Source organism: Peromyscus eremicus, chromosome 6 (genome assembly GCF_949786415.1).
Source record: "Peromyscus eremicus chromosome 6, PerEre_H2_v1, whole genome shotgun sequence".
NCBI lineage: Eukaryota > Metazoa > Chordata > Mammalia > Rodentia > Cricetidae > Peromyscus > Peromyscus eremicus.
In genome coordinates, this window is record NC_081421.1 from 100,942,031 (window position 1) to 101,185,160 (window position 243,130).

Sequence of the window (243,130 nt, forward strand, 5' to 3'; positions counted from 1 at the left end):
AATGCAAGATGCAAAGCATTAATGCAAGCAAAATGTTTCAGAGAACACATTTCAACAGTTCAACTTTATAACAATTATAAACAAACCTGTTAAAATTTTCTCAACTATGCTAGTATTTGGATTTTTAAAAAAATAAGTAAATTTCTTATTGATGGCAACCAAGTGGTGTTTTATAGCAGTTTTATCATACAGTAGATCCCATCCTTTCACTACACTTTTCTATCTGAGTTGTCCTCCGTGTAAGTATGATTTTAACGTTGTGCTGTTCCTGTGTGTTTGCTAATACAATGCATTGAACTGTAGAGAAATACATCTTGAGAGGCGTCTTTGGTCGGGTAGCTGATTGACGGGTTTTCTGCAGTAGGACTCTGCCTAGTTCCATCGTCAACTTCTGCAGAGCAACTTCAAAATTTTGACAAAGTACAATTCATCAATTTTTCTTTTATAAATTTTGTTCTTAGTATCATTTCTCAGAAGTCTTTTCTTAATCTTGGGACTAGAATGCTGGTATAACTTGTTTTGTGGAGGAAAGGTAGCTTAAACTTAGACCTGCTAACATGTGGACCACAAAGGGATACAGGCCTGTAGATTCATTGACAAGGGTCTTCTCATGTACATGTAGCATGCCTTTTCTAGAAAAAACAATTTATCAAACACATCTGATTAATTTTTAGTGCACTGATATATTGATGTGATCAATAAAATGTTGCATTTATTTAGTTACTACATAGATAGCTTACAGGTTGGAAAGGGGGGCATTCTAACCATTTTAATATTCCTCACCCCAGATTATAGTCTGATTCTTTGCACATGATAGGTACTTCTAAAAGTCTCGTAGTTTTATATCTTGAATTCAGATCCATAACACATTTTGAGTCCACTTTTGTGTAGAGTGTGCACTTAGGATCCCAGTTCAACATGTTGTTTACAGCTACTCAAGCATGGGGACGCCTAGATGTCTAAATGGTGCCTCACGATTTGGTGAAAAGATTAATTTTCCATAAAATGTATTTTGTACCTTTGTAACTTGACATCAAAGGCCCTCACGAGCTGCTGCCTTTGTGAAAGATCAAATGCAATGCTTGTGAGTTCATCTCTGGATTTTACTGTCTGTTCCACTGTCATGTGCCTGTCTCTTGGCCAGTTCCATGATCAAGACAACTAGAAAAAAACTTTCAAAAGTGCAGTTTTGAGAAGCAGTGGACTCTACTATATTGTTCTATGCCATGAGGAGATTTTCATTTTAAGTGAACAGTTTCAAAACCTCTCTGCTTTTCAACATAAATTAAGCTCAACTTTATTTAAAGACCACTATGACTAGACTCAAATGGGTCTATCAACGTGAAGAATTAGAAAAGCTCTTCCAGGCCTAAAGAGGTGGCTCAGTGGGTAAAGTGCTTGCCCCACAAGCAGGAGGACCTGAGTTCAAATCCCCAGACCCCACATAGTCAGATGCAGTAGTACAGGTTTGTAATTCCAGTCTTCCAAAGGGAGATGAGAGATGGAGTTAAGGCCAGCCAGCCTGACATATGTGGCCGTGGACTTCAAAGAGACTGTGTTCCAGACAAGATGGAAGACAGGAACCAACATCCCAGGCTGTCCTTTGATGTGAGTGCCATGCCACATGTTTGTCTGTACATCCACAGGGACACACACACACACACACACACACACACACACATACACACACACACGATTCCCTCCCCCACATACATTCACAGACAGTTTTCCCAGATGTTCTACCATACATTTTACCCACTGAGCCATCATCTTCCAAGCCCCAAGAAACTTAAAAAATATTTATTTACTTATGTATTTTATGCACATAAGTGCTCTATTTGCATGTATGCCTACATGCCAAACAAGGGCATCATATTCCATTACAGATGGCCGTGAGACACCATGTGGGTGCTGGGACTTGAACTCAGGTCCTCTGGAAGAGCAGCCAGTGCTCTTAACCACTGAGCCATCTCACCAGCCCCTAAGAAACTTTTCTTAATCCAAGTTAGAATTAGGAATACTTTTTGGCAAGGAGAACCAATAAAATCATTACATGGGTGGACTTTTAACAGTCTACTTTGGGAAGTATCAGTGTGTGTTATAACTTTGCAGGACATGAGCTTGGGGTCCTGAATTGTGACATCAAAGACCCTCATGAGCTGCTGCCTCTGTGTGGACCTCAGCCTCTGCCTGCAGTAGGAGAGGTCAGCTGCATGGCCTTTAAAGACCTTTCAACCTTGACATTCATCTCCTCAATTTCTAACTGCCTGCACAGTAGAAACCAGAGCACAAGCCTGTGCTAAATTCCTGGATAAACATCATTGCTCTCAACCTCTACATTCTGTGAAATATGTCCTTCTATTTGCTTCTCTAATCTACAAATACTGAAGTGAAATATGTCATTAAGATCCCTGTTAACAGCCCTCGGGAGACAGAGGCAGGTGGGTCTCTGTGATTTCGAGGCCAGCCTGGTCTACAGAGTGAGTTCCTGGACAACCAGGGCTACACACAGAAACCCTGTCTCAAGGAAAAAAAAAGAAAAAGAAAAAGAAAACAGGAAGGAAGGAAGGAAGGAAGGAAGGATAATAACAAAACAAAACATCTTTGTTAAAGAAACATTTTAAATGACTAAAATAAACAACTTCTACCATGTGATATTTAATGCTCACATTAAAGATCTTAAAGTCTAATCAATTGCTTAAAATCTTAAAAAAATTTTTAAGATGTAAAACTTGATGTGGATCTTATTTATAACTAACACAATTGCTTTTCTTTTTTGTTAATTTTAAATAATGTTCCTCAAATTGCAAGGCTAAACATATAAATACTTGCCAATATCTAGATACATGTTACACGAGTGTTCTTAGACAAAAAGATTTTTCCGTTTTTCGAGACAGGGTCTCACTATATAGACCCAACTGGTCTTGAGCTCACAGAGATCCACCTGGCTCTGCCTCCCGAGGGCCGAGATTAAAGGCATGCATGACTATGCTTGACCCAGACCAAAAGATTTTTTTTTTTTTTCTGAGACAGGTTTCTCTGTATAGTTTTAGTGCCTATCCTGGATCTCACTCTGTAGGTCAGGCTGGCTTTGAACTCACAGAGATCCGCCTGGCTCTGTCTTCCGAGTGTTGGGATTAAAGGTGTGTGCCACCGCTGCCCGGCCCAAAAGATTTTTAAAACAGAGGAAGAGAAATATTCAAAGGTATCATGCCAATTCCTCAACTCTAATTTCATTGTTCTCTGACCCAAATTGGCTAGAACTGAGTTCTGGGCCACAGCTGTACACATAGCTATGAAAACATATGGAAAAATACTTTAAGTAAGCAGTTTATTTGAAAGACTAAAGGTAAATGTAATCACAGTAAGAATAGGTATTTATAAAAATACTTTGCCGCCGGGCGGTGGTGGCGCACGCCTTTAATCCCAGCACTCGGGAGGCAGAGGCAGGCGGATCTTTGTGAGTTCGAGGCCAGCCTGGTCTACAGAGCGAGATCCAGGAAAGGCGCAAAGCTACACAGAGAAACCCTGTCTTGAAAAACCAAAAAAAAAAACAAAAAAAACAAAAAAACTTTGCCCTCAAGGATGATAAAAATGACAGAACATCCTAGATACAGCTCATCCCAGGAAACTAACCGCAGCTTCTCCTAAGTGTCTTATCAGAACAACACAACACAAAGGCGCTTCTAATATGCAAATGGGATGAAACACTGCTTCTCCACTGACATACCACACGGAACATCAAGACAGCTGCGGTGACGCTCTTCTGATTCTCCGTATCCTAGCAACCGTCTACCCGCAGAAAGAGCTACCTTCTGAATGAAACGTGCCGTCCCGTAGAGCTTGTGCGGAGATGGGAGACAGACAGGCTGTTCAGAGTACAGGAAGGTGGTGGTGCTCTTCTGTGAAAGTCCCTTTCTAGTCTATCCCTGGGGCTTTTCGAATAAATCATTGGTTATCATGAATCTCCTCCACAGGAGCAAGCAGGGTCTGCAATGCCTGCACATTCGCACAATTCCAGGACACGGAGCATCCTAGGAAATATTTGGGAAATCCAAACACTGACAGACATGAGCATGCTTGGCCTTTCTGATGCTTAGGAGAATCAGAAAGTCAGGGTCAGAAGTGAAAACGGACCTGCAAATTCAAAGTTGCACCTTGGACGGGTCAGGAGGTGGTAGGACGGAAGTGCCTAGCCTGTGTCGGGCTAAGAGAAAGCAGTCGCTCCACAGTCCCTAACTCCCGCACTGAGAGGAAAGCTCTGAAAGACAATGCTAAGGGGCTACCTACCAAAGGAGACACGTTTGCATGAGCCATCCCATAATTGCCCTGGGAAGCTGGTAGCGCGGACGCAGAAGAGAATGCATTTTCAGAGAGCATGAGGCCTGTCAGGGAATGGAAAGGTCCCTTTTGTTTCCTTTTTAAAAAAATTTCCTTTTTCCATACCTGGCAAAAATGGCACTCATCTGCATAGGCCTGACTCAGAGTCATTTTTTTTGCCCTGGTGCCCAGCAAATGGAGGTTCTGGAAACACATGGTGTGTGAAAAACTACCTCAGTCCCAAATGTAATCTACTAAAGAAATCTGCATTCTTAGTGCATCTAATATCCAGGTAATACTCTGTCACACGAGTAGTACACACATTCAGAATGATAGTGTGAGCCTGTGGGCAAGGGGGAACAGACCACAAAAATGGTTCATCCAAAGGACTTCACCAAGGTTTCCATAACTGTGGTTACTACTCTTACTCCTGTTTCTAGTGTTAGAAACTACAGCACAAGAAACTACCAGCCGGGCAGTGGTGGTGGTGCACGCCTTTAATCCTAGCACTTGGGAGACAGAGCCAGACGGATCTCTGTGAGTTCGAGGCCAGCCTGGTCTACAGAGCAAGATCCAGGACAGGCACCAAAACTACACAGAGAAACCCTGTCTCAAAAAACCAAAACAAACCAAACCAAAACAAACCAAACCAAACTACCATTGCATTCTCTGGCTCTAGAATTGTTCAGGTTGGTAGTAATAACTAAAGCTAAAGAAAACACTAGACTGTTTCACGAAACTGGAAAATTTCTTGCAAACCTTTAGGAATTCCCATGGGTGACTCTGAGACACTGCCAGGAGTGAATGTGGCCACATTAACACAGTGCCGACACCAATCCCAGGAAGCAGGAACAAGCAGCTTCATTTTACAGTGAAGAAAATGACACATGCCTTTCACATGCGCCAGGGCTCAGATCCCAGCAAGGCGGGTTGTCTGTCTCCAGAGTTGATATTTACAAACAGAGTGTATGCAAAACAGCATCCTGCGGCTTCCCTGTGGTCAGATGTTAAAAGAAACTCTTCTAAAACTGGCTGGAAAGAAACAAGATTTGGACCTTTGCACATGACTGTGAAGTCAACCAAACTTCAGCCTGGTCTGAAATCAGTGACCTCACTGTCCACTGCTAACAGCAGACTACCCAGTGAACTACCTCGATGCCATGCCCAGATCCCTCCCTCAGTCAGTTCTCCGAGGCCAGGCTTCTTCCGTGACTGTCATTTACCAAGAACAAATAACACAGGTTTAGACGCCAGGCCGGAAGAGTTCCCTGTCCAACTGATATTTGTCCTCCAGGGCAAAGAGATTTAAAAGTTCAGACACTACTTGCTGACAGTCGTTCTTTGCTCTGTCTTCATCTGCTCTCGCTTAAATAAAAGCCAAGAAAACGTTTGACTTCGATCCTGGTGAATGGAAAAGAAACCAAATTCTGTCTAGTGGCCTCTTGGTTTCACGGGAATGGCATTCATGTGAACAGCAACCTCAAGACATTTTACCTGGATCTTGTTAGGCCACAAAGCATTCTTCTGGCTAGGTCAGATTGGCCATGGAGGTGAACAGTCTCAATGCCAAAGGCAAGAAGTACAAGTAAAATTTAAGTGGTGAAAAAAATAGACGATGTCACCATTATCTATTTACAGAGGAGAAAGAAATGCTACCCTCTGGAATGTGCGGGTGACGGGGTGTGACCTAGTTAGTTTTCAACTAACCTACGATTCAGAGTGAAGCAGAAGATTTAAAACAACCATCTGCAAGTGATGGGGGGTTGGGGGGTGGGGAGGGGCAGAGAAGAAAAGGATCACACTCTACGAAGCCTGTTCCATGCCCCTGAATTGTTCAATATAGGCCAGTGCGTGGAATGACCTGACCAAAGAACGTCAGTCATGGCAGGAGCCCAAGAGGACATTTATCGGGCCAGCGGTTGGGTCAGGGATATTTCATGTTACCTCTTGCCATCTCAACAACGATCCTGAGAAACAGGTGTCATTTCCCAGGGATATTGGAAAATAACCCAACTATTAAAAAGGCAATGCAAACTTGAAATCCAGTTTGTCTGCTTCTAAAATCTATTTCTTCCACACTGTGAAACAGTCTCCCGACATCATTATTCCTGTCTGAGCTCCCTGTCAGTCTGGTGCAGACTATCTCAGAGAAGCACCCTGGAGCCACCAGCAGGAGTGGGTAGGTGCACAAGGCATAGGAATCCCACACTGTTCCAGAGGACCTAGGGCCATGCATATGATTGCTTCTTCAATTCCTTCCTCATTTTAAGTTCCGCTCATGGGTTCATCTCTTCTGGATACTAGCTGCATGATTGCCTCCTACTATTAACCCTCCCTAACTGTGCAGGTAGAGGGACCTGACTCTGGTCACTTTCCAAATACCCCAGTGACATTCCTGTCCACACAACACAACTGTGGCCAAAAGTTTTCTCTTCTGTCTCCAGTAGCTAAGAGAAACACTTGTTTCATTAAGCAAGAATTTACTGAGTATATGCAAAGTGGCAGTGTCCTAGGTCCTGGGGATGCAGAGGTAATTAGCAATCACTCCCTCCTTCAAAACCCCAGAGATCTGCTCTGCAATTGCAATGAATGCTTCCTGGTAACCTTTGGGCCCTGTGAGCAGGGACACCTGATTTCCTTGTGTGTGATTTCTCTGAGCTATCCAGTTTGGAGGTCAGCAAAGGAGCAGCAGCCAAGCTCTGCAAATTTGGGTCAGTTCTGTTCTCTCTTATTCCCACGATTCTCGGCTATCTATCTTCCAGAGGTTTCTCTTCAGAAAACATGATATGTTTTCTTCACTCCACTTTTTTTTTTTTTTAAGCCAGACCCTATCTTAAAAGGGCAAGATGATAATAATAACTAAGTCAAACGTGGCAGCACACACCTGCAATCCCAGCGCTTGGGAAGCATAGTGAGTTCCCAGCCAGTCTGATCTACAGAGAGAGACACTGTCTCAAAAACACAAATGAGGAAAGAAAAATGACAAGAACGGGTTTCCAGGACAGTGTGGACCCTTGGATAAACGGAAGCAGCTTCCTCGCCTATGCAGCAGGTTAGGGACTCACTCTCAGAGTAAAGAATAAACAGTGAGAAAATGTTTTCAACTGGAGTGTCAGGTTGCCGAAATGTGCGGTGAGAAAAAGCCCTGACTCCTTGGGAGAAAGCCCTGTTTACAGGAGAGGAGTAACTCCCTGTCACTAACTCCCTGTCACTTCTCACAGTCTGCAAAGTCACAGTGCACCTGTTACTAAGAACCCAGGAGCTGTGTCAGAGCTTCGCAGTCCAGCAGGGTGGAGGGTGGGAGCCTGAACTTGAGACTTTTTTTTTTTTTTTTTTTTTTTAACAAAACCAAAAACTTTGACTTGACTTACAGCATTTTCTGCCACGAAGTTACCAGAAAGAAGGCTTTTCAAAACCAACAAGACCAACTGCCCCCATATGTTTCCCCAATTTCCAATACTAGCTGATCAGCCGGGCGTTACCATCTCCCCAGGATAAAGACTGAGGTTTCCATGAAAAGAAATACCCAGCTGGCTTTAAATGACGCATAATCACTCATGCACAAAACAGTGGAGAACCGTGACATTTTATAATTGCATCATCATCCTCTACGAGGACACACACACACACACACACACTCTTCAGAATACACAACTAAAGCAAACTTACACACCCCAAGACAGCCGAGGGGGAAAAAGCGCAGGTGTACAGGGTAGGCTGAGCAGATGCCTGGCGGCATTGCCCCCGAGGGGCTGCGTTCCTGTTCTTGGATTACTCACCTACACAAGTGGAAGCCGGGCTTCTCTTGGGGAGACCTGGTTGACAGTTCCCGTGCTGCTGCGCGGTGACGCTGACAACACTAATCTTTAAAATTACAGGCAGGAAGGTGAGCGGCAACAGCATGGTCTCGGTGGTTCTAAGGTCAACAGACAGTGACTTAAGTTGCTAGAGCGTAGAGCAGGCGGAGTCAGTGCGTCCGACCCCCAGAGCTTCCAGCCAGGTCGGCCTTCGGCCCCGGGGCATCTTTTATTTAGCTGTTTTAATGCTTGCTGCCTTCCAGCTCCTTCTCCACCTCTGAGAGCCACTGAGTGCAGCCTGAAATGCTCCAGGAGAGAGTTCTTTATCTCACTTTTTTTTTTTTTTTTTTTGGACAGCAATAAGAAATACCTGACACCCTTACGGCAAATTTCACAGAGCCCAAGAGCTCTGGAGGCCTGCGGGTAACTGATTTCTCGCTGTGACCGGCACAGCCAGGCAAAGGCTCAGAGAGATCTGAGAAAGAAAAAGAATAGACGGAAAGTTCCAAGCCCCACCGGGATGAGAGATGAGTCTAAGAAGAAATGTGCAGATAGGATTCCTTCCGGAAAGGCGCTTCTCTTTTGGGAACCCAGAGAGACTCCCCTCTCCCTTTTAAATCTCCTCTGGCCCCACCCCTCGCCTTCAGAGTCACTTGAGTAAGCCAACGAGAGCCTCTTTGCAAACACCAATGCCGGCAATTCCACCAAGCGGGACGGGATGGTAGGGCAGGGTGCCAGAGAGGAGATACTGCCACTCACTAAAAATATTCAGGGCAGGCGAGGGGAAAGAGCAATTAGGGGTGCGGAGAGGCTAACGGTTCGAGGGACCTGCTGAGTGCCGCCTATGTCTGAGAATCTTGAAGAGCGGAGACAAAATTTAAAACGCGTTTTAAATCAAAGGCGAAGAGCCCCGCTGACAATTCAGATTTATCATAATGGATCACTGGCGTGAGCAATGCCAGAACAGCTCACCTTCAGCTCATTATTTGGAAGAAGTGTCAACGGCGGCCACATTCCTGGAGCTTAATCTTATTTCTCCTGCGTATTTTATAGTGGAATTTCTAAGATTGTTCTTTCCGTATCAGAGGGAAATCCCTGCAGCCAAGTCAAGAGGTGATACAATGTGCACAGACACTTTTTCTTTCAGCAGGAGGGTAATAAAGCATCACCAGGAGCCAGAAGTGCCGGGTGGGGGTGGGGGAAGGAATGGCTTGTTATGATTGAGCTGTGTTAGATAAAGAAAATATAAGGGCATCTTGTAAAAGCTGGGGACCCTGGAAGCCCAGCAGAGCCAGGTGCACCTCCTTCTCGGGTAACTCAGGCTGTCTTTCCACCTCTGAGTGATAGAAAGCAGTAGTTTGGTCTCCACTGGCTGTCCCCTCCTGCACTCTCTACTTGAACCAAACTCCTTCAGGAGTATTCTCAGGACCCCCAAAACACCCAGCTCTGGCCAGCCATTTACTTTAGACTTGATGAACAATGGGGATTTCGGTCAGTTGACTTTATCCTGGAGATGGACTTTCCTTTAAGTTGTCCCGAGGTAGGTTCCAAATTCTAGTTAAAACATAGCTTAACACAATTATCTCAAAAGCAACAGACACATTGGTGTATACCTGTCACAGAGAGCAGAACAACCCAAGCCCTTTGCCCATGCTTAATTGGACTCTATTCTCAAAGACAAAAGGTTAAATCATGTTTCTCCAATCCCAGCCGCCCTATGCCAGGGAGCTCTGACCCTGTATAAGGAGAAACAGACCCTGAAGGGGCAAAAGAAGTCATGTGGATGGGTGCGCAGACTGTTCCATTGCTTTCTAGACTCACGAGGACTCAAGACTGAGACTGAATGTCCCACAAACAACCCGCACTGAGTATTCACCACCAACCTTGTCAGCCAGCTTCCCCTTCAACAAAGCCCACTTGCCAGTATTGATGATGACGGAGAGCAGAGGGGTTGGGAACACAGTAGAGCATAAAGCCGAATTATCGCATTAACATAAACACACACAGGACATAACCCACAACTAACTATATTTGTTTGGGTTTGGAAATATTCATATCATTTTTGATTAGGAAACACTTGCTTTCAGGCTGCTGAGGCGGCTCAGCAGGTGAAAGTAAAGGCTGCCAAGCCCGTTGACCCGAGTTTGATTACTAGAACCAGCGTGGTAGCAGGAGAGGACTGACTCCTGCGAGTTGTCCTCTGACTTCCATTGACCCACGTGGCACTCTCACCCACACCCATGTAGACACACTCACAATAAGTAATCACAACTTTAAAAAATGTAAATGTTTGTTTCCTTCATTACGTGTGACCTGCACTAATGTCATTGATGCTGAACACAACGCTATCACCTTAGGAGATGCGGAACCAACAGGGACAGAGTAGGTACTTCAGCTGATGGCTGATGGTAAAAATCAATCCAGCAAATTTCCAGACCGCCCACAATTCCCCAAATAGTGAAATCGCTGAACTGAGCTACCCAACTAGAAAGGGCTTCCAGAAGGGTGTAGAAAGTCTGGATTCTTACTTCCAGTTCTATTGATGAGGCACTGTGGTGAGGAACAGGAGCTCAAGAGATCTCAGAAAGAAGCAAGAATTTTAACAGCAACTTGGCTGGAGGCCATTCACATGGCATTTTGGCAATGAATCTGGTTGTTTTCTGCCCATATCCTGAGAACTTCCTGAAGCGAAGTTAAAAAGTAACAGGCTAATTTTTTTGATGGAAAAAAAATTCAAGACTGAATACTTTTGAGTCTGTGGTGTGGTTATTTTTGATAATGCTTGTGCATATCCACAATGAAAAAGAGCAAGTCAGGTAGATGTGAGCCTTTTAAAATTTTTGTTACAGTAAAACTCTAGTGTACAGATCTTAAGAATATGATCTAGTGAATTTCATAAATGTATGTGCATATTTTACAAATGCCTTGGTCAAAATACAAAATGCTTCTGTTAGCCAGATTGCAATGGAGCCATCCCATGGCCAGCCATTGCTTTTGTTTTTCTTATCCTGCATTAGATTGTTGTTGTTGTTCTTAGACTTCATAAGTATGCAATTGTATGGCATGTCAACTCTGTTGGTTTCTTCTGCTCAACAGGTTTTGAGATCTGCCTGAGTTGTGCACATTAGTCCTTTCTTCTGTTCTGGATTGTATGCTTCTGTAAGAATGCACCACAACATGTTTACCCAATACCTTATTTACACGTGTGTGCTCAAGTATGTGTATGTGCCCATGTGTGACTGCCAGAGGTCATTCTGGAATGTCATTCTTCAGGTGCCTTTGTTTTTTGAGACAGTCTCTCACTGGGACCCTCAGCTTGCCAATTAGGCTGGGCTGGCTAACCACTGAGTCACAGAGATCACTTGTCTCTGCCTCTTCCATGCGGAGATTTCAAGTACATACCACCACACCAGCTTTTTATGTGAGTTTTACAGGGACTGAATTCAGGTTCTCGTGCCTCCACAGCACGCATATCACCAACTGACCATCTCCCAGCCCTGTTTATCTGTAGTGAGTCTTTCTCTGTACCACCAGTGGGGGAAAAAACAACAACAACATGGAAACTTACTAATTGTGAAAGCTCGGCCTGTAGCTTAGGCTTGTCCCACGAGCTCTTATAACTTAAATTAACCCACTTATATTAGTCTACGTTTTGTCTCATGGCTTTTTACCTCTCTTCATCTTGCACCTCCTGTTTCCTCTCCATGTCCTCCGTTGTCTCCCTCACACCGATATTCACCTCAGCTTCCTCTCTCTCTGCCCACAAATCCTGCCTGACCTCTTCCTGCCTGACTATTGGCCATTTAGCTCTTTATTAAAGCAATCAGAAGGTGCCTTGGCTAAAACACATTTCACAGTGTACAAAAAGATTATTCCACAACGTTTACCCATTATCTTCATGCTGGACCTCTGAGTTGTTCTAGGTTTAGCTCGATGAGTATTTTCATCTCTCTGTAGTTAATATCTAATAGCTGGTTCATAGGGTAGGTATAGGTTTAACTTCATACAAAACATCCAAATATGTCTTCAAAGTCGCTGCCTGTATCATGCTCTCACTAGAAATGTACGCAAGCCCCTATCATTCCTCGCCCTCACCATCACCAAATTGTTAGTCTTTCTAACTTTAATCGTAACTGTGTGAATGACACAATACTCATAATTCCAATGTCTTCCTCTGATAACTGTCGTGTTGACCATCTTTTTACAAGTTAATTAGCCCTTCATGTACCCTCCTTCATGCCACCTTTATTCCCTTCTAACCAGAGCACTTGACTCTTTATTATTGCATTGTTCGTCAAATACACACGCATCTATCATCTACCTGCTCCTGCTTCTGCTTTCTGCCGATTTCTTTTATGTCTTCTCTACAATCAAAACTCCACCACCTCTGAAGTTTCTCTGGCTACCGGTGACTGGCACCGTTTGCCTTGTCGGCAAAATGAAGCAGTTATTTACTTTTCAGTGATCCATAAAGATGTGTCTGTAGATAATAAGAGAAAGAGGCAGCATTCAATCTGATGGATGATGTGTGGATCTTCAGGGACGCTTCAGTCAGCACTTAAGATAGGGCCTGAAATATGAATATGTGAAAACAACACGAGGAATGAATGCAGGTGAAGGTCCTGTTTGGGACATAACCAATAAGGGGGTGGGGTGGGACTCCAAGCTCTACACTAAGATTTCTGAGTGCCCTGAGAAAGGCAGGAGGAAAGAACGGAGCCACCTTAGCTGAGACGAGAAGATTAACTCAGCCAGTTTTTACAACACAGGATCTGAGATCACAGGAGAGCTCACGTGATTGAAATCCATGTCACCGAAAGAGGCAACTCTCTCTCTCTCAGGGTCACCAGAGCTCCAGTTTCCCGGGGTGCACTCACACATTCATCTCGACCCTGTAGGGCATGTACTTTGGCTGCACTAAGCCAAGACTACAAATCGAGGCAGCTCAGAAACTGCAGATGAGACTGTTCGTGTGCAGTAGCGGTGAATGCTCGTGTGCAGTAACAGTGAATGCTCGTGTGCAGTAACAGTGAATGCTCGTGTGCAGTGACAGTGAATGCTCGTGTGCAGTGACAGTGAATGCTCGTGTGCAGTAACAGTGAATGCTCGTGTGCAGTGACAGTGAATGCTCGTGTGCAGTGACAGTGAATGCTCGTGTGCAGTGACAATGAATGCTCGTGTGCAGTAGCAGTGAATGCTCGTGTGCAGTGACAGTGAATGCTCGTGTGCAGTGACAGTGAATGCTCGTGTGCAGTAGCAGTGAGTGCTCATGTGCAGTGACAGTGAGTGCTCGTGTGCAGTGACAGTGAATGCTCATGTGCAGTGACAGTGAATGCTCGTGTGCAGTGACAGTGAATGCTCGTGGTGTGCAGTAGCAGTGAATGCTCGTGTGCAGTGACAGTGAATGCTCATGTGCAGTAGCAGTGAATGCTCGTGTGCAGTGACAGTGAATGCTCGTGTGCAGTGACAGTGAATGCTCGTGTGCAGTAGCAGTGAATGCTCGTGTGCAGTAGCAGTGAATGCTCGTGTGCAGTGACAGTGAATGCTCGTGTGCAGTGACAGTGAGTGCTTGTGTGCAGTAGCAGTGAGTGCTCGTGTGCAGTGACAGTGAGTGCTCGTGTGCAGTGACAGTGAGTGCTCGTGTGCAGTAGCAGTGAGTGCTTGTGTGCAGTAACAGTGAATGCTCGTGTGCAGTGACAGTGAGTGCTCGTGTGCAGTGACAGTGAATGCTCGTGTGCAGTGACAGTGAGTGCTCGTGTGCAGTAGCAGTGAATGCTCGTGTGCAGTAGCAGTGAATGCTCGTGTGCAGTGACAGTGAATGCTCGTGTGCAGTAGCAGTGAATGCTCATGTGCAGTGACAGTGAATGCTCGTGTGCAGTGACAGTGAATGCTCGTGTGCAGTGACAGTGAGTGCTCGTGTGCAGTAACAGTGAGTGCTCGTGTGCAGTAGCAGTGAACGCTCGTGTGCAGTGACAGTGAATGCTTGTGTACGGTAGCAGAGGAAACGAGGTCCTACGTGACGACACCGACATGGCTCTGGCCTCCATCCTACCACGAACACTGTGGCAGAAAGAGTGTGTGTTATTGTGCCCCAGGCTGAGGCCACGGCGTGTCCAAATGTCACTTCCAGAGGAGACAATTGACTCCGCAATTGGGTCCAAAGTGAACAAACAGGGCAGAGGCTGTGACTGCTGGCCTTTCATGTGACAATGTTGTCACCATCCCTGGACTGTCTTCTTACTCTCTGCTAACAGGGACATGTTTTGCGTCTCGTCAGTAGATAAATGGTTGCTTTGATAGACGTCCACTCCTCTGCATTTTTCTGAAAGTGACAGCACTTTATTCTTTGCAGGTGAATGATTTTCCATTACACATACAGGAGCAAACATATTTCTAATCTCCCATATTTACTTAGACAATTGTAAAAAAGCATAAAGCTGAATTGAAAGTTATAGTTTTAAATTTTATCATTGACAATTTGCATTTGATGCTTACGGGGTCTTCTTTATATCGGAAAAGCATTTAAAACGCACTGGTATCTGCCTGCAAGCTTCAGTGTGGTCTGTGCTGCTTTTCAAACTCCTTCGTTTTGAGGAAAACAGAAACTACGTTCATTGATTCCCGATCTTCTAACGAACAGGCTAGTTCTGGACTTTGGAAACGTCTCTCCACTCCTCTCTGGAGGTCCCTAAAATATCATGCTGCTTGGCAGATAGCTTGTTTTTATTTTAAGGTTAATTATGTCAGTGGAGGTTCCTCCAAAATGCGTCTGCCGGGTTCACAAGTCACGTGACCAACCATGCCTCTTGTCCATGCAGATAGAGCTTAGAGCAGAGGAGGCCCTCGGTAAATATATATATAATATATAATATATATAATATATATTATATATATAGTTTAATGTGAATGCGTGAATGGCTACTAGGTAAGCGAAAAGCAGAGAAGAAATAGTTTCCAGTGTGTGCAGGTACAGAACTAAGTACAAAGATTCTCAAGATAGGCTTGCCAGCCCTCCATGATGCTGACAGTTATTTGAGTCAGTTATTTCCTTGTGGAGGTCACCCCCAAATACAGCATCAGTCCACAGGAAGACCCCACTGACAATGTGGGAGTGTCTGAAGAATTCCCAAGGGGAATGTGCCATTTCTACCGTAGAAGGAAGTAAAGCCACTTGGGAAGGGGAGCGAGAAGCTCTGCAAACCTCACGCAACCTCTCAGCTGCCCAGGGAGCAAAGCCAAGGCGTGGTTCTCACCCCCAAATGCCACGATGAGAGAAGGATTCTGGTGTGTGGCATCTGAGTCCCGCAGCTAGGGACACGCCCTTTTTTTTTTTTTTTTTTTCTAATCACAGCTGTCCATGCTGTTCTTGGACGGCAAAGACAAGGAAAAGGCCAACTGGGCAGAACCTTAGAGAACTTTGGCTAAGGTCATGGGAGTGAATTTGGCAGCTGGACTCGCTAGCTGGACAAATTGACCTTTGCTAGAATGGATCCGTTTTTCTTTAGCACTTCAGTCGGTGGGTCCTTGTTCCCATTTTCCCCAGCATGCCAGAGCAGCACGGCTTGCAGCAGTTGGCACTCACCGACCCTGGCGTGAACGTTCACCTGGAAATACTGATTAGAAAGTACAGAAAGGCCAGCCATAGGCCTTTCACTTACTTGGCTGTTAACACCTGTGTTTTCTGAAATGCATAAAGAGTGTTCTGTAGCACATTAGTCCACTCGTGTTTTTTTATTTATAGTCCCAAACACCCATTTAATTGCATTCCTGCAAAGGGTGACTTTTCTGGGGACAGAAAAGTCAGCTATTTTCCCAGTCACATTTGCTCTTCGGTGCCAAGAATGTCCAGGTGATGTTCAGGGGAATGCGTCCCCCCCTGAGGTCCCCTTGGGTCACCTGCTTGAGTTTAAGCTCATGGAGCTGAGGAAAATTCTGTTGCCCACTTGATCCCACAACTCCCAAGCAAACCTTGTTGTCCTGGTTTGACTCGGCACCAAGTAATTCACCTACATGAAACTGGAAAGCCTATGCGTCCACAGAGGTGCTAATGTCCACAGCTGGTGTATTGTCTCGTGGCCCTGTGAAACAGGACAGAATTTAAATGACTGCGTGTGTGCTACAATTCTCTTTTCTAAAGTCCTTACATCAACTCTCCGTTTTGAGAGATGCAAAGAAATCACCGGTTCAAGGGTTTGTTCCAGTTCATTCACAGAGGAAATCACTTTGAAATTTCTGAGACACATCTGTTTTCAATTCTCTTAAATCTATTGTGTAGATTCAACTGCATCTAGAGGGGTGCACAGGTTTTCTCAACCCAAGACCAAGGTCCTAGTGTTTTTTATAGGAAAAGTGGTGATGCCCTAGGAATAAGAGCTCTAGAACCAAAGATCAAGGAAATGTTGCTTGAATCATGTCTGAATTTGTAGTGCGTAGCACGGGCTAGGCTTTATTAGGAAGCACACACAGAATGGTGTGTAATGTGGGCTAGGCGGTACTAGGAAGCACACACACACACACACACACACACACACACACACACACACACACGCACAGAATAGTGGCTCTCAGCATCAGCCAGGCACTGTAATCACCAGGGACATCTGCAATCCCACACAGCTAGTGTACGTCTGATGAAGTCTGGTGACTGGATTAGCATCTTTAAAAGGTCCAGTGGAGCAGTCAAGTTTGAGAACTCAGGGAAGAAGCTTCTGGCTTCCACTCTCCATCATCCGTAAGGCGGGCAGACTGTCTCCCAGATTACCATTTTTCTCGGTGACACAGTCACCTGGGTGAACTGGGGACCCTCCTTGTCGTGTGGACCCCCACTGAAAGAATAACTCCTGCCATCAGTTCATCTCGGAGACAACCGAGATGTCCAGACAGGTGTGTCTTCCGTGGTCATCCATCCTCCTTTTTTTTTTTATCATCAATGTCTTACATTTCCAATGTAAACAGCTTGATCTGTTATATAGTTATGAGAACGATTTTTAAATTTAAAAGACTGAGTTCACTTTTATTTCACTCAGATTTGACGTTGCATCTACCCTCGATTTCACATCATATGTAAATTAGAAGTGCATGCAGGCTTCACATTTCAAAGTAAAATACAACTCTAAAAGCACAAAGACTTTAGAGAATGCATATGCACTGTGGGAAGAGGAGGCCTTGGCAAGTGTAGGAAAGACTGAAACTATTAGAAAGAACGTCTCCTGATCAAGGAGGCAAAACACTAGAAATGATCCTAGCAGATGAAACAAGGCAAGGATTCCTCTCTCTCTCTCTCTCTCTCTCTCTCTCTCTCTCTCTCTCTCTCTCTCTCTCTCTCACTCACACACACACACACACACACACACACACACACACACACAGAGTGAGTAACTGATGTTCTTAATAGTTAAATGTTCCTACAGCTTACAGAGGCAAAGATCTTCAACACAGTCAGAAAATGTGTGGGATTCTAGAGCAAACTATCATCAAAAAAACCAAAAAAACAAAAAAAACCCCAAAAAACAAAAAAAAACAAAACAAAAACAAAAAACAACAACAACACCAAAAACCAAATGGTTGGAACAGATATTTAATCTCAGCAAAGAAAACACAAATTCAAGTTGAAATTTAAAAAGGATCATTTGGTCATCCACCAAATAGGCAATTGTCTGGGTCCTAGGTAGTGCTTTCAATGGTGTGTGGGAAACAAATACCCAAGACAAAAGGCGTCTACTATCCTGGGTGAGAGCGGTTTGGAAACACACATCACAAAGGCAATTTGTCTCTATGCTTCTTCCAGAAATCTAACCTCAGACAACAGCTGGACACATTGGCAAAGGGTTAAATTAGGCTGGGCAGTGGTGGCGCACACCTTTATTCCCAGCACTTGGGAGGCAGAGGCAGGCAGATCTCTGTGAGTTCGAGGCCAGCCTGGTCTACAGAGTGAGTTCCAGGACAGCCAGGGTTACATAGAGAAACACTGTCTCAACCGCACCTCCTACTGCCACCCCCCACCCCACCCCGCCAACAGAGTTAAATCAGGACACTCCCCCAGCATTTTCTGTAGCATAGCATCACATTCACACTTCTCTTATTCGGTATCTAATTTTGTGGACCAGCTCTGTCCTCTCTCTTTAAGGCTGGCTCTACCATAGGACACAGGTTGGCCTGGAGCTGTGAGGCTCCCTCTTCTCAGCCTCTCAAGTCCTGGGGTTGTTTTAGGCTGCCTGGTTGCATTTATTTTCCTCTCTTCTCACTCTATCTTCAGCGAACAGCGCCCCCTTTCTTTATCATGGCCCTTCTGTTTACTCCCCTCTTCTGTCTTCTCTCCACAGCCCTAACACTAAGCTTCTCTCTGCCTTTCACTCCTTCCCCAGTAGCTCTCCTTGGGATGTGCAGCTCTGTGCTGGCCTCTCTATGCCCCGCAGTCACTAGAGTTGAAGTAGCAATTGCTTGCCATTGCCTGCTCCCATGTTTTCCCAGCAGGCTTACCCATCTGTACAGTTACTTCTGTGGCCGGCATTCCATCCTCAGAGCGGGGCTGGGGCGCATGCCCAGTGCTCTGAGCTGCACCGAGTCCAGTGCGGGAGAAACGACACCTGAACTCTACTACCACTTAGTCCTGCTCGAACACTGTGGATGTTTCAAATGGAAGACATCAGCCAACAACATAATCCCAGATGCACACGTTCTAATGCAGAGCGCGAGAAACACCAACAGTCAAAGCCATGGGTCTCCTGGCATTACCAGTTCCACAGGATGGGTTCCAATGAGATCCCAGGCGAGAATTTTGCAGAATGATTTAAGAATGGTCAACAAAATCAGAAACTATGTGAGTAAATTGTGGAAGGAGTTCATAGACCACATAAGCAGGTGCAGCAAGTAAGGAAGAAATTACAAGATGGGAAAGGTAAAGTCCATAAAGAGATAGAAGTACCAGGGACAGTCTAGTTGAAAACCTGAAAATGAAAGGCTCCCTAAGGGAACTTCTTAAAATTCAGCGGAATTACTCAGCAATGGAATGGATTAAATGAAAGGCAGGATATTACAGTTTGAAAGCAAGGTGGATGAATTAGAACATTCTGACAATAAAGATAAAATAATACTAAAGTACAAACGAGGCATGCAAGATGGAACACCATTTAAACATTAGGCTCAAGATCATGGCATGAGGAGGCAAAATACAAGCTAAATTCATAGCAGAAAAGTCTCAAAGCTTAAAGATATGGTCATCCATGTACAGGAGGCAGCTAGGATTCCAACAGACAAAACCAGAAAAGAATCTCCCCGTGTCAGATTCTGGATAAAACATTAAGTACACAGATGAGGAAAGAATGTTGGAGGCGGCATGAGAGAAACGTTGACTCACTGTGGAGACAAGTCCATCAAAACAGCAGATTTCTCAACAAAGTCTACAAGCCAAGAGGGCATGGAATGATGTGTTTCTGGCTCTGAATGACAATATCTGCCAACCTGGATTGTATATCCAGCACACCTATACATCATAACTGAAGGAGAAAGAAAAAATCCTAAATAAACACAAACTAAAAGACTCCACAATCACTAAACCATTACTATAATAAGAAAAAACTGACGGAAGACTGAAAGAGCAGACGAGAATTATGAATGTACTAAACACTACCAAAACAACAAAATGGCAGGAATTAATGTATAATACATATCAACAACAACTCTAAATGTTATGTTCTCAATTCACTAATCAAAAGATCTAGACTAACACAGATTGGATTAAAAACCAGGACTTACCAATTTGTTGCCTACAAGAAACACACTACACTGGCAAAGACAAAGTCTTTGGAACTTCCCCAAAATACAGGAGACAAAGCCTTAAGGCAAAAACAAAGAAAAAAACCAATCCAAACAAATGGAACTCAAAGCAAAAAGATGCAGCTTTGAATATCTGATAAAGTATTCAGGAGAGATAAAGGTCTTGTATTGGTTAAGGGAACAACCTATCAAGATCTGAAACAACTTGAAGCATACATCCTCTGACATTGGTACACCCAATTTCATAAAACAAGCATCAGTAGATAATAAAGTCGCAGATTGATCTCAACACAATCCCAACGCTCATCAAAAGATAGGCGATCCAGATGATGAATCAGCAATGGAACTTCAGAGTTAAATGCAACTGTGGACCAAAGGGACTTAACAGACACCCACAGATGCAACAACCTGCATGCAACAATTGCAGAAAACACATTCTACTCAGCAATCATGGAAATTCCTCCCAAATATACCATATTTTAGGACACACAATGGATGAATGTCTAGACACATAGACAAAAGGAATAGAGTTCTCAAAAGATGAGTTACAAATGGTTAATTGATGAAAAAATGTTCAATATTCTAAGCCACCATTGAAGTAAAAAAATCTAAATTACACGGAGATTCCATCTCACCCCAATCAAAATAGTTGTCATCATGCAAACAAATAACAAGGCTAGGACAGTAGCTGGTAAATGCCCTGCCTTGCAAGCATGGGGACCTGAGTCACTTCATTTCTCTAGAATCAGTGTAAACAGCAGCAACAAAATGGCAGGTGAGGTACTGGGCACTGGCAATCCAGTCCTAGGTAGGTGTAGATAGGTGGGCTTTGAGCCATGCTGGCCAGCCAAGAGAGCCACTTGGTGAATTCTGTGACAGTGAGAGACTCTTTCTAAAATAATAATAATAATAATAATGTGGAAAGCATCCAAGGAGTAGAAGGGAAGAGACTGTTGTCTGGCCTCCACACACATGTATACACATGTACTTGCAAACACATGAACATACACACACAGGAAGAGAGAGTGAGAGAAAGAGACAGAGACAGAGACAGAGAGAGATATAGAGAGACAGAGAGACAGAGACAGAGAGACAAAGAAAGGGAGGGAGAGCAGGATGCAGGAGGTGGGGATCTTTGTTCACTGATGACGAGAGCTTACATTAGTCAAGGCACTATGAAAATCAATATAAAAATTTTAAAAAAACCCTAAAAATAGAACTATCATACAATCCACAGTTATCACTCCTGGGAATATACCAAAGGAATTCAATTCAGCATACTACAGAGATGCCTACCTGTACATCCATGTTTTTCTGCAACATTTTTTTAACAGTAATCAACATATGGGACTCAGCCTATATGACCATCAGTGGACACATGGAAAAGATGTTGTATGTATATAAACCAAGCTTTAGTCAGCCATAAATAAGAATTAAATTGTCATTCTTGGAAAAGTAGACACAACTAAAGATAATCATATTAAGTGAAATAACCCAGACTCAGAAAGACAAACATATTTTCTCTCACATGCTACCATTATCTATCTATGTCTATATCATCTATATCTATACATCACATGCATGTGTGTGAGAGTATCTGAGAGAAGCAAGGAGAGTAGGAGGAGTCGGGGAGGGGATGGTTGAGGACATGAATATAATTAAGTACATTCTATGCCTTTATGAAAAACAGCCAGCATGGTATTTACGTAAAGCAGACACACAGACTGATGGAACAGAACAGAGAGAGCCTGGAAGGAAGTCTATACATCTTTAGCCAAGTGATTCTCTTATAAATATGGCAATAATAACACATTAGAGATAGGTCATCAGGAAACTAGTTATCTACATGCAGAAGAATAAACCTAGACCCCTATCTTGCACAAGCTACAAAAATCAACTCAAATGTAAGACCTGAATCTAAGAAACTACTCAGAGCAAATGTAGGGTAAATGCTTCAGGACACTGGAATGGGCAAAAGTATTTGAAGCCGAGGCCTCTAAAGTACAGGAACCAAAGTAAAGACAGACAATTGGCAGCACACACCGAGAGAGAGTGCTGTGTGGCACTGGGAATGTCAGCATGGGACTGAGAAAAGCGGAGTGGGAGGCACACCTGCAGCCGTGCATCAGACAAGGCTTGGTGTATAAAGAACTCTGAGAGTTCACAAAGCTTCTGGGAGGGGCACTACATCTAAATGGACAGCTCGCAAAAGAAGGTGAATGAGTACATGATGAAATGTTCAACATCACAATCACCGGGGAAACGGAAATCAAAGTCACAATGAAGCATCTCCATGATGAGGATGTGGGGAAAAGGGAATACTTGTACGTTGTTAAGAGGAATGTGTACACTTGTTCTTATGGAAACAGTAAGGAAGTTCCTGGAAAAAACTAAAAACTGAACTACTTTATTATGATGCACAAATCCCACTGCTGAGTGTATAACAAAGAAAATGAAATCAGCTTTGAGAGACATCTGCACTCCCATATTGACTGAAGAACTATTCATAATAACCAGGAAGTAGAAACAATCTATTGGCTGAAGAACAAGTAAGAAAAAGTGGTATGTATACGACAGAATACTATTGGGTCATAAAAAGTGATGTCCTCTCGTGTTCAGCAACATGCATGGTCCTGGAGACTGTTTTTCTAAATGAGATGAGTCAGGCACAAAAGGACAAACGTCACGTGATCTCACTCTTGGGTGATATCCAAAAATGTCTCATAGATATTGAAAGCAGACTGGTAGTTACCAGAAGGCAAGCGGTACAGGGAGAGAGGTGGATGAAGAAAGATGCTACAATTAGGAGCATGAAGTTCTGAGGTGCCCTTGCTCAGGGGGACAAATGTAGATGGCAGTAAAGAACTTCACATTTCAAAAAGCTGGACAGATTTGGAAAGTTTCTACCATAAGAAAGTAAGTGTATAGGGAGGTGAATGTTTCCAGTTATCATCATCATCATCATCATTATTATTATTAAGCATTTTTCAATGTTTAGGAACATTGCGTGGTACCCCATTAATATATACAACTCAATTTTATGTGTTAAAATTAAAATGTAAAATATTTATGATATAAAAACTAGTTTCAGAAATAATGTATATAGTTTCTTCTCATTTATAAAATGTTTACATTTAAACTAAAAGTCTGGAAAATTATACGCTATAAACAACTGCTGCGGCTTCTTTTGGAGACCTCTCTCCATGAAGCCCATGGGGCTGGCTTTGAACTTATTATGTCGTCCAGGATGGTTTTAAAGTCATAAGCCTCCTGCCTCTGCCTTCCAGTTACTGGATTACAGTCATGCATCAGGCCAAATATATTGACTCTTAGAAGTTATTATCTTTAAACATTTTTTGTTTTGTTTTGTTTTTCAAGACAGGGTTTCTGTGTAGCCCTGGTTGTCCTGGAACTCACTCTGTAGCCCAGGCTGGCCTCAAACTCACAGGGATCTGCCTGCCTCTGCCTCCCAAGTGCTGGGATTAAAGGTGTGTGCCACCACTGCCCAGCTGTCTTTCAACATTTTTATATTTATGTATTTTATGTGTATGTGTGAGTGTCTTGCCTCCCTGTGTGTCTGTGCTCTTCATATGTACTTGGCACCTGAGGAGGTCAGAAGAGGGTGTCAGATCCCTGAAACTGGAGCTGTGGATGGCTCCACCAAGTTCACAATGGGAACCGAACTTAGGTCTTCGGCAAGAGCATCCAGGGCTCTTAACCACTGAGCCATCTCTTTAACCCCAACAGCTGTCGTCTTTGTGAAAGGATGGAACAGGTACGATTTTTTTTTTTACTATAAGCATTTCTAAGCAGCTCATTATATATATATATATATATATATATATATATATATATATTATTTTGATAACAATAAAACATAGTAAAGCTGTTTCCATTTTAGAAAAAACAGCACCTCCCCTTTGTGATACTCCAGCCCTCGCAGATGCCTTTGGACACTTCCAAGAATGCTGTGACTGCTTTAAAAGGAAGAGGATATTGCCACCTGCCTCCTGTGCAGCTCCCAAGCTCAATGGCTGACAGAAAGCTGACAAATTTTATAGAATTAAACTGATCAATTGTTTCTGAGCTCCTTTTCCATGTCCAACAGTGAATTAATCTATACAATGTGCATGGCTGTCAAGATTTCTAATATGAAGCAAAAATAGTTGAAGAAATTGACTTTAAAGGAGCCTAGTGTCCCCTTTGCCACATTCCGCAGTGGTCATAAGTACTGAAGTGATTGAGAAGATGAATGAATGGATGGATGAAGGAATGAACCAAGGAATACTCTCTCCTATAGTCCGACCAGATTCTTTTTGTGGGAAAGAGCTGATTCATTTAAATCTTTTATTATCCATTGTAAAGATTTTTCCCTTGCAAATGAGTTAAAGGCCAACAATTGGATTAACATATTAGTGAATATGGGAGCCATAGAACTATATTTTCTGAAACAGTTTCTGTGCTTATCACCATAACGCACATTAAACCATCAATCAGATCTAGTTTTGGCAAACTGACAGACATGATCAATCCTTCTGGAAGTATGGTCTCTAAAACATGGCCATCACCAATACACATACCATAGGTCAAGAAGTCCATGTGAACTCCAAGAGCATGATGAAAGACCAGTTTATGGAGGCATACTCTATGGTGCATGCAGGAATACACACACATGCATGCTTAAAGCAGCCAAGAAGCTAAGATACAGCCGTGAAGAAGTGCTTTGAAAATAAAAATCCCGGCTGTCCAATTTTGCAAATTGCCGGGGTGGAAGTAAGAGTTGGCTGAAAGTAAAGGGATATGGAGAAGGGGTGTGTGGGAAGGAGGTTGAAGGGAGCCCGCAGGAAAGGGAATTCACTGAATGTTCTATTTGTGTTTCCCAGAGCTAAGGAGCCTACTCCATCAGTGTGGAGGAAAGAGAGACAGCTGCCGTTTGAACATTGGCTGATAAATGGCACAAGCTGTGTTCAAACAAATACCCCAAATGCCAGCCCCACACAGGCATGTTCTAATAGCACAAGTGCAGGCTGCTTGTGTCCCTCTCGAAAGGGACACTTTAATCACATCAGTATCAATGTATCGTTAAGAAGCCTCGAGACCTGGTCCGTGAAGTTCATAACACACTCATGTTTCTTGCAGCTTGTGTTGAACATACTTACATACACACATACGTACCTGATACATAGATTCCAAACCCCAATCCCATTCCACACCACTTTTCCTTGCCTTCCTCTGTCTCACTTCTGTATTCCTCTACCCCAGGAAAACCTTGGTTCCAAGATGCCAACACATCTACTCACTTGTTTTACCCTGAAACGCACAGGAAATTGCTTCAGAATCTGGCACAAGTAATGATCCACAAAACAAACCTACCGAAGATGTTCAAATTGGATTCTCTTGGTCCCCTCAAACTGGGGGTGGGGGTAGGATAGTGGTTTTTGGTTTTTGCTTTTTTTTTTTTTTTTTAAGATTTATTTATTTATTTTGTATACAGTGTTCTGCCTGCATGTGTCCCTGCAGACCAGAAGAGGGTGCCAGATCTCATTACAGAGGGTTGTGAGCCACCATGTGGGTGCTGGGAATTGAACTCAGGACCTCTGGAAGAACAGCCAGTGTTCTTAGCCTCTGAGCCATCTCTCCAGCCCTGTTTTTTGCTTTTTTAAGTTGTACTCAAAGTCTACTTGAGGAACCTTCTGGAGAGATGGAGTAGACATACGCCTTCCCCACTTTCTAAATAGCAGCTCCACTATCTCAGATACGTGGGTGATAGAAATTTCCTTCTCCAATTTTAGCTCAGTTAAAAGCACTGACCTGAAAATATACAGAAACACAGAGATATTGAGAAAGAGAAGCCAGAGCATCCAGGAACCTCAAGACCCGAGGAGTTCCCTCCTGAATTCCCATTCCTCATTTTGCTGTCACTGCTGTTGGTTTTGTGCCCAGGTGTTCTAGCATTAAACTCACCTGGCCAATCCAGCCATGGTGGCACAAGAGATGACCACGGCGACAGCCAGAACGCTCTCTAGCCCAACAGGGCAGGAGAGACGCATTTTGACAATAACCACCCTAGTCCAGTCAGATACCACAGGGATAAGTGGCTCCATCAGACCCTAGTCTGCAAAAGCCAATGAAGAAGCCAAGGTTTTTACCTCCGCCAGGCTGTCAGAAGCCATCCTAACCCCTTCTCAATCACAGCTTCATGTGACATCTCAATTAGCTCAAAATAAAATTGATAATTCAAAAACAAAAACATGGCTGGGCAAACAGCTTAGTGGATAAACCGCTCGCTGTACAAGGGTGAGAACCGGAGTTCAGGTGCCCAGCACCCACGTGAACAGGGAGGGGAGGATGGTGGCCCATCCATAACCTCAACGTTCAGGAGATGGAGATGGGATACCCCTAGGGCAAGCTGGGCAGCTACACTGTAGAACTGGCAACCTCTGGGTTCAGCCTCGGTGAGTAAAGCAGAAGGCTATCAAGGAAGACATACAATGCCAATCTCTGCCAACCCCACAGCCATGCACATGTGAGCCCACATACATGCAAACATGTGCACACACACACACACACACACACACACACACACACACAGCCCATAACTCCAGTGCTAGGCAAGGCAAGGCAGGAGGAACAGAAGTTTCAGGCCAGCCTAGACTGCATGAGACCCTGTCTCAAAACACAAAACCAAAACTGTATTTTTTTGTTCTTCCTTACTTGGAAATTCAGTTGAGGTTCATTTGTTTCTGTTTATATTTAGTATTAGCTTTGGTTTGCCCATACTAGAGGACTTGGTTTTGAATTTTGAATGTGGACAGCATTAGTATGCTTCTGAAGGGGAAAAATGACCGTGACAGACACTCAGCTCCTCCCCTGCTCCTTCCTCCCGGTCACGTCCTCCACCCAGCTCACTAACCTGTTTTTCTGCTTTCTGTTTTACCTTCTCGCGGTTCCTTTTCCAAGGGCAGGCAGATCCGTGCGGATGCATTATATCGTTTCCTTGTCTCTACACAGAAGCTGCACTCTTAGAGACAGTTCCACCAGGGGCAGAACTTCCCCTTTACAGTTTCTTCATCTAGCACTGCAGCCTAAAGTCTCGGCATATCACTTTATAGATACCTTCTTTCAGCTGTAGGGTAGCAGACGGTTCCATTGTGTTAATGTTCCATTTCTTTTTTCAACTAATTTTCGATACTGGAAATCTAGGTAACAATGACAAAAAATACTAGAAAGGATTAATTCTGTGTATCTTATTCTTTTCAAGGAATGCTTTTAGGATAAATTTTCTAGAACTTTGATTGCTACATGCATGAAATCTTGTCAGACACTGTCAGGTTCTCTACCATAGCGCTACACTTTGCATTCTTCCCACAGTGCTAAGAGAACATATCTATTTCCCAACAATAGAATAAAGGGTAAAGATTGTGAATTTTTGCCAAGCACATGGAAGGGAAATATTGTCCCAGATTCTTTTCCTCAATACAGAGCATTTCTGTTACTATAATTTAAGCTGAAACTATGTTAATTTGGACACATTTGTGAATATATTAGAGATTGTATATATATACATATATATAATATATGTAATTTGTGACAGTTGTGAAATATTTTCCTCCAATTCAATCTTTATATTTTTGCCATGCAAAAGCTGTTTCACTTTTACTAACAAATATATCAATATTTTTTATTGCATTTACCTTTTGAATCATAGTCATAAAGTCTCATTCTAAAATAAGTTCCAGAGAAAGCCCTTGGCATCTACTACATGCGAAGTTTCAGTTTTTATAGTTAGAACTCTGATACATATTCATTTTATTCTTGCTGTGTAAGAACTTGATCTAACGCCACCTTTTTCAAACGACTGATAAATGATGGCGCCACCACCATTTAACTAAAGCTGGTCACTGTCTCCAGAGAGTTCGGATGTTGTATTGAATCTCCACTAATGTACTAAATGTTGCTGAGGCTATTTCTAGTCTTTCCAGGTACCCTATTTTTATGTTTGTCTATTGCAGAAGATAAGAATCTTTCATCATAAAACCAGGGTTTACGATCTGGTAGAGATAATTCCTTCCCGTGCTTTTCAATGATTTATTTTCCCCCCTGAACTTAGTAATGCCTTATCTAGCCTTTTTTTTTTTTTTATTGTGAGCGCTCAACAATGCAACTAGAACAACTAGGAAGAGGATCTGCAGTTACCCAGAGAAGGAGAGAGGTTCAGCTCAACCCAACCTCTCTGTGTGCCCACAAGGACACCAGACATGTGAGGAAGAGGTCATCCTGAAAGTGTGTCCTTCTGCCCTAGCCACCCCTGCTGACTGTCATGTAGATTGGGTGAGTAAGCAATGAACAGCTCAGTTGAGCTTATTCCAAACTCCTCAGCCATAAAATCATGTCTAAAATATAATACTGTTTTAAGCTTCTGCATTTAAACCTCTTAGGGAAAAAGGGAAACCTCTGTTCTCTGTGGCATTGTAAAGGAGAGCTTAGCATTCTTGAAATCTCAGCTTGAGGAATGCATGGCCGGGCAGCTCCCAGGCCCAGGGGTGAACTTACTACTGTTATTTTGCTAAATGATAAAGTATAAAATTCATATCTCTCTATGCAGAGGTTAGTGGAGCTCTCTGCCCTCATCAGAGAAGTCTCTTTGTGCAGCAGTTCGGCTAATGCAAAAAATCAAACCTGGTTAAAGTGCAGAGAAGAATATCAGTGGGGTGCTCACCCACAAATGGGACATCTGTATGACATCCTCTCCTCAGGATTCAGGGACCATCACACAATGGAGGATGGAAAAGTTTTAAGACCCAGAGCTCAAAGAGAACTGGACTGAAACAGTGACTTCTAGACAACACAATTCACTCATGAACTCACAGCAGCTATGGTTGCCTGAATATGACCCACACAAGATCAAGTCAGTCAAGACTCTACCTAGATGGGGAAAGGGTTCATGGGGCCCCACCCTAACTGAGGAGCTATGGACAGTTGATGACTTCTAGAGGAGAGAGAGTCGGTTTTCTTTAAGGGTGCAATTCCTGGTAGGTCAACCAGGGGTCAGGATGACTCCACATCCAGAAGTACGTGGACAGCACACCGGGGAGCTGACAAGATCTGGGAGAAGCTGGAGAATGGAGTGATGAATACGATCATGTGTTCCACATCCATATTTTACTTAAATTTTCTCCCTTCTGTGTGTTTTTTTCTCCTACTGTCACACTTTCAAAGGGCACCATGCCTTGTCAAGCTTTCTCTCTCAGAAGCCGGCTCTCAACTCTGGTCTCACTAGCTTCAAGCTCTTCCTTGAGCACAAGCTATGAAACACCAAGTCTCTGGGAAATGTGGGGATGGGGGCTGAGTTGGGGGGAAAGATGGAGGGTGGGAAGAGGGAAGAGGGGGATCTGTGGTTGGTATGTAAAGTGAATAGAAAATTTCTTAGTTAAAAAAGAAAAAGAAACACCAAGTCTCAGACCTTTGTCTGGTGGAGTAGCACTTGTTCGATTACAGTTCCTGGGTGTGATTTCATCGGTGTTCAGCATTTGCTGTCTACTCCTCTCTCCATCTTGCAGGCTCGGAAGCTTTCTTTCTCTTACTCGCCATAAACTCCAAGCTGTATCAGGATGAAACTTGATGCTTCTTTCTTTTCAAAGCAATTTGAAATCCATGGTATGTTCCCTTGGCCAGTAATCCCACACAACATCAGCCATTTCTGATTATATTGTATTTTATAAGGTTTGTTGCTGTTGTTTGGAAGGATACACAGAGATACCACAACATACCGAGCGTGTGTTATCATATAGACCAACTGTTACCTTGCTTTTTGAGGTCATTTCTCACCCCAGAGAATATGATAAGTAGCTCAGCATCATCTATAAAATTACTTTAGGAATATAACTCTTTACTACTGCCATAATGTTAAATATTTGGGAAGTTGGGTAAAACAGAACAAATAACAATAAAGGGGGTGTTGAAATAACAGTGACAATAGGAAAGCTGCCTTTCTGTAAAGCCTTGACTGTGCCAGTGAATTACACTAAGCGAGTGCATAAACATGGCGTGGTTTCTCCTGAGTAAAGTCAGGAGTGGTGTGCCCTATGCCAAAGACAGGAAAGATGGCAATGAGTCTTCACCTCTGTCTGGTTTTGTTTGATTGTGTTGTCTTTTTTACTTGACCACAGGAAGTCTGGCCCTACTGCTACCCCAGTGTTTTCCTGAGGGAAAACAAGGAGATTTCTGGACAGCATCTCAGGATGCCAGAGGAACTAGATGCATGATCGGCCTCTGGCGGTCTTTGCCCACTGCCAAAATCACAGACCCAGGCACAGCCCATCTGTGGGGTGCTGTCCAGCTTGGGTGCTAGGGAGGGGTGAGGTGGTCTGAGGCTGACTGCCTCCTGACTTTCAGTGAGCTTTGAATTTATTCTGAGGACCAAGCTAGTGTCCCAGGCTCATTAGCCGGCTTTGGGGTTTTTATAGTTCTCATAGGCGAGGAGCTGCTAGCTGAGCCTTCCATTGGAGGGGATATTGTGTTGTGTGATATTTTGTTTGTGTCTGACAAATAAAGCTTGCTTGGAGTCAGAGGACAGAGCTACCCACTAGTTAACCACAGAGGTCTGGAGGTCTGTATAGAGAGAAACAGGCAGTGATAAGGCGGAGTGGAAACAGGATCTCAGCCCTTCAGGTCCGAGGATCCAGAGAGGTGGGGAGTGACTGTGGCTGCTCCCTTGCTTCTCTGATCTTTTACCCTGACATCTGACTCCTGGCTTTTATAATTTTATAATTGATAAGGTTAATTATATTTACGCTTCAGGAATGGACTAGGGGCTCCAGCATCTTCCTTACCCTTTCTTTCCTTTCCTATTCTTCCTACTGTGAAGGCCTATAGTCTTTCCTACCTTTTCTTTTTCCATCCTCAGTTCACCCAGGTCTTTCTGACACTTGGACAGTGGCTCTGCTACCTTCTACACTAATCTCTATTCATCCCCTTTCTGTCCTGTACACACATCATTTGATGTGGAGACGACAAAATCAATCACTAAACGTTCACAAGCTGTTGCCTGGAGTCTTTTAATTGTTTCACAAGTATTCGGCTAGAAGTTTTTGAGTTTAAAACAATTCTTTCATTGGCTGTAGTAGAATTTCCTGTAATCCTGGTACTCAGAAGGCTGATGCTGATGCAGGAGGATTGTGAGTTCAAGGTCATTCTGGCATATAAAAGGAGAATTTGTCTCAAAAGAAAAAATAATCATAAAATATTATTTTATTTATTTATTCAGAAAGACACTTGATAATACACCTGATTTTTGGAATTGTGAGTCTATTCCATAATTCATAGTATATCCTTTACCATTTTTATGTATCTGAATCTCAATTTTACAATCTATTATGAATAAACACATGCCAGTAAAATTGAGCAGCCTTACTTCTTTCTTTAAATTTTTTCTTTGCATTATTCATTCTCTTCATTTGTACGATTTGTGCATGTGCACACATGGTGTATGTGCATGTGTATGCATGTTTGTGTGTCCATACAGGCATGCATCTGTATGTGTGTACAATGTGTGTGCATGCCTGAGTGGTGCATGAACAGGAGGATACAGATGCATACGATCATGTGAGTACATGTGCATGCCTGAGTGGTGCGTGAACAGGAGTATACAGATGCACACGATCATGTGAGTACATGTGCAGGCCATATTTTGACCTTGCTCTCTGAAAACAGGATTTCTCACTGAAATGGAAGGTCACCGTTTTGACTAGCCTGACTGGCCAGCAAGCTCCCAGGATCTACCTGCATCTGCTGGAGTTATAGGCCAGTCACAGGCATAGACTCAGTCATGCCTAGCTTTCCGCATGCCGGGGATCAGAGCGCAGGAACTCATGTTTGTACAGCAGACACTTTTACCTTCATATTTTTCATACTCTTTTGGAGACAAGTCCAGGGGTCAAAATTATTTTTTTCTTTGAACCTTCGTAAATGCTTTCCAAATTCCAGGACATACTTGCTTGACTCTATTCAGTGCTACCTTTTTTGAACATTTTAAGAAGCTGGGTATTTAAAGCTGGGGAGATGGCTTAGCAGTTAAGAGCACTGGCTGCTCTTCCAGAGGACCAGGGCTCAGTTCCCAGTACCAGCACGGTGGCTCACCACTGTCACTCCAGTCCCGGGGGATCTGATGCCCTCTTCTGGTTTCCACAGACACTGCACACATATTATGTACAGACATACACAGGCAAAAGACTCATGCACAGAAAACGGAGATAAATAAAAGTTCCCAAAAAAGAATCTGGATATTTCAGTATGTTCCATGTTATAGCACATGATAACAAAATAAAGTGTTTTTCCTAAGTGTAAAATATACAATCATTGGGGGAAACGTAATGTTAGTGTGGTGTGTGGCACGTGTGTGTCATGGCGCGTCTCTGGTGACCAGAGGGCAACTGTGCTGAGTCAGTTCCCTTCTTCCTTCTTAACATACGCTCCAGGGATCAAATTCATGTCCTCAGAATGCCATTGTCAGGCAGCAAGTGCCTTTACCTGCTGAGCCATTTTGCCGAACCTCACAATCGTTTTTAAGTGGCGTATGCATTGGCTGTATGTCATTGGGTTGGCTCACTACAGTGTCTCCAGTAACCCTCTAAACCATTAGTTGTATGGATTTTGTGCTGCCCAACAGGACCCCGTCTCCCCTACCTGAGAAAGCATACTTAAAAGAGCAGGCTAGCAATGACATCACTGGGGTATTTTGACTATACCTCCAATGTGCATGCTTTTGAAGTAGACCACTTACAGGGTTGCAGCTTTCGCTGTTGGTCCTGAATCACTTGCAGCACACCTCATGTGCTAACACTGAGCTGAGGATAACCCAGGGCTTTTTCCCAGCCTCCTGAGCCCACACCCCCAACCAGCTTTGCCTTGATGGTCAAAATCAACTCCAGGCTGGACTTGATTTTGAAGGAAATCAGTAATATACCAAGTCTGATGTTCCAGGCCTCCTGTGTGGACAAACTGTCTTTGTGTAATCTTGGTGCCAGATCCACACCCACTGGTGGGCTCAGAAGTCTGTAACACTCTCCCACAGCAATAGAATTGCTAATACAGTGTGCATAATTGACTATCTGAATCTTCAAAAAATCATGATGACAAAATTGAATGACACCTGTATCATAGCAAATAAATAAAAGTTTATTGACCTTTTAAGTTAAAATAAGTTAATCTAACATAAATTTAACAAAATTACTCATAAAAATTATTTTTAAAATCCTAACAATGAATACTAAAAAAGCTTTAGCTCATTAGACAATGCACTCAGCGGTGAGAGCACCAAGGAAGGATACATAGGAGGGAAGGGAAAGGAAGAGAAGGGGAGGGGAGGGGAGGGAACGGGGAGGGAAGGGGAGGGGAGGGGAGGGGAGGAGAAGGGAGGGGAGGGGAGGGAATGGTGAGGGAAGGAGAGGAGAGGGGAGGGAATGGGGAGTGAAGGAGAGGGGAGGGGAGGGGAGGGGAGGGGAGGAGAGGGGAGGGGAGGGGAGGGGATGGGGGAAAACAGAAAAGGGAGGGGAAAGGCAAAGAGAAAGATAAAGGCAAAGAGGAGGGAAAATGGGGAACTTACAAACCTTGGGAAGTTTTAGAGTCTAAACAAAAATTCTTTTTTCTTTATAACAAGGAGATGTTTAGAATCAATAACTTTTAATTCTCCAGCTACTTATAATTTCTAGGATGTAGTACATTAAAAGCCAACATGTATCTTCTACAAAATAAATTTTATCAGAACTTGCTTCTCAGAATATTTCAGGACTCCTGACACAACTTTAGAAATCTATCCTATGCCTCAAAATCTTCACTGCACAGGGAACAGAGAGTTTGATGTAATGGTTTCTTCTACGACCGCCCTCACTGTGCACCTGCGAGTCGGATCATTGGCAGGATTTCTAGCCACACCAAGGGATGTCGAGGGAACCCAAAGGGTGGGTGAGATTGTAGATAGAAGTGAAAGACAGTAACCAAGACAGAACAGCCATGCTTCTCCAGGGGCAGTCACACGAGAGGTACCCAACCAGCCAAGCCAGGTGCTGTGTAGGACAATGTGGCGGTGGCAGTTGAGAGCTTGACTGTGATGGGCAATGCCTGGGTCCTGTCTGTGGCATGGTGACTGAGCAAACCTGGGATTATTATTTCAAAGCCCTCAATCTACTTGGCAGAAGGACTTGGGCATGTTGCTCAGGGACTGCTGCCATCTAACCCCAGCAGGTGTCACAGGGCTTGACATGCCCCTTAACAGATCATGCTGCCTCACCGAGACAGTACCCGGAAGGGCAGAGGACTACAGTCACATCCTTTTAGTTCATGATATTGTGATTCTGCTACTGGGTTTAATCCAGGAGTCTGTGGAGAGTCCCTCTGTTGGTGGACAACTGTCAAGCTCCCCAAAGAGAAGCTGCCCCTTAGCCTTACTTTGCTACCTGGCATCATGGTTCCAAGGAACTTCTAAGTGAGATGCTCCTCTACACATCTGGAACTGGAGACATATCATGTGGCACTCAGTGCTTCCAGATTTTTCCTCCTCATCAGAGCCCCGTCCATCTTCCCAAGAGCCTGGACAAACTCAAGAATAACTTTGGCAGGTTTTGCCTGGTGGCAGCCTCCACAACAGAGGCACACAGAAGTATGTTCAGAAGGCAGTAAAGGACATAATGAAGAACACCCTCCAGGCCCACTGTGGAGCAGTCTGTGGGGCAGCACCAAGGTTTTCGACCACATCTGGCCACCAGTCACTTTCTCAGTCCTCCCTTGGGAATGGAGGTCATCATTCATTTAAGTCCCAAATCCCCTCTTCTTACCAGTTTTCAGGTCTAAGTGTTGGCTAGCTTGCCACAGGCCAGCTTCTCTCCTTTGGGCAATCATCAAAGGTCAGTCTTGGTTAACAGTTCATTCTGGAAGTGCTGTATAAGGTGGATAGGGACCACATGCTGGCGGCATGGCCACACTCCTTCAAAGAGTAGATGACACAGACTAGGAAATCACAGTCCAGAGAACATTCTCAGAGTTTGATGGATGCTTCTCTTCCTCACGTCTGTTTTCAGCCATATTACTTACCAAGTGCTTCCTTCGTAAACCGAATAGAACTTCTTGTGAAGGCTAGCTCTTTCCCACAGTTCATGACTAGGCCTGGAGTGAAGTAGCCCTGTCTCCCGATATCCCCAGGCCAGGATGCAAAATAGTGCTAAGTGACAATGTCAGTCCTCCGAAATGCTGGGCTGCACACTATGCCCTTCATCAATCTTCATAGCCACACTACACACCACTCTTACGATGTGTACAATACTTGTAAAAAGATTATTAAAAAAAAAAACTAAACAGCATTTATGAAGTCTTTATCCCATGTGTTCATGGCCCTACTCTAATTTCCCTGATTTTTTTTAACTAAAAAAAAATTTTTTTTTTTGACCAAGTGAATCCACTGACATTTCTCTTTCAAAATCTTAAAATGCCCTTTTGGACATTGTCTTTCAGTCCATTTTGTGGTTCATTACTGTGCTGGCTAGTTTTATGTCAACTTGACACAAGCTAGAGTCATCAGAGAGGAAGGAGCCTTAATTGAGAAAATGCCTCCATAAGACTGAGCTGTAGGACATTTTCTTAATTAGTGATTGTTGTGGGAAGGCCTATGTACCACCTCTGGGCTGGTGGCCTTGGGTTCTATAAGAAAGCAGAGTGAGCAAGCCTTGGTGAGCAAGCCAGTAAGCAGCACTCCTCCATGGCCTCTGCATCAGCCCCTGCCTCCAGGTTCCTGTTGTGTTTGAGTTCCTGTCCTGACGTCCTTTGGTGATGAACTGTGATGTGGAAGTGTGAGCCAAACAACCCCCTTTCTGACCAAGTTGCTTTGCTCAGGGTGTTCCATCACAGCCACGGAAACCCCGAGTGAGACAATTACATTTACTGACTTGCATGTGCTTAACTAGCCCGGCATCTCCGTGACTGCCAACTCAGTCACGGCAGATAATCTTTTTGATGGATGTCTGTACTTCTGCTTTTGAATCTCTGTTCACTAGGGCTCTTGGCCTCTTTCTCTTTCTTGGGGACTGGCTAGCTTTCTTGCTTTCCAGCATCCTTGTGTTACCGTGACTTTACCCAGTTTGTTGTTGGCCTGAAACCAGCAGTATAGAGGGAGTTTGAGAACTGTCTTCCTGCTTGTGTATTTTTATTTATTTATTTTCTTTCTTCTCTTTTTTTGATCCATTCATCACACAGCAATGAATGAGTTGTTTAATCTCTGGTCCCAGGGAACCTGAGGCCCACTTCTGTCTTCTGAGGGCACTGGGCACACAGGAGGTCCTCAGATGTGTGTTCAGGGAAAACACCAACCCCCATACAAATGAAAAAAGAAACACAAAGGAGCAAACCACTATGCCTCAACAACAACAGAAAAGAAGTATCAAAGGCCTTCTCTCTACCCAGAGAGTACAAACACCGAGGCAGAAGACAGCTGAGCTTAGAGTCCTTTGGCTGCTGGGCATCCTCTGCCCCTTAGAAGATGAAGAAGGGGAAGGGAAGGGAGATGGTGAGGTAACGGGGGAGGTGGAAAGAAATGAAGGAGATTGTTCTTAGATTAACACATCACGAGACCCATGCAGTCCATCGACCATGTTGAAAATACAACCACTGGGTACCATGTTAAAATACAAACCCTAGTTCTACAGAAGTTTTGTGTTTGTTATGTTCCACTTTTTGTACTTAAGTTGACCAATATCTGACTTCAAAGAATGAGATAGAAAAAGCTATTTGTGGACACAAACTTCATTCGGGTCTCGTGTTCACGCACCAGGCAGCAGCGGCGAATGCCCACAGCAAACCCCCTAAAGCACTTTGAACAGTCAGGGCCACCAGGCTTAGCTGGTTATGCTAGCATTTCCTCACAGATCAAAATATACTCTTTTTTAAATGCAGAGTTTACCTATCGTAAGCATTTTCTTGTCAACTTATTTTAGGAACTAAATTGTCCTAAAATTATTATAAGCTTATTAAATACCACTCAAAATTATTTATATGGATGTCATTTGTGTAATAAAAATCAAGGTCATTTGTTGTTTTAATTGAGATGTTCCTCAACTAAATTAAAAAAATACATCAAGGAGTTGGGGATTTAGCTCAGTGGTAGAGCGCTTGCCTAGCAAGCACAGGGCCCTGGGTTCGGTCCTCAGCTCCGGCAAAAAAAATACATCAAAAACTCATTTGTGATTCTCACAGATGATATGAAAGTCTGCTCAAAAGCCATCCAGCAGAGGGTCTACGACAGCCTGAAGCCCTCACTTCTTTGCTCACATTCCTCTCACCTGCAAAACCTCAGCAATAATATTCTGGTCTACAGCCTTCGCTTCTGTAGTTCACCTGAGAGTCCACACTTGTCCGAGAACACAGCAGCAACTTCTCTGCATCGTCTTTGTGCCTCCGTGTCCACAGCTCTCCTATACTCTGTGATCTGGGCGACAGGGTCTCAAACTGGATATAGGTCTCTTTTGCCAAATCATCTTCCCAGAAAGCGTCTGATGTGCATTGCAGTTTGCAGACTTTATATAATAAAAAACAAATGAGGGGCACGACTATAACACAGGCAGTACTGGTCACCACGATCAGGAGTGACCACTGTGAGTCACGTTCTTCCGCTCTGTTGGTAGAAAACATGAGACACTGGTCCTTCCGGGGAGCCGCTCCTTTGGGACAGACACATGCTATATACTGACTGCCGGGTTCCAGGCCATCTATGGTGGCCTGGTTCTTGCCGTAGTCTGCATTCACTGGCAGCAGGTCCTTCTCTCCGTACTTGGAATACAGCACAGTCACAGCAGATCCCCGTGTGGTGGTGTTCCATGTCAAAGTCACACTCACTCCCGTTTCGCTGGCCACCCTGAGGTTGTCTATAGTGGCATTTGTTTCCGTGGGCATTGCCTGGTCCAACAACGCCAACTCCTCTTTCTTACTTGCACTGACTGGAGGAAACTTACCTCCATTCTTCTCCAGCTTTGGGCTGCTTTTCCCGCCGCGGCTGGGGTGGAGCAGGAAGGGCTGGTGGCTCATCCTGACAGTGCTTTCTGAGCTGCTGGTTTTGACACTTGTGGTTGCCGAGGCGACAGAGAAGACAGGAGGCAAAGAGAAGGAAGAAGGAGGCGATGTCGATGTAGATAGAGCAGTCGAGGGGGTGGAATAGGACGCAGTAGAAGAGAGCCCGGGCGACAACCACGACTTAGGTAGAGGTGTTGATCTTCCTGCTCCTGGGTGGGGATCCTGTTCGGGGTGCTCTCCAGGGCTCCTTCCTGTAGTGTCCGGTACTAGGGTGGTCGTAACATCACCAACAACAGTCACCGAAACCACAGCTTCTGATGTCCCGGCTAGATTTTTGGCTTTACACCTGTAATCCCCAGCATCCTTGTGGGAGATGCCGGTCAAGCTGATGATGGACCATCTGACTCCTTCTCCTGGAGACTCCTGAATTACTAGAAGAAAACAGAGGAGTATTCTATGAGGGGAAAAAAGGACAATTTGGAGCAATCCCACCAACTAGGAGGGAAAGAGATTCTGTACACGTCCCTCTCACACAGTTTGGGGAAAGGGCACTTTGGATGCTCTTGCTGGAAGGTAATGGTGCTGAAAATTGTTCATACCAAGTCTGGGACCTGCCGAGTGCTGTGGGGTCTGTCTGTTCAGGAAATGATTGTTTAAAAGTGTGTGGGGATGGAAATCAGGAGATCCGGGTGTGTGGGGATGGAAATCAGGAGATCCAGGTCATAGTAAACGTTTGTCTCCCAAGCAGCTTGCATTGTACACAAGGAAACTGGTAAGTGCAGACCCATATCTCTGCATTTATGAAACAAGAAGATCAGAAAATTAATTTTAAAAGCTGCCTCCTAATTTCGATGGTGAATCTATAAAATGTTTAGCATGAGACTCTACTCAGGGCTACACAGAAAACAAACAAACAAAACCAAAACCAAAACCACCACAACAACAAGACTTTACTTAACTATTTCTCAAGATGTTTTCTCATTGTAATTTAATCCATCTACGCACATGCCCACTAGGCACCAGAGGCCATTGTTGGTCATAGGGAACTTATGGCTTCTATTCCAAACCATTCATCCCTTTTTGTTTGTTTGTTTTTTGAGACAGGGTTTCTCTGTGAACCCTGGTTATCCTGGAACTTGCTCTGTAGACCAGGCTGGCCTTGAACTCGGAGATCTGCCTGCCTCTGCCTCCTGAGTGCTGGGATTAAAGTCATGTGCCACCACTGCCTGGCTGTCATCCATCCCATATTAAACTCAGATAAACTAGAGAATTATAAGCTTACTTGTTTGCAGAATAATATATAGAAATATGCAGAAAATTGCAGTATTTATTTGCTAAACACTAAAATTTTATCTGAAATCAAGACAGAAGCTTCCTGAAGGATAGTATTACATAAAGCAGGGTACCAATAGCCCGGATGTGAAGTCAGTAGCTTAAACTGTGGGCCATCTGCTAGCAATCTACAGGAATATTAGACCTTAACTTCTCTATTCCATCAATTTTTATTTTTTTAACCTCAATCATAATTTTATTGTAAGAGTCCCAAGACTAATCCTATCTTTACTTAAGTGGACCAAAGCCTGGACTTGATCATCACAGGGTTTGAAATGTCTATATAATTAATATTTCTAAAAATTATATTTCTGCTCCAAAGTAAGCTCTCTGCATAATTTAGTATTTAAATGGAGTTGTTCAATATGAAAGCCTTTTTAAAAATGTTCCCAAGGTTTTGCACTTTAAAGCGGGTGTACCCAAGGTAACAGGACAAGACCAAAGCCTTGGTGGCGATCATCTATTTACTTCTACATGCAGTTTCTACATAAGGGAAGAAAATCTAACTTTTTTCTAAGTATTTATACAAAGTGAGAAAATATTGATCAATAAAATGTAGTCTTGAAATCCCTTGTGTCCGGACAACTACGACTATAGTACACAAAGCCCTGGGTTTGAGTCTAAGCACTGAACAAAATCTCATTTGAATTTGTAGGCTAAAGGTGTAACTTTGCTGGCAGAGCACTTGCCTAGCATACATAAGGTCCTGGGCTCAGTTCCCACCACTGAAAACAAAAACAACACTATAAGTCTTGACATTAAGAGAATTAACCAGCCATTTAAAATATGCACAAAGAAGCCAGGTGTGGAGGCACATGCCTTTAATCCAAGCACTCTGAGGCAGAGGCAGGCAGATCTCTGGGTTTGAGGCCAGCCTGGTCTACAGAGCTAGTGGCCAGAGAAACCTTGTCTTGAAAAAATGAAAATAAAATAAAATTTAAAAAACTGCACAAAAAACATGAGATGAAATCCAGATTTTTGTGAACTTGTTCATGCCTGAATACTAATTATACCTGTATGATTAACTGGTGAGCTGTCGGATCTGGTCCACATCAGCTGTGGGGTAGGGTAGCCAGTGGCATCACACCTCAGCAGAACGTTACTACCCAGAGCAGACGTGATTTTGGTAGCCGAGGTCATCACTGAGGGCTTCAGACACTGTTCCAGCTCCGCCCTCTGAAACAAGATTCCTTCCAGGCGCTCGGGTTCACTGCAGACCATCAGAGGATCGAGAAGTATAACAGCATGGTCAGCGACTTTCGACAACTCAATCAGTCTGGAAATGTGACAGTCACAGAACCAAGGGTTGTCCTGTAAACCTACAGCACACAGAGAAAAGGGACAGTGAGGGTCATCCTGAGGAATTCAGTTTGCAGCACGGCTTGTCTGGTGACAGAAGGTTGACACACTATCTCCCTAACACATGAAGTTCTGGGAGGGACAAAGTCCGGTCACCTGCACGTCCACTGTGCCCTAGAAACCAGCAATCTCAATGAGCAATCCTCTTCTTGTTAATGCTCATGACTAGTATTTCCTGACCCCCCACTCCAAACACTAACCTTTGTGTCATTTAATCTCAAGGACCCTGTGAGGAAGTTGGTATTGCTATTATTTCCATTTTAGAGGTGAAGAAACCCAGGCGCAGAGGAGCCAAAATCTGGACCGACATCACATAGCTCATCATTATCTGAGCCAAGATTTGAACCCAGGTACCAGAGAATGCCGTTAAGTACAGGGATAGAGAGACGCATAGTCCTGGAGTGCTCAGAAAGTACCTTCCAGCACATCATACGGTACTAAGAGCTGCCCAGCTCAGCCTGGAATGCTCCGTGGGTTTGTGTAACTTGAAGACATACTGAAGTAAAATGAGGCTAGTGCGGCTGAACCAGCAATAGGAAAAGAGAAGACCAGAAAGTGATATTGCATGGATGTCATACATGGTGGCTACCAAGGTGATGTGCCCAAAATCTCAGTGCAAGAGGCACCAGCTGCAAGGGACATAGATGTTTAGGTGGAAGTCCCATCTTCCCCTACCCCCCTCTCTCCAGACTCTGCCCCTGAGAAAGCCCACCAAGTGGCTCCTCCTCCTGAGATGTTCCAGACCACACCTCCAGGGTATTTAAGGGCATTTAAGGTCTGGCCCATGGACTTGCCTCATGGTTTCCCCTCTTCCCGAGACCACCCAGGAATGCTTTGCTCAGATTAAACCCGGGCTTTTAATTCAGCCTGATCTGATTTATTGCATCGGCGGAGAAACTCAATTTCGGGATACAGAAACCTTTCAATAGAGGCTGAAGATTTCCTGCGCTAAGCTCCTTCGGTGTCTACCTCAGCCTTGGGAACTGTGAGCTGACGTCGTTTGGCTCAAAGGAGCCTGCCACTGAGAGCTCAAAGGAAGCGGAGTGTACAGTTATCAGAAGGGAGAAGAAAGATCGTGCTGCAGCGTGGCAGAAAGCTCAGTGGCATTGTCATCAGGGGTGAGAGTGAAGAGTAGAAAGCATGAGTATGTACCGAATGTTCTCTACCTAAGGGAATGCCCAGAAAAAACCACAGAAGCTGGTGCTGGGGAGGGGGCTTCTTGCTAGTAAAGGGGGCCACAGCCGAAGAACCCTTCAATATAAAAGAGCCAGAGTCATTGGGCTCATTCCCAGCCTCTCCAAAATTACCAAATTAAGAAAGGCATTCAGAGCAAAAAAACAACCCATAGCGAGACTTTGAAAGTCTTGGAGAGACCCAGGAAGGTTCTTTAGAACGTACCCTCGGACAAATGTCATTGAAGATACTTTCCTGCAACATAAGCTTGAGACAAGGCTGACCTTGGAGACTTGTAGTTACAGCTTTACTGAGAGCATGGCACCTGGGCTGAGAAGAAAACAGAGAACTGTGATTTAGGGGAGTCTCTCAGTGCTGGACGAGGAACTGTCCATTTCTGGGCTATGTTTTCACGGGAACTGTGACAGCAGGCCGTGAGGGCTCCTTCTTCTGCCTGGACTGATTTGCTGTGGGATGGTCTGTATGGCAAATGTGTTGCTCTGATTGGTCAATAAATAAAACACTGATTGGCCATTGGCTAGGCAGGAAGTATAGGTGGGACAAGGAGGAGAATAAAGCTGGGAAGTGGAAGGCTGAGTCAGAGACACACTGTCAGCCGCCATGATGACAAACAGCATGTGAAGATGCCGGTAAGCCATGAGCCACGTGGCAAGGTATAGATTTATAGAAATGGATTAATTTAAGCTATAAGAACAGTTAGCAAGAAGCCTGCCACGGCCATACAGTTTGTAACCAATATAAGTCTCTGTGTTTACTTGGTTGGGTCTGACCGGCTGTGGGACTGGCAGGTGAGAGAGATTTGTCCTGACTGTGGGCCCGGCAGGAAAACTCTAGCTACAGTGGTTACTTTTTAATCTCGTATTTGAGAAGTTTGTTTTTCTCCTTGGAGTAAATAACCTTGAGTTCTTCCCTCTTACGTTAAATCCTGTGAATCTGTGACTAGTCCGCTAATGAATGTTAATTTGCACCCTTTCCTTTTAATATTGGCTCCTTCCCCTGGTTGTATGCTGTAAGCGAACTTCTTGGTTTCTTTCTTATATTGAACAACTGAGTGTGGCTATGAGACTTAATACCTAGGCTGAAATTCTAATTCTCAAAAGCTCTACAACGTTATACAACATGCAGTAACCTCTCCCAGAGTGTAAATAATGGCAACTATTCTGCCACAGATTTACACAGGAAAAATGCACTTAATTAGAATAAAGGAGATTTAGGAAAAATTAAATATTATGATTTGGTAAACTAGAAAACCTCTAAAATAACCTTTCTGCATCAGTCTGTACAAAAACCATTCCAAAACCAAAGACCTTTAATATAAGACCTGAAACTAAGATGCTACCAGATGAAACATGTCAAGATATAAGCAGAAACAATGAATTTCTGAATAGGATTTTAATACCTTAAGTAATAGCAAGAACCGACAAATGGCATTCTATCAAATTAAAAGGTTCTGTACAGCAAGGAAGCAGTTAGCAGCAAAGAGACAACCAACTGACAGAATGAGAGAAAAGTCTATGCAGTCACTCACCCAACATGGGGTGAGTAACCAGAATTCATGAAGAACTCAAAGAAGTAAACAGCACAAACACAAACAATCTAATCAGTAAGTTGGCAAATGATCTGAACACTTTCCAAGCAAAGAAGTATCAATGGTCAATAAACATATGAAAAATATTTCCTATCCTTAGTCATCATGGAAATGCGGATTGAAATTGAGAGTCCATCTCACTCCTGTCAGAATGACTAACAGTAAGAAAGCAGAGGACTTGGGATGCAGCCTGCTGAGGGAAGCCTTGCAGGTGCCTGCCAGGCTCGCCACCCTAAGTTCAATTCCCAGTGTGAGGAGGGAAGGAAGGGAAGAAGTGAGGGAGAGAGGGGGGAGGGGAGAAGACAGGAGGTAAAGGAAAGGGAAGAGAGGAGAGGAAGACAAGACAGTATGAATTCTGGGAGAATGCCGGAGAGGAAGGCCTCGCATATGCTATTGGTGGGAATATAAATTAGCACAGCTACTACAAAAATCAGTATGTACTTTCCTCAAAAGATAGTGTGGTAGCCCATGCCTGTAGTGCCAGCACTGAGTCACAAGGATTATATGTTCCAAGACAGCTGAGACTCTGTCTCACAAAAATTAAAAATAGAACTAACATACGATGCTACCTCTGAACATATATCCCCCCCCCCTTCAAAATCAAAGTCAGCTTGCTGTAGATATCTGCATCCCAGGTTTTTCATGCTACCATTCACACAGGCAAGTTAAGACCTCAGCCGAGGCGTCCATCAAGAGATGAATGGACAAGGAAGCTGTGCCATATACACACAACGGAGCTTTATTCGGTGTGGCTGTCTAGTTTTACATCAACTTGGCACACGTTAGGGTCGTCTGGGAAGAAGGACTCTTGAGAAAATGCCTCCTTAGAAAATGCCTGTAGGCAAGTCTGTAGGGTGTTTTCTTGATTGAGGACTGGTGTGGGAGGACCCAGCTCAGGGTGGGCGGGGCCACCCCTGGGCAGGTGGTATACTTGTACTAGATGGTACAAGCGGGCTTAACAAGCACACCATGAGGAGCAACTGAGTAAGCAGCATTCTTCCTCTGCTTTAGTTCCTGCCTCCAGGTTCCTGCCTGGCTTGAGTTCCTGCCTAGGACTGTCACCTGGAAGCACAGGATGAAACAAACCCTTTCCACCCCAACTTGCTTTTGGTCATGATGTTTTATCACACTAATAGAAGAGTGAAATTATCATTTTCAGAAAAATGGATGAAACTGGAGCTCATCGTATTGATCCAAAAATCCAGATTCAGAAAAACAAACATCATGCTTTCTTGTAGAAGGAGGGGAAAAAGGATATGAAGGTAAAAGGAAGACTGTTGAGGATATGGAAGGAGATATGAAGGAGTGGTGAGTAGAGATGATCACACAGGGATGGATTTGATTAAAATACATTGTATGTATGCTTGACAATGTCACAATTAATATATGATCACTGAAAAAAGAGCTAGCCTGGAGATGCGGCTTGGTGATAGAACACTTGCTTAGCATGTGCAAGGCCCTGGGTTCAATCCCCAACACCCCTCCCTTTTAACAAATGATATTTGGACCTTTTTCACTCTGACCTACACAGTTGAGCAAATTTATTGGATTCGTTGGTATACACAGTGTCAGAAATTTGTAAAAATCACAAAAGGTTAGAAGTCGACTGGAATTCCAGAAGCACGGACTGTGATTAGTAATAAGTCAGTGACACAGATATATGGCTCCCCCGTCACAACTGGTCAGGTCTCAGAGTGAACGTCCAGTCATGGACCTGCTCACTAATTTAAGAGCTAGGACACTAGTGAGAAGGACAAGAGGTGGGCAGATGTAACAAGTCAAGTGCTTTCCACTATGTCTATGCTGTCACCGTGCCAAAGAATGTGAGAAGCAACATGTGACATCCAAAGATTCAGAGTGGCACACATGTACACCCGCCTTAGTGGTGGAGAAAAGATAAGAGATAATATATACGGTATTCATATTGACATAAAATATGAAGAGCATTATGTTTTAGATCAATCAGTTTGGGCCAGCATTCAATGTATAAAACTCTATGCTCACCACAGTCAGTACCTGTTTTTAAACTTCTGAGTGTGTGACTGTGTGAGCGTATGTGCATCATATGTGTGCAGCTGTGCACAGAGGCTGGAGGCATCAGGTCACCTGGAACTGAGGAGCAGACAATTGTGAGCTGCCCAATACGGGATCTGGGAACTGGATTCAGGTCCTCTGCTGGAGCTTTTAACCACTGAGTTGCCTCTCAAGCCCCAGCTATTTCATTATTTGACTTTGAGATGGATGTTTAATCTGCCTGACAGATCAAAGTCACCATTTCCTATAACAGTTATGTGTGGAGTACTTTTCTTTAAAAATTCCTTGGCTGGCAATGCCGGACATTTTCCCACACGTCAAATATTGCACTTGTCAAGCACTGTAAAAGCACCAAGATTTGACCCCAGCCCATGATGAGTGACCCATCCCAGTTTGCCCAGGATTTTACTGACTTTCCGCATTGAGAACCACACCCTGGGAAACCTCTCAGTCTGGACAAGCCAGCCTGCCACTGTGTTATGGAACTTTGGCCAGAGTTGAAGGTCTGATCATCACAGCTATGTAGAGAATAATTATCTTTGTTATACAGGCAATGAGCATTTGCTCTGGGAGGGGTCTTATCTCTACAAAGATTTTTCTTTAACAGAAATCTTGACAAAGAGCGCAGAATAGAAGGGAGCATCGGTTCTCACTTCAGAATAGAAGGGAGCATCAGTTCTCACTTCAGAATAGAAGGGAGCGTCGGTTCTCACTTGTGCCCTCAGACATTCGGAAAGCCGAGCACAGCAAACTGTCCAATGAGGACACCAAGCAGCCTCAGTTCTCACAGCCCCACGACCCTCCTAACGAAAGGCAAACCAGGGCTCAGGAAGGAGAGGAAGCCTGTCTAAAGTTACGCAACTGGGCGGGCAGGATTTGAACACGTGCCTGGATCTTACAACATCCAGAATTCTAGCTTGCTGTGACTCACACCACACTCCGCTCTTGTGACCTTGGGAAGACATTGCGTTTCTGATCCCACACCAGAAGAGACTAAAGCACAGAGGGATTACTACTTTGACTTCTTAAGTTGCTTAGCGTCCCAGGTAACCCCACATTTCTTTAGCCTCCTAATCTAATAAGCCTTCTACCGTAATTTATCTCTGTCAACCAAAAACATCTACATCCGTGGGTGGTGGCTGTGTTATTATTATCTTTAAGTAAAAACGTCAAAGCAGCAGTATCTATCCGCAGTACGAGTGTCTATACACTAACAGTTGCATTCATACTTTAAAACTATTAAAATATGTCAGCTATGAAAAGATCAAAAACCAACTCTACTGGTTACATATAAAAGCTATATAACCAAGAGGACAGATTTTTAAATTCCTTAAAAACATGAAGCCTGTTTGCTCCAGTTTTGAAACATTGAAGGTCAAAGGTACCATTTTTAAGATGGGAATACACATAGTTTTACAAGAGCCAATGGCGTTCACTCATCCACCTTGTGTTTTTCCTCATGGGGACAAAGGTACAAAAAGTCACCAAGGTTAAACTATTGCTCACATTCTTTGAAGGGAATACACCAGTCACAACCACAGTGATTTGCACGAATTAATTTGTTTTATGACTACTCTCGGATGGGGCCACTGAGTGCTGCTTCACCTTTCAGAGAGAGAAATTCACTGTTTTTCATGCATCAGAACAGCTGGGTCACATAGGCTCTTTGCGTGTGTGCGAGTGTGTGTGTGTGTGTGTGTGTGTGTGTGTGTGTGTGTGTTTGGGAAAGCAGAGAGAGATTCTTAAGCAAAGCTTACTCTGCAAACTCTAACCCTTCCCAGCAAAGCTGAGGCCTTGTTTAGCTTTGTGGGGACTGCTGTGCAGCCACACAATGGGAAGGGAAAGCCTCGCCCGCCGGCAAATGATGTTTGTTAGAACAACCAGACGTCTAGAAAATAATAAACCGCAACTCCTGCTTTGCGTCACATACAGAGACTGTTTTGAGGTGGGTCATAGTCCTAAAGATTCTGCCTATAAAGAAAGCAGAGTCCCTCTGTGATCTGGTGGTGGGTGCATGTTTCTTAAATGGTTCTCAGAAAGTACTAAGGGTAAAATAATAATAAGTCACATGTTACCAAAGTTTAAATCATTCCTACCAAATACACTATGTAAAAGATGAATAGGTAAGCCAAAATTAAAGAAAGTGTTTATAACTGATTAAAGATACACATTCAGCAGTAAAGAAAAATGGAAAATGACCCTTAAAAATAGGCAAAAGACCTGAACAGACAGTTTGTGGAGGATTATGTACAAGTGGCTGGGGAGAAAATGGCAACCTAGTTGACATCATTAGTCACTAGAGTAAAGCAAAATGATTCAGCTCCCTGATTGGTCTGCTGACTCCCCAGAGGAGCTGAAATGGAAAGGCTCAGCACTGCAAAGTGTTGGGGAGGATATGGAACACCCAGGCTGTCACACAGGGCTAGGGACCATGCATAGTGCTATATCTCCCCTTTGGGACATGAGCAGTTTCTTTAAAACCTACATGTTCCGTGATCCTTTAGCACAGCAATGTTGATCTTAGGAACTTATTCAAGAGAAAGAAAACTATACACCACACACAAAAAAAACCCTTTGTATGAGAGTATATAAATAGAGTCAAATTCATAAAATCCCAAACTGGAAAGAGTCAATGCATCCAACAATCAGAGACAGGCGGAATAACTGGTTCACACAGTGAAACTCTGCACTAAGAAATGGCTGACAGGTGAGATGACATGCCTTGAAGCAAGCTGCTGAGGTGAAGAAGCCAGGCACAAGCATGTATGTTACAGGACATCATTCCCGTAGCATGTATGTTACAGGACATCATTCCCGTAGCACGCTAGAGCAGGTGATGGAAATCAACAGAAGGGCTACCCAACATAGGAGTGTCACTGGGAAGTGGCACAAGAGATCAAGGTAATGGCCGTTTTGGGTGATGGAAAATTCCCCATCTTGATGAAGGTATCATTTTCAAGGGTATGCATTTGTAAGAATTTAGCGAACTGTATACATCAGATCTTGTATTTCACAATGTACAAAGCATATCTCAGTCCCTCAATTTAAAAAAGAAGCTTACAAAAGACAAATGATGTCTTTGGAGATGAACTATGAATTTGAGAGCTGATTGTGCCTCCTTCTCAGCTGTTAAAGAGAGTGGTGATAAATATAAACCTACCTCCCCAGGCTGGTGTGACCTGGCAAGAAGGCAGAGTGTATTCATAGACTCTGGAAAATGGTTGTTGGACTGAATTAATGCCTTCGGGAAAATCTGTGGAAATATTCAGGCTGCCACTGCCCTTCAGGCAAATTCCATTCTGTTTACAAGTGAGCAAGTTTAAGTAGCAATGAAAAAACCCTGAATAAAGCATTTGGTGCCCCCTCCAACTATGAGTTTTCCCCTCTAAGGTAAACAGTGGCTGTCTTTACATATGTGCCTGTGGAAATACTTGCTGGTTGGAAATTTACTTGTATTAAAATCTTTAACTCGAATTCCATAGTTAATTTAAATGTTTACCCACATGACTCTAGTTTGGGGTTTTATCAACACATTACAATGTCCTAAGTTGGTGGTTTTACTCACATAGATGAGAGAGAGCAGCTGAAATTTTGTCCCTATTTTTTTTTCCTTTTAATTAAATAAACACACAATGTAAAAAGGGCAGCCAAATGAGCATACATTCCATACTATGTCACAGAGGAATGGGAAGAGGCACGGGTCCTACCCCAGCTTCCCCACCGTGTGGTGCGTGAGTTGGGGCAAGTGTTGACTGTGCCTTGGGTCTTTATCTGTTATGTGTTATAACATGGTCCCTACCACAAGTTTAGACCCAAGCCCAGAAGAGTAGGCATCTGTAGAACCTCCATCTATTACCAGCAGCAATTGCAGCCCCAGGAGCTGGATGTGCAAGATCTACCCTCCCAAGCTTTGGTCTTGCTTTGGCCCTATATGTCTTTCTTTACTATGTCTTTATTTCTCCACTGGAATAAGAGTGTTTACTCCATGCAACTGGCTATTATAAGCATGTAATTTTTTTATGTTTAACATGTGGCCCACATTTAAGAGATTGTCTGAAGTCTCAGAAGAGTCTGTGGATTTTGGAACAATGTTAGGACTGTTAACAACTTGGGAGACTTTTTAGATATGAACTCAAAGCATTTGCATTATGAGATGAAAATGAGGGGTGGGATGTTATGGTTGATTCAATCATTCATTCATTTATAAATATTCCATCTCTTTATTTTGAGAGTGGCTGTATATGTGAGCCACAGCTCAACATCCAGCATCTAAGACTCCTGATAGAATCATCTGGGCTCCAACAGTGTTGGGCAGTCCTGCAAACTGATGCCCAACGTCTGCAAACCACACCATCAGGTTTATCACAGCAACAAGCTGCTCTTGGTACTGATCTTCTACATTGGTTCCTTTTCTATTACTGTGACAAGGCAACTTCAGAAAGGGAAGGTTTGCACATACATGTACTCACATGCACAGACATTACATCTTATAGGAAAAGTAGGTAAGTAGGTGTAGATTAACTGAATTCAGGATAGGGGCTGAGGCTCAGGAATATATGCTTATATATTTAGCAGGTGCAAGGCCCTAGGTTAGATCCTCTCTTGTGGGATATTTTGATCTCACTCTGACGATAGCTAACCACCTGACTGACGATAAAGCTTACCTTGAATCAGATGGTGGAGCTAGCTATTAGCTGACCAAAATTAGCCATAGAGGTTTTGGAAGAGAAACACAGGAAGTAGTAAGGAGGGGCTTAGAAAGAGGCTTGGCCCTTTTGGATTGAGGAAGGAGGGAGAGAGGAGGTCACTGGTCACTTCTTTCCACCGCTTCTCTTATCAATTAGGTTTTTACCCTGATATCTGAGTCCCAAGTATTTACTGATAAAAGAATAATTAGATAAATGCTTCATCTGGCACCATTTTATTTTGACTCTTTAAAACTTTTCTTAAGGTATAAATATTATCTCTAAACTTATAAGATTGTTGTATATATGTTTAAATTTTCTGTTATGATATTAATGGTCATATAAAGTACTAACTAATTCTAGAAATAGGCTTCATCTAGCTTCCTATACATGATTTCAGGCTTGAGTCTGAAGCAGGTAATTAGGAATTAAGTTTGTATACCCCAGGTGTATTGATAGATTGTGGTCCTTTAACCTCTCTGAGATCTGCTGCATATGACAATTTAAAATGTTTAAGTTTTCTTCAGTGACCCATGACCATTCCTGACAGTGATCTTTGAGGTCCCTAAGAAGATGATGGGGCCCCACAATGATGAATCCATTTGGATTGTGGTAATGCCACTAAGCTGACAAACACCACTCGAAGATCTGCTTTGGACTACAAACTGCTCAGGACACTTTCAAGGTGGTTAGCTAAGATGGTCCAGCCTCATAGACTACTAGGCCAGGACTTCAGATAAGCTCTGCACTTTCCCATCACACTGAGACTGGACAACAGCTAGCTCTCCCAGGACTTAATCATTATCTCCGTTTTCTCAGGGTCCCTTAAAGATGCCATCACCCCAACAACCGGAAGTAATTTAAGAACACAACGCCCACATTCCCAAGAGGTGGGGTGGTGGTTTTTGGTCATTCAATGGATTATGGGTGTTTATCATTGTTTAGTGGGATTGGTTAAAGTTGTTGGTGGTCATGGTCAGGGAGAAAGCTGAGCAAAGGAGATTAGATTCAGGTATCTCATTATGAAAAGAAAAAGGGAGATATAGAAATGATAGTATAAAAGGGTAGATTATTGAATCTACTTTTAAACCAAAAAAGCAACTACTTGTCTTAAATATTTTACATTGGTATGGATTTTTGTAGATTGATTTAAGGTTATTTTTGTTATACTGTATATATGTTTTTACTCTTGTTTAATGTATTGTATCCATGCAGCTCATTTAACAATGTAATGTAAATTTCTAGTCCTTGAGAGCTATTATTATAAACGATTTAAGATAATTAAGAAATACAGGTTAGTAGTTAGTCATCTAACAATCAAATTGTGGCCATGTTAAGTATATTTTCAAGGTCAAACAGATATATTTTAGATAGATAAATGGTCTTCAAATACATCAGAGACCTACAGAATATGGCATTTTAAGATGTTTTAATAACACAAGGCTTTTCATGACAGTGAGACACGTCTGTTCCTCACAGCACCAATTTCCTTCAAAAAAGGATGATGAGCACTGAAGAACCTCCATATGGAGTTTGCCCTTATTGTGGCAAGGCTAGCCATTTGGGCAAGAAACTCCCCTTGCCTCAACTACTGACAGTATGCTGTCCAATTGGACAAGCAGGACACAAAAGAAGGTGACTGCTGAACTTTGTCAAGACAAGGTAGGACAGTCTTTCAAAATTCCTGCTTCACAAAAAAAGTCTGTCAGATATTCTAGGCCTGTAGGCCAAAGATTGATGCCCCAACATTGCAGAGGAATCTTGGGTGACTATCCAGGCAGCCAGCTGTCTCTGTCATTTCTATAGTTTTGGAAGTTGTTTGCTCTGCACTTCCTGTTTACTCAGGTAATATATCCTTCTCAGGTCTCTGATGGGAGTTAAAGATTAGATAGTTATATCATTTTATTACCAAATTCAAAAGAGAAACTTACAAAAGAGATGTAAAGTTTATAAGGTTAAGAAACATAAAAACTTAAGTTGTTTATCTAAGAAGATGTTTTAAAGTCTAAAAAGATAATTAGGATGGTAATATAAGTTATGATAGAAAGCAGCTTAGGTATAAAACTTTGGACTCACTAAGATAGGATAGATAATATGATACTTTCTCCAAATTTGCCAAATATAAATAGACTGAACATTGTGAATGTAATTCTTACCTGGTAATAATCCTTATTGTATATAGTTTTATTATGTTAGAGTTAAAACCTTTCCTTTTCATTTAGACAATACTAATTGTTAATTATTCTTACTATATACAGTTTTACTGTGTTAAAGTTAAATCCTTTCCTTTTTTTTTTTTTTTTTTTTTTGCTTTTTTTCAAGACAGGGTTTCTCTGTGTAGTTTTGGCCTGTCCTGGATCTCACTCGGTAGACCAGGCTGGCTTTGAACTCACAGAGATCCATCTGACTCTGCCTCCCAAGTGCTGAGATTAAAGGTGTATGCCACCACCACCTGGCCTAAATCCTTTCCTTTTTATTTAGACAAAAAGGGAGAAATGTTGTGGAATATTTGTGTATACTATAAAGAAGTGTCTCTGTGGAAGGTGCCTTCTAATTGGTATAATAAAGAACTGAATGGCCAATAGCTCGGGCAGGAGAGGATAGATGGAATTTCCGTGGAGAGAGAGAAGAAGAGGAGGAGGAATCTAGGTGCTCAGATTATGCCAGCGAGACTCTGAAGAAGTCCAACATGCAGTACAGAGCAGAGGTAATTGAGCCATGTGGCAGAAGGTAGATTAATAAAAGTAGGTTAATTTGAGTTATAAGAGCTAGTTGGGAACAAGTCTAAGTTAAAGGCCAAACTTTCATAATGAGTAATAAGTCTCTGTTGTTATTTGTGGGCTGGCGGTCCCAATGAGAAAGTACTGCTACAATCCTCAGTTTTACACACACACATACACACACACACACACACACACCTAAAACCATGCATAACAAGGTACCTACACATAGGATGCCCAGAAGCTTGTGAGCTTACCAAGAATAATTCTTCTCAGTGGAAGATCCAGGCTTCTGGAAGGTGTCACAGCTAAATGGGACCAGCTGTCCAGAAAATCTGGTGGCAGTGTGGCTAGTCTGTTGCTTGACAAATCCAAGTAGGTAAGGTTCTTCAGATATCTGACCACCTCGTTTGGCACGCTGGCTATCCTGTTATTGTGCAAGTCCAGTGTCCGCAGGTGGGGCGTGTCCAGCAGAGACCCCCATGGGAAAGCCGTCAGGGCATTCCCGTCCAAACGCAGCTCATGCAGCTGCTTCAGGTTATAAAAGCTGCTGGACTCCACACTGGCCACCGAGTTGTACGTCAGCCAGAGGTACTGCAGCTCCACCAGGTAGTAGAAGGCCTCTGAGGGGATCCTTCGCACCACAGTCTTCTCTATCCGAAGCTTCACAGTGTCCACCGGGAAGTTCGTAGGAACTTCATTCATATCCAGGTCGTTACACAACACTGACCTAGGGTCACAAGAGCAATGCAAGATGATCTACTCTCCAAGACTCATTGTAAAATACAGCCTTATTTGAAACATGTATCAGTTTTTCATTCCCTACTAGTTTCTGACAAAGTATTTGTTTAGTCTGGAAAACCTATTTATTAATAATGTCACATCATCATCATCATCATCATCTCCTTCCTCATCATTATCATAATATGGTAACCATTAAATTGAACCATACCAAATGGCCATTTTCACAGTAAAAATTGATCAAATATGAGCAATTTCATGGAGTTCAATGGATATTTATGGAGGGTCTTTCATGCTCATAACACCTGTCCAAAGAGACAGATACTAGGTGACAGAATAAAGCTGAGCTCTGCTGCCTTCTCTGTGGCCAGGGAATGCCACTTCACCAGAATCACAGTCCCATCGTCATATTATGATGATTGATTTCAACGGATGTAAAATTCTGTCTTCCTAGCATGTAAGTGCTCGGTCAACATTGCTGCTATTACCAAGAACCTGTTAAACATCTAAAATAATTTGTGCCCACCAATGGTAGATGACTTCTCAATGTCATCCAGCTAGTGGGATGCTATAAAACTACCTTGCAAACCCACTTCTGTCCAACTCCTAAGTGAGTGAACCTCTTTAAGAAACAGTCAATTTAGAGCCGGGCGGTGGTGGCGCACGCCTTTAATCCCAGCACTCGGGAGGCAGAGCCAGGCGGATCTCTGTGAGTTCGAGGCCAGCCTGGGCTACCAAGTGAGTTCCAGGAGAGGCGTAAAGCTACACAGAGAAACCCTGTCTCAAAAAACCAAAAAAAAAAGAAAGAAACAGTCAATTTTAAAAGAATCCCCTGAAAACCATAAATTGGGGGGATTTATGGTTATAAAGTGTTTGCCTAGCATTCACCATGTCCTGAGTTAGATCCCCAGCACACAATAAACCAGGCATGGCTCATACCTGTAATCACAAAAGTCAGGAGACAGAGGCAGGAGGATCAGACATTTGAGGTATCCTGAGGTATAGAGACTTTCAAGCTAGCCTGGGCTATATGAGAATCTGTCTTTTTTTTTTAAGAATCATAATTGATCCTTTTATGAGAGAACCACTTCTGGGGGAGGGGCAGCAAATGTCCATAAATTGCTTTTTGCCTAAAGAGTAGACCAGAAACAAAATGTATTTCTGTTGGCAGTGACTGACTGAAGAGCCCTTGAACAAACCATGCTGTGAATTTGTTTATTAGCATGAATAAAATAGAGTAGAAAAAAAAAAACTGTCCTGTGTGTGGGTTTAAATGGGAGGGATCTCAAATCTTAGATTTGTTCCAGTCTGAAAAACTACCTGCTTATCCTCTACACCCATCTGAAATGCTTAAAGTGAATAAGCAGTTTTGAAAAGAAAATAACATTCAAATTGGGATGCATAACAATAAAATGACCATCCTGGAACCACATCGCAGCAAGCCCGTGAATTAAGAAAGAAAGGAAGGAAGGAAGGAAGGAAGGAAGGAAGGAAGGAAGGAGGAAAGAAAGAAAAGTAGCCCACAGTGTAAACAGGAGAAGACAGTAGAGAGCCACGAGGCCTTGGCAGCAGCACCTCCCTTCTGTCCCTTTAGAAGACCACAGGGAACCACGAATGGTCTCTGGGCTACTTTTTAGTTTGACCTCTCTATCACAAGTTTCGGAGTCGCTTTGCAGCAGAATGATAGCGTTTCTGCTCCTTAAGTAGGCATTTCAATGTGCTATTGTAGGAAGAAGCTGGGTCCCCAGCTGGAGCCACAGCACCTTGGTTAGCTCAGTGGCTGCATCACGGGGTGCTGAGACCCAGGACGAGGCAGACATTGTCCCTTGCAGTTTTGTTTCCTCGCTTACCCTTGACAGGTACTGAGTAGAATCCTTTGCGGGTGGGTCTCGGTGGGCATAATGTTCTGTGGCTTTTGTAAAACCCACCATGGCGGGGCCACCACCGAGAAGGAAACATTCTGACAATTTTCTAATTAGTTCCCTGGCCTGGTCATCGAGTACCATGAGTCTCTGGGAAAACAGGCTCTGTGTGTGTTCTTGTCGTTGCATTTTACTTCTCAGGGAATGTCTCAAAAGGGTACCAAGAGTCAGCTAAGTAAAACTATTCACAAATACATTTTAGAAGTATTAACATTTTGTTTTTTGTTTTTTGTTTTTTCAAGACAGGGTTTCTCTGTGTAGCTTTGCGCCTTTCCTGGAACTCACTCTCTAGCCCAGGTTGGTGAGTATTAACATTCTTATCATCACCACCATCATCATCATCACCACCATCACCACCATCATCACCATCATCACCACCATCACCACCACCATCATCATCACCACCACCATCATCACCATCATCTTCATCACCATCATCACCACCACCATTGTTATCATCACCATCATCATCGCCATCATCATCATCACCATCACCACCATCACCATCATCACCATCATCATCACCACCACCATCATCACCATCATCATCACCACCACCATCATCACCATCATCATCACCATCATCATCTTCATCATCACCAACACCACCATCATCATCATCATAAGCATTGCTGTGCTGGATATCAGACTCCTGTCCTTAGACATGCCAGGCAGTGCTGTACCATTGAGCTACACCTCAGCTCTAATTATTATTTGATTAAAGTTGTGTTATTATTCTATTAAATTTTGTTTCAGAAACTCATTGTTTATTTCAACTATCAAAATCCCAAGAATCCATTTAATTTTTAGTAAATACTTTCAGAAAACCAGAGTCTACTGTGCCCGGCTAACAAGAGCTCTGTTTTGCATTTGCCTACATGGAAAAGAATTCATATGCATCATAAATGAATTATAATTCTTCCTACGTTAAATCAATGTAAAGGATTAATAACTTCTATGAGGGCCTACAATATCTGCAACAGGTGGTATTTCCCAAACACCTTTACTTTGGTAAATTCCACTCAAATAAAAAAAAAAATTATTAACCTCACCAACTTCACTCTTGTCCTTCCTACTACCAAATTGACAGTGTAAACTATTCCCAGGTGAAATGGGAAACCCTGATAGTGGAGAGCATGGATAAGCTTGCAGCTCCTACTCAGCCTCGCTCTCTTGTACTTTCTGCAACAAGCCTGCTCCCCACCCCATCCCATCCCATCCCACCAGCCCACCCCACACTGAGCATTGCTCTCCAAGGGGTGTGTTGTGCATATGAGTGTAATAAATATTTTTGCAAGCAGAAAGTACTTTTGAAGTTTCAGAGAGCCTTCTGAGGCTTCTGTTGTTCATGATAAAAATAACAGGGCAGTGGGCAACCAGCTAATAACAACTGAACCTAATCTCGTAGAATCTAAACTTCCCCTGATTTTTAATTTAAAAAATTGCTTTTATAAAATCAGACTGGTTTGTTGGGGTCCTTTTCACCAGGACAATCAGAATACTTAGTAGCAAAGAGAGGGGCATACCTTGATCCTGAGCCGTCATTTCTGCCGTGATAATCACAGGTGCACTCAGAGGGACAGGTACAGCTCACTCCTCCCAGAAAACTAAGCACAAGGCACAGACATGCAAAGAGCCACATCGCTCCAAAGTGGCTATCTGAACAAAAGGTAAGTGGCAAATCAAGAGCATGTAGAAGCTGGTGTGCTGGGATGCCAGCCGACATTTAGCATCAGCAGCTTAACCAGATTAGTCGAGATCTGCGTTACTTAACCTTCAAGTGTCTTGCAGGGGATCAATGCACCCAGCCTTTGAATACGGGCTCAGCCAGGTAACACACTTGCTTCGAAAATGAAAATCAAACCCTTCAGGACAATTTCAATAGCCGCCCATGTCTAGATTCACAAGGAAACCCTTAATCAGGTGCCTTTCCTATAGATGGAACTGTCACTATAGCTTAAAAACACACCCAGTGTTTAAAAGAACTCAGTATGTTGGTCTAAACTAAAATTTTCAGTAGTTTTTTTTATATATTCATCGTCTCTTTTACTTCTTGCATCTTCACCAGCAAGTGTGACTTGACTTCAAATTTGCTTCAAATACAGTTACCAGTGTTGCCCCGTTCTGTCCATCTCCCAAAGCCAAAGAAGTGAAGCCCATGTCATTATATGAAGACTCTTTAATCCACTCCTGATGCGTCAGGGCTATGACTGCAGTGACAGTATGTCTTGAGTCTCTCCAAGATCATCTCTGTAGGCACATGATTTTCCTAAGCATGTTCATTTCTAACGAAGGTAACTATTTCTGTTCAAAACTATATTTTATTCCAAGTTTGGAGCACCAAAATCCTACTTAAAGAAGAGCCCAGGGCTGGAGATGCAGCTCAGTTGGAAGAGTGCTCGCCTGGTATGAACAAAGGTCTGGGTCCAGTCTCCAGCCACATAAAACTGGGTATGGGGGGATGTGCCTATAGTTTCAGCATTTAAGAGATGAAGGCAGGAGGATCACATTCCAAAGTCATCCTCAGTACATAACAAATTGGATGTCAGTCTGATACATGGACGCCATCTAAAGAAGAAACACAGAAGGTCAATTGGCATGTCTTTTAGCAATATTTAGCAACAAAATAATTTTTGAGACATTGTCTCGCTATGTAGACCAGGCTGGCTTTGAACTCACAGAAATCCATCTGCTTCTGCTGGGATTAAAAGCCTGCACTACTATGCCCTGCTGCAGGGGATGAAATCTAACCTAATTTAATATCTACCTCTACACACAAAATAAATGAAGTTCACGACAATAATAAAAAGATTTAATCTTTGTAGTATATAATTCTGTCCATCAAGTTTAAACTTGAGAAAAGATTAGATAACAAGAAGCCTGCCATGGCCATACAGTTTGTAAGAAAAAAAAAAGAGAGATTTAATTCTGTAAAAATAAGACTATTACATGAAATGTTATCAAACACTAATAGAAATCATATATAAGCAATAGAGTCTGGAAAAAATTGCTTAATCTTAAAAAAATCATATTGCAGCTGTTGAGACTGCACAATTCACCTGTTCACCAAATATTTACTGAGTACTTGCCAACCTCCAAACCAAGTACTAAAGGTACCAAGATAAGCAACACATGGTCACTAAGCACTACAGAAGGAACTCGAGGGATAGAGACACAGGTCAACGAGGAAGCAAGAGAACATGTTCAGCCTGTGTAATCAGGCAAAGCTTTCCTGTTGGGTGGCCCCTGAGCTCCCACACAAGCAGAGGGAAGCAGGAAAGAGTGTGCTGTGTGTGTGTATAAAGCTTCAAGAAAACCTCAGAGAAACACAAGCGTTTTCTGTTGCTCGGGGCTAAGCGGCTGAGGCTACAGAGGAGGGGCCTTAGATGCCCTGTTAAAGAGCCACACTTAGCTTCCAGGCAGCAAAAGCATAAAGGTTAAGCCGTGAGTGGCTCATCAGGTCAACAGATTACAGGGGATTTCTTGGTAGCAGTGTGGAAGGGTTCAGAGCAGCGGTTCTCACCCTTCCTAACGCTGTGACCCTTTAATACAGTTCTTCATGCCATGGTGACCCCAAACCATAAAACTGTTTTCCTTGCTACTTCCTAACTGCCATTTTGCTATTATTATGAATTGCAATGTAAATATCTGGTATTCAGGATATCTGATATGGGACCCCTGTGAAAGGGTTGCTCGACACCCCTGTCCCCAAGGGGTCACAACCCACAGATTGAGAGCCACTAGTTTAGAGCAGGCAAGAGGGGAGTTGGAGGCTTTAAGGAGGCATCCCTGGCTATGGTCCGAGTGAACAGCCATGAGGCTGTAACCTTGGTGTGCTGGTGAGAGTGTGGATTATAGAGTTTGGAGAAACACAGAGGTGGGGGAGTCGCTTGATCGAGTGTGGGGATGAAGAAGACCGGATTTAAGAATAATCCCAAGGTTTCCTAGTGCTCAGGACACAGTGGTGGGTGGTAGGTCTGGGTTTTGATGGGTGGTAACTCTGAGTTACTGGGCACAAGAGGAAGGACATAGGTTGGTGGCAGAACTCTGCTTACTATGTGACCAAACTGGTCTTTGCATTGTCGGGTTTATGGACGTTCTGACCTAGAGAAGCAGGCCAGTTGAGTATGGAAAAGCTGTTTAGAGGCAGAGCGTCAAGCCAGTGAGCCCAGTGACTATAGGGAGCCAGATTCCACACTTGTAGTCAGTCTTATTGTCTAAGTTAGCTGATTGATACAGGGTTAAAACAGTAGAGCACCACTCAAGTCCTTACAGTAAAGTGAAGTTACCCTTTACTTGTTAGAAGTGAACTCACAGCTTTGCAAACTAGAACCCACCATCGGGTCTCTAGATACCGCGTCAAAACTGTCTCTGCCACCACACTGCTCCCACGACCCTCACATGTCTCTGTAAGCAGCTCAACTGAGGGGCTGAATGGGCCACCAGCTCCTGGCACAATGCACTCAGGGCCCTCCGGGAACACAGAACATTTTAATGTTGCCACAGGAGAATTATAAAAAGCTGAAAAGTCTCTCTGGGTCTGTGCTGAGGAGGGAAGTCTCTCTGGGTCTGTGCTGAGGAAGGAAGTCTCTCTGGGTCTGTGCTGAGGAGGGAAGTCTCTCTGGGGCCAGGCTGAGGAGGGAAGTCTCTCTGGGGCCAGGCTGAGGAGGGAAGTCTCTCTGGGGCCAGGCTGAGGAAGGAAGTCTCTCTGGGGCCAGGCTGAGGAGGGAAGTCTCTCTGGGTCTGTGCTGAGGAAGGAAGTCTCTCTGGGGCCAGGCTGAGGAGGGAAGTCTCTCTGGGGCCAGGCTGAGGAGGGAAGTCTCTCTGGGGCCAGGCTGAGGAGGGAAGTCTCTCTGGGGCCAGGCTGAGGAGGGAAGTCTCTCTGGGGCCAGGCTGAGGAAGGCTTTGGCCTTGAAGCTAAGGGAACCAGTCTTCCTTCATAGTTGTGGTGATAAACTTGACAGGATGTGGAAGCATCTAGAAGACAAATCTCTGGGCATGTCTGAGGGACTTTCTAGATTGGGAGAACTGGGGTGGAAAGAGTCCCTCTAACTGTGGGCACCACAACCCCACGAGCTGGGGTCCTGGACTAAAAAGGAGACAGCAAGTGAACACCAGATTTGATGTCATTCTGCTTTCTGTCTGTCGTTACCATGTGACCAGCTACCTCGGCTGCTCCGCATGCTGAACTCAGTTCCCTCCAACCCTGCCTCCCTTACCACAGCAACAAGAAAAGTCACTAATACAGCAGGTTTGAAAGATTTGAAGGACTGGAATGAATTTTTTAAAAGCTGGCTATGGAGTTAATGTATGATTGCCGTGGGCAAAGGCAGAAGATAGAAAGCCAAACTAGGAAGTTCTAGCAATTTACCATTGTTTACACAGAGAATGGTCTCATAAACCAGTGGGCAGGATTTTAATATGCTGACAAAGGGGTTAAGGAGGCAATTTACGGGGGGGGGGGGGGGGGGGGGGCAATACATAAATATATATAGTCTAACAAGCACTTAAAGAGATGTGAAATAAGATGAATTCCTACTACAGTATATAACTCATAACTGAAATATTATAGAGCATTATTTTTTGAGGAATATGAAGTGAAAGAGTATACATGGCCAATACGATGCAGACCTACCATCTAGAGATAGCTAGTAACAATAAATTCTTTTACATTTCTATCCAATAACCTTAGCCTGGATAAGACTCAGATAGAATAAATTGATACCCACCCCTACAAGTATATTTGTATTAACATGTCCCCAATGTTGGATCTATTAAAGCAAAAACAATTGAGGCAGGCATGGTTGTACACATTTGTAATCCCAGACACTGAGATGCCGATCACTGCAAGTTTGAGGCCAGGCTGGGCTACATAGGAGACCTTGTCTCAAAAGAAAGCTAAGTAAAAAATTGAAACAGTTTTGTTGTCTACTTTTTCAATAATGGTATATTGTGCTATGTTTAATAGTCACAGGCATTAAAAATGACAGACTGAGCCGGGTGGTGGCACACGCCTTTGATTCCAGCACTCAGAAGCCAGAGGCAGGCGGATCTCTGTAAGTTCGAGGCCAGCTTGGTCTACCAAGTGAGTTCCAGGACTGCCAGGGCTGTTACACTGAGAAACCTTGTCTTGTAAAATCAAAAAATAAAAAATAACAACAAAATACACAGATGTTATACTGTGATAAAATGTATACGTGCAATGGACTGGCATGATAGAAAGCAGTTGTGCTTAACGCTTGAATATTTTTGTTTAAGTAATATGAATTAATAATTGATTCTAAATTCAAATGTTTGAGATCCTAAAAATATCTTTATAGCTGGAAATATCAAACAACTCACTTCAGCAATTAATTATAATCTTGATTAACTTATTATTAACTTTTCCTAAGACTAAAATATTCCAATATTCTAGAGGCTGTTTCTTGTCTAATGGAAAACTCAGTCCATTTACAGGTCCTCAATACACTGTAATGTGTGCCTGGGTTCACCAAAGGGGATCTGAAGACTCATTTATCCTCGAGGACACAGTGGCTCTTCAGCACCTACTGCACAGACAGAGCTGGGCTGGCTGCCTGGGAGGAACCTGCAGTCCAACGGCAGCAGTCTCTGTCTGCACTCCATCTAAATGGGTTCATATTTAAAACAAAATTAATGGATTGCCAAAAAAAAAAAAAAAACAAATAAAATGTTTGGTGGTATATTTTTTTCTCAAATCTCAGATTCTTCCAGGAGTCAATGGGCTTGAGGCATATCCATTGGTACAGAACTTGTCTCAGGCATTGCTTGGTGAGGCTGGCATTTAAACATGGCAAACATGGCCTTCCGAAACCTGCCATAAGCAAACAAAAAAAAATATGTTATTCTATGATGACATGAAACGTTGAAGGCATTTGCAGTTTGTCTAAAGAGCCACTAGTGTTGATGGGCATCTCTAAAGAAGTCGCTGCACCCAACCAACATCTCCAATTGAGAACCTTTATAAATATACAGACAGATGGCATAGTTAAGACCAATTTTGTACCACCGATGACAAACCTGGAGGATATCTGATAAACTCAACATCTATGTACATTTAAGATGACACCTCAACTGCCAAGTGCAATAAGTTCATTTTTCACAGATCTGGTCCTCTGTGCAAAGGCCAGTTCGATTTGAGGAGGCTTGAGGATGGCTGGTCTATCCCAGAGAACTTTGCTGTGGGATGTATGGCAAATGTGTTGCTGATTAATCAATAAAACACTGATTGGCCGTTGGCTAGGCAGGAAGTATAGGCGGGGCAAGGAGGAGAATAAAGCTGGGAAGTGGAAGGCTGAGTCAGAGAGACACTGCCAGCCGCCACCATGACAAGCTGCATGTGAAGATCCTGGTAAGCCACGAGCCATGTGGCAAGGGATAGATTTATGGAAATGAATTAATTTAAACTGTAAGAACAGTTAGCAAGAAGCCTGCCACGGCCATACAGTTTGTAACCAATATAAGTCTCTGTGTTTACTTGGTCGGGTCTGAGCAGCTGTGGGACTGGCAGGTGAGAGAGATTTGTCCTGACTGTGGGCCAGGCAGGAAAACTCAAGCTACAGAACTTCCAGCAGATTCTGACCTCAAAATATGCCCTTTGGTCTCCTTGTGTGCTCTGCCTCATCTGCAAGTTTGTGTGTTCTTCACGTAACTTCACTAAAGCTGTTCTCTCAGATCTACGCATTAGCATACACATTTAAACAGACACAGCAGCAGCAGTCTGTGATTCAGCAGGATTCAGCACAATTGGTTCATTATCCAACAGTAACAGAAAATGAAATAATCTAAACTTGACCCAGGAGTTCAGTGAAGGGACGAGAGCTTCTCTATTATACTCTGTGATTGACTGCTCCTGGTGAGTACACAACTAACTACCCACTGAGAGCCCAGAGTCTTGTCTGGGCTTGCTGCCTGTTTACTCTTTTCTTTGGAAATATACCTTGGTGGGACAACCATCCAAACCCAGTTTACCAGTGACCAGCCAGGAACTTTTCTGCTATGTGGTCATTTGAGATGAAGGCTGTCTTTGGATGCTGAGCGGGTAGAGTTTGGGTCTGGGTTGCCCAAGGATATTTCTGCCACCATGTGGAAAGAGTCTGTCACAAGAGTAGAGCTCTAAATATATAAGGTCTTGGCTGTTTTCAGCAGTTTTATAAGCCAAATAACCTTAAACTAGGTTGTTGTCCTGGCTGGTTTAATGTCAAGTTGACACAGTCTAGAGTCATTTGGAAACAGAGAACGCCCCCATCAGACGGACCTGCGGACAAGCCTACGGTGCATTTTCTTGATTGACTACTGATGTGGGAGGGCCAGCTCACTGTGGGCAGTGTCATCCTGAGCAGGTGGTCCTGCGTGCTCTAAGAAAACAGGCTGAGCAAGCTTGTAAGCAGCACTACTGCATGGCCTCTGCATCAGTTTCCGCCTCCAGGTTTCTGGCCCGAGTTCCTTCCCTGACTTCCTTCAGTGATGGACTGTGATGTAGAACTGTAAGCTGAAAGAAACCCTTTCCTCCACAAGCTGCTTTTGACCATGGTGTTTTATCACAGCATTAGAAATCCTAACTATGACATCTGTCAAAGTTTTCTGTCACCTCTGAAAGTCTTAGAACACTAGCCACTGCCTTCAACATTCTTTCTGTGTTATCATTTTATTCAGACACACAATAAACACTACTTACTTCTTATTCGCGGCAACATAAATACAGGGGTTGTAGAACGTAGAGGATTTTGCAAACAGCGGAGCTATGATGGCCATTGCAGGAGGAATCTTTCTGGGGTCTCCAAAACAAGCCCATAAGCACACGATGGAGTAAGGGGACCATGCCAGCAGAAACATCAGTATCATTATCACAGACATCTACAGAAAGAGATAACCACCAAGCCTAGCATCTAAAATGCTCACATGACTACGACATCTGCAGTAGCATGAGGATTTAGGCTAGAATTTTGTTGGCGACATGGAAGAGGCTGGGGCTCTGCCCTCAGTGTTCTTTGTTTTGGCTCCTGAGCTCATCTACGATAACAATCGCAAGTGACTGTGCTGATCCACATGTGACGTTGCTGCTAAGGCTGTGACACCCCTGCAGGGAACACCCTTTCATTTGGTGTGCTGGGGGAGCACACAAGGCTGGCTTCAAGCGAACATGCATGCCAACCCTCTCCAACCCACTTGGAGTTTCACTGACAACTGCCCACCCCCATTATTATTTACTAATCCCAACCAAACAAACTTTCTAAACTCCATGTGGAAACACAGTCCTATGTTAAGCTCGGTGAGTTCTATCAGTAGCCATGTGGCGGCATGTTTTACATACAGTACAAACTATGTGGAGAGGAGCCCTTTGCACCGTGTGTATATGAAGGGAAAGTCTCTGCTGACAGAGCGGCCTGACCAGGGCAGATCAATGCACCCCAGGGTATAGGAAGGATCAGCTCCAAGGGGAAGGCAATGTGAACCTTGTGTCTGGTGTGTTTGCACATACCAAAAGGAGACAGAAAGCTATATTATCTAACCAAATACTGCTACCATACCTCAGGTTGAGAGAGAAAGGTGTGTCGAGGTGGGGGGTTGGGGGGCCAGGACTAGGACCTTGACACAGGAATCCTCGGTCTACAGGAGGAAGTCCAGGGGTCGGAGCACACAGAGACATCCAAGGAACAGATAGGCATAGTATTCAACCATATGGGGACAAACACCAGCAGAAAGAGCAGGGCAGTGAAAATAGGGGGAAAAGAAAGGAGCCGGGGGGTGGGGGTAGGGGTGCGGGGAGGTCCTGGGACTTTCCAGCGATGTATATTTAAAGCTTTGCTACCAACAACAATTCAAGGATTTTGACTTCTTACCTTTGTGACATCTGCCTGGTCGGCCCAGTCTCTGTTGAGGTATGCAGTGCAGTTCCGGGCAGCGTAAAGTCTCATGGACTGAGTGACATGGTAATAACAGTAAAACATCACCATCAAGGGCACAATGAAATTCACCACAATAACCATCATGGTGTAAGACACAAAAGATCTGGAAATAAGAAACAATGATCATGACCATTCATTTAATACCCTAAACCAAGGAAAGGGGAACAGCGTATAATTGCTAGAAATAATAGCAGCTGTCATTTTATTGGTAAAAAGCTTAGGAAGTATGTTTGACTTATATTTCATAGTTCACTTAGACCATTAAACCTGTGGGTTAGTTCGTGCCAGCTAACTATCTTTGTAAATAAAGTTTTATTGAAACACAGTCATGTACATTCATTTATATACTGTTGATGGCTACTTTCACAGTATGATGGCAGAGCTGAAGTGTTGCCTGAAGTTTGACCCTTTACAGAAACATTTTTAGAAGATTTTGTTTTTGAGTCATCTTTCATTTCCCTTAGTGAACGAAATGATCCTGATTTCCATGGAAAACCTAGAGAAGTGTCATTAAGTCAGGGCAAATCCTTGCAGGGACCCTTAGCATACTCTTGGACCCCAGACCATCTGGAAAAGAGAACACAGAGGTGGCCTTGGTTTGGGTTAGAGCTGCCTGCTCTCTGGCTTCACTAACCCTCTTCCCACGGGTGACCCAACTCTGAGATGAGTAAAGAGTGGGAGGGTGTCCCCACGCGGCCTGAGCAGAGGACAGAGGAAAGAGCAAAGGACTAAGGAAAGGGACAAAGGGAGCCAGGCAACCTTGACTTGCAAGCAAGCATAATCCGCTCTTTTGTGTGTCTCCATTTGTATCACACCATCACTACCAAGGATGCCTTTCTCACAGTCTTTCCAAGGACACTCATGGACAGAAGGGGGAGAGATGTCTACCTCAGGAGCATCTGACTATAAAGTGGAAGCCCATCCTTACGCATCGTTTTTCCGCCAGTTTATGGTACAGGTGGCCCCAGTAGGATCTGGAGCATAACTAGCCCACCCCACGATGGGCATCAAAGCCCAGAAGAGGCCGTTGATCCAGGCGCCCAGGATCATGCTGAGGTAAGTGTTGGTGGTCATTCTTCCTCCTGTTGGGAAGCACACGGAAGCATTAGTGTTGTTCACAATGACAGGACTCACTTTGGCTCCGCTGATGACTCAAGCACATTCTCTACAGAGTACCTTAGAGCACACAAAGCCTGCCGACGGGGTTTCACATTGTGACAAAAATGACAACCTAAAATCTCAATGATAAAAGTGTAGAGCGTAAGCAGGAACAATAATAGCTTTCCAGGCCAAGGAAAACAAGACATACAAAGTCCCAGAGGGTGAAAGTGCCTGGCCAGTATTCAAAAGTGAGAGTGACCCTGGATGAAAGGTAACCAGGGCCAATCCTGCAGAGCCTTGCAGGACACCTAATGGAACCTAGATTGTATTTTAAGTATTGTAGGGAGCCATCAAAACTTTTGAACAAGGGTTTCTAGAGAAATAAGACTGAAGCCTGATTACAAACCATTATGCTTGTACCTTAAAATGAATACATGTTGAGTGACTGTTATATCATAAATGACTTCATTGAGAAGGACAGGAAACGTGCTATTACCTACATCAGGACAGCAGATGGTCAGGTACCGGTCCACAGCTACAACTGTGAGCAAGCCAATGCTCACCATTCCAAAAAAGATATTCAATCCAGCATAAACCTGAAAAACAAATGGTTAACAGTCTGCCATGCCAATGCCCTCCCATGAAACATTTACATTTTTTACTGTGTATATACGGTGTATGTATGTGTGTACATGTACCTGCCATGGCACGTGTGTGAAGGTCAGAGGACAATTTCTGGGAGATGGTTGTCTCCTAACACCGTGGGTTACAGAGAATGAACTCAGGTTGTCAGGCCTGCATAGCAAGCATTTGTACTGGCTGAGCCATCTTTCCAGCACTAATCACTTGTAGTTTTGTCTCATTGTTAGAATACATTTCAAACATATTAAATGTTCATATGTTGGAACTGTGGAACAAAGGTTACGGGGGTAACCAAGCACTTTTGGGTAGAATTTGAGGCCTGCTCCACAGGAGGGAATTCACGCATGACACCATAAATATGGTAAAAAAAAAAAAAAGGAGGAACCTACCGCTGTTGTCTTCCTAAACGGGTGAGCTGCTAACTGACTTCTAAACATGCTTAGACACACAGGCATGTGTTACCCTCTGCCCCTGGCCAGAGACGCTTCTCTCTGCAGTAGTCAGCAGTTAGTGCAGAGGCTCTTAGCTGGTCAGCGCTGAGAACAAGTTGCTGAGAATAATTGGGTACTCAGCCTGAAATGGACATCTTTATCAGTCCCTCCCCAACAGAAGGCTCAGGGAACATCACAAAAGAAGGGGCAGAAAGAACGCTATGCAGTGCTGCCCTCTGGATATGGCGTGGCCATTACACCCATGATGTATAGCAGTTATGGTGACCTGTACAAGATCAAGCCAACAGGATCTTCTAAAACTCAACAGGCAACACTAATTTCATTCACTGGGTTACAGAGTATGTGTGAGAGTGAGAGAGAGGGGGAGGGGGAAGAGAGGACATGAAGGGGGCAGAGGGATGTGCTGGTAATGCCTGGAGGAGTAACAGGTGGTGGAGGGTTTGGGGTGGATATTATTGAGATACATTGTTTACATATATAAAATTGTCAAATAAATAAAAGATATTCTATTATGGGCTGGAAAGAAGGGACTCATCAGTTAAGAGAATTTTGCTGCTCTTGCAAAGGACCCCAGCAACAACATGGCAGCTCTCAACTAACTTCAGTCTGAGAGGGATCAGATATTGTCCTCTGACCTCTGCAGGCATCAGGCACACACATAGTATACATACATACAATGGAACATACACGCAGATAAAACACTCATACACACACACACACAAAGACAAATATATACATCTAAAATTTTTGAAGATATTCTATTATGCAAATCCATATTTATTGCTATCATATTTTATGATAGCATGGAAGTGGAACCAAACTCAATGTCCATCAACAGATGACTGGATAATGAAAATCTGACACATATACAAAATGGAGTATTATTCATCTGTAAAGAAAAATGAAACTTTTGGGAAAAATGGGTGAACCTGGTAAGTGTAATATTATTGGATGAAGCTCAGAATAAAAATTGTGTGTTCTCCCTCATATGTGGATCCTAGCCTGTAAGGTATATATGTAATATAAATATAAACAGGTTAAATGTAGGCTCAGTATGTAAGTTGGAAAGTAGACCAAGAGACAGTAATATTAGGTGATGAGGAAGAACAGATATAAACAAAAGCATAGAGCTGTTATTTTTAAAAAAAGGATATAAAGCGAATTGGCTTTCTATTTTTAAATCTATTATATGTTTTTTCTTTTTTCAGGGTAGATATGTAAATTCAACTTTCTGAGTATTAAAGTAGTAAGAACCATAAAAAATTAATGTAATTGATAGTAAAAGTATAAAACCATAAGCAAAGTTCTATCGCCTCAGAAAGGCCATTCTGACTGTACAGAAGTTCACTGAGCAGCAGAGTTTGAAACTGGGCAGTGTTGAGTGGCCTCCTCAAATCAGCTGTGTGGTGTTCTTCTCTGTGTGTTAATTTAAAAAGTAACTTTCTTTTTAAAACAGAAATGTTAAACCTGATCTTAGATTTGATATTGCCTTCAGTTTTGCTTGCTAGCATTTTCAATTAAAAGAATAAAGAATTAAGCTGGGCATTGTGGCACACACCTTCAATACCAGCACTGGGGAGACAGAGGCCAGCAGCCCTCTGAGTTTGAGGCCAGCCTGGTCTACAGAGTGAGTTCCAGGACAGCCAGGGCTATACAGAGAAATCTTGTCTTGAAAAAAGAAAAAAAAACACCTATTTATTCTTATTTTATGTGTATGAATGTTTTGCCTGCATGCACATAAGTACACCATGTATATGTGTGATGCTGGATCCCCTAGAACTGGAATTAGGGGTGGCTGTGAGCCACTATGTGGGTGCTGGGAACTCAGCTTAGGTCCTCTGTAAGGGCAGCAACCACTGAACTATAGCTCCAGCCTTAAGTGGTGGTGTTTGAAAGGGTGAATAAAGAAACAGTGAAGGGATAAGACAGGGACAGTGAGAAAAGCAGAAATCTCCAAAAGTGGAAAGGGGTGTTAATATGACTATGCACGGGGTTTGGTGATTACACTGATAAGGAGTAGAAACAAACATTGTCTCTTCCTGAAAGGAGGCCATGGTGCAAGACAGAGCAGGGTACCTACTGAGCTTTCAGAGAAATGGGTAGCACAGAGTGCTTGTGTTAACTGCCAACCCAAACTGGTGGAGTATTTCTGCACCTCCTAACAGAACCCACATCTGAGACAATCATTCATTTACATGGTTGTTGTCTTTTTAATGTATCTTCCATGTAGAGTGTTTACTGAAGCCCTGTTTATAAAAGAAAAATTCAGGAACAAATGCTTAGTCACAGGGAAATAAAGACGTATGTTGACAAAACAGAGTGCATGCATGTGGTACAAGACATACATACATGCAGGCCAAAGACTCTACACACAAATATAAAATATTAAAAACTAAATGTATCCTCAGTCATTACTGAAGCTATTTCCACAAAAGCAATGAATCTATTATTTTACAGTATCTTGTTTTAAATTACTAGATTTTTGTTGTTTTGTATGTGTGATGTATATGTGCATGTAAACATGTGTGAGGTACACACACACATGTGAGCATTTGGAGGCCAGGGGTTGACATGGGTGTCTTCTCTCTTGCTCTCCACTTTTTAGTTTTATTTTATTTTATTTTTTAGGGTCTCTCCCTGAATGGGGTGTTTGGCTAAACTTGCTTGCCTCGAAGCCCCTTGGATCCAGCCACCTGCCTGCCTCTACTTCCCTCCAGCTGGAATTAAAGGTGTGTGCTGCCACGCTTGGCCTTTCCATGGGTGTTGGATCCTAACTCAGGTCATCTTGCTCCCACAGCAAGCACTTTACCCATGATCCAACTTCCCAGCCCTAGTTCTTGGGATTTTTTAAAAGACATTTAAATTTGCATCTGTTTTCTTTACTTCATTTCATTTTCATTCCAAAGAGCTCCAATACCTGACAGCCTGTATATCCGAATTTCCAACTTCCATGCAGATCTGAAGCAGCAGACATGGGATAGCCAATGCTACTGACCCCTATATCAGTGAAAGCCAGGTTAATAATCACTGCATTCGTGGGTGTCCGCAGTTCCTTGTACTTAATGAAGATGCCCAGAACTATTATGTTGCTGAGAATGCTTATTATACCTAAGGATACACACAAAAGGATCATGCATTTTGTTTAACATTAATATTTAGAATAGAATAAAAATTAAATACTGAAGTCACTTCAAAAAAGATAGCAATCCAGTTTAGTCCTCCGGTTTGAAGAGGTCCTGCTCTTCTTAAAACTGTAACATCTTGCCGGGCGGTGGTGGCGCACGCCTTTAGTCCCAGCACTTGGGAGGCAGAGGCAGGCGGATCTCAGTGAGTTCGAGGCCAGCCTGGTCTCCAAAGCGAGTTCCAGGAAAGGCGCAAAGCTACACAGAGAAACCCTGTCTTGAAAAACCAAAAAAAAAAAAAAAAAAAAAAAAAACTGTAACATCTTCTGTAAAACAGAAATGAAATGAAAACACAAAGAATCTGTTGATTGTGGAAGCCAGCACTGAAGACTGGCTCAAATGTCATCACCATTGACCATCTGTCTCTAAATACTCCTGTAGCTTTCATGACTCCAACATGTTGGGATTTTTAGGACACAGGAATGACCAGCTACTCTCTCCTGTGGCAGACTACTAAATTCCTCTTCTTTCTGCTTAGTTTCCTTTCTCAAGCCTCAATCAGTATTCCATCCTAACAGCATTTCTGTCACATGTATATTTTTTAATTTGGTTCATTATCATTAGGCACATTAAGCATAGTAAGATCATGTGACTCCCCCAATATTTCTTAAAATTCAACTTGTCAAAATTGAAATTCTTCATTCAATGCATGAGTTTGTGCACACACGCATGCCCCCCCCAATACTCTTAGAATGCATACTGCAATATTCGACCATCCAGACAATAGGCCGAGACAGATTTCTGGTTTATTGGAACATCACGTCTGATGACATCATAGCTGTGCGATCCTCAGTCTTGGAATCAAGACACTCAGCATTTTCAGCGTCTCACCGTTGGACAGGCCCAGACAGCTTCTTAGCTTGAGGACTAATGTTATTAACCAGCATGCTAGCGTGGCCACTGATAATAAGAACTAGTATTGAGCACACTGGGAGCAAATGTTAGCCACATCAACATTCCCTACATGCTGAAAGGATGCATATGTTTTTCATGAGCCAGATGTAGGCCATCTCAGGTCCAAGTGGTAGAGGCTGCTGTAAATCAATTTCAATGGAGAAGCTAGAACCATTACTGGACTTCTTTCTAGAAGGTTACACAACAAACAGAAGAGAATTGTGTTTCCCTGGAAAAAGAACTACTTGATGAGCAATCCCCAGTTACTGTCCACACTAGTGGGAGTAATCCCAAACACCAACACATGGAAGGATCAGCTAAGTCAGAACTTCCATTCTATCCTGGTGCTCCCATCAAACTTTGTAAGCATCCTTTTACTCCAATCTTCCATGTCCCTGTTCTCTGTCCTCCACATGGCTGGTACGCTTGCTCCATCAAATAACAAGCAATAGCTCTACTGGAAGCTCCCAGTTCCCCCAGTGCTTGAAGAATGAAAAGTCCAGTGTCCTAACCTCATTGTCTAGGCTCTTGGCCCAAATCTGTTGTTATCCTCTTTCCACACGCATGGAATAAGCCCACTGTTCTAGCAGTCTGCAAATACATCAAGCGACAAATCTTGACTTCGTCTTTTTCCCACTTGAAACACTGTGCTCTCCCTCTGTATATGTAAATGCTAGCCATCCTTTAAAGTTCAGGCCAAGCCCAATGCAGCTCTGAAGCAGCCTCCTCTTCATGGGATTCTATATTCTTCTCCATCTGTTCTGAGGGTGCTTGCCTGTATTATTTCATTCTGGAGTGATGCTAAGTCATTCAGCTTTTACACTGTCCTACCTTCTACATCTCAGGCTCCTAATGAATTTTATCTTGAGTATGTGCCACACAGCACGTTTTTGATGAATGGAATACCACTAAAACTCCAGTCAGCCCAATTTCTATTATTCCTTCAAGCACCATGACAGCAAATTTGACAGTCCTTTGGCTCTTTTTAGCAAACATACGAGAACTACAGTGGGGACGAAGAAAAGAAACACCTTGTAATTTGGATTCAAAAAGGGTTAAATACAGCACATAAATTGCTGCCTAGCAAGTACATAGTCAGAAGAAAGTAACTACATTTTGGGGGAGTCTCCAATATGTTGGTACTACACAAATAATTGACCCCTTTTCTCTATTCTCTCTAGTTATCTTACACACTACATTATTTCCCGGGTTGCAGGTACTTTCCAATGACTGTACAGATCCATCAATCTAAATTCTAAGTAGCCCTACTCTCCCACCTTTTGAAATCACCCCCCCCCATTCCTGTAGCTCCCCTTCTATCTCTTCTTGGTCTACCTGATAGTCTTTCTTCAACACTACCATATTGAATGTATATTTTCAACTCTGTCCTAGACGCCTTTCTTTCCCAGTTCAGCATTTTGAGTGGGTTCATTGCATCTGAGATTGGTGTTGTAGAACTCAAGGCCATATGCGAAGCTGAACTTGGGGGCATCACCCCCTATCTGTCCTTCCCCAGGTATGTTCTCATCTTGGTGAACTGCATCATCAACCGGTAGCATCCCCCACCCTAAGCCCCATTAGAAGTCATACTCGATGCTCCCTCTTCTTTCCCGGCCCCACATCAAACCATCTATTCTACCTTCCAGCTCTCGAGAGAGTCTACTTCTTTGTGCCTCCCCTAAGTCCCTACTGCTCCAACTTCAGGTCACTGCAGTGGCCTAATGGTCTCTCAGCTACCATCACAACACACATCTGAAATGCAACAGATACTGTCTCTATTTAACCCTTTGGTGACTCACTATAACCTTACAGGTTATGTGGTCCAGTATTGTTTGGTACTCAGTTAACTTTTTCAGCCAACCTTTCACTGCAATTTTACAATTCACCCATGACGAATTATTTCAAATCCATACACTTATCATACTCTCAATTCTCAGCTTTAAGTGATGGAAGAGAGAGTGCTCAAGCATATTAAATTAACAAAATATTTGTAGCAATGGAAAATGGTAAAAGTGTACAGGAGCTCAAATCCAAATGAAAGATTAAAATAAAAATTGAATCTCGGGGGTGGTAGAGATGGCTTAGTGGCTAAGAGCACTTGCTGCTAATCTAGACAGATGACCTGAATCCTGTTCCCAGCATCTCTGTCGAACAGTGCAGAACCACCTGTAACTGCAGATCCACAGGACCTGACACCTTTTCTGGCCTCTGTAGATATACATGTGGCAATCATTCATCAAGACACACACAGACACATAAGTAAAAACAGATTAGTACAACTAGGCCAGGCATAGTTCAGAAGCGGGAAGATCTTGAGTACAAGGCCAGCCTTAGCTACACAGATAGTTCTGGGCTAGTACAGACAATAGAGCAAGTTCCTGGTTCAAAAGAATTAATTAAATACATATATAAAATCAATAAACTCAACAGTAAAAGAATCTACATAGGCACATGGTGAAAATAATAAACGGAATGATACTTAAGGGCATGCACCTTTCTCCTCCGTTCATTCTTATTTGGAAGCTCAAGTGGTTTTTTTGTTGAAGGAGGAAAACGAGGGGATGGGAAGAACAAGAGATGCTTGACACACAGAACAAAGCAGAGGTGAGACGCGCTTCCTTCTGTTCCTCTGCAAAGACCTAAGCAAAGGTCGCCTGCCCTGATGCTTCCTAATAAAACCGACCTATGGAGTTACAGAAGGGAGTGCTAACAAGTAGGCCTCTGTTACAGCCGAGTACCACTTACAAGCATGTGCTGGGAAAATCTCTTCAGCTCTTCGTCTGTATGAATCAGGAAACAAAACTCAAAAGCAGCTACAAGATCTCCTTAGGAAATTTCCTTCACGTACTGATCTTGTGAGCAGATTTTTCCGCTCTGTATGTAGTCTCACTACATAGCCCACTCAACTCTGAAATCCTCAGCAATTCTCCTGCTTCAGCCTCCAGAATACCAGATAAATTTTGGATTTTCCCTGTCACCTACAATTAGCTGAACCAAAATTTGTCTATAGTGTCTCCATGTGATTCTGGAAATGTGGGCCCACTTTTTGCCTCTTACCACACAGAAGTATTCAAATAATTAATCACTGTACCACTAAAATTAAAAGGAAATTGGAGCCCAAGTCAACTGTGAGGTAAAAGCTAGACAGTTGTAAAGTAGACAATATATCTACTTTATATATCTCTCACTCTGTTTTTAGAATTATGATTGAAATTTTCAGAAAAGCCAATCCAAAAGACAATGAACCCAATGTAACAGTTACTAAAACCTGCCACTGCCTACAGTTTGAGATTAAGTGGTTGCTGATTATAAAAGCCACGGCACTGACAGAATTTGTCATTTCCCTCATGCTCTTCTCTACAAATAAGCCTTTATCTTAATTTAATATCTGTACCATCAAGAGCATATATGCCCAACATCTATCCATGCCCCTCAGGTGCCTTGATGACATTTAATATACTCTTCCTAACAATCATGACAGATCCCTTATTATCATTATTTTACAAATGAGAAAACACAAGAGTAAGTAGGTGAAAGTCTTGTGCACACTTTCAAAGATACTAAAAGCCCACCCCTCCAGCTCCCGCTTCCCATGACTGCCTGCTGGAGGAGCTGAATTTGCATACTGTATCTGCACACCGTACTTTCTTTTTCAAACCTGAGCTTTGCCTCCAGTACCTTTCAATCCTGAGTTAGAGTCTACCAAGAAGAAAACTACGCAAATTATGCATGAGAATGGTAAATGATATAAAGCATGCCTCTACCATGGTGCACACTCAGCTCATGTTTACATTTAATGTAAGAACCAGACATATGACAATTTTTATTCTAAAACTTCATTTTATAGCGTTTCTCGACCCTTTACTCTCATTTATTAAAGTCTTCCATGTCAAGAGGCAGCGTTAACAATGCTTTCGTTTATTCCTTCATTTCCATTTTCTGATTCTTACGGCTCCCTTGGTTACCAGCTAGCCCACACTGCACGCCTGTACCAAGCACCTCCACTTTTCTCCCACTCCAGAAGCAGGTAACTGAATAAACACCCGTACCTGCCACAATCAGGTAAGCTGCAATGATGCTGTGTTCGGTCTTGGAGAAGACAGAACTGTCTTCATCCCTAGAGCCTGAAGTGTTTAAATCTGAAGTGTCGCTCAGCATTTCGGAGCGTCCAGACCACCTTTGGAACAGCCTTCGGGGGATGGTGAGCAGCTTCCACAGCCTGTCAGGAAAGTTCTTTCAGGACAAATCATTTCCACTTCTAGACCTCAAAGAAAGGCTTTTTCATTAGAGGCCCTCCATTAACACACTTAATTGGGCTGAAGAGGAAAAGATTTTAATTCCTAGAACAAGGGGAAAGCTCCTTAAAGAGAAATCCCAAACACCACACATCTTAAGCAATTTAGTTCCTGTCTTTTATTTATAAGCAGATTACCAAGCAAATTCTATTCAGACAAACAAATGCAACTCAGAAAAGCCGTCAGGAGCTGATTGAGTGTCATTTGGCCTGACATTGAGCACTCCCCCATCGTCACCAGCTATTCAGTGAAGGACTGCATTTCTGTACTCAAGATTGAACTGCTACGGACTGGGTGAGTTCCTTCACCTCAGGTCCCCGTGTTTACTTTTCCTAAAAATTTGAATACACTATTGACTCCCTACTTCCAAATCTCTCTATGAAAGGATCGATATTGCCTGGTGTAATCCTCATGCTTTCTTTTCTTTTCTATTCATACGAAAATATAGCCTAAGAAGTTAAGGTTTTTTCCCACCTTCCTTTCAAATAAAAATGAGGAGATCTACTATGTGTAACCAGCATGTCTCTGTGCATGTAACACAGAAACACACATGGTGCGGCTTGTTTCCCCAAAATACCATCCCATAAATACCAGTCTAAGCATGAGAGCCACGTGTTCCATAGCGTGGATATGACATGCTCTATGCCACCTCAGTTAATTCTCCCACAATTTAACATGCATGTAAGTTCATTTAGTCAACCACTCAGTTTATCAAGTACAGGATAATCCTAAATAGTCTATATTGTCACATGAGAACCTAGTATGAACATGCATTGCTAGGGTAAAGGGGTATCTCAATTACTTTTCAACATTAAACTATAATTCTGTCAGCAGAACTTCAAAGCAAGGCCCAAACGTCACCAAATTTCAGTGCAGCGTGTAACAAAACCACTAGAGGGCTGTACTTGCTCATCACCATTTCATTAGAGGGCCTTTCTGGTTGCACAGTTCTGTCTAGGAAACAGGTTGGGCTAGCTGACCAGTATTTGAACTTTTAAAAATGTGATTAAAAAGTGCTTGTTTTTAATAATTGAATGTGAACCAGGAATATGAACCTATCATGTAAATCTCAGTATTCCAGTTCAGGAGGAGAGGTCAATTTGACTTTGAACTAAAATATTTCAATAAAAACCCGGACCTAACAAGAGGGGTGAGATACAGAAATGAATGTTTAATGACTAAACTGTGTAAGATAAAAAGAGAAATTACACTGAGCATGGTCGTGCACTCTAAAATCCCAGCACTCAAGGCCAGCCTTGGGTACAGAGTTTGAGGTCAGTCTGGTATATGAATTATGCCTCAAATAAACTAATTTTAAAAGTGTATAATCTCGCCAGGCGGTGGTGGCTCACGCTTTTAATCCCAGCACTCGGGAGGCAGAGCCAGGTGGATCTCTGTGAGTTCAAGGCCAGCCTGGTCTACAGAGTGAGATCCAGGAAAAGACGCAAAGCTACACAGAGAAACCCTGTCTCGAAAAACCAAAAAAAAAAAAAAAAAATTGTTAAGCCGGGCGGTGGTGGTGCACGCCTTTAATCCCAGCACTCGGGAGGCAGAGCCAGGCGGATTTCTGTGAGTTTGAGGCCAGCCTGGGCTACCAAGTGAGTCCCAGGAAAGGCACAAAGCTACACAGAGAAACCCTGTCTCGAAAAACCAAAAAAAAAAAAAAAAAAGTGTATAATCTCCATTTGTCTAGCAGTCTCTACAATCCCACTGCCTTTGCCATTTTAACAGCTCTTATTAATGTTGCACCCATCCTTTGGTGCCAATGCCCTTCACAAACTGACGAAGCAGACAGAACGGCTGGCCCCCTGAGGCTCACGTTTGAATGCTTGGTCCCTAGCAGTGAACTACCGGCAAGGATCAGGTGGTGTGCCTTGTTGGAGGGTATGCATGCCATTCCCATGCAGATCAAGATGGGAGCTCTCACCTGCTCCTGCCACCATGCCTTTGCCTTGGCCTATGGAATTACAGCACCGTGATTCTGTTAACAAAAAGGGGTAGAACTCAGACACAGGCACAACTACATGCTACTAAAACAAGCACTCAAGAATAAGCGACTCACGCTAAAACAGACTTGAGAGGGGACCAATGAAGGAAACAACCGACAGCTGGCACACGGTTCCATACTGAGATGGCCTCACTTGCGGTCACACGGTTCCGAACCGAGGTGCCCTCACTTGCGGGTACACGGTTCCATACTGAGGTGCCCTCACTTACGGGCACATGGTTCCGTACTGAGGTGCCCTCACTTGCGGGCACACGGTTCCGTACTGAGGCGGCCTCACTTGCGGGTACACGGTTCCGTACTGAGGTGCCCTCACTTGCGGGTACACGGTTCCGTACTGAGGTGCCCTCACTTGCGGGCACACAGTTCTGTACTGAGGTACCCTCACTTGCGGGCACACGGTTCCATACTGAGGTGCCCTCACTTGCTGGCACACGGTTCCACACTGAGGCGGCCTCACTTGCTGTAGTGCTTATTCTTGACAGCACACTAGCCTGGTGACCAAAGCCAATTTCATTTATAGCATCCCTACCCAGGAAATGACACGTGATAGGTAGTGGATATTTACTTAAAATGAAGATAAGTAACTCTTTCAAGTAAAACATTTTTTCAGAAAACCTTTAATAACCATTTTAAAATTTCTTTTCCTAAATTTCTTGAACTATAGTTTTCACATGAACAGAGCTACTCAAATCTTAACAGATTAAAAAATTTTAAAATAATTATTAACTGCAATTCTGCGTATTATAAAAACAGCTTTATTCTGTGTATTATAAAACACAAAAGTGAAATACAGCAAATGCTGCTGTTCTGTCCCTTTTCAAAGGCATTCTGAATGAGGAGTTCATTTCTAAGCAGTTTTAAAGTACTGTTCCAACAGCCTGGTTTGTTGGGGTGGGGAGTTGTTCATGAGTGTGTCTGGTGCCTTTTAGAATCATAGTAGTATCTTTAAACAAATCTCACCTACCCCACCTTTTTTTTCTTTCTTTCTTTCTTTTTTTTTCTTTCTCTTTTTTTCGAGACAGGGTTTCTCTGTGTAGCTTTGCGCCTTTCCTGGGACTCACTTGGTAGTCCAGGCTGGCCTCGAACTCACAGAGATCCACCTGGCTCTGCCTCCCGAGTGCTGGGATTAAAGGCGTGCGCCACCACTGCCCGGCAACCCCACCTTTTCTATCTGTAATTCAAGTTTAAACTTTGCTTGTTCCTCCAAATTTAAAAAAATAGGGTTGGTCCAATAAACACTAAGTTAAAGAAATAAAAAATTTTATTTAAAAAATCCAAATATGCTCCAAATAAAAAGTCCCATTGTTCTTTAGGCACGCAGAGTGCCAGGCACTGTACAAGGCGGGTTCTTCACGCTCTTTCAGGGCCAAACCGACTGTCTGTCTGCCCCTCGTTTCTCCCCAATGCTGACGATTTACTCCACTGACACAGCGCAGCCTCAAGGGTGCTCCAGAGACTTCAGTCACAGCAGCAGCAGGTCCCTCGGTGAAAACGGAAGTGGTGGTCTGTCAACTGCCACATCTAATGTCCTCTTCCTGATCAAAAGACAATCAAGAGGGCTTGTAACAGTGCTGGTAACCAAATCAAGTTTAACATCAGCAGGAGTCCCCATAGTGTTTGGTAAATTTACATTACCAAATACAATTCCCATTCATAGTATACATTTTTTTTTTTTTGGTTTTCAAATTTTAATACAACAAAGTAATTTGGTGAAAAATTAAGAGAAATCAATATAGAATGGTATAGAACAGAGCTATAAATTAAGTTAAAGCCAAGAACATCCCAGTGTTTGCCACACTTGTTGGGAGGGAAATAAACCTACACTTGTTGGGAGGGAAAGAAATCAAAAGATAGTATCAATTGACAAATCCAGTTATTTAAAGACATCTTTTCTCATACTCACCTCGGAATCCACCACCTCCTCTTCCTCCTCTGAAGCCCCCACCTCCACCTCTTCCACCTCTGAAGCCACCTTAAAAAGGAAATCCTTGTTAAACAATGATAGCCTCTCTCTTCTGATAAACTGTAAAAACTGTGCAATTCCTATAATCATAAAAACTAAATGTAAGTTCATCTACTGTGTTTTACACAAACTTTTAGAAGATAAAGATGAAGAAACAGCCATTTCCCAAGTGGAGCAGCAGGGTAAACTCAACATCACCACCTTCCGTTTTTCACATTATCTCCTGTATGTGTATGTATGTGTGCCACAGCATGTGCATAGAGGTCACTGGAAAACTCGTTGGAGAAATTAAAAGAATATGCTTAGACATAAATAGATATAAGACCAGCTCTTGGCATATAATCAAAATACTCACTGATAACTAAGAAACTACAATTCAGTTAAGAAATTCCTATACAGTCATATACTACATAATGATGTTTCATGCATAACATATTAGTCTCCTAAAACTATAATGGACCTAGAAACTCTACTATCTCACACTGTAGAGGAAGACAGCACTCACATGCTCACAGCACTTTGGGAATGTATAAGCCTAGTCATCTAAGAGGACAGCACAGCTTGTTGTGTACAGCACCAATGCCTGACAACAGTTAAAAACAACTGCTACTTGCTTGTGTGTTCTCTTCCCGTTATACTACGACTCTACAGTACATCCCTTTCACAAAGAGCTGATCAGAAAGGGCGGCCCCACTTCACCAGCATTAGCCTCCATCCTTCTACTCTCCACTGCACTAAGAAGCCACGCTGAGTGATCAAGCTCTACTCGAGGATCTGTGTAAGTGTACATGATAAAACTGCCCAACGCTGCATTTCTCAGAATGTATCTGTCATTAAGCAATGGTGACTGCCTCTAGTAAAGTCTCCATTAAAACATGAATAACCCAGGGGCCTGAAATCCTGCAAAGGTAAAGTTCATTTTCTTTCTTCTCTTTAAGCTGTGGAAACATGCATTTCTATCTATAGATGTGGTCAACATGTAAGAGAAGCAAAGGCAAGGGGTCTGGCTACATGCAAAACTACACTACACTGTGTAAATCACCTGTGGCTACAACCTCATTAGAAACCCCAAGAACTTACCACCTCTTCCACCACCTCGGCCACCACCTCCTCTTCCTCCTCCTCGACCTCCCCTGCCACCACCACCGCCGCCTCTGGGAGGTCCTTTCTCACCAGGAGGACGAGGCAAAAACCTCTGTAGCGGCAGCAGCTTAAAGGGATCTATATAAAACTGAAAGTTGAACAGGAGCAGTTAGTGAGCTAACCTGAAGGGCAGTATGCTACAGTCCAAACTACTCAGGTTCAAATCCCACACCTACCATTCATACTACACAGCTCTGGGGAAAAGAATTCCCCGCCCACCTCTAAATACCTAGTTTTCTTATCTATAAAAATGTAGACAAAAGTGCCTATCACAAAGTTCCATGAAGATCATAAGATACACAAAGCAGTACTTTAGACTGTATACATACGCAAAAAAAAAACTAAGGTCAATTCAATCTCATGTTTTTAGAAATACATGTCTCCAAAAATCTACATCTTCATTTAAGAGAGCTGCCAAGAGAAAAATTATCAGAATCGTAGCACTAAAATTCAAAATTTTGGTATTTCTTGAACATGATATTTAAAAGCTAAGTCCAGCCTATATTTAGGGCTAAATAGGACATTGTATAGGTACTGGAATGTAAGGAGGTATATGGTTTTCCAGATGCAAAACACAAGTGAGGAAGGACTTCAAAACGGAAATAAGTATGGTATTTCAAAGTCATGTCTATCACCATCAACAGAACCCCTTGTTAACTTTCCACACCCCATCAACTCAAAGCACTGTCTGAATCTGCACTGCCCAGTCTACCCACAATACAGACCTACTTAAGTTTAAATCAGTGATCAGACATGGGATGAAAACTTAAGTTCAGGAGACATGTCTGGGCATTCCATGTGTCCAGTGCTGTGTGACTAAATGCTATTGTACTGGTCAAGGAATTAATTCCATCATCACAGAAAGTACAATTAGGCCAAAATGCTATCTTTAGACTTTGTAACAACCTAGGTTGGGTAAGGAGGACCTGAACTCAGACAGCAGTAGACTGGAAACCAAAACAGGAAACGGGATGGAGGTTGGGGGGATATATAACTAAATAAATCCTCAAATAATCTTGCAGTAAGAAAGGCAGAGATCAGAACGGCTTCAAGTTCTAACAGGGAACTTCCTGTTTTCAAGCCACACCCCATGAGAAGGCCTCCTCAGCACTATTTCTCTCTAAGCTCTTCAGCTCCAAGCACACCTTTTCAGAATTATCTACAACCAGTGGCCACTTGCTATCAGCAAGTTATCATCTCCATCTACTTTCCTCTTGTAATCTGGCTTCTGGACCCACCACTCCACCAGCTCTTTGACATCTGACTACCACGTTCCTGAATCCACTGACTACTACGTGTACCGCCTTCCCCCCGCCCCCAACTATTCTACTTTCATGTCTCTGTTTGTATAGCATGTTTATGCCCCTCTCCCTTCACTGGCAATTGTGTGTCAGTCCTGATCTTCTGACTACCAAGTATCTTAACTCATTGTATCCCAAATGAAATTCACTATCTTCTCTCAACCTATGTTCTCCAATGCTGCCCAAGTAAGTAAGTAGGATCATAACCCAAAAGATGTCGAAATCAAACTTCTAAGAAATGGCTGGCTGAGTTAATTACCAAGTCCCACTGATTCCTCTTCATATATATATATATATATATATATATATATATATATATATATATTCACAACCCCACCTCCTCTTCTCCATTTCCATGGACTCTAAATCTACTCCACAGCATCCATGGCTTTGTGCAGCCTAATGGCTGGCCCTTTCCAATGGGCTTTTCTGTTTCTCCAGTGTTCTTTTAAAACACAAACGTAAAGATCAAGCTCACCCTATTATTTAGAAACAGTGCTAAAACTAAAACCTAATCTTTCTCATGACTTACCAAGCTCCTTCCTATCAGCCCTTTAATTCAGAACCTCCCCCATCTATCCTAAATGTTCTATGTCCATCGGATCCTTCTGCGGTTTGCCATCCTGATACTCCAGTTTTCTCTATGTAGAATACACTTCCCATTCTGTGGCTAGCCCAGTGCTTAAGTACTGGCCTAACTACATCAAAATTCTCCAGCTTTCTCTCTTGAAACTGCATTGTGGATGCTACCTGAGAGCAACTGGGTCAAATTTATAAGAAGGGGACCTAAAAGGATGTCATCTTAAGAGCTATCCTCAGGGATCTGTGATGGTTAATTTTAGCTTTCATTTCAAAAGGAAGGCTAGGAATAAATTTAGTCCCACATTAGTTTCATGTCAACTTTTTTGTTTTTTTAAATAGCATATACCATGTTAACAAAATACCTGTGAAACCCTTTAGAATCTTATCTATGTCTGCCAAGTAACTTATTTGTTTCTAAGACAGATTAATTGCTATGTATCTCAAGATGGCCTGCAATTCAATATGTAGCCTAAGCCAGACTCAAATCAGCTGCCCCCTGCCTCTCTGCCTCCAAGTGCTGGGACTATTGGCTTGCAAAACCATGCCTGGCTAAAACATTACTTTTCAAGACTAGAGAGCTAAGACTGGGTGCAATAGCACATACCTGTAATCGCAGCACTCAGGAGGTGGAGGCAGGAAGATCACATCAAGTTAGAAGTCCACCTCATCTCAGTAAGTGAATTCCAGGCCAACCAGGGCTACAACACAGAGACACTTGGGGAACAGTAAACTCAACGCCTATGTTACTGTGCTCCAGCTTCAGAGCTTCCCTGCATCACAGTGCAGGAGCCCTAAGGGTCTCAAGTAAGACCATCCCTAAGGCACATACCATTCTCTTCTGAATCTAAGAATTGTAATTCTAAGTTTGACTCACCTTCTGTAGCTTTTTAAAGGAAGATGCCTTCATGTTTTCTGACAATTTAACTGAAAAATACTATTAATTACATTAAGGAACAACTAAGAAATAAAGATGCAAGAAGACATTAAACTTTTGAGTTTAAGCATTTAAAAAGAATGCCTGGCTATAAGAAACAAAGAAATTTCCAAGAGGAAATGATATTTTCTTTAAAAACGCAATCAGTACCCCAATTCTACCATGATATTCCAGTGGAACCATCCTATGCAAAGCAACAGCAGAGCCAATACAATCCTGTGGCATCTGTCCAAATGGCCACTATTTCCAGAACTTCCCAAAAGGACAGTCTACTAAACGAAGCAACGGATTTGCTTTAACTGATATTTAACTGGCAGGGAGGGGAGGGACAATAATTCCTCAAAGAGATCACTGGCTCATCCCATTAGAAAGGATACAAAATCTCTAAGTTGTCCAAATATCTCATCCACTTTCCCGATCTGTTCTTTGTTTTCTAAATAAACAGGAGCGTTGAAGTAAGGCACCTTGTTCTCCTCTGTGGTGCATTTACACACGATGTCATCTTCACAGGGATGCATGAACTCTCCTAATACTGAAACAGCACAAGAAAACAGACATGGAACCATTTCAGATACTGACCAACTGTGCTGGACGCATTCTTGGCCTCTTGGTCTCTCCCCATATCTGATCTCCTTTAAGGCAGAGCTTAGTTATCAACACTGTGGTCCTAAGTTAGCACGCCATTCATTACCTTGGGACCTAGAAGAGACTCCCCTTCTCTCTGCACCCTTGTACATGAAGCTAGTCATCTCACTGCAGCCACACCTAATACATGAGTAACCAGAACAAATGAAGTGCTTAGAACAGTGCCTGGTACACGGAGATCTTCCAACAAATGACAGTTACCATGCCATGGCTTTTACAATTTCATTAACATTTTTCTTTTCCCCAGCCTAGAAACATGAATCAGTCTGGTTTTTGTTGACTGTCCCCTCCTTCCTTAGAACTCGTTACCACTACCACTTCTTCACCAATGATCTCCCTTTCCAGGGAAGTCTAGAATTACAAAATAAGTACCATTGTTTCATAACCTAGAATTAACTACCATAAGACTACAAAACTCCCTCCCTGCCCTTAACAACTAGAACCTTTTATTCTCAGCATTAACCAAGTTCTACTTATTATGTTTCCTTTGAAATTTCTTTTTCATCCATGTGTCCAATACACAGCCTTCAAGATAGCTATGAACTGAGTGTGGTCCAACACAAAATGGTACACTTATTTAAAACATGTTTTTGTATGGTTGTGCAAGGGAGTGTGTGTGTGCGTGTGTGTGCTAATTAGACTACGGTTCTGTAGTGTGAACTCTGTAGATGACAATGTTAAAAGGCTGGACATATCTCCTAGCTTTCCATTTTTTCTTCTTGTCACCTTATTGAACACGGCTCTCAATACCTCATATATGGCTTACTACAACATCCCCTTGACTTTCACCATTTTGTCCAGCAAACCAATCGCGCATACAGATCCACCCCTCTCCTCTTTCTTCCCATGACTTCATCACACCTTTCTGATAATTACTCAAAATCACTTTAGTTGGGCATTTTTCTTGCCTTCTCCCAAGCCAATTTCCCATTTTCCCTTGCTTTTTGGTAACCGACAGCACGGACTATGGAGGCTAAAAACGTGGCTTTGTATTTCAACTGTATTATTAGGGATCACAGCACCAATCTTACTACGATAGCAAAGAAGCTTAATCCTGAATCATTTTCTCTCTTAGTACGGGCTGGGCACTCGATACTGTCTAACTCTCAACTTTTCATTCCAAACTCAAGTTCACCTCCGATCGCATTTCAGTTCTCATGATCACTTCCTTATGCGTAAGCTAGGACATGATTCTCAGTCAGAGTGCCCTACAGACTTGCCTTTCGGAGCCTTACCATCAGACGTGCTGGTAACACAACCCACCGCCCGATTCCACTCCCACTGCAAAGGAGCTTAAGCTCTGAAGACGACTTACAGACGACACGTTCTGGGGGTCCTTGATCTTGGAATTTATTAAAGCCTCCACGACCGCCCCCTCGTCCAAATCCTCCTCGGCCGCCGCCCCTGAAATTGCCGCCACCGCCGCCGCCTCGGAAGTGGTTGTTGCTACCCCCGCCACGGTTGAAGCCGCCGCCTCCACCACCGCGATTAAAGCCTCCGCGGCCTCCGCCTCGGAAAGACATGTTCTCTCCGGCCTGGTGAAAGAGAAGGCCCGCTCCTTCGGGTCACTGCGGGCTCTGAGCACAGGCCCCTCAGCTCCACTCAGGACACCAGGACGGGGACGGCCCGCGCCTCGCCGCCACATCCCGGCCCGCTCCATCCCACACCCTCGCCCGCCGCCGCAGCACTCACCGCGCCACGTGCGTCTCCGGCCCGGCTAGGCGCGAGCGCCGGGGAACACTTCCGGCGCGCTCAAACCTCCTCGGCCACCGTACCGGGACACAATTTTACCGGGCTAGAAACGCCAAGGACTGCTCTGCGGGAAGAGCCTGTCACTAGCGGGGGCTGCGATCCTAAAGCCTCCCCGAATACAGGGCACAGCACCAGAAGAGAAACAATCCTGTCTAACGTAATCCCCACCGCAACCTCTCCAGATGCACGAAGCCCGGGATGGCGGAAGTGACGTAAAACAGCGGCGCCTCGGTAAGCGCCGTTTCCGGAAGTGTGGTCGCGCGTTGCCCTTGGAGACAGCAGGCGTCTGAATCCTTCCATTCTACTAGCCGGCGAGGCGTTCTGTCCTTGAGACGTGCTGGCTTGGCTGTCGTTGGTGTGAGAAGGTCCCAGCCTGACTCAGCTCCACAGAAGGTGGCCACATCTCAGTTTGAGCGGTGATCCGCTCCGGGTCCGGCCGGGGCACGTCAGAACCTGTCACCGCCAACTGCGTTCTTTGCAGTTTCTTGCCTTCCCCAACTCCCCGCAAAAAACAAAACAAAACAAAACAAAAAACAAAAAAACCTATGTAACTCTGTATGCTATATTGTTTTTGTTTTGTCCTGTTATTATTAAAATAGGAAAATGTGTGTGTGATCTGATAGGAAGGTAACTATCTTTTAAAATTTAGTCACAGATAGTTTATTCATTCATCAAATATGATGCACTTTCACCTTCCGTCTCCTTGACCCTCTCATCTCCGACATTGGTTTCTCTACATCGCTAAGACATAATAAAAGAAGTGACCTTTAGTTATTAAATTTGACTGACTTGTTTTATATCCGAATTGTCTGATAACAACATCTCTTGATATTTGACAAGACCACCTTTTATTTGAAAGAAGGCAAATATTGATCCCCATATCAGAAGGTTGTTGTGAATATTTTTTTTTTATTTGGTTTTTCAAAACAGGGTTTCTCTGTGTAGCTTTGCGCCTTTCCTGGATCTCGCGCTGTAGACCAGGCTGGCTTCGAACTCACAAAGATCCGCCTGACTCTGCCTCCCGAGTGCTGGGATTAAAGGCGTGCACCACCACCGCCCGGTGTGAATAAAATTTTGAAAGATCTTTGTAAAAGATATAGAAACATTAGGAATTCAAGTATGTCATTTACCCTAAAATATAGACTTCTGGAAGAAGTACATACCAGCCCCATATATAAAAAGAATTTGGCAAATGTATTTTAAATTCAGACGTTATAGCTGGATATATATACTTGTATGTAGGTACATCATAGGAGGGTAGTTATTTGTGTCTTTGATTTTGACATTGTCATGTAACATTAAGTTCAATGTTTGTATCTCCATTTGATCTCCAACTCTGTATGATAAAACCACTGAGCCTGTACAAGACCTTCAGGAACACCTGGCAGCTGACCATTTTATATATAAGTAAGGAACTGACATTCAGAGGAGAGAAGAAACCTCCCTAGCTAGTAAGGGGGACAACTCAAACCTCAAACTCCCAGGAGGACATCCTTTCCCCTCTCCCTTCTTTTTTTTAAAATCATTTATTTTTATTTTATGTGCATTAATGTTTTGCCTGAGTGCATGTCTGTGTGAGGGTGTTGGGTCCCCTAGAACTGGAGTTACACAGAGAGTTGTGAGATGCCATGTGGAAGCCTCACAACTGCTGAGCCATCTCTCCAGCCACCCCTCTCCCTTCTTTTTCCCAAACTGTAGATCTTTTCAGTACCCCCATTTGTCCTCACAGTAGCAGCATCAGATTCTTGGTTTTCAATGCCTGAGCTCAGACCTTTAGGCATACTCTTCTTTTCTCATTAGCACCATCCCCATCCTAGACTTGTCTCTTACCAAACATGATGGGTTTCTATTGATTCCTTGTGAAGTAACTTTGTATTGTCTTTAACTGAGTACAGGCCTTTGGACACTGTCACTTATTTTATTCCCACCACAAATTATTCAATATAATCTACAAGAATTCAAATGCCCAAACATCACAGCAGACACCACCTCACATTCTGAGGATGCTTGTTACCCCAGACTAAATAAACACAGACTTAATTTCTTCCACTTGCCCTGCATTGGATGACATAGTTAACTTAGTGAAATGCCTGTCCTGTACAGTCTCCTTCTCAGCCCCCAGGTAGCTCTGCAGTTTCCCTTCAGAGCATGCCTAAAGCCTATTACTGAAGCCTTCTATATGATTACTAATCAGTATTTACACACACCATCCCTCTGGCCCATCAGGCCAGAATTATTGCCTAGCTGTCTTTATTGGCCTTTGTCAAAGCACATCCTCTTTCCTGAAGAAGCCCCATCTTCCATCCTCTAGAACAATTCTATGTTTTGGCCATAGAAGAATGCTCTAAATAATTTTACCATTTTCAGGGCCCCTCCATAAGTTACATGCACACACACATGTACGAATGCATGAGATAGCACAGTGAGCAATATATGACCAAATAGTTGCCAATGCTTTTTTAACTGTATCAAAATATACATAATGCAAGTGTCACCACTGTCAGTATTCTTAAATTGTTCCGTGGTATTAAGTGCATTCACACAGCTGTGCAATGCAGTGCTCTTTTGAATAGAAAGCAATGTTTTCACTGTGAATCTATGGAGCTACGGAGATGGCTCAGTGGATAAGAGCATTTGCTATACAAGAAGAAGTCCAAACACACAAAAATTGAGCCTTGCCCTGGGTGCCTGTAACCCCAGTTTTGGGTAAGGGAGACAAGTGGGGCCCAGGAGCTCTTCGGCCAGCCAGCTTTGTCAAAAGAGTGAGCTTCAGCAAGAGACACTGTCTCCAAAAAAAGCATGTGGGGAGTGAGAGAGGAAGACATCTGACATCTTCTCTGGCCTTGACATGCACATCCATGAGTGTGTGTACCCATGGGAGCACATGTACATGAGCACACAGAGAGAGAGAGAGAGACAGACCGAGACAGAGACAGAGACAGAGAGAGAGAGATACACAAATGAGAGAGAATTTGAATCTGTTTATTTTTGTTCAACTTGTTATCTACTCTAGTTAGGCTTTAAGAATGTTAATTAACCATAACTAATGCAATAAGTGGAAGAGAAAAAAATTTCCTTTTAATTTAGCAAAGATTGCAATTTGATTTTAAGGAATGGCAATTTCTTCTTAAATGTCAAGATATATACATAAATGTAGTATTCTAAAATAAAAGAAATAATGAAATTTACCAATTTAGTTTGAGATATTTGCATATTATTTGCTAGATAGGTGCTCAGTGCCCAGTTAGCCATGCAACTGGCACAGATTTCACCTTCTGTTGAAATGACACAGCATCTCCCTTTGTTCTTCTGCTTGTCCAATAACAACAGGAGGAAAAGTCTGCTTGTATAAACAAGAAATTGAAAAGCACAGTAAAATTTCTATTTCATTCCTGTGAAGGGCAGAAGGATTTTTCTCTTATGAAATCCAGAACTTAGAAACAAGCAAGTTAGGACAGCACATCACCTGCTTAGTCACAAGCCAGGACAGTTCATCACCTGCTGAGTCACAAGCCTTCTCAATTCTTCGACTTCTCTCGAAGCCAGGTGCCCAGGCTGAGAAAATGTTGGGAGAGGGGCTCTCAGGCAGTCACATGGATGTCGTGTCAGAGGAAAAGGAAAACGCTGCTCAGTTTATGCTACGATTTCCCCCAAATGGATTTCAATAAGGCACGAGACCTCCTCGCTTTCAAATCTAAGCAGGGTTAAAGTGCTTTTAAATGTCTTTTTGCAGTATGACTTTTTTTTTCAAAAATTCAACATCTATTCAAGCCCAAGGATCTTATAACCGAGTCCAGATATTTTCCCAGAGATTTGGAGATACTTGCTGAACTAGTTCACGTGGTGAAAACTGTCTGCTATGGGTGCTTATTTCTACAGCCATCTTTCATCTGCAAGTCACATGGGAACCCCTGGCCAGCTGTTTTCTGAGAACTATTCCCACACTTTTCAACTCAGACATGCTCTTAAGAACTCAAACCTAACATTTATTTTACAGCGTAATAAATTACATGGATGCTTAGTTGCCTCTCTCAGAAATCAGCCATACGATTTGTGCGAGTAATAAGAGATTTAAATGGTTTTTGACCAGTTTATTTTTAAAAACATTCTTGAGTGAGCTGGCCCATGTTTGACAAATACTGTGTTTTCATTTTGAACTGTTCCATACAGGCTGATGTACTGAAGGCTTGAACTCAGCTGATGGCCCAGCTCTGGGAGGTGAGGCCTGAATGGAGGAAGAGAGAGTTGGTTACAGGGGCTGCTCAATCCCTTCCTCCTCTTTTGCTTCCTGGAGACTGTAAGGTGAACTGCTGTGCCATGCTGTGCCATGCTGTACCATGCCCTCCCCACCTTGACACTCTGAAACCATGGTCTATAATCAATCTCATCACCCTTAAAAACGTCTCTGACACCAGCATTTCTCTGCCGGGTTGGGGGCGGGGTTGAAGCAGTGTGCTGTGAATCTATTAGGATGTATCTTTCCGTTACAGGAGTGGAAACCACCAGGGAGCCTATCCCTGACAGGCATCATGGGTACCGGCACAGGCACAGCTCTTCCACGAAGTGCCTTGCGTTTCCCAAAAGAAGACACCATGAAGTGTATCTTCACTGTCCCTTGCTTGAGGAAATTTTGAGTTTACAGATGCAGCCCTTATTCAGATCTGATAGTCCATCAGCCCGGGTGAGAGGTGGTTGGGATTTTGGGTGCTATTCAGCCTCACAACATCAATCTCATCAATTTATCAGAATTTATAAAATTTATTCTTATGTGTGTGGGTGTTTTGCCTGTGACTATGTCTATGTACCTCATGCATGCAATGCCCTCAGAGGCCAAGAAAGAGCATTGGATCCTCTGGAACTGGTGTTTCAGACCATTGTGAGCTGCCATGTGGGTGCAGGGAATTGAACCCAGGACTTCTGGAAGAGCAGGCAGGGCTCTTAATTGTTGAGCCATCTCTCTTCAGCCCCAATGGTCGGGCCTTGAAAGTGAAACCTTCTTAGTCTTTCATATTCCATCATGCCCTGCTTTATTCTCTATAATGCGAACACTGGAATGGTCTCCTTTCCATCATTTTCTTACTAATATCTTCAGTTGTATACCTTCGTTCACTTTTCAGTGTTTTTTGTTGCAAAAACATTTAATATAACTTAGATGTATAAATGTCTCTTCATGTTGCTTTTTTCTGTTGTTCCTACGCTTAGAAATTCTACTCATTGGCTGAAGAGATGACTCAGTGGTTAAGAGTGCTTGCTGCTCTTCCCAGTTGAGTTCCCAGGACCTATTTCCGGAGATTCAAAGTCATCTGAAACTCCCACTCCAGGGAATCCAATGCACTTTCCTGGGAACCTGAATACACATGGCACACACTTACACACACACACACACACACACACACACACACACACACAAAATCTTTTTTTTTTAAAGAAATTCTACTCATTACCTAAGATTTAAAACTTGTTCAGTGGGATTTCTTTTACAAATGACAACCTTGATTCTAGCTTAGCAATATTTTAAAGCATAGTAACAAAAGGTAAACTGAAATTTTTCAGCAGAAAAGAGAATCAGAAACAGTTTGCTTTCACTGGAATAGTGTACATTCAGTGTCTCCTCAGTTCTTGTAATGGTTAGGTTTTTGCTAACCGGATGTAAGCTAGACTCATCTGAGAAGAGAAAACCTCAATTGAGAAGATGCTCCCATCATATCAGCCCATAGGCAAGCCTGTGGGCATTTTCCCAATTGATGATTGACAATGAAGGCTGGCCCACTGCTTGTGGTGCGTGCCTGGGAGGGTGGTCCTGGGGTGTATAAGGACGCATGCTGAGCCAGCCAGCGGGCTAAGCAGTGTTCCTCCCTGGCCTCTGCTTCAGTTCCTTCCCCCAGGTTCCTGCCTTCAGTGTGTGCCCTTCCCTCCTTCATGATAGACAAGTGAAAGCTTAAACAAGCCCTTTCCTCCCCAGGTTGCTTATCACAGAATTAGGAACCTAAGTTAGACAAGTCTTATCTCCTACCTTCTGTCCTCATAAAATCAGAAGGAATCTGGGTCCTCTGGACTTCCATAAAACATGTTATTGTTTTTGCAGTGAGAAGTGATAGCATGCAGGTGTTTTGATTAAGATATGTGTGCTCCTAAGGACAAGAGAGGAAGCCTGGGCACAGCCGTAAAGTCAGAATGTCCTCTCTACAGTGAAAGACAAAATATTTCATGTTACACGCCCCACCCTCAAAGAAGCATTCACCTAGTAAGATTTCTGGGACTCTTTAGACTCTTTTGACTGACAGAGAACCTGAAGGTATCATGAGGTGTCAGCCACGGAGAAGAACAGTGTGTGGTATTTGAGGAGGACTCAGTGAGAGACAGGAATGCAAAATTGAGGCGATAGGACAGGCCAGTCCACCAAAAACATAGAACTATACTCATTTTGAGAAGCAACCTGTACTCTTCTGGTTCCTGATAAATGTGGAATAAATAAGCCAAGGATATCATGTTATCATGTGTCTAGAACTGCATTACAACCTCTACCAGAACACTCCAAGAGAAAAGACACTCATTTTTAGGACAGTTTGATATTATCCAGACTCAGCCATCTGTCAGCCCAGCGCTGGCATAAGGAACACAAGGCAGACGTGGCCTTGGAGGCAGAGATGGCAGCTACCCACGAGGTATTTAGCCACTATTTATTTAGCCACTGTCATCAACAAATGCTCAATCCAGTAGCCCCAGAGTCTAACACTGTACCCACAAGATGGCACAATTCTTCAAGGAGACCAAGTTCCAACTTAGTGGCTAACTGCCTACATCTGATCCCTTCAGTCCTAGAAACAAGAGTTGTATATATCACCACAGTAGACATATTTGAGATATGGGTGTGCCTTTGGGGTCTACAGATATAGTTAGTAGCATAAACTAAAGGATCTCAGAGTAGTCACGTCTTCCAGCAGGAGAGCCCACATAACAACCTGCCTAATAAGGGTACTCTCGTGACAGCAAAAGCGATACAGAAGTTGGCCTATGCCCATGCATTCCACTGATCATATCACATACCACACCCACAACAGGTAGTACAGCATTAGAGGACCTGCTGTGTGCAGAGCTAAGGTGCCAGTTAATGACATTCTGAGAGGACTGCTGCTGTGTTCTAGGAATCAATATGCACATTTAACAAGGGCCTCTTATTTAACAGTGTGTCTCTGATAGGACATCCAAGGGATACAGGAATGACCACACTTACCATCACTCCCAGTGAGCAAGTGGGCGCTCAATGCTTCCTGTTTTTACAAATGTATATTCTGTGGAGTTATACTCTTGGTCCCCCAAAGTACCACACTTTCACTAGGGGTACAGTAAGGATACTCTTGAACCAGGAGTGGTAGAATTCACCTGTAATCCTAGCACTCAGGAGACAGACTGAAGAGGATCTCTGTAAGTTTGAGGCCATCCTGGTCTGCACAGTAAGGGACAGGTCAGCCAAGGCTACATTGTGAAACTGACATCCTGCCTCAATATCAACAAAATCCCATAGAACCAATGAAAACTAAGGCTGTTTCCTGGTGCACACTGGGCTCTTTGTGTCTAGAGACCAGAAAGAAGGAACAGGAAGGAGCCTTGGTCTTGATGGGATAATTGGCCTTAATAACTCAGGGGAAGCAGAACTCCTGTTATCACAGCAGGGGTAGGGGTGGAAGAAGTATGTGTGTCACGTGACTGCTGGAGTGCCTGTTTTGACAGTAAAGGAACAGCAACTTTGAGCTGAGAATGGAAGCCAGGACTTCCGCCCATGCCCGGAAGAGGCTGTTGGATACACTGCCAGGTAAGCCACTGAAACCACAGAGGTCAAGCTCAGAGGGAAAGGGGTATGGAATCAATGAAGCAGAGAGAGCAGTAAGCGTCAGCTGTGGCCTCGGCATCAACTGCGATGCCTGAATTAGTGGAGTTTTCCCAATAACTCCCTCTTGTGAAGTTTCTCTCAGGAAGGAGAGGCCCATGGGAATTTTGGAAGAACTGCTTCTGGAGTATACTTTGGAAGGAGTTCAAAGAGTATCAAAGGGGACCAGAAGAGACAGGTGAGTCCCCAGACATGTCCTTCAGGGAAGGACTTGCCGGCTGGCTGCGAAGTGTGCCAGAAAACACCCGACGACAAGAACTTGTCAGGTCCTTCGGTGTCGGTCTGCATCTGCTTTACCCAAGGGCATGGTGTCCTGAGCAGCGCCTGTGACCGAACAAGGTGGGATGTAATGGTCCAGTCTTTTCCTCTGAAGCGGGGAACCGGCCAATCACAGCTCTCCAGAGCACCTCAGAAGCAGGCCAAGGCTTTGTTGGACCCACACAGATGCCCCATTGTTCCTCCTGCTTTCAGCTGTTTCTTTTTTCCACGGGTACTGACGCCTGACGGAATCTTGCACCAAGACTGTCTTATATCTGCCTCTAGAGAATGCAGACAGGCAGCATTTCAGCTGCCACAGCTCTCCCCTCCTCAATCTTAAGGCAAAGGGTGTAATTTTATTTGCCAAATGACATAAAAGAAAAAAAATCGCTTCCATGGTACTTTCTGTGTTCCATGGAGAACAGAATCAGGGCATTGTCAGGGCCACGATGGAGCAATCAGTCTCCCCTGGTCCGAACGCTTCCTATTGGTCGCCTGCTTCGGATACTTACTGCAAAGGCTGGTTGGTTTTTTTTTTTGTTGTTTTGTTTTGTTTCAGTTACGGTAAAACTCTGGATGTTAGCCAAGTCCTCCAAGAGTTCAAAAGTACAAAGCTCTAGGAGGCTTTTCCTTTTTAAATATTTTTTCAGAGGTTAAAAATTAAATTTCAGGGGAGTATGTGGAATGGACAGGAGTCTTCCGTGGAGACAGCCTGCACACCTGCAGCATGAAGCCCGCTCATCTTCTTCTGTTACTTTTGTACCTCCACTTGAGTTCCTGCAAGGTGAGTGACGCGGTCGTTATGGAAACTCTTTTAAGGAGACATTTTCAAGATTATAAAAATACAGGAAAATCCTTAAAAGATGTGATTTCGACTTAACTATTACTTTAGGGTAGTTATTAAGAATGCAACTAGCAGATCTCCTTATTTGTATCTTGATAAGAGGAGTTTAAAGAAATAGTTTTTTTATATGCTTGTACATGCTCATTAACATTGAGCTGAACAGGAGCTTCATTGATTCATTGCTATAAGTTATTGATATATTAAATCAATAAACATTCACTATGTTTCTGCATGTAAGGTATGGTGATAGGAAAATAAGGCTGATTCTTCTTTCAGTATCCTTTTAGGGAAATTGTAGAAAGATGATTAAATATGTCAAATGGAAAATAATAAACAAGACTTAAATTACATATGAAAATGCAAAATGGGGGAATAGCACAAGATCATGAGGATATTCCTTACTTATAACGGTATCACATCCTGATGAACCTGTCATATATTGAAAGTACTGTTAAGTGGGAAATGTATTTAATGTAACTAAACTTCACAGTGTAGCCTAATTTAATCATGCTCAAAGTACACTAACCGGAAGTTGGACAAAACCACCTTAAAAAAGCCCATTTTATAGAGCACTAATTGTCTTATACAGTTTGTTGAACACAGTTCTGAGTACTGGGCATTTTGTATACATGTCAGAGTGTCAAAACACTATGTCTAGGATACACTGGCAAGATGATATTGCTCACCTGAAGACTGTGTGGCAGATGGGGGGTTGAGGCCCAGGCTTTCATCAGAATCTCACCACTGTCACTAGTCCAAGAAAGATCAAAACTGTAGCATAGTTTTCTCCTAAATATGTGTCATTTTCATACTATTATAAAGAACAGGGTTATAAAACATCTCTGTAAAAATACCACTTGGCAAATAACTTTAGTGAGAGGACAAACCACCCGAAGCTGAGAGGTCAGGGAGAGAGGGATTTATTTATGCTGGACCCGTCATTCCGGATTCAGTTGGCTCTTTGGTGAGAAAGAGTGATGCTTTGCAGCCCTTTGAGGCAGGAAAGGGAGCAGATATTTTAAGCACCACTTGTCTTCCAGATAAGCAAATCCACCCCATCAGAGTGAAGGCTTTGCAGTCTCCAAAAGAAGATAGAGCTGCCATAGTACATTGTCTCTTAAGGCTAACCGTACTTAAGACATCTTAAGTATCCGTTGATGGCTGTCAACTGTGGTGATCGAGGAACCTTGAGATGGCACTGCCAAAATGTTTTGTCTTCCTGCAGCTTGTAGAAGCAAGTGTGTAATGAAAAACCATTTATGAGATCTGAATTATGTATTTGACATGTACCATTTAAAATGTTATTATATTTATAAAGCGGGACTAAGCTAAACATTTATTGATAAAAATGGATCGAATTATAATATATTTTGTTATAGAAAATACACACATGTGCACAGCTATATAGACACGGCCCATAAATGTATAGTATAACTGCTTCTATATATGATAACTGAAAGGTTCTGCTGTGTTCGTGACAGATATTTAACAGCTGTTATCTCTGGGAACTGGGTTCACTGCTGGTTTATGTTTTCTAGATTTCTAAATTTCACAACTCAAAAAACCCTTTTTGCCAAATCATTTATAATTAGAAATTTTATTTAAAATATCTCTCTCTGTGTTCTAGTTTCATTCCTGTTACTGTGATAAATACCCTGACAAAAAGCACCTTTAAAAGAAAGGGCTTATTTGGTTTCTAATTCCAAGTTATAGCCCATAGCTGCGGGAAAGTCAGCACGGAGAAGTAAAGCATCATATCTATAGTCAAGAGCAGAGAGAACAGACACATGAATCCTTGTTTGCTCTCAGCTAGACTCCCCCAGTACACTGGTGTAGCTCAGGGAACGGTGCTGCCTGCATCAACCAGGTCTTTGCACATCAATTAGCAACCAAGACCGACCCCTCACAGACATGCGCTTCGCTCTGGCCAACCTGATCTACAGACCTGGTCATCGAGACTTTCTTCTCCAGTAACTCTAGGTTGGGTAAAGTTGGCAGGTAAAATTAATCAATATGGTCCCATTTGTTCCTGGAACAAATTTAAAAATAAAATAAATATAGTAATACCCCACTTGAAGAAAGAAAAAGTGTCTCTCCTTTATTCAACAGTCTTCCAAAAATAAAGCTTTCTTCAGTGTTTTAAGAGCTAGCATTTGGGGCCTGCTAAATGGCTGCATGGGTAAAGGTACTTGCCACCGGAGCGTATGACCTGAGTTTGATCCCTGGCACCCTCATGGTGGGAGACGAGAGTCAACTCACACAAGTTGTCCTCTGACTTCCACACACACAGGCTGTGGCTCATGCACCCCACTATCCACAAAAATAAATGAATGTAGTGAAATAAAAGAAAGGTTATTATGAAATTTGCAAAAATCTCAGAAGTTTAAAAAACATTAGTTTGAAAGAAACTGAAATTTTTTATCTCACCTTTTATAATGTAGTTTATTATAGAAGCAACCTAAATGTGTTCAAATAGCTTGAACTGTGTTCTCAAAATGAAATTATAGTCAGCTGGGAGACGTTTTTGTTATTTTTAATGCTAGAGGCAGATTTCTTCCTCAGATTTCTGATTTGATTTTCTTAAATCAGAACATCATGATAGGTTGTCGTGGAAACGGTGAAGTCAACGAGGCCTCACTGTAAGATACAGGTAAGTTGTTTTTAAGAACCAAGAAAGAATGTTACCAGACAGGACCCACTTTGCCTACTGTTCAATATTCTGGCCATAGAAATGGCAGACTGCAACAGAGAGCTTGTTCACACTTCAGCCAGCTGTAGACAGGGGGCCTAGTGTCTGCCTCTGAGGAGAGGCTCTGGGCTTGTTACAGCTGAAGACAGCAGCGGGAGACTGGAAGTTAGGAAGCACTTGGTCTATGCATTCATAGTCCAATGCTCCAGCAGTTACCATGCCAGTCATATGTCAGAGGCTGAGCTAAAGCAAATAAGTATAAGCAGGTGAGGGGCTTCAATCTGGAGTGTTTGGGGGTTTGTTGTTTTCTAGATTCTCCTCAGTTTAAGATCCCCCTTCCCCTTGGCTTTGCCTATTTCTAACTCTTTAGGGAATCAGTGTAGGGACTGGTTCTGGGTACCTCCTACCAAACCAGGGTGTAGATCTGAGTCAGAGGAACGAAACTGCTTGGCATGCGTTTGGAACTATTCACGTAGTGAGTAGTGAGTCTGCATTAAAGACCACCCCCACTGACTAAGCAATAGGAACATACCACAGTAGGCCATCTAGTTGGTCACTATTCAATCATTACATACTTGGCTCTTCTGGACAGTAACCTGAGCTCAATCAGGAATTCATTTAGAGAAGCCAAGGTCTAGAGTTTGAAGCCAATCAAATTTGGGTGATTTCAGCCGTAGTGTTTCCCACAGCATGGTCCCTCCCCCCTTTTTTTGTAATGTTCCTATAGATGGGATGTACTAGAATCATAACTTTTGCAAGATAAATTTAGCTCATGTGTGATGGACCTATGGCTGGACCCCTTTCAGTCCCACCAAGGGACTGGCCATCAGTAGCACTTCATAAAGTTCAGCCCAAAGATAATGGAGCTAATCTCGATGCTTGCTTTTCCTAAATGTCTGTGAGACCCAGGCTCTAGGACAGAAGTTGTACGGGGGACCATTTGTAGGAAACTTTAGCTGCTAGAAGCAACCCTATTGTATAGTAGTTAGGGTAGTTTCCAATGATTATTGATACTTGACACTATGTGTCATCTTCAAGTTCTCTCCAAGTCTCCCATATCATCTCTTGAAACAGAAGAAGGGCTTCCTGTAAAACATTCCATAAGGGCTCAATTGGACCGTCTGTGTAGGGAACCTCTGCAAGAAAAACAATTGCCAAGGCCTGGGCTCAAGTTAAAATGGTTTCCAGACAAAGTGAAGTGTTTTTTAAGAGTATTTGTTGTTTACTACAAAAAGAAAATGTCTCAGGTAATCAACTTAGAAGGAGAAAGGATTTTTTGTTTTGTTTTGTTTTGTTTTGTTTTGTTTTTTAATCAGACTTTCAGATATCTTAGTCCCTTGTTGTTAGGGACTGCTGCTGCCTTGGGCCTGGGGCAGCCCAGTACACTCCAGCAGGAGTACATGGTGGATGAAACCCATTCACTTTATGATGACCAGAAAACAAGAAATAGGAACAGATAAGGGCCTCATAACTTACATCTGGGCAGTGGTAGCCTTCAATCCCAGCACTGGAGAGGCAGACCTAGGCAGAAGGCCACTCTGGTCTACAGAGTGAGTTCCAGGACAGCCAGGCTACACAGAGAAACCCTGTCTTGAAAAAAAAAATTATTAGTTTACTTCCCATGACCTCACTTTCTTCTACTAGATCCCACTTAAAAGTTTCCTGTCACACTATAAGCTGGGAACCAAGGCTTCAACCATGGGCCTTTAGATCCAAACAGAGAGTATGACTCATCTCTTCCGCCTGGCCAGCAGATTGAGGTCATCAAGAAGTCTGTAATTCCTGGTGGAAGCCTGAGCCACTAGATACTTGTCGACTTTATTTTTGCCACAAAGTTTCCTCCATTGTCACTCTGACCCAGCTTGAACCTCAGTAGGGTTTTAACACTCAGTTTCAGAAGCCCTTTGAGACTCACAAAGCAAAGCTTTTACCCAACCATAATGTCTACAAATTCTATTAAGTACATAAAATCTCCATTGGCTCTGGGCATCATAGTAAAGTTAATTTGCCAAAATTGCCAAAATTCTCCAGCTCTGGTGCCTCTGGACTAAGCTCCTTTTGCTATGAGGGGAGTCCCTTTGCTTTGGGACATGTTATATGTATCTCTGAGTCACCTTTTGAACACTTTTGGAAGTCCTGTAATGTTTTCTTTACCCATGGGAACCCCATATAGGGTGCTCTGGTATGTCTGACTTATTACATCCTTCGTAACACATTCACAGATGAAGACTTTATCTTCTATTTTATATAAGAGACCCAGCCTTCTTTGGGTCTGGAGTAGGAAGAACTCCAATCGAATCCCCATTGTTGGCTCTTGTTAAGCCTTCAGGAACATTCTTGTGTGTGATCTATACATGTGTGCTCACCCATTTGAGCATATTGGGAGAACCAAAGGTCTGCTTCACGTGTCTTCCTCAATTGCTCTCCAGTTTATCTTGTGAGTCAGGGTCTCCTGTCATGCCTGGCCTTCACACTGGGACTGGGACTCCAAAATCAGGTAGGTACTCTTGCTTACACAGAAAGACTTTACCCTCTCACCAATTGCCCAGGCCCCTCGGGACCATTCTTAGAGAATGTTCGTGAAATCCCAAGCATCAACAATCAGGGACATTTTGGGGGAACCTGGGGTCTCCCAGGCCTGGCCATTAGCTTTGCTCTATTGCTTCCTTGAACAGGCAGATAATTTGATATTTGTGTCTGGAATTTTCCTTAGGCTGCCAACCAGTTCCCAAATAAAGACACTGAGACTTGTTATTAATTAAGAATGCTCGGCCTTAGCTCAGGCTTGCCCCACTGGCTCTTTCAACTTAATTTAACCTGTTTCTATTCATCTACGTTTTGCCTCAGGGCTTTTTACCTTTCCTTTATTCTGTATGTTCTACTTTCCTGCTTCCTCCACATCTGTCCGACTGGCCCCTGGCGTCTCGCTGTCTTCTCTTTTTCTTTCTCCCCCAGCCTAAATTTCTCCTCCTACTTACTCTCCCTGCCCACAAGTTCCACCTATACCTCCTCCCTTGCTATTGGCAATTCAGATTTTTATTAGACCAATCAGGTGCCTTAGGCAGGTAAGATAAAACAGTAACACATCTTTACATAATTAAACAAATGCAACATGTATTTACATAGTTAAATAAATGCAACACATCTTTGCATAGTTAAACAAATATTATGCAACATCTGTTGTCATGGACAATGGCCAGTGACTACAGGACAACTTCTAATAAATCTGAAGCTTGCTAGCCTATTAAATTTCTCTCCCTTAAGTGTTTAACAGTCTGTCTTTTTCCAAATTGATCCATGGAGCTTGGAGTGTAGCTTGGTGTTACAGCATGTGTTTAGCGTGTGCCAGATCCTGGATTTGATTCCCAGCACCACCACCATGACTACCACCAACAAACAATGATTTCCTGGGCACAAACCCTGAAAAAGCATATTTTGTGCTCTCTCATCCTTACCCAGATGGAGGGTCCTTGCTAGGGCTATAAATTCCATCTTCTGGATGAAGGGGCTTCTGTTTCCTCTGTTGTTTGATGTGATACCACTGGATACTCATCTTTACAAGTTCTTGTTCCATAGAACCACTTCCAACTGTGAACACCCTATGGCAGGACTGTTAGAATAGGATGGCTAGAATAAACTCATTCAATCTGGATACAAGCATACGCAGGTTCTTTAGTATGTTGTGACTTTTTTTTTCCAGGATGATATTAGGATAGTATGGAAGAAAAAGCAACTTTGGGATCCAGAACTATAGGCCAACTGAGATCTCCAATCAGGGTGGTAAGTTAGGGTTTGAAACCACTGGGTCACCATCTTTGACAATTTGGCTAATGTCCTAAGTCTCGGCTTTTGTAGTAGTAAAATCGGGTATTAAGTGGGACCAGAAAGGATACCTGAGGTCATATACAAGAAAGGTAGTCAGTAGAAGTTCTATATCTTTCTATATTTTAGTGGCTACAGCTTCAAATTTGCATTTTTTTGGTGTGGGACAAATGTAAATGTTTATGAGATCTTCCTCCAAAAAGAAAAGGTTTTTTTTTTTCCCATTTCAGACTCCCATCTGCCCATATGTCCAGTCTTACCTCTTGGAAGGTTTCTTGACTTTGTTCCAGCTTACATAGAGCCACAGTCTGTTCAGGTGGCAGTTAGATGTCCATTCATCAGGCTCAAGGAGCACTCTGGCATAGTTTTCAATAAATCTCATCCCAATGACTGAACAGCACATTCAGCATTCACGGGAAACTATTCTTTTAGTATGTGTTTCCCATTTGACATCTAAGAAGAAAGAAAATAGGGTTGGTTTTTTTGTTTTTTGTTTTTTGTTTTTAGGTTTCCCCCGAGTCTTTGTCTCTCTGGAAGGGTTGAGACAGTTACATTCAAAACTGAGAAGTTGACCTTGTGTCAATGAGAAAACCCGACAGTGTGTCTCTCACCATCCTAGTCACTAGGGCTCCATGAAGGAAGTTCTGACAGGAAGAGTGGGGTCAGAGTGAGCTCCAGAACTCATTCTTACTCACGATCAGTGACCTCTGCATTTGGTGAACTACTCACTGTCCACTCTCTTCAAGAATTCTAGGTGTGGCTGGAGATATAGCTCACCAGCTGAGAACACTTACTGCTCTTCCAGAACACCTGAGTTCAGATCCCTGCACCCACATCAGGTGGCTCACAACCACTTGTAACTGCAGCTCCAGGGGATCAGATGCACTCTTCTGGCCTCTGCGGGCATCTGCATTCATGTACATCTACATACAATTAAAAATAACATAAAGTTTTTGAAAAGAGCTCTATGCAGGTGGGAGCATCCCTTTTTCTTACTCTTTAGTGGTCCTTGTGCTTGCTAAATGGGCACTGGATTAAAGGTTTCACAGTAGGGGGCCCCACCCAATTTGGGGATTAGGCCAGGGTTTTCTATCATAGGTCTAGTTATTCCTTGTGGCAAGTGACAGAATGGTCTTTGATCCATGCACCTGCTAATTTCACCTTTTGATGCTCTGTTCTTTCTTAAATCTGGTCCTTGCTACTGAAAATGTTACAGGCAAATTTGACCAGTGGAAACCCCTGGCATCCCTAGGGCTTTATCTATCTCTTGCTACTTACTTTATCTTTTGGGGGTACTCTAGCCAATTAATGATCGTTCACCTTGGTTGCCAACTTGACACTGGGAAGAAGAACCCTCTGTTGAAGAATCGCCTCCAACAAACTGGCCTGCGGGACATGTGTTGTGAGGCACTGTCTTGACTGGTGGTTGATGGGGAAGAGCTCAGTGCATTGTGGGAGGTGCCAAGGTTGGCCTAGGCTGTCGAAGTGGAAGAAGTGTTTGCCATGGTCTCTGAGTCAGTCCTCTAGGTTCCTGCTTTGAGTTCTTGACTTGGCTTCCCTCAGTGATAGACTGCAATCTGTAAGCCAAAGTTGTTTTGGATCCATGTTTTATCACAGTAACAGAAACCAAACTAGAACACCAATGAAAATCAGCTGTGTCATTTCTGTTGTCTCTGTATCAATATCTATGTATAATATATTTGCTTCAAAAGTTCTAAGAATTCTGTAGGTCCTCACTGTTTTTATTTAGCTCTAATTGTTTAACCTGCTTTGCCTTGGGACTTGTAATAGTTACTTTTCTGATGCTGTACTAAAATACCATAACCGTCGGGTGATGTGTTGCATACCTTTAACCCCAGCACTTGGGAGGCAGAGGCAAGTAGATCTTTGTGAGTTCAAAGCCAGCTTCATTTACATAGTGAGTTCCAGGACTGTTGTTTTTATCTTCAACACAGTGGCTGCACCTTAATCTACTGCTATTTCAGGCAGCAATTGCAACTCCACAGTTACCAGCCTGCTTCTCCAGAAGTAGCCTAGCTGCTCAGGCCGCAGCCTGGTGGGAATTCTGTTCCCACAGGCACTGGCTCTGTCACTGCCACTAAAGATAGCTTTAACTAAATCTCTACCATTCTATTTTAAATAAGACTCGAGATTCAAAGGCTGGGGTGAAAACCTGCTAGCTCAAAGAGGCTGCGTAGCAACTAGCTGACCTTCTCTCCTTTCTGGCGTTTCTCAAAAATTCATCCTTCTGTTCCACCAAAACAAAAGAAACCAATGCCACTTAAAATCCCTCCCTACTACTTCTGGTGTGTCTCTCTACCTCTTCCAGATGCCCTCGGGAAGCTCTATGATTACTTTCTCATGCACTAGTTGCTAACTCAGCTTCCTGACCCCAACGTTAATTGTAGCTGGAGCGTTTTCTCTCCGGGTCCCACCAAGCCCCGGCAGTCCCTTAGCCCACCTATAAAATAAACATATGGATGCTTATATTATTTAAACTGCTTGGCCATTAGCTCAGGCCCATCATTGTCTAGCTCTTACTCTTATATTCAGCCCAGTTCTACTAATCTATACTTTCCCACATGGCTCATGGCTTATTGGTACCTTACATCTTCCTTGTCCTGGGTGGCTGCAGTCTCTCTGCCTCAGCCTTCCACTTCCCCCAATTTTCTTCTCTTTGTCCCGCCTATACTTCCTGCCTGGCTACTGGCCAATCAGTGTTTTATTTATTACCCAATCAGAGCAACTCACATAACATACAGAAACTCCCACAGCAGTTAATTTTATTTAATTAACATAAATGCAAACTCAGGGTTCACAGTGTGACTGAATATCCCCCAACATAGGACAGCCAGAACTACATAGTGAGATCCTATCTCAATAAATAAATAAATAAATAAATAAATAAATAAATAAATAAATAAATAAAACCAAACACTGTGACCAAGGCAATTTATAAAAGGAGGTGTTTATTTGGGCTTATAGTTCCCAAGGGAAAGAAGTCTATGACAGGAGAGTAGAGACATGGAAATAGGAATTTAGGCAGCAGAAACAGAACGCTGAGAGGTTTTCACCTCTCTTGAGAAAAACTGAGTGATACCTTTCAGTATTAAAGTTGTTTATTCTTTAGATTCAGTCATTTCACTTCCCAATGAGTGTCTGACAGATGTAAGTAGTATATGTGGGAGATTAATAGGTAAATTTATTGTAGTATTATTTACAGCAGTGAGACAAGGGAACTAATTAAATTGCTTTTCAGATGGGGCCATTAGATGCAAATTGCAATGGTCAGGGGATGGGAGAGTTAACTATAGTCTCATGTATGCACTACTGACCTCTGGAAAACCACAAGAACCAAGATGATTTTTTTTCAATCCCCAAAGCAAAATAATAGAGTTGATTTCAAAACAATACATCCTGTTTCTTTGGAGCAATTAGGGATAAGTATGCAAGACCTGCTCTCCCTGCCCACACTGTGCAGCCATCACCAAGTGCCAATGGCTTTCTGATTCTGGGAAAGGAGGAATATTCACTTAAAAATAATAATAAAAAAATACCAGCCAAAGCAATAAAGACCATATTGAACTTCCTCTGTAAGCTGAAACAATTCATTATTTGGTATTAATAAAGAGATGTTCTGCTTTTGAATCTAATCAGAATAATTGCTGGGTAAGAAGTTGTGGGGTATTTGGACCATGACTTTCCATGGGCTCTCCCCTAAGGATAAGGCAAACTGAATGGACCAGTCAAACCAGTGAGAGAACTTACAACTGAAGACCACAGTGAGAGAAATTAAGTTATAGTGAGTGGACCTAACAATACTCTTCCACTGGGAAGGATTCTGGGATGGATGTTTACTCTTGAGATCCAAGTTACTTACTCTCTTCAGAAAAAGAGACAAAGCTTCATCTTGCTTCTTTTCGTGACGTTTCTACTTACTTTCCTTGGTGTTTTCCAAGGAAATCGTTGTACCAGTTGGATCATGCCCTAATAATTAGGTCACCGCAAAATGTCATCAGTATAAACTTTATTTAGTACACACATCTGTAGATTGAACAGAAACCAACTAAACTATGATGGGCTCAGCTGGGAAGGGCCCGGTTCTCTTATTTGGTGGTCAACTTCCCATTGGTTAGTCAAAGTCACATGGCCAGGCCCAGAATCCAAGGGTAGGGAACTACCCCTTGCCGCCAGGGCGAGGGACTGCTAAGGAAAGAAATGAAAATTAAGGCTGTGTGCCTTGTATCACAGCCGTCAACATGTCACTGTTTGCACAAGACCCGAAATGTTTGTGTCTTCTCCTGTGTGTTTGTCACTTTCTTGCCTGCGAGCTTCTCTGTGGTCTGTTTCCCCATCACGCAGAGAATTAGAGACCCAGAAATACGCAGTCCACAAGATTTATTTCAACAAAGATAGCACGTACGCATGCATAGCTAAAAAAAAAAAAAAAAAAAAAAAGCCAGAGCCCCTTACATAAGGGGGGTGAGGGCTCCAGAGAGGGAGCAACATCTGGCCCGCTTCTCAGGGATTTTTTTTAAATAGGTTGAGGAGCAGAGCATTTCTCCTTCCTGGACCTGGTACAGTGCATTTAGTCTGTTGGGTCATCTTAAATGACAGCAGGGTGCCACAGCCGAGGTTCAAGTCCTGAGACAGAGAAGGGGTGTCAGCATGAAGAAATGAAGTAGCGTCTGACCACCAGATGAGTTTCACTCAAGCGGCCGGCCCCAAAGAGCTCGAGCCATCTCTATTTATACTTCAAAAATAAACATGTTTTTCCCATGTAGTAGTAGTTCATGAAATGGTTTTGCGTTTAATTAACAGAATTAATAAATGCCAAGTTTCAAATTAATCCTGTGAGATGGATTCAGCATCAAATTTGTTACTCCCTACCATGGCACTGAGATTCATTGATCTCTTCCAAGACCCACTTATATGCGGGCCTTCTAATAGCTCAATTAATTGCATTCCTGGAACTTGCCAACCATTACTGATACTGCTTCTAACCCTTCAAATGAAACTGCTAAAAGTAGGAGATATTACCCTCACTGTGCAGATGAGAACATTCACTCTTCAAGAGGGTAACCTGCCCAGAGTACCCACAACTGGGGCTAGGAGGCAGGTCTATCTGATTCGTGAGACCCCCAGCCCATAGTCTGGCCTACGCTGCCGGCTGGGTCTGTTTTGTTCTTTTCCTTCACTTCCTCACATTCCGAGAACACAAAAAGCTTTCATTCGTTATTATTCCATTCGCAGCACACTTACACATCGGAACCGCCTCAGGAGGATCTGGTGGACCAGAAGTGCTTGCTGAACAAATACACGCTCCGCTCCTGTAACAAAGTCTTCTGCCAGCCGTGGCAGAAATGTGTCGACGGAACCTGTGTCTGCAAACTCCCTTACAAGTGCCCCAAGAGCGGCACCCCAGTGTGTGCCACCAACGGAAGGCAGTTCCCCACGTACTGTCACCAGAAGAGTTTTGAATGTCTTAATCCAGAGACGAAGTTCTCAAATAATGGAACATGCACAGATGGAGGTAGGGAAGACCAAGTGTGTGACCAAGTCACTGTAGCGGGAGGGCGACGGCAGGCCATCCATCCTCTCACAAAAGGCTTCCTCTGTGAAATATTCTAATGGCAAGTCTTTACACGGGGGCTTCTTAAACTTGTTTCCACTCATGACCCCCTTTTCACGCAGGAAAATTTTTGGGTGACTCCGAGTATATGAATATATGAAATGGGCTACAAATCAAATATTGGCTAATGATTTTAAGAAGTTGATTAAAAAGTGTCTTTGATATGTGTATAACTTTACCATTTATTAAACATGAAAGCAAATTTGCATTCTCATGAGATGGATGTACTTAACATGAGTTAATCCTGCCTGAATATTTGACATCATAGGGCATAATCTTCAATGTTTTTCAGAGTTGATCAATGTTTTGGTTCTAGAGCCCCTCAATGCTGAGAATCTTGCTTCACATACATTCATTATACAAAGTGGCAGAAGTATGCTCAGGACCATCTCAGAAATTGCTGGAAATTCTGTTCTGATCTCAAGCCAATATTCATTTAATCATTAAAAAAGAAAAACAGTACTACTGAAGTCAGCAATTCAAACAGGAGTTTTTAAAAATCAAACATTCTAATCCATTCCAATCCAAAGCTGCACACTAATCTGAGGCTCCTGTACTGAGAAGTGGGAGAAACTATTAGGAGTCTTTGTGTTCTGTAATTAATCATTACATTTCTGTAGGAGGAAAAAAGCTTTGTATGTACAGTAAAAAAATGTCCCAGCAGCCTTGAATCTGAGCCAAGGTATTTCAGGCAGCATGCATCCACACTGCCCAGCATGACGCATGCTCAGTGGAAAGAGAGCATGTTGTGTGTTCGGAAACATGGCTGCAGTGAAGTCACATGAAGCAACGGGGTCACGTACTGCCAGAAACGCCTCAGAGCATCGCACACATTTGATGGTTTCTCTCTTTTTTCCCCTTTCATTCTTTTTTTGTTTTGTTCTGTTTGTTTCTTTTTGAGACAGGGTTTCTCTATGTAGCCCTGACTGTACTGGAACTCTGTAGACCAGAATGGCCTTGAATTCAGAGATCTACCTGCCTCTGCCTCCACCTCCCAAGTGCTGGGATTAAAAGTGTGCACCACCTGCCAGCTACACATTTGATTTTTAATTAACTTTTGGTTGTGTTTTCAGGAACCTTTTACCAACTTTTGCCATCTACGATCAACTAAGCAACTCTGTGGAGGGGTCATGACCCACCGTTTAAAAGCTGTTTTTAGGTAGTAGTGATTGAAGTGACATCTAGAAAAATCCAGGGGTCACCAGAACACAGCCTTTTCTTGAGTCCCCGTGGCTCTGAGGTGCTGCTCTTTGCTGCTCGGCCCTTCAGAATGTCCCCACTCTCACTTCTACTTGGTTGAAGGGATTGTTCACCGGGCCACGCAATTGTTTCAGAATTCAGTGAAAAGGTCTTGCTATGGAGGGCTGGAGTGATGGCTCAGCAGTTAAGAGAGCTCGTGTTCTTCCAGAGCAGAATTCAGAACCCAGCACCCTTGTTAGGTGGCTCACAACTGCCTCACTCCAGCTGCAGGAGATCCAAAGCCCTCTTCTGACCTCTGCTGGTGCTCCCTAGACACACACACACACACAGACACACACAGACACACACACACATACACACACACACACACACACACACACACACACACACACGGCATAATCATACACATAAATCAACAAGTAATCCTTAAAATGTCTTAGTATGAGATTGGTACTGATACAGCCTGCTCTGGCCTCAGCTCACCCACCAGAAATCTAACCTCAGTAATGTCTCCTGGAATCTGTCCCCTCAACACTGTCCTCCCCCTCATCCAGGCCCCACCCCATTGACACCGGTTATCCAAGGATAGCTGGAGACACTGCTGACCTGGGACCAAGGCAGCACTTCAGGCAGGACCTTGTCTACACTCAGTCCAGGGGCCTGATGCAACTAGGAAGCTAGGATCCTGGCATGAAGCTTAGGAATCTATAAAATCTAAAAGAGTAGGGGGACCTCAATGCTAGTCAAGCTTTATTTCAAGTTCCTGTAAGCTTACCCGGATGTTAAGTGACACTCTTAGTGACCTCTCTGGGCCCCATGTTCCATCACCTGTAAAGTATGAATAGTAGAAGTCTGTAAGTCCTAAGACTCTTGGAGGAATTAAATAAAAGGAAGCATGTAGGTCTCTGCAAAGTCTGCACAGGCAAAGACTCATTACAGTTTAGCTATCCCAGTAAGACTCAGGCTCTGTCCTTGGATACTAAGTTATGGCACACACTGTATTTGGACAGGAATGCTTAAGACATTCCTCTTAAAGGTACCATGACACAGGAGCTTTCTTTCATTGTTTCCTTCCTTCTAAGTGGGTGGATGTTGGAGTAACATTAGTGAAGAGTAGCATCTTAGTTACTGTTCTATTGCTGGGATGAGGTACCATGAACAAGGCGACTTATAAAAGAAAGCATTTAATTGGAGACTCCCTAACAGTTTCAGAGGGTAAGTCCAAGACCCTCATGGCAGGGAGGGAGTATGGCAACAGGCAGGCAGGCATGGTGCTGGAGCAGTAGGTGAGAACTTATATCTTATCTGCAAGTTGGAGGTAGGGAGAGACAGAGACAGAGACACACAGAGACAGAGACACACACAAAAATGACAGAGAGAGAGAGAGAGAGAGAGAGAGAGAGAGAGAGAGAGAGAGAGAGAGAGAGAGAGAGAGACTGGGCCTGGCATGGGCTTTTGAGCCCTCAACTCCCACCCAGTGGCACACTTCCTCCAATAAGGCCACACCACCTTCCAAAACAGTTCCACCAGCCATTCAAATATGAGCTCGTGGGGGCCATTCTCATTCAAACCACCACAGTTAGTAAAGCAAATTCCAATCCTCAGCTTCATATCTTCAACTGAAGATAAATATAACTTTATCTTTAAGGGTTGGTATGAGAATTTAGTGGTTTATGCCAATGAACAGCATGGCCACTAACACTATTAGGACTCACAAAATAATAGCTTATCATTTGTTAAAACCATTATGATGTTCAAAGTAAATCTGAAGTTAGGTATTTTAATAAAGACAAGTTAAAAAGGAAGAAAATAAATGAAATATTGTCTGTCCAACCATTTGGTTTTTTTATTTTAGGGAAATTTAATGTTTCCTTAAGTTATGGATCTACAAATGCAGAGGGAATTGTTCAAGTCAAACTTGTGGACCAAGATGAGAAAATGTTCATATGTAAAAAAAGCTGGGGCATGACGGAAGCCAATGTGGCCTGCTTTGACCTTGGATTTCAACAGTGAGTGCTTGTCTCGAAGGATTTGCCAGACAATTAATTCCATTGTTCCAGCTGCTTTCTTTCTGACTGGTTAATCTCCCTGGGCTGTAATGCCCTTATATGTAAGCTGAGAATCTAACCACCCACCTCCCAGCACTGTGGTGAGCACTAAATGTGTCCGAGTTTGCCCAGCTGTGAGAGTTCTGTGAGCAGAGAGCACCATGCTTCTGGACAGATCCTGTGGAGACTTTTACACCCTCAAACACACTCCTGACTGTTCGATTTCATGCATCTAGAGTGATGTCTATTTTTTCAGATCTCATATTGTTTATTTATGGCCTTTTCTCTTTTATCCTCTGTTAGCCTTGCAGAGATGTTTGTACTTGTAAATGCTCTTATTTCTTTACTTCTATATCCTTACTCTTTGCTGTTATCTTTATGCCATTTCCATATTTAATTTCCCCTTTCATTATTATTATTTTTTTAATCGAAGGGCACAGTGCCGGGGATTGAGCCCAGGGCCTCACGCCCAGGAGTCCGTCCAGCCCCAGGCCACCCTTCCGATTTGTCTCTCACTCGTTTTGTGTTGAATGCTTAACTTAAACCGTTTGCAGGTGCGCTTACTTTACTGGCGGACATACTGAAGGTACAATTTCCCTCTGGGAATGCTTCGTCTGTACTCTCTATGGTTCCATAAGTGGCATTTTATTTATTGTTTTTCCTAACATAAATAACATTTATGTTTATGTTTCCATAAGTAACAGTTTATTTATATGTTACTCAAAACATATCCTAATTTTCCAATGCAATTTTTGACGCAGTTTTGAAATTTCTTTTGTGCTTTTTCAAATGAGTACATTTGTTTGCTTTTAATTAACTATTTGTTATTGATTTCCTAGTTAACTGTATTGTCACAGAATGTCCCTCTATGGTTATTATTTTTTAAGCATTTGTTGAAATTTGTTTTTTTTATTTTTAAATACTTATATTCAGAGGTCTATAAAATAGATATCCAGTACAATAAGCAAGCTGTTAACTGTTTTTCTCAAATCTTTCCATTTCTTTCTTTTTGTCTTTATCTTCTTTAAATATTTAATATACTACCTTATTCTTTGAGAATTTCATACATGTCTACTATATATGTTAGTCATATCCATCCATGCTATCCCTGTATCACCTGACCCCTCAACAGTTCCTTCCTCCCAACAACATATATTTTTCTTTTTATAACCCACTGAGTCCTTTTAACGCTGCCAACATGTGCATGGGTGGAGTCATTTACTGGAGCATGGACAATTTACTAGTGGCCACACCCCCAAAGAAAAATGACTGCCCCTCCCCCAGGAGCTATCAATTGCCAATAGCTTCTCAGCTAGGGGCAGGGCCTCATGAGTCCCTCCTCCACCCATTCTGGATCTTTTTCCTGGCTTGACCTTGTGTAGATCTTGAGCAGATAACCACAGCTGCTGTGAGTTCATGAGTGGGCCTTTATGACTTGAGTGAGCCACAGCATACGTCTGATTTTTCATAGTTGTGGCCTGCAACCTCTTTTTTCCATTTAGTGGCAAACTCTTGGTCTTTAACTACATGGTAGCTCTCTTTTGCTATAAATTGCCTAAGTTCATGCACAGACTTCTCTGATTTCAGCCAGTGAGGATTGTTGGTATTTACTATACCTTCTTTGCTTTGTTTTTAAGGCAGGGTCTCATGTAGCCCAGGCTGGCCTCGAACTCAACAAGGATGGCCTTCACCTTTTGTTCCTCCCACCTCCACCTCCAGAAATGCTAGGATTATAGGGTTGTGCCACCACACCCAGTTAATACAGTGTTGGAAATGAAATCCAGCTAGGCAAGTACATAACCAACTAACCTACACCTCAGTGCTATTTATCATATTTTCTACAATAATTTTAATGTGAAGTTTTCATATTTACTTCTCAATTTGCCCCCAATGGCTTGTTTTTTTGTGTGTTTGTTTTTTGGTATGACTATTCTGAATCTTCATTATGGACTCAGAGAAACTAGAAATACCTCCCTGTTCTCTTTTTGCTTTCATTCTAGTTAATCTGTTACTGACATTGCAATTAGTATTTTATTTTTATTTCCATTTCTGATGCATCTTTACTCAACTTTTAATTTTAACCTATTTTCCTCTATAAAGAGAAGCAGGAAGCAATTGAATATCCTAGAACAACAGTTCATCATGAGTCATCATTTCTGGACTGTTGGGTAAAACAGAGAAGCTTCTTTTCACCTATTTTGAACACACTGAGACTTCAAAGAGTAGCATTATATTAATTACTTTTTTTTTTTTTTTTTTTTTGGTTTTTCGAGACAGGGTTTCTCTGTGTAGCTTTGCGCCTTTTCTGGATCTTGCTCTGTAGACCAGGCTGGCCTCGAACTCACAGAGATCCACCTGCCTCTGCCTCCCGAGTGCTGGGATTAAAGGTGTGCGCCACCACCATCCGGCTTATATTAATTACTTTTTGCATTGCATTGACCAAAAAAGTGTAAGAGAGAAACTTTAACAACAGAAACTGTGTATTCTGGCTCCCGTTTCAGAGAGCTCCCTGTCGTGACCAGGTCCACTGTTTCTAGGTCTGAGGTGAGGCAGATTATCAGGGGGGTAGAAACGTGTGGAGCAGAGGATACTCGTGGTGGACAGGAAACAAGGGGCCCTAAGCATATGCCCTTAGTGACCTGCTTCCTCCAATAAGACAACACCCTTTGACCATTCAAAATAAGGCTATCATATTATGAACACAGCAAGGGATTAAATTATTCATTAGGTCAGAGTCTTCACGACTAGTTCCCTCTGGAAATGTTCCTTCTCACAGACACAGCCAGCAGTGTGCTTTCCTAAAAAGAATGTTAAAATTGACAACCAAAATTCATCTTCAAAGAGATGCCAAAACACCACCTCAATACTATCAAGGCTGAAACAAAGAGGTAGTTTATTGTAAAAGCCAAACAAAACTGTTAGAGTTCAAACAAGTTGACCTCCCACATCTTAAGCAATAATGAGATCCACCAGGTAAGGGTTCCAAAATGGGGGGCAGGTGTGAAGACTCCTCAAAAGAAAAGACGGGAAGTGTGTGCTGACCTTTTCTGACGGACGGATACTTCCAGAATCCTCAGATCAAGGCAATCCACTCTGTTTTGTGAAGAAAAAAGTAGTAACATGATAAAAAGCCAGGCATGACCCTCTCTGATGGGAAGGAAACATCAAAGGTAAAGGAAGCATTCCTCCTCATTAAAAGCTGGAAAACAAGAATTACTGAATGTTTGCCATGCTTTCAACTCTGACTGCTTGGTTGAAATTGATTATTTTAGTTCATCATTACAAAACCCAAATTATGGTTCAAGTGAAGGTTTTTAAGGCAAAGAGAAGGAGGATGTTAGTGTCTCCTATAATTTGTAAATCATTTTGGGGGAAAAATTGCTGTAGCCCCTCACTTCCTACAATAAGGTTATAAACACAAAGTTGAATTGTTCCCCCATCAGATTTCACTCATTCTGTTCACAGGGGTGCTCTTGTCACACGAAGACGGTTTAATATACCTGGAAATCTCCGTATAAACCTCACCAAATGCCTGCATGTACATTGCCGGGGAGTAGAGACCAGCTTGGCGGAGTGCACCTTTACCAAGAGAAGAACTAACACTTACCAGGGCTTAGCTGATGTAGTGTGTTACACACAGGATGCAGGTTGGCAGAGTATTTCCATCAAGAATGCTTCTTTCAAAAATGCCTATATTAAGTACACAATGATGGATATGCAATTGTTAGTCAAGGAGACAATGATACCTCTATTAAGTTTGGGGTTTAGAACTGTCTTACTTACGATTTCTATTGCTGTGAAGAGACACCAGGACCATAGCAACTCTTACAAAGGAAATCATTTAATTGGGTGGCTTACCATTTCAGAGGTTTAGTCCATTATCATTGTGGCGGAACATGGTGGCATGCAGGCAGATGTGGTACTGTAGGAGGAGCTAAAAGTTAATACATCTGGATCTGCAAGCAACAGGAAGTTGTCTGAGACACTGGGCATAGCTAGAGCATATATGAAACTTCAAAGCCCACTCAGTGGCATGCTTCCTCCAACAAAGCCACATCTCCTAATAGTGCCACTCCCTATGAGCCTATGGGGGCCATTACATTCAAACTACCACAAGAACCTATATTTGTGACCTCCATTGTTCTTTTTTGTCACTCAAAACCTGCCGCCCAAGTTCCTTTGTGGAAGCAAAATTATCTGCCTTCTCTTCGCTTCCTTGAATATGTGAACTCAAATAACCATAGCAAATAAGTTGATTAAATATAAAGAGACATCTTGGCACCTCTTTTGAGCATTAAATCCTATGTACATTATTATATTTCTTTAAAATGCTTAAACCTCATTGCCTCAGTTTCCTCCGAAACCACATTAGAAATATTTTGGCATATGTATGGGGCCAAAGACAAGAACTATTACCCTTTCTAGTTCTAAGAAAAGCAAAGTACTAGAACATGTAAACGTCTAGCCCATGTGTGTCCAAAAAGTGGAGGCTGGGTTAGTGTAGGAGCAAAAGAATAGGGGTGAACAGTAGTTCCCCATGACAGGTGATGCTCCAGGCTCCTGAATCCTCTGTGCTAGTAACTAAAACACTTAATGATTTGTTTTATTTTTATTTTTAGATTGTTTTGGTTTTTAGTTTTAATAATCATACACATTGTAGCTGGATAGTTTTCTCTCCTGGTCCCGCCAAGCCCTGGCAGTCCGACAGCCCACTTATAAAATAAACACACAGATGCTTGTATTATTTAAACTGTTTGGCCTAATGGCTCAGGCTTCTAGCTATCTAGTTCTTACATCTTAAATTAATCCATTTCTATAAATCTATACCTTGCCACGTGGCTTGTGGCTTACCGGCATCTTCACATGCTGCTTGTCATGGTGGCGGCTGGCAGTGTCTCCCTCCGCCTTCCTGTTCTCTCAATTCTCCTCTCTGTTAGTCCCACCTATACTTCCTGCCTGGCTACTGGCCAATCAGTGTTTTATTTATTGACCAATCAGAGCAACACATTTGACATACAGACCATCCCACAGCAACACATATACAATATTTTGTGATTAAATTACTCCCCATTAATCTCTCTTATTATCCCTTCCCTGTGAACCCTTTCTTCTTGCCAACAAGTCTCCATTTTGCTTTCATTACTTTTCTTTTGAGAGACAGGGTCTTACTATGTATCCTTGGCTGTCCTGGAACTCCCTCTGTAGCCCAGGCTGGCCTTAAACACACAGAACTCTGCCTGCCTCTGCCTCCCAAGTGCTGGGGTTAAAGACACGCCCAGCTCTCCTCCTTCACCCCTCCCCACAGTGAGTTTAGTTTGGGCTGCTTGTATAAACATAAGTAAGGGGTTCTTTTTTTGGAGCATGAGCAACTCACCAGTGCCCACACTACCAAAGAAAACCACACATACACACACACATACACACACACATACACACACACATGCAAGCACACACACTGCCAGTAGTTCCTCAGGAAGTAGACACCTCTCTGACCATGATGAAATGCTGAAGGACTGTCTGTTCAGGCCGTGTGTGTGTGTGTGTGTGTGTGTGTGTGTGTGTGTGTGTGTGTGTTGCTACTGTGTTATGTGGATGACAGTGTTTCACAGCACTCCTCCCCATTTTCCACCTTGCACATTCTTTCCATCCCCTGGTCTGCAATGGCCCCTGGGCCTTACAGAGGGTGATGGAGCTATGTCCTGTTTATGGCTGAGCACTCAGTAGTCACTTCTGTTTCTCAGCACACTGACCAGACCTAAGTGTCTGCAGCATCAACCTTCATCCACAGCACAAAGGAGCGTCTCTGCTCCAAGGCAGAGTCACACTAGTCCGTGGATATAAACAAATATTTTGAAGGTATCTGGACACTATGACCATTTAGCGAATGACAGTAGTAATATCTTAGTCACTGGTTTTGTTGCTGTGAAGAGACATCATGACCAAGGAAACTTTTATAAAAGGAAAGCATTTAATTGGGGCCTTGCCTACAGTTCAGAGGTTTAGTCCAATATTGTCATGGCAGGGAACATGGCAGCATGCAGGCAGACATGGTGCTGGAGACATAGCTGAGCGCTATAGAGAGAGAGCGAGAGAGACAGAGACACACACAGAGAGAGACAAACAGAGGGAAGAGAGAGAAACGGAGAGAAATGGGGGACAGAGAGAGACATACATACATACATACATACAGACAGACAGACAGACAGAGACAGACTGGGCCTGCCTTGGGCTTTTGAAACCTTAAAACCCACACCCAGTGACATACTTCCTCCAACAAAGGCACACCTTCTAATCCTTCTAATCCTTTCAAACAGTTCTATTCCCTGGTGACCAGGCATTGAAATATACGAGCCTATGAGGGTCATTCTTATTCAAACCATTATAAGAAGGTTCTCCCCTAGGGTCTATGACTTGTCATTCATAGAGATTTCACCTGCCTTAGAGTACCAGGCATTTAGTCCCTCCCACAAAGTAGGCCTCAATCCAATCAGAAATTGGTGGTTGCTCCCCAAACAGTCAGGCTACTATCACACCAGTGGGCATATCTTGCCTGGACGGTTGATATTATAGCATGCAGGGTCCCCCTATAGACTGTTGATATGTTTTCTTCCCCAGCAGCTTACACAGAACTTTCTGTAAGCTAGCCATCCAGGAGGAAGTTCACAGCTTAGATCCAGCTTGATTTCTATGTGTCTTGCAGACAAAGTGTGCGGTGTCATCAGCAACAGGGCCTTACAATCTAGTTATGATGAGCAGCCAAGAATAATGGCAGGAGCCTTTACTATCTGGGGAGTTCCTTGGGACCTCTCTGACCAAAACTCATAGGAAGGTCTCCCACACCTAGTGCAAGGGTTTTCATTAAAAAAAAAAAATCGTAAGTCTGAGAGTAGCATTATCCACCTATGTAGGCTATCTTTGTTCCAACTTCTTTTTATTATTTTTTAACTAGCTTATAAAGTAGGTTTCTATATGGCTTTTTCACAATCCTTTGTTTTTACAGTCCTTCCCCAATCCTCACATCTTCCCACCCTCCCACTCCCAAGTCTGTTCAAACCTTTTGGTTGCCTTGTATCTCCCACTGTACATGTCTTCACGTCCCATTTATTTTACTCTTTTTCTCCTACTGCCTCCACCCACCCCATGGCTCCTTTCTTGCTTCCTGGCCTCCAATGACACTCATGCCAACCTACACACAGAAATCTAGAAATTCCAAACTAGAATCCACATTTCTCTTTCCAGGCCTCGATTGTCTCATTTAGCATAAACATTTTCATTTCCATGCAAATTTAATTTTTATGACTGAATAAAATTCCATTGTGTATGTGTACCACATTATCCATTCATCAGTTGATGAACAACTAAGCTGATTCCATTTCCTAACTATTGTGAATAGACCATCAGAGAACATAGATGTGAGAGTATCCTTGTCATAAGGTATAAAGATTTTTAGATATATGTGTGGGAGTGATCCAGCTGAGTCACATGAAAGTTATATTTTTAGCTTTTTTTTTTCTAGACAGGGTTTCTCTGTGTAGCTTTGGTGCCTGTCCTGGAACTCACTCTGTAGACCAGGCTGGCCTCAAACTCACAGAGATCCGCCTGCCTCTGCCTCCCAAGTGCTGGGATCAAAGGCGTGTGCCACCACCGCCGGGCATATTTTTAGCTTTTTTAAGGGAACCTCCACACTGGTTTCCATAGTGGCTATACCAATTTCTATTCCCATGAGAAGAAACAAGGGATCCCCTCTCCCCAAATCCTTACCAGCATCTCTTGTCATCTGACTTGGTTCTAACAGCCATTCCGCTGGGGTAAGACAGACTCTCAAAGTAGTTTGAATTTGAATTTCCCTCTGGCTAATGATGTTTAACCCTCTCTAAAGTGATTATTAACCAGCTGAATTTCTTCTTTGAGAACTCTCTGTTCAATTCCAGAGCTCATTTTCTGATTATGTTGCTTGTTTTCTTGATTTTCAAAAAATGTCTTGTATATTCTATATATTAATCTTTTGTATTAAAATTAATCATATATGTAACTGGCAAGTATTTGCCATTCTGTAGGCTGCTTCTTCATTTTATTGATTTAATTTTAATTAACGTATTAACTTATTTTTGGTTTAGGGATGGGATCTTGCTATTTAGTTCAGGTTAACCTCAGGTCTGCAGTGATCCCTCTGTCTCAGCCTCCAAGGAGCCCTGGGATTAGAGAAATGTGCAATCATGCCCATTCCTTTGTATCATTTCTGGAAGTCATATTTTTAATCTTAGTTTTCCCTGTATCCTGTAATGTGTTAAGGATGCTATACCACGAATCTGTAAATAAATGTCACAAAGATAATCCCTGCTTTACAGATTCTCCAACCAATCAGTCCTTCCAGTGTGTGAACGGGAAACACATTCCTCAGGAGAGAGTCTGCAACGGTGTCAATGAATGTGGAGACCAAAGTGATGAGCTGTGTTGCAAAGGTAGAGATAGACCCACCATTCAAATCCCCCATGTTCATTATTATGACTAAAAATGTCAACACATTTCATATGTGTGCATGCATATGGGGTGGATGTATATGCACATGTGCACGTTTGCACACATGAGTGTATGTGTGTGCTGGGGACTGAACCCAGGGCCTTTCATATAGGTATGCTACCACTGAGCTACTGCCTCAGCCCCTACCTCTCTCGATGGTAAAGAGTGGAAATAACTTCTGCTTGTGTTTACACAGGTTGCCAAGGTAAAGCTATCTTTTGTAAGTCGGGCGTTTGCATTCCAAAGCAATATAAGTGCAATGGTGAAGTGGACTGCATTACAGGAGAAGATGAGAGTGATTGTAAAGGTAATCCAAAATTCATTGCCGATGTAACGTCTGAGGCTCCCCCGGTCTCCCTCTGGTTTCCTTTCCTTTCCTATTTAAAATAATGGGGATTAAGGCCACGGGACGCGATCCATTAGCTTTCATGGACAAAATGTGCAATAGAGTAACTACCTAAAACACTAAGCTTATTTTCCTACAGATTTTCCGAAAATGTATATCATATACTTTGTAAAATACCATTGTTACTTCAACCACCCTACTTTAGGATGAGTGCCACCTTTAGTATTCCAGAAATAGTTCCAATTGCTTCCCTTTTAAAGAAAGAGCAAGTGAGAGCAGAGATGTTTAACTACTAACGCTCTCTGACTATTAACTGGCCAGATCAAAAATCACTAAGTCACAGCAAATCCGTATCATCTCTTGATTGCATTGATCTCGTATAAGTTCCCTGCCATAGCTGGGGTTTCTATTACTGTGATAAAACCATGACCAAAAGCAGCTTGGGCAGGAACAGGTTTACTGTATCCTACAATCCCTCAGGTCTCACTTCATCACTGAGGAAAGTCCAGGCAGAAACCCAAAGGCAGGAGCTGAAGAAGCCCTGGAAGAATGCTCCTTAGTGGTTTGCTTCGTGGGGCTTGTTCTCTATAGCTCGCTGGCTCAGCCTGTTTTCTAACCCAGGACCACCTGCCCAGGGTGGCATTGCTTCCAGTGGACTGGGCCCTCCCACCTCAAGCATTAATCAAGAAAATGCCCATAAACTTGCCTACAGGCCAATCTCCCCAGAGGTATTTTCTCTGTTAAGATTCCCTACTCCCAGAAAATCTAGGTTTGTGTCAAGTTGACAAAACCCAACCAGGATACCCCCTCTTAGTGTAAGTTAAAAAATAATTATAACTTCATATAATTGTATAGTAAGTTTCCTTTTGAATATGTGTACAGATGGAACTAAAATACTATTCTCTTTTAAAACTTAATTCTCTTGCTGAAGTGAACTTGTTATATGTTTAAATGCAAGATAAAAATCTTATTAGAATTAACATTAAGTTAAAATGAGATGCTATTTGGCTCCTTTTTTTCAACCTTTTGTAACTATTAATTTTAAGTTGCTATATTGTTTCTGATATATTAATGATCTGCATGTTTTTTACTTAAATAAAAATAATCTCTTCGTGCTAATGCTTTGTTTTGTTTTTAGAAGCCAGACATCCTCAAATTCATGAAGGTAAGTCCATTTTCAATAGAAAATTTATAATTCTCGTTTGGGGTATGTGTGTAATAACTTGGTGTGGGGTTTACTTTTCACCCAGTTAAAAGTTATTATTCTTCACTGTGGTAAAACTCTGCTTCTGCGTTTTATTTTTCTTCAGGACTTGCACGTTCAGATCAACGTAAGCTTTTATTAAAACCTTGGGATGTTGCAAAAACAGGTGATAATTGTCTTCCTGTATTTTATGTGAGCTGAGTATGGTGAGTGCGTACAAGCAAGACCCTGGTTTTCTCAGTTCAGCTAGCAGAGGTCTTTGCTCACTGTGATAGTCTTTCAGTCACACCAACGGGAAAAACCACACAGAGGGTGCTGCTTCACACAGGGGCTGCTGCTCCACACTGGGGACCTTTGCTCAGTACCTTTCTTATCTCCTTTTGCCCTTCCAAAGCAAGCTTTTAAAGCAACTGCCACCAGAAGAAATACAAAGCATTTCATATTCTGGTATCTATTTTATAAGCCAGGTATCCTCAAGTCCTTGAGCTCTTTGGAGCCACTTAAAAAATAGCATATAAAGTATTAGCTATCATTATGACATTTTCAAACGAAGTGTGTTTTAGTAGATTCTCCTGCCTCATCTCCCTCCCCTAAATCCCCCAGCTTAGTTATCATATAAAACGACTCAAGTAGTGTCTTGGGATTCCTGGGGAGGAGCCACCTCAGAACCCACCCTTGCCCTAAATGTCAATCCCAATGAACGCCTCGTGCTCTGTCTCATTTGTCATTTTCGTGCCTCTGCAGCTGCTGTTCGCCCCCCTCTCCTCTTCCTCTTCTCTTTCTCCCTCCGTTCTTTCCTCTTCCTTCTCTAGCTTCGGACATCAGTGGCACAGGCGGGGGTGGGGGGTGGTGAATTAATGATACTGCTCAGGTCTTTTTCATGTGATCGTGACTAGTTCCCTCTGGGCCTGTCTTGCTTACCTCTTACCCCTGCTTCCCACTTTCCTGCCGACCACTCTAGTGTGGTTGGGTGTCTGTGTCGTTTTGTTTGTGTGTTCTCCTCCAGTGCACACTGTAATCTGGGGATCGCACATCCGTGATCACACATCTTTCACTGCGCTGTGTATCTTATGCTTCCTTTATCTTTCTTTTCCAAAGCACTGCCTCTGAAGGCTCTGTCCATATTACCATGTGTTCATCTACTCTGCTGCTTCTGACCGCTTACATAAAGTGCATGTTCAGCTTTCCAGCTTACTCAATCTTTTGAGCAATGGACTATCAGCCCACCACCACACTGTGATAAACATCTTCTTCAGAATGTGTGAATGCCTTTGAAACATCTACCTGGCAAGAGTGTAAGTCTTGGGGTAAGGCAACTCCTTAACTGACAGGTAGCACGTGAATGTGCTTTGCCAGAGCCTTTAAGTACCAGTTCTCACATCCGGCTATACTGTCTGAACTCTCTCATCACTCACCAACATCTAACACTACCCATCTTTACACTGAGCCAGTTGCCAACTGCCAAGTGATGGCGTTGTTACTTAGTAACTTGGACTCTGGAATAGCCAATGGCTTGGGTCAGATTCACACAGGCCTACCAGGTTTTTGGTGTTTTTGAGAGTTTTGCCTCCTGCCTTTGCTTTTCTTCCACCAATCCACATCTCCTCACCAGCTCACATGCTCTGCTTAATTTTAGATTTCTTTCACTGTAGTTTTTTTCTCTCACAGATTTGAAGGCATCCCCTTTACAGTCTAGATATTAACCCTTTGCCAGCTTTAGACATCACAGATATCCTCTTCATTCTGTCCCCATCTGTTTTATTAGCTCCATCCATGATAAAATCTCTTGAAAAGAAATTCTTAGTTTTGGGTCAGCAAGATGGATTAGTGGATAAGCAGCTACCATCATGCCTGACGACTTGAGTATAATCCCCAGGAACTCAGTGGATGGAGAACTGACTTTTAAATTGTCCTGACTTCCACACATGTGCTCATACACACACACCTACACAATACTCACACACTGTGAGTAGTGAATAAATAAATCAATGTAGAAAACGAAATGCTTAGTTTCTGTATCACCAAAGACATCAATCATTTTTCCTGTGGCTTGTGCTTCTGAAGCTTCATGCCCTTCCAATGCCAGGACCCTTCAGCTGCACTGGACTTTCCCTCCTTGCCTCTGCTGAGCATTTAATGTTACCATTTGAGTCTTCTCTGATTCATACATGTACTCACGTGAGTATCTCTGAGAGACCCCTTCATGCCCTGGGACACAACTTAAGTATGTAATTCAGTAGACCCCTGTATGTCTGTTCCAAAGAGAACTTGAGAAACCCAGGAACGAAGTCCGAGACCACTGTGTCAAAGCGAAGTTGCTTTATCCTCATCCCAAACAGAACAACATGCTGGTAGGAATTTGTCTCTGGATCTCCAAGCCATAGGGATTATGGTCTTGTCTGCCAAAGTGTCCTGTGATGGCAGGGTGGAAAGATTCATAAAAAAGTTTAAGGGGGCAGCCTAGATCATAATGCTAGCTAGCCATTCCTACACGAAAATCATTAAGACATCTCTAGGTGCATGGCTCCTGGGGGAGGCACCTTAGGATGTACAATGTAGGGTGGACTTTTTAATGCCCACCTGGACTCCTTGGTCAGGGCCAATGGCTGTTCTCTTCCTCATATAAAGAGCTGGAATGAGAGGGCAGAAAGGGAAATGTCTCTCTCCTGAGCTGAGTATTTTGTCTGCAGAACTTGAGTCTTGCTCCTCAGTTGTACCAACAGACACCATCACCAGCAGGAATTTCTACAAGGTTCATCTGCACCTTTCCAGTTGCCCAGCTATAGGAAGGAAACCAAACGACATGCTTGGGCACTTGTCTATAAAAAGAAGTGGGCCATATTTTAAATCGTCAGAGTTAAGCCATTTTAGTGATTGAATTTTCTCTAGAGACATAACATTAACCACTTGGGTTTTTCTGTTGTTTTATCACAGGAGAGGAAACTGAAGAAACAGAAATTTTGACTCCCAATATGGACACAGGTGAGTTAACTTTTTTTGTTGCTAGTTCACTGGTTTCAGCTAGCATTTTAATACCAAGTATGTATACATCACATGTATAATATACACATATATTATGTAATATATGTGTACGTATTACATATAAAATCAATCCAAGCAAAAATTAACTTTGATATAGGTTTAAGTAAAATGTAACACTTTCTTTCTCCTTCCTCATTGCTTTTATGAAAAGCAAACTCAACTCATGTTACACTTGAGAATTGCTTCTCAAGCCAGATTAGTTCAAATGACTGATTCTGAAATGAAACATTACTAGAGTTCCACCTGAAGTTTTTCCTACCAGATAAGAGCTTCGCCAGTTTAGTCTTGTCAAAAATAACTTGATTTCAAGCATGACATACAATCCATCTCTAAAATGGCAGATACTCTACACTAGCTGAGTGAGCCTGTCCTTGCTCTGTGTTATAAATCATGGTACCAGGAAGTTTCTGACAAGTTAGATAGAAGTTCCTGAGAAGGCAGTGACTTATTAAAGTTGGCAAGACTGACTTTCGAGCTTGACTCCATCATTTTTATGAACTATTTAATTTTATCACCCTTCTCAACTTAGATTATATACCAATGGTTTGGGGAGATTTTAAAATAAAATTCATGTGATATTAACTTCTAATTTCCAGAGTCTCAAATCAGTAAACAATTTTCTAGACAAACCACTGAGTACAGGACTTATATTTCCAATCTAGAGATGCCAGGCAAGAAGGATTTTCACACACACACACACACACACACACACCATTTTTATCTACTAAAGATAACATTTGTTTTCAGATTCTATCTCTCCTGGTTTCACAGCCTTCAGTGAATGAGGATCTCTAATTTCTAGAGTCTAAACAAAAACTTCAGATCATCACACTCTTCCCTCAACACAGTTTGCAGGATAGGTGAGAGATTTTATCAAAATCTCTCCATATTCATTCACAACTTCTCTTCCTTGGGACCCTACCTCTTGCTGATATGCCCAAAATAATTACCATTAATATGAAGTGTCCTTCCTCATTTGAAGAAACTAATTTCTTAACCTTTTCATGCCATGGCAAATACAGAGAAAGAATAAAGAAAACATCTTTACATTCCCATCTTCTTCCTTTCTTATGCATTCTCGTGCACCCCACACTTTGAGCCCTGCTCTACTGTGTTTTCTTGGTGACAAATACATCATACATACACGCTCACCTAGGAGGGAAGCAAATGTATGATGAGGCCTGCTGATCCAACCATCCAGGGCCCTGCCATATGGCCTCTCTTGATTAATATATCTTGACAAATTATTAATTATACTAATTATATAATGAGACAAAATATATATGGGATGTTCAGTATGGGCCCATACACAAAGTACTTGCTATCATAATGCTAACATTAATATTATTGAAAAGAGATTTTCTTTTGGAAAGTGAAAAGCATAACAGTGAAAGATGCATTGCTCTATATCATAAGCTCATTCTAATGTGTTCAAAATGTGACACACACTCCACCCTGAGATCTCATTGTGGTAATTCCTGGACATGTGGCATCTCTCATCTATCAGAGTGGTAAACGTTTAACCTCTCGGCCAGCTTTCCATCCCAAGTGCACTTTTAGACAGAATTTCAGAGAATCAAGTCAATTTTAATGATGAGCCAGAATTTCCCAATAAGGTAAACAGTACAGTTTGGTCTCCAAAACTACTTACTAATGAATGTGGCCTGCTTTGACACATACTATATAATAGGTATATATGTACTACATATATGCTATATAATATGTATGCATATATTACATAAATAATCTACTCACAAGTAGGAGGACCTGAGTTCAGATCTGAGCACCCATGTAAAAAGCCCGGTGGTGGTACATGTCTGTAATGGCAGTGCAGAGGTGAGGGAGGGGGGCAGATAACCGGAGCTCACTGGCCGGTCAGCCTAGCCAATTAGTGAATCCCAGGTTTAGTGAGAAACTGTCTCAAAAAATGATTGAGGAAATGATTGTGGAAAGTGATTGAGGAAGGCATCTGATAGTTGACCTCTGGTCTCAAATAGACATGTGTGTATGCACCTGAATACACACACACACACACACACACACACACACACACACACACACACACAAACACCCCAAGAGAAAGAGATGGATGGACAGACAGACAGACAGATGATAGGCAGACAGGCAGACAGATAAGTAGATAGAACCAAGAAGTGTCTATCCACAAGACAATGACTCCGTGAAAATAATGATGGACTCTCTTCCTTTCTTGAAGAGAGACAGCGGATAAAGTCCTTGTTACCTAAAGTATCCTGTGGAGTCAAAAGAAACACACACACTCGAAGGAAAAGAGTGGTTGGAGGGAAGCCAGCAGACGTGGTAAGCCTGCATGAAAATCACAGCCCTGCAAGGATCAGCCTGAGCCAGACAAAAGTGAGGGATCAAGACCTTGCGTGGAAATGTCCTAGGGTTGCCTGTCTGCGACACCATCCAATAGAAGGGCAGTAACCACACAATGTCTCTTACAGGGAGACTACCCATGGCAGGTGGCTATCAAGGATGGCGAAAGAATCACCTGTGGGGGAATTTATATTGGTGGCTGTTGGGTTCTGACCGCTGCACATTGTGTCAGGTAAAGATGTCTTCAGTATGTTTCTGATGTCTTGATACATGAGAAATAAATAATAGAGATGGTGATAGATGATAAATACAAGCTTGTGTGAGAAATTGAGTTCTACTCTGTCATCAGAAGGTACTTTTATGATATTCATGACCAGGACTGTAGGGACCAGTCCCTCAGAACCTGTGTTCTGATGAGGGTGGAGCTTAGATACTGTAGGACCGTATTTGGGCTCATTTGCACTGTGTTAGGACAAAACTGTCCAGAAGAGTTTGAGCATTTATGAAGGTGTGATACTAACATGGCACCCCCTCTGGTTTGTCCACAAGGACATTAAAGAGCTAGTTTTACTCCACAATCACAGATGATTTTTTTAAATTCACATACCCTTGAATGAATTCAATGTGTATTGTAGGCAATAAAGGACAGGTCCAAAGGTAAATGCTATTTATCTGATACACTGTCCCATCATCGGCTGGCCCACTCTTTGAGTCTGGATCAATTATTGACACATGTCCATGACTCAAAGCTGCTTTGAAGACAAGGCATTGTACCAGGTAGGGGTACCACTCGTGCTGCTATTGGGGAGATCCCAGAAGTGCAGCAGGCAATCACTGAAGAGCCAACTGACAGAGGAGTCAGAGGAAGATCAGTCATACCATGAACCCCTTTGACAGGGTTTTGAGATTCTCAGGACAGAGAAAGAGGGTAGGCATAATGTGGACTCAGCTCTGGCACGTGACAAATGGGAAACACAAGTCTGACACGGGTTCTCCGGGGAGCATGGTAAGTGGCTGTATTAGTTTGCTGACAGACACCCCAGAGCAGCTGGCTTTAAAAGCACAGATCGATTTCCTCACCATTCTGGAAGCTGGCCGTCCAAGACCTGTGTGCAGCGCTGTTGTTCCTGGAGTCTCTCCTGGCTTGCATGTGCTCCCTTCTCACTGTGCCCTTTAGTACCTTTCCTCTATGCACATGCAGCTCTGAGATTTCTTTTTCCCCATGGAGGCCCCTGTCTTACTGGATTACGACCTCATTAGACCTTAATGACCTGATTAAAAGCACCGTCTCCAAAGGCAGTCACACTGGGGCTCAGGACCTCCACAATGCAGCAGATAAAAGTCATCCCACAATACTGATTGCTTGACAAATCAAAGTCAACTTGCAAAAGGGCAGAGCTCAGGACTCTCTGCTCAGTTTAGACTTTAGAGCAAATGCAATGTCGTTTAGTGAGCACAGCTTACAGACTGGGTCCCAGGTCAGGCACTTTTACAGGTTACATTTTGTTCAGTATTCTCAGCTGTCATAAAGGGAAACTAAGATTCTTCCAGTCTGGCAGATAAGCAAACTGAACAGAGAAGCTAAATAATGCCTTAGCTAAAGACTAGCCAGTCAGTCAGTAGAGCCAGGACATCATCTGGCATTTGATTGCAATTTAGACGCATGTCTCCTTAGCGAATTTTCAGGGGGCCTGACTTTCTGAGAGGTGGCATTTACACTGAATGATGAAGTGTGTGTTGAATGACACCTTGGAAAATCCTTGTGGGATGGAACAGAAAGCCCTTCTTCTATCTTCCTTCTTAAAGAGGCTACTCTCTTAGCTTCTGTGGCCCAGCATGCCCCGGGTTTCTCCCTGCCCCTCCCGCTGTACCCCTCACCTATCTTACTAGGTTTCTTCTGTGCCTGCATCACAGCGCCACTGAACAGTTGAAGTTCAATGTTCAGCCTGGCTTCCTCTTCTCCTCTTACTCATTCTTCCTAAAATTATCTGTGGTCCAGAATCCCATTCTAAGGTCACTAAATGGTAGCCACAGCAGAGCCTTTTCCTCCAACCACTGACGTATAGTCCACAGCCATCCATACTTCCTGGCTACATCAAAATTACATTGAGAGCTGGAGAGAGGGCTCGTTCAGTTAATCGCTTGCTATACAAGCACGAAGACCTGAGTATGAGCTGCAGAACCCATATTACAGACTTTCTAAGCTCGGTGTAGTGAGGGAGCTCTTTGGGGTCTTGCTGGCCAGCCAGCCTGGCCTACTTGGTGAGTTCCAGACCAATGAGAGATCTCGCTACAAAAACAAGGTTGGTAGTGCTTAAGGAACAATACCCAAGACTGATCTCTGGTCTGCACATGCACACACATGCATGTGCACCTGTAAACATATTTGCCGTGCCCCCCCACCCCCCCGCACATGAACATGAGCGCGCGTGCACACACACACACACAGAGCATTGAATTCCAAATGTTCAAGGCCAAGCTTATATGCCACTTCCCTTAAATATTTTCCTGTTCAGTGTTTCCTGTCTAAAGAAACACCATTTACGTGGTTAAGCCAGCTAGAAATCTAAGAATCATCATATTTTGCTCTCTCAACCTTCAGGCACAGCATTTTTTTTTGGGGGGGGGGAAGGGTTGAGACAGGGTTTCTCTGTGTAGCTTTGGAGCCTTTCCTGAAACTCACTCTGTAGCCCAGGCTGGCCTAGAACTCACAGAGACCCGCCTGCCTCTGCCTCCCGAGGGCTGGGATTAAAGACGAGTGCCATCACCACACAGCAGGCACAGGCATTCTTAATGCTAATTTTTCACCATTAACTTCTCAGACCTCATCTCCTTCACTATCACCCTGTGCCTGCTTGTCATCTGGATTACATGACTTGCCTCCATTTGCCTTACCTACATACACCGCCTACCCACTGCCCTAGCTGTCTGTCCTCTACCGTGTAGCCACGTTAATTCAAGGGCTCTACAGTCCTCTTCAGATGAGCATCTAAACAAAATGTCAACTCATATATCATCTAAGGCCTTATATGATTAGGCCTTTCTCTTCACCAGTCTCATCCCACTGCACACACAGCACCACTTCCTGCTCATTGATCCACCCCCTCTGGGCTTCTTCAGATGCTCAAAAGCAATGGCTCCCTTCTGTGAAGGGACTTTCATGTATTCTTTCCCATCCTGGAATGATCTCTTGACTAGTTAATATTGCTCTTTACTCAGATCTCAAGTCAACCCTTTATCTCCTTATGGAATCTCCCCTGAAGGTTCTCAACCAAAGCCCTCCTGGTAAATTATTAAAAGCCTTTCTCCTGTCCACTCCTCTCACTTCTCACAGAATATATCTCATCATCGTTGTGATCACCCATTTGGTGATGCATGTTTTATAGATGCTTTCTGGTTTTGCTGACTTCTTGTAGGTGTAACTGTCTTATTAAATAAGAAACACAGAGTTGACTCAGAGATAAAAGCCAAGAGGTCAGAGCAATAACTAAGAGCTGAGATTAAAAACCTTACCCTTCACTGCTGCTGCTGTCCTACCTCTCCGCAAGAGACCTGCTTCCCGTGTGTTTGTGCTTTTTATTGACTTTCTCTTCTGCCTTCTCATTGGTTGTAAACCCAACCACATGACCTCCTCGTCACTGCCCGTCTGTACAGACCTCCATGTCTTCTATGGTTGGTATTGAGATTAAAGGCGTGTGTCTCCATGCTGGCTGTATCCTTGAACACACAGAGATCTGCCTAGCTCTGCCTCTCAAGAGCTGGGATTAAAGGCATGCGCCACCAACACCCAGCTCTGCTATGGCTTGCTATTAGCTCTGACCCCCAGGCAACTTTATTTATTAACATACAAATAAAATCACATTTCAGTACAAATAAAATATCACCATAACTTCTGCACCCCAGTGCCTAGTACAACACCTTGCAGTTGGTAAACACTATATATGTGCCCAGTAAGCCATATAAACAGAGCTAACCTTCAAGAAATATTTATGATCCCCGAGCCTATGGTACAACCCAAAGTAACAAGGATGCCAGCATTCTCAGAACACCTAAGTATAAATAAAAACATCTAAACATCACATTATCTCCTCGGACATTGCTGTTGAACTGTACTATGATTGTCTGAGTCATTATTATAGGAAGCCAAATTCTGTTCAGTTTATGCTATTTGACGAGAAAACAGAAGATCACAGATAATTTTTACAAGATATACAGATGATATAATTTAAGAAGATGTTGTAAATGTTCAAGTTTTTTTGCTTATGGACAATACATTTTGTGAGACACTTCATTATTTGGAAAGGTTAGATAGTAAGATCATAGGAACAGTTGGGAAATCATCACTTTCTCCATTTACCACTCAGCTAATCCTGTCCTAACTAAATTTAATTTTACAGCTTTATATCAGTGAGGATAAAAACATTCAGAAATTGAAAATTATCCTTTAAAGGGAAGAAAATAAAGATGAAGTGTCAAACTCCATATCTTTTTCTTGATATATTTTATTTCCCTTTGCTTTCTCTTACAGACCCAGTAGAGCTCCCCATTACCAAATATGGACAGCATTATTAGACTGGCTAAATCCTAACGCTGAGTTGAGAGTTCGAACAGTGAGCAGAGTTATTGTTCATGAGAACTATAATGGAGCCACCTACCAAAATGACATAGCTTTGATTGAAATGAAAAAGGTTCCAGGGAGGAAAGACTGTGAGCTCTTAAATTCTGCCCCTGCCTGTGTCCCGTGGTCTCCGTATCTATTCCAACCGAATGAGAAATGCATCATCTCTGGATGGGGTCGAGAGAAAGGTATATGCTTTACCTCTTGGGGTGGGAACTGAACGGGAAATGGATGGAAACTACTCTAGTACTCAGAGAAATATCATGTACAGAAAAGTGAATGCCCATCCAGGAAGGGCTGCCTGCCTGGGCTCAGAACTTGAGTAGCTGCTCAGAACCCCAAAGTCAGCAGGATCACATGAAACTGGAGTTGTTGCTTAATTCTAGAGTACTTGTCTAACGTGTGCAAGTTCCCGGGTTTGATCCCCAGGACTGAAAACAAGAAACCAAATGTGTTCTTGTGATAGTGCACATCTATAATCCCATAAGCAGAAGCGGGAGGATCAGGAGTTCAAGACCATCCTTGAGGCCAGTAAGATTTGCTTCATTTTTTGACCTAGAGAGGTGTTAAGCAGTTTTATTTCAAATGGACCTCCTGTGAGATGAAGTGCAGAAAGGGGATCACAGTTCCATATACTGTGTTGCTCAGCACAGTGCTGAGATGCAGGCAGGAGGAGAGTGATTTGGCATCAAACATTTGTAAGGAGTTTGTAATTAAATTACTGTGACTCTACGCAGTCAGTAATTGCATTAAGTATTTATTAAACAACCTCTTTGTGTAAGAAGATTCTGGATGTTGGTGAGGAATGAGGCAGGCCTAGTTCCCGAGCTCCTGGAACTTTGTGCAGTGAGTAAGCAGACACCGAACGAAAAGGTGCATCATAAAATTCTGTGATCTGGAAGACGGAAGAGGGGAGAAGGGGCAAAGTCTTGCTCCCCATTCCATCCGTCTCCCCTACGTGCTTATGCTTCTCTCTTTTCCCATGGTCCATCAGCCAGTAGCACATGGCCCTTCTCTTCCCACAGACCAAAGATGTTTAAGTCCACAAACTCACTTAAATGTAAGGACGTTCTATCTCCTTGTGCATCATTTCAGATCACTTAAATAGGCACTTCCTCAAACACAAAAACACGAACACATTGACAACTTCAACTTCTAAGTTCTTCAAGGCTGCTTCCTCTCTAATAGTAATTTCAAGGAAATTACTAGCTGTAAGAAAAGATATCCAAGATGTGCACATGAGATAGCCCCATCACTGCCTTCTACGCCATCCCCTACTGAACCCAGCAATAGGACAGGGTTGCCCCTCAGTCATAAGGGTCAGTGCTTTACTAAATGACTGTGTTTCAGGCCACGTGGTCAATAACCTTCCTCCACTGTTCATTTAAATTTAGAAATGTAATTCTAGGAACTAGGGCTATGAAGAGAATATGATGTGAATATGGTATAAATATGCTAATTCATACACATAATAATTAATCATGTATATTCATTTCTCTCCTTAATGGTTTACTAAATTATGACCACCTTTATTGAGATTTCTCATTTGTGGCTTCTACATGTCTGTTTTCTCACTTTGTGTAGATAACCAAAAAGTCTACTCACTTAGGTGGGGCGAAGTGAACCTGATAGGCAACTGCTCTCAGTTTTACCCAAATCGCTACTATGAAAAAGAAATGCAATGTGCAGGTAAGTGCCAAGGGGTTAACCTGGGCTATGCGTTGTATTAGTCTGCTTTTGACACTGCCAGTTTCTAATTGCATCTCCTTACATTGTGCTGTAAAGTACGTGTGCCAAGCAGGAGGACTATGCTAACAGGGATACAAACAAAAGGTTTACGAATTATTTCCTATGTTGCATCTCAATCTGCAATTCCAAGAGGGACCCTAGGCATCCCGTTATTTCCTGTGAGGAAAAGTTTTTAAAAAGTACAAGTTTTCCCATGCATCAGTGTGAGCCGCAGAAGAGAGGCATGGTGGCCTGACAAATGGAAGGAAATGTGATTTTTCTCTCTTAGGTACCAATGATGGGTCCATCGATGCCTGCAAAGGAGACTCTGGAGGTCCCTTGGTCTGCAGGGATGTCAACAATGTGACTTATGTTTGGGGCATTGTGAGTTGGGGTGAAAACTGTGGAAAACCAGAATTCCCAGGTGTTTACACCAGAGTGGCTAATTATTTTGACTGGATTAGCAATCATGTGGGAAGATCCCTTATTTCTCAACATAATGTCTGAAGCTATGACCTCCTTCTTTCTACAGTTATTAATTCAGGAGTCATGTTTTAATTAAAATAAAACTGTGTAATTATTTCTCAGAGCTGGCAAGAAGCAAGTCTTACTGGCCAGTTCTAAAGGTTTCTTCAAAGTTTATGCCATTTTAAAATTCTGCTGTATACTTTCCAAATAAATATTCTGCTTAAGCATACAAGGTTTTTTGTTGTTGTTGGTTTTTTTTTTTTTTTTTTTTTTTAGTTTGTTTTTTTCAGTGTTAATACCACTCAGCTACACCTTCGACCAACAAATTTTATTTACAGGAAGTTTGACTAGATGAGCTCTTCAGGCAGGAATGATGTTTTGACTACAGTAAAGGCAGAGATAGTTCGGTGACATTGGAATCACACAAGACTGTTCACGCCACAGATCTGCCACCTACTGTATTAGACCTTGGGTGATTTATTCTTTTCTTTGTGTCTTGTTGTCCATCTGTATTTTGTGATTTTTTTCCCCCCTGGGGAGACATGAACAAGCATCTGTTAACCCCAGATAGGGCACCAACTGAAGACCAAAGAAATCATTCCACCCAAGTCTAGCTTGGTGAACCAATGACTATATTGGGGTTCCTTACAGGAACATGGGGGAGCAGTTACTTAAGGCAGCTGGAACAGCAAGAGGCTCACCAAACATGGGCGACAACTCACAGAACGTGCATCTCTGGGGCTCCCCATCCAATCTGTAGGCAATTCCAGGAAAGACAGTCTCCTCTCACAGCCACTGTTTACCACCAGCACTCCCTAGGAGAAGGACCTAGTGAATCCTGTACCTTTCTGAGCTTCCTGCGTCTGGTGAGTCTCTTCAGTCTCCTGCCCTTTATGAACCTCTCTCCTTCCTCGGGGTGGAGGAAAAGCCACAAGGCATCCCACAAGAAACGGTGTGAGGAGGAAACCCTGTGTTTATGTTGAAAGCCTGGTATGGTCTCTGCCACAGGGCAATGACACCTCCCAGCTCTTGTCCCATTCCTCGGCTTCTTTAAGTACTAAATCGTTTTCCTCCAATTTGTCTTTGCCCTTCATGTCACAAGCTCCCCTTGACCCTTTCTGGAAACCCCTCCACAGCCCCCACACTGTCACAGCCACGTGACTGATTTCAGGTCAGCAACAGGAGTCTCTTCAGTTCCTTGTTCTCAGCCTCCTGGCCAGCCACGTCCTTCCGGTTGCTTCTTTTACTTTGCTCTTTCTCGGACGTTTGGCATCTTGACTCAGTGTCCAGTTCTACTCACAGTCCAAGGACTCATGAGTGCATGTGTCCAGCCTTGACATGTCCCAGAAGAGCAGACTGAATGTGCCACTAAGTAGCAGGCATTCACAAGTCATGCTCTCCTCCCCCTCCTGCTTCTGCACGTGACATCACCATCCTCTCAGGCCTCAGCAAGAGCTCCATCTCCATCACCCTGTCCTGCTTTAATCTTGGAACAGCATTTATCATTCTCTCAACACTGTTTTTATTGGTTTACTACCTCTTTTCCAACTGTCACCCCAAGTACACTGTAAGGCAGGTGACAGTCCTTATCTGTCCTCCTCTTGGCTGCAGCTCTTGCTCTTAACTCAGAGATGTTCAGTAAATCAGCATTAACCGACTTTAGGATTTATTTTAAAATCAGTGCTGTCATTGTTGAAGCAGTGAGTGGAGACATCTGTCTCCATCTGGGTTCTTGTCCCATCCTCCTCCAGAAACTGTCTTGGTCAGACAATGAGGAGTACCAAAAGGAGGTGCTTTATTGTCTGTTCTGGGTTAACAACGTGAAACAATTTGCCATAAACTCACAGTAGCAACCAGATGCTAGTGAAGAGCTGTTACAGCGCCAGGACAATGTGTGGAAGATACCTTCAAGGCTACCTGTGTGTGGAAGTGTAAAATGGTAAAGGCTGCAGGCTCAGAACCCCCTTCTGCAGTGACCTGAAACCCTGCAAAACAAACAAAAGCCCAGAACGGACTACAGTCAGGTTCTCTCTGCAGGGCAATGACACAGCTCTACGAGGAGGCTGCATACAGGAAAAGACCAAGTAGAGGAGGAATGGGAGGGTCTGACCGCAGGGTTTTATTTGTTCGGAGGTCTCTCTCAGGATCCTGAATCATGATAATGTGATCGGCTTAATGCAAACATAGATCCAATGCCTCCATCAGATTGGCCTGCACACAGGTCAGTGGGCCATTTTCTTGATTAATCATTAATGTGGGAGGGCCAAGGAAACTGGGGGTGGGGGCGGGTGTCACTCCTGGTGAGACTGAGACATTTAAGAACAAAAACTGAGCAAGTTAGGAGGGGCATGCCAGTAAGCAGTGTTCCTCCATGGTCTCTGCTTCGGTTCCCACCTCCAGGCTCCTGCCCTGACTTCTTGCCCTTACTTCCCTCAGTGATGAACTGTTACCCAGAACTGTAAGAGAACGTAAGCTCTTTCACCTGCAAGTTCCCTCTGATCATGATCTTTATCACAGCAACAGAAACGAAACCAAACAGGTGCTACTGTCTCTTCATATATTCTTGCTTTTATAAAGAACTTAAGTTGAAAGTAAGGATGACAGGAAAGCCCTCACCTCTCTCAGGGAAGAGACCCCAGGCCATCCTGAAGACAAAGAGTTGACTCAGAACAACTGCGGCTGCTTATTGGAGAAGAGTTATGAGAACAAAGAGAGCTAAATGTAATTACTAGCCCTTGAGACACAGGCAAGGTAAGTGTGTGTGTGTGTGTGTGTGTGTGTGTGTGTGTGTGTGTGTGTTGGGGTGGTGGTAATAACACCTGCCAACTAACAGCCAGCAGATGGTCAATGTCAATTTTAAAGCTAGAGTCAGGGATGGACAAAGCAGGGCTTCAACCACCCACTACCCGGGTGGGCAGCACATGATACATGATCATCTCTCTGGTTGGGACAGGGGAACATGCAGAGAGCATATGAACCCTCCACTGGCATGGCTCATCATAGCTCAGGGAACTAATAAATCTCATGGCAATCTCAGCACGTGTCCAGTCTCTGTCACAGCCCTTTTAGAACCTTTAGACAACAAAGTTCACTGGCTTTTTCCTCTCTTCAGAACACTTCCCACTCTCGGGAGGGTCTCTCACTTTTCCTCAATTTCTTTCTTTTTCTTTTTTTGTTGTAATTCTTCTTAAGAAAGCATAGCCCACAACTGTCCATATCTTTAATCTTCACTGGCGTGAGACAATAAACTCAAAGCTACTGTTTCAGGTCAATCTGATGACCATGTCTGGTACCCTGGGGTCATATAACTGGGCTATGAAGTCTGTCATAATTGAGATTCTTCCGTCATATGGGACCAACTGGAAAGTAAAATATGAAGTTGGACTTTGCAGGAACAACAGTAAAAACTCAGTGGCGATCAGCCTGAGGTGTCAAAGAGGACTCCCCCAGAGGTGAGCTTAATCTGACCGATGGAACGTAATGGTTATTGTTAGTTGCCAGAATAGTGTTAACTTGCCAGAATCTAGAATAATTTAGGAGATGAGCCTCTGCACATGTTTGTGCAGAATTATCCTCAATACATTAATTGATATGAGAAGACCTATCTCAATAGGTGGCAGGACTATTTCCTAGGCAAGGGATCCTAGGCCATATAAAGTGGGGAAAGTGATTCATTGGTTACTCTCTGCTTTCCAGTGGTGATGGGACCAGCTGCTTCAAGCTCCAGCCTCTTTGTCCTCCTCACTGTGACCAACTGGACCCTAGAACTGAGCCAGGAAAACGAACAAACCTTCTCCCTTAGGTGTTTTCTTTATATTTTATTACTATTACTATTAATTATTATTGCATGTGTGTGCACGTGTATGTACAGGTCAGAGGACATCTTGGGGGACTCTCTTCTCTCCTTCTACCATGGGGTTCTATGGATCAACAGCTTATCAGGCTCATGGAGCAAACACTGCCACCTCCTGAGCTATCTCACTGGTCCTTAAAGTCCCTTCTGCCTGAGTGCTTTCTCACGGCAACAGGAAAGAAAACCAAGGCACAGAAGAGCTTTCCAAGGAGTAGCATGTGCAAAGGCCTTGCAACTTAGGGAGCCAGCCACACACAGGTTGGAGAGTAGCTCAGTGTCCTTGGCACCCAGGGTGCCTCAGAGAAAAGAACAAGCCGGGTGGGGCCTCCAAGAGTTGAAACTACTGAAGAATTCTAGAAAGTCCAAGCAGGAGGCAGGGAGGAAGATGTATAGTGACGGGTGGAGGGTTGAGATAAGACATGGAAGCCAGGAGAATCTTAGACTATTTAAAGGGAAACTGAGGAAGACAGAAGCCAAGGCAAGGGTCGGAGAGACTGACCCTGACGTTAGATAAAACATGGTACCAGGGAAAGGCATTTGAGTTTACAGCAATTATGAGATTTTTCTCTTAATTATGAGGTGATTGGTGTGGCCATGAGTGACAGATAAAATAAAGAAGTGAGGGACTGAAGCGGGTTTAACCAGTTGGGTTACTTTGAATTTGTGATGTCACATGGGAGCTCAGTGAGACTGCACAATGTGCAATAGAGGAGACAAGGGTCCAGGGAATCTGGCAATTGAGAATGTAATCCCTAGAGACATACAGCAAACTGGGTTCTCAGAGGACAGGTTATTGTTAAGGTAAAAGATAGTAGTCCACCAAGATGTAACTGTGTAAAGAAATAGAAAAGAGAGGCTTGACGCCAAGATCCTGGCTCTTGAGAGGCCCATGGTGTTTTTAAGGCAAGTTAAAGGGCAGCCTGGGCTACAAGCCAAGATCCTGTTCCAGAAAAATAAACAAAAAGGGCTTTGGATTTTAACTGAGGGCTGGTCCCACATAATCTTACTGCATTCTGTGCTGTTCTGGAAGACATATTCCTGGACCAGGACATCTCTCTGGTAAAAGAATTAAATGAGCCAAGCCTTGCTTTAAAATTCTGGTGACACAGTTGGTTGGGACCTCAGCGATCAGCCAGTGCAGTAACATCCAATGATCTCTGCTTTCTCTGTGTCCTCTCCCTAATCTGTGGTAATCTTTTCACTACGGTATTTAGAATTTTAAGGAGGGGTGATTGTGAATTTCCCCTTCCTAAAAATTAGACAGAGACACTAGAGAAGTGCTCTAACTCAGCGGTTCTCAATCTGTGGGTCCGACCCTCCAGGTTGCAAGGGTCCGCCCACTGCACACCGGATATCCTGCATATCAGATAACAGTAGTAAATTACAGTGATGAAGTAGCAACGAAATAATTTTATGGCTGGGGGTCACGGCAACATGGAGAACTGCATTAAAGGGTCCCGGCACTAGGAGAGTTGGGCACCACTGCTCTGATTGAGAAAGGGGTCCATCCTCAACGACCCTCAGACGGAGAAGCTACTTACAGTGCTTGGACTGCAGCGGGTCATGAGGTCCCCATGAGGACCCAAGTTCTGTAGAGTGCAGGGGGCCTGCCCTGGCAGTCACGTGATCGAACAAGCCCCTGCACTGAACCCTTGGCCACGCTCAGAAAAGGCCAAGACAGCAGAGCCCCGCAAGTCAGGCTGTGCAACGGGGGGTCATTCTTCACTGGGACGCGATATGACAGCTGAAAAGAAAAAAGCAAAAACTCACTGGTGCTGAACCAAAGCAACGTATCCGTCTAGTGCATGGTCGTTTTCATGACTCCACAGAGGTGGGACGGGAAGAACCGGGAGCGTTCCCGAGACCACGTGGGCGAGGAAGTCGCCGCCTCGCCCTCCGGGCTCCCACGCTCCTGCGCAGGCGCACTCTGCAGGACGCGGCCCCGGGGAGCGGGGAGCGGCGCGCGGCCGCGCAGCCCGCCTTTCCGCGCAGCCGGGGGACCGGGCGCGACCCCGCGGGCACGGAGGAGGCTGGGAGCGGAGCCGGGGCGCGCGCCGCTGCCCAGCCCGGCCGCCCGGCCGTGCAGATAGATGGTGGCTCCGCGACCACCGTCACCCGCCCGGGGGCCCGCGCTCCTGCTCCTGCTCCTGCTGGCCACCGCGCGAGGCCAGGAACAGGACCAGACCACCGACTGGAGGGCCACGCTCAAGACCATCCGCAACGGCATCCACAAGATCGACACGTACCTCAACGCCGCGCTCGACCTGCTGGGCGGCGAGGACGGGCTCTGCCAGTACAAGTGCAGCGACGGTGCGCCGCCGGGGGCGCGGGGCGGGGAGGGGGGGCGACGGGTGCGGGGCAGGGGGATGGAGGGGCAAGTGAGGGGCAGGGGGATGGAGGGACAAGTGTGGGCCAGGGGTATGAGGGGTACAGGTGCAGGGCGGGTAAATGGGAGGATGGGTGCGGGGCAGGGGGATGGGGGACAGGTACGGGGCAGGGGGATGGAGGGGCAAGTGAGGGGTAGGGGGATGGAGGGACAAGTGCGGGCCAGGGGCATTGGGGGTACAGGTGCGGGCCAAGGGGATGAGAGGATAGGTGCGGGGCAGGGGGATGGAGGGACAAGTGCGGGCCAGGGGGATGGGGGAACAGGTGTCTGGCAGACGTGGACGGGCGTCCTCGGGTGTGGAAAGAATGAGCGGCGCTTGGAGCGTGCTGTCCTTGGGATTGAGCAAGCTGGGAACAAGTGTGAGAGAGAGGTCGCCCGAGTGCGCGCTCTGCACTCTGCTCTCTCCGTTTGCTTCTGGTATTTTTTTCCGCCCGCCCTCCCTCCCCATTTTCTTTTCCAGCAGTTGCACAGAGTTGCCTAAGATGCAGGAACGCTGGAAGTGGAGTGGAACATACTGATTTTAGCGCGGGCGGGCGGGCGGGGACACACACACACACACACACACACACACACACACACACACACACAACCTTGTAATTGAGTCAGCTGAACATATAAAGCCAAACGAGAATTTTAGAGCCATCAGTTGATATTTTGTTATCTTGCAAAGCTAAGGAAAAATAAATTGTCGATTTCTGGTGTACTTGGTTTTTGAGGGAGGTGCGCTGGATTGAAAGAGTTCTGCTAACTTCTAGGAAATAGTGTATTAAAATTTGTAGTTTTGTTTTGGTGTTTGAGTCTCAGGTAGCCCCCACAGACATCAAACTTGGTGTAGCTGAGGCTGGCTTTGAACTCTTGAACTCAGGTGCTGGGATGAGACACCCACCATGTCCGTTTTGTAGCTTTCTTTCCTTGGATATCAGTGGCTTCTCTTCCTTACTCTCTGTCAGTATTGTAGAGTTTTGTTTTGTTTTGTTTTGTTTTTTTGTTTTTGTTTTTGTTTTTGTTTTTTTGCTTACTCCTTTCATCGTTTTAAACTTTCTATTTGAATCCAAGAACTTGCTTTATGGCAGTGTGGATGGTAATAAAATCAGCACTCAAGGCAGGGATTTGGGTGTTTGGGGGTTTTGTTTTTGTTTTGTTGTTGTTGTTTAAATGTTTTTGGGTTTTTTTTAGCATTTGAATTTTTGGAGGGGATGGGGCTTCTGTTTGGAAATTCAAAATGTTAGGATAGAACTTGAGAAATCAAGTTTCTTATGAGATTAGCCAAGGCTACCAGCTGAAAATAATAGGGAAATCCGTGACCTTGGTGAGAAAGTCTGATTGCAGAGTTGGTGATCTTAATAAAAGCCTCTATCCTGTAAAACTGTGATGCTGACTGCAGCCTGTGAGTCTCCAGATAACCTCCACCTTTCCATTCATATAGAAAACAGACCATTGCTTCTAACGATCTTAAAATTGCACCGGCGAGTGCCAGATGTATTTGGGGACTTTGTAAAATGTATTAGGGGACTTCGTGGGTAACAAGGATTAAATGATAACTTTGCTAAGGCAAAAGTTCTAACTTAATTCCTGACCATTTTGCAAATATCAGTCTTGACCACATGTCAGTGGTTGATAGGCCGGGGTTCAGCAGTGGCAGATGAAATCCCTGACCCTGGAGCTTCTGTTCTGGTGGGGAGAAGCAGGCAGTGAGTCCAAGAGCTGTGTGCTCCCTGACCTGTGGGAGCCAGTGCCTCCTTCAATAAACTTTCCCAACCTAAATGGAAGATTGGTGCAGCGGTACTGGGAAGGACTGTGTGAGCTGTTTGCCCTTTAGATAGGATGTTCCGGGACAGAAGAACGTCTCAGAATTGGAAAGTAGCAAGAGTGCTCTGTGACAGTCAGGGAAAGATCACCCCAGGCCGAGGGAGTACACAGGTCTAGGGGACAGGACCATCAGAAGGACAGTCAAGGTGACTCTGAGGTTCCGTCTGTGGCAACGAAAAGATGCAGCTGTTATTTACAGAGACGAGGATGGCTTCAAAGGTACAGTCTTCATAAACAGCTCTGAGTCCCGGGCTGTAGAGGTGTTTCCGCTGAGAACACCTCAAAATGATACTATTCCTCTGAAGGGTTGCTTTAAACTTTCCTTTTCCTCGTCTTCATTTTCTTCAAGTCTCACGACATTTGCCTCCAGGCTCTTAGGTAAGGCAAGAACTGCTGAATGCCGCAAATGTGTGTGCTTGCATGTAACTCCCCTCTCCTGGGAGCTCAGTGTTCGGGACCCTCTTCCCTTCGGGTCCTCTTCCCTCGGGTGGGGAAAGGCCTTAGTGAGTGATGTGAAGTTTTTTGTTTGTTTTTTTTTTTTTTTCCGGTTTTTCGAGGCAGGGTTTCTCTGTGTAGTTTTGCGCCTTTCCTGGAACTCACTTGGTAGCCCAGGCTGGCCTCGAACTCACAGAGATCCGCCTGGCTCTGCCTCCCGAGTGCTGGGATTAAAGGTGTGCGCCACCACCGCCCAGCTGATGTGAAGTTTTTAATGGGAGCAATTTTATGTTTGCCATTTTCCCTTAACTCGTGTGTGTGTGTGTGTGTGTGTGTGTGTGTGTGTGTGTGTGTGATGCATGTGGGTGTTTGGGTGCTGGGCCCATGTGTGCACATGTAGAAACTAAAAGGGAGAATGTTGACGGACTTTTTCCTCTTCACCTTTGTCTCTCTCTGAAAGTGAGGTGCACTTCGCTTTGCCTAGGCTAGCTGGCCAGTGAGCTCCTGGGATCTGCCCCCCAACAGGCAGGCACACACTCCCCCGCCCAGCTGTTTTCCTGGGTGCTAGGGATGGGAACTCAGCTGACTCCAGGTGGCGTAACCACCACCCTTACCACTTGAGCCGGCTTCCCAGCCCGTAGCTTTTTTTCTCTCTGACATCAAAGGGAATGAAGGGAGAACAGTTTCCCATTTCTGTTGAGAGATAAAGGTAAGATAGCTGTTTCTAGAATTTTGAGTAAGTTGCTCATTCCTCTGGTGATATATGTGCTAACAGGAGCCTCTGAGTGCTGTACTGAGAATTAAGCATCAGTGGAGGTGAGGAAGCCAGAATAGAGCTAGGCTGCTGTGTGCAAGGGTCCAGACAAAAGGTTGTGGTGATTTTGTCTAAGCTGGTAGGAGATGGAGTGATGAGAGAGTTGAATTGAGGGGTAATTTGAAGGAAGAACCTAAAGGATTTGCTGTTGGCTTGGCAGTGATTGTGACTAAGGCAGGAAATGATAGCAGAGGTAATGGAGGAGAGGTGGAGGGGAATACTGGAGTCATGTCCTTGCACACCTGAAAAGTGTAGTTTCTAGTGTGCAAAGGGAGAGGCTGGCCAGGAGCAGGCAGCCTCCCCTGTTCATAGGGTGGAGGTGGGATGTGGGCGCACACGGTGTGTGCGTGGGTTCCGATTGGGAAGAAGGAATGAAGCCATCAGCTTCTAGAAGTCCTAAGAACGATGCCAGGAGACCTGAGGGAACTAGGAAATGGTTGGCCTCGGAGGAGAGAGTTACTCTCAGGGCCACATGGAGATGAATGGTTTAAGTCTCCAGTGTTTAGCAGGCTGGGAGTCCCCGCTGTACGTCCCACAAACCCAGTGTAAGATCTTTGTGTGACCCAGTTACCTCCTCTAAGACTCCCACCTGCTTCATTTTCTTTCAGTGAAATGAGTGTGTCTGTTTGAGAGCATGTATATCAACTTTGGAAAAAATAATGTGGGGGCGGGGGAGGGGGGAGAGAGAATGGTAAGTTTCTCAGTTTCTGTAAATACTTGGGTTTTGGCTGCATGGGGAGATGAGGAAACATTAAGAAGTCCACCACTTAGGTCAGCGGTTCCCAACCTTCCTAATGCTGTGACCCTTTAATACAGTTCCTCATGTTGTGTGACCCCCAGCCATACAATTATTTTGTGCTACTTCATAACTGTAATTTTGCTACTCTTTTTAATCATAATGTATATATGGAATGTGCAGGGTGGTCTTAGATGACCCCTGTGAAAGGGTCGTTTGACCCCAGAGGGGTCGTGACCCACAGGTTGAGAATCACTGGCTTATGTCAGAAGGTACAAGTCATGAATGGCCTTCCCATGCAGTTCTACTCTTGGGTCTAGTTCTTCCTCCCATTTCCTTCTTAGTCTTCTATATCTGTGTGAAATCCGGAGAGCGTGGCCACAGCACATCATGACGTAGTGGCTTGACTCTTACTGTGGTCCTTCCATTAATGAGCTTCTGTTACTTTGTAAAAGCTGGTAACGGCAGAAACGTTAAAAGTCTTAATGTTCAGCATCTCTTAACACCACTTACAACAATATTTTAAGTGATAGTACTTGACTCCATATATATTTTATTTTATGTGTGTGAGTGTTTTGCCTGTGTGTATGCATGCTCGCCACATGCATGTAGTGCCTTCAGAGACCAGCAGAGGGCATCGACCCTGGAGCTGGAGTTAGGGGCCGTTGTGAGCCTCTATATGGGTGCTAGGAACCAAATCTGAGTCCTCTGCAAGAGAAGCAAGTGTACTTAACTGCTGAGCCAACCCTCCAGGCCTCATGAATCAATTCCGTTTTTAATAAGTAGCTTTCTGTATAATTTGTTCTAAATAATTATTTTTTAAATGTAACCTTATTTATCATGTGTCCGTGTAATTTTATTGGGGGGGGGGTCGGAGAGAGAGGGAGAGCGAGAGAAAGACTGTACACATGAACATGCCGTGGTGTACGTGTGGAGGTCGGAGGACAGCCTTTGGGACTGGCTCTCTCCGTTCACTGTGTGATCTAGGGGTCAAACTCAGGTCGTCAGGTTTGAAGAGGAAGGGGCTTTCGCTTGCTGAGCCGTCTTTCAAGCTTTGAAATATTTTTTTTTTTTCTTTTTGGCTTTTCGAGACAGGGTTTCTCTGTGTAGCTTTGCGCCTTTCCTGGAACTCACTTGGTAGCCCAGGCTGGCCTCGAACTCACAGAGATCCGCCTGGCTCTGCCTCCCGAGTGCTGGGATTAAAGGCGTGCGCCACCACCGCCCGGCTGAAATTATATTTTAATATAAGGTGAATTTAGAACTTTACAACACTGAACTGTTTGAGCAAAATAGCTCCCTCTAATGTCCGTGGTGGGTCTATTTCTCCGTTCCATTGAAAAAAAAAAAAAGGAAGTTTTAGTTTTGGCAGAGTATTTCCCATTATTTTCATCTGGTAATTTCTTGGGCACTCATTACACGCTAGGCATCTTCTAGGAAAGGAGGACAAAGCAGTTTTCATAGAAACTGTTCTGCTAATTTGGCTCAGAAGCATTAGAAAGAAAAGCCACCAACCTTGGTGTGCACAGCAGATACAGAAGCCAAGATGCTATTTTCGATGGGGTGAGCTGGGAAGGCTGTGAGAGAAACGAGTTAGTTAGTCTCTAAAGAGACTCTAGACTAACCAAACACACATGCACATGCCCCTTTCGTGCGGATGTTAGGGAGTCAGCCCCAGCGTTTATTCCGGTGTTCTTTTCTCACTCAGTGTTATCCACTTCCCTGTGCAGGAAGCACTTGCGTGTGTGAGGTGGCGACGCTACACCGTCACATTCTCGTTTCGCCCATGAAGTTTCTCTGCTGTCTCTGCTCCCCGCTCTGCTGTGGCTCCAGAGTGGGCGTGTTTGTTCGGGACTTTTTCCTAACTTCATTTGCTTCTGACCAGCCTCTTGCTCAACAGGAATGATCTCTTATGAAGAAAGTGTGTACGTGTATTGGTGGAATACTTGCATGCCTGTGTTAGGTCACTGCCCCTACAGTCATCAAGATGTCAGGAAGCATTTCTACAGATGGGGACTGGAGAGAAATTAGATAAGGCACAAAGAGAGGCAAAGATAGAAGCAGTGTTGTATGAACAGGAAGAGAAATGCATTCCCAGTTCTAAAAGGAAAAACAATAGACGGTTAAGAGGCCATCAGAACCCTTCAATTACCTTCTTTTTTTTTTTTTTTCCTTTGTATCAGCTGTCTGCGGGTGGTGATGTTTGGACATGAATGGTGCCAGATGTCTGTGGACTTGTAGGTGGGAAGGGGAATGTACATGTCATCTGGACAAGTAGAAACATAGGACAAGCTGTCATTTCAAATGCTAAGTGCACCCTGTTTTCCTGGCAGTTTTTTAGGTGATGTGTTTCTGAATTTAAAACAATTGTTAACCTGGAAAAACTGTATCTAGTAAATGCCCTCTTTTCCGATTTGAACACACTATAGTGTATTTGTAGTGCTTTTAAAAGGATTATTAATATAGAGTTCCAGATACCTGACTCTCCCCTCAAATAAAAAAAAAAGAAATAAAAGATTATTAATAGTCTGACTCGTTAACTAGTGTACATCTCTAGAGCAGTGGTTCTCAACCTTCCTAACACTGCGACCCTTTAATGCAGTTCCTCATGTTGTAGTGACCCCCAACCATAATATTATTTCATTGCTACTTCCTATCTGTAAATTTGCACTGTTATGAGTCATAATGTAAGTATCTGATACGCAGACCATCTGATATGTGACCCTGTGAAAGGATTGTTAACCACAGGGGGTTGCAGCCCACAGCTTGAGAACCGCTGCTCCAGAGACCTTTTAGCATTGAAACCACTCGCTGTTAAAACCCGTTCAAGAGAAAGCTTTCTACTGATGTTTAAGGAACTGGAGTGTGTTTCCCAGGAACTTTGCCAATTTAGCCTTTCTTCCTGCTATGGTTTGAGTATGGCTTGGCCCCTCCAAAACCGAAATTTCGTCTCCATTGAAAGGTGCAGTCGGAAGAGATGAAAACTTTACGAGAGGCAGAGGACTCTGTCCTCATGGATTGATTAGTCTGTGTCTACTTATGGATCGATGGGGTTATCTTGTGACTGAGTGTGCAGTAAAAGCCTCTTTGGCTGGTTTCTCCCACGCTGGTCTCTAGTCATGTGATGCTCTGCCCTCTCAGAAGATGAAGCCAGAAAGAAGACCATAGCTAGCTGCAGCTCCTGAACTTTGGACCCGAAGTGTGAGCCAAAACAAACCTCCTTTAAAAAATTACCTCGGCTATTTTGATATTAGCAGCAGGAAATAGCCTGGGCTGGGGGTGTAGCCTGGGCTAGAACACTGGCTTCACATTCGCAAGGCCCTGAGTTCAGTCAGTCCCCAGCACTAAAAAAATAAACCAGACAGAGAGAGAGAGAGAGAGAGAGAGAGAGAGAGAGAGAGAGAGAGAGAGAGAGAGAAACTAAGGCTTTAAACCATAGATAAAAATGTGTAGTTTCTCACGATAGTCCCCTGGGAAAGTAAACTAGCAAACACTTGACTTAAGCAAAGTCTCAACTGGCTGAGTGGTCTCCCCAAAGGTTTGGATTAATAACATCATAACTGCTTCTAGAGAGGGTTCATCTATAGCAAGATGCTGCTGGCCTCAGTCCAGATTAATATCTATGGCTCAAGTGTATGACTCCAGGCCATACTAGGCAAATACCTCCAGATAAAAAGTTCACTGAACAGTGGTGGGTGAAACAATGCTGGACGACTAAGTAAAGCCAACAGAAATTCTGTAACTGGTCGAAAAAATTAATTACAGAAATTGTGAAGTTCTACAAGTAGATATTTACTTATGTTTTGATTTTATTTATTTATTTATTTATTTATTTATTTATTTTTTTTTTTTTTGGCGACAGGGTCTCTATGTAGCCCTGGCTGTCCTGGAACTCTCGATGTAAACCTGGCTGGCCTTGAACTCAGCGAAATCCTCCAGCCTCTGCCTCCCTAGTGCTGAGATTAAAGGTGTGCACTACCCCACCCAGCTAGGAGTAGATATTTTTAAAGCTCAATTTTAGGAAGTACTTTTTAAAAAATTGCTATCATTTGATAGTTTAGCCCTGAGATATCGCTTCCATAAGCCGTGTTAAAATGATTGTTCTGTCGCCTCAAAAAGGGTCCATCATATAAAATGGCATTAGGTGTGGGGTGCCACATTTTACAGTTTATTCACTCGTGTGTGTGATGTACGTATATGGGTGCATGCATTCCACGGTGTGCATGTGGAGGTCAAGAGGACCACTCATGGTAATCTGTTCTCTTTGTCATGTGGGTTGTGGGGGGATTGAACTCAGGTAGTTAAGCTGGGTAACATATTTTACCAGCTAAGCTATCTTGGTGGCCCCTGGCTGCCACCTTTCAAAGAGATATAACAAGCTAGATGTGGTCAGTCTTTGGAGGCCAGTGAATGAAGTCCCAGGAAACTTAAAAGACTGAAAAGTAAACAGCAATAGTATTTATTAATTCACAATGAATATTAGTTGCCATAGGATTACTCTGCTAAGTCTACCCAGTGTTCATTGATTCGACCATTTGTCAACAAGTATTCATTGAGAATGTAATTACATGCCAGAAACTGTGCTAGGCATGTACAATAGAAAAAGTCCTGCCTCCGGTTTACATTTCAGAATGAAGAAACCAATAGTAAATGAAGTAGGCAGATTAATGACATGTGTGTTAGAAATCATACAAGTCAAAAGTATCACCAGGAAAAGCCACGCTGAAATGTGAATGTTAGTCTGCTTGGGCTACTGTGACAAAATGCCATAAACTGGGTTGGTTATGAAATTATTAGATTATCATGGCATAACCTCATCTTTCTTAGATTAGGCTCTAGCTAAGCCCCTGATAGTTGATGGCTATATAGCTTTTTTTGTGCAATGAAAGATTTGTTGGAGGTTAGGAAGATACAGCGCATGCCCTACAGGCTTTTACCCACAAAACTCAAGTACTAGATGTGCAGGAGGACAGGCTGTGTTGATCTTTCACACGTGATGTCGTATCGTGTGCACCTTTGAGATCTCCAGCGGTCCAGGATAAGCTATTGCATGTTTTGACCATGTATGCTTATAAATAGTAATTACCTTCATGAATGCTGCACATTTGCATATGCTCTGCATTCTTCACAAGAGAACTAAAAATAATTCCACAATCAATCATTCTAATATTCATCAAAATAAATACATCATTATTTGTTTTGTCCAACTAAATATTGAACATCCTTAAGGCTAGTCAAGCACCTTGTTTACCTTTATAAATATGTATTTTATTTCTTCCATATTTTAAACTAAATATGACATCATTTGTATTTCACATAGGATCGAAGCCTTTTCCACGATACGGATACAAACCGTCCCCACCAAATGGATGTGGCTCTCCATTGTTCGGTGTTCATGTAAATACTTCTTTTTTCCCTTTGATAAGTTTTGTGACTGTTAGTCTAATATTTTTAGTAATACAAGACTTAAGTGTGCCTGTCTTCAGGCTCATAAATAATTTTTGATTTCTGTAATGATTGTGTTTATTATTGTTTTCTAATAAAACACATTTAACGATTAAACAATACTAAATGGGTTTAAAATAATGATTTATTTTATCTTGTATAGATGTCACAGAAATCATATTTTCTAAGTATCACAAACATAACTTAAAATTTTCAAGTGCAAAGTGATACTGCTTAGGGAGACCAAAGTAGATTAGGTACTCTTTCTCTATAAAGCAAGGGCTGATGGGGGTGGCAGTGGGGTTACTATAGCAGCTGTTCCTGGGGAGACTAGACAAGCCAGTGGCCACAGGCGGAGGTGTGTGAGGGTTGTGTAAGTTAATTGAAATAACTGAAGATAAATTATAAATTTAAAGTGATGGTTCCTCTAGAAAACGGAAAAATGATTAACGTTAAAAAACAAACCACCATTTGAGTTGTAGGCAGTTAAGACTTTTATGCACCATTTCACAGAAAGTACATTTCTTTGGCGGGGGAGACACAAAATACTTTGAAATATCCTAAGATCGTAACTGTTTAGGCCCTAGAGAAGTCTGTTAATGTGCTTAGGCTTACTTGTTTTTTTTAAAGCTATGCCTTGGGTCTAGGGAGAGATGGCTCAGTGATAAGAGTGCGTCTGTGCAGGCATGAGGACCTGAGTTTGAATCCCCCACACCAACATTTGTACAAGCCAGGCATGCCACATGTGCCTGTGACCCTGATGTTGAGGGATGGGGACAGGCAGATCCTGGGAGCTCTTTAGATAATCTGTAACCAAAACAGTGATTTTTGGGTTCAGTGAGAGACTGTGTCTCAGGGTAGTGAGTCAGACAGCCATAGAGGAAGGCATTCCACGTCCTCAGGCTGCCCTCCTGTGGCCACTGTTCCTCACACACAGACTCCCCACACAAATAAGTAAGGGAAGAAAGTTAGTTAGTTGTGTGTTGTGTTTGGGATAGTTGAAAGTTGTGAGAGTTACTGACAGTTAGCTCTCACACTGCGAAAATGGAGAGGAGTGTGGTGTGGCTGAAACAGTTACGTGGCTAAGAATGGGCGAGGAGACTCGGGAGATTATAACGCAGGAAGCATTCACAGGTAGACGTGGGTCTGGGGCCTGTCTACCGCAGTTGCCGTTTACTCAGTGAAGTCCATTTGAACGCGTTCCCAATGCCGCGAGGTTCGCATCTCACTGACTGTCGCCCATGGCACTGCGTCCCACAGCTGAACATCGGCATCCCTTCCCTGACCAAGTGCTGCAACCAGCATGACAGATGCTACGAGACCTGTGGCCGGAGCAAGAACGACTGTGACGAGGAGTTCCAGTACTGCCTCTCTAAGATCTGCCGTGACGTGCAGAAGACCCTAGGCCTTGCTCAGCACGTGCAGGGTAAGGACGGGCCTGCCGGCCGGGAGTCAAGTGTTTTTAAAGATTTATTTATTTATTATGTATACAGAAGAGGGCGCCAGATCTCATTACAGATGGTTGTGAGCCACCATGTGGGTGCTGGGAATTGAACTCAGGACCTCTGGAAGAGCAGTCAGTGCTCTTAACCTCTGAGCCATCTCTCCAGTCCTCGGGTGTTTTTCATACTGCAGTGAACACACCTTCAGCATAGAAGCGTACCAAAGGAGCCTGTGCACAGTCTTTAGCTGTTACGATACAGCCTCTTCAGTTGCCTGGAGCGAGGAGCTAGCCCATCATTTTGTAATCTGAAATTATATACAGCTACGAAAGCAGTGTTCAGAAAACTCGGAGGAGTATCTGAGGCAGGGAAGGGAAGAGTTCATCTCCCTTGTGCCCTGGACTATATGTCTAATCGTTCAGAAACTAAACACTGAGGCCTTGAAGCAAGCTGGGATGCTGTACTAAAGTGTAATAGATTGAAGGTGGTTAAAGGCAACAGAAATGTATTGTCGTGGTTCAGGAGGCTAGGGAGTACAAGCTGAGGGCATGAGCAGTCACTGTCTATCAAGGTTTCTGGTCTGGGCTCGGAGGCCACACCTTCCGGTTGTACGGTGCCTGGGGGAAGGGACAGAGCAGCCCTCTGGGATCCTGTTTCCTTTGCCTGCACTCTGGTTCGTGTTGCATGTGCTGGGATTACACTGAGGATCTGCTAGGCAGGCCCTCTCCTCCTGAGCTGTGTCCTAAAGGAATACCTTTTTTTTTTTTTTTAAAGATTTATTTATTTATTATGTATACAACATGTATGACTGCAGGCCAGAAGAAGGCACCAGATCTCATTACAGATGGTTGTGAGCTACCATGTGGGTGCTGGGAATTGAACTCAGGACCTCTGGAAGAACAGTCAGTGCTCTTAACCTCTGAGCCATCTCTCTAGCCCAGGAGTACCTTTTTTAATGTGACCAATCCATTTATGAGTGTACTGCCCTCATGACTAATCACTTCCCATTACTTCCCAAAGTCCTGACTAGCTTAATTCCTTTACCTTGGAGGCTGAGGCTTCAACAAACAATTCTTAGAGGAACATAGACTGAAGCATTTCCTTATATTGTTCTATTATTAAATAAACTCGGGAGTTAGATATCGGGGTAAAAACCTGATTGAGCAGAGAAGAGACCTCCTCTCTCTTTCCCTGATCCAAAGGGCTATGAATCCTTTAAAGCCCCTCCCTACTACTTCCTGTGTCTCTCTATCTGTATCCTGGGTCCTCCAAAACCTCTATGGCCAATTCTGGTCAACTAGTCACTAACTCCACCCTCTGATTCAAAGTAAACTTTATTGTCAGCCTCAGAGTGTTAATGCAAACAAATATCCCTCAACAATAGACATTCGCAGCACCAGGGAATTTAAGAGTGCAGTACAATAGGGGCAGCAGTGGCGCACGCCTTTAATCCCAGCACTCAGGAGGCAGAGGCAGGCGGATCTCTGTGAGTTCAAGGCCAGCCTGACCTACAGAGTGAATTATAGGACAGGAACAAAAACTACACAGAGAAACCCTGTCTCGAAAAACACAACAACAAAAAAAAGGGGAGTACTGCTCATGTGTCCGTAATCCCAGAACTCAGGAGGCTGCATGTTGCATGGCCTTTCCTGGGGGTGTGTAAAGAAACATCTGTTCATACTAGATAGGGCACCAATAACAGACCAAGGAAACAATTCTATTAGAGTCCATTGTGAACTCACTTGAGCAGTGAGTTCACTGAGGTCACTTACAGGAGCACAGGTAACTCAGAAGCAGCACATCACTGGACGTTCCACTCTAGCACGGGTGATGAGGACGTGGGAATGCGGCTTCATTAGGGTCCCAACCTGCAATCCACCTTCCTCCTCCTGTGTACACTTGCATCCTTAGGACCAAGTTGGGATGCACATGGAAAAGGTGACTGGAGTCTCAGGGAGGGAATGTTGACAGCCCCTCTGCTATTACCACAGACTAGCTAAACTATGGTTTATTTATGGTCATGACCGTGGTGCCAAGGCATTCTGTGGGTCCCCACAGCAGTCTCTGCTCCATGATGACTGACGGTCAGGTTGGGTCAGGTCCAGAGAAAGTAGCTTCACTACAGCACTCCACCCTTTCTTTAGCTCTTACATTCTTTCTGCTCTTTCTTGTCCCTTTCTGCCCACCCCCCCTTTTTTTGTGATATTCCCTAAGCCTTGGAGAGGTGAGAGGTAGAGGTAGGTAGGTGTGTAAGAAAGAGAGAGAGAGAGAGAGAGAGAGAGAGAGAGAGAGAGAGAGAGAGAGAGAGTGTGTGTGTGTGTGTGTGTGTGTGTTTGCATGCATGTGGGCCATTCTTTTCTGAGCAATGGATCTCTATGCCATGACAACAGATACTTACCCTCAGTGTTTAACCAGTTATGAGATAAGCCATACTCACTGTAAAAATAAACCTTCCTCCATGAACGAAACAGACAGCAGCAACAATCTGTGGGCATCAACAAGAATGAACATTTATTTAACTGGCAATTTAACGAAACAGTAGTAATGCTTGTCACAGTGCAGCCTGCGATTTCCCCAGGGTTCTGCCTTGACTTCCATACCAAACGTGTTTCCTGTGTATAGCAGGCCTTAAATCCGATCAGAAAGCAGTCGGTGTACCCGTAACTGGTGTTCCATAGTGCGTCAGTGGGCACTTCTTGCTTGGCATGTTGATAGCATAGAGGGCCATGCCAAGGCAGAACAGCTTTTGACAATACTTCCCTAACAAGCTGTCGTATTCCGGCCTACAAATGTTAGCCTTCGGGGAGAGGCTTCCAGATCGCTCCCAACCCTGTGTCATCATGTCCTCTAACCCCGGGGACTTACTGTCCAGTTATGGTGTGGGCCAAACACAGTGGCAGCAGAAAGGATTCCATCCAAGTCTGTGGTAAACCCGTACATTTATTGTGTGACTTACAGGGACGTGGGTGACTGTTGTACCTACAGTAGTCCGTGCTACCTAGAGTAGACAACGACTCACAGAAGCTGCGTTTGCTGGAGTCCCAACCTCCAGTCAGCCTTGTCATAGCTGACCTGAAATGTCTGTGGGAATACACATCACTGTTCAAATATGAACATTTATAAAACTCTCCACTGTAAAGCCAAAGGATGTACTATACACTAAAGTCAGAAGTAGGAAAGAAAACTAACATTTTTATGCATTTTCCTTAAAATATTGTGCTAGCTAATGTATTCATGTTTTCTTTTGATGCTCACAAAAACCCCAAGTGCAGGACAGGATCCCTGTATCTGTCAGAGAAGGACAGCGAGGCCAGGAACTTGTCCCGTGTAAGCCCTTGACTTACTGTCTGACTGACTCTGTCTGATCTGGAGCCCATGCTCTGTCTGTTGGTGGCTGCTCTAGACAGCCCCATGCTGTAGCTCCTATTCTGAAATCCCAGGAAAAACTGTCCAGGAAGGGGCCTCTGCCTCAGGTGAAGCCTGAATTGACTCCTCCACCCACTGGCCTGCTTTTGGCTACAGTAACAAACTGAAGTGTACGTGGATAGATTTCTTGTTTTCTTACCTCAAAAGGACAGAGAAGTGGAGCCAAGTGTTTGTCTCCTGAGATGCCTCGCAGTTCAGTCTGCGTTTCTCTGGTTGATTGTGCTCTGTAATAATGGTGCAGTCTTTTGGAGAACTTTACAAAGGATGAGTTTTAAATATCCAATTTTTTTTTTTTTTTTTTTTTGTCGGAGCTGAGGACCGAACCCAGGGCCTTGTGCTTGCTAGGCAAGCACTCTACCACTGAGCTAAATCCCCAACCCCAAAGGATGAGTTTTAGAGCAGGATTCTTCCTTCATATGAATATTTGAAAAAGGTTGTTTTGGCTGCTGAACGCTATTGTGGTTTAGCTCTGTGAATGTAGCATGTCTGAGGTTTCTTAGAATAGGAAAGGTAAGTTGATGACTTTCTTATAGTCTTAAAAATTTTTACACCTACCAGGAGAAACTATTTTGGATTCCCATGAGCATCCACCCTGAAGCCAAATTTTAGAATTAGTCAAAGAAATAGAATGGCTACCATTTAGTATGAGCATCTGCAATGAATGTGATCGGTTCTTAGAAGCCACTGGTCATAGTGACGTCTTGAGGTTTCTGAGATTTTTTTATTTGCTTGTTTTAAAATTTTTGTATTAAATTTGTGTGTGTACGCACGCATGCACATGCACATAGACCACAGCCCACATGTGGAGGTCACAGGGCACAGCTCCTGGGGTTGGTTCTCACCTAGTGCCTTCTTCCAGAGTCATGGCGCTAGCCTGGGGGTTTCTCTTTAAAGCTTCCTTCTAAGATTGAGAGGACAGCATGTGCTTCTTAACATGTCAGAGGCCCCAGCCTCGCCCTCCAGCAGCAACCCCAGCAGAGCCTCCCTTACCATGTAAACTCTACAGTTGGCAGACATCTTTATTGTGATGACATTTCCCAGCTGAAAGGAATACTAACACCGATGACCCAATTGGTGTCTCATAAAGATTATTGCCCACAAAAAATTGTTGTGAACGATGGAGATGGAGCATGCGTTCATATGTTTATGAAAAGAGACTGAAATGGAATCTGGAGGGTGTGCTGCTGGTGTGAGGGACTGGGATGGCTTTGGCCTGCCACATGTTTGAGGGCCCGCTGAGGGGTGTGAGCCTGTGCTGCAGCAGGAGCAGAGGTGGGAACGGAGCAGCGCTGACGCTTGCCCGGCAGTGATGACGTATCTCTACTCCGCAGCGTGTGAAACGACGGTGGAGCTCCTGTTTGACAGCGTCCTACATTTGGGCTGCAAGCCATACCTGGACAGCCAGCGAGCCGCGTGCTGGTGCCGTTACGAGGAAAAATCGGATCTGTAAGGAAGTCGGGGACGCCTGATGAGCGACGAGAGTGGAGGACAGTTAAAGGACTGCCTGAAGCGGCCTTACTTCTGTGATGGGTCATTTTAAGACCTTCCTAGACTGTGTTTTGATTTGAAAACCTCCGAGTGGAAAGGGGTGGGGGGCGGGAAGAAGTGGAGAGAAGAGCGTGCTCGGGACTGGGGGTTCGTAGAGAAGCAAGCATACTTGCCTTCATGGGTGTTGCCGTCTCGGTGGCTCCCCCAAAAACAGGAAGGAAAGCTTGGAGACTGTGTGACTAGGTTTTCATAGAGGTACTTAACAATAAAAATGAGAGCAGATGTAAAATTCGTTGTAAGGACTTTCCAACATTATTTTGAAATATAGGACAATCTTCCCTTAGAAGTACTATTTACTTTGAAATTTGAAATGTGCACTCACGCAGAGAGGAAGGAACTGCTGTTTCTCTAGAGCCTTCTGAGATAGGATATATTGTGTTGGTCCAGCAACAAAGCCTCTCAGTGTGCATCGCTTGCTTGTACAGTTGGAACCCTGGCCGGTATCTCTCTTCAGGGACAACCCAGGACACCTAAGTATTGTGATGTGAACAATATTCAGAGACCTGGCACTTCCATTTCACAAAGTAAATGTCATCTTTTCCTAGCAGTCCTAGAAAAGATGGGTTTAATGAGGCAGATCAGAGCACTATATGCTGTTGGGTTTGATGTTTGTTCCCCAATACCCATTCCTCGTCTTAGATTCTGGAGTATTTTTAAAAGATTGACCTTTTACTAATAATGGAGATCTCAATAAAAGTTATTCTTGATAATGTTTTCTTCTTATTTCTTGAGTGTTTTCATGTCTCTAATTGTGGAATCAAAGAGGATAGGAAAGGCCAAGTAGAAAGAACTGTCTTCTATGGACCTCTTACTTACACTGAAATTAACTGGTGTGCGAGCAGACCCCAGGAAACCTTGGCTGTCTCTTAAAATGTCCACAAATATTGGAAATGTTTTAATGGCCTCAGAATGTTCAGCTATACTGGCCACTGGCTGCTGATTCTCCCCATCCCAGACACCAAACCATGTGTATCTTTTAAGTAACACGTAACTGGAATTCGAAGGTCCACTGCTTGGAACGTCAGGAGAGAACACAGTGCTGTGTGGTTCTGTAAGTCATTCCAGGTGGCCCTGGTGGAAGGAACGGCCTTCTGAAGAAGGCTGCGTTCTCCCTGCCCTGATGGAGTCTTCTCTCAAAGGTGAGATGATGGCACTCACCTTGATGAGGGATGTGTTCGCTATCAGACAAAGCAAGGGTGTGCCTTGGGGCCAAGTGAGCAAACCGGGCTCCAGTAAAAATGCATGGGGCCCTGAACTGACACTCTTAGGAGGGGAATGAAACAGGCAAGAGTCTTTCTACACACACTGTATTGCGTTGTTCCAAAGTCACAGACATTAACTGCAGTATATGTATATATATTGAAATGGGCTATAGTGAGTGAGGAGTGAAGTAACTCTTGCAGTTTGCTGTTTTTTCTACACTTTTATTCTGCAAAACCATCCAGGTCCCTAAGTAACAATGAATGAGTGTAACCAATGTATATAAAAACAGTAGGCACTTTTTAGTATCTACTTTTATAGTTTTATAGTATAACTTATATGCTATATATATATCCAATATATATACTTTTATAGTATAACAATGTATATAAAAATAGTAGGTACTTTTTTTTAAAGGCAGTAGGGCTGGATAGGTTGCTCAGCAGTTAAGAGCGCCAATTGATCTTTCAGAGGACACAGGTTCAGTTCCCAGCACCCACATGGCAGCCCACGACCATCTGTAACTCCAGTTCCAAGGGATCTACCTCTTCTGACTTCTATAGGCACGAGGCATGCAAGAGATACACAGACTTTCATACATATAAAATAAATCTAAAACTTTAAATAAAAATTTAAAAGTAATAGATGCTAACATATACCAGTGAATGAAAAGAAAAAAGAAATAAAGAGGAAGGGCATGGCTGCTCCTGGTATGGTGGAGGAGGAAGTTTATTATAGATAAAAGGGAGAGCAGAGTCAGAGGCAGGGACATCTGGGAGAGTCCAGAGTGGACATGACCCTGAGCCATGTGAGGAGAGTGGGGAGGGGAGAGCCAGGAAAGTAAAAGGTAGATGTAAGGGCCAGGTAACCAAAATGGATGGATTATATAGAGAAGGGCAGCTGGGGGAAGGAAGCCCAGCCCAATACCTGGGCTGGAGAAGTTTAGGGTTGGGGGAGGGTATACCAGCCATCCTCTGAAACAGGTAGGGATCGAGGGATGATGGGAGAACCTGGTGGCCAGGTCTGTTTGCTTTGTTAAATAGGCACCTCAGATAACCGTTTGTCCCAGGCTTGAGACCTAGTAATAAGTAGTCTTACTTCTGTGTGCTAGCTATAGTGATACTATTCTTTCTGATTTTAGATTACTTGTTTCTTAAATTTTATTTATTTATTTAGGTGTATGGATGTTTTGTCTCCATGGATGTCTGTGTACCACGTGCATGCCTGGTGTCTGCAGAAGCCAGAAGAGGGCTGGCAGTTCCCTTGAAACTGGAGTTACAGACCATGGTGGGTGGCCATATGGGTGCTGGGAATTGAACCTGGGATCCTCTGGAAAATCATCCAGTACTCTTAACCACTGAGCCTTGAAAGATACTACTGATATGAAATAAATAATCCAGGGGCTGGAGAAATGGCTCAGTGGTTAAGAATGTCCCCCATTGATTTCTCTCAGAACTCCGTCATAGAGAGGATGTCTGTCCTAGGTCACTGCTTCTGGGTCTGATGAGAATATGAACGTAGAGACTTGTGGCAGATCAAAGTGGCTCCTGTCATCGCCCACAGAGGCAGGGACAGGAAGAGGCTGAGGACAAGACACACCCTTCGAGGGTCTGTCTCTGATTTCTGGTAGGGGAGCTCCACCTTCCACAACTTTCCATCAAATTCCCATAGTTCATTCAGTTGTGAACTGACCTGGGTATAGGGCCATTGATCCAGGTAGCAGCACCCTTATGATCTCACTCCTTAGCAGCACCAGCAGGTGGGAGATAAGCTTCCGTACAAGCCTTTGGAGGACATTCTGGATCCAACTGTAATGCACATTTTCTTAAGCAGACCAGTCAGAATCCTAGAAGTTTAGTGTTTATGTGATTTCTGTAAGGGAAACAAATTAGAAAGTTGGTAGAATTAGCACTGAAAACTGACCAAAATTTGATTTTCTAGTGATTTAGACTATATTCCCTGTGTTTCATTCCTAGGGTGGGTAACAAGCTAAGCCTTTGGTATAATACCTCTCTAACAGTGAGTCGTCTTCAGGGATGGGATAGCCCATCTGTCAGTTACCTTTTGGTCTCTATTATAGCTGGCTTATCTTACTAAATGTTCACTTTTTTGTCTTCTTCCTTCCACAGGGAAGGAGGGAGCTTGCTAAGGTTCCATCTAGTGATTGTCTTGTAGGAACCTGCATCCAACTCACTGACATGGGCTTCAGCCACTTATCACGACTAGTGCTTGCTTTACAAGTCTAAAATGATGCATCTATGATTTTTAAATAAACTGTTACAGTTGGGATAGAAACCCAGGCTAATGTGTTTGAACACTTGGTCGCCAGCTACTGGACCTGTTTGGGAGACTGTGGAATCTTTGGAAGGCAGGACTATTAACTGGAGGAAGTGAGTGTGCTAAAGTGACTGAGCCTTTAGCACAGTCCCCCAGGCCTGCTTCTGCCTCAGTCTCTGTCTACTTCCTGACCACTCACAACACCACTGATAGGAATTGCTTCTGCTTCAGTACCTTCCCCTGGTGAATGCAGGGGATCATCAGGGCCACCATAAACCCATCCTTCCCTTGGAGGATGCAGGGGATCATCAGGACCACCATAAACCCATCCTTCCCCTGGAGGATGCAGGGGATCATCAGGACCACCATAAACCCATCCTTCCCCTGGAGGATGCAGGGGATCATCAGGACCACCATAAATCCATCCTTCCCTTGGAGGATGCAAGAGATCATCAGGACCACCATAAACCCATCCATCCTTCCCCTGGAGGATGCAGGGGATCATCAGGACCACCGTAAACTCATCCTCCATCACCGTGCTTCTTTTGGGTACTTTTATCACAGGGATTAGGAAAGTGGCTAATTCCTGAATTCACAAATTCAAGACCAGCCTGAGTTATATGGGGAGATCATGTATCCATAGGGAAAAAATACAATATTTTGAGATAATAAAGTACTTAGCAAAAAAAAATCCCTTTTATCTGCTCCTTTCAAATAAGTCGAAGGTCAGCAGTCGTGGGTCTGCTCCTGTGTGGTGAGATATAAGTGCATTGTCAGTACTCAGACAAACGAGGAGAGCCATACCCAAAGCACAGGCAGTCCTGGGAGGCAGACAAGCTATTCCAACCAGTAAGTCATGAAGGCTAATGTCGAAACCCTGAAGCTCTGTGCTAGGTGTAGGCAGCTGGGCTGGGGAATGAGGAAACCTAAATAAGGAAAAATAGGCCACACCTGCTTTCTCCAAAGAGGGAGCTTTCCCCTTGAAAAACAGGGTTCTGAGTACTTGGCAGGTGTAATTGTTGTCACAACCACTGCTGGAGAAAGAGGTTGATATGCCGTGTCCTAATGGCAGAGGATGGTACTGGGACAGTGACTATTACTAAGGCCAAGCCTCTTCACTTGCCACTCAAAAGGGGCCCAGTGAATTGCGGACAAGTTTTTAGGACAAGGGAAAAGGCTTATTCGGTACGCTAGCAAGACTGAAGACACTGTAGACAGTCACCCTGAAAGCCTTTTTGTTGCGCGAATCCTAAATGGTCTTATGATAAAAACCCTGAGCCAGACATCAGGGTGATAGCAGAAAGATCAGAGAAACTGAGCAAGCCACAGCTACCACCTCTTTCCTCACCAACTCCTCACCCTGACAGAGCCTCCAAGAGATCGAATTCCTGTCTCCTTCCGCCTTATATTCCTTTCTCTGCCCAGCTATACCACTCCCTGTCTCAACCTTCCTAGTGCTGGGATTAAAGGTGTGTGCCACCACTGCCTGGCTGTTTCTCTTTTAAACTGAATCAATCTCATGTAGCCCAGTGTGGCCTTGAATTCACAGAAATCCAGACGGATCTCTGCCTCTGCCTCCCGAGTGCTAGGGTTAAAGGTGTGTGACACCACTGCCTGACCTCTATGGCTAACTCTGTGGCTGGCTCTTGACTGATCTTCAGTCAAGCCGTATTTGATACACAATATGTCACCACACCTTTTACTTTTTATTTCAATAGAAATGGGGACTTTAAGACTAGTGTAGGGCACAGGCTGTGAAAAGATCCCTGCAGATGCCCCCACTACTATTAGCTCGCGGGAATGAAACTGTAGACACGTTAGCCTGCCCTGCCCTATAGAGAACCCCCGCCTCGGCCAGCGCCATCTTCTGGTCTCCAGGGGCACTGCACTCATATTGCTGGACTAGCATACCAGAAGCCTGGTGTGGTGGCACAAGACAGCACAACACTGCGTGTGGAGTCAGGAGGATCAAGGTCATAGATCTCAGCTATAGGAGACTCTGGGAAGGAAGGAGGGAGGGAAGAAACCCCAGGAATTGCCTTCAGTTTTGTTTGGCTTAAACCACCTGTCCAAACAAAAGGCAAAAGGTGCAATGCTGTGGAATATTATTTTAAGATGTGTTACATTTTTTTTCCTGCTGCTTTTGTTAACAATGCAAAGACATGTTATGTTTGTTTGATTAAATAAAATTAACCTGAGGTCAAGAGGCTGAGTCAGCAACTAGCTGACAGGAAGTGGTAGGGAGGAACCACGTGTAGCCAGGGTTCTTAAGGGGGTGGGGCGGAGCAGAAAGACACGCAGCATTTTGGGAGCCAGGAGCAAGGAGAGGTTAGGTTTTTGCTATTCAGCCTCTCTGAGCAAGCAGCATTTCACCTCAACTCTTGAATCCTGTGTTCTATAGAAGGGTAGAGATCTAGATAAGGTTTTCCTTAGTTGTCCTGAGAGAGCCGGTTCCTGAGGGAACAGAATTCCCGGGCTGCAGCCCTTGCGGCCCATCCGCTGCTGGTAGCTGCAGTTGCTAATTAGGACAGCAGTTGCTTAAGGGGCAGCCACAGTGTTAAAGAAAAACAACAGCGCGGGAAATAAGTCATTGCAAGTCCTCCAAAGGAAAGCCTTCTACACTAAACTGGAACACTAGATGGAGTGGCGAGCTGTGGGGCCACGTTGAGTTCACCAGCCTGGACGTGAAGTTGCCCCGCTGCTTTCCCCGGGGCAGTGGTGGGCAGTGGTGTCCAAACAAAAGGCAAAAGGTGCAATGCTTTTGCACCCATTACCCCCCCCCCCCCACACACACACACACACGTACACAAGGGAGGAGCTCCGCTTTGAAAGGGGAAGGCGCAGTGGCGTCCTGGAGTTGCCGGGGTGACGAGGGCCCAGCTGTAGCTGCGAGCTCATCTGGGGGAGGCGGAGGCGGCCCCTGGGGCGGGGCGGGGCGGGGCTGGCAGGAAGCGGGGCCTGCGGAGCCGTGGCTAGGGGGCTAGGACACCCGGAGCTCCCGGGAGGTAAGTGTGGGCACGGGTGCGAGCGTGGGGCGAGCGGCTGTCTCCCGAGACTGGCGGGACTGGCAGAAGTTGCAGGATTGCGGCGCTGAGCGGTGGCGCACGGAGCAGTGTTTGCCCAGGCTAACCCTGCCGAGCTCCTTTGTCCTCCCGCTCCGTAGCGTCTGGGTGGTTTAAACTTTAAAGGGCGGCGCTTGCGCGGTGCGGCAAAGAACTTGGCTTTGCAGGTTGAGTCCTGTTTTGTTGCTCGCTTCTGCCCGAGAAGTGGTGGGAAGTGGCTGTCCTGGGTGCGGGGCTCAGGCCTGCGGGAGCTGGGTGGACACCGCCGGCCCCGTGCTGCGTGCAGCCAGCAAACCTGTTGCTGTCCGGCCGGAGTAACTTTTCTCCATAGAGTGATAAATGCTAGCGCTCGCTTCAGAACAGGCTTCCTGTCGCCTATCAAAACCGGCAACTAGTTAAAGTTAGAAGCGTCAAGCGCGATTGGTCTTTAAGGTCGGTCAGAGGCGGCCAAGCTGTGAAAGTCCCCATGGTCCTGCAGAGAGCGGCCCTGTTGAACACACAGGGTCTAGTGGTCATCTCCAGTTTAGGAATGAGTGGTGAGGGGTGGGGGTGAGGTGGGGATGGGGAGGGGGGAGGGACGCGTGCACAGATCCCCTCCCCCTTTTTGTTTGATTCCTTTTCTCTCCTGCCCCCTTCCTTCTAGGAAGGAGGTGACGTTACTTCTTGTAGGCTGTTAAATGGTTGACAGGGAATATGGGTAGATTCTCGTGATAACTAGTTTGGAAAGTGGCCTCCGGTGGAGTACCTGGTGACAGGTTGTACAGACTTTGGAATCCACCAGCGGACCTACCTGGCTTTCACTTGGGCTTTGGAAGTAGTAAGATAAAGTATCTACAGTGCCAGGCAATCAACGAACAGTGGCTGGTAGCATTATCCGGAAATTACCATAAAGAGAAAAAAAAAGTAGTGAGTGATTTTGCACAAATTTAACTAAGGAACTAGAAGGCGCTGTTTACGTTAGGGTACGACAGAAAAGAGAAGCGAGGGGAGGCCAAGAATCAGGTTTAACGATATGCACGTTTTTAGATTTTTTTCATTTCTTCTTCTCTCCTTCAGCACATCCCAACTGCAGCTTCCCCTCCCTCTACTCATCCCAGCCCCCCTCCCCCCACATCCTCGGTCCCCCAGATCCACTGCCTTCCCCCAGAAAAGAGCAGGCCTCCCAGGGCATCAACCAAACACGCACAAGATACAATACGACAGAGCACAAGCCGGCACATCAAGGCTGGGTGAGGCAAGGGGCGACCACAAACCCCCAAATCTCATGTAGAGTGTCTTAATCCAGCTCCTAAAGAGGCTGAGGTGGGAGAATCGCAGGGTTAAGGCCAGCCAGGGTAACGTACACTACATCTTGGAAAAAGAAGATAATGCTGGATCTGGTGATGCTTTGCTGTAACCCAGTACTCAAGAAGGCTGAGGCAGGAGGAATGTGCAGTTGAGGCCAGCCTGAGATCACTGCTTTAAAACTCTTGGCTAAGATGAGACTTCCTTGAGAAGCCCGCTCCTTGTGCTGGAGACGTTTATGTCAAGTTGACACAAACTAAAGTCATCTGAGAGGAGGGAAGCTCAATGGCTCTAAAACTGTGGTTCTCAACCTGTGGGTCATGACCCACTTAGAGTCAGGTGTCAGGTATTTACATTGTGATTCATAACAGTAGCAAAATTACAGTTACAGAGTAGCAACAAAAATAATTTTATGGTGGGGGGTGTCACTACAACATGAACTGTATTAAAGAGTCACAGCGTTAGGAAGGCTGAGAACCAACTGCACTGTAGACAGCCTGTGGGGCATTTTCTTAATTAGTTATCAGTGTGGGAGGGCACAGTCCATTGTGGGTTGATAGTCCTGGGTTCTGTAAGAAAGCAGGCTGAGTAAGCCACCAGGAGCAAGCCAGTAAGCAGCACTCCTCCATGGCCTGCGCATCAGCTCCTGCCTCCAGGTTCCTGTCCTGTTTCAGTTCCTGCCCTGACTTCCTTCGATGATGAACAGTTCTGTGGAAGTGTGAGCCAAATAAACCCTTTCCTCTCCAGCTTGCTGTCTGGTCATGGTGTTTCATCGCAGCAATAGAGACAGATGTCTTGGGTGTCTGTTGTAATCTCCTAAGCATTCCTCCTCTCTCTCCTAATGCCTATGCTTAAGTCTATATCTAAACTGTCTGAAGCTGACAAGATGGCTTAGCAGATAAAGGCATTTGCCGCCAGGCCTGGGGACCTGGGACCATATTATGGAAGGAAGAAGCCTGTCCCGCAGGTTGTCACCTGAACTTTACAATGCCGTGGCATGTATCCACCAGCCTCCATGCAAACGTGTTAAATAAATACGTGTTAAAAAAACTTTATTAATAGATTCCACCTTTACATTAAACAATCTGAATCTGAACCTTGAAACTGAATATCTTTTGTTTGTTTGTTTGTTTTTCAAGACAGTGTTTCTCTGTGTAGTTTTGGTGCCTGTCCTGGATCTCACTCAGTAGACCAGGACTGGAACTCACACAGATCTGCCTGGCTCTGCCTCCCGAGTGCTGGGATTAAAGGCGTGCCACTGCTGCCCGACCTGAATGTAATTTTTAATAGATTTTCTTGAGCAACTTAAAATTAAGTCTACCTGAGGGAAATATGTGAGACAACCCAGACTGAAGCTTCTCATTGAATAGGAAGAGCAGAGTTGCTCTCCAGGCCTTTCATCCCCAGGGACTTGTCAGGTTATGACTGGCATCTTGCCACAGCAACCCTCTGGAACACTTTGAAATGCCTTAGGCAATGCATTCGGTGGAAGCAAAGCCAAAGGAGGTAATGACCAGCAGATCAGCCGCCATCTTCTCAAGACCAGCTACCTTCCACCCAGGCTAGAGAGCCTCGGGGTGAGGACAGTAGTTGGCTTTCTGGCCTGGTTTTGTTTCATTGGAAGTTTATTCAGTTTCTCTGTAGTATTATTGGCTGAAAGATGAGGAAAGGCTATGTAAAGGAGGGAGCCCCGCACAGCTCTGGTGCAGCAGGAGTGAAGCCCCTGTGCTCTCTGGTTCCTGGGACAGCTAGCACAGGCCCAAGGGCAGTTACCTGAAGGAAACCTTGGGAGAGTGGAGACTGAGGTAAAGGACCTTCCCTAGATTCTTAAACTTCAGTATAAAAGTTTCTTTGTTACAAAGGCGGATTGCCAGCCCCATCCCGGATTCTGGTTCTGCAAGTCTCAGTGATGATGGAGAACCAGGAGTCCTCACCCTAACCCTCACACCTGGAATTCTGAGGCACTTTGAGGAAACCCAATTAGCACTTACTGGACCAGGAAATGCCCTACTGAACTCTTCATTGAGAAATAGTGTTGCCTGGGCAAACTCCAAGAGAGATAGGCTAAAAGGGGCCCGGGCCACCTCCCCGCTCATGCTCACCGCCAGCGTGATGGTGGTTTTGTTTTAGTGACATGGGGTGGAGCAGTCAGATGCTGGGGAGACTTTCTGAGGACAGAGGGGGAGGTAATCCATTCTGCCTTGAGGACCTCTGCCAGAAGATGTCTCCTGTTAGCTTTCCTCTTGTTCAGAACTCTCGCCTCGCCTCCCTTTAACCTGTTAATTAACCAGATGGAAACAGATGATCGGTCCACTTTCAGGACAGAGGCCATTGGCTGCATGTGCCTCTTTACATCTCGTTTTGTTGAAAGCTGGGCCCGGAGGTGCAATGCGTTGAGCCCATGAGTGTGAGGCCTTCCTGAACAACAAAGTGAGCCCTTGTCTCGCTCAGAATAATTAAAGGTTGAGCTTCTGTTGCACTTTGCTACATCTCAGGTGCTCAGCAGCCACCGGTGGCTGGTGACCAACCCATGACAAGGCTCAGCACAGACAGTTCTGTCACACAGCACCCACCAGAGCAGGGAAGGATCTATGGGGAAGGATTGTTCCGAGGGTGGTGAAGTGTGATCAGTAGTGAGTACGGGGGTCCCTTAGCCGTGTTTTCAGGGGAGATATGTCACTCAGAAGATCACCTAAGTGTATTCCATGGACTGGGAGCATTAACCACAGACTGGATTTAGTTCTCCTCTATGACTCAGCTGCTTCTCTCTTTGCAAAAGCATTTTTGTGTATAACAAAGCAGCTGTGTATTTCCCTCAAACTCTGTAATCACAGAATTGTTTAACTCAAGGCAGATGTGTTTGGGTATTTTCTCCATTTCTGCTTATGAGTTGTTATTTTGCAGGCAAGAAAAGCATTGTGTTGCCGTAGCTGTTATACTGATCAGGAAGCTTCCCTTCATTTCCAGGAGTCTTAGATTGGAGGTCAGAGGGGCGGAGGATGTTCGCTGTACTTTAGTTAAAAGTAAAATCAACAAGCCAGGCATGGTGGTGTACGCCTTTAATCCCAGCCCTCAGGCAAAGACAGGTGATCTCTGTGAGTTAGAGGCCAGCCAGGTTTACATAGAGAGTTCAGGGCCTGCGAGGGCTGCATAATAAAATCTTGTCTCAGTAAAATAAAGCTAACAAACATTAACTTTGTTTTCCTAATAGGTGAAGTTAAACATGACAGAAACAGATGGCTTCTACAAAAGGTAAAAGTGTGTTCTTGTCTGATAAAAGCCTTTTCCTTTCCTGGTCCCAACCATCTTCTAGAAATGAAAGTAAGAATGTAATTGTTATATAAGTTCAGTGTTCTTTAGCATATTGGGAACCGATGTGTAGGTATGGTTAGAACAGTAGTTCTCAGCCTGTGGGTTGTGACCCTTTGGGGGGGTCAAATGACCCTTTCATAGGGGTCGCTTAAGACCATCAGAAAAGCACAGATACTCACATGATGATTTATAATGGTAGCAAAATCACAGTTACGAAGTAGCAACAGACGTAATGTTATGGTTGGGGGAGGGGGGTGTCACCACCACATGAGGAACTGTATGAAAGGGTGGCAGCATCAGGAAGGTTGAGAAGCACTGGGTTAGGGGCTGTATCTTGTTGTCAGAGGACCTGGAGTGATGTTCAGATGATGCCGTCTGTGGTAAGGTGTGGGTCTAGTACTAGAGCTTGGCCCTGGGCCTGGCTGTTGTTGTCCTGTGTCACTGGGTCCTGGAGAGCAGGAGGAAGCATCAGTGTGGAGGGCCTGGGATGGAGGCTGAAGATGGGACACGGTGTTGCTACCCAACCATTAACTTTCTTCACTGGTACAGTCTCCCAGTGCCCAGCCCTGTAGAAGCAGCAGGCTCCCATCTAGACATTGGTTTGGGCTTAGTGGGCTCGTATTTAACATGATTTAACATGGGTTGTTTGTTTGTTTGTTTGTTTGTTTGACTCTTCGGCAGTAGGGACGTGTTTGATCCGGCAGAACAGTACAAGATGGACCACAAGAGGAGAGGAGTCGCCCTGATCTTCAATCACGAGAGGTTCTTCTGGCACCTGACACTCCCAGAGAGGCGGGGCACCAGTGCAGACAGGGACAACCTGACTCGAAGGTGGTTTTCTCCGTCGTGACGATACACCGAAGTGACAGCTAACCATAATTTAGCACCGATGACAGATTAAGAGCCCTCACTTAGACCCAGCATGTGCTTAGCATGCATGAGGCCCCAGGTCTAATCCCGGCACACACACAGGAAACCCCCACCCACCCCCAAAAAATAGACTGAGCCTCCCCTGAGAATTTGCCTGGGCTGTCTTTCTCACCCTGTTCTATTGATTGTGACTAGGTTTTTCCTTGTTCCTAACAGACATGCAGTACATAGATGGTCATGGTCGTCATTGAATTGGCTCTTGTCACTGTGAAGCCCTCTCATAAGGAGGATGATCAAGAGGAATTACCATTGTCCTTTTTTATATGTCATGAAAATAGGTGTGGAATTCCTCAGGATGTAAGGCTATTGGATGGCCTGGGAATGCCCACGAGCTAATTCTGAGTTTGTTGTGTTTCCAGGTTTTCAGAGCTAGGCTTTGAAGTGAAATGCTTTAACGATCTCAAAGCACAAGAACTACTGCTCACAATCCATGAGGGTAGGTGGTCTTGTTCCTGAAGATCTGTACTTTGTTAGCCTGGAGGACCCGTACAAGTCATTCACTATGCAGCAAAAAACTTACTAATTTCCAGCAGGTTATAGGTGTTGGTCTTGCCTCTGTATTTACACTCCCCATCAGACCTAGCGATCTGGCAAGGTATTATGCCTCCAAAGATTCTATTAGCATGCTCCCAGTTATATATTTATGTACTATTGTTAGTCGAGAGTTTAAGGAAGTGACTTGTTGGATGGTGAACACTGAAATGCTAATTCCTCAGATGCTGGGTCTTTCTCAGTAGGCTTGCTGATTTAGGCTTGCCCTAGCTGTTCAGTGCTCCATGCTGCTGGTTTCCTTGTGTTTTTCTACTGTTGCATCTCTGAGCAGTAGGTATTCTGATTATAATGCAGCTTAGAGTCGGTCCCTATGCCATTCTAAGAGCTTTCAAATCAGTTGCTAATGGGCTGTTAGTGCTATTTGCATAATCACCTCGCACTTTCTCCCACACTTTCTTGTAATTAAATAATTATGGCTGCTTCCTAGGCTTTCCACTTTGGTCCTAAGCTTTGGAGGACACCGGGTCTTAATGCTCCCGGGAGCTGTGAGAGTTAGTTAGACATGGCTGTCAGAGGTGCAGTTGAGTTGTAGTTTCTGAGTCTTTTCAGTCTATGGTAGGAAAGTCTGCTCATTCAAAGAAACTTTTAACGTATTGCCACAGTCTAGTGGGCCTTTAAAAAGAATTTGTAAATTACCACATATTCACTCTCTAAAGCAGGTTTCATAGTGACATTCATACTCCCATTTTTGGAACATGCGTTTTGACGATGTTCACTCTTCACCTTCTGTCCCCTCATCTCCCTCCCTCCAGTCCCCCTCCTCTTCCCAAGCAGTCTGCCTTCTGTGTTCATGTCATATGAGTTATGACAGCTGAGAGAACAGTGTGAAGCCAGAGACCGCACTTTCAGGGATCATTTGAGAGACTGTGAATCCTCTCTTTCTGGGTCTGCCCTGCTTTGCTTAGGGTGATGGTCTCCAGTGCCATGAGTTTTTCTGTAGCTCAAATATTTTGTTCTTCTTTATGGCTGAATAAAACTCCATTGTGCGTATCGACCACATTTTCTCTGTTTGTTAGGAGTCGAAGGACAACTAAGCTGTCTGTTGTGAGTAGTGCCGCAGCAGTCGTGAGCAGACATCTCTGTCACGGGCTGTCCTGGGTTCCCTTGAGAATGTTCCCAGGAGTGATCCTGCTGGTAGCTGTGTTTTGTTTTCTAAGGACACTCCATATTGATTTCCATGGTGGCTATGGTCACTTACACTGACCAGCGGTGTACAAAGGCTCCTTCCTCCCCAGCCTGCCTTCCCCACCTCACAAGCCTGGCTTCCCCACCTCACCAGCCCACTTCTCATCCTCACCAGATGGGTTTGGTTTGATTTGGTTTTTTTAATTGGAGCCATTCTGACAGAGGTAAAATGATCTCAAAGTAGTTTTGGTTTGCATTTCTCTGATGGCTGAGGTGGGCGAGCATTTTGTCCTCCAGCTACCGGCAACTGGTACTTCATATTTTGAGAAGCATCCTTTCGTTTCGCTTACCAATTTCTGGTTGGATGATGTGGTTTTCTAGTAGGTTTTTTCTTCATTGTTTATATAGTCTAGATGCTAACCTAATCCTTTCAGATATGGAGCCAACAAGGACTCCCTCCTCCCGTTCTGTAGGCTAGAACCTCACTCTGGTGTTTCTTTTGCTGTGAAGTCCATCTCTGCGATCTGCTTCTGCCTGTATCTTGAAATGCTTGTAGTAGTTTCAGCTCTTAAAGTTGCTTCTCCTTTTGTATGTCTAGTTTTCCCAGGACACTTTGTCAAAGAGATTGTCTTTTGTCTTCTCCCTCATGTATGTTTTGATGCCTTTGTCGAAAACTTGACTTCTGGAGTTATGTGGGTTTATTTCCGAGTCCTCGATCCCGTTGGTCAGTGTCTTTCTCTGTGTGCTGACATCATGCTGGTTTGTTACTAACTTCTGCGGTCTAACTTGAAATCAATGTGGCCGTAGCCCAGCTTTGTTCTGTTTGCCCTGGGTTGCCTTGGCTGGTTCGGGCCCATCGTGGTTCAGCATTCAACTCAGGATGTTTTCTAATTCTGTGAAGAATTACCATGAGAACCTGTAGGTAGCTTTTGTATTATAGACCTTTTCTTAATATTGTCAAGCCATGAGCATGGGGGCCTGTCTTTTACCCCCTTAGTTTATTCCTGTTTATTTCTTTTTTTGATGCTATTTTGAATATTGTTGTAGCATGAATCTTAAAAGTTCTTATTAATAAAATCAAACCTGAGGCCAGTTATTGGGGCGAATACTGGAAGATCAGAGAACCAGAACAAGCCACAGCTAACCTCACCTGGCCAACTTCTCAGCTGATCCTGTTTCCTCAGACTGGAAGCCTCTGTGTCCTCATATCCGAATGGCTCTCAGCTGAACTGTGCTGCTCAAAACCTAAAAGCTTAACCAGCCAAATGCTTCTAGTTCCTGGTCCTCACGCCTTATATACCTTTCTGCTTTCTACCACCACTCCCTGGGATTAAAGGCTCTCTTTCTGGGATTAAAGGCATGAGTCACCATGCGGATTTCTGCCTCTGGAATGCTAGGATTAAAGGCATGTGCTACCACTGCCTATCCTAAGTATCTAGTGGCTTTTCTGTTCTCTGACCCCAGATAGGTTCATTAGGGTACACAATATTTTGGGGAACACAGTACCACCACATATTGTGAATAGGATTCTATTCCTGCTTTCTTTCTCAATACATAGCAGATAAGGAAGCTTCTGGTTGTGGTGTCTTACTGTTTTGTTGAAAATGTTTATAAGGTCTAAATTTTCTGGTTGAGTATCTAGTGTTTATTTAATTTTAAAATGTTATGGGTATGAATGTTGTGCCTGCATGTATGGAAGGGTACCACGTTTGTGCCTGGTGCCTTCAGAGGCCAAAAGAGAGAGAGCATCAGAGTCCCTGGAATCAGTGACAGATGGTTGTGAGCTGCCATGTGGGTGCTGGGAACTGAACCCAGGGCAGCCTGTGCGCCTACCTGCTGAGTTATCTCTCCAGCCACTTAGTGTCTTTTAGATATAGGATCTCACCGTCTATAAATATGGATAATTTACTTCTTTCCTATGGTTTTTTTTTTTTTTTAATCTTGCCTGAAAAGCATTCTATTGAGTAAAAGTAGGAGGAGCATGTATTCTTTTGTCTTTCGAGGAAATGCTTTGCTTTTCCTTTACTGTGGAGTTGCTGTTAGGTCTGTCGTGTGGAGCCTGGGTGGTGTTACATTGTGTTCCTGTTGTTGCTGGTTTCTTCGGGATTTCAGGAGGAGGTTGAACTTTGTCAACATCTTTTTCTGTAGCTCTCAAGTTGATGATGTACTTCGTCTTTGAGTCTATTTGCATACAATGAACCATCATTATAATCCTGCAGTTGAGCTAACTTATTCATGGTGTCTGTTTCTTTTAATGTGTTGTTGAATTTCTCTTGCAATCATTTTACTGAGAATTTCTGTATCCGTGGTCCTTGGGGATGTTGGTCTGTGATGTTTTTATTATATCGTTAAGTAACTTGGATCTTAAAGGAGCTCCCCATTTTTTTTCTGAATCACTTTTTGTGCTTAAGAAAAGCTAGTATAAAAGGTAATGTCTTTTGTTTTGGTCTTGGTTTTGGAGACAGGGTTTCTCTGTGTAACAGCCCTAGCTATCCTGGAACTCACTTTGTAGACCAGGCTGGCCTCGAACTCACAGATGTCCACCTGCCTCTGCCTCTGCCTCCTGAGTGCTAAGATTAAAGGCGTGTGCTACCACGACTGGCTGAAAAGCTAATATCTTTAATGAAATTGCTTTAAACTTTAATAATTGGTTTTTAAGCCAGCATGGTAAGACACACACCTAGAATCCTGGCACCAGGCTGAGGGTGGAGGATTGCTGGATATGTAAGGCCAGCGTTCATGGGCAAGAATGTCAGGCCCTGTCTCAAACAACCAACATTTAGAAAGAAAGAGTTTAGGGCCAGCCTGGCTATAGAATGAGACCCAATCTTAAGAATGAAGAAAAAAGACAAAGATGTTTTACTACAGGAGTTTGTATTAGTGAGAGTAGGCCCCTCTCCCGATGTTTCGTGAATGTATTTTTTTTGTACCCATAACTTGAAGTTCCACTTGTGGATAACATGCTTTTGTTTTCACCTCTGCACACATTTTGGGGGGCATCTGTAGTGTCGAACTCAAGCCATGTGGATGCCGATTGCTTCCTGTGTGTCTTCCTAAGCCACGGTGAAGGCAACCACATTTATGCATATGACGCCAAAATTGAAATTCAGACGTTGACTGGTTTGTTCAAAGGAGACAAGTGCCAGAGCCTGGTCGGAAAACCCAAGATATTTATCATTCAGGTAAGACGGACACAGCATTATTTCAATGATAAAATTCAGTTGATTATCACGGTTAAAAAGTCCATTTCTAAAATAAGTTTCTCCAATAATTGGAAAGGCCCTTTTTGAATCCTGGTCTAATAGAGTTGAATTTTGAGCTGTTAACATTTATTATGAGTGTTTTGATCCAGGAAGTGGTGATACACCTTTAATCCCAGCACTTGGGAGGCAGAGGCAGGCAGATCTTTGTGAGTTCAATGCCAGCCTGGTCTACAGAGCGAGTTCCAGGCCAGTCAGAGCTACATAGTGGGACCCTGTCTAAAGAAACAAAAAGGCAAAAACAGGAGTGATTTGATTAACATTTGATATGACAGATACTCACCAGTGTGCCTCTGCGTGGCTGGGCTGGGTGTGGAGGATGAGCCACTGGAAGGGAAGACCTGATTGCCCAACAGGACCATGCAAGGGCCTGGCCTTGGGTCTGTGGGAGCTGGAGTGCTTGCAAGCCATTGGATGTAGGAATAAGCAGGCTAACCCGGCCCTGCCTCACCCCTTTTACACTTTCCCAAACTCACACCAAGCTGCCAAATAGTTGTAGAAATAAAAAGCAAACGTTTGGAGCATGAGAAATATATATTATTTGGTATTGGAGACTTCAGCATATGAGTTTCAGGGTAGAGCACGGTTTAGCCTATAACATCGAAGAGTAGAATTTAGTGCATTGGCAGACCACTTGCCTAGAAACGTGAGGCCCTCAAACCAGAAAATAAAAGAATGTAATGCGGCCAGGCAGTGGTGGCGCTCGCCTTTAATCCCAGCACTCAGAAGGGGAGGCAGGCGGATCTCTGAGTTCGAAGCCAGCCTGGGCTACAGAGATCCAGGAAAGGCACAAAGCTATACAGAGAAACCCTGTCTCAAAAAAAACAAAACAAAAAACAAAACAAAACAAAAAATGTAATGCAAGCTCCTGAATCAGAATTCATAGTTATAAATTTAGAACTCACTTTAAAGTGGGAACAGAGGCTGGGGGGGGGGAGAGAGAGAGAGAGAGAGAGAGAGAGAGAGAGAGAGAGAGAGAGAGAGAGAGAGAGAGAGAGAGACATACAGACAGACAGTGAGTGTGTGCGCTCAGTCTGGAGGGATGGCTCAGTGATTTACGGCACCTCCTGCTGCTCTTGCAGAGCACCTCCTGAGTTCTGGTCCCTGCTCCAGAGGACCCAACACCCTCTTCCGAAACCTGGGGGCACCTGTACTCACATATGAACATTCACATAGAAACTTTGACCGGGTTGTGGTGGTGCATGCCTTTAATCCCAGCACTTGGGAGGCAGAGCCAGGCGGATCTCTGTTGAGTTTGAGGCCAGCCTGGTCTACAGAGCGAGATCCAGGACAGGCACCAAAACTACATGGAAAAACCTTGTTTTGAAAAAAAAAAAAAAACAAAAACCCAACGTTGTTTAAGACAGGGTTTCTCTGTGTAGACCTGGCTGTCGTGGAACTCATTCTGTAGACCAGGCTGGCCTCGACCTCAGAGATCCACCTGCCTGTGCCTTCTGAGTGCTGGGATTGTTGGGATTAAAGGCGAATGCCACCACCTTGGATACTTAATTTTCAAACATTAAAAAATACAGTGGGAACAGAAGATGAAGGAATACTGTTTCAACTATTGACAAATTATGACTGAAACTAGACAGGGAAAACAGCATTTGGAAAGCATTACCTGATTGAATAAAAACATTTAGGTAGATAGTTTTTAGAAAGGCTGCTATACCATTCAGCATATCTTGGTGTTTATTGGGGTGGGGAGGTGTTGTAAACATTGTCTAAAAGGAAATATCACCAGGGAGGCAGCTGTGTTAGCTTTCTGTCTCTCAGAGGCTGCTTTCATTGAGTTTGAATTGCTCATGTGGCTTCTGTTACTGAAGGGAGGTGTGCTGGATTCCATATTCTCACTGCACACTGAGCATTGGGAACAAGAGAGCAGGCAGAGAAGAGATCGCTCCTCTGTTTTGTAGGCCTGTCGGGGCAACCAGCATGACGTGCCAGTGGTTCCTCTGGACGTGGTGGATCATCGGACAGACGTGCCAGACAACGTAACACAGGTGGATGCTGCCTCCGTGTACACGCTGCCTGCCGGGGCAGACTTCCTCATGTGCTACTCTGTCGCGGAAGGTGAGTGAGCAGAACGCCGCCGCATGGACGCCTGGGACCTGTACCGTTAGCTCACTCTGTGTCACCTTTGAATTGGATCGGGTCTTTCACAATTAAATCACCACGTTCTGTTAAAAAGCCACAGACCAGTCATGTTGAAGAAATCCTTTGGTTGATTAATGAAATGTAAAATACAACAACATTCCTGTATAACTCTATTATAATAATACAGTAGCATCAACAACAGCTATATAATCATAGTGGGTATTAGCAGCTTGCTGTCATTTGGTGATAGCGTAGCAGTGCTGTTTTGATATATTTGTGGAAAGTCTTGTTGAAAAACATTTTGCTGGGCTGGAGAGATGGCTCAGAGGTTAAGAGAGCTGGCTGTTCTTCCAGAGGTCCTGAGTTCAATTCCCAGCACCCACGTGGTGGCTCACAACCATCTGTAATGAGATCTGGCTCCCTCTTCTGGCCTGCAGGGATATGTGCAAACAGAACACTGTATACATAATAAATAAATAAATCTTTAAAAAAAAAAAAAAAAAAAAAAAAAAAGAAAAACATTTTGCTGACTTCTTTGTTTTTGAGCTGAATAGTTTTGTTTAATCTCTGGCCTTGTAAAATCATTGGCTATTCTTTTGTTCTAGTTTTCTTTTTTAGGGAGTGAGGGAAATTCCATTAATTCTATGTATATAAAGCCAGAGAATTAATATGTTTTCCTACATGAGGTTAAGCCATAGATAAAACCGTAACCACATGACGAGCAGGCCTTATTCTTTCCCAAGGACTTTCATTTCTGTAACTGAATTCATCATAAAAGTGTCTTTCAGTCACCTTGAAGCAAAAGGAAATGAAACACCTCCCCCCATCTTCTTTTAGGGTATTACTGTCACCGAGAAACTGTGAATGGCTCTTGGTACATCCAGGATTTGTGTGAGATGCTGGCGAGGTATGGCAGCTCCCTAGAGTTCACGGAGCTGCTCACGCTGGTGAACAGGAAGGTCTCTCAGCGCCGCGTGGACTTCTGCAAAGACCCAAGTGCAATCGGCAAGAAGCAGGTTCCCTGCTTCGCCTCAATGCTGACCAAAAAGCTGCATTTCAGTCCCAAATCTAGTAAGTAGGGTCATTGGTCTCGTCTACATATATTTCACACTCATTCTCCTCTATGCAGCTGACGGTTGAAGCGTTTCCAGTACATCAGTGTAAACAGTTTCAAGGTTTAAGATACCATGGAAAACTGCTGTTTTGTAGTTGTCCATTTTTAATCATGCTAGAGATGATGAAAGGGCTAAATCCTCAGGAAATTACTATGTGTAAAAAAATGTCTACTAGCATTTAGTACATTTGTAGTGAACTGCAAGATTACCCAAAATACCAGCCAGTTTGCCTTAAATTTATACAAGTTTATTGTATAATGTTCTTAAAGATTTTTGAAACTCAGAATGAGATTGTTTTCATTTAATAAAATATCTAAAACTTATAGCTTACATAATTTATAGTGACCTATTTTACTTGGTCGTGTATCTGTTTTTTGTCTTATTTACCTATAATTAAGGTATTTTGTATATAAATTTAATTCTCATTTGGAAAAAAAATAAATGAACCTTAAAGAATTATTCTCTGTCACTCTGAGGATTAAATATAGTATCCAGTGACACACAGCCACTGTAGGCACACAAGGAGTGACAGACACTTACCCACTGTAGGCACACACACAGTAATATCTAGGCACACACACAGTGAGACCTAAATAATACAAGCACACATGCCTGATGCCTGCCTGATACAGGCGCATGTGCGGTGACACCCGGCCATGTCAGTCAAGCGGTGGCACTGAGTCACTAGGCAAAGCACACCTGCAGTGACTCTTAGCCACTGTACACACACATGTAGTTACGCTTAGCCACCAGAGGCCCCCACAGTGGTGCCTGGCCACTGTAGGCAGACATACAGCAACTCCTGGCCACTCTAGGCACACATGCAGTAACTCCTGGCTGTAGCAGGAATCTTAAAAGTTTTTTTTAATAAAATCAAACCTGAAGCCAGGTATTGGGGTGAGTGCTGGAAGATCAGAGAAACAGAACAAGCCACAGCTAACCTCACCTCGCCAGTTCCTCAGCTGATCCTGTTTCCTCAGACTGGAAACCTCTGAGTTCTTATCCAAATGAATCTCAGCTGAACTGCTGCTCGAAAGCCTGAATGCTTAACCAGCCAAAAGCTTCTAGTTTCTGGTCTTCACACCTTATTATACCTTTCTGCTTTCTGCCCTCACTTCCTGAGATTAAAGGCGTGAGTCACCATGCTTGGCTGTATCCTTGAACTCACAGAGATCCAGGTAGATCTCTGCCTCTGGAATGCTAGGATTAAAGGTGTGTGCTACCATTGCCTAACCTCTATGTTTAATATTGTGGCTGTTCTGTTTTCTGACCCCAGCTAAGTTTATTAGCGTGCATAATATTTCGGGGAACACAATACCACCACACCTGGCCCCTGTAGGCAGACATGCAGTAACTCCTGGCCACTGTAGGCAGACATGCAGTAACTCCTGGCTACTGTAGGCAGACATGCAGTAACTCCTGGCCACTCTAGGCAGACATGCAGTAACTCCTGGCCACTCTAGGCAGACATGCAGCAACTCCTGGCCACTGTAGGCAGACATGCAGTAACTCCTGGCCACTGTAGGCACACATGCAGTAACTCCTGGCCACTGTAGGCAGACATCTGACAAAATGTGATTCCACAGTAACTTAAAATGGAAGCTCCTGACATTTCTAGCAGACTCGTTAAACATGTAATTAATTTTACCTTTAAGGTTCAATTCTTATTAACGTGACATAACATTTTGAATAATAGTATTTTGTTAATCATCTGCTGGTTAAGGTGGTTTATATTTGGGGCTTTGGGAACAGAAGCACGTAAGTGGCTGCTATACAAGCAATGCTTTACTCACAGAAACTAAACCGACAAGCAGGGAGCCAATGGGACTGACCTAGGCCCTCTGCATATATGTGACCGTTGTGTGACGTGATCTTCTTGTGAGAATCCTAACAGTGAGCACAGGGACTGTCTGGACTCTGTTGCCTGCTTTTGGGCCCCATTCCTCCTACCAGATTTCCTCATCCAGCCTTAACAGATGAGGAGGAGCCTAGTCTCACTGCGATTTGAATACACATGGCTGGCTGATATCCATGGGAGGCCTGCCTGTATCCGAGGAGAAACAGTGGAAGGGGAGGGCAGGAGGGGGTTGAAGGGAAGAATAGGGAAGAGGGTGGGAGGGGGAACTTTGGTTGGGATGTAAAAACAAAAAGCCATGCCTTAGAGGCATTCTTCAGCTGCAGTGGAGAGGGTACCACTGTGGCTAGTGGGGCTTTTGTACCTTTGATAAAATATTACAGTCATACAACTGTTGCATGATAAAAAACAAAAACTGGGCATGGTGGCTGGTACTTGTAATTACAGCACCCAGGAAACTTAGACAGGAGGATTGCTTAGAGTACGAGGCAGCTTGAGCCACAGTGTGAAACTCTGTCTCAAGAAATAAAGTTCAAGTTAACAAGGTGATTCCAGATGAACCTAAGAACCAAAGTGAGTGAGGGACAGAACGCTGGTCCCTTGACCTCCACGTGGGCCAGCCGGGGAAGAGTTTGGGTACCAGCAGCTTCGCCAGGGCACACAGGCCATTTGAAACATCAGTCTACACAGATCCACAAACCAGGCATCAAGTTTATTAACCAAACAATGTCTGAAACCATCAAATGGAAATGAACAGGACCTTAAAAATGTCCAATTGGTAAGTTACAAAATTGGCGCAATAGCCCTGGAATTGGCACAATAGCCCTGGGCTGTTTAAAAACATAAGACTAAGTCTTCTCGCGGAGTTCCTCTCCTGGCATTCGGAAATGGAGGGAGTGGCGCACGTTCTCCAGGGATTCTGTAGCCTGTGGTGAGGAGGAAAAAAATAAATAACAGCTTGAAATCAGAGGAAATAAGAAATACCAGCATTGCCCTTTGAGAGGAATTATAAAATTTAACCTCTCCTTGAGACAAGAAAACATTTAAATTACTGAGGTAAATGCCTTGCTTGAATCCCTTTTTGATGTTTTTTTTTTTTTGTTTGGTGAGGTATTTGCTTTTTTGAGACAGGGTCTCACTGTGTACCTCTGGCTGTCCAGAAACTGGCTACGTAGATCAGGTTGGCCTCGACTCGTAAAGCCTCTCCAGAGCTGGGATACATCAAAGGTGTACGCTACTATGCCCAGCCTTAGGAATCCTTTTTTAAAAGATGAGTTTATGGCTTCATTTGACCTCATCATGGTGCCCTGAAAAGAAACTGCCCGGTAATCCTCATCATGGGTTTTGCTTTGTTTTGTTTTCAGTTAATATTCTGTTTTGTTTTGTTTTTGTTCTTCGAGACAGGATTTCTTTGTGTTGTCCTGGCTGTCCTGGATCTCGCTCTGTAGACCAGGCTGGCCTCAAACTCACAGAGATCCGCCTGCCTCTGCCTCCCGAGTGCTGGGATTAAAGGTGTGTTTCACCATCACCAGGCCAGTTCATATTCTTTTTAAAAATAATAAAAAAAAGATCCATCCCAATCTTTTGCTAAACAGTACATGAAAACTTCAGCCCAACGTTTACTAACCTGTGAAAAATGAGCCAACATTTCCCTGTCTCCCAAACAAAGCCAGCTCGGAGATGTGCTTGCTATAAAATACCTCAGCCAGGTCCTCCTTTAACTTGTTGTATAGTTCCACATCAAAGCGCTGTCCCTGCGATTTCCTGTGGAAGAACTGAAGGAATTGCCTGCTCCGCACAGATGCGTAAGTGTAGTTCTGAAAGAGAGGAGACGGAGACACTAACTCGGCAGTGCCAAGGCAAAGCGGGGAGAAGGAAGGAGTGTTTGCAGAGCGAACAGCCCGCAGAGGTAGGGCATGCAGCCGGGGTCGGGAGTAGCTGCTCCTCTTACGAGCAGGCAAACCGGGAAGAGAAAACACATTGCCGAAGAAGAAAAGTGGAAAAATTTGGCAAAGCAACCTTGCCAAAAGCTAGTTACTGGATACCATTAACTTTGGTAGTCCAAGTTCAATGTCATTGTTTAACAAGGGCCTGGAGAACAGAAATGCAGCATTTATCCCAATGGAGGAGTTCATGTGTTTACACTGATTCATCTATAGGAATTGAAATTTTTGTTGTGATAAAGCCTCCATCCAACCTTGTGGGGGAAAAAAATTTACTGGCTTCAGAAAACTTGAAACATGAAAGGGTTTTATTGATTGCTGCTGGTGCCCGCTAGTTTCATGTCGACTTGACACAAGCTACATCCATCTGGAAGAAGGGAGCCTCAGCTGAGAAGCAGATCAGGCTGTAGGCAAGCCTGTAGGGTATTTCCTTAATCAGTGATACAGGAGGGCCAGGCTCAGTTGTGGGCAGTGCCATGGGCTAGTTGTCTGAGGTGCTATAACAAAACGGGCTGAGCAAGCCACGAACGGCACCACTCCATGGTCTCTGCGCCAGCTCCTGCCTCCAGGTTCCTGCCCAATCTGAGTTCCTGCCTTGGTTTCCCCTCAATGGACTGGGATTCAGGATAGGTAAGCCAAATAAACCCTTTCCTCCCCAAGGTACTTTTGGTCATGGTGCTTTATCACAGCGGTAGACACTGCATGACTTGGATGAGGAATTCTTTAGACAAATGTTCTGACTTCCCTGACTACTCACCTGCCGCGTTATGATGAAGTATGCAAAAAAGACCATGGAGTTTGCAAACGTCAGGAAGAACGTGACTGGTTCCATGATGTCCCAGGAGTACACCCACCAAGTAAGCCAGGCCAGTGCCCCTCCCTGCACGGAGAGCAGAGCTAAGCCCGCCCATAGGAGTCCGCTGGTCTTGGCTTCTGACTGAGCTTCTATTCTAGCCTTGACCTGGGGGAGGAAGGGGAAACCATTCATTCAGTTTACAAGTTTAACAGCTCCAGGGGCAAACGAAGGCAACATGAAACATTTGAAGCCATGCACACTTTGCATTGCTTTGGATAGGTCAGGTATGTGGAGTAATGAGATTTAGGGAATATGTATTAACGGCTCATTTCTAAACCAGTTCATTCATCTATTTTGTTTTTCATCGTAAAGGTAATGCCTACTCAAAGAAAACAAACAGACTAGCTGAGGGTAGTGTCATACTCCTTTAATCCCCGCACTCAGGAGACAGAGGCAGGAAGATCTCTGAGTTAAAGCTCAACCTGGGGGGTGGAGGTGGGGGAACAAACCAACCCCCTGAACACAGTTATGTTTACAATTAGATGCCTAGAAGTCCTGGTCTGAAATCACTGGCATGTTTTCTTTGACCCCCATTTCTGGGAATTCATCTACAGATAGTCTGTGCCCACATGGTTCTCCACAGGTGCCTGTGGTCCAGCTTCATTTCCTGAAGCAGGGTCTTGCTATGTACATGGAGCCCTGTCTTGCCTGCACCTTGCCATGCAGACCAGACTGGTTTTTGAATTCAGAGATCTGCCTTCCTTTGCCTTACAACTGCTGGGTTTAAAGACAGCCACCACCATACCCAGCATAGTAATTTCTTTTCTTTCTTTCTTTTTTTCTTTTTTTTTTTTTTGTTGCTATTGTTGTTGTTGTTGTTTGTTTGTTTTTCGAGACAGGGTTTCTCTATGTAGTTTTGTGCCTGTCCTGGAACTGACTCTGTAGCCCAGGCTGGCCTCGAACTCACAGAGATCTGCCTGGCTCTGCCTCCCGAGTGCTGGGATTAAAGGCGTGTGCCACCACCACCCTCAATTTCTTGAAAAGCAAAATGTGGATAAATAATCCAGGAAAATAAAACAAAAAAATATTTCTCTACCATTCTTTCAATATCCTTGGAAATAATGACTACATTTCTAGAAACTTTCTATTCATATACAAAGATTAGTTTTTTTAAAATTACAAGTGGAATTATCGCTTAAAGAATGCAAGTTTCCCTTTATATTACTTACCCCATGCCTACCCACCAAAAAATAAGATTTTTTTCTCCATAATTTGGAAAAAAGAAACAAGCATAGATGTTATGAGGAAGCCGTTACTAACTTTCCACCCACAGTTCTCTCGGACAGAGCTGGGACCTGTGATGTGGCACCCCACAGCATCCCATCTCACAGTCTGCTCTCCCCAGAGACGCGGGGCTGATGCTGAGGAAGCAGAAGGCGTCAGCTCTGGAGTCAGATGGTCGGGCTGTCACTGGGGCGTGCTCAGCTCACAGGTCGTGTTCCAGATTAAAGGACAAAGGGAGACTACACCAACCGCCCAGACGTCCCGTGACTCCTGGCATGCCCTACGAAGAGGCATAAACTTCCAACGGATCCAGCTGTTCAGCCTTCCCACCTGCTCCAAGGGCTGCAGCTGTTCCTTCAGGTGGTCAATCTTTGCCATCAGATGGCGCTCTCTTTTCTTCTGGAATTCTTCTAAATGCAGAACCGTAAATAGTCTGTGAACCAAGGATTTCATGTTTTCCATCTCAATCATGTGCACTTCACTTGGTTTTTCTGAGAAAAAGTAAGAGAGACGTAGGCATTTACTACATGTTTTTTTTTTTTCTCCAGGGGAGTCTAGACCAGTGGTTCTCAATCTGTGGTCACCACCCCTTGGCGGGGAGGGTCACAGGGGTCGCTAACACTGTCAGGGAAACACAGATATTCACATTACAATTCATGACAGTAGCAAAGTTACAATTAGGAAGAAGCAATGAAAATAATATTGTGATCGAGGGTCCCCACAACGTGAGGAGCTGTATTTTAAAGGGTCGCAGCATTAGGAAGGTTGAGGACCACTGCTCAAATGGATAAGGTGAGCAGCGTCCAAGAACACAGAGTAGATAGAGATGGATATGCTAAGAAAGAAACAAAGGAACACTGGAAATAAATCCACCACACCCCAGGGGGAACCGTCTCCCACAGGCTCCCATCAGTGACTAGACACTGGTGAGGCAAGAATCTGTGAGCTTGAAGATCCGGCTAAACAAACCCCCAAAGCTGAAAACCAAGAGCAAGGAGAGGGGAAAGCCAGGAGATTACCCACGGGCTGTGGGACAATGACAAAAGGTATCAATCATGTCTACATGCTGGGAACACCATATGGAGAAGGAAGAAGGGGCAGCAGTATGTGGAGTGGTGATAATAGAAACTTCAGAAGCAAATTGCTAATGTCGAAAATGTTTCAGGCTGAATATCTCTTACCCACAATGCTCGGGACCAGACACTTATTTCAGATTTTGCATATGTTTCAGATTTTGGAATCTTTGCGTGATGGGATAGGAATGGGGCCCAGATAAAGATAACACTTACATTTCATATATACCTCATATACATAGACTGAAGGTGATTTTATCGTATATATTTAATATGTACATATATTACACTAAGCAAACACTCTGTCTCTTGGTATACCCGCACCCTCCATGCATCTGCATTCTGACTGCAACCCATCCCAAGGACTCTAGGGTGGGATTTTCCACTAGTGTTACCCCTAATTTCAAAAAGTTTTGGATTTCTGATTTTCAGTTTAGGATTGTACAACCTGCAGTTTGAAATTAAAAGCAAACTTCTTAAAGAGTTAAGGCTTCTAGTTTCAGATCTGGCATGTGAGCCTGAAAGTCCCCGTTCCCTCTTAAAGCAAATAAAAAGGGAGAGAAACTGAACGTCAGCGCCTCTCCTGAGAGTTGTCAGGGCTGAGCACGGTCTGCAGCCCCACTGCCTCGACTGTTTCCAGTCTGGTCTGATCCTGGAAGCCAAGCAGGGTCAGTCCTGGTTAGTGGTTGGACGGGAGACTGAGGTCAGAGGGCAAACCACGGTTCCCAATCTCGAGGAGGGTGGCTGAGAATCGCAACTTACCTGCACTGTACTTGAAAACTTGCTAGAGGCCCCTAGCATGTGAAACACTGGAGATTTGAAACTTTGAAACCCCGGGGTGGGGGTGGGGGAGAGTTTCGGGTATGAGGATCATGCCCACACTTTTGAGAGCTCTACCCAGTTCCCATGGTCAAAATCAGGGGGAATCGCCCTCCTGCTTCTGGTAGGAGGAACATGGCCAATCTGTAATATCTCAAGAAACCGTTCTCAAAGCAAAAGCAGGTCGCTTTTGCTCCCTGTAGAAGCTCCCACACGGCGAAGTTAAGATGGCTGGTGGGCTGTTGCTTACCTTTCTTGTGACACTGGACATCGTATGCTAGTTTGTTAATGACGAGTTTAAAATCTTTCATTAGCAAAGTGTCCATCAACGTTGAAGCTGGAATCTCGCTGCCATCTGGAAGAAACAATACAAGAACTATGCCAGCTTTGAAGCAGTGGGTGCTGTGTCACAACGTGTAAAAACCAAGACTCGCTTTTTATGATCCGGTCGTGGACCTTCGCCTTCTAGGTGGCCCCCCTTTCTCACTAAGGGAATTTTCTCCAGTTGCTCTATTATCTCCCATTCCTCTGGACCATGTGTAACAGGCAGGCACTCTTCTCCCACTGCTCCAGATGGACTGGAACCCAGACCAGTGTCCGTGGTTAAAATGGTCTGCAAGGTTCAGGGAGGAGGGAATTCACGCCAAGGCCAGGCCCATGGAAGCAGCATTGTCTAGGCTGACCTTGCAGCCATCTTGAGTTGCATCCTTCATGACGGCCCTTAGCAGGCCTGGTCTGTTGCCTTGTGTTGTTCTGAAGTGTGCTTTAAGCAGGCAAACCCATCAGCCTGGAAGGTGGAATGTTTGGACCAAAGCCCTGACACCTGTCAGAGCCAGGAATGTGCCTGGCATCCTTGAGACTCGCTTGAGATAAACCAGGCCTACTCTGCTTTAGATGAAATCACTTTGGGGGGGGGTGGGGACTACTATGCAAGCCTTTCCCATCTGACTCATTGTGAAGATTTTGCTTTTCTTTCTTTGAGATAGGACATGGTCCTAGTTAGGTTTTGCTGTGGGAGGATCTTTCTGTTAATGTGTGTTGTTCTTCCTGGTTGATAATAAAAGCTGATTTGGCCTATAGCCAAACAGAATAAGGCTGGGTGGGAAAGCCGAATGGAAATACAGGGAGAAGAAAGGATGGAGGCAGCAGATGCCAGCCAGCCTCTGAGGAAGCAAGATGTGTAGGAAATGAGGTAACAAGCCATGAACCACATGGCAACACATAAATGAGAAATATGGGTTAAGAGTTAGAGCTAGTTAGTAATAAGCCTGAGCTACCAGCTGAGCATTTATAATTAATATAAGCCTTTGAGTGATTATTTGGAAGCAGCTGCAGAATGGGGTGGGACAGAGAAAATGCTAGTTACAGGGTTTCTGTTGCTGTGAAAAACCACTGGACCAAAAACTTTTGGAGGAAAGGGTTTATTTGGCATATAGGTTGTAGTCCATCATTGAAGAAAGCCGAGGCAGGAACCGAAGCAGAGGCCACAGAGGAACACTGCCTACTGGCTTGTTCTCCATGGCTTCTTCACCTTGCTATCTTGTACAATCCAGAACCACCTGCCCAGGCTGGCACCACCTATGATGAGCTGGGCCCTTCCACACCAATCATTAGTCAAGAAAATGCCCCACAAATATGTTGTCTTAGTTACTGTTCTATTGCTGTGAGGCGATAACTAGACCATGGAAACTTTTAAAAGAAACTATTTAATCGGGGCACTTGCTTACAGTTTCAGAGGGTTACTCCATGCTCATCATGGCAGGGAATGTGGGGGCAGGCAGGCAGGCAGGGCTCTGAAGCAGTAGCTGAGAACTCACATCTGAGCCACAAGTTCCAGACAGAGAGAGAGAGAGACAGACACTTGGCTTAGCATGGACTCTTAAACCCTCAAAGCCCACCCCCAGTGACACACCTCCTCCAACAAGCCCACACCTCCTAATCTTTCCCAAAGGATTCCATTAACTAGGGCCCCATCATTCAAATGTATGAATCTGTGGGGAGGGGGGCATTCTCATTTTAGCCACATGGCCATGAGCTAATTTGAGTAAGGCAATTCTTTAGCTAGAGTCCCTCATTCCTGTGTCAAATTGATAAAACAACAACAAACAAACAAAACAACAAAAGAAAAAACAAAAATCCTAAGCAGCACAGGGTTTCATATAGCCTAAGCAAGCCTCACACTCACTATGTAGCTGAGGATGACCTTGAGCTCCTAATCCTCCTGCTTCTCCGGTGATGCAGCACTACATCTGAAGGGATTCCCCATTGTGATGCTACCCAGGGCATCAGTTTGCACACCAGGGCACCAATATATCAGATTCTGTGTAGCGTTGAATCGGTCTTCACTTTTCTTTAGTCTTAAATCACTTTATGATATGTCCTCAAAACCTGAGATGGGGCCTTCTCGAACAAAGTGGTAGGTAGTGGAGCCCAGTAGACAGACCTAGGCTGACCTAGTCTGCTGTGTGCCTCTCTGTGATGCTGCCTGTATCTGACCCTGGACTTCTGTCACTTCCAACCTGACAACCTGCTAGCGTACTCTTGCTTAGCTAAAGTTCATTACGGCTGCTTACAGCCCAGTCCATGACTGGTGTATGTGTGTGTGTGCGCGTGCGTGCGTGCCTGCGTGCATGCGTTGTGTGTGTGTGTGTGTGTGTGTGTGTGTGTGTGTAATATATATTTATGCGGGCAGTGACATTTTTGATTGGTGTTAGTTCAAAACTTAGTAGCCTAGGCTGGGCATGGTGGCACACACATTTAATCCCAGCACCCAGGAGGCAGAGGCAGACAGACCTCTGAGTTCAAGGCCAGCCTGGTCCATATAGAGAGTTCCAGGCCACCCTGGGGCTATACAGCCCAGCAGCCCCCGAAAGTGCCAATCACCACTGGCTCATAGCTCCTTTTTAGCATGGAAGAAGGAGAAAAAACTACAAGGAAAGTGGGTAGCAGAGAGAGAAAAATAGACTTGATTAAGTCTAAAAATTAAATTGCAGTTATGTGATTTGTTTTATGAGAACGGATAGAGACCATGAAGAGAATCTAATAGCCATTTCAAAGGTCTCAGAGATAAAAGATTGAATTACAAGAGCTATTTGAGAGAACAGGAAATGAAGTCAATCAGTCAACAGCTGTAGGCAGAATTGAAATGGGGTCTGGTCAAGATACAAGAAGGGGCTTAAATTAAAAAAAAAAAAAAAGAAAAAAAGGAATGGTTTTAAAACCAAAACCTTTGACCATAAACCACATAGCATCTAAATGTAGAATCAACAACCATCAAGCCTGGCTTTATCACTAAAGAAAGGTAGCTTCAACTGCAGACATCATGACTGAACTCCATCTTACATCCAGACATGACAAAGTACTCCTTGTCAAATCCCCTCAAAGACTAAGCCTGTGTAACTCTGTACTGTAGTTCCCAGATGTAGCCTGAAGGAAGTCCACCTACCTTCCTGAGTGTGTACTTCCTGAAACTTCTTCCTAATCCCTGACCTCGCCTCATCTCTGAATTCTTCCTCTGAGGATCAAGGTTCTAGAAACACGGGGTAGAGGTCTCAAGTCTGGTCCCTGCAGACCTCCTCACCCTTAATCCTCCAGTAATAAAGCCAACCTAAGGTATTCATATTCTTGAATGTTCCCTAACCCTGATTTAACCCCATCATGTTCACCACTGGCACCATCACATGGTACCTTCTTCACTATAGCCAAAGAAGGTTCAAAATAAAGTTACGTTCTCCAACTTTCCATCACAACAATACCCTTAGCTCTAGGTCCAGTGGGCATTTCCCAGTTGCTGGCTAGCTTTGCACCTTATAGCTGTTTGAGAAACCTTCCTATTTCAGGGATCGTCCAGCTTCCAGCATTTTAGTTTAGTACTTGGGAGTATTTCAGGTGTGGAGGGATTGTGGAGGAGGAAGTCTCCTGGAGAGTTTTACCCTCAAAGTGCTTTGCATCACTTCTCTCATACAGCCTGTTTAAAAACCAAAACCCACAGAGCTTTAATGCAGTCCAGGTGTTAGGAAAGCAAAGTCACTGGGTGGAAGTGGAGAACCAGTGCTGGGCAGGGAGTCCTTTCTGTTCCTCAGAACAGCCCACATGTCATCATATGAAATACATTCTGGAAAGTTCTGGATGTGTATTTCCTCCTGGCCAGGTTTCTGCTTGTATGTTCAGCCAGTGCTGTTTCAGCGACAGTATCAGTATGCCCAGGGAAGTCTGCTTGCACAGTGGGAAGAACCTGGCTGCCTGCCTCCTCTCTGGCTCGATGGCTCTACTGCTCCAGGAGGCAGTTAGGTTTGCACTTGCACTGTTGCGCGAATCAATCTGGGTCTTTGGGTTCCTGTTCAGCTGGGGTGAGACCAAGTTCTCAGGAATTGGCAAATAATAGTTCCAGTTATAGCAAGTTCAGAACGCACTTTTCAAGTGCAAATTGAACACAGGCAAATTCCACACACGGGCCTGTTTTCTTAAACAACAACAAAAGAACAAAACAGTGGCTTTTTTTATCTGACATCCCAAGTGTCATTCAAAAACTTACATTTAATGACTTCAACTAAAATCCTCAATAAAGACTCTTCAACTCAAAGAGCCCCATTCCTAATTTCCTTAGAGAAAAACCTCTTTCTGACTTCCTCGTACTGTTTTTAAAGTTATTTGGAGGAAAACAGCAAGGGAAACATCATCCATTTTTATCAACCCATTTTTTCCCACCTCTTTTCACTCATTTATCCAAGGCTTACTGAATGCTTCCGTGGAGGCGCTGCTCAATTCAACCCACCTGGGTTCTATGTGTGCATCTGTCTGCTGCTAGATCCCCAGGGCTGGCAGGAAGTCCCCTGGATGCCCACTGCTCCTGTGTCTGAGTTATTCAGAAGCCTGTTGTAGCCACAAAGCGGGAAGAAAGCTCTTCTTTGACCTCTTACAATAACCCACGAGGCTCTTTCAACCTGCTCCCCTCACCTCTGAGAATCCCCCTCCTCCTGCCCCACCGCCTCTTTTGAGAGTCTACTCCCAACATAAGGCCTCTGCCCCAGAGTTCCTGGGAACTGCAAGCCCCCATCATCTCCAGGTCCCTTTCATCAACTCCAGGCCCCATCACCTCCTCCAGGTCCCTCTCATCTTCTCCAGATTCTTCTCATTAACTCTAAGTCTCTACATCTCCTCCAAGTCTGTCTCTGTCTCTGTCTCTCTCTCTCCTGAGACAGGGTTTCTCTGTGTAACAGTCCTGGCTGTCCTGGAACTCACTCTGTAGACCAGGCTGGCCTCAAACTCCCAGAGATCCACCTGCCTGTGCCTCCAGGTCCCACTCTTTTCCTCCAAGTCCCTCTCATCTTCTCCAGGCCTCCACCATCTCCTCTAGATCCCTCTCATCATCTCCAAGCCTCATTGTCCCCTCCAGGTCCCCTCATCTTTTCCAGATCTTTACTCAAATGTGACCTTGGTGACTCACCCCGTGTTCCTTACCCTGCTTTTCTCCATTAATGTTTACTAGTTAACATGCGGCATAATTGTTGCTTTGTCATCTTTCTTTTTCCTCCTAAAATGTAAGTTCTATTTAGGGCAGGAGCTCTTATCTCTCCGGTTCTTTGGTCTTCTCTAGTGTCTACAGCAAGGCCTGGTTATATGTTAGATGTTCAACAAATATCTGTTGGATGAATAAATTCCTTAATCTCCATGTTTCCAATTTCTGTATCTATCTATCAGTTGTTTCGTAACTTGGTTAGGGAAAAAACTGTTTATTTTTCTTTCTTTTTTAGCTCTAATTTTTTTAACTATGTGCACATGTAGGTTTGTGCATATGACTGTAATGCCTGTGGAGGCCAGGAGAGGGCGGTAGATGCCCTGAAGATGGAGTTAAAGGGTGTTGAGCCCTGCCTGTTGTGGGTGTTGGAATACGACTTTTCCCCACTGAGTCATTTCCCCAGCCCCTGTTCATTTCCTTTTCAAAACTACAACAGTAATCATCAACTTTCAAATAAGCTTACATAGAACTTTTAATACAATAAAAGAACAACGATAATTTATTGAAGTATATTTACCAGTGGCCTTTAAATATGGAACTGGAGATAAATAATTCCTTATGCAAATTTAGGGGCAGTTGGTCTAAACCCATTTCATGCCATAATAATATAAAATCTATATCGTATACTTAAATACATAAATGATTAGCTACCTCTCCTATTGTTAAAATGTGTATTTTCCTAAGAGCTGATTCTATGAAAACAATCCCTAACTGTAATTGCTTTATAGTAAAGATTAATTCACTACCTGTACATTTTCTACTGGCTATTTTAATAGCAGACAATACATTTTATTCTCAATTATTCAGTTTTTTCTGAAAATTACACACTAATGCCATTATATTAAAAATTTCTCATAGGAAAAAAATCTCTGGTTGTTTATAAAATGAATAACTAAAATTTACACTAAACGTATTCCATCTTCTTTAATTTAATAGAATTGAGACTCTTCTTTCTGTTTGTTTTGTTTTTATGTTGAAACACTGTCTCAGGACATACCCCAGACTAGCTTTGAACTCTCAATCTTCCTGTCTCAGCTTCTCAAGTACTTGGATTCTAGACACGCACCACTGTGCTGGCTTTGAGTGATTATGTTAACAGTACTGGTATGTAAGAAGGAAGGACTCCATAAAGGGTAGGCATTGGTTGTATAATGAATGATTTAAATTGTTATATAATGGAATTCTTATCAGGAGAGTAAAGAACCAAGACGCACGTGCGGAAGGGAAGAGAAAGCAGCGGGAGGTAGAGGTCTGGGATGCACAGATACACACCTGCTGTGGTGACGGCCGCAGTCTTGATACCCTTGTCTTCGTTTTGTAAGTCCTGAAGGAAGGAGCCCACTGTCGACAGCATTGGCTTGACCACAAACTGACAGCGCTCTTTTCTGGATGGCAGGGTGAGGGTCACCAAGGGAAGACCATGTCTGTAGTGAACTGTTACCTCTGTGAAGACAAAAATTCGGCAAAATATAAACATGTAGGATATGACCTTAAAACTTGAAAATACAAGAATTTATCAGGGCTAGAGAGATGGCTCAGTAGTTTAAAACACTGGCTGCTTCTGCAGAAGGCCCAGGTTTGGTTCCCTGCACCCTCATGGCAGCTCAGATAGTCTGTAACTCCATTTCCGGGAGATCCAATGACTCCTTTGATCTCTGTGGGCTCCTGTACGCATATGGTTGGTGCATATACGAACACTCGGGCTCACACACGTATACATTAACTAAATATTTTTAAGTGAGATAAAATACAGGAATTGATGCATTTCATTGAGCATTGCATGTGTGCATACAATGTGTTTTGATCAGACTCAGCCCCTATTCCCTCCACTCGCTTTGTCCCCATCCCCTCCACCACTTTTCTCTCCAATTTCATGTGCCCTTTTCTTCTTTTTAAAACCCACCTATGGAGGGCATGGTGGAGTGTACCTTTAATCCCAGTACTGCGGAAGCAGAGGCAGTTGGGTTGCTGAGTTCGAGGCAGGCCTGGTCTATATAGTGACTTGCTGAACAGCCATGGCTACTTCATGAGACCTTGTCTCAAAAGAAAACAAGAACAAAAATCCATGACTGGCTAGGTCATCAACCATGGAGCGGCCTTAAAACCTAATCAGAAAGTGAGTGGTTGCTCCCATAACCAAGAGCAGTGGCGATCACCTATAATGTTGATGGGGGTGCAGATCTTTGGCATATTATTGACCAATGATTCAAAAGAGGTGACTCGTACCCAGCACTGGGTTTTTGACTGATAAGTCTATGGTGACTGGGAGAGGCATCGCCCTCCCACCCCCATTATAAGGTAAAGTAATAGAATGCTCATGCTTATATAAGGAATTCATAAGTCTCGGGATTCCTATAAAACTTGTATCACTCCTGTGGTATCTGCATTGTGCTACAGTTTGCCATTACATACATGGCGGGCCTACTATTCTGTAACAGTTTGTTGTAGCTTCTCCTGCTCAACATCATAATTATCTGCCCGATGTCTTCATAGGTAACGAGTTCAGATCCTGAAGGCAGAAACTCACTCATTTTTATCTGACTCATCTCCAGGTCCTAAGGTCACTTGGTGAAGTTTGCCAAAAGGTATCACCAGAGATGGTATACCAACAGAAGGGCAAGAAACTGAATACAACCAGTAGGTGGGGTGGGATGAGGTGGGATGGGGTGAGCAGAGCCTGTTCAGCTCAAGACTGTATCTCCCACTTTATTTGGAAGAGTGGAAATAAGTTAGCCCATAAATCAAAGAAATGATAAGAAAACTTACCATCAGGTGGCATCACTGTTCCATAATGAAGGGCTTGGTAGTATTTTGGATTTCCATACACTTTCATATATAAAACCTGTAAGAAAGATTGTGTCTTAAAAAAAACAAACAACAACAAAAACAATGGGAAAGCAAAATTCAGAAGAGTCTTTGTCAGCTTATAGGACAAGTATAGTGAAATGTGAACTTTGAACTTTGTATGTGTGCCCCACACAGGCATGGTGGAATATGAACTTTGTATGTGTGCCCCACACAGTCATGGTGAAATGTGAACTTTGTATGTGGGCCCCATACAGGCCAGGTGTGGTGGTTTGAATGAGAATGGCCTTATAGGCTCATAGATAAATGTTTGGTCTGCAGTTGGTGAAACTGTTTAAAAAGGATTAGGGGTGTGGCCTTGTTGGGGTAGGTGTGGCCTTATTGGAGGAGGTGTGTCACCAGGGGTGGGCTTTGAGGCTTCAAAAGCCCACAGCAGGCCCAGGCTTTGCCTGCCTCTATCTTGTAGATCAGATGTAAGTTCTTATCTACTGTTCCAGCGCCATGCCTGCCTCCCTGCCTGCCGGCACCATGTTTCCCACCATGATGATCATGGACGAACCCTCTGGAACTGTAAGCAATGCTTTCTTTTATAAGTTCCCTTGGTCATGGTGTCTCTTCACAGCAATAGAACAGTGACTGAGACACCAGGTGTTAAACATATCACAGGCAATGAGTTGCACCAAGTGTCATCTGTCACATTGATTTAAGGCTGTCCATTTGAATTTTATATCTAAAAGAATATCCTATTATCAAGATTCAGAAGAAAAACAGCTAATTACTTTTTAAATGTGTTTGTTTATTTGCTTTTGAGACAGAGTCTCTCTCTATAGCTCTGGCTGTCCTGGAACTTTCTATGTAGATCAGGCTGGCCTTGGACTCAAAGAGATCCACCTGCTTCTGTCTCTCAAGTGTGGGATTAAAGGCATATGCCACTATGCCTGGCTTTTACTCCTTAAAATGGATACACCTCAATTAATAAACATACATAGGGGTTCTCCAAGTTTTTATAATGAATGTTATAATGCTATTGCTTTTACTGAAATGAAATAAAATTAAGGAAACACACACACATTGCAGAAATATGAAGTCTCAATCAGATAGTTCATTAAACCTGCCTGATGGTTCAAATACTTCTCAGTGTACAAGTCAAAGGTAGGACAGTAAGCTGTGCCCAAAGCCCGCCCCTCTACAACCCCACACTCCCCTACAGCATTCACAGTTTGGGGCCGAGTGTATGCACTGTCTGACTTTCTAAAACATCACCATCCTTACCTGGGGTTGATTTTGTGGCAGAGTCTGTGCAGAGCTAATGAAATTGGGATATACAGAAAACCACCATCTTCAATCTTACCAACCCTGACTGTGTGCCAGTGCATTCACATGTGTGCACGTGTGTGTGTGTGTGTGTGTGTGTGTGTGTACATATGCACAAACCCTAACTTCCCTTTTTAAAATTCTTTAGATTTACTTATTTTTATTTTATGTGTGTGGATGTTTTTCTTGCTTATATGTCTATGTCCCACATGACATATGTCCCTGATGTCCCACAGAAGCCAGACAAGGGCATCAGATTCCCTGGAATTGGAGGTACAGACAGTTGGAAGCTGCCATGTGGATGCTAGGAGTCAAAACCAGGTCCTCTGAAAGAACAGGCAATGCTCTTAAGTTGCCAACTCTCCAGCCTCTTGAACAGTGAGTTCAAAGCTATCAGAGAAAGACCCTTTCTCAAAACAATAACAAAAAGGTACAAATGTTTACTCTGTAGTTATATGTAATTTAAACTTTATATACTGTTCTGTGGATGTATGGGGGGATAGACGTGTGTGTGTGTGTGTGTGTGTGTGCACGTGTGTGTGTGTGTGTGTGTGTGTGTGTGTGCGTGTGTGCACCTGTATGTTCTGAGGGGGATTGTGTGCAGTAAGATGCCTGAAAACGGCATTTGGATCCTTGCTGAACATGAAAAAGATGGAACATCATGACGAAAACAGAACAGAGCTTTCCTGGGAGAAGAGACATTTGTAGCGTCTCTGGCTTAAGTTACAAAACAAACGTAAGCCAGAGGAGCAGTTTATCCTTCAGCTTCAGCAGTGAAATATTAGTCCAGAAAAGTGAAAACAGCCGGCTTCCGATTAGAAGCCTTTTGGGGATGCTTTGATTCCTGCGCCTCACAAAGCCTGCCTGGGACACCAGTCTCAGCAGGAGTGCTGTGATCTGTCCTCACCACACCCACGAGAACGGCCACTCTTGTCAGGTCACCCCGTTTTATTTCACACGTATCATTAGATCATGTGATTTACTTTAAACAAGATTTAAGAGACAAGCTGGAAACTGGCTTAGAAAAAAAAATCTTGCTTGCTAATAGTATTTGGCTGTTCAGAATTATCAAATTGTCTTTGAAAAATGAATTCTGATTCTTGGAGACATGAAGAAAGAGGCTGGGGGTGTAGGGGTGCAGTTCAGTGGGAGAGCACCTGCCTAACAGGCATCAGGGGCTGGGTTCAAATACCCAGAACCACAAAAATAAATAAAGAATTAAAATAAATGGCTCAAAGTCTGAAGGCAATACCAAAATATAGACACAAAGCAGTTTCCAAAACCAATCCTTACTATGCACAATCAAATTAAGAGGACCATCATCTACTGTCTCAAACAAGGTATTGTATCTAGATGTGTTTACAGTTCAGAGCCTTCACACTTGTATCTAGCATCCAAATAGTCTTTGTATAGTTACATCCATTTATTCAAACCAGTCCTTTAAATACAGCAGGTGTGCGTAAAGACCTCTTTGCATGGTAAATGAGGTAATTCCATATTGGGAAACAAAGGGGAATTATATAAAGGTAATGTTTTGGGGTTCCTTTAGCAATCATATAATTCTACACTGGTATGTACCCTGTGTGGTAAACCTGGATGGGACAGATCCCTTCCCTTCACTACAGATCTGAACACACAGAGAAAGAATAAATAAACTGCAGTGAATAGTGACTGTACATCTAATGTCACCTAAGCAACAATTTAATTACCTAATATTTACTAAGCAATTACTACACACTGAGTGACTACCGGTCTTCCAAACTTCTGCTATCAAACTAACCACTCTTGCCTGCTTGGTTGTTGTTACTATGGAAGACATCACTGGAACGTGGTTAGGATCTCAGCCCCTCCTGCCACCCAAGGACGTCGCTGTCCTGACTATTTTTCAGTTACAGTTTCCCACGGGTGGACAAAGGATGGTCAGGTTTCTCCAGTCTTCTTCCTTGCCGTGCAAAGGTTGGCTGCATGTTCCTCTCTCTCCTCACCCTTCACACATTCCTTACCCACTGCAGTCACTTTTCCTCCTCATCCTTCCCCCTTGGAACGGTCCTGTCTCCCACAATTCCGCATTGCCTTGGGTTTCTGGTTACACGTTTTCAGCTTTACTTTCAGATTTCCTGTCTTAGAGTTTCTATTGCTGTGAAGAGACACCGTGACCGTGGCAGCTCTTACAAAGGAAAACATTTAATTGGGTGGCTTATAGTTTCAGAGGTTTAGTCCGTTATCATCATGTTGAGAAACATGGTAGCATGCAGACAGATGATGCTAGAGAAGGAGCTGAGAGTTCTACATCTTTTTGTTTGTTTGTTTGTTTTTGTTTTAAGATTTATTTATTTATTATGCATACAATGTTCTGTCTGCATGTATGTCTGCAGGCCAGAAGAGGGCGCCAGATCTCAATTACAGATGGTTGTGAGCCACCATGTGGGTGCTGGGGAATTGAACTTAGGACCTCCAGAAGAGCAGTCAGTGCTCTTAACCTCTGATCCATCTCTCCAGCCCAAATTCTACATCTTGATCTGAAGGCAGCATATTTGATCTCAAAGCCTACCCCCACAGTGACACACTTCCTCCAACAAGGCCACACCTCCTAATAGTGCCACACCCTATGGGTCAAGCACTCAAACACGGGAATCTATGGGGGCAGTTCCTATCTAAACCACCACATTCCCTTCCTTGTCTTTTTTTTTTTTTTTTTTTTTTTTTTTTTTGGTTTTTTGAGACAGGGTTTCTCTGTGTAGCTTTGCGCCTTTCCTGGAACTCACTTGGGAGTCCAGGCTGGCCTCGAACTCACAGAGATCCGCCTGGCTCTGCCTCCCGAGTGCTGGGATTAAAGGCATGCACCATCACTGCCCGGCCTCTTCCTTGTCTTTTAAGTGTCGGTATTTTGTAGAGTTCCATGAGAAACAACCTCTGTCCTTTTACTCCATGAACTGTCATCTGCTCACAGTCCCAACTGAACTGCTGTGCTGTTGGCCTGACCCAGTGTCTACAGTCTGGAGCCTCTTTCTAAACTGTGTGTGCATGACTAAAACATAATGAATATATTCAGATCTCATGTCCACCCACCTCTACTTCTAGTTTTGAACTTTTACCTTATTGTCTGTATTCTAATTTCATTATCATTAGTTTGCATATCAGCCTCTAGGCCTGCCATTCACTAGGCTGCCATACCTGATACCTGGTGAAGATAGTCCTGAATTAAACCTGACCTTCACAGAAGACTGAGAAGGAATTAAAAAAACATTTAAAGCTTCGCTAAGTCACTTCTGAAAATAACAATACAGTAAAATACAGCTATGGCAAAATGTTCTATTGGTCTACTGGTATCCAAGAATTGTATTGGGAGGAGGACTATACGCCATAGATATGAAGATCTACTTAAACATAGAATAGAGGTTTTTGTGGTTGTTGTTGTTGTTTTGAGGTGGCTCACTGAAACCCTACTGTGCAAACTAATTGCCACCCCAACACACAATGGCTGGGTAAATATGAAGATGGCCTGGTGTTCAGATCCACTGGGAGAGACCAAAGACTTGTTAGGTTCAATTCAGATTTAGATGAAATGAATTCATCCTTACTGCTACAGAAGGATGGCAGTCTTGGAGCCAGTCAGCATGCTGTGTCCAAGGGGGCTTAAGAAGGGGTTTTAAGGCGGACATCAGACGGTGTATTACAACTATCCATGGAATCCACAGCTGGGCCAGAGCATTATTTTACTTCCCTGTTTTGTTTTGTTTTTTCCTTCCCTGTAATATAGTAATAAAAAGACCACTCCGTCCCTTTCCCACAGCCATAAGCAAGTTTCACAGAAACTAAGGCAGCTGTTCATACCTCCCAGCCCATTATCCTATCTTTATCCCACCAGGATCTCCCAGGCATTCCAGAGCAAAAGGTCAATGCCCTTAAAGGATGCCTGGCTCCAGATTACGTTTCTTTAGCCCTCACAGGGGACCTGTGTAAATTATGACTCAGGTCTGAGTGCTCTAACGGCTGGGCTAGGGCAGTTCACTTCTGGGCAGGCAAAAACACAGTGCCACAGGTTAGGGCAGGCTCTCACAGCCCACATGAACAGTGCCTTGTCGGAGCACCACAGGGACAGAAGGACATCAGAGCCCTCAGACAGACAGCTGGCAAGAGGGCATGACCTCAGATGTTTAGAAAGGGAAAAGAGCAAGCAGTTGCTAAGTGGGGGTGGGGGGTGGGGGGGGGGCGGGGGCGGGTTCCACATCAACAGCTGTGGGGGAGAAAAGCCATCGACAAGATGGCACCAATGTCTAGAGCCTTCAAAAGGAGAGGAAGGTTGTCAGGAAGGGGATCCGCAGAGACAAAAGGTTGGAAGCAGATGTGCATAATGAGGGGATGCAGAGGAGAGAAATGATGGCCGAGATGGGGGCAGAGATAAGACAGACCTGAGCTTAATTTCCATCTAGCGCAGGTCAAAAATAGCATCTTCAGGGGATGGGGATGTTTGGTTTTCTGAGACATGTTCTCACTATGCAGTGGCTTGGGGACTCCATGTGTTGACTTCACAGAGACCCGCCTCCATCTGCCTCCCAGGGCTGAGCTGAAAAGACACACCACCATGCCTGGCCAGAAAACCCTGCTCCTTTTATCTACAGGAACTCACGATTTTCAGGATGAAACCTTGCTATATTTAGATTAGATTTTGATTTAGTAAGATTTAAAGTTCACTTTAAGGAGATAAAAGATTAAGGGGTTTATAAAAGAAAAAGTCAAGCAGCAACCCGTGGAGAGGCCCCTGTGGGGGACCTGAGGCTTCCAGCTGGCAGCTGGCTGTGAACCTCTGGACAACCACACTCCTGTCTCACAGCATCCCAGGAGACACCCAGCCAAGCTGCTCCACATTCCTGCACCACAGAATCCTGCCAATCAATCTTCAGAAGCCCTTCTTGCGATGACCACCAAGTAAAGGTTGGCGAACTAGACAGATTTCACAGGGGAAAAATGAATCACCTGACGAAAGCAACTCCCACAGAAGAAAAGCTCAGAGCACTGCTTTTAATCTGATTAAATAATAAAAGGAGAACCAACCGGTCTCTGGCAGGTATCACTTACCATAGCCCTGCCAGCTGGCAAAGGGAGTTTGTTTCCGGGGTCCACAAAGCAGGGCACAGAACTGCAGGCTTGGAGAAGAGACACCATAGGTAACTGGCCCACACCCATGAAGCCATACCTCCTCTCCTTCACCCACTGTCTGTCCCGGTGCATCCAAAGTGTATGCTGTTCACTGTTCATCGCCACACGGGATGTATATGCGGTGGCCACTCACTTCCATGCTATTATGTAACGTATTTTCTAGGTGAAAATGAGCTACAGTGCAGTGAAGGAATTTCACGCTCCTTTCTAGTTCCCCAATACTGGGGCAGCGAGGTCGAAGCCACAGTTGTGGAATCATGGAATGTAGCAGGAATCTTAAAAAGTTCTTATTAATAAAATCAAACCTGCCGGGTGGTGGTGGCGGCGGCGCACGCCTTTAATCCCAGCACTTGGGAGGCAGAGGCAGGTGGATCTCTGTGAGTTCGAGGCCAACCTGGTCTACAGAGTGAGTTCCAGTACAGGCTCCAAAGCTACACAGTGAAACCCTGTCTCGAAAATACAAAAAAAAAAAAAATTTAAAAAATAAATAAATAAAAAATCAAACCTGAGGCCAGTTATTAGGGTGAACACTGGAAGATCAGAGAGACAGAACAAGCCACAGCTAACCTCACCTGGCCAACTTCTCAGCTGATCTTGTTTCCTCAGACTGGAAGCCTCAGTGTCCTCATATCTGAATGGCTCTCAGTTGAACTGTGCTACCTAAAAGCATAACCAGCCAAATGCTTCTAGTTTCTGGTCCTCACGCCTTATATACCTTTCTGCTTTCTACCATCACTCCCTGGGATTAAAGGCTCGCTTTCTGGGATTAAAGGCGTGAGTCACCATGCTTGGCTGTATCCTTGAACACATGGATTTCTGCCTCTGGAATGCTAGGATTAAAGGCGTGTGCTACCACTGCCTATCCTAAGTATCTAGTGGCTGTTCTGTTCTCTGACCCCAGATAAGTTTATTAAGGTACACAATATTTTGGGGAACACAATACCACCACAATGGAGTTCCCAGAACACTAATAGATAAGGATCTAAAATTCAAAATATATTTGTCATCAATAACTGTGAACCCAGGGCTTGGCCGTGTGTGTGTGTGTGTGTGTGTGTGTGTGTGTGAGAGAGAGAGAGAGAGAGAGAGAGAGAGGTGTTAAAAATTACATCACGTAGAACTCCACAGACAGATGCGCACTCAGTGACCTACTGAGCAGAACCCTCTCCCACAACAGCCTCTACAACAGATGACAGCACTTAGCTCCCCCACCTGAGGTCCACTGACCTCCAGCCAGAGGCTGAATATCAAGGCCAAAAAGCTAAAGAAGAGCATAAACATCCAGTGAAGAGCTCGAAGGGATGGTGTGTGCCTTCTGTGAAACGGTGCATGGGGCGGGGGAATGACAAGACGTGACAGATGACGCACACAGACTCATACAGCTGCAACTCGGTCATCTGACTGAAAATAGCTCCCGAGAAGGAAAGACGGCCCCAGCGTTCTTTGCTATCCTGATTAAATTAAAAAAGCAGGCCACGGCCCTCAAATCAAATTTCCAGGGAACAGCCTCGGCTGGGGAAAAGTCCAACACTTCAAACTGTCTCAGATAGCAAAGGAAATCTCATTAATTTGTATAATCAATATGTGTTAATCAAAAGTGTTCTCAGGGCAGACTGAGTTTTGGTTTAGGGAGATCAAGAAGGAAACATGATCTAAGTTTCCCTAAGACCCTACCCAACAGGGCCACAAATAATTCTTCCTTAGCAAAAAGGCCAAATGGTTCCCCTTATTGCTTCCCACCTTGTGGCTTCCCATCTCACCCACATCTGCTTCGTTTCAGATGCCGCCCCTTCTTGGCTTTATTATAACCCTAACTATGAGGCCAAACAGTTGGGCTAAAAGCTGCAGGGCCGGACTGTCCAGACCGGAACCCTGGTTCCACTTACAGGGTCTGCGCCCAGGTCCTTCTCCCCCAAGGAAACCTATCAAGAGTCAAGCACGGGGTGCAGGGCTACAATCCCCCCACTCGGGAGGCTGAAGGAAGATGAGGGCCTTGAGTTCAAAGCCAGCGTGGGAAACATGGGGAGACCCCAACTCGAAAATGGAAGGAGAGGAAAGAAGGAAATCCCGTTTAGCAGAAGGCACAACTTATGTTCTCTTCCAGGTCAGCCTGTGACCTCCTGCACTCACCTCTGTAAATGGCATCACCATCCACTCAGCAGATCACGGGTCTCCACTCTTTTCTCTTTCCATTACCTACCCACACAGCAAGTACCAGCAACTGTGCTTCAAAAGTAAAGTCCAAAGTAACCCAGCCTTACTTCCTCTGTTCCATTCTCTCCCCCTGACTACTCCCAGCACCTCCTAACTGGCTTCTTGGCTTTGGGTTTTATCCTCTGCCATCTATTCTCCATAGAATAGTTAATTTCATCATCAAAAAGTGAGCACCAGATCTTGTTACCCTGTGCTAAAAACTCAGCATCCCCTGTCGAATCAACCCCACATCCCTGCCTCCTGGATTTCTTTATCCTCTCTCCTCCTTCCTCTCTCCTCCTTCCTTCCCTCTGTGCCCTTGGAGCACCAGGTCTGCCTTTTCTTCTCTTATTTCCTTTTCTCTTTTGCCTCTGTGTGTTGAGATGGGTTTTTAGGTGGCCCAGGATGACCTCAAATTCACGATGTGGCCAAGATGACCTTCAATTCTTAATCCTCCTGCCTCATCTCCCAACTGCTAAGTTACAGGCATGCAACACTAACCCAGCTTAGCACCTGGGCTTTCTAATGAATTCCATACCTGCATTCTTAAATACAGTTTCATTCTTGCTTGAGGACTCTACACTTTCCACTCCCTTCAGTTGGAAGTCTTTCTTCGAGTCGGAACCACTGACTCCTGTCATGACTCAAGAGTGGCCTTAAGTGCCTTCCCTTACTGGATCCTGTTCTAGCCTCTTCCTGGTCCATGTCGCCTGTTCATCTCAAGCTGATATTAAATTATCTATGTGTTTCTTCCTAATTGACCTCTCCCCACTAAAGCTTCCAAGAAGCAAAGATCACACCTCTGGTGTTCGCCACTTTCTCTCTAGCACTTTGAGACATGCCTGGCACATGGTGGATACACATAAAAATATCTGTGACACCCTGTAACCTCTGCGTTTGGAGGTTGAGGCAGGACCATGCAGGTTTGATTTCAGCCTGGGCTACTTAATGAGAACTATCTCAAAAAAAAAAAACCCTATTAAATGAAAGACTGTTTTAAGTCTACAATATGGCATCACCACTATTCTAACGTGTTTATGAAAAATGCTATAGCCACACAAAGAGAAAACAATTCACTTCCTGAAGTAAAAGCAAGACTAAATCCTTCCAAAGCATACCGTATAGTGAGCAACCACAGAGACTCGTCCAGTCCTCCTTGGCAAGAACGCCAAGGGCTTGTCTTCCCTTCCAAGATGCTTTCAAATATGTGACAGGAAACGTTGCTCATCCTCTCTCAGTCACTGAGAAACTTGAAGAATTCAGATTTGGGGATAAATTATGTACTTTAGGGAATTTATTAAAAAATAAAAAAGCTAAATTTAGGAATAATGGGGGTTGCTTAGGAGAGACAACAGCAAGTGTTGCCAGGCATGCTGGCTCACAGCTGTGGTGCAGAGCTTTGGAAACTGAGGCAGGAGTCTGAGCCAGACTGGCCTCAGGAGAAAGATCCAGAGGGGAGGGGAGAACCATGATCAGAATATAGTGTATGAATTTTTAGCACACGTGCATGCACTGAGAGAGAGAGAGAGAGAGAGAGAGAGAGAGAGAGAGAGAGAGAGAGACAGAGAGACAGAGAGACAGAGACAGAGACAGAGAGACAGAGACAGAGACAGAGAGACTAAAGCCTCGAGCTACATCCATTTCATTACTTTATTAACCACTTCCAGCCAAGGACCTCACAGCATCCATCCAGTGCTTCCACATGGATCACTGGCATTTTTCCACATACTAATTCCTATGGCACTTCCCTTTCTCTACTTATCCCTTAAAGCTTAACAAATACCCTCCCAAAAATGGTTTTGTGAGGGAAGACGACAACTTGTTTTAATCTCAATATAAAATGCCGCAACCACACTTCAATATAGTTGGTAGGATCTTGTGTGACTGCGCACAGGCTTCATGAAAATAGCATTCTCCTTGGCAACACAAATAATTAACATCCGATCTCTAATATTTTTGCCAATTTCTACTTAACTGTAAACTCGGCTTTAATTTAACAGCTGTAGACGACAACAACATCCACCCTTTCTTACTTGGTTAGTTCTTCGACTTTCGCTTACAAACGGCAATGAGTTTGTGGTAAACCTGCAACCCCTCTTTTAAAAGCCTGAGTAAGTCCAAACCGCAGAAGTGACGATAAGCCACCTGTTTGGTAAGTAAGTCATTTATTACAGTCAGGATTTTCTAAAGAGATATCTGGTACGAAGATCCAAGTTTATATTAACGAAAATGAATCAGAGTGGCCAATTAACAGTGGAAGCTAAGTGTGGTGCCTTCTTCCCTTGGTATCTGGGGCAGGGAGGGAGCACTGGTTCCAAGGCCCCTTGAGGATATCAAAGTGTGTGTTCATTGGATGCCATGTAAATTAAACTGTTCAGAGAATGACAAGGAAAAAATTCTGTTATGGGGTTGAAGTGATGGCTCAGTGCTTAAGAGCACTTGCTGCTCTTCCCAAGGACCCAGGTTTTTGCTTTGTTTTGTTTGAAAATAGTTTTTTTTTTTTTTTCCGTACAATGTATTCTGATCATGGTTTCCTCTCCACCAACTCCTCCCAGATCCTCTCTACCTTTTCATCCTCCCCATCTCCCCATCTTCCCCACCTCCCCATCCTCCCCACCTCCCCATCCTCCCCATCCTCCCCACCTCCCCACCCTCCCCATCCTCCGCACCTCCCCATCCTCCCCACCTCCCCATCCTCCCCACCTCCCCATCCTCCCCACCTCCCCATCCTCCCCACCCTCCCCACCTCCCTATCTCCCCATCCTCCCCATCCTCCCCATCTCCCCATCCTCCCCACCTCCCCATCCTCCCCATCCTCCCTACCTCCCCATCCTCCGCACCTCCCAATCTTCCCCATCCTCCTCACCTCCCTACCTCTCCATCTACCCAAATCCACACTCTTTCTTCCTCTCATTAGAAAACAAATGGGCAACAACAACAAAAAACAAAGCCAAACTAAATAGGACAAAATAGAAAAAAAGAGCCAAAGAAAAAGCATAAGAAACATGTACAGATGCACACACACACACACACACACACACACACACACACTTGCACACACACAAATCCCATCAAAACACAAAATAATAAACCATAATATATAAGCAAAAACGTGTAGGATAAAGGAAAATGCCCACACAAAGCATTCTGAGGCAAAGGAGCTCTGAAAATGCCACCGAGTTCCTTTTGGGTTGGTCACCTCCGTCCGGGCTTGGGGCCTGCCCTGACGTGTAGTTTGCTGCAGTGAGCTCTGCTGCAGAAAGCTAGTTTTTCCTTTGGGAACAGCTGTCGAGTGGATAGCTTCTGGGTTAGGGATGGGAGCTTGTGTCCACTTCCACTCTCAGCGCTGGGACCCCAGCTGGCTTAGACCTGCGCAGGCCCTGTGCATGCTGCCATGGCCAGAGGACCCAGATTTGACTCCCAGCACCCACATGGCAACGTATGAGCATCTGTCACTCCAGTCCCAGGGAATCCAATGTTCTCTTTTGATCTCTGAAGGCACAAGGCCTACGTATGGTGCACAGACACACATGAAAGCAAAACAGCCACACACATGAAAAAAAATCATTTGAACCTGGGTGTGAACTTCCACTTTGCAGCATTTGCCCACAAGCTACGTAACTCCCGGAGACTCTTAGTTACAGCCTGTTAAACACACTTTCCTGTTGTGGTCTACTTGAGAATGAAATCATAGCAAACAGGTGAGGTGCTGCTACATTGACTGCCAATGGATAATAGCTTATTTCTCAATTCTAATGTTATAGTTAAAGTGACAAGTATTTATGTTGTCTTGTTACTTCTGTGCTAATTAGAATTCATCTTCTTGCGTCTTAACTAAGAAATCTGTTGGAAGAACAGTGTGGCAGTTTTCTTCTGGAGAGACAGGAAGCAGAGCAGCACCCCGCTAGAGGATGAGTCAGCCATCTTAGTCACTTCCCACAAGCTCAAGCTTTCAGATTCATGGCAGATTGGTCTTAGGGGTTAGCAAGCACTGGTCAACTGAAAAGATATGCAGAGAGGTGTCTATCGGGGAAACACTCATAGACAGGACTGCTTCCTAACATCTGTCTCCTCTACGTCACAGTTGAAATATTTGGGGCATAGCCTTTTTAGTTCAGCTTAGAAACCTTAGGAGCTGGGCATGATTGTACAACTGTAATTACAGCACTTAGAGATGGAGGCAGGAAGACCAAGAACTCAAGGCCACCCTTGGTTATGTAGTGAGTTTAAGGCGAGCATTGGCTGCGTTGACACCATATTTCAAACACACACACAGATAGACAGACCACACACACACACACACACACACACACACACACACACACACACACGGCATGAGATGCTGGAGAATGAACCCTGGGCTGCACACAAGCTACACAGATGCTCTACCATTGAAGTACGTCTCAGGTCAAATATTAAAACAGCTTCTGATAGTGGTAGGTGATATTAAATGGAAAGCTCTGAAATTAGTAAGGAGTAATAGGTATTAAAATTCCATGGGAAAAAAAAAAAAACTTCTGTACCTAGCTGACACTTTTTATCCTTGAGTTCTGCATCCAGAGCCAAAGCAGAGATTGAAACTAGTTTTTAGAAGTCAATTTATTATTATGTGTGGGAAAGGTGTGCATGTGTGTATGATGTGTGTGTGTGTGTGTGTGTGTATGTGTGTGTATGTGTGTGTGTGTGTGTGTGTGTGTGTGTGTGTGTGTGAGATGCTTAGGAGGTCAGAGGACATCTTCCGGGAGTCGGTTCTTTCCTTCCCCTGGGGATCTGGAGACTGAACTCAGGTGGTGAGGTTTGCACAGTGCCCTTTTACATTCGGAGCCATCTCACTGGCCCCAAAACATGGTTTCCAAAGTGTCACAGGGCTCGGGAGGAGGCTCAGCCACCAAAGTGTTGGTTGTGCAAGTATGATGGCTGGACTTCCACCCCCAGCAGCCGGGTAAAGAGCCAAGCCAGCTCTCCAACTCTCCAAAACACTTTCCATAGTGCGGTGGCGCACGTCTTTAATCCCAGCGCTCGGGAGGCAGAGCCAGGTGGATCCCTGTGAGTTCGAGGCCAGCCTGGTCTACAGAGAAAGTTCAAGGGAAGGCAGGGGTACACAATGAGACTCCGTCTCAAGAGAGAAAAGGTGGCAGTGGAGGACACATGTTCACATCACCGTACAGAGAGCCACAATTTCTAGACGTTAATTTTTAGATATTAAACATCATACATTTCTTTTATAAAGCCTTTTATAGACTTCCAAAAAGTAGTAATTCTGTTACTGGGATTCAGTAATAGGGACTTTTCTAGTAAATTCTTTCTCTGAAAATGTTTTATATATTTTCTGTAAGAATTTCTAGAAGGAATTTGGGATGACTGTGAGACTGAAAAAAAATAATAAAACAACAGCAAAAAACGTGTGAGACTGGTCAAGAAAGAAATGATGCTACTCAAATGGAATGCAATGTAAACTTTATAAACTGTTTATTTCTGGAATTTTCCACTTAACCCTTTCAGGCCATAACTGAAAATAGGTAACTCCAGCTGGAAAGGGTGATCTTAGAAGGGATCTGTACTGCCAGCCTCAGGATCTAAGCTTCATTTGAGACAGCCATTATCTCAGAATGCACACACTGGCCAACAGAAACTCTAATCCAGAAGAGTCTTTGTAACTGAAAGACTAGAAAAGGATTAAGACTCAATCTCTTGTAAGATTTGGTACTAAGGACCAATGCACTCTGGAAAGATTATATCCAATGGGAAAATCACATTTCGCAGAACAATGTCTCTTGGCCCTCAACCTCTCTCTTGTTTTCCCAGATCATTTATTGAGCTCTACTACCTAAGGTGAGTATACAGGTGTCTTAATTAGGGTTTCTATTGCTGTGAAGAGACACCATGACCACCACAACTCTTATAAAGAAAACATTTAACTGGGGTGCCTCACTCACAGTTTCAGAGGTTCAGTCCATTATCATCATGGCAGCACACAGGCAGACCAGGTGCTACAGGAACAGCTGAGAGTCCTACATCTTGCAGGCAACAGGAAGTCAACTGAGACACTGGGTGGTATCCTGACCATAGGAAACCTCAAAGCCCACCTCCACTGTGACACACTTCCTCCAACAAGGCCATACCCACTCCAACAGAGCTAGACCTCCTAATAGTGCCATTTCCTACGAGATTATGGGGGTAAATTACATTCAAACGACTACAATAGGGAATTCTAAAATTATGTGATACAGTTTGTGATGTGTGGTAGTTTGAATAAAAATGTCCCCCATGGGCTCAGGCATCTGAACATCTGGTCCCCAGTTGATGGCACTGTTTGGGGGTTTAAGAGGTGAGACCTCGCTGGAGGGACAAACATTAGACACACCATAGACAGGCCATCTATGACAAACACAGACAGATGGAAGACACAGGGAGAGGAGTGGAGAATTCAAATTGGGCCTGCTTTTGCTCTAAAGTATTCTAAATGGAGGTCTTTTTTTTTTTTCATTACTTAATGTAACACCAAAGCAGAAAAAGAAGTAGTATTTAATCAATAAATATTTTTACATTTCATCACAAATTCCAGAAACCCAGGTTTTATATCCTTTAGTGAATATGTTTGCTCAAATGAGAAATGTATCTTAAGTTGCCACTGGATAAGTAAAAAGAGGAGGAAATACAGAACCAACCTGTCCTTTCTTTCTAATACCGTATTCTATATTTTTCTCTTTTTACAACAAGTATACATTCCTTGTGTGGTTGAAAACACACATATATTTATTGATGCCATAAAATCCAAAGAGTCCAAACATTGACTTATGTTCATGTTTCCCACGGATCCGCTACAGAGGTAACACATCCGTTCATGTCATTTCACTGTGATTTAACTGCTATTGGGTAGTAACTCTGGTAGGGACATTCTCATTTTGTGACTTGTCATTAAGCAAGAACAAGTACAAAATGACAATGCTGTGTCTAATGCACTCTCCCCCTTATTGTCCTATAATGTGAAATCCTGAGGGGTAAAATGTGCTTCACTCCTTCTGTGTATAGCTACTGTGGGGTGCTTCGTTCTTCTATAATTCTATACTGACAATTGAAATCCATCTACTTCTAAGCATTTCAGAGTGCTATCTAGCCTTCATTTCATCTGCCTTCTAACGCTTCCCCCTGGTATATTAAAATGAGCTACATCGAGGGCCTCAAGATAGACAATGAGTCATACAAACTCTCTGAACCACCCAGACTCCAGGCAACTGTGTAATTTAGAATAGTTATGGAATTAAGTACACTTTTGTTTTTAATGTGTTGTTGTTTGGGATAAAGGCTTATGTAGCCCAAGCTGGCCTCAAAGACGCTGACTAGCAGAGGTGTTCAAGAAGCTAGTCTTGAACTCCTGATCTTTCTGCCTCCACCTCACAAGTGTGGGTGTTACAAGTGTGCACAACCATGTCTGGAATTCCCCATAATCTTTCCCTTTTGTCCCATTTTTTTCTTTCAAAGCAATTCAATCCATTAATATTCATGAAAAAAATCACCTAACCTGGCAGCTTTACTATGGCTTACAGCTAGAAGAGGTTAAATTTTTGCTTTTTAAGCAAGTTGTCCAGTCTCCCCAAGCTGTGCCTTCATGACTCAGAAAGTGGGAATCAACTTGCCTCAACTGGCTAGAATTCTCAAGGACTTGGAGGGGAACCTTGGTTAATTACAAGGCCCTGGTGAGCATGGTGGCTCACCCCTGTAATCACGATGCTTAAGAGGAAGACATAGGATGATCAGGAGTTTCAGGACAGCCTAGGCTATGCGAGCCTGGGCTACATAAAACCCTGTTTCAAACAAACAAAACCCACCAGCAGCAATAACTATAAATAATCGTAAAAACACCACCACTGTGAATACAATGAATGTTCTTCACTCATGATCACCTTCTAATCCCTTCATAGAGATGACAAAGAAGGGAACAGTTATTGTCATGAAATCACTCGTATACAGAATCAGGACCAAAACTGAATTCTAATTGACACATATATGAAGCTACTGCACCTATTTCTCTGGAGCATCTCAATAAACATTCTTCTCCAGATCACCTTTTCCCATTATATCTGGTCAGTTACCTAATTTAAAGGATGCTTTAGGGTACATGTGCAATAAATTCTAAGTGCAATTGGGACTAATGTTTACCTTTTAATAAAGATTCAGACACATAACGTAACGAATACTATTCGATGATGAGTGTGATGAGCAGGTTCCTGTCCATGGTCTGCAGTGAAGACAGGATAGGCCTTACTCGTCAACTGTTGCTGGGTTGATGAGCCACAGGAGTGTCCTGTAAAGCTCTGATTTGGGTGCTAGGTCTCATACACACAGGTAGCCGGGCATCTGTCTTAGCACCCGTAGGGCTGTATGTCAGAAGCAGGGGAAAATAGTGCCTGGTGGAGAATTACAAATCTACTCAGCAGAGCCTTCAACTATGTCCGGAAGGATAGGAGTCCCCAAAACAGGGAACTAACAAAAGTATTCAAAGACAGAGCACATAGAAGTCCAGACTGACATCGAAGAGCCACATGACCTGGTACATGTCATCATCTACAAAAGGAGAAAACAGCACCTGCTTCATAAAATGGACATGGCATGAAGACAAGCAGGTATGTAAAATCCTCAACACTTAGTCAGTGCCATGACATCGACTGTTATAATTACTATTATAAATTTCTCAAGCCAGGCAGTGGTGGCATATGCCTTTAATCCAGTCCCAGCACTCAGGAGGCAGAGGCAGGTGGATCTCTGAGTTCAAGGCCAACCTGGTCTACAGAGTGAGTTCTAGGACAGCCAGGGCTACACAGAGACACTCGGTCTCAAAAAAAATGTTCTAATTATATATATATATATATATGGTTAGATAGATAGATAGATGATAAATAGATAGATAGATAGATAGATAGATAGATAGATAGATAGATAGATAGATTTTCAGGTAAAACCAGTACGAACCTTGTGGTTTGAATGAGAATGGCGCTCATAGGCTCACATATTTGCATGCTTAGCCCCCAACTGATGAACTGTTTAGGAAGGATTAAGAGGTGTGGCCTTGTTGCAGGAGATGTGTCACTGCGGGGTGGGCCTTGAGGTTTCTGAAGCCCATGCCAGGCCCAGTGTCTCCTTCTCTGCCGGCTGCCTGTGGCTCAGGTGCTCCAGTAGCACTCAGCTACTGCCCCAGTGCCATGCCTGTCTGCTTCCAGCTATGATGACAATGGACTAACCTTCTAAAACTGTAAGCAAGCCCCCAGTCAAATGTGTTCTTTTTATAAGGATGGCTTTGGTCATGATGTCTCTTCACGGAAATAGAACAAATCATCCAATACACAATTATAGACCAGTTCAACGACAGCCTTAAAAAATACTTTTAAGCCAGGCAGTGGTGGTGCACGCCTTAATCCCAGTACTTGGGAGGCAGAGCCAGGTGGATCTCTGAGTTCAAGGCCAGCCTGGTCTACAGAGCGAGATCCAGGACAGGCACCACCAAAACTACACAGAGAAACCCTGTCTTGAAAAACATACACACACACACACACACACACACACACACACACACACACACATATATATATATATATAAAATTTTAAGGCATTGGGATCAAAACCAGAGCCCTGCACATAATGCTCTACCACTGACCTACATCCCAGCACTTGGGAGGCAGAGAAATATATAGCGGGGGAAATCTGGTAGGAGGAGAGAAAAGAGATGAAGGAGTGAAAGGAGGAAGCAGTCAGAGAAGGAGGACATCAGGGGTCAGCCACCCAGCTACACAGCAAGCCATGGAGTAAGAGCAAGATTTACAGAAGAAAGAGAACAGGAAAAGCCCAGAGGCAAGAGGTAGATGGGATAATTTAAGTTAAGAAAAGCTGGCAAGATACAAGCCATGCTAAAGCCGGGCATTCATAATTAAGAATAAGCCTCTGTGTGATTTATTTGGGAGCTGGCCCAAATTTGTTTTGGCAGGCTCCCCCTAAAAGGAGTAAAAACAACCATCAAAACACACACACACACACACACACACACACACACACACACACACACTAAAATAACACTTCTTTTAAGTACAGAAAATTAAACCTTTGTGCATCCCATAGTGTGGACCTAATAAATATTGAATTATATTTTACCTCTATGAAAAGGTCAGCTGCAACATTTTTTATAACAGCAAAAAAAAAAAAAAAAAACTGGAAACACTCCAACTGCCCAATTATAGTGGGAAGATTAAATAAATTATGAATCTATAAAATATGACCATCACTTGGCTCTGTCACTTAGCTGCTTAAAACACCCATCTCATAAGATGTGGCCTGTGTGGAGTATTAACGCTGTTTTCAAGGGGCTAGAGGAGCGGCTCAGTGGTAGAGCACTCGCCTCCGATCCACAAGTTCCCAGGTTTGGTCCCTAGCAACGAAACAATTTTTTTTTTTTCAAGAAGATACTGATGCAAGGAAAGATTTGTGATAATTTGGAAGACTTTAGAACTCAACTATATACATTATTACTATAATTGTATAAACGTATAAGTAACCATCATGTTTCTATTTCAAAATGCTTTCATAATTATACACTTTCACTTCTAAGCTGCTTTTCCATGAAATCTGGATTTAGTGCATCAATAAGCAGTCACAGTCTCCCCATTACCCTGTGCAGGGCACACATGGGAAATGTGGTGAGGTTTCCTTGCTTGTTGCATTGGTTGGTAAGCTCTACAGACATGTAGAGCACAAGGCTAGTACGACTGATATTCTGGGGTGCACAACAGTACCACAAGTAGAAAGGGCAAGCCTAGAGCAAACAGAGAGATCTGATGTCAGCCATGGCTCTGTGTAGAAGCGCCTGTTTCAAGAGTTGAAGTTGGGACTATTAACTTGAACATCTAAATGTCACTGCTGTTTTGAAGATGGTCAAATCAAAATGCTAATTGCCAGGTGTCCTGGTACACCCTGGAATCCCAGCACTCCAGATGCTGAAGTGGAGGATTTTGAGTTCCAGGCCAGCTTCCCTGGGCTGCATAGCAAGTTCAAGGCTAGCAGAGCTCCACAGAAAGACCCGTCTCAACAACAAAAACCCCAACTAATAATAAATGAAGATAGATAATAATAATATGGCTAGCTCAAAGGACATCAATAGAAGTGCAATAAGAACCAGAGAAAATACAACATGATGCTAGATTCTTAGATTGGCCATCTGAATGTTCATATATTCATTTATAAACAAAAATAAAATTAAGCTGGGTATGGTGGTGCATGCCGTTAATCCTAGCATTCAGGAGGCAGAGGCAGGATTATCTATGCAAGACCAAAGCCAGCCTAGGCTATACAAGACCTTGTCTCAAAAAACAAATATTATAACAACAGCAATGATAAAGCCCATGTACAAGTTCTGGAAATTTTTCAGCACAGGCTTTATCAATGCAAGATATCATTTGCAACTTTGGTTCATGTTTCTGCTTTCTTGGAAGAAAACAATACAATTTGAACTTTGGTATGCTTTTGCTTTTTTATTTGTGTGAATACATGGCGGGGGACAGGTGATACATGTGCATATGCTTGCATGGCATGTTTTATTCTTGTTATTTGTTCTTTTGAGACCGTGTATCATGTAGCCCAAGCTGGCCCAGAATTTCCGCTGTATTCAAAGATGACCAAAAATTCCTGATGCTCCTGCCTTCCTTCACCTGCCAAGTGCTAGGTTTACAGGCCTTAGCTGCCATCCCCGCTTGGCACATGTTTTGTTAAGAGCATGTTACATATGAACATGCTTGCACATAAAAAAAAGATTAGAAAGAAAACACCAGATACCTATGCAGTTATTTTATAAGTGGTAGAATTAGTATGGATTTTGTTTTTTTCTTTATTGAAATTACAGGAGCTTAAAAAAAAGACACATCTGCAATTCTTTAAAAAAAAAAAAAAAACTACAGAAGTCAACTAGGTTAGTTAGACACACATATTCGAAAGTCCAAATTAAATCAAAATAAGGCAGAGCTAGATCAAGGCAGAATGGTAAGGTCTGGGATGGGGTTACTTCCTGAGGAATGTACCTGTCCCCAGGTCACCCTTGTGAATGTTATCTTTGTTTTAACTTGCTGAGCTCTCGCGCATAAACATCTCTATGACAACTGTATTGCTCAGAATTTTATGCAAGGCCAACACCATCATCTCATCTCTTCATGAGTTAGCTACATTCCCCAGAAGAGGACCCCAATCTAAATGAAAGATACAAACCGGGAAGCTGGCACTAATGGTATGGGTAAAGAAAGATGCCTGAGCACAACTTCACCATGTTAAATTCAGGTCTCCTGTTTTCCAGTGGGTACGTAAGTTCAGCTGTGCATGATGCCAATAAATATGAATGTAAATAAAATGTTGGAGTTCCTTAAAAGAGGGCAAGTGTGCAGGATGGACTTGAAGCCTAAAGGTGTTGTAAACCATTTATACATATATATATATATAATTTTTATTGAAAATAGATTTTTATTTAATGTATTCTGATCACAGTTTTTCCTCTTCCAACACCTCCCAGATCCTCCCCATCTCCCCACCCACCCAAATCCATACCCTTTCTCTCTCTCTTATTAGAATATAGGCAACTAAAACAAATCAGAAAAGGAGAGCCAAAGGGAAAAAGCACAAGAAACACACACAGATGCAGAAACACACACACCTGTGCACACACAAATCCCATAAGAATAGTAATATAAAATAAAAGAGTAAACCATAACATAGAAGCAATGTTGCCAGAGTCTCTGTAAGTTTCTGTGTGCATCAGCCCTGTTGTGTCGAGAAGGTCTGTTTCTTTGATGCCTCTTACAGTCTTTCTGCCTCCTCATCCACAAAGTTCCTGAGCCCTGAGGGAGGGGATTTGATGGACACATGCCATTTAAGACTGAGTGTTCCAAGGTCTCTCACTCTCTGTACACTATCCGGTTGTGGGTCTCTGTGTTTGTTCCCATCTGCTGCAGGAGGAAGTTTTTCTGATGATGGCCAAACGAAACACTGATCTATGAGTGTAGCAGAATTTTCAACCAATCCTGTTTATAGGCTACAATTTAGTCCATAGTTTAAGCGGTACTGGTTCCATCGAATCCTGTGGGTGACTTGTATAAAGTGACTAATGTTTGGCTTTTCTCCCCACCGCCCATGGCTAAGTGTGAAGGGCACTGATCTGCACTGTGGGTTCAGAGATCAGTTGGGTTCCACCAGGAGAGCAAACTGCTGCACGTGTGTGACATTCATGGAAACAGTATAAAGATTGTTTATGGAGATTTGACCTGGTACAACTATGGGAACAGCTTAAATAGCTCTGTAAGGCCGCTGTCCTGTCAGATACTGGAGCTGAGGTCCACAGGCAGGCCAGCAGGAATGGAAGGTGGATGGAAAGTGGGTAAAGAAGAAACGTGGTGAAACCTCAGTCCCAGCCTGGGACCTGGAAGGGGTGTTGTGCAGGTAATGCGTCTCTAGTTTTGCAGGATGCTGCCATCCAGATGCTATACTAGATATGACCGTTTAGGCAGCTTGCAAGTTGAACTTGACGGCTCAGAGTTCTGGGGGCTGGGAAGCCCACAGTGTACCAGCATGGCTGGGTTCTAGGGAGGGCTCTTCTGGGGGTTGCAGCTGGTTACCTTCTAGCTGTGTGCTCGCATGGCAGAGAGGAGGGGAGCAAGCACTTCCTACCTCTTCTCACAAGGGCATTAACCAGTAACCTAGGTATTCTCCCAGGCCCCATCTTCAAGTAGCACACCGGGGATTAGCCTCTCAATGTCTATATTTTAGAAGAATCCAAACCTCTCTCCACACCACAGAACCATATGTAGAAATGGACTTTTCCCAGGGCCCTGTTCTTAAGAGCCAGGCCTGATCGGGTGATACAATTCTGAATGCTGTAATAATGGTGAAATGGAATGAGAATTTGGGGGCCTTGGAAGCAAGTTAATGTTTTTCATTTGGTTTCTTGAGACAAGGTCTCATATTGACCTAGGCTGTCCTGGAACTTGTGTAAGCAAGGCTTTGAAAGTGTTTTTCTTGTCTTTGTTTGTGTTGCTGGGGGTTGAACCTGTGACTAAGTATTAAGGGCACTGATCCAATCCCACCACTTAGCTACATTCTTAGCCTGTATTTTGCACATTGGAGGGATAGGAATCATGGGCAGACTCTTGTAGGCAGCTTCAAATACAGTCCTGGAACATGAAGTATTTTGACACAGGAAGATCTTATGACATAGAGTATCCTTGATATAGGAACACGCCATGGAGCAGTATAGAAGGTAGCTCATAAAAATAAGTTATGAAACATCACTAAGACAGGTGACATCCATCAATGTCAACCCTGTTGTGATGTTATTACTACAGTCTTTTTGTTGTTGTTGTTGTTGTTTTTGTTTTTCGAGACAGGGTTTCTCTGTGTAGCTTTGTGCCTTTCCTGGAACTCGCTTTGGAGACCAGGCTGGCCTTGAACTCACAGAGATCCGCCTGCCTCTGCCTCCCGAGTGCTGGGATTAAAGGCGTGCACCACCACCGCCGGCCCACTACAGTCTTGAAAAATGTTACTTTGGAAAGAAATGATCAACAATTATACCTGGTCTCTATTATTTTCGCAACCTGTCTGTGAATCTACAATACTTTCAATGAATATGCCAACTCAAAGAGAACACTTGGCTCCAAGTGACCTGAACCCTCATGTTATTAGACTTGGGGTTACAACCTCTGCCCCAAGCCATGTCCATCCATCCATCCATCCATCCATCCATCCATCCATCCATCCATCCATCAATGAGTCAATTAAAAGAGCCAAATTTAAAATGGAAAGCAGGAAAAGAATTATTCAATGTAGCAGTATCAGGAAGAGGAACAAGGAGACTCATGGGACATTCCTCTCCCTCCAGTCCATCTTCAGGGTCCTGAACTGAGATCAAAGTTTAAACAGTGGCCAAGGATATGGAGGTCTAACTAGTCTCCGTGACAGTGTGGTCCTGCCCACTTGCCCATCATTATCTGGCCTTCGCGGTCTGACAAGCAGTTAGAAGTGTGTGACATCTTTCCAGGAGACAAGATGTCCCTGTGGCTGGTGCATTTTCCCTCTCCCAGCATGAGATTCCCACAGAAATCCCCATTTCTCTGGAGTCCACTGTTTTAACATCTGATGGTCAAATTGAGAGACAAAAATGTCTCTCCAGAAGATTGTCCTTTCTTCCAGGCCCGTAACATGGCTATTCCCACTCTGTGGTCCCCTTTCGTGTGGGTGGGACCCACTGACTTCCTTCTAACAAATGGAACATGGGAAGAGTAATAAAATGACCGCCTGCTGACAGACTCCCTCCATTTGTTGCCTTAAGGCTGTTTGGAGAACTAAGCCACTGGAGGGAGGCCCAAGCGGCAAAGAACTGTGGGTAGTCTTCGGTCATCAGGCAGCCGGAAAGCAAAGCCTGTAGCCCATTTCTCTGACTCCTGCTACCAACAAAGGCAAGAGCTGGGACACCCTGTGGTGACATGTCAGCCAAGCTTTCAGGAAGTGAGCAACCCTGAAGAAAGCCCAGGTTCCAATAAAAATGTTTCCAAGCCACTAAATATGAATCTGTAGTTGACAGAACATGCTACGTGTCTTTCTGTTCCAATGTTTTCCTGTTGTTCCTCTTCCTCTCTTTTATCATCGGGACCTTTTACTCCTGTTCTGTTGTTATGTCAGAACCTCAGGAGGAAGCAGCCCTGTATTTATTTGTTGGACCAGCCATCTCTCATCAGAAGACATCTCCCATCCCTCTGTTCGGGACCGAATGCTTGCCCTCTCCCTCCTCCCCTCACATGTTGAAGCCCTAATTCCCCAGGGGGTGATACATGGGAAGCAGTGACTGTGAGATGAACTGGGTTTAGATGAGGTCATAGGGTGGGGTCCCATGATTGGACTAGTTCATTTAAAAGAATAGAAACACTAGGACTTTCCCTCTGGCCTCAGGAAACATAACAAACTGTGGTCATCATCAAGCCACACAGAGTGCCCTCACTAGCACCTGTACTGGAGAGGTGCCAGCCCCTGGAATTGAGAAATAAACATCAGTTTTTAGCCCACCCAACCTACGCTATCTGGTTATAGCAGATTAATACATCCCAAGACCAACAAAATGAGCAAGAAGTCCCTTTTAAATGAGTTCTTCTAAATTTTCCATGCCACAAGTACAGTGAAGGGGATGGGGAGCTTCTGTGACAGAATGTTCCTACACCTCAATCACTCCATCAATGCAGCGTAATCACGAGGCTTTATTTTCTTCCTAGAGTTTCAGCTAGCAGTGGAATTGAAAATACCCCAGTTTGCCATCTGCTGCCTTTTCTCAACAATGAGCCACACCAATAAAAAGCAATAGCCTTTAAATAATCAGCCTTCTTCATTTAACAGAGAGAAAAAGAAATCCAGGCCTAGACTCCTGGTTCTGCTGAATCACAGTGAGTCTCGACTCTCGTGAGAAGCCCCCACACCGTACAAAATCTAGGCAACTGACTTTCACCTTTTATCTGTCTAATCGAGTGTGTGAGTGTGTGTGTGCGTGTGCGTGTGCGTGTGCGTGTGTGTGTGTGTGTCTGAGAGAGAGAGAGAGACAGAGAGACAGAGAGACAGAGAGAGAGAGACTCAGAATTGTGTGAGCATCCTTAAATATGAGAAAATAAAGCCCCTTGCATTTTCATCCCGTCCTCTAAGACATAAATATGGCTATAAAAAATGCTTATTTTCACCTTGTCGGGGAGGATTTTACTTTTTGCACATCCAGAAATCGGATCTATAGTCATTTTTTTTTCCTTTGGCTAATTATCTTTGTTTTCCAAAACCATGGTACAGCCAGAATGGGCCCCTCAGGTAAGATCCAAATGGCCAGGGTGACTATGCAGCCTGGGTACCTACAGCAGCCCAGATCGCCTGCTTATAACCTCCCTTCCCCCAAGAAGTATGTCCCCTAGAATATGGCCCCTAGAAAGCTGTATTTACATTAGCCTCCCACCCATGCCCATGCAGAAAACTCAAATTAAATTTAATGGGCCACATTCAAAAGAAGCAGAAGGTTCTGAAAGGAACGAGAGTGGGGTAAGAGAAGGAGTGGGATAGGGAAGAAAATGACTAAAATTGATCATGTAAGTGTATGAAACGGTAAAACAATAGAAAATTAAAGCTAGTATGAATCTAGGATCCTTCCCATGTACCTCACGGAGGTGCAAAACCCTTCTCCTCCTTTTGGAAGGGCAGGGTGGTGGCTGCCTCTCTTCTAGACCTAAATGAATAGAATGCATTATTTCCCACTTTTACTGATGGAATGAAATTTACCACCCAGAGAGAATCCCTGGGACTTTCATTGTATTACCTCTGCATCCAGCTAGGGGAGCCAGGAGCTCACCATTCTGTAGTAATTATGCATCGCACCAGACTTTGCAAGTGAACTAACATAGTCAACCCACCACACTTTTATTAAAACAGTAGGAAACGGCAGACCCCAAATCAAAAAAGCACGATTGAAAGGAAGCCTCTCTAGGAAGCAACCAGTAAGTCCTCAGCTCACTTAGAAGAAGAGAGGCTTCCTCAGAGGTAAGAGCTGTTTCTAGGACCATCAACTAAGGCTCATTGAGTAAAAGTGTGTCCTAGGCAAGCGTGATAACCTGAGTTCAATTCCCAGAAAGAGTCCATAAAAAGCCACACGCAATGGCACACGTCTGTAGATGGGAGGCAGAAGCAGCAGGATCAGGCAGAAGCTTGGAGCTAGCTCAGCTGGAGGACGCGGCACAGCGGCACAACCAACAGGCAGACCCTGACGCTACAAGGTGGGAGGTGAGGACCGACGGCAGAAAGCTGTCCTCTAACCTCACACATGCACCATGACACATGTGCACACACGCATGGGCATGAGCGCGCGCGCGCGCGCGCACACACACACACACACACACACACACACACTCGAGTAAATAAAATAAAATAAGGAGTTGGAGGGATGGCTCAGTGGTACTGCCCTTGCGTAGGACCAGCAGTTAGTTCCCAGCACCCATGTGCGCCTTACAACCATCTGTAACTCTTTCTCATCAGGACCTCCCAGACTCCAGAACTGAACCACATAAACCTTCACTCTTTACATGTTACTCAGCGTGTGTGCTCATGTACAGCAGAAAATGGGCAAGGCCAGGCTTCAAGGTTTTCCTGTTACTCTGGTTGTTTCCTTAACTCTAAAGATGCTCTCAACCGCATGATACACACAGACAGAAGAGGTCGAGGGGAGGACCATGCCCTCAATCATACGATACACATAGAAGAGGTCGAGGGGAGGACCGTGCCCTCAATCGTACGATACACACAGAAGAGGTCGAGGGGAGGACCGTGCCCTCAATCGTACGATACACACAGAAGAGGTCGAGGGGAGGACCGTGCCCTCAGTCGTATGATACACACAGAAGAGGTCGAGGGGAGGACCACGCCAAGCCAGGGAGCTTGGAAACTGCATGAAGCTATCCCTGCTCTTATTCACTGTAGAATATTTTGATTGCACTGATACTCCCGAGACTCCCAATAAAGCTAAATCTTGAATCAGGGGGTGAAGACAGCCTCTAGTCATAGGGAAACCAAGAATTTGGATAAAGACAACCTACAGGAAGGAAAGGGCAGGGACTTGAGTTTTGTGCTGTCTCTTGGTTTTAGGATCAAGAGACACGTCTCTTGCTGGGTCTCTGGCCAGAAGGTCAGCTGGTTGCTTCTCAGCTTCTCTGATCTAGCAGGACTTCCCCCCCAAATCTGACTTCTGAGTCTTTGTTGGTAAACGGAACGATAGAGATCTAGTTTAAACCTGCATATTGTAACTGGAAGGCCCTCCACATCCAGGCCTGAGTGGCTAGGGGGTGTTGACTGTGGGGCTGTGGGGCCGCAGACACTAATTAAAATACCAGTAGATTCATGTGCTAAGCCCACAGAAAAACGTCACCTGTACCTCCAACCCTTTAAAGTTCCTGTACCTCAGATCACATCCTACCCATTAACACCCCAGGATGCTGCTTCTAATGCCTTAACTCGATCAACTAGGATGGCCAACGGTTCCCTGTCTATTGTGATGATTTTTCAGCACAATGAAGGCCGTAGGGTTACTGTTCACACAGGAGACAGGCGCCTTGAACTTAATGTGTTTACAAAGCTTCCAGCATGTGCTTGTATTTTTATCAACTATGCAACGCTTAAGACACAGCTTTATAAATGAGTCATTTAGTGGCTCTGAAAAAAATCTAGATTGTTAGGTTTTTTAAAACTCTGGGCTGGACAGGAAGTGCCATAGCTGCCTCAGCATCCTCCACCCCCTGGGGCTGACAGAAGGACTGACCTAGCCCCCCAATAAGACAGAATATTCTCACTCCCCATGAGCTTTTGTTTCAAGCTTACTGTAAGAGTAACCTTTTTTTAAACAGTTGTGTTCATTCTTCTACTATCTATTGGTTGCATTCAGTGAGACTTTAAATATCTTTTTGAGACAGGGTTTCTCTATGTAGCTTTGGTGCCTTTCCTGGAACTTACTCTGTAGCCCAGGCTGGCCTGGAACTCAGAGAGATCAGCCTGGCTCTGCCTCCCGAGTGCTGGGATTAAAGGCGTGTGCCACCACCACCCGACTAAATATCCTTTTTTTAAAAAAAAATTTGACTGATTCTCCGAATAAACTCAAGTTGACTATGACACACACATCTTTGCTGTGTGTGGAAATAGCAGGGATTTTTGTGTTGACCTACAGGTGCATTTGAGTGAATATGAAGATCTGTCCCCTTCTTTAGATATGTGAGTGGTCACCTGCCATAAAAGCGTCATGAACTTACTGATTTGCAGTGAAAATGCCACCATAGACACACAGGACCCTCAAGCAAAGGCAAACCTACATGTCTCTATGTAGTGGTCAGGCAATCAGTCTCAATAACTAAATATGTTATGGTCTCTATGTAGTGGGCAGTCAATCAGTCTCAATAACTAAATATGTTATGGGGAGAAAAGAAAGCAGTCTACACACTCGGGGCTTCAAACCCAGAAGTGAGTATTTTAAAGCACAAAACAGAAACGGCACACATGGCCCTGACCTCACATAACGTCCATCCTGTCTAATTAATTCACAAGTACAAATCACGGGAAACCAACGCTGTGTGGAATACAATCTGTGGTGACGAAGATGTGGCATTCGGGCTTAGGGAGAGAGCTGCTAAGGAATGTAGCAGAGGCTGATGATAGAAAGGGATGCAGATACGGAAATAGAAAGTCCAGGCGCTATCCAATCACAAGTGGCTTTTTCTGTTTACTCTTTTTTTTTTAACCAGCAGGGATTAGGTGATTCCTTCTAGGATTAATTCTGGGCCTCCCAAGTCTCAATTATGATTTCTGTGTTCCATAAAAGACAAAAGAGAGAAATAGCAAAAGAGATGATTGAGAAAGCACAGGACTCACTAAGCCTGGATTTGAGCCCTGACTCTGCTAGGTTTGTATGATTTATTTGACCTTCCTAGGCTTCAATTTTCTCATTTATGAATGATAACATCTGGGTAAAGTCTATGAATGACAAGGTCATACAGCAACTACATGAGTTTATGTATATAGAAAGTGGCAATAAATTATTCTTAAGTTATCACATTTCCATCCAGTGACCAACCATGAACTGTGATACTATACATTACTGTATATGCATTTAAGGGGATAAGTTTCAGCTGGAGAGGTGGCTTAGTGGTTAAGACTGTTTGCTGCTCTTACAGAGAAGCCCAGTGTTTTTCCAGAGCCCATGGCAGTCTGAGAAGGGATGCACTCACATAGAGATACGCACATGAATACACGTAATTTAAACAAACAAGTACAACAGAATAGTGTTTTGTTGTGGTTGGTTTTTCCAAGACAGGGTTTCTCTGTGTAGCTTTTGGAGCCTGTCCTGCTTCTCGCTCTGTAGACCAGACTGGCCTTGAACTCACAGAGATCCGCCTGGCTCTGCCTCCCAAGTGCTAGGATTAAAAGCCTGCACCACCACCGCCGGCTCAATAGAATAGCTTTAAACTTGAGTAGGTTTGGCATTCTTGTGGGACTCTTTAACAGTGGCAATGGAGGTGTCTTTGACTCCTTTGCCTGTCCTGGGGACCCTTTTCCTCCAACTAGGCTGTCTCTTTCAACGTTGATATGAGGGTTAGTGCCTAGTCCTATTGCATCTTGTTATGCCATGTTCAGGTGATATCTGTGGGAGGCCTGCTCTTTTCTGAAGGGAAACAGGAGGAGTGGATCTGGGGGAGAGGGATGGTGTGTGTGTGTGTGTGTGTGTGTGTGTGTGTGTGTGTGTGTGTGTGTGTTTAGTGGGGGGATGGAAAGAGTGGAGGGAGAAAAACTGTGGTAGGGATGTAATGTATGAAAGAATAAATAAATAAGCTAATTAATTAATTAAAAAAACAAAACTTAAGACTGGACTGTCTCCTTCAGAGCAGACAGAGACTGGCTCAAGGACACAGAAGTCAGCTGTGTACCAGGTTAGTTGCAATCTTGCTGTGACACAATACTGACTCAGGCAGGGTCTCTGTGTGTAGCCCTGGCTGCCTTGGAACTTGCTGTGTAGACCAGGCTGGCCTCGAACTCAGAGATCCCGTCTGCCTCTACTTCCTGAGTGCTGAGATTACAGGCATGTGGCCACTACACTAAGCTATCCCAACAGTCTCAGACTTACAGTCTCACTTAAATCTGATTTTATGAAAAATTAAATCTCTTAATAAACAATTTCTTTCTCTGCAAAGCCAAATGCTTGCTTCTCCTGGAGATAAATGTGTAATTTGTTCGGAATTTTATCCAACAGTTTATTTATTGTCTATGTGGAAGCCTAAGAGGCTGAGGAAATGTCATACCCTCAATATGAAAGTAGGCTAGCTAGGTCATTGTATTAGTTAGGCTTCTATTGCTGTGATAAATACCATGGCCAAAGGCAACTGGGAAGGGAAGGGTTTAATTGGCCTACACCTCCACTGTCCTTCATGAAGATAAGTCAGGGCAGGAACTCAGAGCAGAGAACTAGAGGCAGGAACTGAAGCGGAAACCACAGAGAGTGCTGCCCACTGACCTGCTCCTCTGACCTTGCTCAGCCTGTTTTCTCATACCATCCAAGACCAGCTGCCCAGGTCTGGCACCACTCACGGTGGGATGGGTCCTCCCAGATCAATCATGAATCAAGAAAATGCCCCGCACAGGCTGGAGAGATGGCCCAATGGTTAAAAGAACCTACTACTCTTGCAGAGGACCTGGGTTATGTTCCAAGCATCCACATGGTGGCTCAAAACATTCTAAATTCTAGTTCCAGGGGAGAAAAGAAAGAAATGGAAGAAGGAAGGAAGGAAGGAAGGAAGGAAGGAAGGAAGGAAGGAAGGAAGGAAGGAAGGAAGGAAGGAAGGAAGGAAGGAAAAATGACCCACAGGCCAATCTGATAGAAGGATTTCCCAATTGAAGTTTCCTCTTCCCAGATGATTCTAGCATGTGTCAAACTGCCAAAAACAAACAAACAAACAAACAAACAAACAAAAACTAACCAGCCCTGCCATCTCTGTGATGATCTGATGATCATTTCATTGCATCTCTCAGAGAATTCAAGCATCCATTTTAGACCCCGGACCAGTGAAGTTTTAGCATCAGGTGAAGCTCTTCAAGTCAATCGCCTTCATCAAAGCTTGAAAAGATAGTATTTTATTTTCAGAGTAAGAGCCATCCCTCTACAACAAAATAGAGTACCTATTGGGGTGCTGGTCTTAGAGGCCACAGGCTGGTTTTATGCCTCAGTTGTTTAAGCAATTGATTGCATAAGGGTAATTTCAACACATCTCCCAGTGCTATAGTGAAGGAACTAAGTGGGAAAAGCCTTCTGGCCTGATTGGCATATGTGGAGGATGGGCTGTGGTTATGTATTATTACTAATTAAAACAAAGAGTGCTAACTTCAATGGCTGCTGATAGTCAACATTCATAGGATGTATATAAACTTGACTTTGAAAATTGGATTCTTCATTGAGCACCTGAACCAGAACTTTGCAATTTCAGTTTGAATGCATTTTGGAATGCTAATGTGTAAGGGAATGGTTACTCCTATGGGCCTGGCTTGGCGCTTGCGTCAGGGTTATGGCCCACAACTTCCTCCTTTCCTCTCTCAGTCAGGACTAGTACTGAGTTGCTGCATCATCCCTACTGGTTTCCCTGCAATCACACTCGGGGAATAATCCTTTGTGTGGAAACTCTCCTCTGTTTATGCTACTCTGGGTGGGCCATCTGTTCCCTGATGGAACCAGGAATTACCCTGTCACTTTCCACCCTCATTGGAAACCATGGGTCTTCCCATCATGCTTTGCTTTAGGGTTTAAATGTTGTGCTTTGAATGAGTGATGCCCCTCATAGGCTCATGGATTTGAGTACTTCGGTTCTCAGTTGGTAGCTGTGTTTGGGGAGGTTATGGAACCTTGATGGAGGAAGTATGTCACTGGGGACCTTGCCTCAATTCCTGTTCTCTCTGTTTATTGTACATGGACGAAAATGTGGTCAACCTGCTTTCTGTTCCTTCAGCCATGCTTTCCCTGACTGTGGCCAGGCCCTCTCTGCCATGGCAGATTTTGCCCTGTTGGAAGCATAAGCCAAATAAATAAATCCCTTTTTCTCTCACTTGCCTTTTTTCAGGATATTTTATCACAGCAAAAGAAAAGCAGCTTACACAAGTATTATCTTTATTTTGGTCAATTTGTTTTGACTTTTTTGTTTGTTTGTTTTTGTTTTTCCCAAGAGAGAAAATATTTGTTCTCTGTCCTGTTTTCCTAGTTCTTTGGTTACTCATGAGACTGACTTTTTTTCGTGTTTATTCATATTTTTATCCTATTTTTTTTTAAAGAAACTATTTTTTTAAGATTTATTTATTTATTATGTATACAGAAGAGTGTGCTAGATCTCATTACAGATGGTTGTGAGCCACCATGTGGGTGCTGGGAATTGAACTCAGGACCTCTGGAAGAGCAGTCGGTGCTCTTAATCTCTGAGCCATCTCTCCAGGCCCCTATTTTTTTTTAACCACTCATGGCCACTGTATTTCTCTACTAAGATCTTGCTGTTTTCCCTATAGGCCTGAATGATGACTTCTTATATATTTCCTGTTTAGACAAAAGAACAAATATCTATTTGAGTTGGCTTAAGCAAGGACAGAAATTACTCTAAGGACACAAGAACGTCTCTCGGGGGAACCAAACGGAAAGGTTCAATGAAGCCGCATGAACGCACTAGAATTAGAGATCAGTGTGATGTTGAGGGTGGAAATTCTCTTCATCCATGTTTTGCACATAAGTATCACCTTGCTTAGGACCTGCAAATTGATTTTCCCTGCTTCACAGTAGGCAGTGGTCCCCATCCAATAGCTCCATGTGCAATTAGTAGAGCTTTGAATCCCAGACGCCAGGCTGAGTTCCAAATTAGGGGGTCAGTGAAATGAAGGTCATGCCCTGCTAAGATGGCCAGTCATTGAACTGTGTAGATAAGATGCTGAACCATTTAGATAGAAGTAGGACATTCCCCGAAAAGCAAGATGGCATGTAGAGCCCACAAAGTTATTTTCTCGAGTTGCAAAGCTAAGAGCCTCACTATGTGAAAATATTAATAATTTTAATGTTGTACCAGTGAAAGATTGTTGTCTAGTGTCTAATAGGTTTAATCAGTATAAATATTAAGTTTTTTTCTTCTAGCTCAATGTGTGAAAGGTACATTCAGGCCATGTAATTTCTAAGAGAGATTTGACTTTGATGTTTTCACAAAAATTGTAGGCTTAACAGCTACTGTTGATTAGAATGTTTAGTCACTGGCAGACATTCCAACTCCACTAATTAAATGGCAGCACAGTCTCACTAAAAAGAATAAACTCATTAAATGAACCTTCATATAAGAGTAATGCTACAAGCTGATAGCAGAGCAGCTGAGCTTAAACACAGCGAGGTCGTGTTGCTTCTGGGCAAAACTGTACAACCTTCTAAACCCAAATATTTTGCAGTGATTACTAGTTTAATAAAAGTAAAAAGGCTCAAAACAAATCTACTCTCACAAAATACTTATCAGCAACCTAAAGCCTTCCCTTGGGCAGCAAGAGAGATATTGAGGTGTGGGCAGAGAGACCTGTGTAGCAACCAACTAATCTTTTGCAAGGCATCTGAGTTTATATGTCTCTATAATTTCACTGTTTCCCAACTTTTTGATGGCTATCACAGGTCTAATTAAAAAAAAAAAAAACCAAAAAAAAAAAAAAAACAAATGGGGTCTTATATAGTTCAGACTGTTCTTGAACTCCCCATACAAACAAGGATGTCCTTGAACTTCTGATCCTTCTGCGCCCACCTCTTGAGGACTGGGGTTCCATTCATATACTACCATAGACATTTGTACAATGTTGGAACCTCAGAGAATATGAGAATGAAGGGGATCTTAAGGATTAAGGGCCCAATTCCAGATCCCACTACTCAAGCCAGCCTCTTGGTTTTTACACTATTCCACCCCTATCCTCTGAGTCTTCATTCTAATGCCCCTACATGCTTATACCCAGCCTCATACACAGTTTTGGATCTCTGTGACTCATCCATGCAGTGTTTGAGCTATATCCCAAGACCATGGAATAGCCACGTGTTTCTTCCTTGCTTCCTGTTCTGATAAGAAGGTACTCCTTTACCATGCTCTGGCCCTGCTTCCCTTCTTCCCTTGGCCTAGACAGCTTGGCCATGCTCACATTCAGCTCCCATCTTCAGTGGAGCACAAGGGCTATCCTAGCACCCCGTGGTGATTATCAATGCCTTGCCTACCTGCTCCAAATTACTCCATTGGATTGCTTCGTCTAAATGGATCCGAGTCTTTAAATGCTTTTCCTTTGCAAAATAGCTCTGAAGTTTTGTTTTTAACAGGGAACACTGGAGAGACCCTTGAGAAACGAATTGGTTTTGCATCCCGGTTCTGGCATATTTACTTAGCAGGCTGTTAAGGTGTGGACACCAATGGCTTCGTCGGCACCAGCCTCCTGCCATGCTAATGGTGTCCACAGCTTCTGCCTGAGTTCCTCTTGTGACACACATGGTTCCTGTAGTAGGAGAAGCAATGAAGAGCCAGAATAGGTACCATAGTCTCTTCAACTGAACTGAACCCTGCCCACCTGTTCTCCCCAGGGTTGAGACAGGTCTCCTTGCTTAGATACTTTTTCAAGGGGACCACTTTCTCACATGATACACTCTCAGACATTTGAATGTAAATATCTTGAACTGGGGGTGTAGCTCAGTGGGGAAAGAGCTTACCCAGCATGCACAAAGCCCTGGGTGTGATTTCTAACATTGTACAAATGTAGTACAGAAGTATATGAATGTGATCCCAGCACTCAAGAGGTAGAGGCAGAAGGATCAGAAGTTCAAGGACATCCTTGGGGAGTTCAATGGCCAGCCTGGACTAGATGAGACCCTATCTAAGAAAAATAAAAATAAAATAAAAATAAAAACAATTTTTTAAAAAAATCTCACTTTATTTGATTTCTTTTACAAAACTGTTAGAAAAAATATCTAGCTCCTTAATTATCGCCTGTATGAATCTTGAACATCTTACTAACCATCTGTGATGGTTAGTGTTGTCAAGGTGACAGGCTCTGGAATCACCTGGGAGACAAGCCTCCAGGGACACCTGTGAGGGATTGTTTAGCCACGAGAATGTCTGTGAGAAATTATCTCATGGGTTAATTGACATGGAAAGACCCATCATAACTGCGGGTGGGGCGATTCCCAGCATGGGGATCCAGGACTGTCTAACACATAGAAAATAATTGAACACAAACGTTCATCACTCTATGCTTCCTGACTGGGATGCAATGTGACCAGCCACCCCACACTCCTGCCACTATAGCTTTCCCTCCAGAATGGACTGTCCCCTCAAATGCTGAGCCAAAGCAAATCCTTTCCCCTCTAAACTGCTTTGTCAGCACAGCCACGGGGAAAATAGCCAGGACATCACGTCCACCAGTGATGTGTCAGTGTCCTTTCGTTAAGTACTGCCTCAGTAACAAGACATGATGCCTTTGGTGAACCTGATAATCCTTCTGGGATATGATGGGACTGGACCTCTCTTCCCTCAGTGAAGGAGTCCTACAAGGTGAGTGTTCTAGAACACCACATTTATGGCGGCTTGTAGGTGAACTAGAACTCCCTGAGCCTCCCTACAGAGCAACCAAGTAAGAACTGGTTCAGCCTACCCTCCCCCATTGAGAGAGGCTGCCTTTTGTAGAACTGCTGAGTTTTCTACTGACCCCAGACCAATGGCCAATCCATGTTTATCAACCCATGTCAGCCTGCTGTGGTGGAGGATGTGAACAGGAAGCCTCCAGAGAAAGTGATCATTTCTATTGTGATGCCAGCTAGGGACAATTATGTCTAGAACAGAAGTAATATTATATACATTTGGTAAAACATATATGTGTATATTACATGTTAGCTCTTTAGGACAAGGCTTTTTATTTCAGTGATTATTCTGTAGTATCAATGTTTAGGGGATACACAAATATCTACAGCAAACTCACCACCTTGTTAGGTAAACAATTATGCTAAAGCATCATGGAAAGCAGCATGAATGGAAAACCCTTCTAACATTCGAAGATCACTCTTCTAACGCTGACCATTAGCAACAGCCAAGCCTGACAAATCAGAACCAAAAATCATGTTTATAAGCCAAAACATATGATTAGGCCAACATGGTAAGGAAATACACAAAGTTGGGCTAATGCCTCTCTGTCTGTTCCCTAGCTGCAGATTAGCCTTGGTGCTCTCTGTTTTATTCTAAGGCACAGCATCTTTATCCTAAGTAGCTGATTTCCTATTTGGGAAGCCACATTCACACCAAGCTAATGAAATCTCATTAAACTCATATACTAGAAACCTATGACATTTCTTTAGCACTGACTATCACTCTTGTAGCTGCTGATCACAATTCTTCTAAAGGAACTCATTCCCTGAAACTGCACCCCAAGCATCTTTCCTTGGCTGTCTTCTCCTTAACATGTGTCCTCTTGTAAATGCGAAGTCTGGCCTCCAATGCTGACTGAACTATTAGAAGGCTTGTCTCTCTCTCCTTTAGCTTAGAGAACACTGGGAAGACTTCGCCCCTTCCTATTAAGTTTCTGCCTGGAGGGCTGCTTATAATGAACCCAGCCAGGTGTCAAATGATCCTGTTCCAGACATATTAAAAATGCTGAATCTCCACAATTCACTTTTAAATTTTTCAGGAAGAAATCATGTTTCCCTGTAATTATTCCCCGGAGAGGGAGGAACCCCTGGGGTGCCTTGGCAATTCAGTGACCATCCCCTAAAACAAAGTTACCTTTGTTTCTGGTCAACAGAATTGTGGGAGATATAGCTAAATTTCCCTTGAACTCTTCTTCCTTCTTCCACGGCAATCAGGTTTAGACGTGATGTGGCTGCTGGTCAGGACTACAGCACTCAACCCTTTGTACTGAATGCAGCCATGCGCCACATTCCATGAAATATTCAACGGAATATGAGCTCAAGTGACATGTAACACCCCAAGGCCCGGCCCACATTACCTTGCAAAACTAATGTCCTGTGCGCATTTGACTTTGGAAGCTGCCCGTGGTTGCCAGAGCAGTACATCAACACGGGCTCCCGAGTGCCTTCTGAAGGTGAGGAGCAAAGCTAGTGCTTGATCCATTTTTAAAGCTCAGAACCATTTCACGAGAGATAAACCTTAGAATTAAGAACGCAGAAGTTTCTCAAGGCTCAATGGCACCAGAGAAACCAAAACGATGCCACCAACACCACATATCTTGATTTTTGTTGTCATTGCTGCTGTTTTTTGTTTTTTGGAGACAAGAGGTGGTGAGTTGACTAAGAATGGACCCCATAGGCTCATATTTGGATGCTTACTCACCACAAATGGAACTCATTGAGAAGGATTAGAAGGATTAGGAGGTGTGACCTTGTTGGAGGAAGTGTGTCAAAATACGGCCAGTCTGTCTGTCTTCTGTCCGACTGTCTGTCTGTCTATCTTTCTGTCTTCCCACCACCTCCAGACCAGAAAAGAACCTTCTACTAAGCCCATGTTGCAACACCAAGGAATGGCACTAGAAGGTGTTTCCCAACTGCCTGGAAGACTGAGCTGAACAGCATCCTTAAATACGGCAAAAATCTGGGCAAGGATGTTTACACCAATCACAGTGACCTTTGCCCAAATGAAGGATTGTGCTGGTATCAGTACAGGTCTCATGCTGCATAGAACCATCAGTAGGCAATGCTTCCCCCTCTGGCCTGAGTGAAAACCTTTGCTAGAGTTCCCCCAAGGCTTGTGATGGCAAGTTATTTGTAATCGCAGTGGTTAGGAAGCACCTTTTGGAGTGGAGTTGTTTGGAGACAGCAACTGCAGTGGTTACAACATTCTTAAGTAGCCCTGATGTATTCAAAGAGGCCAGGCTGGGTGTGAAGCAAGCCTTGCCAGTTGCTTGGCTGATAGTCCTTCACTCAGAGCAGCACAGGTACCAGGGATGGGTTTACCAGCCATTAGTTAAGGAGTCAAACTCCCTAGCCCTCAGTGTCCTGGTTACCTAAGAGGATCAGTAAACATTCAAAGTGGTGCTTACAAATCAAGTCCTATCACTAACAGTACCCTAACAGTTCATAACGGTGCTTCACTCTTAACCAAATGCACTTGGGGGACGTTGTATTGTTTTATCTGTCTCCCCCATGACTTAATGGTCATGCTGGAGAGAAATCTGTGGGAATTAACTCCCATAGCACTGCCCTTTTCAATGCCACCTTTTGCCCATCATATCCCTTTGCCCCAAAGAATTAGAATTTATCACATGACCAGTTATTTTCTTGACTCCAGACAGCAGCTCACTCTACACTTTAATCACAATTGTCTCTTTTTTTTTTTTTTTTTTAATTTCTTACCTTTGGGACACTGGAGCCTAAATGCAGAAAATGGTTGAAATTTATCCTCACTTTCACACTCATCACCTTGATCCATAGTACCAGTTCCTGTTACTCTAGCTCCATGGGCAGTAGCCATGACATCATTATATGTCCTTTTTGTACTCAATTAGCTCATCCTTACAGACTGAGTTGCTAGGTCCAAATTCATCTTCTAGTGTACTATCTTTATTGCTACCATGAAAATCTTGGTAGAGAGTCTATAAACCGAAAGTCAGCCAATGGTGTCTAGGGATTGAATTTCATCTGCTGTTTTTGGGAGTAGAGTTTATTAGAACATACCTTTGCCTGTTCATGTACACATTGTCTGCAATGCCTAAACTGTTGAGTGTCTAGAATCTCATAGGGAAAGTTTAACCTACCAATCTTTGGTCTAGATTAACATCATTTCTCATGCAGACAATGAAATTTATCTTCTTATACTTCATTCATGTATCACCAACTGCAAGTACTTGTGCTTGCAAATAAAGAGACTGTATATGCCCATATACATATCTACAGCCTATATGGTAACTGCTTTTGAGAGTTACAGTGCCCAAAGAAAGATATTGTGCATGGAAGGAGAAAGTCCTAATGCAGGGGAGCAGATAGGCACCCAATGAGTAAGAAAAACATAAATAGAAGGATGATTTCCATCTATCTAGTCAGTAAAGACCAAATATCAAAGCTTAGTGAGAAAGAAAACAGGCATCCGTTAGTGGCCAAATGGCAACTGTTACTCTGTATAAAATGTGTTACATCCGTGTATTTATTAGTTGTTCTTTTCATTCAGCTATTAATCATGGATAACCATGGCTGGAGGCTTCTATAGTAATTCTGAAAGCCTCCAACAGCATCTACCCCCACAGCATTTCAATCTCTACAATTCAGAGGTTTCTGGTTAGCCACTAGACATTGTGACATGCACTAGTCAGCTCAGCACTCAGGAGGCTGAGTCATGAAGAGCTCAAGTTTCTGTCTGTCTGGGTAACGAGACTGTGTCTGGGAAAGAATAAAAGGCAAAGCAGAGACAATGGTGCCCAAGACACAGATCCCAAAACGCAGTGGGGCACAGCCAAAAAGGAGCTTGTTTTTCCAGTGGGTAGACGGTTGAGGGCCCTAAGACTTTCTGGGAACACAAGTTCCTTGGATCCAGTTGTCTCCTCAGCTTCTAGAGGGTCAGTTGACTTCAGAAGGTGGGAACGGACACTCCTATATCTGAATTCTAGCCCATTGGAGGAGAGAAGGGAAGGAAGAAATCAGCTTCCTCCTTCCTTCCCTCCTCTCTATTATTTCTCCTTGTGGCAATCCTCCTGTCTCTGCCTTCCTGAGGGGCCACAGGAGTGATTCACCATGCCTAGCAAGGCAATCCACTCCCTAACTAAAGCGTGAACCAGCCATTATTCTAATCCACCTTCCTTGGCATAGCTAGAACTTGGTCATAATCTCTTGAGTGCCAAAGAGGTGAAGATGTAGCTTTTGAAAATGACCCAGTGTTATAGCCATAGCAATAAGATTGGTTATGTCTGAGGAAACAGGCTAGGAGGCCATAGGATAGAATGAATTTTTTGATTCAGTCAATCCCCAATCTATTCTTCAATGTGGCATTCCCAACTTGAAGTCTGTTCTGAACCAGTATAGATCAGCCATCCAACATCCATTCCTAGATTTTCCCCAGTGCACACATACAAAACAACCAGTGTTGTGGGTTAGTGTGGGGCACCTCAGACTGGTAAGGAGAGAGGAAATGTTTCTCTGGAACACACTGACATTCTAGGAAATGTGTTCTGCAGCATGCAACAGTTTATAACAGAATTCTTGTATTATAACAGAGGTTCTCAGCCTTCCTAGTGCTGTGACTGTAATATAGTTCCTCATGTTGTGGTGACCCCCAATTGTAGCTGCTACTTCATATCAGTAACTTTGCTACTCTTGTAAATAGTAATGTAAATAGCTGGTATTGCTGGTCTTCGGTGACCCCTATGAAGGAGTCAGTCAATCCCTCAAAGGGATTGAAACCCACCCATTGAGAACCTTTGTATTATAAACTGCTACTCTATCCAGAGTTCCAATGGAAGTGGAATTACAGATGGTACTTCATAGAGAAGTGTATGTAAGGGCTTCTCACGGCAGCTCAGGGTGCTCTAAGCAACTGCTTGCAGATGCCCCTCTGACCATCCTCCTTCTCCCGTTCAAGCGTGTCTGCTAACCCTTTCCCCCTGCTCTCAGAGCTTGCTTAAATCTGACCTCATCTCTGCAACTTCTGGGTGTTTGATTTTGAGACAAGATCTTGCTGTGTAGCCCAATCTGAGTTGGAACTCACCATGTAGACCAGGCTAAACTCAAATTCCAGATTCTCCTGCCTCAGCCTCCAGAACACTGGGACAGCAGAAGTGTGGTGAGCTCCTCCTCCACAATTTCTAATGATGTTCTATCTCTGAACTCTTCTAGAATTTATTGTCTCTAATAATACTGTCTCATGAAAGTCAGAACCAGGGGGAGTGGTGCCTGCCACTCACAGAAAAGCAATCTGACCAGGGGACAAGTTGCAGCTAAGGCATTTTAGGAATGAAGGTGGAACGGGTCTTGAGTTAGTCACAGTGACGGCAGCACAGCAGAGGCTCTGGCAATAGCTAGAACACCCCCCCACACACACACCCGATATTTAAAATGCCACCCATTTTTTAATCCTCCTCACTAAGTCTAGAGAAATTGGACCAACGGCTAGAATCCTTACATGGACCCTCCGGCTCTATAAGGAAAAAAAGTCTCTGTTCAACCTTCAATACCTGCAAACTCTAGGCTGTGTAAGTCTGCGGATAGACAGCGCCTCTGTGCTGGGCTCAGTACTTGGCGTGGGAACACTCAGTAGTATTCAGAACTCAGCATTGCCCCCCGACCCAGGGCTTCCTGCAGTGGATGGCAGAGGGAGGAGCAATGGATGGCAGTTTTATCCATGCCCACATTCACACCAGGAATGGAAGTGCTGGTTCTTAAGGGTCTGTGCACACCCCACTACAAAAACCACATTTCTTTTTTTTTTTAGGTTTATTCTATTTTATATTTTGTCCAGGAGTTATATTTGTGAATAAGTATCTTTAAAATAAAATTTTAAGTAATTTCTAAATTACCTAAATTTTAATGATTAAACTCGTAGTCCGGGGCTGGTGGGAAGGCTTAGCGGCTGAGGGTACCTCCCACCCAGCCTGAGGACCTTAGTTCAATCCCAGGACCACATGATAGGAGGAGAGAACAATACTGAAAGATGTTCTCTGACCCCCACACCCCTCCCCAACACATAATACACAAATGTAATTTTTTATAAATCTATAGTCAGATGGAGCATGGTGATGCATGCCTTTAATAATATATATAATATTATATAGTCTAGTATAGTCTCCCGCTCCAGGTTATCTGACACCTGGCCTCTGCGGGCACTTGCAGTATCCATTCCCAGACACATAAGTAAAAATGAAATCACTTCTTTAAAAAATTCCTGATAATGAACGCATATCTGGTATAGAACTAAATAGGAGTTAAAACCATAGTTTGGCTATAACAGACAAGTACATAAAGATTATTTTGGTTAACTTAAAAAATCAGTTATACACGGCTCCTAAGACAAAATGATTAAGGAATTGTGTACAACAATCTGTTCTTTGTCATCCGTTCTGCCATTCTTCTACCCAACAGCCATTTGTCCTACTATACCTACTGTGCGGGGTGGAGGTGGTCAGTGAGGAGGAGGAATCGTTTGGACCACAGTGAATCATTAGAACCCAGCTGGGATAATCCTAAGAACACAGTTAAGTGCAATGCATGGTCCAGTGGCATGAGCGCTCTAGGTAAAGAAAGTGTCATTTGTCTGAAGCCGTCAGGGAGCCCGGCACAAAACTCAGGTGGGGGTGGAGATGGGGGGCCACTAGAAGCGGGGTAATGGGAGGGGTAAGTGGCAGTCTAAGGAAAACCAGAGCCACCCACAGGAAGGAGAAAAACACAGGGCAAGCCGTGAGACGTGATGAGCTCAGCCACGCTGGACATGGTTACCTGGGCCATGGAGTAGGGAGCGGGGCTGGAGGCAGGAAGCTGGGACACACTCTGGATCAACTGCAGCTTTCATTTGAAAGTTTGCTTGTTTGGGTGTCAAGAATAACAAAGCCATAGAAAGATCTTTTACAAGCTTCAGAGAAACTGCTTCCTCTTGAAGAATGGAAGTTGTTTTTAATTCTCCGAGCAGCAAGCAGATCTGCAGAAGAGAGCTGGCGGGCTGTGAAATGCCACAGATATCCTCCAGCAGGGGTTCAGAAAGCCCATACTGTGCCGATCTGTTTACAAGGGTTTTCTACACCAATTTTCCTTCTTCCAGGTTTACGGTCACATTACTGTCAGCCTCTAGAAAGCGCAATTATTCATTATTATCCATTAACAGCCTTTAAACGCAGTCTTCAAATAGCTCATTTAGAAGCCAGGCACGATGGCACACACCTGTAATCCCGACACTCAGGAGCTTGAAGTGGGTGAATCTCTTGAGCTCAGGAGCTGGAAATCAACCAGAGAAACACACAAAAGGCTCCCTCTAAAAGGCTAGAGAACCAGCACCATCACTAGGGAAATTCACCTAACATTTTACAAATTTTACAGCCCCCCTCTTCCAATGAAGAGACCCACGGTCAGAGAAACAACAAGATTTTGCCAAAAAGAATCACAGTCTGTTCATTTTTCTTGACAGGTTCAGTGAGGTTGGTATTTACTGTTTATACCCAAGAGGTTTAAAATATATGAGCTTATCTTTAGAAGTCTAAAAGGTGATTTATTTTATTTTATTTTGCCAATGCAATCATTATGAAAAGTGGGGTATAACAGGATTGCTAACTGTGTTGGTAGCAATTCCGAGGGGGAGGAAGAAAGAAAAGGGAATATCCTACTGAGCTTAGATGTCTACGCAATCCAGTAACTGTGTCCCAAGAGCCCCAGGGAGGCTCTTGCCAGCCTCCAAGCTGTCTTCTCCCCGAGGTTTGCCACGAGGCTTGGAGCCCCTGCTTGGTTCTTGACAGGAGGTCACTTCATTGAGTTACACACTTCCTATTTTTCTGTACAGGCTATAAAAACGTCAACTTTAAACCTGGTTCTTGCACCTCTTTTACTGTTTATTTCCTGCCCTTTAATCTATTCAAACAAATGCTCTTCAATGGGCTTGCTTATCTGCACAGTCACCCATCAGTTCTTACCAATACTCTAAGTCTCAAGACAGAAACTTCTGGGGGGAACGTCTCAGATTGTAATACTTTCTAGTCCCTTTGAGTAAAACTTTGTCAAACCAAATAATACCAGTTAGAGCTTGGAGTAGTGGCACACACCTTCAATCCCAGCACTCGGGAGGTTGAGGCAGGGGGTTCTCTCTGAGTTCAAGGTCAGTCTGGTCTGCATAGTGAGATCCAGGTCATCCAAAGCTACATAGTAAGACCCTGTTTCAAACAATAATAAAATTAAAATGCCAGTTAGGGGGTTATTAAACTGGAAGCTCTGAGGTTTACAGGCCTGGATAATTGAGCCAACCCTCTTTTACTTAAATGTGGACCACAGAGGCAGCAATAAAATAGGAGGATGTAGAATATGAAGGTAGGAGGAAGAAAAGATGAGGAATCCAGGCCTGAGACAGGCCTCAGTGGTCAATGCACTTGTCCACATGTTGGAGGACCTGAATTCAAATTCCCAGAAACTCAGAGAAACCACAGGTGTCTGTTATCCTGGGGTGCCTGCAGTGAGACAGGAGGCAGAGACAAGAGAATTTCCGGAATCTAAGGTAGACTGGCATATGTAAACAACAAAGACATCCTGCCTAAAACAAGGTGGATGGTAAGGACCAACACCCAAGCATGACCTCCACAAGCATACCCACACACACATCCACACACACCCACACATCATACATCATATGCATACACCACACTCAAACATATCATATATCATACACATATACCACACACACACACATAATACATCATATGCATATACCACACACACACATCATACATCATACACATACACCACACAATCATACATCATATGCATATACCGCAAACACACATATATCATATGAATATAACACACACACACCACAGACACACACACACACACACACACACACACACACACACACACACACACACACAGAGTTAGTGCCTCACAGCAATTCACTTCATCTGACACCTCTGTGTCAAGAAGCAAACAGTCTACCACACTCCCACTCTTTACTACTTAAAACACATTGGTTCAAACACCAAAGTGCTGATTTTTTTTTATACTTCTCAGAACTGTATTTACCAATGAACTTTTTCCCATGAAAATGATTATGAAAAAATGGGTGATGATACGATAGGCAAAACTTGGCAGAAGACATAGAGCTGGGCACCATAGATGATAAAATGTCAGCCATAGGCCTTGGCTTCCGTTAGAAGTGAGTCAAGAGCTGGTTCTCAGCTTTCCGGCAGCCAGTACCCAGCGATGACAGCACTGAGTCTGCTTGCTGTTCATGACGACCACTCCTCCTCCGTCTGTTCAGGAGAATCCCACCCCTTCGAACACGGAGACCACACGGCAGTGTCTTCCTGGCTCCTCTTAAAGGCACTGTTTGCTCACTGCTCACACCCCACAGAGCTGTTGCTCCAAAGGTGTGTCAGTGTGGGAAACTCAGTGGAAACATTTGGGTATGGAGTCCCAAGACACAAGGTTTAAATACCTAGCTCACAGCCAGAGTGCTGGCATTGTGTAAAAGCCAAGCATCCGGGCTGGAGAGACGGCTCAGGGGTTAAGAGCACTGGCTGCTCTTCTGAGGACCAGGGTTTGATTCCTAGTACCCACATGGCAGCTCACAACTGCCTGTAACTCTAGTTCCAGGGGATCCGACATCTTCTGGCCTTTGCAGGTACTAGGCATGCACATGATACACAGACATATTGGCAGGCTAAACAGTCATGAGCATAAAATAAAATTCAAAATTATAAAAAGAACCAATGATACCAGGCTAAGTGGGATCTAAAACAGATTCCTAGAATATGCTGTTTTGTTAATTGCTTATTGGCTTATGGCCTTTATGTTAGCCTATAATTAATATCTACAGTGATTATTACACATTCTTGAATAGGTAACATTTCATAGATGAAGATACCAGAATGAAATATTGAGGGGCCCATTTTATTCTGTTAGGACATAAAAACCCAATTGAGTAAATAAAACTTCTCTCGAAGGGTGTGCTAGCTTTTTGTTCAAGGACAAGCTTCCTGACACTATTAACTCTAAAGGAGGAAAGATTCGTTTTGACTCAGGATGGAAGAGGCTTAACTCCGAGGTCATCTGGCCCTGTTGTACCAACTGCACAGTGTATCCTGGAGAAGGCATGTGGCAGAGGAGGTCTGTTCACAACACGGACGCAAAAAGAGCCAGGAGAGGACCCCCAGTCCCCAGAGCCCTGCCACAGGCATTCCCCGGCCATCTAGCATCTCCCCACTAGGCCCTACCGGTCCCATGATGGGATTTAGGGAGACATTCAAGGTCTGAACTGTAACAAAAGGAATACGCGAGGTCGTCAGCCTTGGACCGCAGGGGATCAAGGAGAGAACGTATTTGATGCAGGACACACCTTTGCCTCCTTCGGTGACCTCCTTCAGTCCAGGTCACTAATTTCTCAAGGGATTTACCAATTTTTAAGGAAATCATCGGTATATGAGTGGCAGAATGCAGATGAAGGCCAACAGAGATGAGTCCTTCCACTATGCCACCATAGGAGGAACCCAAGATATGTCCCAGAGGCTCAAGGAGCTGAGCAACACTGCTCTGGGCCTCATGAGGAAACTGTTAAGACCCCTGGGTGAGGGCTCAGTCAGTCCTCAAAACACTTGCTTCCTCATCAAATGGACAGAAGAAGATAGAAATGGACAAATGTCAGCCACGAGGAAGCAGCACTGTACTGACAACCTAAGACAGAGCTCTTCAATCATGAAGTTTTCTGAAATTGATAGTTCTCCGTTCAATGTTATGTTCCATCCCTGGGTGAGAAGGTAACAAGATGGCAGGCCTAGAGATGAAAAGGGTTTTGTTTTGTTTTGTTTTGTTTTTTTTAATTTTTGGTTTTTCGAGACAGGGTTTCTCTGTGTAGCTTTGCGCCTTTCCTGGAACTCACTTGGTAGCCCAGGCTGGCCTCGAACTCACAGAGATCCACCTGGCTCTGCCTCCCGAGTGCTGGGATTAAAGGCGTGCGCCACCACCGCCCGGCTGAAAAGGGGTTTTAAGAAGAAGACAAATCCCCTTGGTTTTCAAAGTGGGGGACAGGCTCACTCAGACTGAATAATGGCCTGGGCAAACTTACAGAGCCGAGGGTGACAGGGCCAGGGCTGCTGGCACCCTGATGGCCCAGCTGCCTAGTACCAAGGAAATTAGATGATCTGCACACGTGCCAGCATCAAAGAGTTAGCAAATATTTCACCTCAGGCTTCCCAGCTTAGTGCCTTATCAGCAGATACCTATCTGCCAAGACACGAAATGATTTCCTAGTCTAGTTTGCTATAAAACAACACAAACACACTTAGAGTAAATAGCAAGCGGTCATTTTTAAAGCACTGATTCCTACAGTGTTTAACAGAGAATCCAGTCTAGAACTACTTTGAGGTCAAAGCATCGGTCACCAGTGCAACCGAGAGAGAGAGAGAGAGAGAGAGAGAGAGAGAGAGAGAGAGAGAGAAAGAGAGAGAGAGAGGGGGGGGGAGAGGGAGAGGGGGGAGAGAGAGAGAGAGGGAGAGAGAGGGAGGGAGAGGGAGGGAGAGGGAGGGAGAGGGAGGGAGAGGGAGGGAGAGGGAGAGAGAGAGAAAGAGAGAGAGAGAGAGAGAGAAAGAGAGAGAGAGAGAGAGGGGGGGGGGAGAGGGAGAGGGGGGAGAGAGAGAGAGAGGGAGGGAGAGGGAGGGAGAGGGAGGGAGAGGGAGGGAGAGGGAGGGAGAGGGAGGGAGAGGGAGGGAGAGGGAGGGAGAGAGAGAGAGAGAGAGAGAGAGAGAGAGAGAGAGAGAGAGAGAGAGATCTGAAACCAGAACTGCAAAGCACACCATCACTCCAGGGGCTGACTAGAGGTGAAATAGGAGGGTGTGGCAAACAGGAACAATTTGCTCACTAAACCCCACAGACGAAACCAACATTTCCAAGTTGACATCTTGTAGGGTCTGAAACATCTGGATGCTTTGTTTCTGGAAGTTACAAAAAAAAAAAAAAAAAGAGCAAACTTGACCCTTGAGTTTCTTAGCAAACGCCACTTGCCTTTTAAAAGACTGTTAAACAGCCTGTGTTGGGGATTTAAATGATGTTTTGGGAACACAAAATCATATCAGGATTTTTGTTTGTTTGTTTGTTTCAACCTCAGCAGCAGAAAATCCAAATTAAGGAAGGCACAAGCAGGCAAGAGCTTTCTGTTTGGAGACAACTCACCAGGCACTGTAATCGCTCAAAGCGATGTCCATGTGCACCAGCAGGAGCCTCCGGTCACCCTGACAACCACAGCCAGAGCACTGGAGGCAGAGAGGTTGTCACCAGACATGATGATCACGGATTCCAGGCCAGGCCAAAGTAATGCAATATGGTCATTTGTTTGTGCTTCAGATAAGATGTGTTCTTTAATAAACAATTCTGCTACATTAAACATATCATTGTCAACAAAGTTTTTTTCCTACCCATGAAACACTGGCAGACAATTACCACCCACCATATAAAACATGAGAACCATATATTTCTCAAAGTTATTAATTTCAGAAAAGACCAATTATAGCTGGGAATGCTTATTAAAGATGTGGCTTGTAACAGACAAGTCCTTGCAAGCTAGGATTTTATGAGAAAATAGTTTTTCTTTATCCTTTTTTTTTCTACCTGTTTTCATGGGCTTTGGGTGACATTAATGCTTTTGGGGGGGGGGAGACATGCATCGACGATATTTATCTTAAGCCTCAGGGCATTTCATATGGAGAGCAGTGAGATCTTAGAATAAAAATGTCCCTATAATGGGGAGATATGATTTGCAGAAAATGGTTTAGCAGTCGTAGCCGAAACTCTTAAGGAGCCTGGAGATTGCAAAGCTGTACACACAGAGGCAAACCCGCAGGCTTGGCTTTATTATGGGATGGGATATTTTGTCACATGGGCAAAATGGGGGATGCATTCTGGCTTCTGAAATTCTGCAAATTGTCTTTATGGCCTGGGCAGCTGACTTGAGACTGCAGATTAAGTCATTTAAACTTAAGGCTTCTTAAGATGCTGAATGAGCTCTAACCAAAGCGCTAACCACCGTCTCCCTATTAGACCTACGCAGCCCCTCTGTATCTTTTTTCATTAGAGGCAGGTATGCCATGGTATCTAGCCTCAGGTGGACAGCGCACAGAAAAGGGCTTAGAATGGTGTTGATCATTTGAGAAAGGGCAGCCAGTCTTGGAAGCCATAACACGTTATTCCAGGTATTTTTTAAATGGGCGTGACCTAGCAGTAGGTGGGTGTGACCTAGAAGAGTGGCACTCAGTAGTTTGATTCTATTCTCAGCACTAAGAAGTTGTCAAATAAGCTTAATAATAGTTAGCAGTATTTAGTTAATATGTGTGTTTCTGTGATGTGAGGCAAAGAACGGAGTAGGTTGAGTGTTTGGAATGTCTTTGACTCTGAAAGGTAACCTTTCAAGTACGATATTCAGAAGTCACTCCCCCAACCCACCTTCAGGGAGTTTAGGTTTTAAGGAGTTTGCCCTTTTCTTGGGTATTAGCATCAAAATGGACTTCTTCACTTGCTTTCATACATTTAAGGAAAGTGTTTTTCAAATGCATTGAAATATTTCCTGCATCAATCCAAATTTTGAAGCATTAAGATAATGCTTTGGGGCAGAATCCAAGGATGGGGGTGGGGGCTGGGCACCAAAAGAAACAGGAAGTGAAAGTGTCAGAGCAGACACTGCTGCTTTCTCACTGCCCAGCTGAAAGACAATAAGTATGTATATCGCTCTGCCTTTAGCAGTCTGAAGCTAACCCAGTAATTGAGGGGTTGGCAGACTCAGCGCCCCCCCCCCACCCCCGCCCCCGCAAGCCGCCGCACGCCCCCAGGCAGCCCGAGGTTCTTTCTCCCTGGCTCTTCCTACGTCCTTTTTGGTGCACACCCACACTTCTTCCCTCCTCCTCGAGGTTCCACACAGGCCGTGACACAAAACAGTGTCCGCCTAACTGTTACTCACAGCACACACTTCTGATTCACCGCTGCCTCCTGTTTACATGTAATGACGGGTGTAAAAAGGAGGGGCTCGGGGTTTGGAGGATGGACAAGACACGGTGCTGGGCCAGTCCACCCTGGAGAAGGCAGCCGGGGTTATAGCCTACCCCGAAGACAGCCACCTCGGGGACATCCCATCCCTGGACGCAGACATCCAGCAGACAGCCCACCCTGAGGACAGCAGGCGGTCCTCTCCGGGCCGGTCCTCCACCACAGTGACACAGATCGCAGGACACCGCGGTGGAGACCCTTGGGATCGGCTGGCTGCACTCCCGGGAGATGCGCCCCACGCAGGTCACTCTGGCCTGTCTCCGCGCAGCCCAGGGACGAGTCGCCTGCGGCCACCACCTGTGGGGCACCCGACGTGCGGAGCAGCACGCAGGGAACAGCCGGGCTTTCACTCCCGCCAAAGTTGCCCGCCGCAAACTTTCCACCCACGGCTCCCGAGGCCGCGTCGCTCCTTACCTGGGGTGTGGGTGGCCGTGGCCTCGGACACGCACGGTCGCGGGCTCGGATCGTCTGCAGCAGCCTCGACCGTCCCAGAGAGAGCCCGCTCGGGAGCATCCTCCTGCCCGGCCCGAGCTCCTGGCATCAGCGACGCATCCTCCTGCCGCCAGAGCCCAGCCCGCTGTGGGCTCAGCCCGCCCCGCCGACTGGGGCGGTGACAGGAGGGTGTGTCCCCGCTTCCACTTCGCTTGGTGCACACCCGGGCGCCAGCCTGGGTATTTTTCCTCCGACAAAAAAAATAAATAACAATTTTTTAGAAAGAACAAAGTGACAGGCTTCCCGGACTTAGGTTTCTGGTGCCTCTCTTCCCGCACAAATTCCTTGAGAAAAGAACAAGAGCCGGGCTCACACCACGCAGCTATTGACGGAGAAATTCACAGCAGCCAGTGCCGGAAGTAGTGAGGCACGCCCGGGACTTAAGATTTGGAAGCAGACGCCTGATGATCGGAAGTTCAAAGCCACCCTCCACTAAATAGTTGGAGGCCACTCTGAGCTACATGAAACTCTTGTCAATAACCGGAACCAAAACTCCCACAACCAGTTTCTGGCATCGTGTGCTGGGAGAGTAGTTCTTGCCATCGACAACAACCCCCCCCCCACTAAGCCTGCGCGCGCGCCCACCTATTCCCCCCCCCCGTTCCCCCCTCCTCCCGGGTCCCCTCGCCTTTACTTACACAGGGAGACCCAGGGTCATGGGGAAAGGACTTCTGGGATCTGGCAGAGGAAAGGTACCTGGAAATTCTTCTTCTTTGCCCAGCTGGAGAAAGGAAGAGAAATGGATTTGCCAAACTCCACCTCCAGGTGGGCTGCAGGGCTCGAGTTGAGTCTGCCCGACCTGAGCCCATGGTAGAGTCAGCCCAGGGATCTAGCTGCGCCAGAGGATTGTAGTTCATTACAGGCTGGCCCAAATCCAGACTCTGGGAAATTTTCTTCCCCAGCAGAACTGGCTTCTCTTTTGGGGACAGATGAAAGGACCCACTCTCCCAGGGGCAGGAGTTAAGCACTGTGAAAGCGCTGTTAAAAACCGCTATTAGTGTTAACGATCAGTTCTGTAGGTTCGTATTATAAGCACTCCTGACGCTCGCTTTCCTGTAAATAGCAAACATGTGGGGGTGGGGAGGCAATTTGGCTTCCTAACTGGCAGCTGTTGGACTTTCCCTTGATTCTCCGGCTGCCTTGAGCTAAAGGACTGTCAGGCAGCTACTCCGCCACTTTGAGCAGTCACAGATGCCTTGAGGAAACTACACGATGATCAAACACAGCTCCTGAAGTTACAGCCCCGGCACGGGCTTTTTTTTTTTTTTTTTTTTTTTTTTTTTTTTTTTTTTTTTTGCTAGCACACGCCCTGAAACTATTTTATCCAGCCCAGAGGGGAAGCACTTCGCCTGTTAGCTCAAAAGCTACAGTGTTGTGGTTGGTGGAAACACAAAGCATCCATATGCAAGTTTTGCTGGAACTGGTACAAACACCCCTTCTCCAGCTATATGAACAGGGTGTTTGGCTGGCTTCGTGAGCC

The 243,130-nt window shown here is 44.0% G+C and overlaps 8 protein-coding genes across 11 annotated transcripts in view; 3 read left to right on the forward strand and 5 right to left on the reverse strand.

Annotated features, from left to right (window-relative positions):
* The window catches only part of Egf (epidermal growth factor), a 79,296-nt gene extending 70,607 nt beyond the window's left edge, over positions 1-8,689 (reverse strand). Inside the window, exon 1 of the mRNA XM_059266223.1 lies at positions 8,100-8,689. Within this exon, the coding sequence (XP_059122206.1) occupies positions 8,100-8,223 (124 nt within the window). The 5' untranslated portion in view covers positions 8,224-8,689. The remainder of the gene's footprint in view (positions 1-8,099) is intronic.
* Positions 8,690-37,226: 28,537 nt separating this feature from the next.
* Positions 37,227-57,160, reverse strand: Lrit3 (leucine rich repeat, Ig-like and transmembrane domains 3). Its single transcript, XM_059265008.1, has 4 exons — positions 57,045-57,160; positions 53,113-53,585; positions 40,289-40,594; positions 37,227-38,374 (listed from the first exon to the last, which is right to left on the reverse strand). The coding sequence occupies exons 1-4, from the start codon at positions 57,158-57,160 to the stop codon at positions 37,227-37,229; spliced, it is 2,043 nt and encodes a 680-aa protein (XP_059120991.1).
* A 5,093-nt stretch (positions 57,161-62,253) lies between these two features.
* Positions 62,254-75,873, reverse strand: Rrh (retinal pigment epithelium-derived rhodopsin homolog). 2 transcript variants are annotated; one of them, XM_059265009.1, is made up of 7 exons: positions 75,765-75,873; positions 70,557-70,747; positions 67,042-67,141; positions 66,373-66,526; positions 65,379-65,547; positions 64,214-64,392; positions 62,254-62,350 (listed from the first exon to the last, which is right to left on the reverse strand). In XM_059265009.1, the coding sequence occupies exons 1-7, from the start codon at positions 75,871-75,873 to the stop codon at positions 62,254-62,256; spliced, it is 999 nt and encodes a 332-aa protein (XP_059120992.1). The 2 variants fall into 2 exon arrangements, with proteins under 2 accessions (XP_059120992.1, XP_059120994.1); XM_059265011.1 differs by lacking the exons at positions 67,042-67,141; positions 70,557-70,747.
* Positions 75,874-79,261: 3,388 nt separating this feature from the next.
* On the reverse strand, positions 79,262-86,533 carry Gar1 (GAR1 ribonucleoprotein). The gene is made up of 7 exons (XM_059266224.1): positions 86,279-86,533; positions 85,902-86,121; positions 84,319-84,473; positions 83,882-83,941; positions 81,062-81,212; positions 79,922-79,990; positions 79,262-79,553 (listed from the first exon to the last, which is right to left on the reverse strand). Exons 2-7 carry the CDS (start codon positions 86,107-86,109, stop codon positions 79,540-79,542), a joined length of 657 nt encoding a protein of 218 aa, XP_059122207.1. The 5' UTR covers positions 86,110-86,121; positions 86,279-86,533; the 3' UTR covers positions 79,262-79,539.
* Positions 86,534-105,534: 19,001 nt separating this feature from the next.
* Cfi (complement factor I) lies at positions 105,535-133,174 on the forward strand. Its single transcript, XM_059266617.1, is given in 13 exon segments — positions 105,535-105,567; positions 107,093-107,372; positions 110,527-110,680; positions 114,185-114,366; positions 119,068-119,181; positions 119,436-119,546; positions 123,681-123,709; positions 123,711-123,771; positions 126,047-126,150; positions 126,300-126,403; positions 130,700-130,977; positions 132,374-132,478; positions 132,807-133,174. Coding segments are annotated over 13 exon segments (1,773 nt in total). The 3' UTR covers positions 133,025-133,174.
* Positions 133,175-138,880: 5,706 nt separating this feature from the next.
* Pla2g12a (phospholipase A2 group XIIA) lies at positions 138,881-166,805 on the forward strand. Of its 2 annotated transcripts, XM_059266227.1 has the most exons (5): positions 138,881-139,148; positions 148,336-148,412; positions 149,721-149,886; positions 165,911-165,951; positions 166,693-166,805. In XM_059266227.1, exons 1-5 carry the CDS (start codon positions 138,929-138,931, stop codon positions 166,693-166,695), a joined length of 507 nt encoding a protein of 168 aa, XP_059122210.1. In that variant the 5' UTR covers positions 138,881-138,928; the 3' UTR covers positions 166,696-166,805. The 2 variants fall into 2 exon arrangements, with proteins under 2 accessions (XP_059122210.1, XP_059122209.1); XM_059266226.1 differs by lacking the exons at positions 165,911-165,951; positions 166,693-166,805 and adding an exon at positions 154,660-155,586 and having other exon boundaries at positions 138,884-139,148.
* On the forward strand, positions 161,292-175,412 carry Casp6 (caspase 6). Its single transcript, XM_059266225.1, has 7 exons — positions 161,292-161,358; positions 165,911-165,951; positions 166,693-166,842; positions 167,301-167,377; positions 171,625-171,800; positions 173,795-173,951; positions 174,813-175,412. The coding sequence occupies exons 2-7, from the start codon at positions 165,923-165,925 to the stop codon at positions 175,052-175,054; spliced, it is 831 nt and encodes a 276-aa protein (XP_059122208.1). The 5' UTR covers positions 161,292-161,358; positions 165,911-165,922; the 3' UTR covers positions 175,055-175,412.
* A 2,348-nt stretch (positions 175,413-177,760) lies between these two features.
* On the reverse strand, positions 177,761-241,721 carry Mcub (mitochondrial calcium uniporter dominant negative subunit beta). 2 transcript variants are annotated; one of them, XM_059265012.1, is made up of 8 exons: positions 241,573-241,721; positions 191,145-191,220; positions 189,651-189,821; positions 183,111-183,215; positions 181,299-181,459; positions 179,646-179,849; positions 178,646-178,762; positions 177,761-177,871 (listed from the first exon to the last, which is right to left on the reverse strand). In XM_059265012.1, exons 1-8 carry the CDS (start codon positions 241,669-241,671, stop codon positions 177,794-177,796), a joined length of 1,011 nt encoding a protein of 336 aa, XP_059120995.1. In that variant the 5' UTR covers positions 241,672-241,721; the 3' UTR covers positions 177,761-177,793. The 2 variants fall into 2 exon arrangements, with proteins under 2 accessions (XP_059120995.1, XP_059120996.1); XM_059265013.1 differs by lacking the exon at positions 241,573-241,721 and adding an exon at positions 221,935-222,111.
* Between the last annotated feature and the right edge of the window lie 1,409 nt (positions 241,722-243,130).

Bases quoted from the DNA above. Each gene is read 5' to 3' on its own strand.
- Casp6 (XM_059266225.1), top strand. From the start codon at position 165,923: ATGACAGAAACAGATGGCTTCTACAAAAG. The intron at 165,952-166,692 runs GTAAAAGTGTGT...ACTCTTCGGCAG, and splicing joins ACAGATGGCTTCTACAAAAG to TAGGGACGTGTTTGATCCGG. The intron at 167,378-171,624 runs GTAGGTGGTCTT...GGGCATCTGTAG, and splicing joins ACTGCTCACAATCCATGAGG to TGTCGAACTCAAGCCATGTG.
- Lrit3 (XM_059265008.1), bottom strand. From the start codon at position 57,160: ATGTGGCTCTTTGCATGTCTGTGCCTTGTGCTTAGTTTTCTGGGAGGA. The intron at 40,595-53,112 runs GTAAGCTCACAA...TGTGTGCTGTAG, and splicing joins ACTGAGAAGAATTATTCTTG to GTTTACAGGACAACCCTTGG. The intron at 38,375-40,288 runs GTATAATTAGTA...GTTTTCTTCTAG, and splicing joins CTCACCAGTTAATCATACAG to TAATTCAGGAGTCTCCAGGA.
- Pla2g12a (XM_059266226.1), top strand. From the start codon at position 138,929: ATGGTGGCTCCGCGACCACCGTCACCCGCCCGGGGGCCCGCGCTCCTG. The intron at 139,149-148,335 runs GTGCGCCGCCGG...TATTTCACATAG, and splicing joins CCAGTACAAGTGCAGCGACG to GATCGAAGCCTTTTCCACGA. The intron at 149,887-154,659 runs GTAAGGACGGGC...TCTACTCCGCAG, and splicing joins CCTTGCTCAGCACGTGCAGG to CGTGTGAAACGACGGTGGAG.
- Gar1 (XM_059266224.1), bottom strand. From the start codon at position 86,109: ATGTCTTTCCGAGGCGGAGGCCGCGGAGGCTTTAATCGCGGTGGTGGA. The intron at 84,474-85,901 runs GTAAGTCGTCTT...GTGCTGTTTCAG, and splicing joins ACCCCCAGAACGTGTCGTCT to TATTAGGAGAGTTCATGCAT. The intron at 81,213-83,881 runs GTGAGTCAAACT...TTCAACTTTCAG, and splicing joins CCTTTAAAAAGCTACAGAAG to TTTTATATAGATCCCTTTAA.
- Rrh (XM_059265009.1), bottom strand. From the start codon at position 75,873: ATGCTGAGCGACACTTCAGATTTAAACACTTCAGGCTCTAGGGATGAA. The intron at 70,748-75,764 runs GTACGGGTGTTT...GTGTATCCTTAG, and splicing joins AGCTTACCTGATTGTGGCAG to GTATAATAAGCATTCTCAGC. The intron at 64,393-65,378 runs GTAAGAAGTCAA...CTCTTTCTGTAG, and splicing joins ACCAGGCAGATGTCACAAAG to ATGTCTGTGATAATGATACT.
- Mcub (XM_059265012.1), bottom strand. From the start codon at position 241,671: ATGCTCCCGAGCGGGCTCTCTCTGGGACGGTCGAGGCTGCTGCAGACG. The intron at 191,221-241,572 runs GTAAGGAGCGAC...TCTTTCTTACAG, and splicing joins CACGGCCACCCACACCCCAG to GTTTTATATATGAAAGTGTA. The intron at 178,763-179,645 runs GTGAGTAGTCAG...CCTCTCTTTCAG, and splicing joins ACTTCATCATAACGCGGCAG to AACTACACTTACGCATCTGT.